This window comes from Galendromus occidentalis, unplaced genomic scaffold (genome assembly GCF_000255335.2).
Source record: "Galendromus occidentalis unplaced genomic scaffold, Mocc_1.1 scf7180000077488, whole genome shotgun sequence".
Taxonomy (NCBI): Eukaryota; Metazoa; Arthropoda; class Arachnida; order Mesostigmata; family Phytoseiidae; genus Galendromus; species Galendromus occidentalis.
Window position 1 is genome coordinate 501,702 of NW_003805476.1, and position 283,985 is coordinate 785,686.

The window sequence follows — 283,985 nt, forward strand, 5'->3', positions numbered from 1 at the left end:
ACTATCATTGCGCATTGTGCGTAACATCAAACTTGGCAGCGGTGGAAGTCGCATTTGGCAAAGTTCATACCTCGATTCGGATCCGAATACACTCATGAGGTGTGATTGAGTTTCGGCGACAACCTGCACTTCTCGATCGACATAATGACACGAACATGAGAAACTACGCTTTCGAACATTTCAGACGCTGTAATCGGAGAATTCGCCGACAAAACTCCAGAATCGATCGAGAACAAAGCGACTCATCCCGATGGGTCCGAGGTCTCAGTGAGAAGTTAGATCTCTCTTGGGTCGAATCTTGAGATGCTCGATCAAGCCAGCCTGGATCACGATGGGCCTTATCCGGAGAGGTTAATTCTCTATGAGGAGTGGAGTCGATCATATTCGTAACTGAGGAACTCAAGACTGGGATCTGAGATAATCTGAGTCGACGGACTGATGGAACTAGAAGCTCTCGATGGCGAGGACCGTGCTCGATCACGAGACTTCTGGGGCTGATCGAGCAGATGACAAGACAACAAGTGTGGCAACAGCTCGGGTGCCGAAACGACAAAAAAGCGATGGCTTCGTCAAGGACGGGAAAGCCATTCCAATCCAAGTGTCACAGTGGTACAGTCTTCTTGAGGGTGAGTGGACAGAAAAAACACAGAACAGTACTCAGTACACTTTTTGTGTTTCGAAGACGCACGAAGGGGGGCTTCGGAAGCGCAACTAGCCTGGCATGTGGCTCAGGTCTCCTTAAGAGGATTTCTGGGTCCACGGTTTCGAAGAAAAAACAGGGACAGCGCCCTACACCGCGGAGGACCTCGAGTGAAATCTCTGAATCACCAGAAACTCACCGAGAGTCATTGTTTAGGGCTTTTTCGTGGACGGACACCCCTCTAGAGCCGTGTGAAATTGCTTCTTCGCTCCACCTATATGAGGGAAATTCTGTGGACGGTCGTGTTCCGGAACATTGATTCTCGGTTGAGTTCTCGGAATGATTTGTGCAACGAAATAACGCACGGACTCAAGTCGCTTCCTAAACGCACTGGGGACACGTATTCTCAGATGACAGAAGCGGTCGGACAGAAAATCAGACGCAGCGCTTCAGAATGCGGTTTCCGAGATTTTATTCCCAGCGGATCGATCGTCCAGATGCGGATTTATTTCTTCCAGTATCCTCCGTAGTAGCCTGTGTTGCCGTAGCCGAGACCGTATCCGGAGCCGTAGCCGTGTCCGTATCCGTGACCGTAGCTGACAGCGACAGGATAAGAGGAGACAGTGTGCCCGTATCCGCCCCAGCCTCCATAGCCGAGAGATCCGCCCCAGTAACCGGCGACGCTGACAGCGAGCGAAGCTACCACGATTGCCAAAGCCTGGAATCAGAAAAAGAGAGGTCAGTCCGGGACTGGAGGTCCTCGGATGTCTCGAGATACAATAAATCAGTGCTCACGATGAGGATCCTCATGATCTTCTTGTTAATCCAACTTTCGTCAGAAGACGTGAGGCTTTCTGGTTACGTTCCTAGTTATATAGGAACAGTAAGATATGCATGTTCTTCCAATTCCGAGATACGTGTCACCCTTCCTCTCCGATCGTACGTGATTCTATTTTACTTTCGGGAATCTCATTCGAGCAGATCCGAATGTTCGCATGGAAATTCTTCGTCTCGATCTGCTTCCTGATCGAAATATTTCTCATTCTTCTGGACTCAGGGGAAACGTCGGGACGTCTCGAGCCATGAGATCCATTCGCGCCGATAATCGTTGTTATTGTCTTCGGGAACTGAGATAAGGCTCCGATCTTGAGATAGTGCAGATTGTGGAACCATAAATCTGTTTGTACCGTATGCTAATTCTATCAGTTCGGATATCCCGCAGATTGAGGAAAAAGGAAAGTCCACGACCCCATGCTCTTCCCTCGTTACCCTTCCGCCAGTGCCGGATCCCCAGGTAGGCTGAGAAGGCTATGACCTTAGGCGGCGAATTTTCTTGAGATATCCTAATACTGAGTCTCCCTACCCCTCCCTGATTAGGGTAGGCGGCCGCTTGAGATTAGCCTTACGGCAGCAAAATCCTAAATTCGGCACAGCTTTTTGCCTGGCCCATAACTGCTCCGACGCCGATCTCTCATTCCACCGTCGGATGAAGTCCCTCCAAAAGTTCCGAGCCCGAATTCAGAGCCCGGAGCGTCATTGTCTAACTCGATGATATTCACTACGGTTTTCCCCACTCTTCTACCGACGGGCGCTGGTATTCCTGGTTGGAGCGTCTGAGACGTGGAATTCCAGGGCTCCCCACCCCCTGATCGGTGGCGTGCCCAAAATTAAGGGAAAAATAATCAGATTTGAGACCCGGAAGGGTCCATCCACATAGTCCATCATCATCATGTCTACAACGTGACATCACTATTCGCCATCATTAGTCAAGCCGCCTCATTATAATCATCCTAGTATTCCGGATATTCGCAGAAACTAGTGAATACCGATTTACACTCCTGTCTCTTCCGCTAAGAAAAATCAAGGAATGCATGTGGATATTTTCGTTCGACTTCGAAGGATGCAGATCGCTCTCCTCCGGCGTTTCCAGCGATACTTGGCGGACAATGCTCCGATGTAAGGATGCCCAACCAACGAAACATTTCGACACACAAGTAAGGACGGCACCTCACTCCGACCTTCGTTCGTAACTCGAATCTGTTTACTTTGGCATGCGCAGGATTTTCCCGGAATTTCCAGCTTTGTGTCTCCGCATCGTGGCTCCTTATCCGAAACGAGACGTGATCAATCTTTTCTGGTGATTTTACGGGGTCAATCCCTGGTGAAGACTTCTTTTGAAGCTCAGAGTCAGTTTTTGATTCTCCCATCGTTTTGCTTGACTTCCGCTGCTTCCGATGAACAGTTCGGCGAGCGGTGGGTGTGGCAGCAGAAAATCTTGGCTAGCTGAGGACTGTCACTCTCGATTGTTGCTTCTGCCAAAATTCCTCCTCTGCCGATGACCAATTTGGGAGTGGTTTCGAGCCAAAACGAAGTATCATCTTCGAAATCATCGGTGCCGGTCGATCATCTACTAACTATGTTATTCTCGCTTGCCTCGGGCATTGCCGCTCCTCTCCCTTCCCCCGCCTCTCGACCAGGGAGTATCCTGGTCACTTGCTGAACTCTGCGCGTATGCTAGCGGAAACGATCGCACTAGCGGGGTGTAGGCATACGTGAGCTAATGGGATCTCGAATAGAATATCAATCAGCTGTTCGATTAAAGTAGACCCTTTCACGAAATCGACTCTATCATAGAGCGGCACGAGTTGCGGGCAGCCATATCTCTCGTTACCGCGGTGGATACGCGCTCTTTCACTCGCGCTGAGTGTGTTGCTAAGCGCCGCGACCCCGAATCTCGCTGTTTTTCCACGTCGAAATCATCGAGCTCGCGTGAAATGATCCTTTCGACTCCCATTTCGTTATTATTTCCGTTTTAGCGCTCACCTAGGTTGACGTCTCTACGTAAATTCCCAAATAATTTCTCTTCGGCACCGAAGAGGCGTCTACGAGAGCTCGCAGTCATCGAACGTCCCCCCTCCCCGCAAGACTCTCCGGTAGGCACTGTAAAATACTATACGAGCTCTAACGCCGCGGTAGTCCGTCGATTCACGGGAGAAAACGGGTTCACTCAACTCCAAGAGTAGGGCGAGCGATGGGATTTAAATGTCTCTCGTATTCAGGCTCCCAACAGGTTTACGAGCTCTGATCCACACGGAATGAATACCAATCACCCGTCGATTTCGCCCTCGTCATCGAGGCCGAATCTCCATCACCACCTGTCCAACGAGCTCATCAACTGAGAGCCGATTGTGCCATTAGACCCCTACAACGTGCTTCGTAATATGCAATCGTGTCTCTGTGGACATCGAAGCGCTCGCGCCCTGTCCCGTTTTCTACCATAGGCCACCGAGAGCAGAATTTCACATCGACTGCGAATTCTCGATCATATTCTGCGTGATTTGTGAATTCGGGAAGCTTCCCAAGGAGCCAGAATAATTTTCAAGATTATGTGTACCGAGTTTGAGTTACGAGCGACTTGAAAGCCGTTCTGATACTCGTGTTGCGAAAGGTAGATCACTCCCGTTGTGGTGGTGTCATTTATCCCCAGACCGACTTTCTCTCCACTGCACCGGAAATACTAAATTTAGATGGAGCCACACTCAGACGGAGTTTTTGAATCCTTTTGACTCCTCGGTCGTCTAGCTCCCCGTCCTCTCTCTCCCCCTGCCGGTTCCCTCAAGCAGGCAAGTTGCACACCCTACAAGCTTCCATCGGCTCTTCCCTTCCGCCCGCTCACTCGCCTTGATATAAGTCTCACTCCGTTTGTCCCGACTCACACAAAAACCACAATCTTATCTCGAGCGCTATTAGAGCTCATTTGAAGTTATTCATAAAATTCATGATAACTTTTTAGGCTAAAAAATGACGAGACGCTCGTGCGCTTGCATACACTTCCGACGAGCGAGCGAGTCCGTCAGTCAATCAACACGCCGGTTCGGGCTCTACCGGAGCCACATCGGTGATTCAACAGGAAGGCACCATTAAGGTGTTCGTGGACTTCAGGAGAATCCGGATTTCGCGACAAAATAAATCTAGGTACATGTACCGACACGAGCGCCGTTCTGTCTGAAAGAGATTTTCTGGTCGTTCGAGTCACTTGGATCGATCGGTGCGCATTGCAGATTCCGTCCTTCATTCGTCAGCCACATTCCTCGCGTGGCCGACTATTTAAAAACATCCACGTGAGTCCCTGTTGTCCGTCGCGATCGGTCCGAGGTAAGTTGGTTAGCTACCCCTTGCCTCTTCCGAAAGGGAAACACTCCATGAGTGAGTGGGGCGAGCGGGTGAACGATAGACAGGCGGAGAGAGAGAGGCTGTATGTGTCCTGCTATCAGTAGCCACCCTGACCCTTATCGCGATGATGAATTACCAGGTCCTGCTCGAACACGCGCACACTTCCGTCTCGCAGCTTCGGTCCATGTCAGTCGGTGAGGCTGAGAACGGTCGGATTGGATCGCATCACATGTTTCTGGCGGGCGTGTGATGTAAGTAGTCAGCAAAGGCAACCTACAAACGATTTTCCGCCCTCTGATCAGAGCTAGCTCTGTTTTTCCACGATGACGCTTCTCACTCCGATCCAGAAAGCTTCGGTGACGCTCTCCTGCTCCGAAGATCGGAGACCTGGTGACGGGCGATTGAAATGCTCGCGGTCGAACCCATGCATCTGAAGCTAACAGTTAACCGTCTGGGCTTTCCGGGTAGCTGTAATGTGGACGCTGGAATTTTTCGCGGAATCAGCCCCCGTGGCAGACCGGGCATCGCCCGTCCTTAATAAGGTTAAGTCATCGCAGCCAAAACAACGGACGCGTCATCATTTTGCATGACTGGCAGAGTTTAATTGCGAGACAAAAGCGGTCGTTGTTTAGCTGCTGCTGCTGCTGGAGAGCCTTTTCCATTATGTCTCATACAAATGCGAAGCGACTTTTATGAGCCAGGCTCTGGTGCGATGCCACTGGTACCTGGTTAACCACAGCCGCGCTGACGGTGAGCGCCTCGGAGCCGCATCTCGCGCTCCGAATTAGATGGTTAAGATGGCCATGTTAATCAGTTGTTAATGATTTAATGGATCAAAGTCGAGAGCAAGAGAACAGGAGGAACAGGAGAATGAGGGCAGGAGCATAGCAATCGGGGTCTCGCAAGGGGCGCACACACGAGCGTTTAATGACACCAGCTCTGCACGTCAGTCTGACCGCTCGGGGGACGTCTCGAGAACGCGAATTTCAAAAGAGAGTGCGTCGAGAATCGCGAACCGGTGCTAGGCGCCAAGGGAAACCTCTCAGGGAACCTGAATGCGACCGCTTGCGTTTCGGATGCCGTTCCTACGGGAGCGAATCCTCGGGAATACAATACGTAGAGATGGAGTTTCAAGTTCCCGTTGAAAACGCAGACGGCGTTCCGCTGCATGCTCCTCGTTCCTCTTGCACCGTCTCGAGGTCAATGAATTACTGTTCTCGTTTCCGTTCCACAGTCTCTGAGTGTACGCCACAGCAGGAGTCAATGAGTTAATGTGTATGCGCGGCGGCGTGTTTTTCACTCTGGTCGGCTCTTATTATTTATCATGTCCTCTTGTTCATCTTCAAGTTATTTTTATTCCGCTCAAGCAACGCCGGTCAGGGAAGCCCGGCGCTTTATAAAATCTTTATAATGAGACGAGGGTCTCGGCTTCGCAAGTGGCCCCGTCGGTTTCCCTGCTTGCCTGCGGACGCGTATCGCTTGCGCCCGAAAAGGGAAACCAGGCGCGTCCAGTACTTCACTGTTTGTTAATAGAGCTTCACAAAAGCGCGATAGAGGAGAAGAGGGGCAGCAGCGGCTGCGGCGGCGACGACGGCGGAGAAGATTCTATTCTTCGGCGGAGCTGCTTTTGTGAAGCCTAGTGAGATGGATTGCTGGATTCATCCATACGCAAGTTTCCTGGATGCTCCTCACGCTTTCGGTGACATCCTGGGTGACTTCACCTCGCTTAGCAAATGAGCTCCTCTGACGAAGGTAGGAAAAAATTCGATAAATAGTTCTCAGCCCGGACGGCGTCGAAATCTCCCGAACGAGGTCTCTCGCTCGTGCTGTTCGTCATTTCCCTCGAATCAAAACTCATCTCGATACCATGGAATTCGGTGAGCGTGCGGAGATCGTTCAGGAAGTGGATTCCCTACCCCCGTTTAGACGATTCCCTGCCTGTGCGGAGTCCAGCTGAAAAAATATGGGGAAGCTGGAGTTGAAATTTGAAAAATCATCCCAGCTTCTTTTGACTGAATAGGAATTACGAAAAGAGGGAGAGGGAGTTACAGAGCGCATACATCAGTGATGACATGACCGCGAAACTAATCCTCTAAGCTACTCCATGGGTGGCTAAGTGAGGAGGAGCTTCAAATGAATTTCAATTTTTTTCCTTACAGTTCTTTTCGGTGCCCGCTGCAAAATGTGCCACATTTTAAAATGAGGTCACTCACACGTGCCGAAGATCAACTCTTGCCCGAGGTGTGAACGAAGAAGACAGCGGGTATCATGATCGGTGGGCTCTGTCGTCGAAACTCATCGCTGAGATCTCTGTCCCTTATCCCGGATAGCTACCACCGGCTGCGCAACTCAGCGTCGAGCTGAGAGAATTCGATCGCGATCACCCATGCGCATACTCGATCTCTCAGGCCAGCCGAGCTCGGCTTCTGGATGAAGGAGAAGCCTCAGAATCACAAGATGCGACCGATGCCACATCGGGACTTCGTGTCTCTGTTTTGTCGCCGGAAGAACGGAGTTGGCTCCACTGTGGAGCTCCGTCAACCTTCGAAGAGGAGCGTAGCCATGTGTCTCGGACGCCGCCTCGTCGCGTGTCGCGGGGGGAAACGTTTCCAACGTCCCCGTTGCCGTTCTTGTTCTTCCGATGTTCCGCAGAATGTTGTTCGAGTTCGTGTATGGACGATTTTTTTTTCATTTCACTGAAAAAATCGATTTCGCAAGCATCGCGTGCTCGAGCAAGTTCGGAGATTTTGCATTCGTCGAACGCCGCCTCCGCTCGGAGAGATGCTCGTCCGCGCTATCGCAGGTCGATATTCTCTCGAAGATAAGCGGACGGGAGCGAGCACTCCTCGGTAAACACAGAAGAAACTGCTCCGGGCAGTCTATAAACAAAATCATCATGAATAAATGTCTTATAGACAGACGATGGGGATGGAGATCGAGAGAGAGGAAAAGGCGACTACGAACTGGTCATCGATTTCTGATATGATGCGAGATAGCCGAGGGACCGGCCGGCATACCGCCACAGCTTCGAGAAGCTCCAAGATTTGTTTTGAAGTTTGCTCTGAGCTCAGATTTTGTTGAATATTCCTCGAGTCTTCCCGAATCTAGCGAACTCATCGATTCCTTCAGAAATACATTCGGTGATATAGGGAACGATGAAGCTCTGCTAAGTTGAACTCGCTATTCTGCGCGGATTCGAATTCTGACGAGAGACGGCTCCCGCGTTCGAGCTTGACCTCGTGGGAGAACAACAGCTACCACAACAATTTCCCGATCGAGACTCTAGGGCAATCGACATTTCGTGGACGATTGAAACTTCGAAATGACCGCAGCCAACAGAGCACCCCTCCATGGCTTCCCTCCACCGCATTCGCCCCTGCACCACGAGTCAGGCATGCTCCGGACTCCCGTGGTCAACAAATGGGACGTGAATCGCTTTCAGGTCCAGTGCGACCAGTCAGACCGGAAGAACAGATTTGCCATCATGCGGTCAACGGTCATTCGGAGGTCGCTGTTGCTGTTACCAAGAGACTGTTTTTCGATATTTTGAAGCCCGAGACCGCGAGAATTTTCCGTCCGATTCGCCGCTTGGACCCGGGCTCAAGCTCCCTTTGACCATTGCGTTGAATATACGGAACACCACTCATCGATAAGGCACCACTCACCTCAGCTCCCTGGGCTAAGGTTAGGAGCCATGGTAGAAAAGAAATGGGGAAAGCTATCCTTCTGTTCCTTTATTATTCCCCTTGACGTCGTGGATCTTGTCTCGTCAAAGAGTCGGCGAATGCTCATGACTTGTGCCGGGAGGTTTTCAGCCTAACTTGCCTCTCTAAAATGACACTCGCACTCCCGGCACTCTCTCGGGCTTTACACGCAGTGTTTTGCTAACTGATAACCCTTTGAAGCCCGAAGGAAAATAGAACACCCCACCCACGAGAATTCTCGGGAGGCGACCAACACCCTAAAAATTGTAAATGACTCTCCTTAGGGAAGCCCTCTGAATTTTTAGACGCTGCATAGCGGAACCTCCTAGTTTCGTTGGTACGCGAATGAGCCTCTGGAATTTTGGGCCAGGAAAAAATTCAGGAACGGGAGCTTTTGGATAAGCAGAGCTGCAACGAAGCCCAAGAGTATATGGGGAGCTTTGATTCTTCGTTCTGTGACAAAGTGCCTGCGCTGTATGTGATTCCCTACGTGTGTGTGTTCTACATGGCTCCCGTTGTCGTTGCATTCGGTGACCACCGACGCTGCTAACCAGTGCCATCTATCATTGGCGTGCATTCGTTGCTGGCCCACTTCGATTTCGGTCGTCGATGGATGCCTCGAATCTGGTCTTGACTGGCGCCCTGACGAACGACCCGCGTTCGTGGACATCCATACTTCACTGAGCAGCTAGAGCAGCACCACCACCACCAGCATCATCAACAACCTTCGAGAAGCCTGGCCGTAAACATGACTTATATATGTCTACGGCTTGTCTGCTTGAGCTGACCAGTCTGTTTTCGTCATTATGGACCGGTGTGGAGTCACGGCCCTCGAAGTCATCGGACCAGAGCGGCGCATCGTGGAAAACTTCGGAACGGGAGAACTCCGCGAGATCTGATCGTTCCGAGGAATCTCCTTCACGCAACATTTGCTGTACGGTGTGGCCTGGAGCTCTCGGGACAAGGAGCTGTTTTCGATAGCGGCCTTTCACGAGTCACGAGCAGAGAAGCCTTTGACTTCTCGCTCGCTTGTGCGTTAAGACTGAATAAAAGTCGAAGATAACGTCATGTAGCGTGTGACTGTTGGTGTCGATCGTGTTCACTCTTCGTGGTGAAGCGCGCGACGGCGGCTTCGACAATCGGTTCGGCTTTTTTTTCACTCGTGCGACTCCATTGTCTAGTTTCTACACAAAGCATCAAATGAAGCGCTCTTTAGGGGTGTCCTGCATCAGGGCGAATATGGAAAAGGAGAGCGCTACGACGAATAGCAGTCCGAAGGGAAGCGACCCAACACCACCACCTTGGAGCCGATCTCAAATGGCAGCGGCACGCGCAACAGAGAACGCTCCCTCGGATGGATCGCAGGCAAACGCTCTGGCGGACTAGCTTGCCTGTCTGCCTACTTACCAAGTGAAGAGTGAGTGAGCGAGCGTACGACCAGCTCCTGGCTGCTCTCTTTCTCGCTCAGTCATTCGCTCACGGGAGCTCTGGCAGCCTGAACTTCTGAATGTGACACTTGGGTGCTGCCCACAACTCCCAGACCAGCACTGTAATAAATGGGATTCACCGTGGCCAATAATAATACACGGAAATCGCTGCCATTGAAACATTGTCATTTGACTAGTTCCATCGAAAGCTGCGAAAAGTGCTTCGAATGAACGAAGCAAACGATTCAAGGTTCGGGGTACATACGGCGCACGCGCGAATCCCTCAGCTTCGTGGTCGTCGCAAGACGTGAGGAAGACTCAGGAGGCAGCTCCACGGCTATTCGGATGATTCGCGCAGGGGACGTGATCAATCGATATGAAGAATATTTTTTCTATCATTCGTATACTTTACGCGGATAACTGAGTCCTTACCCGGAAGAAACCGCATGGATTCTCTCTCATCGAGAGCCCTCGCTCCGGAACCTCTTATCACCTCTGTGAGTGAGCAACTCAATTATTCCGCCCGAATGTCCAACTATCCGACCGACAGCGTCGTTCCGTCCGGCGGGGTGCAATTCGAAAATTTATTTCCTCTCGTTCTGGATCCGCTAGTCGGCAGATTTTCTGTTCCTTGCTCAATGATTCTGTTCCTCTATTACTGGCATGGAGATCGGATCCAGATTGGTCCGCGTCAGCCCAAGGAAATGTCAGACTTTTGATGTGGATCAAGGGCAGGCCAAGGGTCAGGAAAGCGGTGATGTTGCCGTCTCACCATCGCTCCCCACCGTTTCCGCGAATGTGAATAGTGGACTGTGTACTCCAGCCGCGGCTAATCGCCGGGAATAGGATCAGAATCGAATTTCTCAAGATCCAGTGTTCTCCTCATTTGAAGACTCCGTCGACTCTCGATTTCATCAGTCAACACTTCTGGGAACATTATTTCACGGAGAGAGCGGGGATGGCCTCATCCCCGCTCATTTTATTTTAAACTCATCCGTGGGGTCTAAGCGTAATTCCGCTGCACTCTCCCACCAACAGGACAGTGCCTGTCCTCCGAGGCACCCTCGTTCGAACAGTGGGTGTCACCAAGCTTGAGATCATATTTACCTCAATGACTCGGTCGGCCGAGAGGACAACCCGTTGCGATCCTGAGGAAAGGAGGAGGACGAGGGGTCAGAGAGACACATAGAATGATAGCAGGAGCAAGGGGGAGAGAGGGAGTATTTGGTGTCATGGAGGAGATCGAGGATGGCTCGCCGTGGGTGGCTTCAGTGATGACTTTAAACAATTCATCACCAAGTCTCTCCACCAGAAGCAATAGCAGTAGCGCTCGACGCCTCCTGTCCTCAACAGATCGCGAGTCGCACAATTCCCACGAACACCGATTCCAGTTCCCTCTTTTTTCATCCATTTGGGATGCTCTGCTGCATCGTCGTCGACTTCGGTTGTCATCCCGGTCGACCAAGCCGGGCCTAGTGGGTAATGAGTGTGCGCGGCTCCGAGCATGTGCAACATAATCGTTCGCGTCCAAATCGGTCGGGAGCAACACTCGCGGAAAGCCCGGGCGCATTGGAATCCCTCTCGACGCCTACAGGGAAACCTGGGGACACAGAGGTAGCGGGGGATGGGTTCAGAGATTCAACAGTCAAGAGAGCAGGAGCGCGAGCGAGAAGAGCAACAGTGAGCGTCCGGTGAGGTTCAAGTTTTTCCCGCGAGCCACTACCGTCCAACAACAGTGCGGATAATTCGGCCGTCCGGTCGGCTCAAGCTCTTCTTTATTCGAAGTGGAAAGTTAGCGGCCCTCCCGTGTGTGAGAGGAGCGGATTCGAGGGAAGGTTAATTTGCTCTCAGCCGCCGCCGTCTATCCATCCGCACATCTAGAGAGGGGAACGAACGGCTAGCGGACCTACCGGTCGAATAGCTAGGTAGACCGAGCGGCCGGCAGTCAGTCAGTCAGTCAGCCAATGGTGGTAAAAAGTTTTCGTAGATTATCTTCCTTTGCTCTACGACGACGACGACTACTACCTCCGGCGCCCTTAACACCGAGAGCTCGCTCCGGCGCTGCGGCCACCGACGGCGCCGCTCCGTGGTGGGGGTTGCTCGGCAAGAGCTAACTAGCCTGTCTGCCGGGAGGGCAAGATCGGGAGCGGAGGGATCTGGAGGCCCTTGAAACTAAGAACAAGATAGAAGAGAGAATCGCGGGAAGAGAGCGCTTGAGGTATACTCCGGTGCGGCTGCAAATGAGTGTCCCATCTGTGGAGTTGGTTCGATATTTCTCCGGGCTGACTTCGAATCAGCAGCGGACTCGACGGTACGACGCCCTCTGCCCCCTCCGGTCCCGAAAGCTCCTCTCGTGCTTTCTCTCAACGGGAGGAGGAGTATATCGCTCCGAGATCTGACGACAATTATCGGACCATTGGTAAAATACTATAGGTATTGGTTCGCCAACCCCGAGCTATATCACGAGGAACAGCGCGTAGCTGATACGACGGCATTGAGAAACGTGCGGCGGAACTCGAGATTGTCTAGTTTCAGCTCGTTGGAATCACCCCTCGCAGATCCCGAACGCCTGACGGAATCCTTCGATTGGGAATGAAGTATTCTTCTTTCACCCTCTGAGCGGAATTCCCGCATTTCCGAAATTCGCCCCGGCGCGGGCGCGCCTGATCCACCGCCAAGCAACCTGATGGTACGAGCGCGGTCACGTAATCTAGCGTTGAATCTCTACCGAGTTCACTGGCTCTTAAGGGCGAACTGGGGCGACTATCAAAGTCCGGCCATGAAGACGAAGCGGGGCAAGATAGGAGAAGCGACTGAGCTCTGAGAATCCCGGGAAGAGATCGGACCACACCGAGAAGGGACGATCAGGAACGACCATGGGAAGAGGATACAGCACTTAAAAACGAAAATAATCAGCAGTTTTTGTCTGACTTGCGCTGCAACGCAGTGATTCGAGGAGTTTTTGTGTTCTTTGTTTCTGGTGTGTTGCTCTTTGGCCAACAGTTGCGCTGTTCGCTGCAGAAACGCTCTTTTCTCGTTTTCCGAAGCTTCGGAATTCGGCGAGTCGCCGCCGCCGCTGGAAGGGAGGACGGCTCAAAGCTCCGAACAAAATAGAGCTCCCTCATCAGAGAGTCTTTTTCGCTCCGGCAAACCATCTGGGAGGCATTTTTTCCCTGCTCCTTCGCCTCCTTTGCTCCGAAGCCCGGCCGACGTAGAAAGCGGATCCAGATGTTCCTTATTAACCTCATCGATTGGAACGAAGTTGACTCCAAATGATGACGACGGCGATGCCGACACCGAGAGTAGAAGCGGTTAAGAGCTAAGCGGACGGGAGCGAGCGAGCGAGAGTGGAATCCTCAGAACGGGGATTGGGACCGGGGTCGGCGGCAGCGTCGTCGTCTGCAGCGGCAGGAAGGCTTGGCAACTTTTCGCGGGAAAAAGCCGGCGCTGGCTGATGATTTCGTCGTTTCGAGAAGCCTGAAAAAAATACCAAGCAAAAATGGCAAGCCAAGGAAAAGGACGGGGAGTGGAAAAGAAGAAGAGCCATTTAAGAAGTTTGGCGACACCTGGTGACATCTGGAGGGCAAAAAGCGAGAATGCCGCGGCTCCCTGATGCTGTCGATTTATAGCTCAACTGTTCTCGGTATGCCGAAGCCAATCGACGAAGACGACGACGACAACGACGACGGACTGGCGGAGAAGTTCAGCTCGAATCCAGTGCACGTCGGCTGCACGCGTGTTTCGCACGCTCCGAGAACCCACCTACTTGCCAACATCCAGCGTCTACCACCCACCTACGTTCAGCCAGCAAGTGAGTAAACAAGCGACGGGCCAGCAAAAAGCCAGCGAGGGGTTGCCGACGTTGACGGCGAAATCCTATTGGCGTTCAGGAGACGTAGCTGGCTCCTCCTGTCGTCCTTCGCGCATCCTTCATCGACGGGGCCGGGCCCTACGAGGCCACTGCGTTAAACTCGCATTTGGGCGGTGCTTACTCCACCTGAAGCTCTCTTTCACCAGCGCCACCGGGCTCTCAACTGTTGCTCAGGCCACCCAGTGAGCTCCCCGGCTCGCCGGGAGAGCATTTCAGAACTCAGGAGAACGGGGAGGCGCTCCTGAGCCCCTCTCCCTCTACATATCCCTTTCCCAAGGGCTGGACTCCGAGCTATAAAAGTGATTCTACGTAAGTTGCACGTTTGTGCAACGTGCTGAACTCCGAGGTGGAGGATGTGCTCCTGTGCTCCTTGAAATCACTCGTTCCCTCCCTCGACTCCGTGTGTTCTGACTGATCGTTTGACTGACAGACGGTCGCGAACTTCCACGCAGACTCTGACATTGATCAACTGGATCGGAGGACCCGTCCCGGCTGCGGGTTCAGCAGCGATGCCGCGCTGTTACCTTCTGAAAAAGAAGGCCGCGGCCTTGCAACTGAAAGGCCAGAGTCCAGAACTCGCCGATTACATTGTCGAAGAACCACCGTCCCCATCCGAAGCAGAAGTCGCTCCTCAGAGTAAGTGCCTAGATATGAGGAGGAAACTAGGCAGACACCTCAAAGTGACAGCAAGGTCGATCGACGAGGAATCGATCCGTGACAAGTTCCGGCACTGGCCCTACTCGAGAAACAGAAACCCAGAGGTGAAGTTGGGCTCGCGTTTCGTTGCCAAGACCGCCGTCTCTTCCCGCGATGGTTCGTTTCGGGACTCGATAGATACAATGGATCATGCATCCGAGAGCCACTTGAGCTTTCCCGGAAAAGTGATATTCGGGCTCAATTAGTGTGCCATGCAAGTTTGGTAACGATGACGCACGAACGTCGCTCTATTAGCGCCGCAGGTCTGATTGCTTCGGCAACGACTGTGCAACGATTGCAGCGAGTGCCACCAGTTCCCAGCACAGTGAGCAGCAGCAGCAGCAGCAGCAGGGAAAGTAGCATTGATTAATTAGGAATATGTTTCCATTGTGGCCCCGAGCGGTTTCTTCGTAAATCTCGGTCCCGAGTCTCGTGCGCTCCCCCTCTGGTCCCTCTCTAAAATCAACTAACAACATCAAAGACCAGCGGGGAGCTGTTGCAGGTAGATCTTACCAAAAGATAAGAATCCCTGCTCCAGCCTAGTCCGGCAACACGAGCCGTAGCCTAGGGTAGATAAGGCACGCTTCCAAGAAGGACTCTCAGACAGGGCACCATGCGAGTAGTACGCATAGTCCTGGTGCATGGTGCCGTCGCGAAAACTCGAGTCTGTGATGTTCCGATGTCGAGTCGGGCTAATTTTGGCGGAACCCAATGGCAAAATAGACCGGCGTATGGAGCTCTGCTCCTCAAAACACGTGTCTTGCGTCTGTTCTCTCGAGGAGTCCTCCGAAACTTTTCCCGGATAACAAGTGCTGGAATTCCGGGATGATCCGAGGATTTGTTTTAGCCGGGATCAATTTCGATTCCGATTTGGAACACCGCGGGGACTCCCTCGATCCTCATTGTCGACCGCATTTCTTCGCTCTCGCGAGATTGTGTCATTTTGCCGGTCACATCGGATTACCGAGCGGCAAATCGGAGCTTGAGACGAAGCCCAATCGATATGAACATGATGAGGTCACTCGCGCTATTGAGAGTGCCTTCGGCAATCTCTCTCTTCCCCCTGGACCGAGGTATTCGATGCACCTAGAGTATCCGCGTCGAGGATGAGGTTAGCCAGACTATTGCGGTGGTTGCAGCAAGCCTCAAATCCCTCAAATTAGCTGTGAATAGGCGATAAATCTGCTCTTCGACGCAAGCTCGATTGTCCGACTATACTTTCGCTGCTGCTCGTTCGCTTTCCCGGTTGGAAGAGCTCGGCAGTTCCCACACAATCGCACTCCACACATACGGACACATATATAGGGGATTAACTGGCCATTCGACTTAATTGTGATGCAATGTCAGTCCAACAGCGACGAAGCAACTAGCCAGCTAGCTCGAAACAATGTCCCCTTGCAATGTCATCGTCTTCCTCGTCGTCGTCGTCGTCGTCGAAGACTTGGGGACCAGCAACAGAGCAGCGGCGCGGCGCTCACGACCAAATATCCGGTTACAAAGGGTGTCGCCACGCATGCACAAAGATATGGACAGGCCGAACACAAATGGATAGAGTTGTATGTCGAGACTTACATCGACTCGAGATACGGTGTGTGAGTGCGTGTGCGAGTTCATGCACCATGTGTGTGAGGAAACGAGCGTGTGTGGGGCGTGCCATAGGCCAGCCTTTAACAAAAGCCAGGTCTCCATTAGGTTGTTGAATCCTGACTCCTGGCAATAGCCTTGTGTCCCAAGAGCATATAAATCTCAACGACGCTCCGAAATCACTAGTTTTGCTCGCGAAGGATCTGTGCCGCATCTATGTGGAGGCCACTCGATCTTGAGAGCTGCTTTTTGCTTCGGCTATCGGATCTTTGACTCAGATATAGGCACCGATCGGAGGGAGGGGGGAGGGGGCAGGGTTCCCGATTGGGTGACGTCAGGCTGCTTCTGGCCAACTGAATCCAGCAATCCTGCGCATGAGGGAAAAATACTTCCGAGAGAGACCGAGTTCCGAAGTCCAGTCGGAATGAGGTTCAAGGTCAGACTCGGAATTCATCGGGAAAACGACCCGGAGCGCAGGAATAAACGTCGAGTGCTTTCTGGTCTGGAGCTGAGCATCCCCTCGCTATCGCATGCGACGCTGTTGTCGGACGGATTCGAGAGGAACGAGTTCTCCGAAGTTTCGAAAGAATTTAAGGAACAATGAGGAAGTTCGTGAATAATCTACGGGGTTTAGCAACAGCATCGGGACATATCTTATGCAGACCCACGCATCGACAAAGGTGTTTTCGAATCAAAGCTTGGTGGGTGGATAGGCGGGCGGCAGGCAGGCGAGCAGCAGGCCGCACCGAGTGAGCGAGGAACACAAGTGCTTGTTCTTGGAGTGCAAGTCTCCTTCCAGTGGAGATCACGCTCGTTCATTCGTCCTTTCAGTCCGTGTCTAGTCGATGCTCGCTCGTGAAAGCTTTCTCCTGTGAGCGAGAGTGAGTGCGCGCGCGCGCGCTTCGTAAATAAAACTCAAATTTAGTCTGATTCATAGCCGTCGATTTGGTTGATCCGAACGCCTCAGGTGAGATTCTCTCTCTTTTTTCGTTCACTTTAGTTTTCCGTACCTACCGCTTAAGGAAGCTCGACAGTCCTGGGGGCTCCTCCTCCGGAAACTCAAAAACTTCCCCGCTCCTCCGGGAGCTTCTTGTCGAAGAGGCAATACACCACAATAGAGCGGGAAACCTCCTTGGAATCGCCCGTAGCTGTCATCAGCTGCCCTTTTCATACCCTTGTCTGTGTATTAGTTTCGTCGAGCCTGCGAGTTCCCGCAACGGAGGCGGACAGGGAAGCGACTGTTTTGAAGATGACAACACGAACACGTACCCCGACAGCCGACCACTGCGAGTTTCGAGGGGAGGAGACTGTACGGCAGATGGCCTCTCCGATGTTCTCCAAACACGAGGAGAAGCTGAGCTCGCGTACACTTCAAGCCCGCTCACGATCAACAGTAGTAATCCATTTATGATTAGCCTTGGCGCCATCGATATAATGTTGCTCTCGATTCAATTAAACGACGCCTTCCCTACCCACCTTCGAGTGAAGATTTGATCCTTAGCAAAACAGTCTACATCCAGCAAGAATAACAGTAGGCCTCGTGCCTCGCACTTTGTTCAGTCATTCCCCAATCCACCGACCGTCGCAACCGACGACCCATCGGATCACTCATTCATACGTCCATCGCCCCTGGATTCGAGGTGAAAATTCGATGAGAGATTTTGAGCCTCCTGGATTAAATACATTCGAGGGAATCTCGGCATCTCAACGACTCGATCAGGCTCCCCGGCAAATCCCTCTATCGTCCCCGAATCCCACGAGTGCTTTCTCCGCAGTTTTTGATTTTCTGTTCGGGCATCCACGAAATAATGTATCTACATTGAATTCGTTCCTTATACTTGCTGGGAATGTACAGTGTTCTTTGGCTGGAAATGGTTTTTTTCCTTCGAGGGCTTTGCAGGCCTATGCGGCGCAGCGTCTGGCCTTCAGATCCGATCGAGTGAGCGTCTGAACCTGTGGGCTAATGATGGTCGTGTCAGAGCCTCGGGGTGTATGGACGGATGAGTCAGGCGAGCAGCGCGTTCGGATGTCTGTTTGGTGGGAAGGCAAAAGTCTCCTTACGACTTGGACGCCTCCGGCCGTAGCCATTGGGAGACGGCCTCCTCTACGGCATTGCATAAAATGACAATTACAAGACTGGACGATCCCTGATTCCGGCGATGACGTCAACACAGACCGCGGAATCGCGGTCCGTGGTGAGGACGTTCCGACCCAGCGAAATCAAATGGCCCTTACCGAGCTTACAGGTAGCTACGGGACGAACGACATTCCACGTAGGGAGGACGCGCCGGCGTCACCGGTGACGGAATCTATCATTTTCAGTCGAGTTGTAAGCGTTACGGACGAACATTAGCGGAAGCCGACAGAGCGGCAACACCTTCTACCTGTTATGACGCCACTCGAAAACTACTGAGCGATTGAGAGCTGGCGGCATTCGGTAAACGTGAGCAACACGACGCACGTGTCGCATAGCGTGCGACGGGTCGAAGAGTTCTCGCCGCTCCGTTTGTCGCCATCAAACGGGTGTCGAGCGTATGAGCGAGCGAACGAACGGTCGGTCGAACAAACGAACTCGGAAAAAAACTCGAATCGATCATTTCAGCAGAAAGTTCACGAACGTTGACCGGCGAGCGAGCGATGCAAACTCGGCAGGCGACGAGGAAGTTGACGAATTCGTCATTGACCCCTCGGGTAACGGAGACGGCAATGTTCCACAGATGGCATTTTCTATCGGATGCGAAGTTGCGTTGGTGTAGACTTGTTTCCGGATATCGGATTCGGAGCCGGTCCGGATCGAGCTCGATTCCTTGTGGGAAAAGAAGAGAACAAATAATTCTATACGGCGTGTCGTGTGACTTTCGTCGGGTCGATTCCAATGTCATTTCGCTCGAAACACGGGGCGAGCTATCGACGTTCTCGAGCGCTGCCAACTGTCACGGCTAATCAGAGTAATTACGTAGTGTCGGAATTATGTCCTCCGTACGCTTGTACATTTTTAATAAAACAATCATTCATTCTTGGGGTCGACTGGAGAAATCGCGTCCACATGGTTCGCCACCACCAGAAACCATGCGGAACGTCCGCACATTCGAATTACAGCGACTCTCAACAGGATGAGGGGATTTCCATCACGATCACGGTCGTCGTCGCCACCGCTCACTTGCTTGCTTGCTCGCCTGTTCCGTCAGTTGGATGCGCGCTCAGCCGGGGGTTCCATCTGCTTACATCTCAACGCCTACCAAACTACAAAGCCACCAAACTCTGACCCAGCCGTCGACAACTTACCGAGCAAACCAGGGCATAGAAATCGAGTCCGACTGACTCTTCGCATGCTCGCCGACTCACTCTCGCTGTTTCGCTCCCGTGCCCTCGACCCTTTTGCCCTCCCGGCGCCCTCCTGGCCCCCCGCCTCCTACTCGAATCGTCGGGTTTCGCGTCCCTCGACCAGAGTGATCGGCTCAGGCAGCCAAGCATCCCGATTCGATGATATTTGCGCGGATTCGTCCGAAATAAAAAAGCTCGGCTTTAAATACTGAATAATATCAGACGAAATCTGCGGTCAACCGCTTCCCCGGCCTAAATCAAATCGATCCACGGACACCGGGCGGCGCCCGCGGGGTTGCGGCTTCGCCTCCGTTGATATATCAGTGTCAAAGGCTTGATAGAGATCCGATCGTCCCACGACGCCTGAAACATTAGAGTTTCTATTAGTAATATTTGAAGTTTTCGAAAAATATCATCATCCGGTGTTTCGAACCGTGACTCGAGCGCTACCTGAGCAAAATCGCCAATGAGAGATCTTTCCATTCGATGCTATCCTACCAGCATGGCTACGAAGGCCGCTGCCCCTCGCATAAACATAGTCGGCGGATTTTGTGGCCGATCGTGTGGTTGAGGTCATCTAACGAGGCCGCTCTCCATGAATTGTGAGGGACTGGAACAAGTTCCGGGGGTACGAATGATTTATCAAAAAAAAAAGACGAAGCGGCGACTCAGCGATCAGACCACCCCTGCGCAGTGGGGTCGAGAGCTGAGACCGATCGGCCGCAGACAGTCGGGGCTAATAAAGACGGTCTTATTGGGGCGCTCCGGTTGACGTGACGCGCTCGCACGATGCTCTATGCACGGCTGGTTATTCCGCGCAACACCTCCTCGAACAGGAGCGCAGGGAATTCAAACGCTGTGAAGAGCAAATCCCTATATTTGCTCGCATGGTTTCTCCGCGTACGCGCGCGTCCCGTCGAGGAGAACAGGCTCGTAATGGGCGAACCCTTTTTAACGTGATTAAAAGCGCTCAACTGGAACTGCTTGTAGATCATTGCAAAGTAGCAAGGCAACCTGCTCTCTCGATATATAGTGACACACTCGCTGGGATTTTCGATGAAGCGTATCCGGTGAAATTACGACCACCAACTTTCAATTTCGCTAACAGCGGATCGAGCTCGTTGAGTCTTTTTGCTAAACGATCCGATGTAGTACGTCGGCGACGCGTCGTCATTAGTAAATCTGCAATCCTGCCGAGAATCTCCGTATCATTCTCTAATAATAGAATAATTAACTCTACTATGAGAGAAATACTAAAGGGAAATATTTTTCTTCTCTCCATGCAGATGCCAACGACTCGAACGATGAGGAGATCCAAGTCGACGATTCCACGAGTCCCATTGAGTTCACGCGGGCACGATCGCCGTCGTCGCCGCGTTCTACTCACAGCCCCCGCAGCGACTCGCCTGCGCCGTCGAGCAGGACCTCACCTCCGGGCGGACTCTTGCCTCCCGTGTTCACACCGCTACATTATCCCCGTTTCACGATCTTCAATCCAGCGTTCGACATACATCCCAGCGCTCTCCGGAGGGACCCTCCCACCCCGTCTGCGTTCTCATACCCGCCATCTTTCCAGGATAGCTACCATGCGATAGATTTATCTAGAAGTTCCGCGTTGAATAATCTCGCTAGTTTGAACAGTCTGAGCAACAGCCTCAGCAGCGGGTTGTCCGGTCTACGGAACGGACTGGACGCGAAACTGTTCGCCAGCAGCGGGAACGGTGCCCATCTCGACCACCATCTCGGACATCACCGGCATTTCCACTCTGAACACCAGAATGGCTTGTCGCTGAGCGGCAACGCCGGCAGCGACAGCAATCATCACCACCACGGCCACGACCACCACCATCATAGCCAACATCATCATCACCATCACCACCACCACCATCAGACTAACAACAACAACAACAATAATTTGAGCAACAACAACAACAACAACAGCATGAATAACAACAACAATATCGGGGAAGACGGCGACGACGACGACGATATCATGTCCGACGACCAGAAGGATGAGAAAAAGCCCAAACTGCCGGCCATGTACAAGCCTTCGGTTACCGTCAGCTACACGTACGACGCGTTCTTCATCTCGGACGGACGTTCGAGGGGCAAGAGCGAGAAACTCAAGTCGTGTAGCACCGACGCAATTCTAGGAGCTGCGACTCCTCAGCAGAAAGAACAGAGCAAACAGAGGTATACTTGTTCAGAATGTGGAAAGCACTACGCCACGTCGTCGAATCTGTCGCGACACAAACAAACCCATCGGAGTCCCGACTCGCAATTGGCCAAGAAGTGCCCTACATGTGATAAGGTATACGTTTCGATGCCGGCGCTGGCGATGCACGTCCTCACCCATAACCTGCAGCACAAGTGCGAGATCTGCGGTAAGGCGTTCTCGCGGCCATGGCTTCTCCAAGGCCACATGCGATCCCATACGGGAGAGAAGCCATTCGGATGTGCTCATTGCGGAAAAGCGTTCGCCGACCGTTCCAATTTGCGGGCCCACATGCAGACGCACTCCGGCTTCAAACACTTTCAGTGCCCGCGATGCAATAAGACGTTCGCCCTGAAGAGCTACCTCAATAAGCACTATGAGTCTTCCTGCTTTAAGGACTCAAACTCCGGTCCATCGGTGCCCCATTCGCCCGTGTCGTCTCCGTTGTCGGTTTCGAGCCTCATATCGCCACCTACAACGCCGTTACCTCTTATGTTACCGCCTCATCCGCTGATCCCCTTACCGCCACCGCCGAGGACCGTTGAATGATGTCTTCAAATCAATGCCGTCAGAACCAGAACGACGACGACCTCGACGCCGACCATCGATCGATCGTCATCAACAGCTACGAGTGACCGTTGACTCTTCCATGCGTTGTTTATCGAGTCTATGAATTGTTTTCTTATTCGTCCGTCGTCGATGATGGGCAGCCAAGTCTAGCATCTGATAGTCTCCGTTCGATTGTGCGCCGATCCGTCAACCCGATGCGCGCACGGCGGAGACCATAAGTAAGTCGCAAGTGCAACGACAGGGGCATATACGATACTTGTATTCACATAGAGCGGATCATGAGGAGATTAGTTGTCGTTCTGGTCGACGGGGAGGACTATCGGACGCTCTTTTTGACATCGATCGAGCTTATCGAGCCTTGTATATAGAGTAAGTTTATTATATACTTGTACATTCAGGCCTCATTCGGTATGTAGAACTGAGCTTTTGGAGCCTACCCGGGTTTGATGTCGAATACTCGCTCCTTCCGGCGAGAGATCTCTCTTTTTTCCCTCGGATTTTCATCTCTCTCTCCCCCAAACTTGCCGCTCGCTTCCTCGCTCTCCGAGGTCGGCGAGCACATCGAGACTCCCGACACCTGAATCTCCGGGGGATTACTGTTGGAGAAGTCAGCTGGAAAAGTCATTTGTTGGTAGTCCTGCCTACCCACCGACCCTGGCTCAGTGGTTGATCCCAAAAACGAAAATGACGAGGTTTCACACAACGAAAATGATCATCTTTACAATCACCTTCTTGTGATCCCCTACCCCGTGTAAATCATAGGTCACACGGTCGTTGGGAAGATACCATCACGACCAGATGCTCTCGAACTTGAGAATTCAATCGGACGGGATTCGGTACTGCGTGCCTGAACACCGCGACCTTCTGAATCGAGTCCCCCCATCACTCAATCTATGCAAGCGAACGAAGTTTGTCGACTGAAAAAATGGAGCGCGTCGATCCGACGCAGGCATCGTCAAGATCACAACTTGTTCACACAGAGATTTCGAATTCTCAGGCCCAGATCGGATGGAAGCGTGGTCTGATTGGGTGCGATTAGGGTACTTCGCGGTATTTATTCCCTAGAGAGATGCTTTTCGATCGCCAGCGACGCGCTCTTTAGGCGAAATAGTCTGTTTATACATAAAATTCGAAGGCCGGAATTAGAAATCTCCCAAACTAAATACTTTTTCGGATACTCGCGGTACTATCGGTCCTCGAGAGATGGGACGGGACTCCACTCGTTTACCGAGGCCACTTTTTGTAGAAAAAATTGCTGAAAAACTCTTGTTCAATCACCGCCGGCATGTCGACCCAGTGTTTTTTACAAAAAGCGAAACGAACCGATGTTACACCGAGCGAGATGTCGACATCCTTGATGATGGTCGACCTCGTTCCTTGTAGAGGCAACTTCTACTCATTGTCTGCCCATGGAGATTCATTCTCAGAAACTGAAAAAATACCAACTCATAAAAATCCATGCTGGGGTCGGCGGATGTTTTTTACTCGCTCACAACCTTTCCCCTCAACTCAATCTTGGATCCCGTTCTTCATTGACCTTCCGTTTCCTTTTCCCTCTGTCCCAAGATCAAGTTCCGACAAAGCTCTCAGGGTTTGGTAGGCCGGAAGCGGAACCCAAGAGCTAGGATCGCAGTTCCGTGAACGTTGTTCCGAACTTGAAGGCCCCTGATGCAATGATTCCACAAACACCAAGCGATTTATCATGATAGACGGAGCAATAATTCTGATACGGTTGCCGGTTCCCCGGACAACGATGCGAGCTTTCTAGCCCAAGAGAAGCGGGAGGAATGTACGAATTTCGCTGGAGTTATAGTTATTCTCGTCGCGATCGGATAGTCAAAGTACGAGCTGCACACCGATTCGGTGCGAATTCTGAACGGCTAGAGCTAAAACCGTGTATACTGAAGCAATAAGGAGATTATTCCAACGGTGTCGATGAAGACGCCAGAGACGTGAAGAGAAGTGTGTGTGTCTCAGTCCGTGTAAGCGTGTTGTCTGCATCGACCTCGAAAAATAAGGGCGTGCAGTGTAAAAAAACTCTGTTTTCCCCCCTCTGTGAATTATATATGTCTGGCTGCGTGTAAATAAAATCCGATTCAATTTCGAAGGAGTACATCACATGGAAAATCATTCTCGTCCCGCATGTTCCCAATCTCCATCGATAAGGTACCAAAGTCCATAGGGAGAAGAGTAGGGATTTCGCCCGCGGAAACCTCTCGATCTCCACAGAATCCTCGCGACTGTGAGAATCGCTAGTCCAATAGTTCGGAGAATCAGTTCAATCAACCTCAAGGCAGACGGACCTAATTATCTCCTGTTCGCATGACGATCGTAGGCCATCGCAGAGGAGCGAAACCTGGCGATGCTCCCGAAAATTGCAGTGAAAAGTTTCTCATGGCTCGAGGCTCCCATTGTCACTGACTTGGTCGCCTACCTGCGCTACTACTCCCACTCGCGCGTCTCATCTCGTGACAAAATGATTCGGGCCATCAACTCATATCAACGCTTCCCACATCGGGATTTACCTCATTTCCGAGAATTCCCTCAAGCAGTGACGGTGAACAGCAACCCCAACAATCACATATAGCCGCGGTTTCTGAGGAAACTTCGCCGCGAATTAACGTCAACCCGACTCCTCTCCAGTCTCATACAAGTGAGTCATCTCTTCGTCGCTGCCGCTGCCGCCGCCGCCGCTTTCGTCGTCGTTTCCGCGACCACCTCCACCACCTACTACGACCGCAAAGGCACTAGTCCATCCAGCTCCATGCATTCACAGGGACCAACGAGCTTGGTTACCCACAGCTCTGAGTAGACCAGTTGTTGGACCACTTGCGGAAGTTGTAAAATACTATTCGGGGCTTCTCGAGTCATTTCCGCGACTGCCTTCACTATCAATTACGATCACTGGCTTACCGAGTATTATCAGAGAAGATATCCGAAACCACAATATTCGCTTTACAGCAGCGTCGTGGCTCCGTAACGAACGCGGGCGTTCCTTGTCCCGCGCACCTTGGATCTCATGGAATTTATTTTCAGGCGAAGAACCGTTCTGAAAACTGAAATTAGATCGGATGATATTACGGATTTCGCGCATTCGAGAGCCTGACCCCTCGATTGCGGAATTTTCCGGAAAAGTCGGAATCAGAGCGGAATATCGTTTCCAAGGAGCGCGTTCCCTACTCCTGGTGGGAGCCTCGTTCTTAATCCTCAGACGCGCGACTTGTTCGGTAATTCTTATTCGTCATCCGCACCTCACCATAATAAACGCCGAGAATCTAGCTTGTACAAAATGTGACCCCTTTCCGGTTTCGCCCCCCAACCTTACCAGTACGGATGATCTCACGTGGACGGTTCTGAATCGAGAGGGATCGAACTTCGAATCCGAGCTCGTTGAGTGCGTACTCGCGCGTGTGTTCTCACTGTTGCTAGCTTCGTTGACTGTCATTATACAATAATTAGCGTCCCCGCACTAATGAAACATCCCATACGGGTAAGGTGCGGACTCATGAAGGGAGCTGCCGACAATTCAATTAAAACATCATTACATAAATGATCAGACAATCTGAGAATGTACTGTCACTTGATGTACTTGACATCGGATGCGAACGTCACACACCTACCCCCACTAGACGCTGTTGTCAAAGAACCCATCTACCTGAGAGCCGTGGAGATCTTATTCATTTAGCTCTCGAGAGAGTTCGTTCCAACCTGAACGCCACCGGGCGCTGCGATTTGCGTCGCAAGCCACCACTGCCGTAGAGGAACTCGACTAGGATTTCGTTGGGTGGATCAAGCTAAATATCGTTCTCCCCGGAACGGGTCCGGCAATCAAGGAGGGTGGCTCTACCGTTTAACGTGACACAGAAATATTTTCCGTTGTTGGAATCGCTGCTCCGGAGCGAGGAACTCCGATTCAAGCCGGAAAGAGGAAACCGGAAGGCCTCGTCGTCGGGATGCTAAGCGAATGGAAATTCTCGAATTGATCAATTGAACGGAACGAAAGGAACTGACACAGCGCGGATTTCACCAAGACTCGCGAGATCGTCTGAATCTAAGTGAGGCGATCGAAATATCTAAAGAGATATAGGTTTATGTGAGGTGGCAGAGATTCCGAGCTTCAACACTCGCTCGCGGGCCTCGGACACATCGACACATTGAGCACCTACTACAACGGTCGTCGCCTCCGTTGTGACTCTTCCGCATGCGTTCGATCATCAACATCGCGAACCGCGCGCATCCGGAATGTTTTGAAAACGTCGCAGACGTTCCTGCATTGTGTCCAGCGACCGTACACAAAGAATTCCTCAGATGGAAATGACCGACGAAATAGTGACCCGAGCAGTCGGTGCATCTTCTGTTTCGGAGCTCGACGACCCCGTGCTCGAGAATCTCGTTGAGATTATAGACGCTTTCAACGAAACTTGGACGGATTTGATCGAGAGCTACATCGACGCAACTGACGACGACGACGACAGCGAGGGCGCTTCTTCGTCGGCAATCGACGATTTTGCAGACGTATTGACGGGAGCTGTTAGCGCTATCCAACAACTGTACATCAGTCATCCCGACAATGCACAGCTGAGACTCTTGAGCACGATGATGTCGAGAGGCAGACAGTTATCCGAGAGCGGTCGTTTCTCTAGAAGAAATCGTCATCTGCCACGCCGAAATACAAGCGCAGCGGAAATCAGAAGCTCGAGATCGAGTTGTGCGATCGAGGATGACGATGATAACTCGGATTTTGAAACGATTTCCTCGTCCAGAACGTACAGCGTCAACGACGTCGATGAAAGTGAGCAAGGCACCGATCACGAGTCTCGGAGCGATGGGAATTCGAGTTTCGAAATGGAATCCGATCTCTATTACTACAGCTATTTATCGATGAGTGATCTCGCTTCGGACGGTGCGTCTATCCACAGTTGTGGTGAGTGCAGAGACTTCACGATTGTTCTCGACCGTTTCGAAGTCGTAAAGAGTGATCGATGTCATTGATCGGAGAAAATTCCTTCGATGAGGGCCTCCGTCGAGAGGAGGCCGATTATTTCCTTTGGATTCACTGTTCCTCCCCGATTCGAACGAGTTTGGATTATTGCAGATAGCAGTTCCGATGACGATGACTTTTCTGATGAGGAGTTCATGGATGAATCCGAAGATTGGACAATACCGACCCGTCTAGCCAAAACATGTCATGTCCTCCAGGAGAAAGTTGTTCGACAAATGCTCAGGAAGGACTACGAGCCGCAGTGGTACGACGTAGTAGATCTGGTGCTCGAGAGCGACGAGCAGAGTTCCAAGGGTCCAGCAGAGCCGGACTGCCTAGACGACTACAAAATTATTCAGGATCCGGCAAGAGATTTTAGTAAACTTATAAACAAACAGCTTTTACGCAATGAACGAGCCCATATAATCTCGCTCGTTCAAACCGCCCCAGAATCCACTCGGCTCGAGATTACCGCTAACACGTTGTTCCTACCGAGGAATCTCGAGCACTCAGACGAGGACCGACTGGATATGGGTTGAAGCGGTGGGCAACCTCCTTATACTTGAAGGTAAAAATTAAAATTTATTTCGACCCGATGTTCGCGGCCTCGTCCGAACCCCATGCATGGACTCTATCGAATGCGAATGTCACCCGACTCTCTGTATAAAATGTGTAGAAATGAGACAACAGATACGGGAATCGAAAATGCGAGAGAGTGGAAATGGATCTCATCATAATAAACTTTGCAACCACTCCTTACTCGGATGTCTTCGTCCTCTCGTCGACATGACGAAAACAACAACGAGAGCAAGCTGTAAACTGGGCGGATCGGTCGGATCTGCCCCCGCGGGTCTCCCAGCGTACGATCAGCATCGTGATACAATCGAAATTAGTGTTTTGGTATTCTAGGGTCGGAAGCCGAGACCGAGGCAAGTGATTCCACTCGTATGGACAGCCTGTGGTAGTTCGATCATCCTTCTGTCTATCTCGAAGTTCGTCCAGTGGTGCGGGTACAGGGATCGTATGTGGTGTAAATCACTGTGTGAGTAAAAGTCAATTGACGCGAGTCCATCAAACGCAGTCTGAATCCAGGACAAGAGTCGAGGAGTGACTGACTGACCGCCCGCCAGCCCGCCCGCCGGCTCGCTCCTCGGATCGCCGGTCTGCCTGCCAGCCTGACAAGAAGTGGCAACTGCTTCCTGTGACTTGATTAGAGCAGGAAGAACCGGTCATCGTTCCCTTATTGAATGAAACCCAGAGTAATGGCAGCTGAGAAAACCTATGTATGACTGCGGTCAGCGATCCAACTCTTTGAGCCATCATTGCTGATTGAAACCGCTCGCTCGAACGCCTATCGAACTGAGTGTCGTGATCCTTCGATATCATTGGGTCCTGCGCTACGACTTCAAGTTTGGCATCAATCGGATAAATGACCGAAGGAACACGAGGCTCACCTGGAACAAAACCGCAATGGATAAGATGAATTTTCAGCTTTCATTTTCAATTCATCATCGAATTTCGATAACGATCCCCACCCGGAAATCCACTCTGCCCTAGTCCTGCTTCTCATCGACGCAAAGGTCGGGATTCGAGAGCCCGAGACATAGAGGTGGAGGAAGAGAGAGAGAGGGAGAGAAAAACAAGCTTGTGGGGGTTGAGCTATTAGCGCTGGTGCAGGGGATATGCTATTCCTCTTTCTTGCTGTGGACATCATTCTCCCCGTCCGGAAACTCGTCCTCTTCCTGTCGTGAGGGTGGTTGCAGCAAAGGACTCGTGCCGACATGTAGTATGTATATTTCTCTGCAGCCTTCTCCTATCCCAACTAGCTGTAGTGCCGGAGCGTTTACAACGTTTCAACAGGAATTATCCGCGAGAAAAAAACAGGACAGAGGATTTCGTCCGCGGATCTATCAATTATACATTCAGCGACACGACGCACGAAACGGCTCTTCCCCCCTCGGGGGCAGCCGAAGAATGCATGATCGAGGATGTTCTTCTTGTCGCTCCGCCGGGGAATGCTGGCTGTTGCGATGAAGGTCGCGAAAAGTTTCGTCGCAACGCCGCGCCGTCAACGGACGCAGCCGGAGACGATTGCGCTCCTTTGTCGGAGCTTTGATGCGACCTCCGACCGTAATCGAACGATGCTGATTTGGTGTGTTTTGACTAGCTATATGGCAGAGCGCAGAAACACCATATCTGATAGGTTTTGTGAAGCGCCTATCGTGGGTCAGCTGATCTACCGATCGGACCGAACTGCGGCGGTCACTAACCCAGACCAAGTCTGGGAGCGAGGCATTAGAAATATTTGAGAATCAGCCAAGCTTGACAGGACACAAAGCAGAGAACTCCTCTGGGAAGCCAATTACCGAATGGTATTCTTCGCTCAACAGAACTGTGTTGCTTTTCGCGGACCGTTGCCGACCGACCACAAGGTGCTTGCTCGCTTGCTTGTTAGCTGGTGGCCAGCGTCCCGTACGAATCTTGTACGAAAACGCTCTCGCGGGAGAAAAATTTCAGAAGTCCGATCGCGGCACGAGTCTACCACGCGAAATCCGAGACGCCACGCCGGCGAGAAGAGAACGATGCGAGAGAAACAAGAGACGGACTGAAAAAGCGAAAATAAAGCGAGCAGCACGCAAAATCTTGAATGGAAGCGCTCCGCCACTTCAATCTCAAGAGTACAGCGGCCCCACGTTTGCTGTAAGGTATAAAATAGACAAGAAATGCTCGACGCGCTCCGAGTCAACCCCGAATTCGAACTGGGCATCCATCGCAAAACAGCTGGCGGAACTGTTGCTGCATATTCATGGCGGGCCTTTTTTCGCACGCGAACGCGCTCGAGTCGAGATTGTTTCCATTTCGGTTCAAACTCCAATTGGATAGATTCTGATATGGATCTATCTGAGATGTGCGCGGTACACCGGGTCGCAAAGCTAGCCGACCGCTGACTACACTCTCCGGAGGTAGGTGGGCTGGCGGGCGGTCGGTCGGTTGGGCAGGCGGGCGGGCGGCACCGCGACCACCGAGCGAGGCGCAGGGACGAGGAGATCCCTGAAAGGAATAAGGCTCACCACCGCACGTGAGAAGCGAACGTGCAGGGCCTATATCGTTCGGCGGCGGTCAGTGAGGAGTTGGTTCTCGTTGGGGCTCGGGTTCGCCGACTCAGGTAGTCGCCTTGTTGTCGCTCCGAGGAAAACGTTTTACGAGAGAGAGGAAACTTTGTCGTTCGAGGTTCAAGCCAAGACTCGCTAACTTTCATTCGTTGAGACGTCCGAATGAATGAAGGCGCTAAATACGAAAGCCCCGGATATTGTCAGCTGTTGCTGAATGCAAGCAGCGGCGACGACGAAGACGAGGAGGGAGCGAGCGACCGGAGGCGCAAGGTGGGACAGTGGCCCACGCGAGGAGAAAACGTTTGAACTAAGCTCCATAGCTCGGGAGAGAGCTTCTCCGAGGCAATGGGGGCATTTGTCTACATTTGCTAGCCCGGCTATCACAGCAAGCGTCTATGAGATGTTTAAGCAGACGATAAAAAGAAGCGTCTCTCCCTCGTGTCCCCACTCCAGCCCTCTTATCCAGCCCCGCCATCAAGACAGCGAGCAAGGCGGCGAGCATTGCCGCCGAGCAATGTCTGCAACACCGGATTACTTCAATGGGCCACGAAGAGCCCTTTGGGGCCGGCCAGCCGACCGACCGACCGGGCGGCCAGCCGACCGCCAAACGCCCAGCGAACCAGCACAACATTCCCACATCCCGCGAGCGAACCGGAAGTCGAGTCTATATTGCATACGCTCGTCCGCATACAGAGCCTCGAGAACGCTCCTCGCTGGGAGCAGACGGCGCAGCGGCTCCATTTGGTGCGTCGCTGCGAAGCGCCTCGAGTTTTGGTTTTGGAAACGATCATCGGGTTCGTATCTTTCGATTTCGCACCGGTCGGTTCAGGCTCGGGCTCGAGACCACGGTGATCGCTCCGTGGGTTCGTGTCGTTCCTGAGGTTGGTCAGCTGGATCCGGCTTTTTCGGCGCTGTTTCGTCCCGGACGTAGAGGAGCTCATGCCGATCTTGCTCGAGCAGCGCTGCAAAGTGCTCGATTTGTTTAAGATCAGCCACAGAACATGGTGTTTCGAGAAAAACGCGTAAACATTGTCTTTTGAGAAAGCTTCCGCATCGCGTACAGTCGTTGTGAGGGGAAAAACGTCGAGGCGGCCGCTTGCGGCGGAGGATGCCGTTCCATGTGCTCCGTATGACGAAAAGCTCAGAGAGGACGACGCGCCGCGCACTCGGGGAATCCACTCCATTAGCTTTCTGACCACAGACCCACTTGGAATAATTTCACTGTATGAGTGAGATCTGGAAATAGCGATTCCGAGTCCCGATCCTCCCCACAGGACTTTCAGCTCTAAGTATCCGCTTCGCGCGTGAGATTATCTCCGATGCCGAGATACGATTGGGAAACGGAGACTCGCGTAGGGGAAAACTCACAACAGTCAAGAGAAGAGCGCGGAGCCCGATCCAGGACGGAGCCTGGACCCCCATAGGAGTGCGGAATAAGAAGACTGCTTGCGCGTTGCGGGCGCGCCAGTTGTTGGCGGTCGTCTGGTTGCTGCTTCTGCTTCCACCGTTGGCGCTACGGGAGGAGACGTTGTTTTGGATCCGGCCAGGACTAAATGGACTTGCGTAACAAGTCAGGAGAGCGAAGCCGCTGAAGAAGATGCACTCAGTGAGCCAACGGACGATCAAAGCCAACGAAGCGGCTTAAGATTTATTGGACTCACCGAGAGAAAGAGCAAGACTGGCCGACTGGTTTGCCGGTCTGTCGGTCGGTCGGTCGTCCGTAGGTCCGCTTGCAAAAGGAGCTACTGGCCGCCGCTATAGCGCCACATCTACTTCGTGTTCCGTTCAAGGAGAGATGTTGCCAGCCGGGCGGCTGACGAGTGCGATTGGAGGGCAATCGTGACCCCGTCGCACACGGGGGGCAGGGGAAGGCTAAGTGGTCTTTGACTTGTTGTGGTCAGGTAGTGTGGTCCGAGCGAGACGACAACACAAGGGGAAAAATAATCGCTTTCCGCTCTCGTCGTTGTTGTTGCAACTATTGTACTCTCGTCTCTCTCTTTCCCCCTTGTCGAGTATGCCTACGAGGGCTGTCTTGTCGGACCGCAGTTGGCCGAAGTGAAATCGGTGCTGTTGAACGAGTTCCGTTTCGAAGAGCTTCTCTCTCTAAAACGATCGGGGTCTTCACGAAGCCCGGAGGAAACAAGGCCCGGAGGTTGGTGGAGGAGAATCTCGGCTTCCCAACCGACCCGCGGTTCCTTCATGACCCAAAGTGAAATATTTCCCCCGGAAAGTCCACGCGACGGCCTTGCTCGACTTGTTCGCGCGGGGCACGGCGGAACGAAATAAACCCAGGTGACATGCTCTGATGTGATTCCGTTTAGCGTTCCGAGTTGTGGGTATGCAACCGTCTCCTCGACAGTTGTTCGCGCGGCACGTACTTTTACGTGTCGTGAAAACACCACTTGCTGCGACTTGTGGCGGAAACTTTTTCCCGTATCCGAGCAACACAGCTCGGGCGGTCGGTGTTTCTCGCAGCCAGCCCGCGTGCCAGGGAACTAGCCAAGAAGCCCCTCGTCCCGAGTCCACCGCCGCCGCTGCTGCTGCTTCTGTGACTTTAGGCCCCCGGAGCCGTAGACGTCATTGTAGAACTCGTCGTTCACGGCAACAACACCCTTCGAAGATCCATTTCCTTAAGGAGCAAGGGCAATCATGCGAAGTGACTCGACTTCTATTTGAAGCCTAGCAACAACTCTTCCACCGCCGAGTTTTTTTTTGTTTCAGCCTAGCCTCCCGAAGCGCTCTCCGTGCTTTTCCCGCGGCTGCCTCGCCTACTGCGAACAAGAGTCACTCTGGTAATTGAGCAACAACTTTGCCTCTCTTCAATTCTTATCGTGGTGGTTGCTCCCCGCCCGTTCTGCTCGCTGGCCTGACTAGTTGGCTAAGTCGTGCTTGGTTATCTCGCGGGACCGCCAGCGCGCTTCATCCTTCAATATGAATGGAACGAATCATCTCTTCATCCCGCGGCCAACCTGCTCGGCTGTCTCCCCTCGACCTATTAACCTCTTCCCTCGACAGCTCTTCCCTCTTCCAACGCGGTGCGCTCGAAAACGAGGAGTTGAATACCCTGTGAAATCTCGGCTCCCGTGGAGCCGGAACGGTAGCGCTCGGACCCCGACGAGAGGGTATCCGGCGGGTCTGTGGAAGAGCCTATGGAGTCTCATGAGTTTTCCAGAGCCACTATCGGTTGCTGTCCGAGGCTCGGTACGAATTGCTTCTCCAGGGAAGGCAATCGGAGAATTGAAATTTAACAAATGTCTTCGATTCAGGCCGAGCGCTCCTTTCGCGTCTGGATCTCCGGCGTCTTCTGCGTGTAGGCCTCGTTTTTCCTTCCTCCCGTCTTTCGGCAGTCCCTCAGTTGGTCTCTTTCGATCCATTCGTCTGTTTCCCCTATCCAAAAAACAAACGAGTCTGATTGAGCGTTTGAGGAACTCCCGGCTCCTTCGATGCTAAATGCGACTGACATACGATAATACGAACGAACGAAGGAACGAACAAGCGGCTCCGATTCTCTCGTTGTTTCTTTCCTATTGGCGTGCACTCGAATTGAGGGTGGCCCTCCCTAGGACCTACGGAGTCTGCGTGCGACGGAGGATCCGTCAGAATTAGAGCTGAGGCCGCCGTCGGAAACGTAAGTCGATCTCAAGGAAAGTTCCGCTCGAACGCACTGAGTGACCAACATGTGTGATTATGCCTCGGCGGGGCAACAAGGCACCAATTGACCGAGGCACCCTCTTCGATGGGGCATCGCTCCCTTGAATATAGACCACTTTGCATTTCCGAACGCAATTCTCGACTATGAGCCGATGGGGGGCATAGATCACGTGCACAACAACGTCTGCTGCCTTCGAGACCTTCGGATCGACGAGTGTTGTTGCTCAGTTTGTCCTCGAGAATCGAAGCAACGGACTACTTCTACTCGCTCACTCACTCACTCAGTCAGTCTGGCCGACCGGCCCTCCGGCCGGAGTTTCTTGTTGAGTTCTTCCGTTTCACCCGCCATCGGAACGGAGGGCTAGACAAGAATAAGAAGAAGACCGCGGCGGCGGCGGCTCACAAGTGAGGAAGGAACAAGCGAGCGAGCGCAGTACGACTGAAAATCAAGCGACGACTTTCCCTCGGAGCCGCCGTAGCCGCCCGTCGAAGTCTAACATCGGGCGAAGAGCCAACTCATTATGGCCACCAATTTAAGCTCCGAGCCGTCATCGACCGACTCGGGGTCGTAGTTCCCTTCCTTGAAAACGAAACTATCTAAGGGGAGAGTATTTTTTTTCTCGAATAGTGTATTTTTCCGTATTCCCTCGGACTTGCCTACAAATTCCTCATGGCAGCGACTAAGCTGTGCGCCGGGCGAGAGTTACCAGAGAGCACGGAGCGGAACTCCGAACACGGACAAGTGGGCCAAAACCAACTGGGCCAAACACCAAGTGGGCCAAAAACCTACTGGGCCAATGGACCAACTGGGCCAAAACCAACTGGGCCAAAAACCGGATGGCTGAGAGAATCTCAAACTCAGGAAGATAAGATGTTGCTTGAAGAGACTACATCCCACCTGAAATTTCGCGTTTAAGCAGAGCCTCGTACTGTAAGCGATGCTTTACGGGAATCGTATTGAGGGAGACGCTCCTCCTGAGATTTTGGAGTCGTTAATACGCAGGAATCGAGTACAAACAGCTTCAGTTATCTTTGGATTCTATCTATGTAGATTGAAGAGCCGCAGCTGTTTGATTGATTTGAGCGTGAAGTAACTTGATTCTTCCGTGCCTCTTCGCGGTTCCCCGTGCAGCTTGTCGGGTCGGTGACGTGCTTAGGAAGCAAGCCCTCAAGTAAGCCGTGCCTGAGTGGAGTATCGTTGGAGAACAGCAGACACGACATTCTTCCGATCGAGGTCCTAATGTTGCCACAAAATTCTCCTATTTTACCCATGTTGGGGCACTCGGCAATCATCCCTGGGCAAACCGATTTCTGGCCCAGTTGGTTTTGGCCCAGTTGGTTCGTTGGCCCACTTAGTTTTGGCCCATTTGGATTTTGGCCCAGCTGGTTTTGGCCCAATTGTCCTGCACCGGCGGAACTCATGCAGTTCCGGAACTCAACAAAGCTTCACAGGAATGACTTCGATGCCGCTGAGTGAGAGGCATGCTTCGATATTGCTATGCTCAGTAATTATCAGCTCCTTAGAGGGGCGGCAGCTGGCTTTGACATCGTTGGCCACAACCTGCCTGGTTGGCAAGTTGGCCATCCAGCTAGCTACCCTAATGTCGATAAGACTTGCAGTGTGGCTATGATCTTAATTATGAGTGGAGCAGTGCTTCGCATTAGAGATTTTTGCTGTCGGCAATAGAAGCAGTCTTCCTTATCCTTCGGTGGTTAGAGGAGCATCTGCGTCCGATGACTCCATGATGAACACCCTTGCCAAAAAAGCCATCTTCTCGTTCCACTACGACTCCTGGTAGCTGTTCTGCAGATAACCGTACATTCCGCCAACCTACCGAAGTCTCGATTAAACGGATACCCTCTCGCGGTGATGCCATAGAGGTCGGCAACCCGACTTTACGAGAGAACATTATAGGTTTTCGCTTCCAGTGGCTGCGAGCTCGAGGGACCAAGGTCGCTACACATTTGTACTACATCGATGACGTTTGATGACGTCACGCTTATGCGAATAGCTGCGAGAAGCCACGGACATCGTATGAAAAATATTTCTAGCGTCGTGGGACGGGAAACAATGACTTCTAGTCTCGTCAGTACGCGCGTTTAAACCGCCCACCGAGGCTTTCGGAGGGGCTCGCATTCCTCCGAGGGAGCGAATCGCGAAATTCGATACACAGCGACGCCGGTCTGAAATAAGATGACGCGGCACAGCGAATCCGAGAAGTGAAACAAGTGCATGAACACCACCGTGTAATCGTCCAACAAGTCATCTGAAAAGCTGAGGGTGAGCGTATATGTTTTTTTCGGCTGGAGATGATGGAGTCTCTCCGAGTATTGGCCTGTGTCCATTTGTGAAAGGAGATGTGTCGACGTACCATGAAAAGAGTCTCCAGATAAAGAAAACTCATCGCCATGTCGAAGTCGAGGTGTCGTCCATCGAGATGAAGGATAGTCCATTGGCACGAAGCGAAACACACTCTGTTGCACCGATGGTCGACACCTCTTTCAACCGATGCTAATGCCGTGACCGACCGACCCACCGCTCATGGAGCGAGTTCCGAAAAGCGCCGGACTCGTCGAGTAGGCTCCTTCTTGGATTAGACGAGATGGAATCGCCCGGAACAGGCTCATCCAGTCAAGATGATTACGGTCGATGATACTTCCGAATACAGATGAGACAGCTTTGAGAATCCATGCAATATTCCGAGTAAGTAATAATTATTAGAGACATCTTTGCTAGCGACAGCTTCTTTTCGTTTCTGCAAATTCGTGGACTTTGAGGACTAGAACACCGACAGTCAATCCTTCTCAGATGGATTGACTTCCGATCGAATCCGTATAAAGTCGTCGTTCCGAAGGGAGAAATCTCGCTTGCTGAATCACTCTCGGAAGCGATGGAGGACCAGAATTAGAGGGAATTAAAAATTGGTGGATCCTCGTCCGATCATGTCGAGCGGTGCTGTCTGATCGGTCGCGGACAAACGAACACAATTTCGGAACGCTATAGATAGACATGTATGAGCTTGTCTCTCCGTGAGGCGATGAAATGCTAGAGCAGATTTCAGCACTGGAGGCTCGCTCTCAAAGCGTGATTTTGTGAGCCGTGTTCGAGGTGCTCCGAGGTGTGAGCTGTCGAGTCACGGCAGGGTAATTACAGGAAATTAGTCGTGATTGAAGTTGAGCGAGGTTTCTCTACGACGACGGCGCAATGAGCAGCGCCGGATCCTATGAAGACATCACCTGCGCCGGTCGACCGACCAACCAAAGGACCTACGGTTGGCCACAAGGATCGACAGAGCGACGGAAGTTCAAACCACAAGGGGGAGGAGTTCGGAGGAAGTTTTCGAGTGGATTTATTGAATCTGATTGAGATATCATGTGACAGCCAACAAGCGAGCCATTGGACCGACAGACGAGCAGGAGAACGGGCGAGCAAACCAACGGAGCGAGCAACATTCAATGCACAAACAGACTCCCAAAGTGCCCCGTTGGTCGAATTGCCGCATCGATGTACCTAACTCAAATTATTATCGATCTGATGGTGGATGTCGGATTAGAAAAACCATCGCTTCGGAACTTCTTCTGGCGCATGCTGAGCTCCCCCATCACATCAAGTCGGGAAAAGGAACACATCCTCGGTCATTGCGTCGAAAATTGGAGAAGATTGAGGAAGATGCGACATCGAAGCCGAAAGCCTGTCGCTTAAGCCGAATTATTCCGGATCCTCATTTGAGCCCGCTCAAATGTACGGGGGCTTAAGAAGATTTCAGCGTCGTTTTAACAAGTAAGCGGTCGATCTAGGAGGAAAAGCGAAAGTCATACTTAAAAGTTTCCCCGGATTAAAGAGTGAGCGCCACCAAGAGCAAGCATGGTATTCAAATAAACATTGGAACAAAAACACGTACTAAACAACATCCACCCTTTTCGCGAGCGTGGGGTGAGTGCGCGCGCGCTCGCCCTCAGAGTGCGCCCTCATGACTCCAGGGGTAGGTGGTGGGTGTTTTGGCTCCAATGGCAAAATCATTGACTGACCGCTGATGATGACGTCGAGTGGGGGAAGAAGATTCACTGGCGGAAAGCTTGACCGGCCAACCTTTCGATCGGCTACTTTTGCCCCAAATTTTTAATTAACGCATGCCGTGCAGCTTTTCTCTTTCTCGTCGCTCGTGTGTGAGCTCGAGCGGGAAAGAAACAGATAGTGAGACCCCGGGGGCGCAGCGAGCTCGAGAACGTTTTTTCCCTTCGTTTTCGAACGAAGAATTCATCGGAAGTTGCTCCGAAGATGAGAATCGATCTGTTCGTTCGGAAGGGTTAATCCAAGGAACTCATTCTCGGCTTGCGAATTTCCCTCATCTTTTTTATAATGAGCGAACTCTGCACGCAACTCCGACAACAACAAGTGATCAAGCATCGATTGTCTGGGTAATGGATTTCAAGACGAAGAAGAAGAGCGATCCGAGGGAGCCGGTGTCCTGGAACTCGATAGGACGAACTCCCTGATGCTCGGTCCGGGATCCCGAACGAGTTCGCCCCGTCCTGATGAAATCGATTCATCATTCGCGTTTCGTGTTCTCCACTCGTTTTTTTTTAATTCCATCCGATTCTTGCTCCTCTCGAAATTCGAGCGGAGTTGTTGCATGAGAGCTCGACCACATGCATCCGACGGAGCCCTTCGAAAAGGATTCCGGTCGTCCATCAACCCCGTCGTTCTTGAAGCGACCTAATTGATTTCCGTCAGAGCTACAGTTAAGAATTTTCAAATGCTGTCAATCGTTACTCGAGCATCAGCAGTCGGTGAGGGCGCGGACGAACGCTCGCCAGGGGAAACGCGGGAAGCTCCATCGATTCCGCAACGATTTGGTCGGTGCCGAGATCCGCTCAAAGCCAACGCAACAAACAACGGTGAGAATCGTCGAAAGATGTAAATGAAGTTTCTCGCTTTCGATTCGTGCGACTTTTGGCCCCGGGACCGCTCTCATTCAGCGGGGCGAGGGAGAGGGGGCGAAATTTCGCGGAAGGGGGGCGACGGAAGGGATCGGAGGAGGCTGTTCGGAGGGCCGAACGAACGGAGGAAAAAACCAGGGAGGGCTAATATATTTGCAGCATTCCGAGTGAGAAGCGGCAGCCACGCGGCATCGGCGGTTCTTTTCTCTGATTTAGAATTCACCACCATCCATCCAGGTATTCGGAGCAACTCTTCAATCTAAAACAACAAACGCCTTTCGAGAGCATGCGGCGCTCCCTCGACACGACGAATGCGATCAGCTGTTCAACTCCTCTGATTTCTTTCGACTTAGGCCTCGGACGGGGAGGATGCAGCTCGAGCCGAGGTCGAGCTCCGTATTCCGCCCGGAGCCACAGGATGTCCGTCGGAGATAAGCTTCAAGAGACAAGGGCTGAGAGCACCACCCTCTTCGATGAAATGTAGGTTTCTCTTGACGTTTGGGCGCAAGTGTTGCTACGTCTCTCGCGGAGTCGACGGCGAGCCGCACCACGCGACGGTTGACCGACGGACGGACCGACCAGCCAACCGGACGAGCGAGCGAGCGGTCAGCCAGCCACAAAGGCGAGCAGCCGACGACAGGGTCGAAGCTATTTTTCAAAGAGCTTTGAAAAAGCTGCGAGCTCGGTCCAAGAGGCTGGGCACGTCCGTGAAGTGTCAATTCAATGAAATGAAGAACGAGATCGAAGGATCGAACGAATGAACGTACCGATGAAACAGACCATCGAGCTGACTGCGAGTTGCGCCAACTCTGAACGCTGCTCCAGGGGCACCGCGCTCTCCGTCGCTCGCATTTCAGGGTTCGGGAGCAGCCTCTTTATTTCTCTAAATTTTATTTCATTCGGCGATTGCATGAATAAAATGAACGAGGCCCAGTGCTGTGTCCCGGACGACCGGCGCATCCCGCGAGATGAGGATATCTTCCCGAGAGCAGACGCGAATCGCGAATAATGTGGTCAGCTCCGCCAAGGGGACCTGATGCCTCCGTGATAACATTGTGTAGTAGACGCGAAGACAAACAACCGACGAATAGGCATGCGTGTTTTCCGCAGCCAGCAGACAAGAAGATGAAGCATGGATTCTCGTGTGAGGCTTGCCGTGATGAGCATTGACGCAATATTCATTCATTCATCTGTCGCTCGTCCGATCGCTCACTCGCTCGGCCCTCATTCCGCGAGTGTGACCGTTCGTCCCCGGTAAACAAAGTTCCGCAAAGCTATTCCGTCGGTGGGACAACTCCTTGCCCGGGTCTTAGATCCTGGATTACGGATGCTCTCGGGCCCATCTGGCCGTCGGTGTCTTGTCGCCTCACAGTCAGTCGGTCGAGCGACCGACCGACCCACCGGCCGGCCTAGGCATCCATTCGTCCGTGCGTCCGAACGCTGACCAAGGAGCCAACGCTTAAGCATACCGTGACTCGCGTTCTGTGTCGATGAATCTGTCGACGAATGAACACCTTAACCAATTTTTTCGATGTCATTGTCCAACACCAGAGCTGCTTCTCGATATTCCGGATCGTTCGTCCGCTCGCTTAACAACGTTCGGGAGAAATTTTAAAAGAAATTTTCGCTTCGTCTCACCTGCAGTGCCGCTCGCTCAGGATCGAAGGACCGCGCGCGGAGCGTCCGAACAGACGGCCGAGCCGGCGGGTGAGCGGTCGGACGAGCGAGCGAGCGAGCAGGGAAAGAGCGAGCGGACAAGCGAGATACCCATTGCACGGCTGAATGGCAAATAATTACTATCGATTGCTATAGGGCTTCTCGCCGGCTAGCCGGTGCCGACGATCCGTTCAAGTCCTCGCACGACCCCAGCTGACCGGTGAATCGGCAAGAGAAGATCCCGGGCAAGAGGATGCCGACAATCGGAGACGCTCACTACTTCTCCACAGCTGGGAAAGGTCACAAATGCTGACGACTCGGACGATTACTGTCGCATCAGACGATGGTTGACCACACGTTCGCAGCTCGAGAGGAAACTTCTGACGCTCCCGTGGATTTTCCCTCCCTCTGAGTGAGAACAACGTCGAATCTCGGTATTAATTCGCCCCGAACTCAATTGGTGACCCATCACGTCTCGAGACCACGAGCCGTAATCCCCTTCTCTTCAGATGTTGCTCCGAGAATTCGAGACGGGCGGCGGTAGTGCGACGATGACGAGGCGAGTTCGAACACCACGGTCGCCAAGCGGATTCTTCATCGAGCCGAAGAAGATTCTCACTCAGAGTAAAAGCCTCTCCAGGCTCGTCCGAGAGATTCAGGAGCACAGCTTCAAAGAGAGGCTCGCGGCATATTTGCCCTCTCTGTGTCCCTCGCAGGATGACGTGCCTATATTAATTATAATTGAGTTGTTAAAATTAAATAATCTCTGTATCAACAAGAGGGCGTGCGCTCGCATACATAGGTGAGGAGCAGTCATGCATGGAACTGCGTTCGAGAAGCGGCTCCTCGAAGTCAACGGAAGGAATTCCTCGCCAGACGGAGCTTGCCGATCCGACGAGGAGCAAACACGAGCAACAAATCTTCCCTACGAAGTCGACACCTTTGCGTAAACGTGACACAAGTCTCTCCCGGCCCGAGCATCGACGTTCGCGAAACTTTTGACCCCTGCCCGCACAGCCGTCATCCGTCGTCGTATCCGTCCGGCGATACTCTCGGACTCGCCCAGATTCGTCGGAGCTCCGAGAGTCCTCCCGGAGTCAGAGCTCGTCCGCGCGCGCGTCGCTCACCGCTCCCTTGGCCTATCATGAATGCGATGAATGCCGTCGATTGGCACTTTGTTGGTCGCTGGATAAGTAGGCGGCGAGTCGCGGAGGTAGGGAGCTCTGCGGTCGCACGAGAACAAGGCAGGTATGCGAGCGAGTACACCAGATGCCATTCGGAGCATTCAGCGGTTGACCATGGAAAATTTGCATCACAAAGTGAAAAGACCAACGAGTGCAGCAATGAAGCTAGGAGACAAGTGGGGAAATGAGATTGGAGCTCATCTCTTGGAGCTCGACGGGGATTCCCGGCGGTGCCAACTCCGCTTCAATGAGCATCTGTGGCTCCCGCATGAGACGATGTCACCGGTAGCGTTCTAGCACTTCATCAACTACCCGGAGCTCATTTGTCTTGAGCGCGGAAAATTGCCCAAATAATGCAAGACTTTTGCGGATCGGGGAAACCGATATAGGTAAATTAATTATTCATCGACTCTGGGTTCACATCCGTCATCGCCAATTTTTTACGAATACCGGATCACTCACTCGCCCTCGCTGTGCTTAGTCTTTGCGAAAATATTGGTCGGATAATTCTCGTATTTGATTTCGACTGCAGTGATCCTCGAGCTCTCGATCACGATCATTCTGGATGGGAAATCGTGAGGAATCGTCGGGCTCGCTCGAGAGCTCAAGCCCGGGATTCCCGGATTGGGCACCCACATTTGACTTTGGACCAGGAGATTCCTCGGGATGGCTGCAAAGTCTCGGTAGAAGATATCGGAGTCATTCTGAACAGGTGGCAGCCGCGGCGGCGGCTATCGAGGAGGGCCTGGGTGAGAGAGAGTTCTGGTGGTAAAGATGAAGCCAATACGACGCATTAACTCCATGACACGATGTATCCTGTTATCTGGTGCACCATCTGGGAAGGACGCCTACTCCCCAGAGAAGACATTCTCATCTAATAGATCCCCAACATCGCCTGTGGGGGTGTAGCGCCATCATTAAACCGGACCAGATTGAAGTCACGGAGTGTGCTGGCAGATCAAGCTCCGGGCAGGACTTTTGTACCCGACGGAAGGAATTACCCTATATGCTTTTCGCAAAATTTTCACCTGTCCTGTTCGAGAAAACCTCTTTCTTCTGCGGATCGGGGATGTATCGCTCGATAAGCCGCTGTATTTTGCACACGGTCAACGATGAAATGGTCGTGGGATGGTCCGACACGGAATGAGAACCTTGACGAGTGCGCTCGGACTCCGGCGGCCGCCCGGGGGACATCCATGAATCAAGTGACGCTGACAAGACACGAAATCCATTTGTGTTCTTAAGAGCAGCAGCGGATCTCCATAACACCAAGACAGAACTGAATTTATTTTTCCTCCTGCTCCTCCTCCTTTCCGAGAGGGACCTGTTTGAAATTTAGACCAATTCGCTCACTGGTAATGGTTCTATTGCGAGAGCCCGCGCGCTGCAGGTGAAATCCCGCGGGTCTCGTTGCTGTCCCCGAGCTCTCGTAAGGACAACAAAGAGGGGATTGAAAGCGGACGAGTGAGCGAGGAAGGAAGGCTCAAATGAAGTCCGCGGAGATTATTTCACTCTTATCGATTGGAGGACAAATGGACCGGAGTAGAGCTGAACAAATAAAACTCATACATACAATACAGACCTCTTCGTAGTTATGATTTAGATTGCTGCGACATCTTGTGGCTTGGAGCTGACCCAAAACATACTCATCCAGTGTCGGTATGGAGTTTAATCGCGTAAGCTCGAAGCCCATGATTTCCCTCCCTGCTCACATCGGATCTCGTCTGAAAATTCGACGGGATAAGATCAGAGAATGAAAATCCACGGTTTCAGAGCGACGATCTTGCGCCAAACCGAATGCGGTATTTCATTTTTCGCGTGTTGAACTCGCTTGGTCGAGATTTGAAGTTAGCCGCTTCCAGTGGCGCTGCGAGGGAGGAACGGCGAGCGAACTCAAACCAATGAGATGCTCAGAGCAAGCATAGCGCATAGACCGTGAGTACCTGTGTTGAATTCGGGCTCTAGGGACAGCCGCCGCGACTCACTCCTCCATTAGGAAGAGGTCGTTATTTAGAACATAGTCACTCAATGCACAGCTCGACAGAGCCGCGCTGATAAATCCAGAAGAAGTGAGAGGGCGTGTTTGTCACGACGAGGACGAATCACTTCACCTTGCAGAGCTGCTCGGCTGCAGCCAAGCCGGCTCGCCAGCAGGTTTCAAATTGTCGCCCTTTTCGAAAAAGCATTTTGGCTCACTGCTCGCGTCGACTCATTGGAGCTGATTGAGATGTCTCAGCGGAGCTCTCTTGCATATGATCGGGATCCTTGGCGAGCCGTTCCGAGAAGAAGTCCACGGATGTGGTCATGAACGATTTCGATGAGATCCGCCGTCAACGAATTCAGTCAGCCTTCCGTGTGTCAGCCGCGAAATTTCGGTAGGATGCTCCAAGTTACACCCATCGAGCGAAAAGGACGCGCGTTCACAGCCCAACGTATGAGGAATCGGCACAAGAGACGAATTCTTTGACCTGACGTCAGCCTTTGCCTACGAGCAATCTCTTCTTTCATCGATGAGGTTCTTTCCCTCAAATGCAGTGGAAGTGTTCGGAGATAGAATGTCGTAGCAGGAGAGAATCCGAATACGCCCCGGGCAAGGCGGTAGAACTATCGGTTCAGCGCTACAAGGCGTACTATGAATTGCTTTGCAATTACAAAACGGATTACACGCTTAATTTCTCAATAACAACTCTCACTATATGCAGCAGCCTCGCCGCCGACTCCCTCGTCGGGGATAGAGAGACAGTGCGGCGGAGCTCGTCTCCCGGGGACGTTCCACTCCGTGCATGGAGCGTTGGGGACTCTCTGCAAATCCTGCGCCGGAGTGATTGAGGAAGATACCCGGTAGCGGTAGGAGCATTTTCGGGCATCCGCCTGAATTTCCTTGGGAGTGACGGAGACGACCGTGGTTGGTGGAAAATTATTATTCCGGTTTTCTGCGAGGAGAGGCCGACTTCTCGTTCGACATGACGTGGATCTGGCCCCGCGAATCGGCTCGAGACAAACCGAGCGCTGAGGCCTCTCGAGACTGGAGTCAGGAATCCACGATGACGATGGCCTTAAGCCCGACGCCCGGAATCGACGATGAGCGCGGCTGACAACCAGCCGCCGTCTTGCTGCACCATCTCACCGAGGTTCTCTCGGAGCTGTTTGAAATCAGGGGCAAGAGCGAGATTCTTTTTCTCCTCTCAAGTGGTACGCGATCAATTTCCAGTGGGCTCAACAAATGGCTCCGTCGTTTAATTACCCAGATTTGTCACCAAATGGCGGTTCCTGCGGAGAATACGAGAGCAAATTTCGAGAGAAAAAGAACAGCGTCGTCCGTCTTCACGAGGTTGGCTCCCATGGCCTTAAGAATGCGCACCATGGTTTCCCCAATGAAAATTCCTAGTGGAGGCGTCCGCGCGCGGCTATCCGCCCGATTTCTGCGGGCCATTCATGCGGTGAATCTTTCGCGCTCAGTTTCGTTTTTGCGGGTATGCAAAGGGGAAAACGGGAAAGGAAAAAACGGGAAGATCGGGTTCTCATCTGTCCATAGACAAACTTGTGGCAAGTCGATGAGAAATCCCCATCGATGAGAACTACAGACGAGATCAGATACAAGTTCTGTGTGAGAGGGCCGTCGCTCCTGACCGCATGAATGGCAAGAGCTCCACCGGGTAGTCTCTCATATTCGGGGAGATCTTCTTTGGATCGGCGGTGGTGATGGAGGCGGCGAGGACCACCGAATGAAATGCCGAAGGCATTTGCGTCTAGACCGGTCTCTTGTCCTGTGGGTGTGCGGTCGCTTCTTAAAGACGCTCACATCTCCATATGAAGAGATTTCGTGAGCGTCGATTCCATCGACGAGCATTGTATACTGAATACGAGGAGGCAAAATATTTTTGGCAATGTATCATCATGATGGTTGGCCGTGCCAACTGGCTGACTGACTGACCACCCAAGCATCTAACCGACGACGACGACGACGGACCAATCGAGCGGACGGGCAAGCTGGCGGACGAGGGAGCACACAGATGAATCGATGAATTGACAAACAGTTGGACAACGTTGCCACGTACCACTGATGGACTATGCCTCTGTCCGTTCTCTCACCCGCTCTCGTCAGCTCGCCCGTCCCAGCGTCCGCTGGGAGCGAGTGTTCGGGATCCGTTCCCCTAAATTTTTTCCTTATTCGACTCCCGGCGTTCATTGGCTTTTGAATGACGCTTGCGGGTCAGTGTTCTTGCGGTGAGGAGATGGGCGCACGAGCAACATCTCCGTCGATAGTCGGCGGCCCACAGCGGAGGACCTTCTTCCCGAGGTCCTCCGCAGTCTCCAAACAAGAAATCGCCAAGGTTCTTCCAGGGCCGTACAAGGCGAGGCTGTAGGGAAGCCCGATCCAGTAGACTGCAATAATAATTGTTGATAGGCGCCGACAGATTTGGGTCCATATCTCTTCTCGAACAGCTCTTGGAATACGAATGATAATTCACATTTGCAAAGTAACGCCCTCTCCGAAGATTGTATCTGCCTAACAGTCCGTGTTTGCGTCTGCCTGTTTGCCAGTCCACTGGCCCGCTCGGAGCCTAAGAGTCGCGCGCTGGCTGTGTATAAATGGTTAATGGGTTTTTATCGAATTCTGTTTGCGCAGGAGTCGCGTGTGCAAGTCGTGAACCGAGGCCGCACCTTCTTATCTGCGCATAGAGTTCACCGTATAAGCATCGCTGTAGAGCGGCGAAAGGAATGAACGAGATCTGTGAGAGCAGCGCTCACGATGTTGGAGTGTTTAAGCCAAACTCCAAACAGCAGCACGCGCGCAGTAGGACTTCGCTAGCGAGATGTCCGCTTCACTGGGCTGCGAGGGAAGGCGAGCAAATGATTGCACCGAGTTAAGTCATTTAACTTCTAAATAATATATTTGCACAGCTCGTGTAAGGGCGTGCAGTGTCAACAAGCGCCTTATCGGAGGTCGGCCAGAGGTCAGAGCGGGAGCGGATTCGCTCGGTGGATATCCAGAGAGCTACGAGTAGCTAGCTAGCTAGCTCCTATAGCCCCGTCCCCAGTCGCAGGGCCATCCCTCGCTCGGATCGCCCCCTGACCGACTGGTGACTCTGCTTGAGAAATCTCAATCTCAAGTGCAAATATTAAAGATCATCCGTCTCGCTTCAACTGTCTAGTGAAGATAAAGAGATTATTTTCGTCCACGGGGATCATTGACTGACAATGATATCACTACGATGGAAGCACTCATGAACGAGACGGAACTTCTTCTTTTTTCTGCGAAACTATTTCTCGCAAACTATCTCGCCACCGAAGTTCTGGAATCGAAGAGTCGGAGGAGTCAGATTATCGCGAGAGCTCTCCGGAGCGATGCGACCGAGAAACCGCTTGTGTTTCAACAATGCGGGATGAGGAGAACAATGGAAATCGGAAAAACAGAATGAATTTCTTATGCGTCACGTCTCCTCCGCGCCCACCGAATGTTGAATGTGGCCGATAATCGGAAGACATCTATATTGTTCGCACAATTTCCCTCGCTCGTCCAGCGCCTTCCGCTCGTCCCGTCGCGCCCGCTATCGTCTATCCGAGAGCGGCTGCTGCCGGTCCACGGATCATCGACATTTCAGCGCTTCCGGCGTCATTTCCTGCCACCGATAGACCGATTCTTGCTCCTCGTTTTGCTCCGATCAGGCTCCGGATTCGCACTCTACTCTCGGAGGGCACAGTCGGGCGTAAAGCCGACAAGCGATTTAGCAGCGATTAGTTTTAGTGTTGCGAGTGTAATAGCTGCACGGTATAGGCACCCGACTGGCATAGCGGGTGCTCCTGCGCGTAACGAGTCGAAGGACTCCGATTATAATTATCCGAGGGGGCGTACGAAGATCCTACTTATGGCTGCGAGCTGAAGGGAAGCCCGCTTTCGTCGTCAACCGAGCTCTCGGTTCGCTCCAGTTTCCGGAAAATCCGCGATCGCGTCGGCGATCGCTACCAGTGGCAAAGCAGTATCAACAACCGCCTTGTTGGTTGTTGCTTGAGACGGACTCAATGAGTCAGCTTGTTTTCTGCTTGCGTCTGACAGCATTCCCCTCTCTCCATTCCACCTGGATTTCTCCACATCTCTCGGTTGTCCTTTTCGTCGTCGTTATAGTGGTCCTCTACGATGCTCCTTCTGCTGTCCCTGGCTGGCTGGCTCGCCCGCTCAGTCGCCCGCTCGGTCGGTTGGATGTCGGCTAGCTTCTCGAGAAGACTCGCTCGGCGGTACAATCGGCATCAACAATGATATATCGCCCACCTACTCCGCCTTTTCCAGGTTTCGGCTAAATTCATTCATTCATTATGCCCGCCGGCCGCCTTCTATTGTGCTGATTCTCTGCTACCACCGCTGCTGGTGGTCTCCGTCATGATGGTGACGGTAGCGGCGGCCACAGCGACCACCTCATTCTCCATTTCCTCGCGATGTCCCCAGCTGCTGCCTTTTCCAAAGCTCACTGACCAGGCGAGCGAGCGACCATTCCGTTCCCAACAACCGACCTGATGATGTGCTGATTAAATCCTCACCTCCTTTATTGAATCCTATCTGATCCTTCCTTGCCCCATTCGTGGGACTGACCGAGTGTGGCCTTCCACACTCCAGCTCCGATTGTGAGCGACCGCTCCGATGCGACGGAATATCGCCAACATTCAGTCTGATGCGGTGGTCCGCGGAATTTTCCCGGGATCCGCCAGAGTCGGATTCCGAACGCAGGAACCGGGACGTGGTAACCGGGACGGAGAAAGGCAAGGAAATGCAGAGTCCGCGGTCTCCGATCACACGGGTGGGAAGAAGGCAGGAAAGGGATCCGGAAGGAGGAGAATAAAACACGGAGAAGTGAAATTGGAACGGTTGAAGCCGTCAAATTCTCGCTCTGTCCGCTCATGAACTGCATGCGCCTGAGTGAGTGAGCGAATGTGCAAGTGGGTGTGTGAGTCGTGCCGGAGTACTTCGTCCGGCTGGTTCCACTCTGTTTGAAAAATGAAATTTTCACTGCGCTAGGAACAACAGTCAGCTAGCGAGACGTCGACCGGCGGCGGCCCGGTCGGTCGGCGACGCCTAATCATGTTGTATTCGGCTGCTGCGTGTTTTTATATCTTAATCTCGAGAGTCTCTGACTCCTCGAGGGAACTGCCGACCTCGATCCTCCTGCTTCAGACTCCTGCCCTCCTGTTCTCGTTGCCTTGTCCCCTCCCGTACCCCGGACTCGTTTTCTTCCTCCAACCTTTAGGCTCCGTTTTCCTCGTGCATATTATTCCTCCACTTGAATGTATCGCTCGCGCACTGCATGGCAGCGTAGGCGGTAGCGGCGGCTCGTTGGCCTATAGTGTGAGCTTGCTTCGCTACTTTTTCCTCTATTTTTCACGTTCAAGGGGAAAAGCGTGATTTCCCTTGAGGTCGCAGGAGAGAAGTCACTCCATATTCGCACGATGTGTCGGCTATCGAGTTATGACGAGCGACGTGACGAGAGCTTGTTAAATGTGTTGAACTAATGAAATGTCAGCCGCTCCTGTTTTGTCTTGTTGAAGCCCGAGGGTCTTCCGCCGACGTCTGGGAGGAAAAATAAAAGGGAGAAGAAATGTGTATCTCCCGGTCGACTTTCCTCCCACTGCCGCCGACTACCTTCGCTATTGTTGCTAGTTCGACAAGGTCCAGCGCAGGAAGCAGCCGAATAAATATCCACAATACATGAATAATAATAAATAATAGATATCCATGTAGATTTAGGTGAATGGGTATATTCGATGAACGTATACGTAATACGCATTACATCAAGAGAAGACATGAGTGGGTAGGTGTATCAGGTTAACACGTGCATGAATGAGGGGGAACTTTTTTAGGAATACATTCGCCGAGCGAAACCGACGTCTCTAGCCCGCTTCGCGAGATCGGAGACTCAATCATATTCAGTTTTCCGACATGATCATCCTCCGAATTCGCATTCTCGGTTGACACCTTCTGGCACATGGCAGAAGACAGTGGGATCTCGCGATTGGGCTGTTGAGGATACTTGCACTGTTGCCGATGTCAATATCGAACGGGTTACTACAGTCAGTGGACAAGTCTCCCACACACTCGCCAGGTAGGCATCGTACATGCTGATGATGATCACGAGCGGAAGGAGAACCAGTAGAGTAGGTGGAGCCGTCTCTGTAAAAGGATATTGGCTCAAATTATAGCTCACGGCTTGTCTACCGCCCCGGAGTCTATTAGCTTTTAGGAGATTACTCCGTCTGGCTGCGTGTGCCTCCCACGACGGCTTCCGCATGCTCATATTTTTCTGTCTATTCCGAGTCAATTATGTTGTTCTGTTCAATTCGTCCTTCTTCTCTCCGGCTTCCCCCGTCCGTCCCCAGAACGGGAGGAAAGCGACTTACTCACGGACTTCCCTGACCCGACCTCCTCTTTTCCAGGCTCCGCATGTTGTTCCATCCGCACCGGCATTTCTCTTTCCCGCCATTGAAATTTCCAGAGGTCTCCGACGGGACCGCGCCTCGGGAAGGCAAAGCGCGGCTCTGCTCGAAATCGGTTCTCCTTGGGATGTTTCTTGTTGTTGTTGTAACCTAAATTGTAAATGATATTGCTTGTTGTGCGCGGCGCGTTCGTTCAGGCTTGCCTTTGGACGGCCTTCTTTCGGAGCAGGCAGGCAGCCAGTCCGCGGGTTCGCCTGGCCGCGCGGCTGTATGGTTGCCACAAAATAGAGCGAGATTCGCGAACGAGACGGCGGCGGCGGCGGCAGCCAAGCCTCTGGGGACACTTTATTCGAATATCTGCCTACTGCGTCGATTCGATCTGCGTCGACTCGAGTCGAGGTCCAACGAGCATCTCCCGCAGTCTCTTGAGCCAAATGAGATACATCGCTGCCGCAGCAGCTACGACCGTTCCTTCAATCCTTCCTCGTCCGTTCTTTCGTTTGCTTGCTCGCTCGCTCGTCCGCTGCAACCTCGGCGGGACAAAGCCACCGCCGACGGACAGACCGATGGGAGGCCTACAGCGGATCGAGCGTACGAACGGGACCAGGATCCGAACCGCGATGCCCGACAACAACAAGCCCAGCACGTTCGAAGTCTTCGTTCGCCGTTCGAAGTCGTCGTTTCCTCGGCAGAAATTAAATTATCGGCGCGTACGCTCCTCCCCCCGCCGCCCGAGTCGTCCACAATTCCTTGGACAAAGAGTGCGTGGCTCCTCTGAAACAAGTGACTCGTTCATGCATCGACTACATGGATACACTCCTGTCAGACAGTCGCATTGACAGACAGGCGGGCGCCGCCGCCGCCGCAACTCCATCAAAGAAGAAACATATGGGGAATGTTTCCGAGATACATCCTGTGGTTTAGGACTCTAGGATTGTGAATTCCGCCCACGTCTTCCGGAGAAATCTCACGACCAATAATTCAGTTCGACTCCAAGAAATGACTCTGCCGATACTGACTTGTCGATGACTACTCCGCTAACCTGCTTTGATTGAATGCTCTGCGCTGTTTCGAACGATCTCGAAATTCGAACCATCCCTGGTCTAAATGATTATTTAACTCGAACCGTGGACAGATGTTCGCCAGTGATAGTTTTCTCTCAAATGTGGCCGCCTTCGTGATTGTTGAAGTTGTCGGCGATTGCGCGAGTGTTCCTCGTCGGAGTAATCTCGTCTGAGCGACTTCCGCCATGAGAATCGTAATCTGGCCGAGTATTTAATGCAATTTAAAGAATTCCTCCGGCCCCCAACTGTTGGTCCGTTGGTCGTTCGTTCGTTCATTCATTCCCCGCTCTGAAGGCCCAGTCTTCAGGCTTCGAGGGCCGCCGGGTCGGTCGTTCGGTCAGGCGGATGGTGGTCGGTTAGTCCAGGGAGCTTCTCCTCACTCAGTAGCTGTTGAAGAACAACCTCGGCAGACAGTCTCGTCTCGCTCACTTTTCGTCCCCGATCTGGAGCACTCGGTCGAGGTGTTTTTATACATTTCAACTAATCGTTTAACTAAGTTGAGTGGCAAGTTTGTCGACAGAGTCGGAAGATACCAACACGCGGAAGAAGGCAGCTCAAGCACCCGGAGTCGTTGAGATTTATGGGCAAAATTCACTCGAGCTTTGACACACTCGCCGGACGAGTCGTCGACCCCGTGGCCCGCTACACAGATTCTTCATGTGGTCGCGTTCCGCCTGCTTCTACGTTCTCTGCGTCTCCGATGAAACGCGACAAGGCAACGGTTGTGCCCGAGGTTACGCTGAGGACGAAGATCCAAGGTCTGGGTATCAACGATGAGGTGCTCCCGAGGGATCACCCCGAGAATTCTCGTAGAGCCATCCAGCACCATCTTCCTGCGGGGAAGAGGTGACGGGATGGAATGCACGTTCTTTACGCCAAGTCGGGCACATCATCTGGTGGTAGACCACCAGTCGCTGGGAAATATGGAAATATTTTCGCTTCCATAGATTCGGGGACGGTGCTCCGACCTTGAGACATATGTAGTTCGCCAGTCAAAGCTTGCCGTTGTTTTTCCCCGTGCATCTTTTTATCGTTTTTCGAGTCCGTCCATCGGTGGAAGTTCATCCGTCGACGTGTTCGTCACGAGTTCACCTGCCGGGAGCCGGATCCGTCCCTCGATTCGTCTCCCCGGCGAAGCGCACTTTGTCACGAAACTGTTGGAGTTCAACAAATCGACTCGAACTCGTGACAGCGCTGTCGCATGGAAATCTTCGCGATCTGTGAGCGGACTCCACCGAGGAGTATTGACCCATCACTCGGTGACAGCTGCCGAGGCAAGACCTTCGCGAGTCAGTCTACGGGGTGGACCATAAATACCCGAGGCACCTGCGGCGTTGATGGACGGAGGTTTCAAGCCAGCTTCTTGAGAGTGAGTTTAAAGGGTCGCTGACCAAAGGGGTAATTAGAGCGCCTAAGGCTCTTCGATTCTCAAATCACAGCGGGGCCCTCCGGTCAGAGCATCCCGATGAATAGGGGCGACAACTACGACGAGAACGGTGAGGAGGAGCAGGGGAAAATTGATTGAGAAGGAAATTCCGTAAGTGCGGGACAATTTCGGCTGAGAGAGAGGGAGAGAAGTCCAGCCTGTTTGAAAGAATCCTCGAGGCAACGGGTGGCGTGCGAAAAATCGTCAGTAGTTACGATCATCTTCTTTTTGCTCTTGGTCTTGCTCACAAATCCCACTGCGAGTGAGTCCGGATTCTGGGCTGACCCCGTAGCAGTGGGTGCGTTTTGTAAAAAACGCCAAATCCTGATTAGGCGGCCACACCCATCTCTAGCCGCCGCTGTCGTTGCCACCGACGACGACGACGCCTGAAGAAGTCGCACGAACAGGAGGAAGGAAGTGAGCAGGCGACAGGATGGACCTGACTCAAAGGAGAACATAGTTAGCTCTCTGAAAAAAATTGAGATTTTTTCACCGCTACCACCGATCCTGATGAAGTTCGTCTATTCGCAACGAGGGTCGAGCGTCTTGTGTGGTGTTGTTCCGTTCTCCTTTTGTTGTCCTGGAATCCGTTTGTGAGCTTTGACTCCTGGCGACCAACGACGCGCCGAGAATCAAGCCGACCGGCAGCCAGGAAATTCGGCGTCGAGAGAGATGTCGCGGCGGCAGTCCACGCAGGGGCGACCGGATGAAGCCGTCCGTGGGAGACTCCTGCCAATATATCACCCAGTCAGGACAGGAGCTTCAAGAGCAACCTCGGAAGAAAGTTTACAAAGAAACCAGCGTCGAGTGACTCTCTCCACTTGCACAAGCTCGTCCGCTGACCGACTGACTGACTGTTCGAGCCGCCGACCGCCTGTCTGACGAACTCATCCAAAGCACGTTAGAGTGTGAGACCCTCGAAAAAAATCCGCGTACTTTTACTCGCCCAGCATTCACTCACTTCGCGGTGTTTCTCTCGAATGGAGTTGGCCGCAGAGCTTCCGCTAAAAACAGCGCCCGAAAGCCCCTCAACAGCAAATTACATTACACTCGAATGGGACAGCGTCAACAGCGGCAGCAGCACCGCCAGCACCAGAAGAAGAAGTAGTCGACGCTACCCCCGCATCATCTGTCCGTCGTGACGTCGGAATGATGATGATGATGATGACGGAAAAAATGTCGATGTCGAAATAATAATAGCAAAATTATGTCATCATGCTTTTCAACACCGGTCGATTACTATGGATTCTGTCGGACCGATCCATTCCGGAACTTTCACCGGATCTCAATGCTTCCGTGAGGGATGAATAAACATTTTGAATAAAATTCAAATATGGGACACGGGGCGACTCCTATTGTCCGAATGTCCTTCTTGAAAAGTGACTGATGGTTTCTGAAGGATGGGGAGGGAGAAGTGGCGAATCATCTTTTTGATGCGAATCTAATTCTAAGGCAAGACGACGCCGACGACGATAAAGTGGCTCGCTCGGTGGACGCTTCCTCGGAGCCGACCGGGGAATGGTCGAACAGAGGGACACCATGAAAGGTAGAACGTAATGATTCCTTAATGCTCGGTACCTCCTGAGGAATCCCGGCCGGGCGACACGGGCGGGCTGACGACAAATCGTTTTTGAATGTGCTCAGAGCGACTCGACAAACTTGAGTTGTTTGCCGCATATGTCGCAGGGAATAAAATAGGAAAAATCGCGCATCCGAAAACGCAGGACGATTCGGATGAATGGGGGATATTTGTCGTAGATACAGAGACTTCTTCAACTAAACAGGTTTTTTGTGGGTGGCAACTGGAGCATTCGTAGTATAGCTGTAGATAGAGAGGACGGGGAAGAAGGTGCCAGGAACGCGTGAGGGTTATCGGAAAAGCCACAAATATTCCGCCGGTCACGACATGCAGCTAGAGTGCACAACACCCCGCTTATTTTTTTTCGTTCGTGTCGAGCGTTCTCAGCCTCGCAGAGAAAATGGGATGCTCACTTCAATCCGAGAGGAAAGAGTATGAGGTACTCCGGATAGGAGCGTTCTCAAGCAATCGACGCCGACGTCTAACCAGCCGTTGGCGCAGTGACTCGATCCTCTCAAGAGATCGCCGCTGTCTGATGTCTTCGGCGGTCATGACGAGCTCGTCGTTAACATTCCCGAACCCTGTTGCCCTTCGGTGTGAAAGCTAGCGAGCGAGCCAGTGGGCGACGGGCGAACGAGCCATTCCGGAGATTCCATTACGTGGACATTACTGCTCATCAATAAAAAGCAGCGGCAGCAAACTTTAAAGAACAACGAACGCTAAGCGGCAGCATTCATCAGGGGGCGACGAGGAACAAAATCGCGGAGGGAGCTTTTTAGAATTCGCTTGCTTCCCAGACGACAGAATCTGGGACGGCGCTCCTAAGAGGCTGGCTGCTGGTTGTCAACACTCGCCGTCCCTTAATATATCGCGCACTTTAGTCTTTGCAGACGGCTGTGCAGACAGACAGAGTGGACGCACTAACTGACAGACGAACCTAGGGTCGTCGGTCGGTGGGTCCCCCGGTCGTCGTCGCCGCCGCCGCGACCACCGCCGACCGACCGGCCGGCCGGCTCCAAGGCCGATGTCTCCCGGGGGTGGGTGGCCAGGCGGGCGGGCTCTCGCTCGCACATTTGCTCCAAGCTGTCTCTTCCTAACTACGTGCAGCGCAGACGGTCAGGATGCAACAATGGCGGAGCGGCGTCATCAGACCCGCCGATACTGTCACGAGCTTATTAGTGCGTGCCAGTCGATGGGAGCATAGCGTCAGGTCGAATGGACGCTTGCCCTTCAGGAGCGTTGGCCCACCAGCCCTGACTGTCCGACGCTGGACTTTCGTAGAAATCCCCCTCGGATTTCCGTCGCTGGATTTCGTCGTTTTTCATAGCAATTAAGGCGGCGAATATCGGAATCGAAAACATCGGAGTTGTCTTCTCAGCTGCCGACACTCCAAATTGGCTGAGGAGACCCAGAAATTTCTGGTGATAGCCATGAAGCGCAATGTTCGCCTTGAGAGCGGATGTTTCCTTTCTCGGCTAATCGTCCGCCTCTCTTGTGGAGGTGACTTGGTCCACAAGTCGGTTGCGATTGCATAGCCGACCATCGGAAACGAACAGAGTCCTTTTTCTCTCTCTGTCTCCCCGTAGAAGGGTTGATTCAGTGGTGAGCCAAGTGGTAGGCACACATCGGGCGGAACTTGAAAGGCTTTGCCGGAGCTCGTAAAATTGCCCTTGCAAAAGCTGCTGCCAGCCACTTCCGACGAGTTGAATTTGCCTTCCCCCGTCGCCGACGACGCTCTAATTGTGAAGTTTTCGTGTGCGGAGGCTCGAGTTGGCGGGGTTTGTCTGCCCTACGAATCTGTTGAGTGTAACTGTTGTCTCCTTTTCGGTTGTTGCTGTCCTCGGACCGGTATACACATACATATGTAGGTTACGTATGCTCATTCGCTAAGACTGGAGACATTGCCCTCAGGAACGAATCCTCCGGATAGACTGTGATCGCCGAATGATTCATTCATCTCACCGAACCGGCTAGCCTCCGAATGCTGTCAGCTGTCGGGTCATTATGCGGGCTATTATTCAGCAATTGTTCACCGGCTCTTCAGAGCGCTCATGAAGGAAAATATACCGCCCGCCGTGCCGACAAAACTAGAGATATGTAGGTTCGAGTTCGCAATCGGCGAATGTCAAACACATAGAAGGAATCGGTTCGTGCATCCGAGCGCGAAGATATTTGCGGAAGGCGAATACGGCGGCGCGGGGAGGGGATTGGGGGCGGGAGCGAAGTAGGATACGTCGTGGTCGCCGAGGGGGCGGCCCGCAGAGACCAAATTGCAGGATCGCTCAACGATCGTCACGGCGCACCGTGTACATCGTAGTCGTCGTCTGTACTTAACACGTTAAGGATAGCTTTGGATGCAATAAATTCCATCGAACAGTTAGCCGATAACCTGCGAGTTTTCGCTCTACTTCTTACCGCTGCGACCGACCGCTCTGTTACTGCCCCTATGCTATTCCGTCCCTGTGTCTAAAACGAATCTCCCAAAAATCACATTGCAGGGATCACACCAAACTACTCCCAGATTCCCAGGGGTTTTCAAAGAGTGACGCGTCCGCGATCCAAATACTCGGAGCATAACGATTTTTATTGTTTTCGGAATAGGAAATCCCTTCGAGAAGGTCTCGGATTTTTTCTCCATCTGCATCCGTAATTTCGGAATGTATTCAAGAAGGACGGCTCGGACGCCTCTCTGCACAAGTGGAGTCGGCGATTTCATGACACGAGAGCTCTACCGTGGTCGCCTCACTCTACCGGGAGCCCTGGACTCTGAGCTCAGAGCGAGGGTCGTAATCCTACAATTATTTTCGCATAAAGTTTTTGCTCTTTCCCGAACTCATCGGTCGCCGAAGGCGGGTGTCGGGTGATATATCTTAACAAGTACGCATTATCTGCCGGGAATGCCATGATGCGGTACTACCGCGACAGTCGTCGCTGTTGTTGTCGTCGTCGCTGCCGCCACGCCGCGGGTGTCAAGCCCGAGTGGTGGGTCGGACGAAACCTAATACTGTGAGCGTTCGACAGCGGCAAGGATCATTTTCGTCTCTAGAAAGCGTTCCGAGGCGCTGTTGGTATTCCGGCAATTAATCGTATCCTCTCTCTCAAGCCGCCGCGTCAGATTCGATCGCGTCGTTCCACGAGGCACGGTGGCATGCCGTCGACGGTTCTGCTTCAGTCCACGAGATGCATGCGTCATTTCCGTGCTGCACGATCTCAGTTCATCGCTAATCGCTCAGCTTTGAATCGACCGTCGCGTCCGGTCACGCCGGGATCCCATCTCGGCTTTGCAGTTTCGGGCCCGTGACTAGCTCCGATTCGAATGGTAAGCTCTCTGTTGCTGCAGCAACACCGCCTGGTTACCTCAACAACACAATATTCGCCACCTTATACAGGCCCGGCACACAATATTTCCGCTTTTTGGCCCGCTTTTGTTTCGCTACAACGAGCTCACGACCTTCGTCCCCTTATCCACGGTGGTCTGATGATACAGATCAACGAGAACGCTCACTGTGGATTGGAATTTCGCAGTCAAATCGCCACGGAGCAATTCTCTCAAGGTTGAGTGACTCGGCGACACAGATTGTTCCGGACAAGGAAAAGGGGCCGGCCGCCTGATCCGATTCGATAATAGTATGCATCACAATACTCTCCCGTGTAAGTGCGGCGTGAAGACACGCGCCCTCATCAACATCACTCCCTCGACCTCGCGAACTTCACCCTTTGACTTGGTGAATACGTCTACGCATCCCTTCAACCCTTCAAAACTCCCCAAAGCCGAGAACTTCGATGGCTCTCCGTAGATTATAATCGATAATAATAATCGTTATGCGCCAAATGCTGTATTCGAATCATCTTGGCTTCACCGGAGTTGCTCATGGACCGATCATAGAGAGAAAAACTACTGGAGCAAGTCGAGACAGAGGGCAGCGTGTTCTGTCGGTATTCGGAATCGAACCCGAGTCGTTTTCAGCTCGACCGGTCTTCCACCCACTGATTTCGCAGCCAGGAGTCGCGCAGAGAGATCTGCTCTTGCACCAGAAGGACAAGCGAGACCGTTACCCGATCAGTCGCGTCCTCCTCGCGAGGCTTGCTCTAATCTCGGAATTCTTATTATTCCAGTGTGAACAAGCGAATGGGTGTTGAAACGATATGGATATAGAGCATCAAACTAGCAGATCTCTTCAACATTTTTCGAAAAAGCTATGTCATCCGGGGCTGCCCGCGCAAAGCTGTGAAAAACTCCACGTACAGTTTTTCCAACGTTTGAATAAGGGTCAGCCTCTCCCTTTTGCTTCTCGGCTCGATTCTGTGCGCCGAATCTCGTGCACCGATTCTGGCTTCTCGCCGAAAGTTTTGATTTGATGGAAGAAAGATTCTGTGTCGAGCTCGCAATTCGCGGGCACAGTTCGTAGCGTTCGGGAATCGCCATCGAACATTCTCAGCGCGAATTCTTGCCGGAAACTCCTACCCAAGGCTCCGACCATCGCCCACTTGAGTGAGACCAGTGTCCGAACTAGAACTGGCAGCAGTATCCAGTCGGAGCACCGACCATGACTGGGTGAAGAATGAGTTTCCAATAATTCGGTCAAACAGGAAAGAAATTAGTCTCCGAACCGACAACGGCTGAATTCATCCGATCTTCGGGCTAGCCTTAAGAGGGTAGGCCCACTATTGATGCGATTCTCCCCCATGAGAAGTCGCCCATGTCGGCTCGTGGGCCCTGCCTGGGGAATCTTGGACGATTCCGGAATGACGTGGAGCGCCATCGGCCCCAAGGTCGCTCTTCGTGCCTCTTTCCTAGATCAAGAACGTCCCCGGTGAGGAACTCGATATCAACACCTTCGATCCGACTGTGACTGCAAGGGAAAGGGGATTACCCAATCCGACGATCCGAATAGAGGGTGATAATAATCCAGTGACCTACTCAATAGAGCCCGTTCGCTCGGAACGCATCATCTTTTCACAGGCTCCCGAATCCGGAGGTTTCTATCTCTCCGCCCTACAGCTCATCGAATCCGGCTGGGATTCCGGCAAAGTTGACGCGAGCTCGGACTCGAGTCCCGTAAGATAGCATGAGATTCGAAACAGTTCGTTGCTACGACAGTCTCATACTACCATATACATATATCTAGGCTTGCTGAGTTACTCCTTCGTTCTCGAATGAACAGGATCGGTGTGAGCTGAAACGAAGTCGGTCGAGTCCGCACGTGGAGTCGATTTTATTAGGTGGACGCCGATTTCCCGGCTTTGATGTCCACTGAGCCGAGCTGGTATAATCCTCGTGTAATCCATAAGCAGTCACCTCACCGCTCAGAGTGAGAGGTACAGTTTCAATGGCATTCGCAAAACGATCTGCGATCCCCCAAGTTTGGAGCGACCGTGCGGGCTATTAGGAATCCCTTTCTCTCTCTGTCGGGACAAATAATCAAGGAGAAATTAACTGTTCGAGCCACATCGACCGGCGGATATGAAGAGTCCTCCAGCGATTTCTCTGCGGAAGGACAAAGGGGGCAGAGCGGTATTCGGAAGCGTCGTGGTTCACCGAAAAGTAATACAACAAGCTCACATTCAGCTGGGCGCGAGAGAAGGCTTCCGATGTATTGCGATCGGCGGCTAATTCGGCGCTTAGATGCGATGCCATTGCATCGCGCGATAAGTGTGTTTGTCGGAAAGCTATCGATAAGACGGAGGAGCTAAACGCCAGAAGGTGACACGCTCGCACGCCTGACGATGGACTATTGACTGGAATTAGTAGAGTTACTGGCTGTAAATCCGAGTAATCTACTCGTCTTCCCCCTCCGTCCATGATTATGTTGAATTCTCGGCGCTGATAAAGTTCTCACAACACCTCGCGAGGGTGCTTTGGCCCGCCAGACACCTTGAGAGTCAGGCAACGAGTGCGCTAATGCTCGAGAGGTGGCCGGCCATGAAATCTGTGACTCAACACTCCGGTGGCTTGCTCCAAAATGCGCCGCTTAGCCATCTTCACGGTTCTTGCAGAGGGTCTGCGGCGATGTCCTCACCTAGTTCGAGACAATACCCCATGGTTGTCGCAAAGTAGTACGGGAAGGAGCGGCAAGAACGAATTCAATTCTCATTTCCCAAATAGTCCGTCGGAGTGCATGACTACCGAATACTCCTCGACATTCTTTTCCGAAAATCGAAAAATTGTTAATTCCAATCATTCTGCGAAATTTCATCTAGATCCCGATGGGATCGTCTATTCAATCGAACTCATCTTTCTCAGGCATCGCTGAAGAGATCGAACCGTCGGCCTGCGTGATGGCCGCCAGGGGATGCCTCGGATACGAGTGAAGTGTAGTGGGTGAGCAAAGAACCTTCGCGAGGTCACTGATTGCACTCTCAGAGATAGGGGCGCAGAAGCATAGCGATTTGATAGCAAATTGCTCAGATTTCGTGCCAAAAATAGGAGGATCCATGAAGACGGACCATGCTCGGATAATGGTGTCTGTCTGAGGTGCCGAGCTCGTCCCTGAGACGAGTTGATCGGATGAACTCGAGTTGGAGCTCTTCTGTTGCATCTGCATGTTCTCACCCTTCTCATACAATTTCGACTCTGTCGATTGTCTTTGGTTGATGTTTCCCCCCCTACCCCAGACTTTCTCCGGCTCGTGTTACGCGGAGATATCACGAGAGTGTAAATCACGAGGCTTGCCGCAAACGAATCCCTGTGATTCCTTCATGCGCTGGCATCCTTAAAAATTGGTGCTCTCGACTCCGATCTGAAAATGCGCGGCATATGTAAACAGGCTTCTTATAAATATCGCAGTTCTCGCCCGCTCGCTCGGAACACGCTATCTAACAAGCATCGGTCATGCGAACTGTCGATTCTCTCTAAGATGTTTCATGAATGGGGCGTTGCAGACCGGAACATCGCTTCGCTAATAAAGCCTCCCTGCCCACGGTGAAGAATTTCAAGGAATGGGTATATTGTCGTTCTTTCCAGAAAACCCCAGAATCATGGTATTTCAACAGCGCTGTGCCGATTCAGTAAATAAATTCCGCTGTGCGGTCAAGGTCGCTCAATTCGTAGATTCGTCTAGATTTGCGGCTGAACTAGAAACAACCGCAGCAGGTTATGCGCAACCTGCTTGCTGGGACATAGTAAGTTTTTTGGGGGATGACTGGGTCGAGCCCGGGTCGTTAGGGGTAGTGGCTCCATAGATGGGTCGTAGTACCTCGGCTTTGTTGAATGTGAGCAGTGGTCCGTGTCGAAAGCAACCCTTTCATGGACAGTGAGAGGGCGTTCAAATTTAGCGCCAAATTCCAGCTCGATGATACACTGCGCTCCTCTGGGTGGCCTAGCTGATGAAGCGAAGCTAGAGTTTCACTCTACGACCGGTTCTCACTCACATCTTAAAGAGGGGTTTCCTTCTCCGTGAATTCTTTCCTTGACTAAACGCCGTAAGACTTCATTTCTCGAATGACGAACACACGGAACATTTCTTCTCATTTTTTCTACTCGCCTCCCCTTCCCACGACGGAACAGATGAATGCGTATGCGAAACGGAGACAATCGTTTCGTCGGGATCACTTCATGCGGAAGGGAGAGATGTATCCGATGCCAAAGAGGCATATAACTGAAGTTCGCTGCCTGCTCTCTTTCCATATGGAGAATATTGTCATCATCATATGTCGCGAAATTCGGGATTAATCGGTCGAGCTTCTCAACTCGTTTCGAGTTCCCGGAGCGTGGTGAGCAACCATTGTTCGATGTTTACAGGCGAAACAAACACATATGCATACGCGGTCGAGGAGAGGAAGGGGGACGAGCAGCGACCGCCAAATAATATCACTCGTCGCCTCCGGGCCGGAGAGCCACGACCTCGAAAGATCTTGCCGAGTCACAGTTTGTTGAGTTTAAGCGAATCTTCGAGCTTCACCCGTTGAAGCATGCTCACTCGCGGAAGCGCATTGGTGCGCACCAACCGAGCTCGCAACGAAAGTGGAACGAAGAACGCCCACTCTGCAGGTGGACGAAAGATTTGAAGAACCTGGCTGGCTTTTTTCGCCCGCCCGTCCGCCCGCTCACTCGCCCATCTGCCTTGACTTCTCTAGCCTTTCCTCAAAAGCCTGCTGAAAGCGATCATATTCCCGACGAGCCTCGCTCCCTGATTCGTTTCATCGACAGTGAAGTATTTAATTTGAAAATTACGTATTCGTCACGCTCCGGAGCTGATCAACTTTCATTGGTTTCACTTGTTTAGCCCCGAGCGTTCCTCGCAAACAGCGCTGGGTCGACGAAAAAAAGCTCGCTAGCTGCTCTTGGATGGTGCTCTCGATTCCCGTCCGCCGCCAGCCGTCGGTTGTCGACGTCGAGACCCGATCGCTAGCGGGAATCATGCTAGGTTCCTGGAAACGGTGGTGATCGTCATCGAAGCATCGTGTTTCAATTTGTTGTGTAAGCGAGGAGAAACTCGGTGACAACAACGACAGAAACATGAGAATACCAACGAAACGATGTCCACTACAGGTCCCTGTTGGCTGGCGGTCCGATCGAACGAGCCAGCGAGCGAGCGGGAGAATTGACTCACTATTGCGGGAGACGATCGGTTCTCTTTTGCTCGGCGACCACTCGAGCTCCTTGTAATTTAGTGCTCTGGCAACGCCATAGAATTTAAAATTAGCCACCGGAGACATTCCTTTTTCGTCGTGGTCTCTTCGATTCGGAAGCGAACCGACGGAGACGACGAGGACTCGCTCCCATGATTTATCTTTGCCCATCCTGCTGCTCATCCCGATTCCCATCCTCCTGTTCTCCGTCCTCCCTCACGATTCGCTTGAAGAAGCGGCAGGAGAAAAATCGGTGCGGACCAACCGCCTCGGGTCCTGATGCCTCCATTCGGAAGAGGAAGATTGCGAGCGAGAGTGTGGGTATGTGTTCGGCATCCAACCATTTTGCGGGAGCCACTTGACGGATACAGCGCGCTTCATCAGGACAAGCAACTCATTCACGCCGATCGGATAGAACTACCACAGGTTCATCGCCTCAGGTGTCTTCGTGGATGTATCGCCCGCCGACCGCTTCGGATACCAAGGTTTTGTCAAGGAGACCAGCTCTCTGCCTTGCTGGCCTGCTCGACCGGTGTGAGGACCGGCCGAGGGGAGAGTGAGGTGCCTTAGTCCTTCTTTTCCCTTTTTCAGTCTGATGGAAGAATTACGATCGGAAATCGATAGCCAGAGTCGAATCTTCTTTCCCCGTTTGGCTGCCCCCTTGCTCCCGCGCCCAAATCCTCACTCCTCGGGAAGCTGGCTTGAGGGAACTGATTTTCCCTTGCACGGAGCCTTTGAGGTGAATTCAGTTCTTTCCCATCAAGTGACTGTTGCCCTATAATCATCCTGCAGGACGGATCAATAGAGGAGAAGTGACATTGAGCGTGAACCCTGGCCGTTCGGTCGGCGAGCGATATCTTCTCCTCTGTGTGACCGTTTCGTCCGGTCGGGCGTTCCTTCCGTCTCGGGTCTTGTCGTCTTCCAGGGACGACCCGGAGATCGGAAAGAACAGCAACCGTTGGGGGAGCAGCCAACGGTTGAATGAACGAACGAGGAGCGTGGGCGGAGGCAAGGAGGATAACGCTTTAGAGGCTCCAGGAGTCCAATTATTGTCGGCGTAAATCTTCACTGTCCTGAGACACTTGTAAGGATTTTGGGGTTTGGCTCGATTCGATGGCCTGAAGCGATTTGATTATAAATTGCTGAATTGAGAAGAGCAAGCCAAAACGGGATGAGACAGAGTGCACCCTAGAGACTCCGTTATCCTGTGGGACAAGGTACCTTGACTGACTGAGAGATAGAGGACTTGCTTGTTTGCTTCGGCTCTCGCGGAAAAGCGCTTCGGAAAACTCTTGCAGGAAACTCGCAGAGGGGCTCACACGCGACGAGGTTCATCACGGAATCGATGCAAGGGACCACCCGTGTCCTGATGCAACAGAAGCGAAAACCCGGTGTCTCCAGATTTTCGATCTGGATCGTGAACCGAGAAACCGGCACATCGACGTAACTCTCTCCGGCAACATCGTTTCCGAAAAGCAGAAGTAGGAACCAGTTCGATCGAAATCGACTGCGAGTCTGAATTCGATCCGTTCGCCACTCGCTTGTCGACCGTCCCTGCTCTCGACTCATTGTCAGAAACACCTGAGAGAACGAGTCAGCAACAAAGCTCTCATCAGTTCTTCTTTTCCCGTCACAAAGAAATGAAATAATAACACGTTTTTGTTCTTACTCTCTGTTGGATCTTCGAAGCAGCTCGAACACCGTCTTGCATGCGGACGCAGTAACAACAACAGCCCTGGCAGAGACGACGAGAAGCAACTGAATCCAGCGAACTTTATAATTGTACCTTCTTGAGTTTTTGCACGCGCCATCCTTCCTTCTGAATCGTTCCATCGGTCCGTCTCTGCTTCTCGTTTCCATTCCGGGCTCTCGATCGACTACTCTCAGTCAGCAGTTGACTCGTTGCTTCGAGCTTGCCGTTTGCCCGGATCCAGGACGACCAGAACTCCAAGTCTGAGCATACGTTCAAGCCGGTTCGGGATCCTGTGTATTTCTTCAGAGAAAGCTCAAAATTATGTCACAGTTCGATGGAGACCACCGAGATACATGGCTTGAGCGAGGCAACCGCCCCGGGGAGTTTATCCCCACTCGAGAGATCGTGAATGGAATCTGTTTCTCCGGTCACCTTCCTAACAGACCGACATCCACCGGTGGAGCGACGGAAGTGGGTCCACCGACCGTGGACGGAAGTCGGGGCATCGCATTTTTCCTTGTGCGAACCCTCTCTCACGCCCGCGAGATTCTTTTGGGTTTCTCAGGGAATTCTCCTCTTCTACGGAAGCAGAACGAACGGTCAGCCGTCGAACGAGAAGAGAGTCTGATAACTTTTTGACACGTGTAATCCGTGCAGGGTGTATATCGATGAGCTGCCGCCGCCGCCGCCACCGCTATGGCGACGGCTGCTGGGAGGAAAGAGAAAGAGTGCCGCCAGCCCAAGTGCCAAACAGCTAGCTCGTCGCCCAGCCAACCAGCCAGACAAGCATCGGGTAAGGAGCGCAAAGTCGAACTGACGAAGTAAGCCTAACTCTGATTGATTTCCTCGACTTAAATTTCCAACTGGCCGCCGCTGACCGCCGGTCGTTGAAATCCCTGGACGCGCTACTGGCGTGGTTGTTGTCGTTGTTGGCGGTGTCGTCATCGTCGTCTACGAAATCGCTCGCTCTCCCCCCCCTCCCTCGTCCGTCCGCTTGTCGAGCAGTAGTTCGATGGTCAGCGATCTAGTCAACGACTTCGCCGCCGAGGATCGAGCTCAGTTGGACTACTAAAGCCGACTCACTAAGCACGCTCATAATCGCTTCAATCTCGATAGGTGTCCGCTATCACTCTTACTCATTTCGGACTCTCTCCCGGGCTCCGAAGGAATCTTCCCGGATTCGGGAATGGGATTTCCTCGCGGACATTGCATTGCGGCATCCGATCGGAGATTCGGAATCTACACGGCGCTTTTCCATTCCGGACTTCAAGGAATGATTGAGAAAACGCTGACGCACGTAGCGACTCACGTCACCTGAGGGTGGAGCGAACGAGTGAGAGATTGCGCGTGTGGGCGCCAAGTGTGGGAAGCGCTTTCAAAATAATCGTGATGATGGATTCCGGCTTACCCCGGATCAACGTTGGCATGTGGTGGCCGTTTCTACCCACCTCAGGTATCCTTGGCCTCGGCGCCTACCCCTCACCGGTAGTATCGCCGTCATTCATCGTCCGCTGCGGGCGACTGGTGGCGTTATTTGCCACCAATAGAGTGTCGCCGGTGACCGAGCGGACGAAGACAGCGACGACGAGCTGAGGTCACTGCAAACTTGGTGGAGTCTTGAGATTACCTCAAATCCCACTCACGCCCAGCGACGCTGGCCGTTGGTTCTTTTTAGTTTTCTCACTCTCTCGCCCTCTCGACGCTCATCGTTTCGGAGACGGAGCAAGCTGTCCGAGGAGCCGCCCGCGGGTCAGCAAGCTCGAAACAAACTCTTGACAACACCGACCACGAACTGACTCGCAAGCAAAAGATTCAACCGAGCCCAACTTTGTTCAATCTGACAGACCGCTACCACTGAGTGAGTGAGAGAGAGCGTGAGAGAGAGAGCGGCAGGGCGAGACGGATAGACAGCGAGAGAGATCCACTGTTTCCTCCGCGAACGGCCCTCCCCCCATCCTCGCGACAATTCCCCCATCCTACCTCATCCCCATGCAACGTCAGTCGGAGTGTTGCTAGAGAGTTGGAAAGAGAGAACACGAAGTAGCTTTGTCTCCATTCTTGTTGTTTGTAGAGGTGTTGGTGCTTGTCCTGGTGGTGTAGTTTCTCGGTCCGTTCGTCTGATGGTGTTATGTGCCAATCGTTGCAACAAAAGTTTAGATAGCTTTCCTCTTCTGACAACAGGAGAGGCGGCAGCCGCGACGGTTAGCAGATCTGCTCCTTGGCAATAGGTGGTATCAGCTTGTTGCGATGCGGTCACAGGTGCGCGATCCGCGCTCGCTGTTCGCCAGCGTGCCGGATGTATGATGCCCCCGTCCTCTCTCTCTCTCTCTCTCCTTGTCCTCTGAGCCCCTTTCCGGCCGGGGGATGCGAACAGGGGCGACGCTGTCGATGGCCTCCTCTTCTTGCTTTCGGTAGCAGTATTCGTCGCCCGCCGTCAACCCTGTTGACAACGTGGACACCGTATGCACCATGCGTAGACTCAGCCCGACCCTCTCGCAGCGCGCACGAGCACGTGGACGAAGCAGGTGGGCCCTCGCTGTCCCTTCCTTTACGTGGAGGCTCGAATAGACGGACAGAGACTGCGTCGGACAGCTATTCGGTGGAATGGCCGGCAACTACCGGCATAACGGTGAAACAGCTGAAAGCGTACGCAAGGAGATCCCTGAGCTGTTATGGGGACGAGGTATCGCGGTTGGGGACAGGCAGAGAAGCTTTTTTCTTCTGCCCCCAGTTTCCTTATCTCTTGTCGCACCTGTGCCCAATTGTGGTAAACATTTTTTGAAATTCCTTTTTGTTCCTCCCGGTCGTCCTCTGCTTGTTACCACCGCAGCGGAACCACCAGATACAAACGACGACGCTAAGGGAGCCGTTAAGGAATGTGCTCTTGCTGCTTCTGCTGCTACAAACGTTGGCGGGGGCGGCAAAGTGTCGGTCGCGGGGGCAATATCTTTATCCTTAAGGAAGGGGAAGTCAGGAGCATCCGCAAACGATGCTGAAAGCTGTTGCCCGATATAATCATACCGGAGAGGCAGACGATCGAGCGACTGTCGAACAGTTGCGACGACGGCGACGACGACTCCAACAACAACAGCGTCGCCGTCACCGACAACGAAAACAGCGCGTTCTTCGATTCCCCGATGGTTGTTGCACGTTCTCATGCCCCCGTTTTGAAGGCGCGGCGTCTCCCGGACGTCCGTACGGGAGCCATGATATCAAACGAGAGTTCTGCCGAGCAAAACCGCGAGCTCCCGATCGATTCGGATACCCACAGCCGACGTGAACTACCGTGAACTACGGATCCGGAGGAGTCGAAGGTCGCGGGCGGGTTTCCGTCGCTTCTCTTCTTGGGGAATGTTTAAGCAGCTCAGCCAAGTCCCACAACTACGAGAGAATGAATCAAATCGTGACCACGGTGGACGTGTCGGTCGCTGCTACGGAGATCTCTGATGCATAACAGCATACCACCACCACCAGCATCATCATCATGACAATCATCACCACGAAGCCTTCGTATTCTTACTCTGGACAACAAAGGCGGAACCGAGGAGCGGGAGGAGAGAGAAGCGTACCGATACAGAGGAGCTGAACCAAGAAAATGAGGAGATACACTGCTGAAAGAAAATGTAACTCCCGCTTCCACGCGATTTACTCCTTGTATGCATTGAAGGCTCAGATGGCAGGAGTCGACAGACTAACAGGAGACGAATCATCAGTGATTCATGCTCATTATGACACGGAACAAATCTTATCCGAATCCACTCGCTTATTCTACCACCCTCGTGTCTCGTGACAGACGGACGGATAGACACAGACACAGACGTGTGATTCGATTCTAATTGACCACGAATTTTCACCATCCGCGGACGAGCTCCTTCGCTACCTCATTCTTGTTGAGGGCCGGTGGATCTCTAGAAGGGAAACCGGGAGATCTCGAAAGCTATCGACCAATAACTATCTCATCCGTCCTGTATCGAATATTCACGAAAATAATTGTGAAGAGGATGCAAGCCTGGGTGGAGGAGAAAAAAATCCTGGGCGAGATGCAAAATGGATTTCGTACCGGCAGAAGAGGGGATGATAACATATTCATCCTGACCTCAGCTATTGAGCTATCGCGATTAGACAAAACAGGACTAATCTGCGTCTATCTGGACTGCACAGCCGCCTACGACCGTGTAGATAGATCGATACTGTGGGAAAAGCTCCGGACCATTAACATGGAACGGGGGCTGCTAGACGTTATACAGAAACTGTATACACGCAACAGAGCCCACATATCTCACAATGAGAATAACTCTAGATGGATAGAAACGAACCAGGGACTTCGACAAGGATGCCCAATGTCGTGTGTCCTATTCATGCTATACATCTGGGACCTGGAGGCCAGACTACAGAACCGCGGAGTCGGCTTCCAGGTAAGAACAGCGAGATGGTCGTGGAACATGAGGGAAAAAACATACTTCGACATTCCTGGCCTACTCTTTGCTGACGATCTCGTCCTAATGGCGAGAAATCACAACGACATGGCCAAACTCCTGGAGGTAACCACAGAATATGGGAACCGGAATAAACTTACATTCAACCCAGAGAAGAGTGCCGTCGTGATCTATTCACCCCACGACGTGGGTAGGAAGAAAACATTGACCATACAAGGTCAAGTTATCCCAGTTGCTAAAAACTATAAGTACCTTGGGGTAACCCTATCCGACTCCAGAAATTACCTCAATGCACAAGAGGAAGCCTGGATGAAAGGGGCCACTTCCGCCTTACATGCAATGCATGCTACGTCTCTCTGGGGTTTCAACAGATTTGAGATCTCTAGAGTGCAGTGGAAAGCAACCGCCGTCCCGAAACTCACCTACGCCAACTCGGTCTTGGTGAGGAGCGCAAATTTGAGGGACACCCTGGATAGAGCCCAGCGGAAAGCCGGAAAATGGGCACTAGGGATTCCAGGCTCGAAAGTATCGAACGAGTTCGTCGAAGGCGAACTCGGATGGTCATCCTTTGAAGCAAGGGATGCCCAAAGCAAACTAAGATACTTCGAAAGAGTGAGATCAATGCCTGAAAATAGATGGCCGAAAGCGATCTTAAGAATGATGGAGCTCACTCAGAAGGAAACCAAGGCGTACCAGGAGACCGAACGACTTAGAGCAAAATACGAATGCTCAGACATCAGACTCCAATTCGATCAAGAAGGACGTCCGCTCTCGAATATCTTCAACAAAAAGATCAAAGAAAGGATACGAGAGACCCAAGAGGCGATGTGGAGAGACAACATGCTCCTCAAGACGAGCCTCACTACTTACGCCAAGGGAAAGAAAACCCGAGGTGTAACTAGCTTCACTTACGATAATAGTAAGGGGAGCGCCCTCCTGGCTCTGGCCAGAGCCAACATGCTGCCAACCAGAGCCCACAAGATGTACCCCGGAACCGACAAAACCTGTCCCAGGTGAGGCATCTACGAAGAGACGATGGAACACGTCATCTTCGAATGCAACGACATCTATTACACGGGGGAAGAACTCCTGTGCCGTCTCGGACTCCACGAAGGAGCAAACAATGCAACCGAAGTAAGAAGGACAAAAAGAATCCTGGAGGATTGGGACAAACAACGATCTGCTGAATTTCGCGCCTGATATGAAAGGCTGATTGACTGTGTATATACAAACAAACGGATGTACACCTCAATCTGGATCACAATAAACCATAACCATAACCAGGAAAAACAATCGGACCTGTGCGTCCGATTCTCTGGACGATTCCATCTGAAAAAAAAATGGAAGTTTCAGCATCTTGCATCACACTCAGGGTACATTTATTCCGTCTCTGAGAAAGATCGCGGATCGCTTGATTCATCGGTTTGGGAGTGGAGTCACTACGAACAGTCGTCCCGCGGAAGATAGAGATCGCAGCAAACTCTCACAGAAGCATCAATGCGAGCGCGCTGAGCGATACGCGGACGATTGGGCGAGCAGTCAGACAAACATACCCATAAGGTGAAGACTATCTGGGGCCAAAGATCCACATCCTTTAGGCGACGATATCCTTCGTCACCTTCGCTCGACGAGCAAGCTCAAGCCGCCCAAGTAGCTTTGCGATACGCGTTCTTTGGCCACACGTGACCTGCTGCTATTCGCTCGCCATTTGTACTCCTTCATCGTGCAGCATTTCGTTAATGCGATGTCGTCGATGCAATGTATCGAGGAGCAATGTCTGTTTTTGTGCTCGTCCATCGCCTTTCAGATGTCTTCTCGCAGGGACCGATAGCCTCCGTGAGTCTCATGAACAGCGGAGCAGCAACTGTAGCCATTCTGCTCGAAAGTTTCGCCTATCGCTCGAATTTCACTCCCGCATCTTCGTTCAGGACAACTTCGACGAGGAAACTCCGCAACGGAGCGATTTTTTTGCGAAACTTCGCGGAGGAGCACGTTCAGAATTCGACGGCTCCCATTCTCTTATTCACACGGGAAATTCATCATTAGGGAGGAGAAATGAAGGTTTGTCGAAGGCGCATGATACCGCAAGCGAGCTACGTGAGGTAGTTCAAGCCGTGGTCGAGGGCTGTTCTTAGTTTTGGAATCACTTTCTCGCAGCTGTAATTCGCTGCCGCCGCAGCAGCGACGGACAGATCCTGTTCGGATCCGATGTTACTCGATGAGCTCCACGATGAGGATCCAATTACACCATAAAGACGATCGCCCAGCGAAACGTGAAGCCTTCCAAACGGTTTTAGTGGTTCGGAGTATTATCTATCGTCGGGCCGAGCGGGCCGAAGCGATCGTCGTGGAGAAGCCACAGCTTTCCGGGGAATGATGATTTTTGCAGCTGAACGTTGATAATCACGAGCTTTCTGTTCTCACAGAATGGGGATTCCAGCGTTCCTCGGTAGCGAGCCTGGGTTTTCGCATCGTCCGGCATTCTCGATTCCTTTCGCTCAGAGATGGTCATTTGGAGCAGACGGTGTCACGTATGCGAGATCACGTAACGTTTCGCCGATGGATCGATGAGCACGCGGTTCTCGCGAAAGATTTCCCTTCAACCGAATCGCTGAGCGGTGACGGACAGTGCACGAATCGATGTCAAGAGTCGCGATGAACATTAACACTTGAACCGGGTGCGGGAAGGAAAATTGACAATTGTAGGTCAGGGTTCGGGAGTCAGTGGACAGGAATATGCTTGGCAAGCAGGCAGTGGGTAGCCGACCGGGCGAAGCGTTTGAGTGGGTGTAGCGAGGGAGATAATCGAAGCGAACAACTCCTTTGGCGCCTCGGCCCGTTCCACTCCTTCCCTGTCCCGAAATGCACCTCGAATGGCAGCCATTTCCTATCCGGTTCGGCCATGAACCACTTTAAGGCCATATTGTTCAGCGCGTCTTTCGATGGAAAACAGAAATCATCATTGTCTATCGAAAAAAGCTCTGTCGGAGCCGCAAAAGCGAACAGTGAGGGGGACCTGATCATCCATTTGTGATCGATAGGAGTTCGAATCGAACACTTTCCCTCTACCACTTGCTCGGTTTCCCGTTTCGAGAAGCTCTCGGTCTGGGCAGAAGAAGTGATATTATCATTGTAGGTGAATCATCGGATTTGGGAATTTTTGTTCGATACGTCGATGGCCGGATCATCGATGCGGAGCGATGATACCAATCCGATGACACAATGGTGCCCTGAAAATGTGTCATCAGTACAGAAGTGATATCAGTACTCTGTGAGATTGCAGAGTGCGGGAAAGAGTTCAATACGTTCCATGTCCGCAAGGGAGTGGACAAGTGATCGTCCCTGTTCTTGTTCCTCGGAGCTGCACCAGGATAGACGAGATTGAGTTAGCGGCATATTGGATAGTCATTGGCACATCTACCCGTAGTAATCAAGCCTCCCCCTTTCACTTCTGACCTTCCGCAGTGGTAATAGTGCGGCACCCATGCCCGGCATTTGCGAGTGTGAGCTCACGACGCGGCTCGATCTAGTTTGAATAATCGCGCGGGGCGATCTGAGACGATTCCAACACGAGTCTCATGGTATTTGTATGTCATTGTTGCCTATGTGCGAGCGCGGGCTGTAGGCCGAGCGAACAGGCAGCGGGACGCAGTCAGCAACATGGACGCAGTCGACTGGAAGCGAAGAGGGAGCGAATTAAGAACGCGATTGCCGCCGACGAACAAGGGAGAGAATCTGGAGAATGGCCCGCGCGCCGGTTGGCAACGCTACGGAACCTGACAGATCTCTGTGGAGGGAACAGAGAAATGTGTGAGATGGAACGAAGAAGCTTTTCTTCTCGAATTCGCTCAACGAGAGATGCAAGCGAAGCTTCTTAAGTGAACGGAAAGCAAAAAGAAGACGACGACGACGAGAAGAATGGACGAGCGGAGGGGGGGGGGCAAAGTCGAGACGTTCGTGAAAAAGCGACACACCGGCAAAACCGTTCAAAGGAGATTTCATCGCGCAGGCTTTCGAAACAGGAAAGGACTAATGGCTGTAAAAGACACGGCGCGCGGGTACGGGGAGAACGAAACATACGTGGCGAGAAGGGTTGTTGAGCCATGCGTGACAGGTCGGATCGCCTCGCGCTCACCTCTCGTAGGTGGTGGCCAGAACGTGTGATTGATTGATGCAGGTTCCTTCCATGGCATTTCATGTTTTCGCCTCTATTTGGATTTTCCTCAAGGAAAGAGAACACCGCTCCATCCCTCGTTCGCGTGGGAGCTGTCGATCGCACGGAGAGCGAAATCGGGGATATTATCGAGAAATCAGGAGAAATTAAGTATCGTCAAAACTTGAGGAATTTTTAATCTCGTTGGACTTAATTAGTTTGTCATCTGATCCTCAAGAGGAACGGAGCATCGTGAGTTCGGTCGACCGCTCGGTCAGTTTTTGAGCTATGAGTTGGTCTCACGAAGCCTGCGGGTTTTTAACCTCGTTGGCGGCAATGGAGATTCCCTCGAGCCGAAAGTCTTGAAATTATTAAGCGCGGCGCGGAGGCTGCTGCTGCAGCGGACTAGTTCGTTGCGTCTCTCTACCTGCTTGCCTCAGACACCGATAGAGGGGGATAAGCGCGAATGAGAAGAGCTGAAAAGTCTTAAAGGATTAAGCCTAGTTCACCACCTGCTTAAGAGCGCTCAGGAGTCCGCGAGTGAAATAGCTGAGAAAAATGGCGCGGGGCCACGCCTCACTTAAAAAATACGCTGTTGCCCTGCCCTCACGCCTAGGTCCAGCTCATTTTCTCTGCCACAGCGGTCCTCAGTTTCCTGGTGAGGCGTTGAATGTGTTCTGTGGTTTCGATGCCATTCTCTGAAACAATGAGAGATGAAACTTCGAATTCCAGAGAGGGAATATAAACAAAGGGAACATCCGAATTGTTCGGAAGTGTTTCCGTGGACCGGGGGCTCGTCACCTCACCAGGGATATACGAAGGCGCTCGGTCGGTCGATATATAGCCACGGATCCAACAAGAGTCATCTACTCGAAGATATTCCACGAATGAGTTAAGCAGCACCCCGGGCTCTCGCCGAAATCTACTACGACGTTTCTTTTCGTACTTCGCCTCTCCACACCTCGGTCGTCTTGGTCCGAGTCACTCGCGAACGGACCTGTGTCATTATCGGTGTCATAGGACTTTTTGCTTGATTAGATCGCTTTTCCTCCTCTCCCGAAATGGACTCTATTAACATTTCGAGAAGGGCGTAGCCAAGGGTGTTGAACCCGGATTCAAACCACCGGAGCATTCAGTGGTAATCAGCGACATTCTCGGTAATGAAGAATATTCTCACTCGGACTCTGAGTCCTTCCTCTACGACGTCGTACTCGAATCCGGTCCAGAGGAGAAGAGAGGAAGGAGGAACATTTGACAAGGGTTTCGAATTCACGGTCTTTCCGCCAGTCTGAAAATGAGAGTCTGGTCGAACGAGAGCGTGACGCTCTAACAGTAGCTGAAGAAGATTTACCTCCAGCTCAGGGTCTATGGCGAAGTTTTGGAACTATTTAAGAACACAACCAAAGCGAGCAAGACGAGCGAATAGGAGACGAAGCAGGAGGAGGAGGAGGCAAGCAAAGCTAATTATTTGGAGCGGCGGCTGCTGGCCATGGGAAGGAACGAGCAAAGAAAAGGAGGTCTTTGAAGCGAGAAATAGAATCTTAAATCCGCTGTGCGGCAGGTCATCTTCTCTCCGGGGCTTCCGTCTTTCGGCGGTACGGGAGGAAGAAGAAGACGGCGACGACGACAGGGAAACGTCATCGATTTTCGAGGAATTTTGTAATGGGACACCTTTAAACTCTTCTGCAGGTATCCCGACGGAGGTAGCGAGCGCCAATTAAGAGACAGACGCATTCCAGAACGACGGGTGCAAGAGAAAGAGGCGCGGAAGCTTAACAGTCCAACAGCCTATGGGATCCTTGGGGGGGAAGGGGACGGGGAGAAGACGAAGCGAGGGCGCTCTGGTAATGATCAGAAAAATTCCTCTCGACGAGGGGGAGCGGACTAGCGCTTGTTTTTACTTTGGTCGTAGTTTCTCTTCCATTCGACCGAATGCAACAATTAAACTTGCAAGCGGAGGCCAACGGGAGGACGGACATGAGGCCTCCCAACTGAGATATGTATGTACATATGTATCTCCCCTACCATCTATTAAAGCGGCTAATGGCTTCACGGTGCTCCAGTTCCATTCGGTAATGGTTCCATCAGTTGTCCGAATTTCGCCGTGTATCGTTTTCTTCCGTTTTCTTTCCGCGTTCTCTATCAAGCCATAATGAATATCGCTCTCAGCCATGTGGAAATGTCGCTGCTACCTTTCGGGAGCGGAGCGACCTGTGGACAAAGAACGGGAGGGAAGAGTTGGCTCGGAGCCCGGCCGGAGGGATTCGCTCGCGGAGCCAGCGAGTCCCATCGCAGCTCCGTGACCTCTAATCGTTTCCTGGGGCTTTGATTCACCCGGGATATTTTTGGGACTTCTCGATGCCCTTTGCTCGGAAGCAGCACACAAAGCTCGCGTATGTTCATTCGAATCTTGCCGTCTCCGATTCAACAAACCCGCCGGTTGAACTCGCTCAGCGAAACGTTGCATTCCGTGAAGCGCTCTCGGGGCGCATCGATAGATCAGCTGCATAGGATTCTCGCTGCTACCTGTTTGTGCCCGGTATTCATGGTTCCTTCATGGGCTAAGAGCGTTTTTACAGTCACTGACAGAGAGTAATGCAGTTCGTAGTCCATCTGCGCTCTACCCCAGATCTGTTCGTCCTATCGTTCGGCGTAGCTTGGCTATGTTAGCTCGTCGTTGGTAACAGATATCGAAAAGGGAATCCAGAGAATCGAACGAACATCGGGAGAGCCGTAGCGAGCCTGGGAGGGGAATAACGTCAGACATGACTAATCAATGAGTCCAAGCAACACCGTAGACATCCGAACAACAGCTTCTTACTCTTCTCCATCCCCTGCCCTACTCCTCCCGCTGCGCGTCCTCTTCGAGAAGGAAGAGGAACACGGGAGAAGGAACAACTCTTGAGGTAGAACTGAGAGAGAACACCGACAACCAAAGAGAACAAGGTAAAACAGCCATCCCCTGCCCCGGAGCTCCGACGATCTAACTTTTTTTCCCGAGCGGGATTCGGAGTAGTGAAGACGCAATCCGTCTTGTGGACGACTGATCGAATTTTTTCGAAGCAATCGAGAATCTTGCGCCCCCCGTCCCCTCCGAGAACAGCTCACGTGCTCGCAGTAGATCTGGGCAAAGTATGCCCAGGGATCGACTGAAATTCGGACGTTTTGTCTCGAGACGAAGAGAAGCCGCCGAGGACAACCGACAAGCATTGAGGGCGGGGCCGGTGATTCCGCCATTATGAATTTTCCCACTGAAAAGCTTCGTCCACACCCTCGACGAATAATACCGCGAGAAACTCCGTCGACCGGCGCCGCCGTATCAATTCCATGGAGGACCGACGAGACGCGCCCGACGGAAACCTCACCTGTGTGTTGATTCGGTAACGTGATTGGGCCGAAGCCGCGAGTCGGTACTACGTGGCAGCTGATCACAGCGGAACGAAAGCGGGAAAGTAGTGCAGGACGATAAAGGGGGAGCGACGGCGGGTCATTGTAGTATTCGGTTCTGCCTTCTCCTCAGTTCAGGAGTTTCCTTTTCATCGCATCGGAATTGGATTAGCCACGGCAGCAGAGACGGCTGAGGAGGTGGCGGCAGCAGCAGCCGCAGCCACCGTACGAACGGCATCGGAAAAAGAGAAGACGAGGCAGAAGGAAACACGGAATCTACGAGACGGATCAGGGAAGAAGGAATCAAATGGAACAAGTTGCAGGAAACTCGGCCAAACCTGTTACGAGTCAGTGTGTTGCACCCTTTCGTTTCACTTCACCTGATGACAGGGAAACTCTGGTCTCCCCCCCCCCTCCCCTCTTGGTTCACTTGTCTTGCTTCCGAGATCCCTCCTCGACCCTGTTCTCGAGACATTCGAGGGCCTCCTGTCCCTGTGACGTCGTTAGACGATCGAGCGTCCGCGCAACAACGACAACATGGGATGAACACAAGCTCTTGTTCCTTGCATCGGGAGCACGCGGGGGCTGTCCCGTTCGGCTTGTTCATTCTTTGTCTGTCCATCCGACATCGTTTAATCTGATTGTTTGTTTAGAATAATATCAATCTTGACTTAAAGATGTCGTCGCTGCGGTAATCGAGTTTGCGGTTGTAGCGGAGACGGTGGTGGCTGCTGCATGCATGCATCAGTAGACAGTCAGCCCAGCGGGTCGTGCGGGAGCGGCAGACAACTAGACGGGCGAGCGAGCAGATGAACGAAGTCAAAGTTATTATCCCGAGCTTATATCGCTCATGATCGTGTCTCCGGAGTACCTCAGATGCTTGCATCCTCTCGAGATATCCGATGAATCTGTGTGAGTTCGGTAGTCGATGCATTCCTTGCCCTCATCTCCATCCGGAATCTCGCCAGAGACCTATGTTCCTGATTTGCATAGAATTGCGCAAGACGCTCGAGGTTTTGTCGATTAGTTCGTCATCAGCCGCATTTCTCGTCTTATTGCGATTACTGGCATCAGCAGCGACCTGTCAAGACGGTAGAGACCTCATGAGATATGGAAGACATTTCAACCTCCCGGAAGCGTCAATTGCAGGGGTACTTTCCTAAATATTTGCTCGTTTTACAATCCAGCATTTTATATGCGTCCGGCGCAACTGACCAGCAAACAGAGCAGGCGGTCGGCCGACAGGTAGGAGCTACATTACTGTTGTAAACACTCTCTGCTCCACGGTCACACGCCTACCAACAAAGTCCACAAATACCTACACCTACAGGAGGCGTTTACGACCTCCCCGAGTCCGAGATCGAAGTTGAACATCTGTAGAATCATGAAAGCCGATAACTTACTCGGCGTTTGAAGGAAAAGACACAGAAGGGTTTCGTGGGCGAACGAATGCTTCGCTCATCCCCCACTGTTTGATTGCGACGATACTCCTCTCGCGGAAAATCGCGAGAATTCCACACTTTCAGGAGACTCATATCTAATGCGTATAATCATGATGCGCAATTAATTTAATTATTGGTCCAGTAATTACTAGTTTGACGCATCGGTCTCCCGGGATAGGAGGATAGCGGCCTGAAGGGTTTCCCGCTCTGATTTTTGGATTCTCCAAGTTCTTCCGATCCGCAACCTTCTGCGGGAGAGGGTCAATGGACATTCTCCCCCGTCTCTGAGCCAGTCAGAAGCGATTTCGCAATTCCAATCCATAAAGTCATCTCTTAACGAAAACGGCTCGACGATGATGAGCGATGAATGATTTGTTGCCGAGACGGCTCTGCTGTTCATCACCACGAGGGGGAATCCGAAGCGTAAACATGAGCGGCTGCGTCAATTTGGGCCCTCCGAAACTCGGTAGTTAGGGATTGACTTCATAATTGAGCACGACAACAAATGAATGGCCATGGGCATTTGGGGTGATTCGGGGTTGAACGACGACCCACCGGCTGACAGAGCAAAACCACACTGTTGGATTCCTGTGGAGAAGCGTGCAGTGTTCGAGGGCGATACGGGGAGAAGGTTGCACCGCTTCCGCGATTAATAGAGTCCGGCAGAGATCGCGACGACGTCAAGGCTGGTCCGATTATTTATCAATCGAAGGATGGCGTTGCTACGATGTGGTTCCACGGCCGTTGTGCTTGTTGTTGTTTTTTGTTGAAAAATACCTGCGAGGGCTTCCTCATCCCGCCGGGTCATATGGAAATGACCCTCTTGGGCGCGAATTTAGATCCCACGAAAATGATGGCCGGAGATGCCTCCGCTTTCCAACTCGTGGTCCCGCGGCAGGAGCTCCGCGACCAGAACCACTGTGAACCGTACGAGTCGATGGTGATCGAGGACGACGACTGCCACATTTATTGTGAAGTCAATGGGACGATAGGCAAGCTCGAAATTCGGGACCCTGGACGGCGAACTCTCGCCGCGTGTAAAACTGTGAATAACGGTTGCACTACCTGCATGAGACAAATCGGTGAGGGTGATTCAACGAAAATTTTCGGTAGGTGCGGCCCCAGCTGCACGTGTGAACCGCTGAGCAGCTACATGAACTACTTGCAAGATAAGCGGGAGTGCGCGAAAATTCAGAACCACACGAACTTCGACGCGTTGGCGAGGAAGCCGCTCAACAACCCTCTCGAGAGCCCTCGCTTCCAAGTGATTATACCCGCCATCGGTAACCGAGACAAGAAGAACTGTGAAGTTTATGAAAAGGTCATGAGCCGAGAGGAACTCGAGAGAACCGGCCAATGCAGGTGAGACGAATCAAACTCTCCTACCATCTGCTTGCCTGGAAGAAAACTTCCGAAATTTATCGATCGCGACAGGATCGGACCCATCGCTCAGAAATGCCGCGTTTACTTTACAGACAGATGTGCAGAGTCGAAGGCTGGTTCGGAATTATCAGAATCGAGGGGAGTGCCCGAGTAATTGATGCTTTGCCTCCTCGTTTCCCGAAAACCTGCCAAATCCCCATAATTCACGCGAGCTCAATGCTACTGCCAGATTTTTCCGTCGCGTCAACCCTCGGAGTTTGTGATCACGATGGAAACTGTGTCAAAGACGACACCGCCTACTAGTTGTTCAATAAACGAGGGCGAAGTGTGACAACGCGCTGAGCTCGATTTTTCCATAGATTCTCCGATTGATTTATTCCGTGAAACGCCCCGTTCGAACAGAGACACGCTCTAATTGTTTTGGGATTCGTCGCTACTTACACGATCGGTTGGACGCAGCGATTGGATCAGATGGGCGGACAGGGCGGAAGAGAACGCTTTGACGGAGACGGGAACAAACGATTCGATTTTGAGACGGAGTCATCAGAGGCCGTATCAGCGCTTCCGTTCCTTGAAATCCACAAGTAATTGCCGGCCAAAGACCGGCAGCAATAAGACGACTCGCATTAAGTTACGCGATGTTCCGACCTCTAAGACGGGAAAGTCGTTTGCACCCGGAGACTCGTGGCATGAGGAAATAATTGACAATCTATTAGCCCTCATTAACATTGGCCGGACAGATTAGCGCAAGGCGAGGCGAAGCGCGCAGCAGACGCCAGTCAGTGAGCCAGCCAGCCGGCTGGGTCGGTCGGGCTCTCACCACAGGTTGGGTTGTGGCTTCTTGGAAACCGTGCGGAATACAAAACTCGTCGCTCCACGTCGATAGCCCTCCACAGGATCTTGACGTCGGAAGCATCCGCATGAGAGAATCGACGCGGAGGGTGGGGGGCGCTTTGTCTTCGGGGCATATTGCGAGCCGAAAGCGACATTTCCTCATGCTCTATTGAGGGGGGACCTGAATAAGTCTTCAGGAGCAAGGATTCGCGCGAAACCAGAGGAGTCGAGGCACTATATCCGAAGCCGATTCGCCTCGCTGATGAAGTCGCTCACTGCTTCAAACTCAGTGCTCACACAGCTCCGCCATCATACATCCATCTATCTATCCATCCATCCCTGAATCCATTCTTCCAGTCTGCTAATAAGAAAGAAGGAACGATCTGCACGAATATTCCGAGCTCCTGTTGGCGAAAGTTGATCAACTGTAATGTTTCCTGCGTCGACCGGGCTCCAATTAGGAGTTCGTCGGAATCACAGGTTACTCAACAGAAGCTAACGACACCTCCGCCGGAGCCATCGATCAGCCGGCTCCATTATTGTTTCTTTCCCCCATTCAGATCGCTAACTATTAATGATATCCAGAAATTCAGACCACAAGCGAGCTCAGCGAGCGGGCAAGTGTCTATTCTGCCATCCATGCCGTGTTAATTATCCGCCGTGCCCAAATTAACCGGAGCGTGCGAATCCATGCTCTGTACGCAGGCTCCGAGGGACGAAAAGTAAGGATAAGGGAAACCCAGGGTATCTATTCAGCTGATTTAATGGTCTCGTGAACATTCATTCGAGACGGCTGACTCTCTTCCATTCGAGATCTTTGCAGGTATGAAGGATGTGAGGAAAAAGAAGCGTCGAATCCTTCAGCGGTAAGCGAGGAACAACGGACCGATTCACGAGTGGGGCAGATATGGGGTAGGTATGTGATGCGGACGATGAAGGAAATGAGGATAGTCTCCGGATTTCTGTCCCGTCGGGGGATCGGATTTTCGGCGGAAAAATCCGACGATACCCGAGACTGGTCCCATCTCACATCCATCGAGCAAATCTGGCCTCGTAATAAAAACATATGCTCGATGAGCATATCCCCTCCGCGAAACTCTGCTCCCTTTTAGTTTCGACGATTCCCTCTAGGAAAATTCGTCGAGAGTCCGCAAACATTAAGGAAATCCGTCTCAACAAGTCGGCGGTGTTCTTCGCGCACTCTTCCAAGACTATTCCAAATGAATGAGGGGAGATCTCCACTCGAGGGCCGAGGGAAGAGAGTAGGGAAGCGGGGAGAATCTCGTTGTGCGGTATGTATCCGTTCGTGAAAAAAGCGGAATAATTCTGACTGAGTTCTCTCCGTCAGCCGGTAATGAGAGTATGTTCATGTAAATGAGCTCTCCTACAAAACCCCGAGCATAAAAGAGCTGTATGTGATACAAGTGGTGGACGAACGGACGCTTTGATTTAAGCATGGTTATCTCCCGTTCGCACTGGTTGGTTGGCTGGCTGGCTCGCTTGTTCGCTCTGGTGGGAGAAACCTCCTTCGTACAGAGCACTCTTTAGCTGGGAACATTTTGCTCCGCTCATAGTGCATATACATACAGACTGTGCGGAGCTAGGCCGCGGCGATTGAGCTCGGGAAACGAGAGAAACTCTTTCCGCTCTAAATGCTAAGCAGAGACTCGGAGTTTTTCCGTTTGTACCGAATTTCTCGTTCCAAGGTGCTTGACCGCCACAAATGTTCCTGCCGAGGGCTCCGATAGGCGGCTTAGCGAGGGAATGAAGGCCGATCGACCTCCACTGCACGGATTCAATCTGAGCGCTGCTTCGAGCTGAAAAATTTCCTCGGACGCAGATCACGATGAAGAGTCGACATCGGTCCACGATGCATCCGTAAGTAGGTAACTCGATCCGTCCGTGAGTCTTCGGTCACAGAGCTAGGAGCGGATGGAGGATTTCGATTGCAGATCAGCAACAACAAGGCAGCTTCGTCCGCAGCGGATTAATTCGGGCCCACGACCTTCTGAATCAGCTCCACGGAGCGTTTTGCGGTTCCGGCCGCCGTCGGGTTCGGAGTGATCTACCCAGACCCGCTGCCTCAATCGCTCTCGGCCGGAACGTGTCGTCTCTATGTGAGTGAGGAATCGATCCCGGGAAAAGGGCCGACAGGCTCCTCATGAGATTCCCGCGCGCGATCCGAAGCCAAAAACTACGTGGTCCTCGATAGGGGGGACGGGCAGCGTGGTATTCCTTATTTCGTAGCGACGGGAGGCGATGGAAAGGTCGGAATCCGTCCTGTATTGAGATTTCTTTCGTTCTGTTTCCTTCCATCGGCCAGCCCTGCGTTCATTCGTTTGACCTATTTTGCCTTTCTCGCTGTGAGCGGTAATCGTCCCTTTGGCTCAGTCAAAACGGTTCGCAGACGTATCAAGCGGGCTCAGGACAACCAGTTCCATTTGAAGCCAATTTGTCGTTTTGTGATTCCGCTATAAATCCCTATCCTCATCAACAGATCTTGTCATAGCGGTGCCGGGACCGTGGTTCCAGGATCCGTGTGTCGGCCTTCGTTATGAAGATAAAAGCGCCAATTGTTCGTCGTTTAGCGTCTCGTCCTGTTATCGCGCGACGACAAGGGAGAAGGACGAGCGGGAAGAGGAGTCAGCTCCTGACGTGGAGGAGGCCGAGTGTTTCCGTTGAAGCAGAGAAAACTCGTGATCCTTGACGGTGATCCTCAAATGATCGTCTGTGAAAGGAAGCTTTCTTGCTTTCTCTCACGCTTCAGCTAACAAGTCTCCTGAGGACGGTGCGGAACAAAACAGAGCAAAGCGCCATCGGGGGGCACGTGGGTCGACGAACGAAAGAATCAGGGCTTGGGTGGGGCTGTCGGACGGACGGATATGGAATTGTAGACATCAAATAAAAGACACCACAGGGAAAGCCTCCTTTCGCGCTCCTTGAGATTCCTCGGCTCCTTCCACTCGCTGATGACTGGCTGGTCCGGGCGAGGATTTCGTGGAAGTAGAAGCAACCGGCCGAACTCCAGTCAGATTGACTGCAAGCCGGCCGCTCCGCTTGCCCTCCCGTTCGCCCAGCACCATAGGTAGGAGAGAACGCGAGTTACCAGGTTCTATTCTACTGGTGGAAGATGTTGATACTCTACGCTAGACGACGCCCAAGGGAAGCTTAACGAGTTCTGTGCCGCTGCTGCTGCCATCGCCGCTACTGCTTGAAGAGCAGTTCTCCACCGCTTCGAATCAGAATGCAAATAGACTTCGACGAAGGCGTTCGTGCTACAACACGCGTCAATCTTCCGCGGGAAAAATAGGGAAGACCGGGCCGAAAGAAGAAGGAGGGGCCGGCCGGCCGGCCAGGAAAAACGGGGATTGAAACTCTGCTCCAAGTATCCTCGGCGAAACTTCCTTCGCGGTATATTCTCCAGTCCGGACATTCCTCCTCCATTCGATTTTTCCTCGTATCTTTTCCCTCTCTTCCCCTCGTAAGTCTGTCGGATGATCAGTCTCTCCATGTATTCGATGATCAGTCTGTTGAACAGAAGCGAGAGCGTTCATGGCGGTCTGAAATCTGAAATTCTTGGGGAACGATTTACTTGAGATTTGTGCGGTGCCGATCTCCTTGAAACACCCTGGGAGCGCTCTGTCGTTGGTCGCACGGAGAGAAAGTCCGGTCAGAAATGTGGGAGTGGACGGAATTTCAATTTTTTTCCAAGTACGTCAGAGAATAAGGACTCGAGAATCCATTCGACTCGCTACGTTTCGTTCCCCCCCCCCCTCTGAACGGTCGACTCGCCGCTGGTAGTGGTCAAAGACAAGTGCAGTTGCGGCTCCAGTTGCTCCGGGGGTCAGCGGGCCTCGAATTAAATGATCCAAATCTAGTGTGGCTGTAACACGAGTCGGATTCTCTTGAAAGTCATGTCCGTCTCCGTCCCCTTATTCCGAAACGGCCACCAACTCAGCCACCGGAACGAGTTCGTGGTTTGTTGATAGCGTTCGCCCTCGTTCCCGGCCACGTTTGGACAGTCCATACCCCTCGACTACCTCCAGTTCTCTCATCATCTGCTTGCTCTCCCCGACGAATGCAATTCACTTTCCCGCTCGCATTGGATATTATGTCGATCCACAATCGTGTGCTCAGTCTGCACAACTCAAGTCTCTCTCCATTGGATTATCGCATGCCCCGATTTTTCGTCCACTGTCGTCCTGGGACTCTTGGAGATTCTTCGGGATGACTCTCGATGCGCCGAAGTTAATCGTTCCAGGTTCCTTATGCTTACAGGTTTCGGAAAGGGAATTTCCCCAGTTTGTCCGATACTCACAGATTTACTCATTTCCTAGTGAATTCCGCTCGTTGCTGATACGCAGCAAAAAACCAAAGCAGCGGAACCTCCGAGGGCACTCGTTCAAACGTCCGCTGGGGTTCCCATCGGAGTTCCTGTCGAGGTTCCTAAAGCGAGCAATAGTCTGCTCAGACATTCGAAACCACCATCGTGAGTACACCGCCTTGACATCCCTTGTGAGGGTGGTCACCTGAGAGCCGGAGTGAATTGATCAGATCGCCCAGGGCTACCGGGATCAGTGCTCAAATCGTATGGAGGCCACTCGTTTCTTCTCTCCGTTACAGGTAAGCCGACCGTGTTGCCCGCTCGCTCCTGACCGCACCGACGGCAACTGAGTGAATGAGAATTCCGCGGCGCGTGACCACATGTGATGATTTATAACTAACGCTCATTCGATGGCTCCGCTGAATAGAATTGACCAGCGAGAAGTTCGGAGTTATGTCGTGCAGGCCTCGTCGAGGAGGCGGAATGTCGAGCAGGATCTTGTCACGTCCCATACGGCATTCGCCGATCGGGGAACCCACTCGATAGCGTTCATAAGAAACGCTCTTTCAGACTCGAAATCAGACCGCCGGGATTCGAAGAGTACCTCGCGATTCGTGTTGCATTCTCACATCTAGCGGGAGACTTTTTTTTGTCGAGCAACAGCAGCAACGAGAGCAACAACGAGCGCCATAAAAACAATAGGCAGCATTGTGACCCCAGTTGTGGCCTTCGAGCCGAGCTCATTCGACACGGGGTTCGGGCTCCTTCGCTCAACGAACGTCCGTCGTCGTGTCGTCGACGTTTGTCGATCGATAGCCGTTCCGTGATCGGCTTCCATCAAAGCTGGTGCCTAAATGAATCAGAGGTGACCGAGGAGCATAATTTAGTAAAACAAGGCGACAAAACCTCGATGAAGCGGAACAAGTCGCGGCAAATCGAATCCGAGTTTTCCACCTGCTCGCCGAAACCCAAATATGATGAGATCTGTCGGAACGTATCGCTAGGTTGTCAGCAAGTCGATCCCGAAACGATCGCTTGTTCGAGGCTTGGGAATTCAACAGTGGAACCGACAGCAATCAGGATGAGTGTACAGGTAGGCACCGAACGCGTGTCAGTGAGGTGGTACGAGTGTTGGTTTATCCACGAACGAGCTTCGTTCGATTGTGGCTGCTCCGAGAGTATCATCTGAGGTTCAACAAGGCAAAGGTGTGATCTGTTGAGGGATTCGGAACTCCGTGATAGAGTCTCGTGACGATCATCTATGCGTCGCGGCGGCCACCACCGTTGTCGCAGCCGCCACCTGATTGCATGGAATGCTCGACTGTAACGATCGCCAAAGCAACTGACGGAGCATGTGATACATAGAGCAAGTCGGCAGAGACACGCAGAACGAAAAGAGGGGGACGACCGACCGACGAACGAACCGATACGAGTTCCATATGCATATTAAGGGCGGAGCTCCGTCAAGATGTTGGTCACACTCTTTCGTGTTCGCGTTGAGCTATGCACGAACAGCAACGGTGTCAATGACAACGACGGAGAACCCAATATCCAGCGTTCATTCGAGATCGAATACATTTTCGAATCCACGAGAAGCGAGTTCGGCCAGCTTTGCTCCGGCCGATCTAGAAACCCGACGCGCTCCGGCTGAAGTGACCACTGAACGAGCCTCTCCGTCGCCTGGTGGGCTCAGGCTGCGGGAATGCTTTTGCGGGAGTGGGTACTTTGTCGCGGGCGCTCCGGTGCCTTCGTTGGTGTGAGAATGCAAGCTCAGCACGTTTTTCATTTTGTCCAATATGAGGCATTATGGTGTAAAGTTGCCGAGAGTGCCTTTCAAGGATTGGCCCGAGGCGAATCCTCTCGTAGCCGCTGTCCCGAGTCGCGAGTTGCACGAGATGATTCGAGAGGTTACGAAGTTATACCAATCGCGAGTGAATCCATCAGATCGATGGATTGTCGTAGAGTGACACGTTGCGAACCGCTGAGTCAGGTGGTGGGCTTCACCGCAGGTGGTGAAAGTTCGCCTCGTTCCTCTGCTGAATGTGTTGCATGTGTTCGCGCATGCTTCGGTCCCTGGGTCTGAACGAGAGCTCGCGTATCTGGTGCACGTCCGCTCTCAGGCTCCAGCCATACAAAGAACAACAAGTTTTTCTGAAATGAACCGATGTTCCCTCTTGAATGGCAAGCTCTGTCGCGGTGGCTGAAAACGCTCGCCTTCTTACTGGTGTCTGACTGAGTACCCGCGGGCGAATCGAGCCATTTTTGGGAGATGCAGCAGACAAACTCAGTCATCCCCAAACGTGCACATTGTGTATCAATGCAAAACTGGGTCGATATTAATTTCTCTGTTGCAGGCAGGAACTCAGGTTGTTGAAACGACACCATTGTTCTATGTCCTCTCGACGCGGGCCCTCGGAAGGGAGGAAAGAAGCAGGGCTTTTTGGAATGGAGGCCGCCGAGAGCACCAATGCGTCTAATCTTTTCTTGAAGACTCTCGTTCGTTGTGCCGAGGGATGGCTCCCGCGTATAATGCGGGAAAATGCGAGACACCGATCAGCTTTGCCGCGTCAATGAATTATCGTTTCGATTTGGCGACCAGGGATATGTCCTCGATTTCTGGGTTCACGGTTCCGACGGCTTCGCGGTCCCATGGAACCAAGCACCGAGTCGTCTCGTGTCGAGGAGCTGTTTCCGTTACGCGAGGGGAAGGACTCGTTGATCGGACTGAGTCCAGAGTAGACAAGATGCTTCAGGTAATGACGAATCGTGGCCGAAGGCGTTGTTCGATTGGTCTCCGCATTTTTTTCTGTCGTAGGCGCGAGCCGGTGTCTGGCGACCGACGGACTTTGGAATACAATGCCGCAACAGCTGTCTTTAACAGGCGATCACCTCGTGCAACACGGCCATCAGGAGATGCCGTCGAACTCGACTTGGTCGAGAGTCGACCCCGTTCGCGTTCTTGGACGCATCGGATTCGAACGAGGCGGGGAGCGGGGAAACTCCCTTCGCGGAACCTGCCAGGCAGACAAATTATTCCTTCTTAGCCCGTACAAGGTGGCAAGAGACCACATATTCATCGTAGTCTTCATCACGGGCTCTGCACTTTATGGTTAAAAGTCCCGCCGAGCTATTCAGCGGCTCCTCTTATTTTTCAAGAGACCTGATGCAAAATCATACGGAGGAACCTCTGTGAGAGCTCACTCAGTCAAACAAGCACGAGCTCACGGCGGCCGAATATCGTAGTTACGCCGCAACTAATTTATTTTCCCTGGGAATTTCCCGGACTGACTATCTGCCGCGAATTTCCCGGGATGCCCCGAGATTTCCGATCCCGTTTCTATATGCATTGGGATAGTTTCACTGATCGATTCGAAACCCACCGTCGTGCGCGAAAGGGGATGAGTGGAAAAAGTGGGACAGTATAGCGAAGCGGCATGTCGGACGACGCGTGCAGGTTGGCTCGCGCCGAGCCGGTCCAATCGTTAGAAGGCGGATGATGAAATATGTGGCACAACGAGGAGATCTGCTCGCTCGTCCGACCGGCTGCCCCAAGGCAAGGAAAGCGACCCTGTCGTTTGTTCGTCAGCTCGCTTCACTCGTGCGACGAGCAGCAGCTAAAGAGATGAGCAGAAAGTCTCTCTCTATTGCGCTCGTGAGAACCCTTTGTTGGAGGCTCGTCGAGTAGATGGATTGCCGGCGACAGGCAACATTGTTGTTGATCTAGCACAAGAGTAACTCCAGCATCTTTTTCCGCGACCGCCACTCCTTATCTTCCTCCACCGACAACTACATACGCGCTTCCTCTTACTAACTCATCACCTCGGGGTGCCGCCCGGGGTCGAGGCTGGAGTTCACGCCGACAACGTCGTCTGTCAATGCGATACGTTTCAGAAGGACGTTCTCCAGGATCCAGCTGCCGGGAGTTGCGGCACTTGCGTAGCGGATCACAGAATGGCTTACGATTAGTTAGAAAAATGGAAATAGACTCCGCAGTCTGGCCGGCCGAACGCCCTTCCAAATCGAATCATGAAGATGCTTGTTGACAACGAATTTGAAAGTGGGCGCACATACTCCTCGCTTGTTGTGTCCCGTATTTCCGCCGCTACCGGCATCGGCGACATCGTTGTTGAAGCCTTCAGTCTTCAATTTCCGCTTCGTCCCGCGTAAGGGGCCAAGGAGGGGAGGGGAGAGCGCGCGCGCTACCGAGAGGAAGATTGGCTGTGTGCTGTCTTCATTGTACTCCCACTTGCTCTCAGTCAGTCAGTGTCGCTCCCCTTTAACGTTCTCGTTTTCGCCTAGAGGTCTCTGAGATAAAAACTTTGGATCGAGTTGTATTGTTGTCGAGGAAGCTCCAGTGGCGTATGTTGATGGCTTGTTGTTGTCGTTGTTGTTGTTGTGTGACGGGACGAGACGGCATCGGCGGAAGGGGCAGACAGGAGGACTGAAAGACAGGCCGCTCGCTCAACCAGCAGGCAGTGTTTGTTGTTGAGCTGCACCTGATGTCGCTATTGTCCGGCAATGATGGATGGCGGCGGTGGCAACGAAGCGACCGACCGACCGTTCGGTTGGTCCGTCGGCCAAGGAACGGACTCTAACTACGGCTGGTTAAGCCCCCCTCTCGATCCCCTATCCTTGAGCGATCGGGACCGACTCGAAACGTTTGCCGCCGCTGACATCTCCTTTATTAACGACGACTACTCGTATAGCGCGAGCTCCCCAGGCAGTTGACTGACTGACCAACCAACCACGTCCGGGATACTTTACATGCAGCCGGAGTCCCTCATTGGCGACGATCTACTTCGGCCGAACTCCGCTAGCCACCGCTCGTGGTCATATCGATACAGTTTACGTCCCGGTCCGTATCCGTCCCCGCGCGGATATCGGAATCGCTCTAGATCGAATCAGCCCATCGAAATCAGCTTTCGTCGAATGCGACACAAACCGTGGACATTAGAGCGACCACGGGACGACAGAATGTCCTTCGCAACGGGCGGATTTGAAGGGTAGGACTGCTAGAGATAACTAGGCAAGGACCGTCTCGCCTCAAAAGTTCATTTAGACCTAAATCGAGTCAACACGGGGAAGCTCTGCGAGACGGCGAGGATTGGTAACTTAGTCCGCCTGATAGCTGAAGAACATAGCGGGTCTAGATGGAAGTTCGGTGATGGATGAGAGCGATAATGGAAGCAGCTGAATTCATATTCCCTCTGCGAGCTATCAAGGGCGATGTACTAATAACTCCGCTGACCGGTTGCTAGTCGATGGGAGATAAGAGACAGGGGCGCCGAGCTCTCGAGATCGCTCAAAATCGCGCCCGGATCGCGAACGGCAGGCAACATGCCCCCTCCCTATATCCGTCCGCTAGCAACAACACTCCTCTGGGCAGAAACGTTGTTAGTCCCATCCTGTCGTCTGTCCAGATAGTTTCGTTCGAGCAACTGATTGACTGGCCCTTCGGAGTGTGGGAAAACATAGCTCCGAATCCATTTTATACAATTAGCCACCTTCACCGGATGCTGCCGGGAGCCCTGTAATCGGGGCCCAAGTCGATGCGAAGCTCCTGGGAGCGAAGGGGGAAGCGTGTGTTTCATCTAATGGTCTGCATGAGAGGCTCGCCCGTGCGGATATTGAGTTTGCGCGATACGGACGTCAAAGAGCTCGTTCCCGTATTAATTACCTGAGCTCGGAGAATAATGATTCATGCACACTGATAGGCCTCAACGCACTCTCACGTTAAGTCTCGGTCTCGATCCACAGGCGACAGCGGCCCTTCCGGGACTCTGAGCATCATATCGACCATCTCGCTGGAATGCTTGGTTCATGACCGGTGCATCCTGATGGAACCTCAAAAAGAACCTCCCGCCACGAAGAAATCGCATCGGCGACAAGCTGGGTAGATCCTCGGGATTGAACTCTCCAGAAATTCCACAGATTTTCACTCCTGGACTCGGCTAGGATGACCGGTATTCTTGTTGTGTTCATATATCGGACAATTACATATATCGTAATCCTGGGAGGCTAGCTCGGGTATGAAATAGAGAAATTATTCATCGTAAGTATTGCACGATGCGAGGTAGGACACATGTATTGGAGGATTTTGGGACTCGGACAGAAATACGGTGCCGAGCTTGAAGCGGTCGCAAGTCATACGAGGGTGGAAACCGCGGCGGTTCATGGTGATCGTAAGATCCCGGTTTCCAATCGGAGACATCTTTCATTTCACACCGGGAGGGGGGTTCGGACCACTTCTATAATGCGTGGCATGCTTACGATTCATTGCCATGGGGCCTCGGAGCATCCTTGAATTATTGCTTGGTCAGAATTGCGTCCCCCGACAAAAGAGTGACTTGAGAGTTTGGCCTAGGACTGGAATGTTCCAGCGAGAGCTCGATGGGGATTGTGATTGATTGTTCTAGCTGACTGACGACCACTTTTACCTAGCGGAAACGATTCTGGCTCGGATCGAGAATCTCCTGAGAGTCTTCTGTAAATGTTCCGGGAAGATCGCTAAGAGTACAGATTTTCAGCGATACATGCGCATGTGTCTAGCATGTAATTATTTGAGTACTCTCCGGGAAGTCACGTCGCTCTCACGAGTCAATGCAGCACCTGAAGGAACCCGACTTGGAAGGATTGCGACGTTGTTTTGGTTTTACAGTCGAACCCGCTTAAAAGAGACCTCTCGGGGAATTGAAAATGGTTTTTTACATCCGGTTTCTCTAATATCCGAGGCACGGTTTTTCGATGAGAAGACTTGAAACATCTCGTTCTCGTATGACTCGGATGCCTGTATCATGATCCTGTGGAGAGACGATCATTTTCGGAGCAATGATAATATCGAACTGTTGATCTGCGCGTGTTATCTCATTCGCGCAGGTTCCGAAAGGAAGAGGAGTCATGGAGAGCAAACAGAAATTCTGCTTGAGACGGTTCTCTCTTTTATACGACGTCTTCAACACGGAACTCTATGGGGCCGGGGTTTGAAGATTGTCTCTTATATCCGGTTTTCTCTTTTAACCGGTTTTCTTATAAGCGGGTTCGACTGTATTCTCTTACCGAATGGCATTATCGGATGAAGCTACTCGTTTAGCACTTGAGAAGAACCACGAGCGACGAAGCATGCGCAGTTTCGAGACTCCGAGTCGTCTGTGGCCAAGAAAGGATATGGACCACATCTACCCGCGAGGTCCATGAAGCGATTTGAGTATGAAAATTCGCACTTAGAAGCGATCCTGACCGTCTGATACTATTTCGTGTCCCGATTGATGAAATGATGGAACTGGTGTTATGTCTGTGCCCTTTATGAAACCGAAAGCTGACGGCCACGAGGCAAATATTCGGGGTCGTCAATGCTCTTCGGTCGGCCGCATGGGGGCCAGCCCCTATGGTTCTGATTCCGGATTGCTCCGTCCAGATTTTTTTTCAGTTGAGCACGGGGCCCTGCATCGAATGGCTCGACTATCAGATCAGTGTTGACATCATGCATCCTGGGACGGGGGTCACGGAAAGTCAGCGGAGTTCGGTGGCTGAGAGTGATATTAATTATTATCTTTACACGCTCTAGAAATCGAACTCGGACCTGTAAGCATATAATAGTGAGAATGCGCCTCAGAGGCAGGTTTTGGAAACTTTCCTTCATTCGAAGGTGGAAAGAACGCGGGCATCGTAGACGCGTCTCGGAGCTCCGAATACTCCGAATCGAAAATTCCAACCCATATCAGACCGTGGTCCAGTATTTCCAACCGGACATTGCCTGTGAGGGGCCTTCGACTCTCCTCCCGCCATCCCGATGCAGAAGGTAAAGAAAGAAGCTTTCTGCCATCTTGCTTCGCGGTCAAATGACGTGCAATCCGGCCATGATCGACACAGCGGGACGAGCACGGTGCGTGTCTGGGATACCTGTTCTAAACGTCAGACTCTCTGTTTACATCATGGGAAGAGCGAAGGTCTAGAGTACGCAAACACTCTCTAGAGTTCGGGGAAAAAGCGGGTTCCTATGCGAGTTGAAGCGGTAGAACGGAAATTGTGAGCTACTAGACAGCGTCGGATCAGATGGAACCCCGTCTCCGCTGGAATAATGAGTGATGAGGGCTGACGACGGTAAGAGTTCCGAACCTCGACCTCAAGCAATCTTCAGCTGGTGGAGGATATTTTTTCGCGAAAAGAGCTTTATCATCGCCCTCTCGGCATTGTAGCGTCCAACTGCCTATGGTGAGCCTTCGATACAATGGAACATTTGGAAGGGCTGGGCATCCGCTCGAACTGTGCGCTCAAATTGTTTTTAATTGTGGTTTCTTGGAGATTTGGCAAGCTAAACGTCGAGCGTGAATAACGCACGCGCTTCTCCAAGCGGATGGCCCTCTTGATGTTCCTATTGGTCACGTTGGCGGGAGAGCGTGATACTGTAGTCCTCTCCTCGAATTCCTCTTGAACAGGACGGCCGCGGCAAGAAGGTAGCGGTCGTCTCGATCTGCTCATTCACACTCCTGTACTCTGGAGGTGGCTGAAGATAACCTCTCGATACAGGATCGATCGTCGGCTCCGAGGAGGCGTTCCGACCCTCCCTCCGAGGATTGGGTACAGGCCAGAACATGCCCCTTGTCACCTCAGAGAGCCTAGACCGAACCGGTACTAGAAATATGGTTTTCTCTCTTCGCAGAAGCCTCGATCCCGAAGACGACCGTCGTACTTTGAAAATGCACTCGTGTTCACGTGCATACATGCTGTAATGTTCAGATCCGAGGATGTTCACTGGAGCCAAGCCGCTCGAGCAGATTTTCGCGCTATGGACCGTCTTGGCATTGCTCGGGCAGGGCGTCCGTGGTCGCTCGAACACCTGCAATCGCGAACGGCAGGTCCATACCGATCCACGGGGTTTCATCACCGACGGAGAGGGAAACTATCACAATAACAGTCATTGCGAGTGGCTGATCCAAGGTTAGTCCGCCGACCATTGAGCAATAGCCGAATCAAGTTTAGTGATCGCGGTGAACCCTGAAGCGATCTCCGAGCCGTCGGCGCGCTCGCTCACCATCGACTCAGCTCCAGTAGGGAAAAAGAAAATGCCTCATACTGCTGAGAATCAGCGAAGAGTGAAAGGAAGAGAATTACGCTAGAATATTTCAGAAAATTCGATTGGCGATCGAATCTTCAGCTTTCTTCTCTTTTCGCAGCTCCTCCCGGCAAACGGTCGTTCATCAGCTTGAATATCACCCAAATTAACACCGAGTGCGCATTCGATCATCTTTATATCTACGATGGTGACTCGTATACCGCTCCGATGCTGGCTTCGCTCTCAGGACTCAACAGGAATCCAGTTTACTTCATCGCTCGGTCCGGCTCGATGCTCATCCTCTTGTATTCAGACACCAACTACGTCCTGGAAGGCTTTGTCGCCAACTACAGCATCGACGACTGCCCATTGAACTGCAGTGAGCGCGGAAAGTGCCTGGACAACGCTTGTCGATGCGAGTCCGGCTTCACCGGGGAAGCCTGCGAGCTCGAACGCTGCCCGAAAAACTGCAGCTCGTCGTTGGGCCGTGTCCACGGCAAGTGCAACGATCACGGATGCGTTTGTCTCCCGGGATTTTCGGGTAGGAGCTGTAGCTTGCCTTCGGTCAGCGAAAAGCAGCACGTCGGCTGGCATTCATTGGCGGACGACCAGAACAGTCTTTTCAGTCCTCGGGCTGGACACTCGGTCGCCTACGTGACGTTCACGGATCGACTGTACGCGTTCGGAGGGAAGAATTTCAGCACCGTCTTCGGGGATTTTCTCGTTTACGATTTCGCATCGTCGAAATGGACGACGCTCCGGAGCAAATTGATGCCGGCGGCCCGTTGGGGTCACGCCATGCTCCATCAGGCCGACTCCATCGTTCTGTTCGGAGGCGAGCTCGCCGACGGAAGCCTCAGCAACGAACTGTGGATCTACAATTTACAGAAGCAGGAGTGGAATCTCGAGGAACCCGATCCGTCGGGGGTCGAAGCCCCGATGGTCGCTTTCCACTCGCTGACGATGACCGAACCGAAAACGTTCATAGTTTTCGGCGGTCGTATGGAAGGTGGCCAATTCTCAAACAAATTCTACAGGGTCAGTCTGATGACGGGAAAGCCCAGATGGGAACTCATCGAGCTTTCGGCCGGCAACCCAATCCGAGTCGTGGGTCACAGCGCCACCTTCCATGCGGCCTCACGGAGTATTCTAGTCTATGGAGGAATCGTTGCCGATATGGCAAGATTTTCCAAACTTAGCTCAAGCTTGTACGCGTTCAACGTGGAAAAACGCCACTGGACGCAGCTGTATTACCCGTCGAGCGGACGCTCCCAGCCGACGAGTTCGAGATCCCAGCAGCTTCAAAAACCTGAACACCCATACGAGAGAGCTTTCCACAGCGCCACGATCGCGGGGAACTACCTGGTGATTTTCGGAGGGTGAGTCGTATTTGCCGATTTTCGGATCCGAACCTCGAGCGAGCAGAATGGGACATCGTAATTACTTAATTACACTTCATCGTTGATATAATATTCAGTTATGACAACTTGATGAATATTGCTCCGTTCTTCACGGAGCATCAGTCATAATAATTGTCCCCTTAGAATGAGGTGTCAATTATTATCGATATATTTCGTCCTTCCTCGTGTCAGGATGTTGATCTAATTGGTGTTTCCGCTTCCAGATACATGCATCGTCACAGTCTCGAAGAGAAGTGTTTCGACGATCAAGTTTACCTCTACCATCTGAAATGCTACAAATGGGTTTCATACGACATTTTGATGTCAACCGGCGACGGTCTCCCGAAATCGCAACGCGTCCCGCCCGGCGCCGGTGTCTACTCTCACGGCATGGCGCTCCGTCGCGGCGGAACGCTGCTCATCCTCGGTGGTTACAGCGGTTTCATGCGAGGAGACCTTCGAGCCCTCCAGCTACCGGAGACCATCACGCACATCACATCGGAAACCGCTTCCGTCTTGTGCGGCGATTACAATAATTCGGAGGTCGCCTGCCGGGAGAATCCCGCCTGTGGCTGGTGCTCTCTACTATCGATCTGTATGGACAGGAATAAGAAAGCCGACTGCGGAGGTCACTTTTCGGTCGGAAGCTGCCCGACGCTGTGTCTCGCCCTCCGAGACTGTCAGAGTTGTATGGCATGGGGCGAAGGTCAGGAGATCACGAATCATGTCATGGTAGACGCAGGAGGGTTCATGCCTCGCTCATGCGGTTGGTGTGTCTCCAGCTCGCAATGCCATTCCCTAAACGATCCACCTCTTTTGTGCCGGACGCCAGAAAACAAAACCATCGACGGCCAATCTGAGGGCTATTGGGGAAATCACGGATACGTAGTAACTAACCTGCCCGAATGCCGTAGCCACAACTATAAGCCGGGTCTGACGTTCGTTCAGTACAGCAACCCGGTCAATTATTCGCTGCCGGATGATTTGACCATGATCAACAGTTCCGTGGCTCGCATAGTGTTCCCGGCGAGCAAGGGCGACAAATCCGGTGGGGTCGCCCGGATTCTAGGCTACTTGCACCCGACAGGAGTGGCGCTCGACGCTTCATCAGGCACTCCTAAGATATTCATACGCAGCGGATTTAACTCTGAACTCAAAATGAGTTTGGACGATAAAGAAGCGAATCTAGAAATAGTCGCCGTCCACAACAACTCGAACTTCAACATGACGGAAGCCGTTCGACCCTCGGGGAATAAATTGATCCCCATTGTCGGCAAGGGGGCTCGCTATCTACTCAACATGACCATACAATTGTACTGCGATCGCAACCCGGTGCGCGGAAACTGCGAAAACTATTCCGAGATAAAATGGTGTCATCAACTGCGATCTTGTCTGCATTCGACTCCGATTCCGATCAAGTATCTCGAGCCGTACAAGAACGGCTCTGATTGTAGCCGTCGAGCGAGCTGTCTCGCCTGTCTCGTCGATTCCGCCTGCGGATGGTGCCACTCGAAAGGTGTCTGCGTTTCCCGGCTCTCGGACGACGACGGTGAATGTCCAGCCGCCAAGGACGGGGAGCTGCTCGTGCTCGAGCCCGACCAGTGCTCCAATTGTAATTATCACATCTATTGCGACACCTGTCTCACCGATCCGAATTGTGAATGGATGGCCGAAGACGTCACCTGTAAACGCCGCGGCAGGAGTCCTTCAGCCCTCCGGGACCGCTCTCAGTGTCCCACCCCGTGCCATTTGCGTCAAGGTTGCGATAAGTGTCTCAGCGAAGCCGGTCGCTGCGCTTGGTGCCAACAAACCCAACAGTGTTTCTTGTTCTCAACGTACATCAGCTCGTTCATGTACGGCGGCTGCCGTGAGTGGGCCGACGAGGACATCCCGCCGCTGATTAAGCGCGGCAACGTCAAGAGCGGGCCTTTGCAGTGTCCGGACTGCACGCGGCACTCGGACTGCAAGAGTTGTATGAGTCAATTAGGATGCGGCTGGTGCGGTAATGTGGACAACCCGAACATCGGGAACTGCACCGCGGGTGATTTTTCCGGACCGTACAACGGTAACTGTAGCGAGATCATTCTCTCGGATTCGCTCTCGATCACCGTGACGGACGAGGACGTCAACGAGCTATTGGATCAGACCGCCTCGTGGTCCTACGCCAAGTGTCCCAACGTCGACGAGTGCCGTCTGCAGCTGGCGAAATGTCACCACAACGCTACGTGTCAAGACACCGAAGATTCCTACATTTGCGTTTGCAACAAAGGCTACAAGGGGGACGGGAGGAACGAATGCGTGAAAACCTGCGATGAAGAATGCAATCACGGAACGTGTTCCGAAGCACCCGACTACAAGTGTATCTGCGAAATCGGCTGGACCGGTGAGTTCTGCGACAAGGACTGCGGATGCAATTTTCACTCGCGTTGCAGTCAGGGAATCGGCAGATGCGACGACTGTCGCGACAACACGGCCGGCCCGCTTTGCAACCGATGTGTGAAGGGCGCCTTCGGAAACGCAACTCGTCGGGAAGGCTGTTCGCTGTGCAAGTGCAACGGCCACGGCGATCCTGAAAATAATTATTGCCATGCGGAAACAGGAAATTGCTTTTGTATACACAATACGGAATCAGAATCCTGCCAGAGATGCCTGCCCGGTTTCTACGGGGACCCCAGGGACAACGGTACGTGTTACAAGGACTGTACCGACCACAAGCCGTTCCTCACCGAGCTTTCGGGTGCTCTCGGCTCTCGTGAGGGCTCCTCGCTCGTACCTCAACACTGCCTATGGATCGTGCAGGGTCGACAGGACAGCACCATACAGCTGACGCTGGCAACGTCGCTTAACATAAAATGTCCGGAAAATTACGTTTATATATACGAAGGACTCTTCAGTCCGAACTCCCCGGGCCAGCTCCTCGGTTCCTTCTGCGGTACGCAACTCAACGCGCCGTTGACCGTTGCGTCGAAGACCAATCAACTCTCGGTGTACTATCGTCGCTCGAAACTCCACGAAGGTTTCAACGCTACCTACAGACAGATGTGGTGTCCAGGAGGCTGCCCCGGTCGAAACCGTGTATGTCAAGACGGTCTTTGCGTCTGCAAACCAGGATACCATGGGCCTCTGTGCGACGTCAAGCTGTGTCCGAAAGCCTGTTCCGCCCAGACCGCCTCAGGAAGTTGCGAGCGGGTACGTACGAGCTGTTTTCTATGCTTTCAAAGGAGAATCTCGATGTTTGTTCTACGATGACATTTACTAACGCTCTCCAATTTCTTCGATTCGCAGACCTATTCGCTCTGTCGATGCAATGCCAACTTCGGTGGCGACGCATGCGACGTAGATCTCAATTCGCATCAAAGTGTAGTGTGGACTCTGCTCTACGATGTGGAGCGTGTATTTTCCGCTGATACGCTGACATTAGCAGATCTTGTGGTTGATAGCCCTCCAGACATCCAATTCGGTCATTCTCTTTTGGTCAGCGAGCCTGATGGCCATATTTGGCTATTCGGTGGTGTTTCTCAAATGGACCAGGATCCCTACAGCAATCGGCTGTACATATATGACAAAGATTTCTATCAATGGAAGAAAGTGAACGTGTCCCACGACGAGAGTAAAATGCCCAGTCCGCGAAGACATCATTGCGCCACGATGGTCGGGAAAGACATGTACGTGTACGGAGGGATGAACAGTCAATTCTCCGCAGTCGGCGACTTTTGGAAATTCGCGACCGTGCATAGAACTTGGACTACGATCGCGGTAAGGATTAATCGAGCTCTCAGTCGTCTGCTCGGAAGAAAATCAAAAAGATCAATGGAAAAAATTATTGTGAGGACTGAATCGAAAGCAACCCCCCAACGTGTAACATTTGAGATTTCTCAATACTGACTCCGAAATTGTTCTCCAGACCGGTCCCGATGTACCCCCCTTGGTGGGCTGTACCCTGACTAATGTCCACAACACCTTCTTGTTGATGATCGGTGGCTATTCTCCAGAGAATGGTTTCCAAGAAAAAACTCTGATTTATACAATACAAGATACGACCTTCAAAGTGTTCAATACGACCGGATCATCTCCCGAGGGAATATACGGACACACAGCGGAGTACCATCCTCCCACCGACTGCATCTACGTTTTCGGGGGGATCCTCTACGAAGCCGGTAAGATCCCGCTCAAGCGGAGCGTCCTCCGTAGGTACTTGAGATCCTTCTTGTGCTTCGAGGAGACTTTAATTATTTCCGCCCTTGATCGCAGCCGGTGCACTCCCATCCTCGACTTTGTTCGCGCTTCATGTCGGCAGCCGGATGTGGACACGTCTTCCCCCCGATGACCGAGTGAGTCCTAACGCCAACATCGCCCCGAGATTTTTCCATTCATCAGCTCTGGTCGGCGACATGATGTACGTCATGGGGGGCAGAGATTCCGGAGGCGAAACAACGTTGGACACTCACATCTATAACATTAAGTGCAACGCCTGGGTGGACCTCGAGGGTTTCTGTGAGTGAATCTACGATCAATTAATTATCGCTATCGATCGTAATTCAACGTCGAACGCAGCTTGACGTCGATAGGATCTCTGATGAACGACCACGCAGCCGCTCAAATGCAGCTCCCCCCCTTTGCAGATGTCAGAGTCAATGGCACTCCTCCAGCCCATTTCAGTAGTGCGAGTGCGGTGAATCTGAATGGTGAAGTTTACATCTACGGGGGATCCACTTATCAACCGCAAGGATCTTTCTACAAAGTGAGAACCAAAACCCCACCGGGCCCCTCTCTGTTGTCAGGATGAATATCGAACTATATTATTCCGTTTTCACTTACTATGATATCACGTTTCCGGTTCCAGATTTCGGTTCCAAGCGATCTCTGCAATCTCTTCCGCGAACGGCTAGGATGTCTCAATAATCCTGGTTGCTCTTTTTGCCCGGCTGTCAAAACGATCGGCGGCCCGACTGGCAGACCTGAAAAGTTCTGTTTCAAAGTCGGACACGGACCGAAATCGTGAGTATGACTCCCGCTGCGTCATCACGGCTCCCCTTTTTCCGCTACTTTTCCCCATGAATTCGAGTCGGAGATCCTAGTCGAGGCCAACTTATCGGTGAACTGAATTTTCCCTCCCTCTCCAGCTGCGAACCAATCACGCAAGGAGCCAGAAATTGCAGCATCGGCTGGATACAGAATCGCACCTGCGAGCTCTACGAGAGCTGTGTCGATTGTCTAGCCCGTTGGCCGGCTGAGAAAGGTGCTCTCCGACCATCCGTTTGCCAATGGTGTCCCGACTGCCAGAAAGGACGCTGCCTTCCGATAGGCAGCTCCTGTCCCGGCCAAACCACACCCGATTGTAACGATGCACAGGAAGCTCGCATAGTGTACGCACCGGATCGATGTCCGCAACGGAGCTGCGTCGCTTCGGAATGCGAAAAATGCCGAGATCTGGGAAAATGCATGTGGACACGACAAGTTCAACGTTCGGGAGAACTCAAACACTTCGTGAGTCAAACGCCGACCTTCGATTGGACTTGCGTTCGGAAAACAATCAAGGACCAGGTGAATCATCCGGTCGAATCGAATCCGCCACGTTCGTGTCCACGTAGGTGCGGATCGTACACGAACTGTACGACCTGTCTGGAAAGCACGGGAGGCGAAGGAAGCGCCCACCAGTGCTGGTGGGCGTCGTCTCTCGGCCAGTGCATAACGCCAACGTTCGCTCCGATTCGTTGCGAGGGCGGAATGTGCGGACCTCTGTTGCAAGGGGATCCTCACATATGCTCTCCACCCTGTCACTATCATTCTCAATCGAAGCTCTGCCTCTCGGACCCACGATGCGGATGGTGCGCCCTGCTGGGCGCCAACGGTCAGGGACTCTGCATGGAAGGAGGGAAAGACGGTCCGACCGGCGGCAGTTGCCAGAATGGGACCGTTTTCCTGCATGGACACCCGCTACCAGGGGACGTGCCGAAATGGCTCCAAACCCACGGCAGTAACGTGGGCTGGTATTACTTCAAACGACCGATGGAGGACGAATGCCAGAACGGACACCACGACTGTGATCCCGAGAAGGAGAAATGTGTGGATAGAGACGATGGCTACGAGTGCGTGTGCCAAGAAGGCTACACCGCGGGCAAGAACAACACGTGTAGTCCTGTGTGTAGTCAAGGATGCGAGCACGGTGAATGCGTACGTCCCGACCAGTGCAAGTGCGGTTTCGGTTTCGTGGGCAACAACTGCACGATAGCTTGCAAGTGCAACGGTCATTCCAATTGTGAAGATATCGATAAGCTGGACGTCTGCCTGAGCTGCCACAACAACACGCAAGGTCCACAGTGCAGTCAATGCCTCACGGGCTACGTAGGAGATCCGACGGATGGAGGGAAATGCGTGTCGTGCTACAATTTTTGTCACAAGTGAGTTTTCGCCCCCAGGGAAAGGCTTCCGGGGATTTCGTTGGTATTCTCGATCGACCGGATCTCTTCTTCCTCCTTTCGTGTCTCAGTTCCGTAGTAAATAAATAATTCCTCTACACAGGCATTCGACTCAATGCATCGATGAGGAGCTGATGGCCTCCCTGGACGACGTCACAAAAGCAGACTATGAGGAATTGCGGAAAATCGCCCAAAGCAAACCTGGCCCGCTCCAGACGGCTGTGTGCCTCAACTGCACGGACAACACGACCGGGAAAACCTGTGATTTCTGCAAGGACGGATATTTCGTCAAGGAAGGTGACATTGTCAACGGCTGTCGTCCGTGCGAGTGTCACGGTCACGGAGACACTTGCGACAAACTCACCGGCGAAAGCTGCATCTGTCGGAACAACACCGAGACCGACCGGAGTTGCAGCCCGAATTCCCGAACGAAACACGCGTCGTGTTGGAGCCTGCAATGCGCCAAGTGCAAGGACAACTTCCAAGGAATCCCAATCAACGGCCACCAATGCTACAGACACATGCGTCTGGAGCAGGAATATTGCTTTGATCCGGGAAACCAAGGCGAATGCAATTCTGACCAAGCCCTAACACCTCTCGTTCCTGGAAAACCTGTTTTCTTCGTGGTTCAGCCGAGATACATGAACGTGAACATCCGGATAATGATCGACATCGCATACGGTCAGGTGGACGTTCATCTGGGCCCGAAGGAGGACATTTTTGTCGTTTCACAACATAAAAACGGATCTCATCTGATCACTATCGATCCCAAATATGAAGTTGTCGTCGATGACGTCCAGCCTCCGAGGAGTCCCGTGGAGCCGAAAAACCATTCCAAAGAATCATCGTCAAGCGTACCGACAACCATTTCTCGACGTCGCGAAACGTCCTCAGTGAATTCCGTTGCGAATCGCGAGATTTTCGCCAAGTACCCGAGCGCTCAAGCCGATAACACCGGTAACACCAAAACCACGCTCCAACTCATCAAACGGGAGGGGTTAGGATTGATAACATATGTCGAAATCAAAAAACCACATCATCTCATAGTCGTCCGGAAGCTGACAAATCGATTAATTTTAACAATACCTCAGGTGAGAAGCATTCTGCGAGTTTCCCACGAACCATGCATCGATTACGTAAATATGTTAAAACCGAAATTTGAACTCTAGAATCTCTGTCTGGCTGTCTTTGGTGACATCGATTCCGTTTCAGAGCGTCTACGATCTCCGAAGTACCCGTCTGTATCTGATTATCCACGGTGAACACAACGGAAGCAGCGGAAGCATTTTCTTCCGGCAAGACCAGACCCGCATTGACTTATTCGTGTTCTTCTCGGTGTTTTTCTCGTGCTTCTTCTTGTTCTTGTCGATGTGCGTCGTTCTCTGGAAAGTGAAGCAAAGCCTCGACACTCGCCGGCTTCGACGACTTCAAGCCGCGGAAATGCAACACATGGCTAATCGGCCATTCTCGAAGATCTACTCGACCATGTACTCGATAGAAGAAGACTCCGATGATTTTGGCTTCATCGAGCTCTCTCCGCTCACCAGCAAGTCGAAGAGAAAAAGCAAGAGCCAAGTTCATCTCGCAAACACCCCACGAGTGACCCGAGCCTTCGAAAGTCATTCTCCCGGGGGGACCTGTCGACCCGTATCGGTGGAACCGACAGCAGATGGCCAAGCTGCTGTCACAACTATGTTGATCTCGCTACCAGGTGGCTCTAGTGCGCCTGTTCACCTCTGTATAGGCAGTGCCCTAACTTCGATCCGAGGCACGATGAGCAGTCGGTGTTGACTCGCCCAATGTGGTAAAAGCCGACGCCTTTCTGACGCGGATGTCCGAAAGGCGTCTGACGAGAAATTCGCCGAAACAGAGACTATCATTATCGGAGACGGGCGAGCATCCAGACGACTGAACGACTCACAATTAGGATAACATAGACGGAGAAAGCCTTGCCATATTGATACGTTCCATGGATCTCATTCAGTTTCGATGGAGTGATACTGAAGCCTCTGTATCTCAGTGTACGGCATGAGTACGATGCGAGAATAGGAGTTCGGTCCGTTTGGAGCCGTTTCTTTTTCAATTCTGTTGAGTTTGATGGCGATTAATTTGTCGGTATTCAAATTATTTGAGTGATTTTGTGAAGAATGAAGAGAGGTCGCTTCTCCTGATCGGAGTGAACTGATCTCCGAATAGGGGAGAATCTAATCGCCTGTGCGAGCAACTTTCGCACCCCGAGAATGATCCAATCCGATTTTGTGTCGTTGTAAATAGGCTGTAAAAATGTGAGAATAAAGTATTTTGCAAAATCATCCTCGTGACTCATCATTAGGACTCCCGCATTCTGAAAATTTCAAAGTCGAGTATCTTGATCGCAAGAGAGCGACCCCTCCTCCCCTCCCCTATCTTGAGATCAATGGCCCCAAATGAATTTTCCCACTGTCGTAGTGTTTGCGGAAGCCGAAGTAGGAACACTGCACTCGGATCCATCCTCATTCGAATCTCGGAGGAAATAAAGTCCGAAACCTGGCGAAACCAGTCATCATTCGAACGGTCGACTTCATCAGATATGCGGTCTCTTTCGGAAGAATTAGCCCTGTCCCAGTCCTCGCTCTCTACCCTGTCGCATGTGAGCTTCCGCCCACTGTAGAGCGAATCCCCGACACGGACCAAAATCAGATCGCGTTTCCCGTGTTATGGTCGTCTCTTTCCGCTTGCCGCGTTGGAACGTCGACGACAAGCCGTGAGACAGGCTCAGGCCAGAAACCACGTTCTGAACTACCGGATCGCCGATTCGAATATATATCAAGGGACTGTATTTAGTTCTTGTGAGATGGAAGATGATAAGGAGAACCAACCCATGGTGGAAGAGGAGCAAGATGAGCCGAAGATCATCACGCTCGAGGGTAAGCACAACCGAAGAAGTAGCGAGAATTCTTGAACCACACATCCACGAGCATATGGTTGGACAAACGACGGCTCAAATTATTTCCATCATTGCTCCGAGTTCCAATACAATCAAATCCTGATAGCCAATGGTTCCCGATTCCCGCATCTGCTCCCTCCTATGCATCAGATCGTTCGAAATCGCCTGGGAGCCTTCTCTGAGATGGCAGTAGGTGATTCGGAGAAATTGCTGTCCCCTATCAGAGACATTTCTTTCCAGTTCTGCGTGTAGTGAAAGAGGCTCAGCAGAAACACGGTCTCCGACACGATGACTTCCAGCGTTATCGTAGCTATTGTTCGAGGAGAATTAGGAGACTTCGATGTGCCTTGAATTTCCTTCAGGGAACCAAGAACCGCTACAACCCAAAATCGATCACGGATGAGATCCTCGCCAAGACGGGCGACCTCCGGTACCCGTGCATCGTCCTGATGCAGGTAGGCTCGGAAAGATGGAACTCGAAATCAGGGAATTCCGGAGCCCCGCATATTTCCCGGTGAGATAAATGTGTTACTTTTCCAGGCTGAGCGGTGCTGGGGTTACGCCATGCAACTTCGTCACGAGTGCAGCACGGAGCCTCGAAAGAAGTTCCACTTGAGACGGAGACTGCGGAAAGCGGTTCAGTATGCCGAAGAACTCAGTGACCTGTGCACGAAGTCCGAAACTTGCGATGCCCGCAGCAAACTCGAATGTCAGGCTTACGCAGCGTTCATGAAGGGAACCTATCTATTCGAGAAGAGTCAATGGAAAGAAGCCATGGATGCCTATAGTACGGCCCAGTGAGTACCCATTCGCTCGCATCGCTACCGGAGTCTTCGATTCGACACGCACCTCATCTAATTCAATCCATCGTTCGTACCTGAAACCCCATAAGCGAAGCTCAATAAATTCTATGATCCCCTGCAGGACGATCTACGAGAAATTGGGATCGGCTCTGATCGAAGATCAACGCGTGCTGTATCAACAGCGCGTGGAAGACCTTACTCCAAACCTGAGGTATTGCGCATACAATATTGGAGACAAGAGCGCGATGTCGGATCTGAAGAAACTCCGCCGTGAAGGCAAAAGCGGAATGGACAACTTGGATGTAAGTTTATCTTTGATCGCATATCGGCCTGTCCCTCCCATTTTTCATTGTCCGAAGGACCAATTATTTCCCTACATCTGGCGATTGATGATTTCTGCATCCGGTACCGCGGATACCGGTCTTCGCATGATTTGAGTGCGCCCCCGGAACTATTGAAAGCATCGACGACCCGAAAACTCGAAACTCATAGACGATCCCGTGTTTTTTCGCAGACGCTGATCGCTCAAACACGCTCGAAACAAGCCGTGACGCTCAAGGAGATTAAATGGCTCGGGAAAACGATTCCAGTCCGTCAGGAAAAAGTGAAAATCCTGTTGATCTCCTGGGATGAATGCGGTCAAGAGCTCAAACAGTGCAAGAGTATGGATGAGAAGGTTGCCATCTACGAGCGATTCCTCCTCGAACTAAAGGACTGCCTGCAGATCCTGAGAGACGACGTCAAGGCTCAGGAAGCGAACAAATTGGTGGAGACTACGGGTCTGACAACCCTCCAGTATTTGCAATCGTACATAATCTACTTACGACTTCGCGCCACTGTCGACAGGAACGTGGCCATGATAGATATCCTGCGATCGAAGAATAACAAGCCTCAAGACATGGTTCGTCTCTACGAGGTGATCCTACAATGTCTTCAGGAAATGCAACAACTTCCCGGCGTCGAACCGGATTCCCAGGTTTACAGAGATGTTGAGAACGAAATGCTCCTCCAGAAAGCTTTCCGGGCCTATTACATTTCTAGAGCATTGACCGCCTTGGGGAAATATCCGGAAGCTCTCGCAATGGCCGTCCGGGCCCAAGAGTATTCGTCCAAAGCGAAAACCACAACTGAAGAAGTTCAGAAGCTCCAGAGCCAGATCGAAGCCGAGATGTATTTCGTTCACGCGCAAAGTATCCTCGGGGGAGAGGCGACGGCCCACGAGGTCACTGAGGAAATCAAGGACACTACAGGAGGACGACCCCTCTTGGAAAGACTGGACGAGTACTACGAGGATCCGAATCTGACGGACGAGAAGAATCCAACGCAACTCGTGAGCTATCCGCCGGATTTCGAAGCTTGTGCGTGCAAACCGTTGTTCTTCGATTTGGCTCTGAACCACGTGGTTTTCCCCGACCTGGATGAAGAGACGGAGACCCGCAAGGAACAGCAAGGTGCGGGTCTCACGGGCTTGGTCAAAGGATGGCTCGGTGGCTGGAAATGAGTTCGCCCCTGTGCTAACGCATCAATTCCAGAGCAAGAATGATTATACATTTATATTGAATTAAATTAAATATCGTTCTTCGGATTTGGGATCCTCTTTTGGTCGAGATTCCTAGCGGCATCCGATGCATTCCTCAGGCTCACATCGTCAGCGGCTCGGATAGCATCAGAGTTCCAAGATGGGGAAGCTAGACAGAAATTCAATGATAGAGTTGTGTCCTTCGTCTGACTTTGGCGATTATCAGTTTCTTCGACAAGATCGCAAAGCAATCGGACCGTTGGTTTCAATGTTCGGTAGAAGGACGAGATCCGACAGATGGTACCGGTTATTCGGTCCTCGGGTCCTCGGGAATATCGGATCAAGTAGGCGTGATCGCTGAAGTTCCTTACCCACCCCACACCGGAGGCATGCGGAGACCTCATGAGAGAGCCTGGATGCCGAAATGTCGACTGTGCTCCAGAACTAGAATATTTCCCGATAACGGTCCGGTTGCGGGATACGAGAAATGTTCGTTTCCAAGCATTCTCAATGTTAAAACCCTTTCGGGTCTCTCCCCCCTCAGCGAGTCTCCGCAGCGCTTGACCTTCGAATTCTGCGTAAGTCACACGATCGAGGCTCTCCCGGAAAAACTTCATGAGATGGCAGTCTCTGGGTGAATTCGTCAGGTTATCCAAGAACTCGCTATCGTCGCACAAATTACGCTGCGTCCTGATGGAAGACAAGGGTGCGATCGAGTATACGGTCTGGTAAATTGCAGCCCTGAGACCGATAGCGAATAGAAACCACAGCAACACGAAGATTTTGCTCATGAAGACATTCGAGGCCACCGTACAGAGATAATACTGTGACTGCGAATCGCCACTGGGACCGTGAGGTTCATAGGGACATCACACCTGCGCCGGACAAACATCGTCCAGGGCGGGCTCACCGCTAAGCATCATAGGCATCGAGCCGATGGAGCCCCCTTCAAGAAGAGCTCCGTGAACACGATTCGCGCAAGCAATAGGATCAAGTATAGGAGCTGACACGAAACGCAATGCAAAAAGTAATCTCTGTCTCGACGTCGCCTCGAACCGTGAAGGAAGGGATCGACGAGGTGGGCCGTCTCCTTGGCGCATTCCCCAGCAGATTCGAGCTCTTTCACTGGATCGGTCATAAACCATGAGCCAGAGTCTGCTCCCATCGATTGCTTTCCGCACAACGCAAGGGATCTTCATCATGGAAAAAATAAGATATCGTCAGCAGGTGGAAATTTCCTCAAATTCGTGAATGCTCCGGGGTCTCGGCATTAGGTCAGCTGATCTACTCCACACGTCCGTCTGCGGAGCATGCACGAGGGAGCCTTGTTCTAAAAATGTTTCCGAATACATGGCCCTCATCGGAAATCATCCGGTAGGCCTCGAACCAGAATCGACTCCTGTTGCATGCAGAGGAATGCTAACTCACTCACCCTGCTGAGATTGTTCCCTGCGGATTTCGGTCTGAAGTATTTGACAACCGAAGATAGCAACTCATTGGGGCCTAAGATGTCTCCAACGAGCTAGGATGGTCTCGGATCCTGCGACCGCTTTGATCATCCGATGAATCCGAAAACGGACGTGCGAGTAGCGATCTGTGAGGGAAGATGGCGAGGTGCCGCATGAGCACCTCTAACTATTTCACATTTCACGTTTTCATTCGATCATTCTTCCATCGTATCGGCTCGTTAGAATTGGATAGAGTCTTACCGTCTTCCGTCGATTTGAGCCCTTGTATTCGATAGGTCTCCTTAATTCAAGCTTGAATAGATTACGCATCACGAGGATATTTCCCAAGAATATATTGCGCTGTTCCACTTGTCTTGTGAGGCCAGAGAGGGAAGCAACCAGAATCATCCAGAATTCCTCCGCCGTATCTTACGACCCCTGATCAGCGAGAAGTCTCCTTCGTTTGTCCCAGTAAAGAAAGGGTTCCCAGGCTGATGTCCTCAACGGGAGACAAACAGGGATGAACTCCACTTTTCGGATTATCCTCATAAGCCACTGAAACTATGGATGAAATTCTTCTCTAAATAGCACACTTTACAAGAGTTGCGAGCGAGACGGCTGCCCCTACGTATCGGCGATCTCTCCCCTCTTTCCATTTTCCTCCCCGCATCCCGAACAGGATTTCGAGGCGGGGGAGATTCCTGCTAAGGCAACACTGAGTCAGATGATCAAAGGGATTGATCGTACGAAATGAAGGATATCCGAATGCCATGAGGTCTCTTGAAAATTGACAATGAGAGTTTCGAGACGTTGCAGTCCGGCCGACAGGATCGAGGGCTCGTTTGCAGTCATACAGAGCGGGTGGACAGGATCCACAGTAATCCAAAGGATGAATGTCAATGCACAGGATCTGACGACGAGCGAGCTCGCTATTCCGGGCATGGAGGCCTAAGAGTATCAGGCTGGAGGAACTTATTTGTTCTCCGCACAGGGTCGGCAAGATATTCCGATCCATTATGCTTGAGCCCAACGAATATCCATCGGCTCGTGCCAGTCGGGCGCCCTGCGTCCACCTCGCTCACGGTCTTGAAGATCCGCTCCGGAGAGTTCTCCCTTGAATCAGGGGAGCTGTCGTGGTGTGAAGTTGCCTTCCCGGGTATTGGAATCCAAGACTATTGGCACGGCATTCCGAGGCGAGGTGGGTATTCATCTGGAGCAGGAGATAGAAAGCTTTGGAGAACACAGACTTATCCGATTGAAACTGATAAGCTGGATTAAGAGTCAAATGGATGTGAAAACTCGCTTTCACTTACTCGCTTCTCAGTTTCACTAAGCGTGGGCCGATCTTGTCATGTCGACATGAGTTTCTCCAGGAACACAACTTTCCTCGTTTTCGCTTCAATCCTTGCGGCAGTCTGTGCCGAAGGTAAGTTCAGGAGATCAGCTTGACACGTGGTAAGTCTATTCTCGATTAATGCATGCCTTATTGCTGGCAGGAAATTGGGTGTCGGATCCGAGCTGGTGACAACAGGTGTCGGGGCCCGACGTGTCCATATTTTTCTCGTGGAAGGCAGCGCCTTGCGATGAAAGCTTCGCGCAGCCTTACCACTTCGAGGTGTGTGATCGCAAATTGCGATGCAGCTCTTTCAGTTCGGATCGCAACCAAAATGGAGCGATCCGTCTCCAACACCATGGATTTCCCCTGTTGTTCTGGAGCATTTACAGCGTTCGTTTGCGAGTCGAGTGTCCATCCGGGGAGATTCTCGAAGTCGATCCCATTGCGATCGAGACCGGGCCTGGAGGTGCGTTCCGATTTCCTTGTACACCGACCGTTTCTCCTGTCTCCCTCCCGGAGACGAATCCGAGCGCATTCTCACAGCTCTCACGATGACCGGAACTCCATCTCGCGGACAATTTTCGTTTCCGATTTGCATCTAGAATTACTCCCCTTGGATGAGCTGACCATAGCTCCTGGAGGGAACAGTGTTCTCACAGAATGGGATCTAACCGAGCTGAACGAGAAACAAGATGCGGCGAGCCGGGAGGGGACCATCGCAGCACGATTTCCGCTACGGCAAACTATATCCTTATATCGGACTGTGCAGGGAAAGTACCAGTTTTCCGGTTTGACCGCGGGTTCGCGTTACACCGTCAGGGGAAGCATGTTCAAAGAATATCACGAGGGCCAGTACAGGAGTCAACCCTTCCAGACGACCACCGAAACTCCTAAATTAAGGAGAAACCGATAGAACGAACGAGTTCCCGGGATCCGCTCAATTCTGTTGATCTCCTCTGCAGAGGCGTTGGTACCGCTCGTGGATTTGGTCGATATCACAGACCTCGGCATCAGTCTCCGGTGGGATGTAATTCTCCCGCTCGATCCGAGAGACTGTCACTTCTTGGTTGAAGTTTGCCCCGACATACATGGTCTTCCTTGTTTCACATATGATCGGCTACCCCACGATACGCGAACGCTACTGACAGAGTTCAAACCCTTTGTTCTTCATAATATAACAGTCAGCACCGTTTGTCAATACTTCGATGAACAAGCGATCAGAGCGACTTCTGAAGCTCGCACCGTCTTCGCCGCCATCCGTAAGTGGAATGTTCCCTCAGCATGAACAGCCGCAGAGAGCTCCCTCTTCCCATAGAGGTCCGTCGAGAAAGCGGACGAGGAGATCCTGTTGTACATCGCGTTTCCCGGAGTTTCGAACCGAGTTCCGAAACGTTCCACGCTGAGCTCGAAACGGAATTCAATGCGGCTCGATATTTCAGCCCCTCCTCCCTTGATTCTTACGAACCTCCGCTCACCACGACCGCAGATCCGTCACCTCCGAAAAGCGTAGAGGAAGTTGAACTCTCGAACGGGACCGGAATCCGGTGGTCAGTTCCGGAGGAAGAGGGATTCACGATCTTCCAGTATCGCATCATCGCGACATTGATTGAGCAAGACGCCACTGCTTCGCGGGAAGGAAGCGTGGAAATGTTCGTTACGGAGCCGAACCTATTGCTCGAAAATTTGGAACCTGATGCAGAGTACGCAATACGTATTGCGAGCTGCTCTGGAACATCCAAGGAATCCTGCGGTCGGCTCTCGATGAAATTCGTAGTCCAGACCGACGTGGGCTGTGCGTATCTTCGGCTTTCCTTCTCATCAGAGTCAATCGCCTCCGAGACAAATATCCGGTCAGTCGATCATTTCCCCTTTCTCATTGAAGATCCCTCCGCTCCTGAAGTCCAGCTGGTGGAGAAGCTCGAAGAAAGTATCTCCATCCGCTGGCTCGCTCCCGGAAAACCGGCAGGCCCAATTCATGGATACGAATTAATCATCATAAACTCCGAAAACGAGGCCTCGTCTGATAATAATTGGGTCGATCGTCCCTCGACCACTCTGGACTGGAAATTCGAAGACCTGGATGAAGACACTGCGTACGTCGTGAAGGTTCGCGCGTACAACATAAACAAAAATGGGAAGCATCTCACATCGCCCGGATCTACGCTAAAGGTGAAAACAGGTAGGTTGGATTCGAATCCCGAGTCGCAATAATAGAACTCTGAGCAAGGCTTCCCGTGAGCGAAACATCAAGCATGCTTCATCCGAATTCGAGAACTGGAGAGATTTTTCCCATCCTGTCTCGAAGGATCCCGTGGGAAAGGCTACTTCTGGGACGGTCTTCTCGCAGTTTTCGGCTTGACCAGTGCCTGCGCTGTTCTATACGCAATCTACATCAGATACAGAAGACACCGTGGGTAAGAATCTTCCAGTCGGAATTCCGGCTAGCTAGTCTCCGATTCAATACTTTCAGGAACTGGAATCATTATGAATCGCGGACTAACGCTCTCTTCCAAGCTAGAGATGGAATCGAAATCGAGATGGGGGAGGAACCGTACGTCTGCTGAGGCTCATCAGTTCCACCGTGAGGCTGGATGCTATGTACAATGTATAGGGGAGTCCCTGTTATCTCAAGGCTAGGAATCCTGAAAGAAATTGAGCAGGAGTCCATAAAGTCTTTTTATTCCCCGACGCTGGATTCGTTCGTGATTGCTTGGCAGGAGCTCGGGAGGAACGTATACGGGAGAACTTCATTACAACGAACCTCGCGCTACCAACAAAATCTGGTCGATGCAGCGGAAAGTCGATATAACGAAGAATTTTGAACACTATTCCTATGGAGAGCCAGGAATCGAACGGGGAGGAATGTTCGTTATTCTGGCAATTTGCTGTGACGAGATTTTACTGAAGCATACAGTCCCAAAGATCCTCGCATGAGGTGGGTATGAAAATTCCCGGATCGAGAGGCGAACAGCTCCCCGAAATGACTGCAGACAGTTGCTGAATCCTAAGCATTCCAATGATGTTTTCATACGACCGGGAGTGCCGTCGGGAGAGCTCAATTGCCCGGAAAGTCAAATAAACATTTGTCAGAAACTCAAAACGCGAGAGCTATCTCGAACTCTATCGATCTGTGCAGCACTTTCCCGTTAGAGCCGGATCGCATTCATGACCCTTTCCAAATGCTCATACTAAGTATTATAGGAACCACCGCGTTCTCAGCGTCTCCGACGGAAGGTTCAATTAGGATACCGCTCATTCTTTATGCGTCGAATTACTTCGGCTTCCTCTCAATCGCAGACAAAGGCTCCTCTCGATTCATTTCTCTCATGACAGCTGCCCCACTCCTCTGCGCTCGATCGCAGTTCAACTTTATATGTTCGATAAGACGGATCCGGTCGTATTCTACAGGACAGATATGACGGAGAACACCGTATGATCTAATGAAACCCCACCCTCGACTTCCGAATCAGAACCAGCAACACTTTACGCGATACAGCATCCCGCGACAAGGGAGGTGCCCCGTGCAAATATCCATGAGACGTGCGAGGCGCTCCAACCGCTCAGCCACTCGTCGCGGAATCCGTTGACTCAAAAACCTCGTCGAACTCATTCGATCCTCTGGCACGGATAAGTACTACCTTGAGCCTGGAGCGCAAATTCGCAAATTCGCTGATATACGATACTGCTCGGTGCGTCGAGGGCCGATCCACATCCAAGGACTCTCGTCCCTGGTGGTACAACCCTATCCCAATGCGAGCGAGTTTCGAGACAGGCAGTAAAGCCTCCTCACACCCGTCGACTCGATGCCGAACGAGCTTGCATTGCTTCACTGCTTCGAGATCATAGCACGTCATCTTCAAGCCTTCCCGAACCCCTATCGAGAGGAGTGATTACATCGGATCGTTGCATAACTAGGCTTTCCACAAAACTGCTAATTTTTCTGAGAATCGCGTTCCTCGCCTACGTTCCTTGCAGTTCTCCATCGACGCCCCGTGTCAAACTGGAGCCGCAAATTATGGCGAGTCCAGGAACCGCGGTCCTTTGGAAACCCCAAGCATAGCCAATACAACGGAAGCAAACCCACGGGGCACCATGCGACTGCGCCACGAGGACAAGCAGGGAAGACGGATCTTCCCAAGCTCCGTGTTTGAAGGTCCAGAGTTATACATGATCAGCAATCTAGGCGTCTGTCGCTGATGTCCTCTCTGGGCGGAGCCCTAGTTCTCGACCCGAGAGCACCGAGCTCCAGAGCCGGCGAGAGCCGAATGGTTAGAGCTCAGAGCAGGCTCGGAGGTGTATAGAATAGAGCCTCGCGAATCCCAGAATATGCTGTTCCGAGTTTTCAAGGGTGAAGTTCTTGGACGCCTCAGACGGGGAGAGGGAATCACCTTGGGTGAGGCCTGGAAGACCATCTCAGTCAGTGTATAAGAGGACTCTGCGAGTCCCCAGAGTAATCTCGAACTCATGGTCTGTCTTGACGAGCCTGTCTAACAAGCTCATCTAGCTGAGATCCAGCCACCCATTTGGACTTCTTTAGAAGTTCGTCGCGAACCTCCTGAGGATGTTCCCCCGCTATCAGGGACATTTAGGGAGACAGAATCGAATTCGAGTCCGTGATCAAGGTGCGTAAGATCTGCTCGAGTTGAGATCCTCAAGGAGCTTTCCACGGATTCCATCAATCGCAAAAAACTTCTTTCGTGAACGCTCGTGGTAGGGACGATATGCCGGGGCAGCGCCGGCGCCGACTACTGGTTAGAGCGCGCGAGTCTTGTGCTTCGGAAAGCTCAAGGAGCAACGCGATCGACAGTCACGGTGATGAATCGGCGGTGATGAATCGGAGAAGGGTTCACTCCGTGATCCGTGACTGGTCATCCAAACGAGGTGACGATGGCTCGCTTCACACCACGTCTGCCGTGGGATAAGTGCTCACGTAGAGCACTGGCACCCATACGCGAGTGGCATAATCTACGACAGAGGACAGGAGAATTTCTTTCCGCCGAGTTGATTCCCCTCCGCCAGAGGAAACCGAATGTCTGCTGGTTCCCACGCTGGCTCAACCTGAATAACCCCTATCTTCGGTTTTGATTCGAGCTTCCGTATCCAAGGGCGAGAACATAATTCGTTCCATCGATTCCTCGAGTTCACAAGGGCATACACACCAATCAGGGCCCGGAGTTCTACCTGTCTCCGGCCAGAACCGCATTCGGGGAGAATCAGTTCCCTGGAATTCGCCTGAGCTCGCCAAGTCAAGCACTGCAGTGAGCATCGTAAGGGATCATCGCGAGAACTTTTGCCTGCCACCAGAGATCCCCGCCTCTCCTATACCGAAACTACGATTCATATGATATTTGAGCGCGGATGTCTCAAAAGATCGGGAAAGTCACCCAGGAACGCGTCGAAGATCACGGCAGGCGGACCGCCGGCTGGCCCCTAGGGCTCCCGATCGAATTGGATCCCGTCATCCTTGTCCCGATCCGATCAGGACCACATGAATCCCGGCTGTCGTTCCCCACTTCCACGAAGCCTCAGAGACTGAACTCATCGTTTTCAAGAAGGGTCATATTTTACGTCTCATAACAACCTGGGACCCAGCAAACGCAACACCGAGCTCGATCTCCTCTCCCGCGGGCACGTGACTGTTTCGCGTCGAAGGAAGGGGGGCCGCCCCGAAAAACGCGCTCCGACGTTTTCCGACTCCAAGACTGAGGAAGGGAGTTGCGCCTGAGAGAACGGCTCCACCGGGGTCTTCAGAGGTTTCACGAGCTCTATGAAGAGGGAGTGTTTCTCACGACCCAGTAGAAATTGTCAGGTCGCGGAGAAGTTTTTATTCGTCATGAGCGTCATCAGCTTGATACAGCTGCGCTCACTCACCGCTTACATTTTCGGGCTTGCAAAGTGCTTGGAGCTTCTGGCAAAATTTCGGTACCAACTTCTTGGCCGTCCCCTCTATTTTTAATTTCACGGACTCCTTGACGTTTGATGGACATCATTTATTAAGTGCAGCCACATGAGGATCTTGTGAGAAGATAGTTTTGGGGGAGGTATCAGGTTGCAATCTTCAATCCAGGACTTACTCCTTGCTGGTGGGCCATGATCCTCTGGCGAGGTAGGACCTCATCGGAGACTCCTTAGCTTCGCCTCGATTACCGAACTTTCCGGAAAATGGCCCGGATAATGGAATACTACAGCGCTCACTCGTCTCCAGGTCGCCCATCACAGTGGAACCCTCACACGAGATCCCTCTACGGATGAAGAGTCTCAAAGAGGTGAATGATACATAGATCCTTCAAGTTGTTGGAGCCGAAGCCTATGAATGACACGAGGTCGCGGAATTCAAATCCAGGCGAGAGCCCGCCTTGTCAGAGCGACGGACCTATATTCCATCGCATGGACCTCACCGTCGTTGTATAATGCGGAAGGTTGCTGGTCCACATGCTGGTATTCTTCACGGGCTCCGGGACCCCAGCAGAAATTCAATTCGTTCCAGGCGATCGCTGTAGTTTCCCCAGGACATAGCGGTACCCGAGCTCCAGTCCCTCGAAGGTTGCTGTGCGACTCGAGTCGGGCCAAGCCTCTATTGACCAGGGTCCTTCTAGATACGAGCCGATCGAATTCCCTCGGGAGCCTACTCGCGTTAATCGTCAATCAGGGACTATTTTAATAATTTGTGATTGTAAGCACAGCATACATTTTGCCGCTACCGTCGCCGCGCCTGAGAATGGGATTGACGCTGTGCATTCTGTGATGCTTCTGCTTCCGTATATTAGCCTATCTTTGAGGAGCCTCGATCGCTTTCCCGAAACTTCCTCGGCGTCAAAGTCACAGCGGACCGGAAGTTGAGCAAGTTGTGAATGACTCCGAGCTCCTAACTTTTCATCTGGTTCAATCATGAAATATCCGATTGATGGATTAATCCTTTGGGAGCACTTTGTCAGAGAGCTCCGAGGGAATCTCTTGGTCAACAATTTCAAGTCAGGACTGCGACGAGGGAGCAAATTTCGAAGGGGCCAGCGGGCATCCGCTCTGTTCCATCAAATGAGTTCCCCTGGCGTGAAAACACATGCTTCGCAACTCTATTGAAGGGAGCACGAGCGTATCGGTAGCTAGAAGAAGAAATTCATGGGGAGCATAGGCGATCAAGTACGAACAATGTATCAAAGAATTCGCAAATGGTCACAAATTCACGGAACCCTCGCCCAAATAGAACTCTCGCAGGCCTTCTGGAGCCGCGCACAACCGTCAGCCGAGCTGACTGACTGCCGAAGCGCCAACTTGTCTGCCGGCAGTTCACACAACGTGCAATTCTTCCTCGCATTTGTTACTTGAGTGGCCCCACAGACGGACCTGACGATGTTTCGCAAAAAAGCTGTCGCCGATTACCATAGGTGAGTTGATCGCAGAGGCTAAATTTTTCACGGAGTTCCATTAGGACGCGATCAGTCCTCTCTTGCTCTTCGGAACGGGGTACGGGCGTTGCGGACCTACCCCGAATATCTGATTCCCTGAGACCCGCGGGGAACATGTGATGGAAAGAAATTCATATGGAGCTCCGAATATTCCGACGCTTCGGAGTTCGCGCCCAGGACTCTTTGCAGAGGCAAGAAATTGTACGGAGAGGCTCCTCTGCGGGGGCCCTCAAACAAAGGGTCTGTGGCTTGTTCGGAGCCTCCAAGCGGTAGATTGGCTCCGGCTACCTTGACGTTGCCTCTTGCTGAAAGATCCACCTCGAATCTGACCGGAGACCGAGGATGGTTCTCGTTCGCTCCGGGCGAGTAGCAAGTCCAGAGGGAGACGAGTGTATTACAAAAAGAAAAACGACGATAAAAATGCTGCGAGCTTTGCAGCATCCACGGCCGAACAAATTTCAGCTTTAAAGTCCGAACTGGAGAACAATCGCTGTGTGTGTGAGACGATGAAAGAGATATGGGCTGAAAGAGAACCGTGTAGCAGTGGATTCCGGGAAAACAATTGAAAATCGAGATGATCGAATATGCCGACCTATTCGAGAATCGTAATTATCATCCCCCGAACCTTCCCTGTTGTCTCTCATTCGGGAACTATCGACTCCATCAGAGAATAGCGAGACGCTCGGCGAGGAGAATGAACAGGAAAAATGCTCGTTGGAGGAAAATCGTTCCTCGTTGCCACAGAGAAGGCGCTCCGGCCTGAAATAGTTGAGCTCGGCCTCGTAATGATCGGGCCCTCCGATGACAACTCGCTGCCGACAAATATCCAGAAAAGCGAACGAGTGGACGAACGAATAAACTGGCGGGCGGGCGGGCTGGCGGACAGATGGACAAACGAGCCAACAACAGAGGTTTCATCGCTACAGCCTCTCTTCTGACAATTTTTCCGAGCTCCCCTACCCATGCCTGGCTGCCCTGCGAGTTGGGTTATTTTTTTCTGGGTGAGTTGAAGAACAACTTATACATTTGAGACACAATAGAAAAAGGAGCGAGACGGGTGAGCAACCGACGTTTCGAGTCAAGACGCGCCATGGAAGCTTCCTCTGGCTTTGAGTTAGTGAATATGTGAGTGGGTGGCTGGACGAATAGCTAGAATGGATCGTCGGTCGGTCGGTCGGTCGGTTGCTCGGACGGACGGTGGAGCGACTCGCTAGCCACAGAGCTTACCGATCAGATGAAAATTTTGCCTCGACGAACTGTCCCTATGGGTGTTTTATTGATGCAATTCGTCCCTGCAGCTTCGCGGTCTGGAATGCGCTTGGATCCTCTGGGCGACACATTGAGAGAGTCGTTTCCGATTCTGAAACATGGAAGAGCGACCGTGGAACTGGAATAGCCAGAATAAAACAAAGCAGTTCGCGAGATGTGCCCCCACCGGTTTGATCCTGGGCAGAGCGGACGTTCGGGACTGATGGCCGCGTTGCTCAATGTCGAGTTCATCTCGGATTCTGCCAGGCTCTCGGACTAAGGGGAAAATCGGCTGTACTCGCTTGTCGTTGTGGAGCGAATCCGGTGCGCAACTACATAACATACGAGAAACTCGAAGTTTGAGCTTGTTGAACGACTGATGGACCTGACGCCGATAACGGAACCGTGAGACGTGTCTCAGCATCCACATTCCCACCCGCGAACAAGCGACCGACAGATAGACAGACAGACCGACGGACAGACGGCGACCGAATATACTGTGAGGCTGTTCGAAGACAGACCATCGAAAAGACGATCAGATCGAGCCGCAACTCTACCAACTGAATTAACGCGATCGCTTGACGTGCAGGCAACGTAATCGAAACCGGGAAACCGCATGTTTGGTTCGGTATCACACATGTCTTGCCGTCAAGGGACAAGAATCTCTCACCGCGGGTGTGGGATGTCCCTTCAAATTTAGACCTTTCCGGTGAGCTCGGTCGATGCGATTCAAATTGGACGAAGGTTCTCAGTACTGAGAATTTTCGAGGAAATGTCTGGCGGAAGCCGCGCAACGATAGCGGTTCGAGAAGAACTCCTTGAATATCAGCATCAGCATTGTCGTCGTTGATGTCGTCCAAATAAGGGTTCACAGAGCACGCCGTCCGAGCGACCAGTCGCTTCGCTGTGAGTGTTGTTACCGGCGACGTCATTCCGAAAGGAAAATCCACTCTTGTGAGCATCGTCCCCCGATGAGAAGCCTGTAGCTTTCGAACGTGATCGTCGATGGGACGAAACTTACCTGCCATGGCCGCAAATCGCCATATTTGAAGTGGTTCGCTGACGCACCTGAATAAGTTGGGTGTCCACTCATTGACTCGATCGAATGATCGGAACCTTGAAGTTCGACTGGACCCAACACAGCTTGCCAGTCCAGCGATATAAGTGAACCGCGGACTGGCCTTCGTCGATGTGTTGACGGAGCCGGTGGCCGGCTCGCCAGCCACCGCATCTGCGTTTCTCGGACACGCGATCTGTCACGTTCAAATTCGCTGCTGAAATACGCCATGGCGTCCGGTGCCGTCATTCACGAGGGGAAATATTCCCCGAAGCTAACGATCCGAGTTCTTCAAATTCATTCATCGCGGTCCCACTCTTCGAAATTCTCTCACCGTGGCTTTATTTTCGAGCGGATCGGATGGGAGTGACGTCGGCAGACAATTGCGGAAGACTTTGAGTTCCTTAGCGGGTCTGCCGGAGAAGAGAATTTCAGAATCACTGCTCGATGGTTGTCTCGTAGCCGCAGAAAGGAAAATGATCTTTTGTCGCTGTCGGAGAATGCGATCGAACTAAACTTCTCGCCGCTTCGTCATTTTCTGCTTCTACGTCTTCCTCACTTAAGTTTTTCGCCTATGCGAATTGATCGGCTTCTCTGGCCAAGTTCGAAATTCAGCAGTTCCGTCCTCCTCCCTTCCCACGTCCTCCCGGGCTCAACTGGGAAATGTCTCGGAATCGATTCCCTCCGAGAATTCAGATTTCCCGCTGGGTAGCCCCTCAGAACTCGGTCGAAAGAAACGTCCTTCTCAACTGACTCCCCTTAGACCCGGAATCTGAATGAGATAAGCGTCATCGTGCTCCAATGGGTTTTGCGGCGACAGAAGAAATCAGACAAAACTTAATTTCTCGCGTCCGGATCCGCGCTCTCGATTCCGTTTCCGGAATCATATTATCTCGACTACGTCCTCACGGAGACGTGGAAACGGGGAAACTATCGTCTGTTTTCGCCCGTATCCGTCCATAAGAATCTCGGATGGCACATACACAGGAAATCCAGTCATAGCGATTGACTCCAGTTGAAATTGTTCGCGCGTTTGTGTTGTGGCCGTGACACAGCTGAAAATCTAGTTAGTCTCGCTTTCCTCCGGTCTATGATGTGGCTTGACGAATTGATGTGCTTTGCTGCAGCACGATTCAAGGAGCGTTCCTTCTGTTATCTGCGCGAGAAACTGTTCGGAAGAGGAGGCTGAACAACGTTGTGAATAGCTCTTACTGAGAAGATGCGTCGGCACGGGAGGGAGGGCCCCGGTCCCCGAAGAGGGCGTCATCTTCCTTCGTCGCTCGTATGCCGGGCAGAGCCGCGTGGCTCGGCAACTTGAATGACTAACTTGGTGGCCCCGTGTGTCTCGCTGCTAGGCCAGTTGCTTTGCGAGCCAGCGAACGCTCAGCGGCTCGTGAAGTTCTGGACGAAGTCAGTAGCGTTTCTCGACTTCGCTCGAAACGGCCAGATGGTGCCTATGACGGTGGTACTGACGACCAACGACGTCGGCGGAGGCAACAACAGCGGCGGGAGCAGATCCGAAATTCAGAAGCCACGTTTTTTTCGCTTTTCCTCCGAGACAATGCGCGAGGTTCAACGAATTTTCCCTCGACTGAATAGCGAAGCATTTGAAGAAGCAAATGGAGCCCCGTCTGACGAGTTCGACGTCCTCTGACTGAGTCGCAAACTTCAACGTCCTTGAGAATCGAGGAACTCTTGTTCGATCGCGAATTACCGAATGTTGGATCTGCTGAAACACAGACACCCATTATCGACAATATTGAAACGGTACCAACACCTAATTCAAGAGCTGACCCAATACGTCCTTGTGACCGGCAAGTCGGAACCGAGAAGAACATTTGAACGACTTTCCGTGTCGAAACTATATGCGGCTCGCCATGGATCAGAAACGTCTACGTCTGACCGCGATTGAAGTTTCGTTCGCTTTCCTCATGTGATTTCTATTTGACTCTCTGCTGAGCGGAATCATCGATGACCCCGCCGATCGCGTTTCGTTACCGTTCGTCTATATTTGCATTTTTCCATTGCAGACCGTCATCCGACGAAGAAGAGCCCATGTTCACAGACAGACAACACGGAGTTTGCATGGGGAGCGAAGCGGCAGCCGAAGAAAACGAGCAACTTTTCCGCAAAGAAACCTATGAGAGAGACGAAGACACTTTCAGCTCCCGAGCTAGCAGCCGAAATTCGCAGAAACAAACGGGATGGAGAGACGCCTGGAGGAAAGTCGGGGACAAGTGAGTTGGTCAGCTCATCCGCGCTCTCGGGAGGAGAGAATTTTCCTCATTCCAAAAGCAGACTCATTGAAATTTCGGGCCGAAACCCGCGAAGTCCCGGTCGTCATCCGCGAGGGGCAATCGGGATAGGGATTCGGAAAAGTCACTGCTGTATTCAGCCATCTTTGACGGCACGCATGAGATGGAAAACTTCTAACAAAATGAGAAGGGTGTCTGCTACGGTCGGGTGAAAGAAGCAGTTCCAAAATATCAGCGCTGAAGCTTTTTCGGAACTCAGCTCGAGCAATCGCCTTGAACGAGAACTTCTCCGAGAATCGTAAAGATTTCATTCTTCATGTTCCTCTCCATCAGCATTGCCGAATTGTTATGAAAGCAAACTGTTGATGGTGTTGGGCGAGTGCTCGATCGTAAAACCGCACGAAGAGTTCATGAAGCTTTTTCGCGATGTGACGCAAAGTTGTGTTACTGTCTTGTATGACCGTATCGACCTTCAATGATCCGTGAGGCGATTAGGCAGACACGCGGTGACGCAGCGATTCCTCCGAAACCTAATTGAATCGCCTCCACTTACGACACCGTGATGCGCGAACCCCTTCCGCGACTCCCTGCATGATTTCATCGCCAATGATCGTGTTGAGCGTTCGGCTTTCGAGTCATCTTGGGACGAGCTTTTATGGGACGATGTCTGCTTTGGAATCACACTTCGACTGATCCCACAGGCGCTCCGAGCGTTACGCGGAGAATTGTAATTTTTCCCTCATTTTTTCTCCAGGGTATCATCATATGTCAACCATGCCGTAAGCCCAGCGTGGGGATACGGAACGACGACCGCGACCCGTGATGCAGTTAACTCGCGAATGAGCGACGCAGACCAGGAGACCATCAAGGCTCTATAGGGGAAACTGGGGAAAAGAAACCCTTAAGTGAAGTTTTTCTCCACGAGGCGGCAGCGCTGAGCACCGAGCGGCGCTGGCTGCCGTCTGTTCGAAACAAGTCTACATATGAGCAGAGCAAAGTGCTGTCGACGCCGGCGATGCGACGACAACGATGTCGTTTGCGTTCACGATGGAATCGTCAACACGCGTTGACGTGCGTAACTTTTGTTTGACACCTCATATCATGCTGCGGTGAGCACGCGAATGACAGAGCGGATTGCGTGGGAGATTATGGATTCCGTTTTCAAGCAAAATCATCGTTCGAACGATAGCAAATGTCCGTTTATTTCGTTTTACATGGCGCTCTGGAAAGCATTCTTCCAAGTGGAAGTGGGTCACACACACATAAGCAGGTTACAGGCAGGCAGCCAACCAGCTAGGCAAACCGCGGGCCGACGGATGAGCACTCACGCAGTAACCCGACGCCTCTCATCGAAGTCGCGTCAAACTATTTCGGACAGCGCTCGGACGGCATTCCTACAGAAGAAGGGCTAAGGATGAAGGATCGACGCGAGGTGTCATAAGCCAATGCGAATGTACCTCTCTGCTCCATCTAGAACGATTGATGTACTGAGAATAATAATTTCTAATGAATCGTGGGAGCTCTGGCAAATGACCGGCATCGAATCAATCGAGTCTCGAGTACCGAAGCAATGGTAGTGAGTAGTGAGCACTGTATATAGCACAGGTGTTAGAACACCTATGATGGACGTCTCAAGTTTGTTCTCATTTCCGGAGGACATTGTACTGAATGAACAGACAGAATGAAGTCGGACCTACAAATAATAAAAAAGTTTCTGCAGATGTGATTTCTCGAGACATTTCCGCCTATTTAGATTGAGCTTCCCCTCGCCGTTTCCTTGTCGATATCCATCTCTATCCTGAATCTCGCAGAGTTGAATACTTGCGAAGAGATCTCGGCGGGACTTTCCTGCAGGGATTCCCTCGATTCCATAGCGCATCACATTCAGAGTCCTACCAAGCGCAACTCTTCAGATACGAATGGGATATCGAGAAAGAACTTGGAAATCTGTCATGACGCCTTAGAACACAAACGCCCATCGCTATGATCTCGCTCAGGGAATCTCGCGGAAAATCGGAGCCATTTTCGAGGGTCAGATTGAGCGGACGTGGTTAGATACCGATCGGGACGGTGCATCTGCTACCGGGCATAATTTTTCGACTTTCCCCCCGATCGACAGACAACTTTCTGGGAGCTTCTGTTTCCGCAGACTCAATAAGATGAAAATCAAATATCACTTTGCCTCATCGGCTTCTCCTCTTCCTTGATTTCTGCCGAATCGACCCCAGCGATTATGACCGCCGAGCTAATGCTTGGCAGCCAATCACATGACCTCCAGCTCACAAAATCGGAAATTCTGATCCGGCTTTCCAATTGATCTTTTTGACACGGTTCGCTGTCTTGATTCAACCATGGGAACCATCCAGTGGAGCTCTTGGTTCTTTGCGAAAAATAGCGCTCGGAGCAGCTGCCTTGCAAAACATTCCGTGAGCTCCCCCGCCGAATGCTCGTTCCGATCGTACACTCGGCATTGACGTGGTATCCATTGTCTTAGCGAGCGGATGTTGACTCTTCCCCTCTGAAATCGATACGGCGCTGATGAACGCGTTCCGAATTCAGTCCCGCAAACGTGCTCGGAGACCGCACAAAACGTTCCAAGCTGTTTCGGAAGTCCGGGACGAGAGTCAGTGGATCAGCATGACGACTGCCCCCACCGAGAGAACTGAACATGAGAACCCCAAGCCGAGCGGGGTTTCCCCGGTGAAGATTGTGGCCCTTTTATACGTCTTGGTTTGTTGCTTGCAAATCGGCGCCGTTGATTCTCTGGCCCGAGACGTTGTACGCGACTCTGAACAACCGCTCGGCGTGACATCTGCGAGGAATCGAACGCTCCCTCCAGCAACGAATTCGATAGAGAGCAGAGTTTACTTATCACAGAGGACGGGTTCGGCGAGGCTCGTCGTGGAAGATTCGGGGCCGACCCGAGAACCTCAACAACCCGGAAGCTCGGAGCGCCACGCGTCAGCTGTAAACACAGCGAGTGATGTCGGAGCAGCTGATGCGGATTCGACAGCTGAGCGGAATTCCGCAGAAACGCTGATTGTTCGGCGTAATTCAGGGGGAGAACCGATTAGTGTTCCGATCGTCAAGCCCATCGGACCTTCTCCGAGCCGTCAGAAAACACCCGAGTCTCTGGTGCGCCATCAGACCTCATCAAAAATGGAAGCGACTTCGCCCTCGCGGAATGATCCTGTGGACTTACGGTCAGATGAAACCATCAATGAGCTACTCCGGACATCTAGCGCCGCATTTGTCATCGAGACATCGACGCGACCTACAACCGGAGGCTCGTTTGTTACAGAAGCAATCGACTCTTCCCAGTCTTTCACAAATGTCGAGCCCACGCTTAACGACGGTCCGGGGCCTGACCAAGAAGAACCGATCACAATGCCATCACCCGAAGAAAAGACCACGACGTCTTCCGCAATTGACCAAGATTTGTTGAAAACGACCGAAAAAGAAGCCGAGTTCAATGTCATCGATTTTCCAGATGCACCAAAGGTCGTGTTGGCGCAGGGCGAAGTCGTTGGCTTGAGCATTGTCACTGCGAACGGAAAGATCCTTGACGCCTATTTCGGAGTGCCTTATGCCGAGAAACCCGTGAGGTTCGCTCGTGCCAAAGAGATCAGAGCGTGGACAGGTGTCAGAACGGCCTTCGTCGCGAGAGATCCGTGTCCTCGGAGAAACCCGGGAATCGTTATTGAATCGTGTCTGTACCTCAACGTCTTGAAGCCGCGAGGGAGCGAAAGCCTTCCTCTTCTCGTCTGGTTCCTCGGTGACGGCATGAACGGCGAAGAAGATTCTCTTCGAATGAACTTCTCTGCCTTAGCAGCCACCGAAAACATTGTTGTAATAACAGTGTCGTTCAGAGTGGGTGTTTTCGGTTTTCTCAATGCATCGCTGGATGACATTCAAGGAGACATCGGCATACACGATCAAAGGCTTGCGTTGGAATTCATCAATGAGAACGTAGAAGCATTCGGCGGCAGGCGAGACAAAATCACAATAGGGGGATTTGGCTTTTCTGGTTCCATCGCGGGTATGCATCTGCTGGACGAAACGGCTTCGCATCTCTTCCAGAGAATCGTCCTACTCTCGGGAACTCCGTTCATGTTGAACAGAAAAACGTTCAGGAATCCTCTCCATGAATTTCTACGGGTCGTGCGATGCGATGCTCTGGACCCAGTTGAAACTGTGGAGTGCATCAGGATGAAGCATACCTCCGAGCTGCACTCGGGACTGAACTTCGGTCCGAATTCCGGAGGCGGAACGAATCTTCCAGGTTATACTAGCGGGAATGCTAAGATTCGAGGACAACAAATCCTGCTCGGCTCGTACGCGTACAGCGGGTGGAAAGACGACACCGACATCAGGGAGTTTGTTTCGTCGAGAGATCCCGATTCAGACAGATTGGTCATGCTCAAAGAGGCTGTGGAGCTTTGCTTCGACTCGCCTATGGCTTCGGTGGAGAACAGGAACATTTTCCGCGCCTATGCTCCCTCGGCGCCGAATAATCTTCAAGGGAAGAATTTCGGACCCGAGATCCTCAGACTGATCGGGGAGATGAGACAGGATCTGCTGCATCGCTGCGCCAGCTATTTCTGGGCTCGAAATTCGGGTCTTGCGAATGAAATCTTCGTCTTCGAAATAGAGTTTTCGGAGAAGCCTCGGAGCGAGTTAAAATTCCTCCTGGATCCTTCGAATGACATCGACCGAAGTCGGAAGTCGTCCGATCTGAGCCGCGACGTCAGACAGCAATTGGTATCCTTCATCAGGGGAGGGTAAGTGTTTTCTGAGTATGATTCCGCAGGAGAAAAAAATAACGTTGTCCTGCAAACAAAAAACAACCGGTTGCGTGAGCGGACGATGAAAGGAAGAGCGCACAAAAGCTAGACGAAGACGCGTATGATGACGATGGGTCGGACACCGGACGGGCCGTCCAAGAACATTTCATTAAAATTTCCGAAGGTCACCTCGACTCGACTCGCCAAGGGAGGACCTGAGGCCGATCGATCGCAAGCAACTTTTGTTCCGACTCATTTAAATAATTTCCTCGAAAGAATCGACGCCTGTAGGGGAGGGGGGATTTCAACCTGGACAGCCGTGCTCATTTCGATCTCGCGTTGCCTTAGGGATATTTGGGATTATCGAGGATTCCGAGCGAATCCAGAAGGAAAGAAACTCGTTTCGACCTCTAGTCTCGTTCAGGTTTCCCGCGGGAAATCGAGCTACGCAATGCGAATATAAAAAATCATAGTCGTACTCTCGTCGCTCAGCTCGCGGAGAAGCGTCGGGGATTCCCGCAGACCGGAAGCGTTACGTACCTATAAATTCTGTCGGTCCGCAGACCGCTCGAATCAGTGTACCGTTAGAAAACGTTCTCTCGTCCCGCCAGGGTCCGTTTTCTGACCGAATCAGAGTCGATGAGAGCTTTTACATTCGAGGATTTTTCCTTCCCTCTCATGCACACCACTTACACCCTGTTCCACCACGAGCATCTGGCTGTGGGCGGTGGGTATAAAAATATGTCCTTGAACATCTTCTTCAGGAAAGGGTAGACTTTATCGCGAAAGCTGCTTCGGACGTGCAGATGATACACAAGTGTGCGTCGGAACTGGCAACTGCGATCCGAACAGTGATTCTGCCAAAACTATTCTTGATTTCTGAAAGCAAGCTCGGCGTGGACCGTGATGCTAGCGAAGCAGGTGATCTTCGCATGAGGTGATCGTGCAATCTTCGATTACGAGTCCGGAGGCGTTCAGCAGCGCACATGTGAACTCTACGGGAAGAAGACGCAGCGGAAGTGTCTGACTTTTGCGGCTCAAAGCGCGGCCGATCGCCTCTGATGCGCGAAATGGAACCCAAATCGATTTCTATTCTGGTCCTCTTGGTGCTGGCTGCGGCCGCGGCAGCCACGCAGCCGTTGCTGACAACTGTGACGGGGAAACTAATGGGAGTGAAAGAGGCGATTCACGGAAAAACTGTCAACTCGTATCTCGGGGTCCCGTATGCGGAACCTCCCACAGGTCAGAGAAGGTTCATGAAACCGATTCCCCTTCTGCCCACGCCCGGAGTGTTCAACGCGACTCGGATACCGCCGCTGTGCATGCGACCCAGCCGGATGGAGCTCAAAATGAGCGAGGACTGTCTCTACCTGAACCTCTGGATACCGAGCAAGCCCGACGGAAACCCCGAACAGATGAAAGCAGCCCGCGGGATGAACGTCCCAATCGTGGTTTATATACCGAGTTTTGATCAGATCATAATTCCGGACGGGGCCGAATTCGCCGCCAGAAACGACGTCGCCTTCATTTCGCTGAACTATCGCGTAGGTGCGCTGGGTTTCCTATTCTCAGGAAGTCCCGAAGCTCCAGGAAACGCGGGCCTATACGATATTCTAGAAGCCTTGCGGTGGGTGAAATTGAACTCCAGGCTTTTCGGGGGAAACCCCGGAGACATCACGCTCTGGGCCAAAGGAGAAGGTGCCGCCGTGGCCGCTGTTCTAATGACCTCTCCCATGACTAAAGACCTTTTCCAAAAAATCATCTTCGAAAGTGGCAGCGTACACACGAGCCGCAACTCCTTCAAAACGAATTCCGAGGCTGTGACATCTCGACTTCTGGTGAACGCGGGCTGTTTCAACTATTCGAAGACATGGGAGTCTCAAAGGGACGAAGCGATTCGTTGCTTGAAAGTGGTGCATCCCGAAGTCATCATCGGTGAGATTTCTTGTTCTGCTTCGATCCTGTCGTGGTGCAGGAATTTCTCAAAAGAAGGTTTCGGGTCATTCGAGTCAAGCACGATGATTATTTTTGTTTACGAGCCTCGCTCCGGCGGAAGAGCTCGTTTGGCATCGATTCCGGGAGCTAGTACGGTTGAGGGCACGCGAGCTTTCCGTGATTCCGTCAATTGACATACGGACCGATCGGTCAACAGACCCGCAAGCCTAATAGCACTCGTCGAATGAATGACTCATGTTGACTGTTTCAGGATCGCAAAACTTCGAGCCGGATGCTTTCCAGCCGGTGATAGGGGATTCGCTGATTCCCGACGAGCCCTTCCAAGGGGACAGACAGCACTTCACCAACCCGTATCAATTATTCATCTTGATGAAAGACGATGAATCCGATCCCACGCTCACAGATTTGCTCAGGTCGCAGCCCGGCTCGGTCGACACCACTTCCGATTGCAAGCACGTGTTGAGAACTTTCCTGAGGACTTCACTGAACATTCCTCTGAACTTCGTCGACAAGCTGCTGCTGCGATATAAACGAGACATTCAAGACGCGAGAGAGCTGTGCCGACAGGTCTTCACCGACGCCTATTTCATGTGTCCTGTGAAAATATTCGCCGACGTTCTATCCGGAATGCGAGATACGAGCAGCGTGCTTTTCGCCAAGAGATCTTCTTTAGTAGATGAGTTTGAGTTGAGCGGCGACGTAGACGAAAAACTACTGGATATTTTAGGGCGTTTTGTCAAAACCGGGTAAGAAAGCGATCCGAACATTGACAGACTCACCACAACAACACACTACGATATCAAATGCGGCATGTCGGATGTGGGCGTCGACAAGCGATTTGCATCGAAGGAATTCCATGAATCGTTGCGTGATTCCTGTGAGATTCCCTAGAAAGTTCAAAGCAGCCAGATGCTTTAGCTAGAAAGTCATAATTCACTTTGGTGAAATTTCAGCGTTCCGAAGATTCCCGGCAAGGACGTGGATTGGCCAAAATTTTCTTCCGATTCACCACAGGTCATATATCTGCAGCCAGGCAACATAACGGTCGGCCCCTTCGATAGAACGGAACTTTGTCAGCTGTGGGAGCCCTTCATTGTGAACAGGTGAGCGCGGATTCTAGCTGGCGCTCGAGATGTCGCTCTAGTAGGAGGGGACTGATGCTGAATTTATGCTTTCGAGTCCGGCTTGTCGAGCTCGAATCAACAAGAATCATCAGAGCATTTTTACCCCAGTCGAACCCAGAGCGACGAGGATGACGATATCGATATCGTGGCCAACCCAGAGAAAGCCGGCGAGACGAATTCCATGGTCGTCGCTACAACGAGTAAAACTGTGAAAGTCTCACATGCGTACGATTCGAATTTTACGATTCTCGCCTCACTCACTCAGTCTTCCTCTCCCACCCTAGACACTCGTGAATGTTTTTTTTCTGGCCGAGGAAGACACAATTAGAAGCTTCCTAGATGCAATATTTGCGCAACACAAGCCTTTTCAGTTTAGGAGCTGATTGTTGGAACAGCACTTAGACTCTGTTGGTTCTGATCCGTCGCAGCGGGCTCATCAGTTCCATCAGATCTTTGCGGACTTCTGTTAATATTTTCGAATACTTTTCGCTTATGCAGAATTAACGCCGCCAGAACCAACACTCCAGCTTCAATATGCGCTGTGATGCCATGGAACGCTTAGCCGCGTAGCTCCACGCGGGAGCTCGAGGTCGTCAGATTTCCTAGTTTCTTGGCTTTGCATCGATATGCTGTCCTTCAATCCGACAGGAATCAGCTCCTGTGCTACGCCTTCTCATGATAGTTTCTTATCTCATCAGAACCGACATACATTTGATATGAGCTCTCTTAGCGCACACGATGATCAAAATCCGAATTATTCCCGCACGTCCTGATGGATATAATTTCTAACATGCCATTCCAATCCCCCCCTAGGCCAACATCTCGTCAGAAATCAGCTAAACAAGGTCAATTGTCTTCGAACGAGACCCGGAACGGGGGTGGATCCACGGACGTGCACCACCTAGGATTGCTGACCGCTCTCTCGCTCTCACTCACTTGCCGATGGATGTGGACTCGGAAGACTTATCAATAGTTTCGTGGTGCGATAGTTGTAACTCGTTTTGTTGAGTTTTCGGGCGCATTGGAGCTCGCTTCCTCAGAAGGAATAAAATTCCTCAGAATCCCTCGGGAAAATTATCCTGATGAGCAATGGTTCTAAAAATTAAAGGCTCTTGGATGGCTGCGATATGTGGCGCATAAGCTCCCTGACGACAATACATCTGTTCATCGAATATCCGTCAATGCACAGTTTCAGCAGTAAAGCGACCACATAGAGGCCGAAGAGAGAGATCATAGGGTCCTTGACGACGGCGATGAACGTGGCGACGGATAGCGCGTCCGAGACTCCGAGAACTAGGCGTGTTCTTCCAAGAGAGCTTGTCCTCCGTACCCTGTGATTCCAATCGGAGGTTCCATTTCATGGGAATCCGCGGCGCAGACAGGAGGCAGCATTCCCGTCATGGTTTTCGTCGTTCAAGGCTCGGGAACAATACTCGATATGTAATACCGGCGGAATCGATTTCGGCTCTTGAAGTACTTGGAGCGCTCATATTTGATTACCGGGAAGGATGCGCAACAAATGATCAGGGGACCGATTGCCTCCAAAGAGACCTCTGAATTGCGACTCCGCTTTCAGACCTGAAATGATCATCCGGAGCTACGGGGAGCCGCCGCGCCGCGAGCTGAATGTCGTTTGCATGCTAGCGATAGCCACAGCTCCCCGTGCCTGCATCGATGTTTCCCTGAGCTCTTGACTTATGTGAGTTGAGGCCAGTTTGACGTCTCGAGATTTCCAGCAGCTCGCCTTTGCCTGCAGGAGTGAAACCGAGCAAGCGGCGGCTGAGCCGGGCGGGCTGTCTGCTCGGTGGCGGCGTAGGGCGAATATGCATGAGATAGGCAGCTCCCCAGAGAGCTCTAAATTACCCGCCATTCCTAGTCTGACATATGGCCTATGGAGCAGAAGTCCAGGAAGCTTCAGAAAGAGGGCAAATCAAGTCAATTTGATGAAGCCTAAAATTCCTCTCGCACTTTCGCCGCGTTTGTTTTTATGCGGACACGCAGGCAGGCACTCTTTCGCTGTGTGAGGGGGAAACGAGGCAAGAAGCTTGCCTCCTCCATGCCTTCCGTCTTTATCGGTCGGAGAACACTCGGTGGAGCGGATGAGGAGACGAGGAGCATATGACTACGTTTCAGGCCGAAAACACAATTCAAGAAATGCCCCAGAGCTTCGAACTCGTGCTCTCAACCGGCAGTAAGAGTTCCGATTCGAAACCAGCTCCTCCTTATTATGCTAGATTTTCCCAAGAAAAGAGGCTTATCGAATCAGTGAGTTGGAGCTGCTCGATAGAGACAGTCAGAAACCCGAAGAAGTGACCTCCATGTCATGATGGTGTGTCGATTTTATAGGCGGAGCTCAACGTTGTCCGCAAGGAAGAGTCGCTCCGTGAATTCCATTCACTCTTGCAGCATCGCTTCTCACGCGATATGCCGGGCGAATTTTATGCTCTTCTCCTCAGGTGGGATTTGGATACCGACGATCGGATGCCAATCCGGGATCATATCACTTTTAAGAAGGCATGGTGAATAAGTCAGTGAAAGAAACTTAGAAACTCGGATTTCCCTCCAGTCCACGGTCATCCGGGACTGTAAAATGACGAGAACATCGAATTCGGAGGCGTCGGATCATCTTATTCCAGTCAATGACAGCGGGATTCCTAGGGGTTTGCTGGTCAACAGGTGCGTGCTTCACAAAGTTGGTTAGTGCTGACTAAGGAGGCCCGAGAGCAGCTTCGGTCTCTCAGGAGAAGCCTGCCGGTCATAGCTAGCGGTGCTGCTGCTGCTGCCGCCGCCGCTCGTGGTGGTGCATACAAAATAAGAGAGAGAATTCTTTCCTTGCATCAGAAGTAGTAGAGGTACTTCGGAGACGATGGTGCACAGAACGGACCGCTGGCTGGGCTCCCTGACGGATAAACAGACGGTCTGACGGACACATGCGCTCGGGTGGAGGGAAGCTTCTGGCGAGTGGCTTGGCAAACGGTGGGATCGATCACAACTCCTTTTCCGTCTTCATTTGGTCTCTTCGTTCGGAGCCTGTACGTGCGTCGGGTACGGCAAGGGCCGAAAATTCGCTCAGTTACGGATCGCAGTCTGGGGACACTAAAGTGACGGGCGCCGCTGGTAGCACCGGGCGAAGCCCTGCGTCAGGCGATAATGCGCGAGTCTGAGATGAACCGCATCGGAATTCCTCATTCGGTTTCGACTTGAGCTCTATCAGATCTAGTTTCGGATCTCATCTTCCTCATGGAGGTCGGGATTAGAGTTTCCCGATCAGTGGGGCAGTCGAAAGGGCGGCGCGGCGCGTCTCGCACTCCTTACCTGCGCGGAGGGGGGGGGGAATTCCAAGGAGTGAAATTCTCGAACATATATTCTCGGAATGCAACTCATGGAGATTCGAGCAGCGGGGAATCCGCTCTGCAGTTCTGAGAGGAACGAATACCGTAAACATTCTGATAGACGGGCACCCTCTCATATATGGGCAACCTCCGATAGACCGGCAGGCTCTAGGGGCTAGATTAAATAGATGGGCAGTCTCTGATGAGCGGGCTTTTTTGAGGGAGCGAGCCCCGAGGAGTGCAAAACGTCTCGCGCCTTCTTCAGATTGGTTCAAGAAAGCATGTCAGAATAAAAGACCGAACTCCATCCCGTTGTTGGGGGACGGAAGAGACGGACTGTCCGGACTCTCTTTTATCATCGGGCAAGTCTCGGATTGTCGAAGAATGAACGGGCCTATTTTCCACTTGGAATATCCACGGTTGATCACACTTTTCCAGTGACCTCCGATCCGAGCACCTTCTGTGAAGGGCCTGAATGTTTGGAAATCGCCCTCTCCGTTTTGAGTCTGCACTCAAATGGAACTCTCACTTTCCAATGATGATATGCCTCTCATAATTCAATGCCCCCTTATTGAGTTGCGGCCACTTGTTGCCTTGATCGAGTCCCCGCGCGGAGCCGGCTGCATCTCTACTCTACTGAAACGTTGGGACGGCGGGCGTAAGGATTGCAGAACATGCCGCCGAGAGTGATCGATTCCGTAAATTTATGGACGGTCTCAGAAGTTCCGGGCTGTGTCAACTTCCATGACTCCTTGGTAGACGGTCTCAGCGGTGGCGGCGGAAGCGGCGGCAGAGGCTGCCGTACCTCCGTGGCCCCGGTGGCAGCAGAAGCAGCAGCATCAGCAGTCCTCACTCGACGGTCCTCCGCCTCCAAACCTCTGGTGGCCTTCCTGCGCGCATGCGTGCTTGGCCCCGGGGGGCGCTGAGCTCAACCCAAACAGAGAGGGGCTAGTTGAAGCACGAGGTCTGTACCTCCATTCGAAGACCAGCGTCCCTTGGAGCGGGCTGTGGAGCCGGATAGCGAATTCTCCATGAATGGAGTTTTTTTTGTGAGATGATTCTGGAAAACCAGCGAGCGTGAGTTGAGTGGGTATCAGTGGTCGGTACCTTGAGCGAGCGGACCATACGGAAAAAATGAGTACTGCACAGTCGCGGAGGAAACAGGCGAAGCCGAAATCTGTCAAAGGTAATAAACGATCTCAATTTACTCGTTAAACAATGCCCCTCGACGATTTCATACCGAGCGTGAGCGAATAGGTTAAGCCCCTCTCTGATCATGTGCTGACGGGAAAGCGTGGTCATGGCATGTGCCGTGCGTGATGGCATCCGTTTCGAGTGGATGGGAGTGAGCGCCTCTTGTAGCGAGCGCGGATGTACAGATGTCTGGCTACATGGATGGCTACTCCGTTGACTTCTTGAACGATGATCGTTCGACCATTCGAAAGCCTACGAGGCATAAGAAGCGGAGGCGTTCCGCCGCGACTGACACCTTCGGAAAACCAGAGTTGGCCGGTGTCTGGCGTTCGTCTGGCTAGAAATTTGAGCTTTTGATCGTTGAGGTGGAGCCGCTCATTTCAAGGAACAACAGTTTCAGACAGCTTTCGCGGTTTTCTATCTAATGCCGTCTTTTGTGTGATGGTGCTGCTGCTGCTGCCGCCGCTTCTGGTGCTATCGCCGGTGGTTGTAGTAGTTACTAAGCGACTAACCACTAGCTGGTCGAGTATTCAGTCGACGAAAAACACCGACCTTTCAAGCAACTCATAAGCCATGTGCGGCCGGCTTCCAGAAGAACTTCTCTCGCAGCCGCTGGCATCTCTCTCGTTTCCATGAAGGACTCCGGACCTTCTTCGGGATATGGCGGAAATCTCTTTGTTCCGAGTCCGGCACCCTAGTCTCGAGAAACCGACCTCTCGGAATAGAGAGTGTGTTCGCCAATTTTCGGACCATCTCATCGTAGCTCCGGATTTTCTTCGAGAAGGTGAACGAAGAATCATGAGTCTCCATTGGGCTCTTCGAAAAAAACGAAATCAAGATCTCACCGAAAATTGAAAGGTCCTTTCGTAAGTGAGAGTCGACCGAGCCGTCTCCCATAGTTGTCATTCAACGAGATTGATTGAACGGGATCACAACATGGATTATCCTGGATGCTCTTTCTATCGATGCTCGCATCGAGTCGTCGGTCTCTTTCTCTCACTTTCGAGCTCGGTGGAGAGAGAGAGTGAGTGAGGATCCAAACCTCACAGGAAACACCGGCTAGCTATCAGTGGCTACAATTGGCTTTGAGACTAACAATGTTGCTGAAGTCCGGATGCGCTTCCGACCCGAATACATCCTGGTGTCGAGAGCGCATTTTGACACCTTTTTCTGCATTCAACTTCGGCTCATAACTCAATTTCGTGCTTGTTCATTTTGATCCCTGCACAGTGAAACGACTGCATGTCTCGCCGGAGCATCCGAAGAGGATGTGATACGGTGCGCACTGTTTGATAACCGTATCAGATCTTCACTCTCCTTTCGAAGCACATCCCTCACCCATCCCCTCCGACTACTTCGGAATGCTGGAATTGTCATACCAGTATGCAGAGAGTCCCGAGTGTCTCTTGGGATTGAGAGGAGCTTAACAAAAAAAAGAGATCTCGGGAGGGAGAGATTTTTCCTCGATGATGAACTGCCCGCGCCGCCATCCCCAGACTTGTGGGTGGCAGGCAGGCAGTCACTCAGTCAGTCAGTCCGTCCGGCCGAGAGCGAACGAGTGGCGTACTCAGCCACCGTTCCCATCTAGCGATTGTCCTATTTCTGCCAACAAGAGGAAACAAATTATTATTTATTTACAGAGTCGATTTATTGCAAACGGTACCACTTCTCGCTGACGGCTTGTTTTGCCCATAATTCATCCGCGGTCGCTGGTCAATCCACGGGCGGCTTGACCGTTCTCTTTGGAGTTGGAGCGCTGTTCCCGCGCTCTCCGGCTCAGTGATCGTTCTTAAAATATTATCTTTCCGTTGAGCATGTTCCGATTATCCGCGGACGCGCGACGATCTCGCTGCATAACGACGGGAGACGGGGCGTCAAAACTGCGAGAGCGTAGCGTCTCGCGGCAGAGTTCGTGGAACCTATTCGGAAATACGAACATTCAACCAAGTGCGGGACTATCACTCGGACTCGGGGGAGAGAGCCGGCTCTCCCTTTGTAGGTTTGGTCCACTTTACTGACCCAGAATTTCAGCTGTTTTTGTCCTAAGAGTACGAGAGGATATCTGGTGAGCACGAGTGGCAGGGAGCCGAAATTGAGACTGCTGCGAGCAATCACTGAGGACACCGTCGCTGCTGCTGCCACCGCCGCCCTGGCTGAAGAATGAATGACCTTACTCTCGAAGGAAGTCTATGAAGTATGACTTATGGAAACGCGCCGAGATTTGAGAGCTGCGGTTTCCGCTGTCGGTGTGCCCTGTCCGATGATTGGTGAGCTTTGGACAGCGACTCCGAGACAGGAGCGACAATGATGCTGGTGGACTCGACACTTGAAGTTCTGTCTTGCTTGAGGACCACACACAAACAAAGAATCCTCAGAGTCGATCAGGGCTACAATGCACAGCATACGATCGTTTATGGATCAATAGATCATAGAACCATCGAGTGGGAAGAGTATTGCGTCCCTGGGGCGTTTAGCTAGTTGTGAACTTCTGCTGGAACTTCTGACCATCGATCGACTTTCTGGTCGATTGAATGAAATTCGTTGGAAGAAGCCTCCCGATGGGCATGAGACGGACTCACTCGATCGATGTATCGATCCGGCTTCGCATCTTAGGGTGGATCGATGTTCTAAACCGACACTGGTCCATGCGGATCTTACGGCAGCCACCGTTCTGGGAGCGAGAGTCGAAGCTGGGAGAAGAATTCAGACGGTAATCTCTCCGTCGGCTCAATGTGTGACGCTGTTAGTGTGCTTTAGTCGAAGCGAAAAAAATGGAACGGAAAAATCGCAGATCAAAAGTGACCGATGGATTTGGTTGTGGTGCTCTACGTCAGGAGCTCGCCTAGATCTTCACAACACAGTCGACTGGTCGTCGGGCTGTGTTTACGAGAGTAAAAACACCGCCGTTACGCTGGCGTGGGCCTGCGGCTGCGCTGAGCCCTCGCTTTCATCCTCAATTTGGAGCGAAACTTCAATCCTCTCGCTTAGGTGACGTTTGATTTGAGGATTCCGCGCACGGTAGTGATGTTTGTTTGAGTTGAAGAACAGAAAAAGCAACGTCTCACCGCAACACCGTCAGCTACGCCGCGGAGTTGCTTTGAAACGCCCACATGAGTCCATTCGATCTTTGACGCTTGAATGAAGAAATCGTACGCTGGCTCACACACACCCGCACACTCCACTGTAGTTGGCTTGGGATGCCGTCGGCTGCTCATGTCCCCATGGGTATCCATCTTATGGATTCCCAGAGTCGAATCACGGAATATTAGTCAGATTCCGGCGATGACGTATCCCATCCCGTCAGAAGGGATCACAAATCTTCCCCGAAAAACGATCGGCCGAAGCAATATTCGGGATCGCGCGTACTCTTCAGCGCTCCGTAAACGTACAGGCGAGACCTAAGGAAGCTCGTCGGTGATATTGATGTATCGGGAAGGCTTTGCGTGAAATGTTCAGCCGTTTCTCCCATGCATAAAAAGTCTCAATGAACGCACGAAACCGTGGACGTCTTCTATACCGAATGAATTTTCGGCGTCTCTTGATTCTACTCACAAAAAAAATTACAGAACCACTCGCCTCCTTCGAGAAGGTGACAAACACCCCGAGCAGAATTTTTTTGGTCAGAAGCGGCTTGTTCTTTGGCCTGTTCCGCCGTCTTCAGCGGTGCGGGGTCGGCTTCCGCTGGGAGATTTTGTTCAAGATCCAACTTCGAAAATTCGAGGGGAACTTACTCTTCCCGAGAGCAAAATTCATTCTCCGTCGTTTGTGCGCCGTGAAGGGAGGGGGATGGGGTAATTACGTATTATAAGTGAAAATCAATCGTCTAAATGATCTTCACCCTCGTCCATGAATTCTCTTCCGCTTACCGATTTTCTTCCGCGTTCTCAACCGATTGGGAGAGAGAGAGGCTCTCAGTTCGGAGTTCTTCCTGGTGCACTTGTGCCCACCAGTCCTCTTAATTCATCGGAGGTTGACCCCCTCTGGAATTCCACGAGAGAGCAGAGTCTACCGAGGTTTTAAGAAGCGGAACCGAATTCAACGCTCTTCCCGATTGTGTCGCGAGAAAAATTTGTGCCGATCGACACGTGATGCAGAAACATAGGAATCGTTTTCACACGACTTTTGATTCCATTATCTATTTTTTCCAGTCGAGGACGAAGATCGTTCAGCAGAAGATTCACCGGAGAAAATGGTGATCACCGTGTCGGCGGGAGATCTCGTGCTGTCCGAATCAGACATCGACGAAAACAGTAAGTCGAACGAACAGTAGCAGCCCTACTCGTTGTCCACCTCATCTCCGGTGCTACCTCCTCCCTGTTTTTGAGTTGAGCCTTTTTCTTCACTCTTCCACCCGTCGGTCTGTCCTGCGGACGATCCGTTTGCCGGTCCATTCGTTTCCTAACAGACAATGAGTTTGAAACAAAGTTCCTATACGGATAGGAAAGCAAGCGGCGTGTGAGCGAGCGGGCGAGCATTCAGAAACGTCTGCCGTCCGAACGGCGGCAAACATTGAATTTGAAACAAAGACACTGCAAAACAACAACGCTGTCGCCGACAACGGAACAATTGATTGCTTGCTCGGATGAACGGACAGGCGGTGGCGGGTGGTGATGATGACGACGACGCGGCGGTAAGAATCTTAGATTTCGTCTCTCACTCAGTCAGTCAGCCGACTTTTCTGTGGTTGCACAGTACGTGGAAGTTTGACTGTCAGTGACAGAAGCAAGTTACTTTGCCCGATGCATCTCTCCGGTCGCTATAGGAGACAGGGAAGAAAGCCGTTGAGGTCCATTGTGGTGGTGAGACCCTTCTGTCACGGTACCAGTAGGTTTTGTCAAGAAAAAAACTACTTCAAAGAGCGAGAGCAGCAGTCCACCGTGAGGAGAAGAAACTCGCTCCGATTTTTTGCATAGCTCCAATAATTTCGGGCTTACGCTTGCTGTAGGAGCCAAAGCCATCGAAGGGCTGTGTCGCTCTTTGGCTCGATTTCTGATCGGTGATCAGTGATCACACTGCCACCATAAAACTAAATCGCTCATCCTTCCGGATTCTCCCGCGTCTTGAACTGTCTCATAACTCCAACAGCTCTCTCTGTTCTGGAACCTCCCACCACCGCTGGTTTGAATGGCCAGAATTTTCATAAAGGAACAGTTGGGGACATTGATCGCTTAAGCAACTCTAAGGCTGAAATCCCGGTGTCGGATCTGGAGTCCCTGCGAGAGAGAAGAAGCTCCAGGAGATACTCAAGGGACCTCGAGCGATGCGGATTCCTCATGGGAAGGAGAAATTATTGGAAACCCCGAGGGTGGGAGAGAGTGATCGGCGTCCTCGAGAGCTCGAGGAGAGATTCTGGATTGTGAAATTATTGCTTTGCATAAGGATTTGCGGACCGGATTTTACTGAACTACATGAATGTCGCGAAGATACCGTCGAATTCGATCGTCTGCGGCATTTCGCATGTAGAATAGAACGAGGCCTTCGTTCGGGGCAGGAAGAACGCTTTGCGGTGATCCGAGTCTCTGCACTCTTCTCCCTGAGAATCGGAATTCCAGGGTGGAGCTCCGGAACCCGTTGCAGGCTTATTTCTGGCATGGAAATCAGGGCTCTCACGGTCATTATGGTTATTCAAACATTATCAGAAAATCATCTCTCGATCATCGACCGGGCTCCTTCCGACAAGGTGAACTCGCTTCACGGAGCCCAATCTACGAGAGGGCATTTCGCGTTGTGAAGGCTCCATGACGAGATTGAGCTCTGGTTGAACAGAGCAGGTCCCATCGTCAGAACCGTGGTACACGGAGCCTGGGACATTCCCTGACTGAGAACGTTCTTTGCTTTCGGTTCAGCAGCAGACGCGGCGAGTGCATTAGCAGTGGTCAAGAATGCACCTTGCCGATCCGCTGCTCGAATGAGTCTGTCATTCTCTCGATCTCGGATAGGAGCCGGGTGGCAAACGTAGAATTTGTCGACCCAGCCAGCAAGAAAGCCACCGACGACGAGGCAGAGGGAGGGAGCTCGCTCACTGTACCTTCATGCATGGTATAGCGGTCTCACGAGGGTTTGAGAGGAAACAGGGGACCTCGGCAGCGTGAATACGCGGCGGAAGTAAACTTTTTTGACGGCAGCTCTCCTGGTAGTTGATCTACTTTTTCATGATGCATAACTGGTCTCCAGCCGGAGACGACCTCTGGGACTCGCAATTTGCGATAGCCCTGTCCCAAGCGACGGCTACGACGACGGCGACGATAGCAATAACAACAACAACAACTACAACACGAGCCACACGAACAAAAACTCGACTTCTGACTACCGTATCCATAAACGTGGCTGCCACTCTCATTGTTGTTGCTGAGGTAGGAGTGATTCTGCTCCACACACCGCTTCTGGTTGCCGAGGATGACATCGTTGGTTCAGGTGGGAGGGGGTGTCACGGATGGGCCCGGTCGAGGACTCACGCCACGGGTCTTCGACACGAGAACTCAGAGCGTGCAAACTGTGCCGGTTCCCTTGAAGTCAAGGAGCTCCTCCTCCTTTTTCCCCGTCTAGCTGTCGTTGCCCCTGCTGCTGGAGAACTCTGTCGATCTCTCGATTCTGCTCTACCGCTCCCACCATTACTCTGGCGCAGCCAACTTCTATCCGACGAGCAGGCTGGTCTATCTGCTTGCATCTCTAGCCGCACCGTATTCTGTGACTGATGGTGATGATCGCTACTCGATGCATCTTTTCCTCCTGAGATGCTGCCGCTGCTACCGCCGCCACCGCTGCTCCGTCCCAAACGTCCCAGCTGATTCTCAGCGTCTGCGTCTTCCTCCCGATGCTGCTAGACTTTTTGCGAGATCGGCAACACGTGGGATTCGAGCTTAACCGTTCCCTGAGGTGTGCTGACGGAGAGGCTCCGGCAAAAGCATGCATGCGGCAGACTCCGGCTCCCCGTAGGAAGAGAGCTGGATATTCCTGGAAGGGGTCTCGGGACCGCAGTGAATTTCCCGAGCATGATCTTCGCTCTTCCATTGACGCTCTCTGTCCCACAGAGCACTGAAATGCCTGGATGCACGTACGGTATCGACGGCGAAACTAGGATTTCGACTCCGAACTCGAAATCCGGCGGTTCGGACTGCTGAGCTTCCCTTCGAAGCTCGAGCCGGAGGATTTTGAAAGCCTCGGTATTTGCTTTCCGTGGATAAGCATCTCCGCGATGGACCATCTGTGGGAAAGTTTCCCCTGATTCCCCTTCACACATCTCCCGTATTTCTCCTCCCGACAGGGTGGGAGATATCGGCGTCGTATTTATCGGACGTAGTCCGTATTTCCGTTCGCGAGTCGCCAGAGGAAGTCGTAGACAGGAGGGAGGCGCGGGAACGGGAAAGATTGATCAAGCGATGAAAGCTCAGAAACGTAAAGTTATTCTCAGAGAATCGCCCATTGATTGGGCAAAACCGTCCCGGCGATGATGAATGACCGCGCGGCCATGCGCTAAACAAGTTACCAAACAGAACAGATACATGTACGAAGGTGCTCGATCAATCTCGCTTCTTTCTGATGCTCGAAGCTTTAATTGATTTCGTGATTTCGCCTTCACTGAGGGTTGGCATTCAGCATTCACAGCCTTCCTTGCCGCTGTCGCTTCTCTTGTCGTTGTTTCTCTGGAGTTGGGACTTTGAGGAGGCTCTGCACGGAACATTGCCAGATTTTTCCTCGAGACCGGAATTGCGTCTCTTTCCATCAAATCTCATCAATCGATGAAAATCGATCGCACTCGAGGCCTGTCCACTCAAATGATTTGCTCGACTAGAGCTAGGACTTCTGAGTCCGGACGTGCGACTATTCGGCGATCACGCCATGGACGTGCACATCGCTCGTCAATTGTGCGCTCTTTTCCCAATTGCACGAGAGGAAAGAGGATTGGACAAAGATAACAAGGATCACCTTTCCCGGGAAGCGCGTAGATTTTCCGGTGAACTCCGGCGTTTGGGTACCGCGGGGTCGCCATTGGTCATTCGAACGCGGCTTAAAGCAGTCGGTAAACACATAAGACGGAATGTTTGTCGTCAGTAAAATAAACAGCCATCGCTTCCAGTGTGTTTCTGACTATGACCGCGAGTGAGATAATTGGCGATTGGCGAGATCGACCGACGGACCGGAGCACGCTCCATAGAGTGCCGCGTCGCTGGCCGGCGTTCCCGACGACAACGAGAAGTCAAACTTGTCGAGCCGACGTTTCCCGAAGGGTGTCGTGTTCAAGTCAGCCGGCTCTTGAGTTTTTGAAGGATGAGCGTGGAACATCAACATAACGGATTCTCCGCATTCCCCGAATGCGCATTTCTGTCGCCACCGGCACGACCGGAAGAGCACTTGTGCCTCAACGTCGCTCCTTCGGCGCTCCCTGCGACCGAGTCCTCCGGAGCTGCTCGCCACGGCCCAGAGGATGGTTGACGAAGACTTGTTGCTAGGAGGCAGCTCCGTTATCCCATTCCTGTCCCACGAGCGGTAGCGAGACATCAAGGTCGGGGATTCCCGCTCCGGGTAACCTCTCCCCAGTCTGCCGCACGTCTACTTTTGTTCACTCATGCCTCCTGCCGAGTGAGCGAAGAGTTATTCGGCACCCCTTCCGCGGGTTGCGAAATCGCAACAGGACAGACATCGATTCGAGAGGAGCGTGTTTATCGTCGCGAAAGAGAGAAACGAATGAAGTGTAGATAGAATTCGAAGGAAGACGCCGCTTGAAGTCGACTCTGACGGCGGTCGTGACTAACCGCGGAATCGTTGTCAAAATTTGGATTACATTGTTCTCGTACCTTCTAGCTGAACGCAAGCTGACAGACCGACCGAGTGGCAGGCCGGCCGGCCGGCCGGCCGGCTGACTGACTGTCTGACTGGCTAACTCCCTGACAGGAGGATGGATAGATGGATGAACGGACGGACGAGCGAAGGCACGGGCGAAAATCGAATATTTCTCGGTGGCTTGCGCTCATGGAAATTGAATATCATTTGTCAGAAACGTTCGAGTCAAAGCTCAGCTTCAACGAAAATTCCGCTCCAAGGCTTTTCAGCACTCTGTCAGATTCTTCTGCCGGTTCTTTCTCTTCCCATTGCGCTCCTCATCACAGTTCTGGTCTTTGGCGTCGAAGGGGGAAACTCGCTCGAAACCAGCGATCTATTTGTGATTCGCTATGTGAGACAGAGCGGTTAAATCTTCGGAGCGTTGACGGAAGCGTCTCTCTTCTGGGGAAAGGAAACGAATATTTCAGAAGCGTCGCGACCCATCAGTCTATTGTTGAAATTTTTCGAATTCTTCGAGCTTCTGCATCCTACCGCGGAGCTCACAGCGTTCACCCATATCTCTCAGAGAGTCTCCTCGCGGGGAACAAAAGTATAATACATGAGATCCCCCCGATTGAGGAGATTGATCCATTCTCCTTCAAATTCGGATTCACGCTCAATTATTATCGAAACCGTTCACCGGAATGATTTCAATCAATTCTCGTCGTCACGGCGCAGCGTCTTAAATTACTCCCCGTGGAACCGAACGTGGTAATGGGGAGAGAAGAGACCCTGTGTGTATCGAACGGAAAAATCGGGATATCGGCCGCTAAAGCATAAGGGAACAGACATGAAGGTAGCAATGAAGAAGATCTTCAATCTGGCCTAGCGGCGGAATAATACTGAAAACGAGTGCTCTCTTTCAGATTCAAATCTTTCTATGCGGGATCCTCAAGCTCGATTGCGTCCGCTGGACGTCGATCTAGGCGCGATGTCCGTATTGAAAGCGAATTCGGTTAAATGTGATTCGTGTGGACTCCTCTGCCACAACTTGGACGATTTCATCGAGCACCGGAACACGGAATGTCGTAATGGTAAGACACGACTTCTTTTTTAAGCTTCCTCAGGGTCTCCGAACATGCACAGCTGAAGTTCCTGCTCGACTCTCGAGCTCCAATCAGCGTGGAGCTCCGGCACCAGATTGAAGTTGACAGGGGGAAGGGCCTCCAGAGGGAGCTCCTCCGCGTCTTATTCGATGCGGCTGCGAGCCATTGGAGGGATCCAGACGTGATAGCTATCGTCGCTAATCATAAGAGATTATCCCATTTTGCTACATTGTACGCTACGTCTGAATGCCGAGTCATCATCATTTATCGCAATGTCATATATTTTTGATCTAGCCGCAAGGTGTGTTGAAACTTAAGGTCGAGCCCGGGTCAACCATCCTGGGTTAACTCAGAAACCGACATCGCAGAGTTGAGACCTCGAAAGATGATCCCAGGCGCGGTGTCTGATACACGCACGCCAGCAATCGGCATAGAACGACTTTTGTTCGTCGTCTTTCTGTTCTTCGGGGCCTTGTAGATTGAGCAAAGGATGCGAACTAGTGCATGGCAGGCTCGGTCGGTCGGACGCCCGCTCGCTCGGTCTGACGCCGAGGGACCAGAGCTAGGGACACGGGCCCTGGGGAGCTGTCCCCGAACGCGTGTGTTCGGCAGTCGCCCCTTCTTCCCTCCGGCATCTCCTCTGTACCGACCGACCTACTCATTCACTCACACACACACACAAACCAGCCGACCGACCAACCGACCATCCAACCAACCGCCAACCGACAGCAGCACCAACTCACATCGGAGCCGCCACCAGAGGGGCTGGCTAGCTATATAGGCTGCTAGCAGTCAGTCAGTCAGCCCGGCAGGCAGGCGGGCGGCCCACCCTTCAGGGACCTGAACAATTTACTCTCTTGGGAAATGATTTAATGAAACATTTTGCCACTAACTCTGGCTCCAAGCCTCGGGAGAACTCGCGAGGTCTTGGAAATTTGTTAACGTTCATTGGTTAAGCTAAAAATTGACGTGACCGATTGCTCCTTTTTTTCGAGCACCTGAGCGCCCCCGAGTCGCCCGCACTCCGAGATGTTCGACCAGTCCGCGAGCTGCGGGTGAGCCCGCCCGGCTCACAAGCCTCCGTCTCCCGGTCCCTACGGACCTTCTGACAGGTGGAAGGATGCGCTGAGACCTCGACCGAGGCCGTGTGTCCGTTCCGGCCGACGGAGGAACGTTTTTTCCGTTCGTTCACATATTCAGACGTAGACTTCGGGGAAATCACTCTGAACGGACAACCGCCATCCATCCAGCGAGAGGAAGCGGTCGATCTCCCGTGCGGGCCGGGAAAGTCCGACCATCAGCAACACTTTTGAGCATCGAGCTCTCATTTCAAAACGAGGCGATCTCGCCATTGTTGGAACTCGATGGTCCGGTGATGTTTCGACGGATGCCGTCTGCCTGCAGCCCACGTGAAATCCTACCGCATACGAACGTAAGAACACGGCGCGCCGGTGCATACAGCACACATATGCCCTCTAGCTGATACCGAAGCGGCGCGTACGAGTCCCCGGGGATATTCCAGCTTGGCGGGGGTCATGGCTCGGAGTGAGAGAGAGAGACAAGGGAGGGGGGTTACGACGAGAGCGACCGGGAGCGAGCACCACAAGGGATATTCAGCCGTATGATGCATCAAATATGTACGCGTCCCGATTCGAGTCCAAAGTTCTACTTCCGTGCACTGGGCCGCCCGGTTTCTGTCTCTGAAGTCGACTGATTTCGATCGAGGTTTCATCCCCATTTCCCCCCGCTCCCTAGGCCGCTCACTCCCCTCTAGAGCCCTCGATCTTCGTTCATTCCACGTCAGCTGTCCTCCGTGGCCATTAGCCGTTCCGCCATCTTGGACTGGAGCAAGTCGTGGAAAGCGAACTATAAAGGGAGGAACTCCGGAGCCGACCGACGCGCGACGAAGGATACGATGGGGGTTAGGGTGGCACATCGACAGAGGCTCAAAGGGGAGATGAAGGCGCACAAGGGCGGATGGGAGGGCGGACGACGTTCGGGTCCCTAGAGGCCTGTGCGACGTCGGTCTCTCAAGGAAACGACGTCACTCGGAGCGAGGGACTCGGCTTCCTGGCACGCAGGCAAGCAGACAGACAGGCAAAGCCTGCGGGGTTAGCGGAAGAGCAGCCCGGGCAACTCCCTTCCTTCTCCCCTGCTCCAGGGAGTCGGTAGTCCGGGAACGGGAATCTGTAGGAACTGAATAGCGAATCGGAGTTCGGATGAGTCGCATAAGTTCCGTCGCTCGACGTCGAGCTCGGGAACGCGGGCGGGATGTCCAGAGAGCCACGGTGAGGCTATCGTCGAGGTCGAAGCAACAATTCGTAGCAAATCGCATCGGGAACAAACATGGAGATTCGATGAGGGAGGTCCGGATCTCCTCGAGGGAAGCTCTAGGAAAAAGCATGCGCAAGGTCACGCGGGGAGCAGGAAAGAGGGCTCTATTCGTGGTTCACCTTGCGTGTACACCACGCGATCGGCACCGTCCGGATAGCGAGGAGGCAAGAAAGAGAAAAGAAGCGAGAGTGGGCCAGAGCCGGATAGATAGAGAGAGAACCAACCATCTAGAGATACTACTACTGCACTCGTGGGAGCCATTTTTCCAAAACTCTTTTCCCCGCTCGCTTCTTCAGAGCTCTCTTTTTTCGTTTTTTTTCTTTTTCTCTCGCCGCTCTCATCCCTTCTACACGAAGCAACCACGAACCAATAGATGGACATCACCACCATGGTTCATCGGAACATTTTTCGTCCCCTCTACGATCATCCGCCCCTTCGGTTTTCGCGGTTATGACGAACGTTCGACCTCCCCCGCCGCCCTCGTGACCCCTTCCCCCCTCGAGCTTTCTTACGCGCCCTGTTGCCGTACCCGTATTCCCCGACGCCTTCCATCGATTTCTCCGATGGTGAGCCCCAGCCTGAGGTCTCTCATCCATGGGAAGCTCCTTCGGTCAGGGCTTCGAACTTCCTGCTCGGAGAGTACGGTTCCGTTTGTTCCCCGAGGAGAGCTGCGGAGAGCGGAATGGGAATCGCTATCCTTCCAGACGAAGAGGTAGATATTGAGCGGAATTTTCGTCTGATGGGATCGTTCTCATCCCGGGAACTTTGTGCTCTGAAGGTCGATCGGAATAACGGCGAACTCTTTTCTGCAGCGGGCGTGCGGATCCGTTTATTTATCGCGTTGTTTCCTGTTTGTATATTGATCAGTCGGACGTCTATTCAGACTCGTCGGTCGGCAAATCTTTGATCACTTGCAGAGGGAGGATAGGCGACCGAAACAAATGAACGAGACCGATCGCTTCCGAGAGAGTTGAATCGGATCGCTAATCATCCTCCCAGGAAACAAGGCTTATATTTATCTAGCGGAGCCGAAGCAAGTAATCCGTACGAATAATGATTCTACAAAGAGCTTGAAACAATTCCGAAACTCCCCTCTCATCGCGAGCATGCGAACATGACACCCATAAATGGGACGCAGACAAAGCACGTCGGTAACGGATACCGAAGGATGTGGGGAACGGATCGAAGCGAGAAAAACTCCGGGGAATTTTCGGAGAAACCAAAGAAACTAACGGTGGTCGGAGCAACGGATGAAGGGACGAACGGAGGATATGTCGCACCTTTGTTCTTAAACAACATCGTCTCTCCTCTTCACTTTCATCCGATGGCCTCCCCTGATATATTTCGATCAATTCCCAAGAGTCGAGCACATTTGCAGTGAAAGAGTAGCTCGAACATAGAAGCTTCGAGGCTTACCCACTACGCCGCCCGCCGTCGGTCCCTCGAGAGGTCCCCAGGGTAGTGGTGACACCGGCTCGACCGAGTCTCAGTCAGCTTGACTCTCCCACCACCGCCGATGCCGCTGCTGCCATCGATGCCGTCGCACGACGTCCTGTGCGGAACTTGACCCTCGTCCTATAGACCTATCGTCGATATGGATCGGTGGGTGCCCCGTGACCGGCACGTTCGAACCTCCGAAAATTTCCATTGACCCGCAAACGATGTCCGGAAAACAACTCTGGTCTGATCCGCCGACCGTGGATATCGAAAACCAGAAAGAGCGAAGTTCGGCGGAACGACTCCGCTGAATTATAACGTGTCGAACCGTGAACGTCAGCCTTCTGGTGGGACGCCAAATGTCTGCCGGCGTGCCGGGTAAGGAGACGTTCCTCAGAGACCCGTCGAGGACTCGGAGCTCATTAGCGCGGTCTCCGGGAGGACTCCTGCGAGGACCTTCGTGCGTCTAGCGCTACTACTCTTACAGTGTACGGCCCTGAAGGGCCCTGGTATCAAAAGGGATACGACTAAGGCACAAGGCACACTCATAAGGCAGCTCCCAAGGGAGTCAGTCTGTCCGTCCGTCCGTCCATCCGTCCATCCGTCCGTCTGTCCCTCTGTCGGTCGGGCGTTCGTTCGTCCGCCCGCCAGCTCGCTCGACCGGCCCGTCGGTCTGTGCTTCTGTCCTTCTGTCGACTACGCTGGAGAAGGCCCCGGCCAGCCACCCGATCGACTGGCTAGTAGTATGTGAAGCAGGCACCAAACCTCTTCCCAATATAGCCATCCGTGTGCTGTTGGGAGGATTGGAAGACTCGGCGGTTGCAGCAGCAGCAGCAGCAAAAGAGGGGATGGGAACGGAAAAGGAGCGCTCAAGCCTTGCGCTCCTCCGGCCGGGTTTCTGGTCTCCAGAGGATTCTATCCGCTTTTCCGCCGTGGCTCTCGCTGCCGCTGTCGGAGACGACGACAACGATGGGGGCGTCGGCGTCGTCTTCTCTCGAAGACATGATGCCAAGCGCCAGCGACGGCGGCCCTGACTAATTGAGACAACTGGTGTCCCCGCACGGAACTCCTCCATGTTGGATGCGAATATTCATATTCCGAGAAGTGCTCTCAGTACAATTAAGGGATATTCTCTGAGTTCCGATCGATAATCATCCTGGATCATTGGCTGTGAGCACAGAGCTGCAAGCTCGATTTCTGCGTATTTTTTCGTGGTCCGTACCAATTCTGTGAGTTCAATTCATCTTCGATGAATCCGTGGGAATTCCTGATTGCTCGGCGAATGCCTTGCTGTGGGCATACCACTCGTCCCCCTCGTTTGAGGGACTCCGTGGGATTCATGGAATTCGGACTACCGCCCAACTTCGATGAGTCGAGCACGTGGCCCAGACCGGTGTGCAGTGCGTGTTTTTCGCTGTTTACGCGATCGTCTGCCGCATTCAAATGCCGCTACCTCAGGTCACTGGTTGGTTTTCCCGATCACCAGCGTAGGAGGCGGGGCGAGCGAGTCGTCGACGATTTCATAATCGTTCCGATTGTTCGTACTGTCGAGTCTGATTGAAAACATGTTGTTGGAAAGAAATGTCATGGCAAACTCGGAAGCCGCGACGAACACTTCGCGACCGGAACATAACAGTGTTCGGCTGGCTTGGAGCAGAGAGAGCGCCCGAGTTCCGACAAGCCATTCATTCTTCTTTTGAGACCCCACACACTCCAGAATACTGCGGAATTCACCGACGAGACGGTCGATGGTCTCGTTTTCACGTGCAGGTTCCCACAGCTCTGCTTACATAGACTCGAGCGGCAAGTCGCGACTGGAAATGCGGAAGACGACCGATTCCTGCGGAGACCGCGCGGGTCCAGCTCCGGTACCGAAATTCCGAGGAATCCAGTCAATCGAATGGAGATGATTGGCTTCCGGAACGAATCCGAGTCTCGTGACGGCCCCATGATCGCGAAGTTACCAGGGGGAACGAGATTCATCGCGGATTCTTCCAGAGGAAACAGGAAAATTCGAGAAGATGGGCAAGATTTTGTTCGGTGAGTCGACGAAATCGGTGATCAACCGAAACGTTATATGGGTCACTCGTTTTGTTGGTGACCTGTGGTCGAACACAAGCTGGCTCGCTTGGCAGTTAGGACAATTAGTGGAGGGTTTGAACACAAATGGGAGTACGGCGTGCCGGCCGGCCGATCGCTTGCGGGACAGGCCGACGAGTCGCCGGTTGGATCGACAGACGAACAAACGAGCGGGCGGGCGGGCGAACGATTTTGAGTGCGCGGCTTTTTAACACACATATTGTGATGCAGAAGGAGTCAAACGCGATCAATGGCTGACCCTCCGCTGTCGTTCCGAAGCGAGCCAAGGAAGCTCCATTCAAGTGGGCATCGTTCCGTGAGTCCGTCTGTCCGCGGTTTGTGGAACGATAGATTCATCGCTCGCTCGCTCGCAGACACACGAACAGACGGACGGTGGACGCGGCGGCAATAGTCGTCCGAGTAGTTGTCATGCAAATCCAGAACTTAGACTCCCGATCGCGCGCCATAAGTGTGCCTTCGGTTGTTGCTCAGTTGATTAGCGGCGTCATTGTCGTCATCGTGCGTAGACGACGTTGTCGTTGGTCGGTCACTCATGGAAATTGAGCTGCGAAGAGGTGTTTTCTCTTTGTGAGTCCGGCGGCCGACCCACCGACCGGCTCATAGTTACGTTGGTGACTTTTAAATTTTAGCGCTAAACAGTCGAATTGACGCGACTCGCTGCTTGACTGACTGCATTCACCAACGGATGACTGACCGCGTTCGGCACACGCTGACCCTTGTCGAAAGAACTCTTCCGATGATTTGTAGAGCAGCTGGTCGATGCGGAGGGACATTCCTTCCTCAATTCCCCTATATATCATCATCTCCGCCACCGCATTTTTTTGAGGCTCGAGGAGCACGCACGAGACGAATTATTTGCAAGTCATGGACTGGGAATCCAAAAGTCAATGGGTCCGAGGGTTTCCACATCTTCATATTTCGCGGGACCGAAATCTAACGACACTTGCCTCTCCTCGCCCGTCTGGAGAACCTTCACGCATGTTCTGTATTTGAATCCTCTTCAAGCTTACCCGGAGCGATTCGTCCATGTGCTGTTGCAGATGATTGGATCGAAGCGAAAATACAGATTTGAATGACACGAGATCGATCCAGAGGGGAAATGTCGGCTCGGTGATTTCTCGATCAGAATCAGAATTCCTTTTCACTGAATCATTGCTCGTAGAGAAACGACCTTCCCGAAAATTTGATCTCATTACAGTCAGAGCACATTGCATCGAATTCGCAATTCTTAGCGTGGAGGGCGACGATCGAGATCTCCGCTCTGCTACACCGCATAGATCTATCCGAGACTTCAGTGAGATTTTCCCGGAGAGTGACGATGGTCGATCCTGTTTCCTTGTGTCTGATCGTTGATGTTTATGAGACGATGCGACTGTGAGTCGTCGCTCTTGAAAAGATGGGACAGCAGATCGGAAAGCACAAATTCTCACCAGGGGAAAAACAGGGAAGAAAGAAGCAGTCACACCGAACAAACAGGTCGTAAACAAGAAGACGACGAATTCAGCGCCGTCTTCGAGAAATTAACACGGCACCACGAACAATCCAAGCTATCAGTATTTTTTTCAATCCGCCTCTTATTCCCGCTGCTCTCTCCTTTGACCGGAGCAAGATCGGCCTGGTCTCGTAAATTGCCTCCGAGTCCTGGTGTGGGAAAAGAAAAGCTTTGTCTATCTATCCGTCAGCCTGCTCGTCGGCGGCACTGAGTGCTGCTTGATGTCGCCGTGGAAAAACTGAAAGCGAAACACTTGCTCATCCGATTGGACTTTGACTGCTTTCGATCGTTCTTTGTCGATGCTCACGGTGTCGATCCGCTAGCCGATCGCCTTCGATCCTGCGACCGCTCTCTCTCTCCTAGGATGATGATGCTGTTGATGATGAGGAGGTTTTCCGTTCTCAATTCACTCGTAGGCGGCGGCACTACTGCATGCGTACCGTCTGCCTTAGTCACTAGCTGACTTACTGCCGTCGACCGGCTCGCTGACCGAAGAGCGGTCGCCGCGAACTTTGAATATAAATCCGAGCTCAGCACACGATTTTGGGTCTTGATGAAACGAGATACTGTTGTTGTTAGAGGAACGCACCGCCTCCCGCTTTTTCCGACATCTCGAAAAACGATGACAATGAGAGCGATGACAGCAGCCTGGAAAGCCATAGCAGCTTTCTCGCGATTTCGGAGCGTATCCATGCTTTGTTCGAAGATGACGACGTTTACGATTATCCATTCGTTGCCGTCGACCGAGGCTCGCTCCAGCTGTGGAATGAACTTTCCAAACGCAGTTTCCTCGTGATGATGATATTGACAGAGCGTGACGCCAACCGCCTGGTGCGTCGATTATCGTTGCGTATCAAGGGCTATTCGTATTTTCAAGCCCTATTTCACCTACTGGACTTCGGCGTGCCGCTCCGACTGGGAGTTCGGGAATGCACAGCCCAGTCGTCTTATTATGCAGCATTTTTCGGTGTCGCCTGCGATGGGCAGACATCCTCTCGACTCAATCGTGAACCTTCCTCCATACCAGATGTCACCACAGTGTCAAATAAATATTGGAACTTGCTGTACGCGAAGCCCAACGTTAACGTATGGCGGGAGACCACGATTCTCGGACTAGGAATTTTCCGGGAATCTTGGGGAAATGGTCGGGGAAAATCCAGCTCCGGGAAGTTCATCCCATGATTCGGCACGGGTTGACCTCCTCGCTATTGATGGGTGTACGCGTGCTCCGTCCGATCACTGCCGTCCGGGAGGGTGCTCTGTCGTGGCTAGCGGGTCGCTCCGCTGTCCCACAGAAGGCTCGAGGAAGAAGGTAACACGATACGAGGCAGGGAGGCCATCGAGCAGCAGAACCAGCACGGAAAAGAGTCCGGATCGTGTTATTGCGGACCCCACAGAGCGTACGACTGGGTCGTCCGATGAGCCACGCAGCGAGTGAACGATCGTTTTTTTCCTTGCCCCATCCATTGTACGAGTGTCTATTCACACCTAGGAACGAGCTCCTAGACGGGATGCCAAACTATGATAGACTTACGAGTTGCGTGTAGATGGCGGGTTCTGCTGATGCGCCTCGTTCACAACTCATCTCTCAGCTCATCCGGTTCGTTTGGCTGCTCTTCGTTCCATGAACAATACTTCAGAGCTTCCTACCTGTATTTTCACTTCATGCCGTATTCGTGCCGGCCAAGCTCGCTCACATCCGTGCTTCGCTCTCAAATATCTATTACTTCGTTGACTGTGATCTCTCTTCTGCTCTTTCTCATTACCTTGATGATGCTACGATCGTATTTGACATTTCGAAGACCGACTCGATTTTTGAAATCGATTGAACGAAATGTATCAGATATTCGGTCTCGTTATTTCGGACGAGGTTCCGCGTCTGTATGGCCGAACGAAAACGTTAGAATTGACTGGCTTGAGTTTGCCTGCCTGCCTGCTCGCCTGCCTGCCGGCTAGTTGAAAGGGTGCTACGAACGCACGTCGCTCCCCTGTGCCCAAAGGCTCCTTCCAATTTCGGAAAGCCCTAGGGTTTTGGAGAAGAGTCCACCACCAGCACCGGTGTGGCAGCGGCGGCCACCGTCGACAGGAGAGGCTGGGGGGAATGAACACTTGGAAGAGCAACCGGAAAAGCCAGTCACCTTGAGAGATGCTGGCCGATACGGGACGCATCTCCTGCAAGACCTAGCGATGCAAAGAGCGAGCCTCCCTCCATAAAACAAGTCATAAAATTAGTTTTCATCTAAATTGGGTTTCATCTTCAATTGACGTCGTACTCGCTGTGGCACGACGACGCCAACCGTCTTGGTGAGCTGATTTGGGTGGCTGGATGGGTGGCTGGTTGGTCGAGGCGGTTGGTGAGCTCTATGACCGTCCCATATTGCTCACCAAGGAGACCCTTCATTGGACCGAAGGGACCCAAGGGTCTCCGCTAGGCCGTAAACTCTCAAATAAGTCTCCTCACTCGATTGGCCTCTTCATTGAATACATAGAAGAAACGAGCCACGAGAGCAACAGAACGCTCGTCGCACGTAGGTGTGACGAGACTCACAGCAAGGAAACGTATCAAACTTTGGCGTCGCGGGAGATGTCTGAGCTTCTCGCGGACTCTCCAAAACCTTCCTCTCCGCCATTGGGCTCATCATTAGCAAGCTCGATGCCGAATTCCAACCGCCTATACCTCGAATAATAATTCTATGCAACGCACTTGCTCAAATATGTATTTGTACTATATAGGTACATTCCTGATTATCATTATTTCCGCTTGAATATCTCTTGAATTTCCCCGATCGTGCAGGTCACGGATTTATTCCGAATATGTCGATATGCTCCGAAGCCAGCGCGAGGAGAGCTTCGAGACCCGGAGTCGAACGAACACGACAGGGAACGAGCGAGAACATTGAGCGTCAACTGGGGAAACTAAAGGGAGCTCCTATCGGGGAACCCCGATGGGAGAAGCTATGCCGGTGAATTCGAGGTCAACGGATAGTCAACGTCGTCGTCGACGCCGTCGTCCGTCGACCGTTCTGGTTGGGCGCGGAGAGCGACGATAGTTCTCTTTATCCAGTAGGGCAGTCGTGAAGCTCCCCGAGGTGTCGTATCCAACTCCCTCTGGAGAGCCGTCTATCTCGACGTTGACCGTAGAGAGTGGGCTGTCCGTTCGGCCGACCGGACGACCAGCCAGCCGTCAGGACGGCGAGCTGGCTTGCTAGCTCCTCGATTAGCCATTCCACCTTTCTCGCTAGTTTTGGCAGCGTTGCGGCGATCTCTTCACTTCGACTCGGTGGTGGTGTGTACATAGTTCACAGATGCGAGCGAGCGAGCGGATGGCTAACAAAGCGAATCCGTTGCTCGGTCGGAATCTCCGGGTCCGCAGTGCGAGACTCGAGTCCAGCTCGACTCTGAGGTGGGAACGAACGAGCCGGAGCTCAACTGTTCCCGGTGGGGGCGCCATTTGGAAAGCCCCCTTCGAGCGGGCCGCCACCAAGTCTTCAAGGTAACCCTTGGAGGCCACCATAGTGCCCTCCTGCCTCCCTCTGAGGCCCTCGTGCTCGCGCTCGCTCGCTCGACCGGTTGGACCGCTAGTGTGCTACGAACAGCACCAGCCTCTGGGAAGTCTCAATTCGGCGATCCGTGTTGGTCTCGCGGGGGCAGTATGCATTGTAGTGTATTGCCGGATTCATTCCTTATTCAGGGTCTCCTTCCCATGAGACTCATATCCTTGGCAGCAGCAGCAGCGTCGGCGGCCAAGGAGCTTCTCCGCCTCCATGACCGTCGAGGATAGAGAAGGGCTCAGAGGAGAAAAAACGGGAAGGACCGCGCAAGGGGATTTTCAAGTGCCGTGTTGAAGGACGGCATGTCGAAACGTCGAAGCGAGATTCGATCGAAAATTTCTTCGCTGTGATTCGGCAAGGCGGGAGAGAGGAAATCTTTGAGAAGACGAAACCGTCTCGCTCTTTGTTTCCGCATCCGAGTTTCGGACACCGATCGATAAGCATTTTGTCCTTCAGCAAGCAGATGCTTCATCGACGTTGTTGATTCGGGAAGCTTGTCTCAAGCCTACCCCCTGCTCTAGGCCGACACGTTTCCATTCAAGCGTTGAGCGCTTACGATTTTTTTTGTGCCAAATTTCATCTATCCATGCCGCCGCCGACGTCGGTCGTCGTCGTCGACTAACTTCGGAAACGTTGACCAACAACGGCGCGCATCGGTAGGAATTCAAGCAAAAGTCTTTTGATCGTTCCGGGCCACGATTGACGGGACCGCTCAACTACGATGTCGATGGTGTTTCTGCGTTACCTGCTGCTACCGATTTCTGCTCGTGTTGGCGTTGTTTGTCGACCGGTGACAAAACCGAGTTCCGCGGGCCGACATCGCAGCGACAGCAAAGGGAGCCGCGAGAAAATACGCGAGACATCTTTGATGGATCATCTGGGAGCACCGGGGGCGAATTCACACACCGACTCATGCCTCATTTGACGGAGGGTTTGAAGGGTGGATCATCATTCTCCTCCTCCTCCTCCTCCTCCTCCTCCCCATCGAGCTGGATCGCTACTTTTTTTCTCTAAATTATGACTTCGCTGTGGGTCTTCTCCGAATCACCCAGGACCACCTCTGCCGCTGTAGCCGCTGCTGCTACCGGTCAAAGAGGTCTTCATCTTCGGTTGTTCGCTCGCTCGTTGATAATGGAGACGTCAAGCCCGTGAAGAGCCGGGCGGCGCTCGTTTCCTACGGCTGCACGAACGGAAATGGATTCTGAAAGGTTCTCTGATTTTTTGAAAGCGAACCCCAGTGGCAGTCCATTTGAAAAAAAAACGGGTCCGACCGATAGTCCGGTATTCGACAGGATTTGTAGTGAAAACAGCTTTCCGATCTTTCCCGAGCTGTGATTCTCCGGAAACGGGCCGCATTTCATCTGCAGTACCGTCTGAATCGTGAATCTCAGTAAAGTTTGCGCAAAGATGTCGTCCTGCTCGGAATCTCGCGATCGGAAATCCCGATTCCCTCGAGAGGCTTCTGACTGCGGGACCTGGGGAACGTTGCCCGCTTGTACACGCCCATGCATGGGTGTCTCATATCTCACGGTACTCCAAGGCAGAGCGAGGAGGAGGATCGGAAGCAGTGCCGAAATAAAGTTCGCTGGGGACTATCCTTGCTCATCCAGACTTCGAGGTGACGGAGCTCGGATCAGTCTGAACTGAGCGGACAGCCCAAATAATTTTGATCTCGAGTTACATTTCAATTAAGCACGGGCGACGAAACCTTTCCCGGCTCACGGTACCCACGGATCACTCTGACTCCCCGCTGAGTGCCAGTCCGTGAATTTACCGAGCTTTTGGTGAAATCCGATCGACCGAATGGAACGTATTTGTTCCAGGACAGCGCATCCTCCATTGAGGACTCTCTTCGTCTTTCTTTCTTTTTTGAGGCCTCAGCGAATTTCAACCACCCTTGAATCAGCACCGACTGGGCAAGCATCCAACCAACCAACCATCTAGCCAGTCAGATAGGCAAGCAGGCGGACGGGTAGGCAGGCCGGCCGGCCGGCCGACCAGCTCAGTTCATGAAGTGCTTCATAATGAAGACCACCCCGTCGGAGCTCTGGGCTGCCCGCATTTCTTCAAATACAAAAGACACCAAGGTGGTCGCGAACCTCCGGGCCTTCAAGGGAGGCTCCCATTACAAGAGAACGAAGAAGAAGAGTGAGTGAGCAAGATGCTGTGTGCCATTGATCTTGGGCATCAGCATGTTGAGCCATAATTGTGGCATCAAATACTTCCCGCTGTCTGCCGAAGGGTGTCCACATACGCTCTGAGAACATCAACGAAAATCGCTTCGAGCATGCTCGAAGATCGCCGTCGACGTCGATCTTCATTTGGCCGAGTCTTCATCCCCTCCCCGACCATGGAGAAGGGAAGAATATCCTCGTCCATCTTTCGATTTCCTCCCGACACCGCCGAACACAGAAGTCACCCGTTGGAGATGCATTCTGTCGCTCGGGGGATTAGCGGCGGATGCAGCAGCAGCATCGAGTGGGTGTCGGGATAGATTTTGGTCCGCGAGAGCTTGCTGTTGATCTCGTTGATCTCCTCTTTTTTCACCGTTCGTCTTGCTCGGTAATCCCCTCTTTATGAGTGCCCTATTTGGCATTGGGCATCTATCATTTGCCTTTTGTCGGGCCCTGCACAGAAACGACGGACCCACCCGAGATTCGTCCCTCTGGGCGCATGCTATTTTGTTGGTATTTTTCGATCTCGTATTTTAGCGGCGCCACCGCCCGGCTCGAAATCATCTGTCCGACCTAGCAGCTGCTCGCTCGCATAACGTCGTATCGACATCCTCGTTTTTTCTCGCCGCAAGCCCATTAGAAACTTCTTAGTTGAACCCGTCGCTTATATATCGTGAACCAGCTTGTGATTTCGAAAATTTGAGCGAGTTACTCTGCCGGCTATGGCAGAGGAGCGTATGAGAATCTCGATGAATACGTCGACCGGAAGTCATACATGAATACGGAATATCCCTCAGGGGTTCTCGACTCGCGAAGCACGCGGCAGTGCCGAAAAAGGAACTCCTCCGAGGATTAGAGCTGTTCTGCGGATTTCTGGAGTCTCTAATAACCGATGTCAGCACGCTAGGGATCATCAGAGTGGGATCACCGATCTATGAGAATTCGAACCTAACTTCAAACGGAGTTTTTTACCATCCCGCGCTCTTCGGGGACATTTTCCCCCATGTGCTCCCTTTCACTCTTTCGCTTGAGACTTCACTGGGTTCACGTTCCGCTAGTTCTTGTCTTCTAGCTATCTCCAAGAGATCGGATGGATGTGGACGGAGAGTCTTTCGAGTGAAGCTCGGTCGGCACGCAGAATCCACCTGAGCCTAACTTCAGATATACTACGTGAGGATGGTGGGGAATAGAGTCCCGGGAATCGCGTTTCTCTGGTCTCCGTGCATCCGAGCCGAAGACAAGGCTTTGCACAGAGGGGGAACACGGATGAGGGGTCGGATCCTGGGAGCATATAGACATTTCGATGGGCTCCGGGATTCGAGTTCGCAAAAGCCCGCGCCAGGAAGATCACTCCGCGGAGTAAAGTTCGTCATGGGGCGGAGTTTAAGATTCGGAGTTTGTGATCTGGAGATCAAGGATTGAGGAGCACGTTTTGCTCGATTTCCCAAACCCGACTTGGAGGGCGACGAAAGGTTGCATTGATCATGGTTCTTCCGATATTCAGACCCGATTCTTCTACATAGGACGCGGGATTGGAGCATCGAGCATAGAGCGATGAAAGGTGCATGCTCATAAATTCAATATATGACTATTCGTTTGCGTTCATTGCACCTCCGCCGACAGCGACGACGACAGCCACTACTGCAACTAGGTAGTACTTCTTGCAATTCTGCCGCGCATTGAAAGCACAGAAGGGGAGGGTAGTTGTATCCAAACAGAGTTGACCTGCTGACTGACCGGAGAGGAGCGCCTCAGTACATTGCTGCTTGATCGAGCCGAGCGGGAATCAGAAATTGGCAAATTTAAATGGCTCCTGGGGTTCTGCCATTCAGCAATATTGTCCAATATCTTGAATCGAATAAATGGTTTATTTGCGGGGGTGGTTAACCTGGCTCACGAGCGAGCGAGCAGCGGGGCGGACTAGCTCGGTGGGTGAGTGAATGAGTGACTGGCAATCGATGTGTTCACGCGGTGAGCGGCATATGGCCACCGTTCGGGGGAATTGAACATTTCTCTCGCGAGACGGACCACAAACTTGAGCTTGCCAAACAATTCCCAGTTGTTGTTGTTCTTCTTCTCCTCCTCCTCGTGGCTCGATTCGATTCGGCTTGGATTTAGCTGAAAGTTGCTCAACAATAGTCAATGACTCGATTCCGAATATTTCACCGTTGTCTCGTAGAACTTGCTTCCGGGGGGTTTGTAGAATTTGCGTTCCCCCCCTGACGCTTCTCGCAACGGGGCTTCAGGAGTCCGCGCTCTTCGCCTCCGTACCGTATGAATTCGAAATCGCATCGAGGAGAGATCGAGGTCGCGGTAGCCCCTCTCAACTCTCACGTTGCTTCCGAAGCTCCTCTCCCGCGTGCAAGAGGAAGACGTGCATGGAAGATCGATCTTGACCCTCGAAAGACGATCACATCTATCGAAATTGAGATTCCCCAGGTGGGAAACCGACACGCGTCTTTCAGTTTCTGGAGACTCGAATTCCGTCGCTCCCTTCCTTGTATAGCGATGGGCCCGGCGGATCCCGACTGAAGACGAGAATGCAGAAGACTACGGCTCCATTCTCCAGAGCAGCCCCGGCAGCGATTTTCGCGCTAGTCGAACAGGCCACACGGCAGCGTCTAGAGTCGGTTCCACACGACGTGATTGTCAGCTTCTGTGGGTTGAGCCCTAGAAGAGGTAGATGACGGACATTTCTTTTCTTTGCGCTCCCTGCGGTCATCAGCGACGTCGTGGGAGGTACCGGGGAAGTCGTCTTGACTCGCTGACTGGCTGGCTGGCCGGCCGGCCAGCCGGAGTCGTCATCGCCGCTGCTCAGGTCTGTTGGGCCGTCATCGGTCGTGAAAAATATCATTAAATCCTCACCCGTGCGGAATAGTCGGCAGACACTTCCAGCTTCCACTGACTGACTATCTGACGACTACCGATGGACAATATGACTTGACCACTTAATCTTCAGACGTGCTCCTTCAGCTTCACTCCTCCTTCTCCTCCTTCAAATGCTGCCGCCATCACCGCTGCTGCAGCTCCTCCTCCTTCTCCTCCACCTCCTCCTATTTTTCTGCGGCGGACGCGGCGGCGGTCGCTTCATCTTTGTGGACTTCGTTCCGTTTCTTCGTTGTTGTTGACTTCGCCGGTTGAGGTCCGCCCGTCATCTGGGACGCGGGTAGCATAGCCAGCCGAAACTGACCACTATTTCAGATCACAATAGGGAGTTGGACAACACGCCGGACTTGCTAGACTTGGTGGTGGTGGCGATGGTGGTTGTGGTGCTGCTGCTGTTGGCGGTGATGGTCTACGACCACGACAGGCAGAAGCGACCAGGAGAAGAAAAAGATAGTTGGCATTTTGATGATAGCTGCCGTTGAACAACTATTTATGCTGCCGCGCATTCACCGCGGTCGTCTTGGCGACCGCGAACTTCGAAGTATTCCCCCTTCTCCCTCTTCTCGCCGCTTGCAAGAAAAAAAAACCATCGTCGACGTAAAGGTGATCTATTCGGAGCCTCAAGCTCTGGAACTTTCTGCGGAACAACTCCCGCAAATCCGATAGCATACGAATACTGAATGGGCAGGCTCGGTCGAATCCCTCACCGATGAAGGATGAGAAGCTCGATTGGAGAGGCGGCCACTTCAGAACCAGCCATCGGAGCCTCTCGGTACGCAGGACGTGTCTAACTGCAGACGGAAGTGTGAAGCCCCGCTGTCTTTCTTGATTTCAAAACTGGGATATCGATTTCCGGCGAGTCGGACGCTCTATTTGAATGATCGTGATAGCTGCCGGTATAGTTCTCACCTCGATTCTCAAGCACGATGTCTCCGTCTTGACTGCTCAGACTTCGCTACATAATCAGGAGCCGACTTCCTGAGCGGCACGGACCCATCCGACATGATCCAGTCGCTTCGACGTCGTTATTCGCTCGGTCTTTCTGTCTGTTCGTCCGACGACATTAACATATCAGATTGAGACGGCCGACGTCGATGACAACAACGGTGTAGCCGACAGCAGCTAGTCAGTCAGTCAGCCAGCCAGCCAGCAAGCCAGCATCCAACGTGCAGCCATTCAGTGAGTCAACCAAGCAGGCAAACAGGCAGGTGGGACCACCTCTGACAGACGTAACTCGACGTCGTCGTCGTCGTCATCAATGGGAAGGAGGGATAGGACCTGACGCGGTGGTCTGATCCGAACAACCATCCGGCCGCCGTCCCTGTTGCCGCCGCCGCCGACGGGCGTTCAGCGGGGTGTGGCGTACAGATAGATCTCATATCGACACTTTGTTCTACTTATAAAAGATGCTGTATGCAAACATTAAGCGTCCGGCGAATCACAAATCACAACTCTAGCGCATCTTCAGCCACTTCATCCATCAACCTAAACGTCCATGCTAGACGTTCCATCGCATTATTCTTCCGCATTATTCCAGGCGGAATGAGAGAGGTCATAAGTTCCCCCTCCTTGCGGATGTTCCTGAAGGAGGGATCGACGAGGGATATCTCATCTACCTGGATTAGTCTTATGTCCCTTGCCTAACTCAGTTCCGCATTGCTCGTTTTGCGATGCTGATGATTCCAGCACAATCTGACGGAATTCTTACCCCTGATGGTCAATTACGCTCCTCCCGCATGCGATTCCCGCAGAGCCGCCCAGAGCCGAGGACCTTCTCTCGACGAAGCCTGAGCGTAAGGATTCGGTCTCGGTTCCGGCATCCCTGCGAAGAACGTCTCATAAGCACACGTACAGGAACTGGTCCTTGTGGATTGGCAGTCGAATGGCTCATTTATTCATCCTGCTACAAGAGCTCCGACCGCCACGACTATTTCTGCTTGTGTTCACGCCGACCCGAGTGCTACCATTATAGTTTTTTTTCAACTTTTTTTATACGTCTCCCGGTCAAGTTCGCATGAAAGGCGAGTCTGCACCATTCGGTGTTCCCCGTCCGTTTCGTTGATGTGGTTTCAGCTCTGGCTGCCGCCAGCGTAGCCACTCTCTTGTCGATTTGATGAGTCTATAGTTAAACTGTCGGAACGAGAAAAAATGAGCTAGAGTTGGGAACGTCGGAGAAATGTCCTTGTTGCTCACTTAACTCGCTTCCGATGAAGAATCCCCGCCTGTCAGGGGGCTAGAGGTTATGACGGTAGCGACATTGTGCATTCAGAGACACGGACTCTGAAGCTGTTCTAGGCATTCGATTGTTAAATCGTCGACGCTTTGGAGATCCGGTGGCTTGTTTCGTCGAACGAAATCCGACCTGTACGAGAGACACTGCACTTATCTCTCGGTCGCTCTCGTGCTTGCTTTTTCACGCTGCGACCGTTTTGATCAAATTCGTAGCTTTCGGGCTCAGTTCGCCGGCCGGTCGGTCGCTCGGTCGATCGCGTATCCAGGCGAACGACGGAACGGGTGAGCGAGCGAGCATTAGGGAAGGCGTTGCGTTGTCGCAATATTGTTGGTGCTTTTTGAATTGAGGAGACGATACGTCCGGAGAGAAATATTTTGAAGAGACAACTGTTGACAGTTCATAAAGAGCGAATACCCGGTTGCCGGCTCGCTTCGGTTGCATAGTCGATTGCTCGCTTGGTGTGTGTTTGTCGTATCGCTGCTGCTGCCGACGACGACGTGACGCTGTCCTTATGCGCAGCCAGCCTACCGGCGAGCGACCAAAGACCAAATGGAAGACGTACGTACCGACGACGAACGGATGGACGGACGGACGGACGGAGGGATGGATGGACGAGGGGACGTGCAGACCGATTGGAAAACGGACCTACGCACAGACAGTTGAACGGTTTCGCCAACCGTGACTTGAGACTTCGTGACCGCCACCTTAGTCGGAGACAGTTTTGAAATGACGCTGAAATATAGACCAGATATACTCGCTTCGGTCTCGCTGCTTGACTTGCCAGAAGCGGACGCGCAAGCGAGCGGCCAAATGGATCCTCACGGATGGATCCAAACTGCCACGATTCCTACTGGAATAAAATCTGTTCTAAAATTGACATCTAAATCCTCTGGTTGGCGAACTATCGCCACTTATCATAATGCGCGCGAATAAATAAGTGCCTGCGGGCGGGCGGGCGCGACTGCGCTTGCGGTGAATTCGTCGAGCGAGCCACCAACCACCCGACCGACCGACCGACCGACCGACCGATAGACAGATAGACAGACCGAGCCGGCGGGTGAGCGGGCGGCCAGGCGGGCGGGCGCTCGCTTGGTGGGTAGACGTTCTAGAGCAGGGTTCAGTGGCGCGAGAAGCACTCCGCGCGTGACCCTTAAGGGGTTCAAGATTGAATTCTCGCATGCTAGCTGTCGATCTCATGTCTTGATCGGTCTCATTCGATGTCGCTCCTCGCTGACTCGCTTTCTCGTTCTCTGAATTCATTCGTCAGCCAACGCTGCCCGATGAGCTCTCCTCAATTATCGAGGAGAGACCCCCGAGACCACACCCCACAACAAATAGAAATCGCAAGTCCGAGCTCTGAATTTTCATATCAGTGCGCGAAAAGTTCTCTGGCTGATGCTCGCTACCGAAACGGTAATCAGGGTGATAGCAGAGCCACAAACCTATGTTTTTGCAAAATGAACATAGGTACGTTATCGCTTGATAAGATTAGACTATGTAGCCGCCTGTCTTCTCTCGGTGAACGTCGCAAGAACGGGCCGAAGAGAAGCCCGAATGGAGCCCGAGTGGATCCGCTCATAGTCCTCTGCGGTGCCTGACCGGAGCTCGGTATTGAATCGACCCGGTGGTCCCAGTTTGCATAAGAATGTCTCCGAAGGGCATAGGAATCTGTCAATCACCGGCTGATTTAGTCAATCGGCAGAGCGATTTGTCCGATCGGAAGGACAGTTTTCAGTCAACGAGCCTTCGAGTGAGGAGCAGTGTCTGACGAAAGACTTGATTTCGAGAAGCATCAGTCAACAGCCAGTCATGAATCACAGTCTGACCGAAAACTGTGGTGAAAGGCCAGAGATTCTGGGAATTGAGTCATAGTTGTGCAAATCTCAAAAACGGGGACCGACTCCACCCGGAGTTCCCCACCGACGGGGGATGCAAAGCATCGGCAGTCGACGGATGCTTGCTTGTCGGTCGGATGCATGAAGGCATCTACCCCACGTGGCACGAGGCACACGCGCGCAGACAGATGACCTCCGCGTTACGAGGAGATGAGAAAGCGAGAGGTCATCCTACTTCTCTAAACTGATAGGGGTCGCAATGCACGGAAGGGGTTGGGGGATGGGTCGATGCTGCTGCTGTCGTCGTCATCAAAGTGGGGTTTCAAAATTGTAAACCCGCCTCCTTCCCGGGCTGGCTGGCTCTGGCCGCTCGCAGTTCAAGGGTTGATATTCTAATTGGTCAGACGACAGCGAGCAATGGCGTTTACAACCCCACGGGTAAATAGGCTACTCCGTTTCTCTCGTGGATAACATGCAATTGTCTCGCTCGAGAAAGGAGAAAGCACTGAACACGCAAACAGCTGGACTTTCTCGTTCATTCGCTTGCTCCCCTTTCCCTTTCGGGCACTCGTGCTGGCTCACTCTACGAAGGTTAACGACTTGTGAATAGTTTGCTCATAATTCCAGTGGCTTTCAACTTTCTATGGGGGAGGAAGCAATCGGACTGCCGATAGCGTCGGGAGATCCGTTCGGAGGTTCCGGAGGAAGATCTCTGGGCCGTTCCACGGCCTTGGACGTTGGGTGCAGGAAATTTCAGGAGCCTAAAGATCTAACCTGGGTCCAGAGAATAATTGGGGCTCGATTATCGCTGATACCTGAGTCTGTATTTCTGCTGATATGTTTTCACTCAGTTCGGCCAGTCTCCAAGCGCTGTGACGACCCATGCGGCAAGGCAAGCCCGAAGAGCTAATTTGACGTCGAGCACTCAGAATCCTTCATCGACTCTTCGCTTCATCGGCATTTCTGACGATCATTTAGATTAGTTGTGCGTTCGGCCGACATTCGCTGTAATCTTAAGGCCGCCGTCGAGCAGGGCGGCGCAGAAAGGATTCTTCACAAGTCTCACTTGGCTTCCGATGCTCTCCTCTCTGTTCCAAGCTCACGGCGAGCTTCTCGAATGTCGCGGCATCGCCGTTCCAGTTGAATAGTAGCGAAAGCGATTCAGAGGGAAATTCCACGAGAGGTCCACCCTCCGATGCCGTTGGCCAGCTACGCGTCAATGAAAACTGACGAGCGATTACAACGGATACCAATGAGCGATAACCCAATTACTGCCTCAATGGATCGATAAACATGTTTGGGGGAGGGGGCAGGCTTGTTTGCTAGATACGCCGAAGATAAACCAATCCCATCCGTGTGAGTAGCCGGCTCTCAGAGTGAATGAACAGAACCAGAGCAGGCACTGCAGAAGCGAGTGCCTGGATACCTCTTCGACGTCTCGGATACCTGACCGAGCGGGCGGCTGATGCGTCAGAAGTGCTCTGCATCGCCGCCCGAAATACTTGAGCGATAGGGGAGGTACCACATGAAGTGGTAGGTATCTCGGTGGCAGTAGCCGTTGGACAAACGGATGGACAGGCGGACTTACGGACGAACGCCGGACCGAGCGACCGACAGACCACACCACGTTGACACCGGCTAACTCGGGTGGTCCCACAGCGTTGCTCCACAAATAGCGTCTCCGTCGACGTCTTCTTCTCCTCTGCGGACGACGACGACGACGACGACATTGCCTACAGTTGAGTCCATCGGCATTTCGGCGTGCACGGCATCGACTGCTGATACCGCTCTTGCTTTTGTAGTCGTTGGTCTTGGTGGCGGCGGTGATGGTGGCGGTGTCCCGACAAATAGCCGTGACATCCTTGGCTGTCAGAAAGCCGAAAAGAAAAGAAATGGTCAACTTCCATGCGAAGCTCGCTGACCGGTTCCGCGATCCGCGGCCGGCGCTCCGTCGACTCCGTTCCGGAATTCCTCGAATTAAATTCTGATTCTCGCCGTATCCCGTCATTTCATTCCTGCTGTCCGTCTGTGAGTAGGTTCTCTCGACTCTCGAGAGTCGGAACGAGGAGACTCCCGATCAGAGACGATGCAGAATCACCACGATGGTGGAGGCGATATCTGGAGCACCGGATCCGGGAAGTTCATCGCAAGGGTGTAGTTCGCGGGGAGACTTCGAATATGCGGACGTTCGAAAGCGCAGACGTGTACCGGTCGCTCAGCCGATGGCGGCGATGAGTGGTCACACCCGGCAATGACCATAACCGAAGTTACAGAAGCGATGGCGCGGCCGTAGTGGGGACAGCGGCTCTTCCAAAGGAACAATCGAACGTCGCTGCCGTTCACGAAGCCGAGGTTTGAAGACTTCCTCCGTGTAGCTCGCGCTTCGAATGTTCGGACTTTCAGTTTGAAAAATCTAGAATTATATTCGAAAGGCGCGTGGTGGTCTTGCGCGTTGCGTCGACCGTGCCGCCGTCCGTCCCGCGAAGAGCTTAGTGGCGGATACGGCGGTGTCGGCGACAGCAGAAGGGAGAAGAAGCCAAGTCACACAGACCGAGAGAGCCGCTGAAGGAGCCCGCACTTTGAATGCAACCATTGCTGCACGAGTAGTTGACGGAGAAGATGTCTGACCACAAAGGGGTCAATTCGTGACTCGGGCCACCCCGCTGACTACTAGGAGGTCTTCAATTGAATTGTTGAGGAGGACAGACGATTCCACTGCTTGCTTCTACCGAGCCACGCTCAGAAGTCCTAGAAATCATGGGAGCACCAGCGTATCCTCCCCCAAGAACGCGAAGCGTCGCCGCGGGAAGAGTTTGGAGCTCGGACCTGATGCTGCGTGGAGTTTTATCGCCGCGTTCCGAGTCCCGAGGCTGTCGCTCCATTCGAGAACATTATCGATTGGAAATTAAATAGTCTGGGTACATTGACGTACCAGATGAGAAGTACCTACATATATCTGATCGATGCGTGCATTCATGAATCCTTCGGAAAACTCAATCTCTCACCGCGAAGGAGGATCTGTACGCTATCGAAACAGGACCGATAAGAAGCCACGGTTCGAGTCACTGCGCACCGGTGAATCCGCGAGCGGGAAACCATGATGAGATGACCCATTGAGTTTTGGGATGTCCTGACTTTTCTCAGTCCTATCACCGTCGGTAGCGCTCCCTTGGGAAGATCGGAGAGAAAAGATTAGGTGCAAAAAACTCGACGGTCAAGCGAGCACTAAAATTTTCTGATGCGCGTTCATGACCAAGTTTGCGCTCGTCCACCTGCCTCCCTACGCATCTGAGAATTCCGATTTTTCCGCAAAATAATTCTCAGGGACCTTCGATGGACGTGCTTCTGTTGTCTTCTTCAAGATCTCACTAACATCAAGAAGACTACGCCAACCTCGCGAAAAGCGGAACTGGTCGTGGTGACAGACGCGCGAAGTGACGAACAAACGAACAAATCTTTGATCCATTTTGACAATCGGCCCTCAGACGGAGTCGCTCGGTTGGTTGGTTAGTTCGTCCGTTTGTGAGTTTGTATGCGGCTACCTGTGCAACAAACAAACGACCCTGGGGTATGATGACCGAACTGAGCAACAATCGGCCATCGTGCACGACCAATTCCCATGGCTAAGGTGATTATATCGTGTTCCTGTCGTGCCACAATTGGTGGCAATGTTCACCGTGCTAATCCGACATCTTGGAGCTGTCAGAATCGTCTGATCGATAGGGCGGCGGCGGCAGCAGCGGCGGCCGCTCTGGTTGCGAACTCAACGGCTTCGGAGCAATAATTTGCATCAAATGAACACCGAGGAGCGGCGAGTCGACCGGCCGGTCAGGCAGAGAAGGATCCAGATTGACATCTACCCTTGGTGAGAAACTCTGGTCGATTCGCTAATCCTCTTCGGTAACCCCAAGATGTCGGAATGTCTTCCATCTGATCGCAGATTTTTTTTTGTGTAGAGTGTTTACCTCTCTAATGCATCCTCAGTTTCGGAATCGCAACTCATTGATCGAAAAGAGACGGGTGTCTTCGACGACACAGCCGAGTTCTCCAGTCTGCTCGGTCTGTCACGCAACGCCTTGCCGTGCCATTTGAAATGTCTCCCGGAAGGTTGCTCACCGGTCCGCTTGCAGTGGTCGCTCGCTTTCAAGGGGTATCGAGGAAGGATTTCCAGTTCCAGGATGACCTTAAACGGTAGGCCAAGTTCGATCGAACTTGAATGCCTGACTGCGACGTCAATGGCTAGCATGACCTCCGGAGACGGGTCACAGGGAGATGAGGGGGAGCCTTCGGCATTCGTTCAGGGGGAATTGTTTTTTTTCCGAGGACCCGGGGGGAATGTCATGGGAGTTCCCAGGGAATTCTGTGGTCAAGTCGAGGTCAAATGAGGAGAGCACAACAACAGCCCGGCTATCCGTGACATGAGGAATCCTGCTCGGAATCGACAGTTTGAATCTGCTCGTCCACACCTTCCGTCAGATGTTCGTATCAGAAGGACCGACGAAAACTAATTATGGAGCTGAAACTGTTCTGACCTACGGAACGATTCTCACTGATCCCGGCCCATGCTCGCTCGATGGAGAATCTGTCACGTTTTGTCACGAAAAACGCGCCCAACTTTCCATCATATTGAATATCTTCCAGCCAAAGCAGAGTTTTTCTTACAAGAATGACTCCTCGTTTTTCTCCGCTGCTGCTGCTGCTCTCGACTTCCTCGTGATGTCAGCTAGAAGCTATTGTGATTACCCTCGGCTAGAGTGGATGTCTATGTCACTTTGTTCCTGATATAAGTCCACGAACTGTTGAAAACAGAGATATCCTTTGTACCGTAAAGACAACTGAACCAGCCGGGCGGGCGGTTGAGCGAGCGAGTTCGCCTGATTGTCTATCCGCTCACTTGGCACCCCATTCGCAGGGTAAACAGTGCCTAACTCGTGTCGTTGAGGAGAATGTCTGAAAACTGAAGAAGTCATTTGAATCATTTTTTCCATGCACACGGGGACCCGATTGCCACAGGGAGCGCGATAGAGATAGCCCCCGGCACCTGGAGAGATCCACAATCGTTCCCCTCGTAATTCGGTCTGCGGTCCATCTCATCACGGGCGCAGAAGTCGTATCCGTCGACGGTGTCCCGATCATGGTGTCGAGACGATCTCGGCGGACGAATAGATCAACCCGAAGGTACGAGAAGGCGACAGGGCTCTTCTTGGGTGGCACGGGCTAGCATCTCATCATCGCATGAAAGGAGCAGTAAGGCTGGAGAGTGCGAATTTCACATCTCTATCTGTCCTCAATGACCCGTGACACCAGCCTACATAAACTGTGGCTTCTTCGGTGTTAATCGACCTTGGTGTCGGTGCTCCGGAGGTCTGGAAGGAGAAGTTGTTGAGAAACTTCATGAGCATTGCTCGGGATCGCCTGTTTTGCTTTGCTCCTCCATATAAATTTCTCCTCTCGGTGTCGTGTTTTTCTTGACATGCTTGCTCATTTTTTCTCGCGAAACTTTCGACTCAGCTGTCGAGAAAGCAACCACGACACTGGCGGTCAAACAAATGGTGCGAACGAATCCACGTCCGGAATATGAAGCATTCCGACATTTCCCCTCTTCTATTCAAGACACAGTGGGGAATAAGACTCAGAAATCTCGCTTCTCTCGTCCATGATCCCCGAGAGATCAGACAGAGCTCTGAAGAAGATCTCTGGAGGGGAACCGAGAACAGGAGCGGGTTCGGGAGATCTCAGCCTCCTCGAGAGAGGAATTCATTTCGAAGTCCCCGGTCAAAGAGGAGCCGCACGCGAATCTAATGCCAGAGCAGAACGGCTTCCGAATATTCGTGTTGTTGATCCTAGCTGATTGGAGCGCGAATCACGAGCGAACATCCTGGATATGTCGCCAGATCGAGAATCAGGTGCTCTGGTTGTGATTTCTCTGATAGCGCGCGCCTCTGACCGGGGAACAAAGTCCGGGGTTTGCGCTCTGCTGCGCGAATCGTACCCATCTGGGACGAATTCCTTCACTTTCACCGAAAACTTCAGCAACGAGATGATTTTCCTCAATGCGAGCCGTATCAGGAATGAGAATCGATGGAAAAGCGGAAATCGATCCTTGAATTGATGCTCATGCCTCGTACAGATGCCTCGTTCGAATGGTCTCGCTGTTGGACGTACTCCACTGGAGGAAGAGCGTCTTCACCGCTAGCAGTGATCGAGGAACCTTCGGCCTCTCGGAGACAGGCACCACAATGACGACGAACTTTCGTATGGAAGAAAGAAACTCCACGCGCCACATCTTCCCTTGTTGCTTGGGGTGAGATCATCTGAACTGGAACCGACTGAACGAGCTCGCTGACCAGCTGACGTCGAACGGAAGTGCTCGAGGGGTTGCACAAGGGGGCGTTGTAGGACCAGTCGTCTTCGTAGACTTCGTTGTATTTGGTGCATGGGCTGCTCCCGTTGTTGTCGCATAGACCAGTGGTGCAACACGGGACTCCACCCTTCGAAGCGCCGGAAGAAACCGCTTGAGTTCGGCACCGGTAGTCGTCGGGGGCTCCACCGTCTTGGATCGGGTCGTTTGGGTCTGTTCTGGCCACTCGAGGATTTTGCAAGATGAAATAGATCAGAAAAAGCATTTCTGGCAGACGGATTTCTTTGACTTTCTGTCGACGGGCTGAAGGCGAGTCGATACAAAGCTCCAGTCGAGCAATGTGTCATCCTATTGACCACAAACGTCGTCGCGATGTTGACGCTCCGGTCGTCGAATTGAACAGTCGTAAACTTGCTCCTTAGAAGTTTATTGCATCGATCCGTCGCCGGGGAACCTCTTCGGACGAATGGACAAACGAACGTAAACACGCGCGCGCGCGCACGCAGACACGCGACAGCAGTCTCAGCGAGAACCATGGACGTAGTTGTCATTGTCATCATCACTAGGAACGTCCGCGAGAGAATCATGTCAATCTCCCCGCAATAGCTGGCGGAGCTTCCCTGACAGGATTTTTTAGACTCCTCGCGTGCAAAACTGAAAATTGCTGCCAGAGATTCCTAGTGGAGACTTTTGCGAGGGATCTCTGACAGACGACCTCCGAGACGCTTCACCGCACCGAATTGTGAAAAAATTGGGAATTCGTTGTCATCGGAAGGCTCATGATCCTCATTAGACTTCGTACCCGTTCGCAGAGGATACGAGATTCCGGCATCTTGTTGGGCTTGATGAATCCATCAGCTGGCCAAACTGAAGCGCGTCAGGCCGGCACCGCATCTCCCTCACGGGAAGAAATCGAGACGAGACACGAGAGAAGCGCATGGTGCGATGAGAATCTCGTTGCGAGCTGGAAGTCGAAGCTATGATTCCATCGCTGCGGAGCGGGCGCCTACGATGATGAATGCGACCTCTCCAGATTTTACCCCACCTCCCTCCTGGGTTGTTGTTCACAACAAGGATTGAGACTCGGGGCCCTCGTCGTCTCGGGAACAACAACAACAATTTCTCGTCAATTGAACTTGAAGCCATTCGCTTCCCCCGGACCGTCGTCAATTCTCTCGCTCGCCGACTCACAAGAATGGTCGAACGAGCGAGCGCATGCATCGATGACCCACCTCACTAAATAGAGGCGTATACATTTCACTTTGATTTCACACTGCTCACTCAGCATCGAAACGACGGCTACCGAGCAACGAACGAGTCGTAGCGCTACGACTCGAACACGCGAATGTTTTTCACCATTTTCGAAGGGGGTAAGGCGGTAGTAAGTGCAACTGGGCGACAGACTGATCGAGCGACCGACCGACCGACCAGCCGACCGCACGGGGAAAGCGCCAAACGTTTTCTCGTTTGGACACCACCGGGACGGCGTGGGAGGCGAGTTATCACCCAGATTGTCATAGCACGCTCTGGCCGCGATCATTAAATTGGACGCTATTTATGTGTTCCCCTTTTGAAGATGTTTGAGCGAGCCAGTTGTAAATTCGCCTACAACCGATAAACGTCGACTGGAAACAGCACTGCATCAACGGCGACGTAGCCAGAGACGGCGTCGACCTGATGCCAGCATAGATTTCAAAATCTTCGTAAAGAAGGATCGAGGATCTTCCGAAGTCTTCGAACTGTCTTTGCACTGTTGCACGAAGTCGAAGCTCCGCGGAGCAGCGAAGCGCTCATTTGCGTCGTTTCGAGCCACTCGAGACCCATCCGAGGCTCATTTCGGGCTCTTCATACCTTCGATGAGTAGGTACTCGCGATCTCGAGATCGGGAAATGATCCGCCTGTCGAGCGCAAGCCGTGCGCGACGACAGCCGACGTATGCGAGAGTGTCTTTTGGGAGCATCGGTCAAGAGTGAGCCGTTTGCCAGCTTTGAACGAAGACTCCAAAGTGTCTTCGATGTGCTCCAGGTGATGGCTCTCTTCGTGGTTGCATTGTGTTCTCTGTTGCCAGGTCTCTCATTGAGCGCGCAGCCGAGCACGCAGCCAAGCAAGCAGCCGACCATAATCTCTGCATGCCGCACAACATGTGTGTGACGACGAGGGTTGACATGCCTTCCGAAAAACGACTTCGTCTTTCTTCGATACGACCAGAAGGCTTCTTCTTCGTCGTCGTCGACACTTCTCCACCTCTTCGCGTGCATCCCGTCCATTCGAAGTACGGCGGGCCGGCCTGCAGGCACGGCTCGAGCTCCCTTCCCACCGGCAATCTCTTGTTTAAACACTATTTATCACAGTCGAACTTATACAACTGCGGCCGAAACCCCAGATTAAAAGATCAACTGCCAATCCACCCTTTGCGCGTAGACTGTCAGCCGATTTCGATAAGGGCTCGGAGCAGATCTCGAGAGCTCCGCCAAGGTGTTGGCCGGACCGTTCCGGTACGAGATCCGAGGAGATCTTCGAGTTCTCGCGGAAACCGGATCTCGTCAGCGGCGATCTCGGGACAGAATGGAATGGACGTCACGCGTCGGGCACCGCAGCTCCAGGATGCCCGTAAATTAGGTGACAGCGTCCCCGGCAGTCGGATGTGCTCGGATCTTGTAGGTCCATCAAGGCGTTCTCGAGAGCCTCATTTCATATCGATCCGGGTACCGCACGGATCCACCGACACCATCGACAACATTCGCTGCAACAACAACAACGAAGACGACGTCGATGACATAAACAACGGGAACAACTTCGAAGCGCGGACCCATGCCTGGCGGACGCGTTGACCTTCACCATCGATCGCTGCGATTCGTTTAAGTGTTTTCTCAGAGTCTCCTTCTGTGTTTCACTTGGTAAGCTGTCGTTAGTCACGGCCACGATCGCCATCGCTGTCTGCTGAACGATGGGAGTGAGATTGTCCAAACGTCCGTCCGTTTGTCCGACCATTCGCTCAGCCGGTCTGTCATCCGAAAACCAGCGAATCAAGTTGAGATCTCTAATCGGCCTGTTTTCAGCAGACTTTAGTGTCGTTAAGAGAACATAAACTTCATTTGGAAGTGCTCTTCCTGAGGGAGCTGGCGATCTTCAGCAAGCTGCCTCCCCGTTTACCTGTCGGCCTGTTCAGTCGAGTGATAGAAACACCAAGAAAAAGAGAGAGATTGGCCATCCGACAGCTAAGGCGATGATCGGTATCTCGTTCGATTCCGCGAGGCAATAAAATTTTACGTCTTCTGACTTTTCTGCTGCGTGCGACGCCGGACCCACAGAGATGTGCGCGACGAGAATCGAAAACGGACGTAGAAAACCATGCGACCATCAGACTCTTCATCGACAGCAGTGCTGTCACGGACCGCCGAAGGAATAGAGTTCAAACCTTCGGTCGGGCTGTCTCTTCAGAGACGATATCGTGAGGCGATCATTGTGCACAGAGAGCGATGGGCACCATTCCGTTGTGATCTCAAAACCGGTCGACATGGTGAAATCACCGTATAATTCTGGCTGGACTCTTCGGATAATTTCTATCGGAAGCTCGTCATTTGAGCTCCCAGGCCGAAGAAGGGAAAAAGATACGCGAAAATCCTCCGCAGCCATCCATTGACTTCTGATCAGTGTTCGTTGCGACCGACGGCATTCAGAACAACGTCGGGCGACCGTGCCGAGCAGCGCAAAGATCGATCATCGAAAGTAATCGCCATTTCAAAACACGTTAACAGTCTGTGATTGAACATTTTCTGTCAGCATTCGTTCAATCGACAGAGAATTCCGACGATGCGTGCGAGCACGACTGCGTGCGTACTCGCTCACGTGTTCCGAAATCGTTCGGTCATTATGCATTGTACGAGTCCATCGTCGCGGTAAACCGGCAGCTGACATTTCCTCGAGTTCACCAAACTTATGCGTCGGTTTCGGAGTCGGAAAAATAAATTGATAAGGAGGACGGAGCCCATCCGAAGCGGATCGAATTCATCGGCGGCGGATGTCAACAACTTGAAGAGGCGATCTCGATCTCGCTATCGAGCGAAGATCACGCCGATCGTCTCCGGATCGGATCTGGGCGATCTCAAGAATGCTTCTCCTCGCGTATCGGGGTTCTGCAACGAGAAAAGACTTTTGATAGCTACACGACGTGAACATTTGACGACGCCAACGTCCGACACTGGTGGTCAGTGCAGACAAATTGAGCCAGCATTATTTCTTCTTCTTTTTTGATTCCTTCTTCGACCAATATGCCTTCGCGAATCACGGTCTATCGTTGCCCTGGCGCGTCTGCCGTACGCATATCGGAATTAGAGCGGACGTTTTTTGCGGACAAAAAGAAGTTCAATAGTGATCATCTCGTTCGATCCGAACTTGAAGTCGTGACGATCTGTGACTGACGGTGGAAATCTTGACGCGGACGGCATCGTCGGTGGTAGCAGCGGCCACGGTCGAAGATGATGGCGGCAGCAGCCGACGCCGCCGCCGCCGCTAGCACCATCTCCCTAGACTGTCCCTCGTCGTGCGCGTAACGGGGGACTTGATCCAGGCCGGCCGGTCGGTCGGTCGATCGTTCGCTCGACAGGCTGCCTGCTTGCCTGACTGGTCGCTCGCTGATGGTGGCGGCGGCGGCGTCAACGGGCGCAAGCGCCGTAACGTTGCGAGTGGACCGGCGGGACGGCCGTCGGTCCACGACAACCAATGACGTCGCGTCGTTCCAGTAGGCGGCGTCGCCGTGCGCCCTCTCCAAACGCACCCGAAGCACCGCCGCACAAGCTAGACGCCAGATCGACAAGGGACCGAAGCTCCCACGGCGGTTCGTCTGTTCTCCCGCTGCCCGTGGCCGACAAGAGAGCCGTCGGACTACAACGGCATCGACACTGAGTGAGCGAGCGAACGAACGACCGTCCTATTGTCTGTTCTCTCGATCCTCCCGTGAGCATCGGCAGTAGCTGATGCGGCCACTTGTGGCAATCGCAAGTTTCTCTCACGCATCGTCTTCGTTGGATAGTGGGATCTCAATTGACTAAGGGACATGTGCGAACCTCTGATGCTACCTCCAGCTTTCGCTAGAAGTGCTTTGATGCTACAGGACGTGTTAGCACGTGAGTACACGGGGATGGTCCGTCGACTAGAAAATTATGTGGCGACACTTTTCCACGTCGCGTCGTGAAAAACGACTTGCCTAGCTCAAGACTTTCGGGACCGGGACCCTTATCGAAAAGGTTACGTCTGCATCTTCGAGCTCGGCGCCGCTTTATCGGAGGCAGCGGATGCATAAACCACCTGTCCGACGAGAGCTCAGCTGCGCGAGTCGGTCAGCTGAGGATTTTACTCCTTAAAAAAGTGATTTACGAGACGGACGGTGGGTCTGCGAGCGAGCACCCTCGATTGATGAATCACGGTTTCCCGTGAAAGAGATTTCGCTCATAATGAGAACGAGCCCCGTCGCAAGATTATCGACGTCTTCGTAGGGAGAGCCCCTTGTCGAAGCTTCATGGAACTTGTTTTGAAACAGCCACGGAACATCGGAAATTCTCTGTCGGGTCCTTAAAAGTGAAATGATTCCGGCGATTGGGTATCACCAACGTGCGTCGTATCGCTGGCGTATCGTGTCGAAACTGAGCGTGTTCCACTGATTGAAATCACCGCCGTCGTCGCTTGTTTTGTGTTCTCGAGTTTTTTCTTCTTGTCGTAACAGGCCGGAGCATAATGTCGAGGAACATAATTCGTTCCTACATCTCAGCTAGCGGCTGTAGCCACGTCGCTTCTCATTAGAGATTTTGCGAGGTGCGTTCACTCACGCGAAGAGATGGATTGATTCCGAATGTGGGCCCGTTTGGGAAGTGCTCGATTCTTACTCAGCCTTCATACAGAATTACCGCTTTCCAAGCCGCCGTCCCTCGTCTCGCTGGAATTCGCCTCTAGCTGGTATTGCGGACTTCAATAATAATTATTGTCTTCGCACTCGTTTTCACTGCGTCATTCCGATTATAATATTCCCGCTCGCTCAAGATTCGTCACCTCGCGTGCGTGTATGCGTGAGACCGAATGTGCGTGTATGAAGAACCGCAAACCGCGATGAAACACGATGAAAAGCGAAACCGAAACGTTGGCCCACTCACTCAGAAGACAACGTCAAACACGAAGTGGTGGCACGACTGGCTCAGTAAATTGTTGTCTAAGTGAGTGAGTAAATGGATGAATGGTGAGATTTGTCTTCAGCGAGACGAAGACGTCGATGTGACCACGAGAACATCTGCGTCACGAAAATACTCTTCAGGATTAGCTATGAAGATGTTAATGCGCTCCATCGGCGTGGCGGTATTTCCCAGTCTGCCGTCGACGACGACGCGACGGTCACTTCACTCAAGAGAATCGGTGCGACCGCAGACACTGCTCTCGAGTCCCTGGCAGACACCGTTGATGAGGGGGTTCCATCTCCGAGCAGCCAGAGTGAGATAGGGAAAAAGAACGATCGACGATCAAGAAATACTGAATAGATGACGGGAGCCGAAAGCCACAGACTTGAATAAGATATTTCGTCTCGCGTGATATCCCGATCGAGTGCAGCGCTCACCGGCGAATTGAGAATGCCTCCGATACTTGACAACGTTCGAGCTATCTGAGCATTTATTTCTCTTTTCGTTCATGTGTGACATCCGTTTACGAGCACCGATCTTACGTTTCTAAAAAGCGCAGATCACTGATGATAAAGCTGTCTAACCGCTTGCGGTACGTCCAGTGAGTCGGCTTGCGATAGGAGCCTTGAATCCTTAACCCGCATTCGTTTCACGCCGTACCGCGAGAAGGAGCCGGCTCCTCAAGAGACGATAGAAGCTCCGGCAAGGCTTCAGTTATCCCATTGTCTCGTCAAAGACAACAACGTCTCCAACTGTGGACAACGGAAGAAAGCTCACGGGATGAGGAGGTCTTCAATTAGAGACGAGCTCTCATGATCTTCAGCGTCCCATTCGAATCGCGAGCGACATCGACGGCATCATCATTAGGTGTCGGACTTCAGTGACGCTGATTTTATCTTTCAAATCGCCACCTTACAACAGCCAAGCGCCGAGAGAGTTCTCCGGAATCAAGCGTCAGATCAAAATTAAGCATTTGGCAACTTTAATAGCGGCTGCGTGTTGTTGCAGTCGTCGCTGCCGCCGCCGCTGCTACGGCGGTCGTGATCTATGAGTGAATGTGGTTCAAGATCAGGCCGGCGAGTTTTGCCTTTTTGGCCGGCGAGTTCTGCCAATCGATCGAGATCGTATCGGAAGCTTGACTGCGTCCGCTCCGATATGTTGGACGCGGCTACGGTCTCGTGCGTTTTTTCTTTACTCCGTCAGGCGAGAGAGAATCCGTTTAATTATACGATCATAGTATAATGACCGACGGTGCCAGATCGGTGTCACTTGAAGGTGTCACTCAACCGGAACAGCAGCAAATCCGACAATCACTGGCCCATTAGCCGCTTCATCGGTTCAATCATCGACGGTATCTCTCATTTTTTTTCTGGTCGGTGCCTGACTCGGTTTCTAGAAAACGGTTCGGTGGAAACTAACGTAAAACACAGAGTGACCGCTCCATCGCTCTCTGCTTCGAAGCGGTCCTTCTCGGTGAGCTTCGATGCTTGGTTGGGCCATTCAGGGGCAATCAAAACCTGAATTGATTGCATTTCTCATCTAATAACCTTCGATGGTTCCGTCTACGCTGGTAATGCTGGATTTGCTTACCTTATCCGGTGGAATGCCGGCTTGGGTACCGGGAAAGAAAAAGTTTTGACAACTACAGAGCGGTAGACACGAAGAAAAAAATGTGTGGAGAAAAGTGATGCAAAACGGTGTGGAATTTGGGTTGAGCTTTCCCCTGACAAAGTTTATAGTCCATCCGAAAAAGACCGGTGCGTTTAGCCGTGCCGTCAGCCGGATTGTCTATCTGTATCTGTGCTTGTCGCGCGAATGTCTTACGGCTTCTTCTGCTCATTTTGTGCGTAGGTAATTACGGGGTGCACCAGGGAATGCAAGCTACAGCCGTCCGCAGTTCCAGCGTCCCAACGGCGTATGACTAGGAAGAAAGCTGCGGAAAAACTTAGTTTCATCAAAAGGGTCATCGGAGCCAACATCTCATTCATCTGTTCGTTTCTTCGTCCATTCTGTCGGTCAGACGCCGTCGTCGTCAGTGAGCCGTTAGACTGGTCTGGCTCGAGCCGTCCACGCGCACCGTTCGCCGACCCACTGAGTGAGTGACTGGGTCTCATTCACTCACTCAGTAGTCAGATCATTTGACTTTGCAGGCGAAAAAGCTAGCCGGCATCTTCCTCGCGGTGGCTCCGGGGCGAGGCAGTATCGCCGCCGTCGTCGTCGTCGCTTAGTTTGCGGTGACCGTCGCGGCGAACGTCGGGCCTAATTCCGTTGGCCATCAGCAACAGAAGCAGCAGCACTTGTTGATGCTCTTGTCTTCGTGGTTGTGGGGTCCAGTTCGGTCATGTCATCTTTCATTCTAATCTGGCGCACCTTTTAACACTCGCTCACGCCAACGGTTCCGTTCCTCTTGCGATTGCAGCAAGCCGAATCGTGGCCGTAAAGTCGCTTCCGGTGTAGGAACTTCAAGTTCGGGACGATTCTGCGAGCCGAGCACCCGTGAAATATTCGTTTCTCACGATAAACCTCCGCGCTCAAATCGAAATTCCCCGAGGACTGTTTCTCCGGTGTGCTCGGGATACCAACCAGGGCCTCGGGTAGAGCTCATTAGGCCGCTAAAGACGAGTATTCACTTGGGTGTACTCCGCGACCAAATTTCAAGCGAAAGCCACAGCTGAGATAATCGTCGAGTACAACAACTCAATCCTCGCATTACCTGCTTTCGAAAGCATGGCGGATCTTTCCCTGAAAGTCCTCAGCTCCATCATCGCGAGGATTCACTCCCTCGACGATAGACATTCGGAAACTGTTCGTCGAACTCTCAGGGAGGTCCGGGTCTACAAAGCAGTTTGTCGCTGGTCGACCGTCTACGTCGGTGTAAATCAGTTCTAAGCCGAGGGAGGATCAAAACAAAGTGACGTACGATCAGCCACCACCGAAAGAAGGAGAAGAAGCTCCACGACCAACATCGTATCGTTGTATTCATTGTCGCTTCGATCCCCTCACCGAGCGACAGCCCAATAAATCAGATCTCTCCACGACCGATTCGTACGCGAGCAATTAAATAACGAAGTCATCTTTCGAAGCTCCGGAGTCTTGGAGGAACGTTGTCCTCGTTGTCTTCGAAGGAGTCCGTGAGCTGAAATACGCCAACCGATGCCGCGGCGGACTCGGAATCATTCATCAAAGTGCTGCCTAAATCCGCCATAGGTCCTTGGATGCGACGAACAGAGGAGTCGGTCGGCTTTGGTTCGCGTGGTTAGTCGGGTGGACTAATACCGGTCTCCCTGAACGGCTTGCTCATAAGTCCCAAAAGGGTGGTGTCTGAAAGCTTAACATGCTCAACAGAGAACGGCTTAATTCGTTAAAACCTCGCTCCAATATCATTAGCATTAAAAGCCAGCCTGCCCGAAAGTCAGTCAGCTCGCTTTCTCCGTTCGTTCCTGCCACCTCTCTGGAGGCGAGAATTTCACCGAAGAGTGAATGAGACGAACGGAGCGCCGATGGAAGCTCATCTGAGATTTGATTTTCGAATCTTCATCGTGGGCCGCTGTCGATCAGACTCCCCTATATCTCGGTATCGGGGCTTGTATCTCGCAAACGATAGCGCAAACCGCTCGCGGATAAACTCGGTAGCCGACGTACGGATGAGTTGATCGTCGAACCGGTAAAGTGGTCATTTTCCTGATACTAGCAAGTTTGTCAAGCATCTGCGCAACGACGCCTCTACGGATTGGAATAGGAACGCGCAATAATCCTCACCGTCGTCTGGTACGCGAGAAAATCGCTTTCTGCGGGATACACGAGCATACGGGATCTGACTGAGTGAGAGATTCAAGTCACATCGGGAGCGCTCCCCATGGACAATGGGCGAGAGACTGAAACGACCGACGGGCGTGCAATGCTGTAACTCGAGCAGTGACTTTGATGAAATGTTTCTCGGAATTTATCTCGTCTCAGCTGACTGCTTCGCGTCGGTGATCGTTTCCAAAGGCAGACCAGTTCGCTACTGTATACTTGTCGACTGCTCGACGGTTCTTCTCGCCAAGCTTTTCTGTGTCGAAGAAGCCAAATTGCTCGTTGTCGCGATGAGCTATTAGACTAAGATTAAGTAGATCATCGTTAAACGTTATTGTTAGAAGTTAATCAACAGAGGCCTATCTGCTTCCTCGGTTTTCTCACTTTGCTGTCCGTATCGTCGCCGATCGTCGTCGCTGCTCGTGTTTTCCCCTCAGAGCTCACGCTGTCCGGGGATCTCGATCTTTCAATTCACTCTCCTCTCGTATTTTCGCCGACGCTGCTTACACTCGGAAAGAGGGCGGTCTACCACTCAATCAGACAGCGATCATTAACAGGCTTTAACTATTCCTGCGATTATCTGATCACCACCGTGGTGGCGGCCACGCTCTATGTTGGAAAAAAGCGTTTCGAGAAGTACAGCACGCGCTGACAGAAACTCCTGACACGCTTCAGATCGTCATGAGGAGACATACATTTTTCTAGCCGCAGTCGTTCCCTGATCAGAGCTGTACGAATCTTCGTGACGAGAAAGTAATTCTCCTAACCTCGGTAACGTGAGCGCGCGTGCGGAGAGACTTGGTTTCAACGTAGTTAGCGACTGGTTTATTGAGACGTTCGTACGGGACCTCGGTTTCCCGAGACCTGTTGAGCGATTTATTCGGAGACAATTCACTCGTTGCTCTCTCTTCGGTGACACCACTGCCTCCCGGCCGCTGCGGTCTCGGCCGAGAGCTCGTGTTCCCGCCGCTGGTCTCTACGGTGATGATTTAGGAGGCGTCGCGTCGCCCAGTCCCGAACAAGGGCCACTCGTTCAGGCTTTTTTTGAAAATGCGAGAACGCGAGTCGTTTGTTTGAAATCTCGTTTATCAGTTTCTTCTCGTTCATTTGACTATTGTTGGCCAACGAGCAGAGAAGTGAATGAGTTGACCCGCTGATATTGGTCGCTACTGCCCACATCGAACCCTTCGACATCGCGGCAAAACGAAAAGAAATCCCGCCGCGTGCGGTCGCGGCGCTCGATCGCGTCAAACAGCATTTGCGGGTGGTGTCGCATACACGGCCGGTTTTCTATTCTATAAATCAAAAAAAACTGGCGATAATTCTACATTGATATGTTTGTCTTCTTTGGCTCCGATTGCGATCCGGTCCTCCCGCATTGCAAATGCCGGGGACAGTCAAGGGGACACACGGTTCGGTCAATGGCGTGGGCAGGCCAGCTGATCTTCTTCGACTGATTCTCTTCATACGATTCTCGACGCCCGATCAAGTCGGTCGGTCGGCGGTGCGCCAGCGATCGAATCAATAACGTCTAGACGTAGATTGGAAATCGTACTTTGCTTGATCCTTGTGTCCAAGTCTTTAACCTCACAGTCGCGATCTTCGTCTTGCCCATCACGGTTCCATCGCTCGTTTCGTGCGTCTCCACGTTCACTCCCTCGTTCGGGAACGCAGAAGTGCATCGACTCCGACACACGGCAGTCCCCTCGCGCGTCCTGCCTCTGGAAAACTCCCGCAAGGGACGATCCTGAGAAGCAGTCTCGATTTTCAGATTATTCTTCAGGACCCGGTCTCGAGTCCCCGGGAAACGTCCCCGAAAATATCGAGCTGCGGTGCGGTTCCTCCTCCCAGTAGACATTGTTCGAGAAGGAACGCGCGACTTCTCAGAAAATCCAATTTTTCGGTTCACGAACCGCCGGGTCGCGGCTAAATGCAAAAAATCGATGCCGACATCCCAAGTCTCCAGTTGGAATTCGGAGGAGCGCTCCGCCGAGCAGGCGATGTTTAGTGTTCAATTATAAGTTTCCAACGATGACAATACATACACGCCGATCCACCCACGGACTTGACTGCGTGTCGCTTTAGTGTCACTGCCATTGCGTCTTCAACCTGTGAGCGCGTCATTCGCGGCGGTCCCTCTGTCGGTCGGTCGGTCGTTCGCCCGCTTGATTGGACGAATGGACAGATCGACGAAGGAAAGCACGAAACACGAAGAATGCAAGACAGTGTCGGCCATGTAGAAAAAATGTGCTGCAAGTCCATCCGTCGATCCAGGAGCGCAGAGACACGTACCGGAGAAAGAGAAAGATTGCCAGCTAAGTGATGATCCACGGAGATGAGCGATGTTGATTACCAACGAATTAGAAAGACATTAAAATCGAATAAGTTTCCATTTGCCGGTTCGACGACTGCGTGGGCTGGTCGGCCGGCTCGGATTCCGGTCGCTAACCCTACATGGTCCAGGTGAGGAAGGTCTTCGGACCGATCTGGATAAGAAGTCGAAGAACAAGAAGACAGTCATCGGATTAAGTGAAACAACGTGGCGAGCGATGACGAATGCGATCGGAAAAGCGGAGCGACCAACTCGAGCGGAGCTATAGCGTTCGAAGCGCAACGTTGCCAAAGCAGCTGCCGCCTTTGCAAGATATGGGGACCGTGAAGGTGCTTCAGGTTCAGCGGTGGCGGCGGCGACGGCTCAAGCTGCTCTGATTCCACGCAACGTCGAAGTGTTCAGTGGAAACTGCCGTCGCCGCCGCGCCGGCAATCCGGGGGTGGACAGCTGATTGACGTCTGCTCTACGGGTGAATCAGAAAAAAGTCGTCGACGGTGGCAACAACAACAACGACGACGACGGCTGCGTACGGAACGGAGAAGATCCGAACAATAGACCTGAACATGCGGGACGGAAAGCTGCCCGTCAGTCAGTCAACCAGTCAGCTCATATTTGTCTATGGTCCGGAGACGTCAAAGGCAAACGACCAGAGCGAGGCGAACAAGGGAGCTTGATCCATCGAGCGAAAATGCCAACATGCAAAACCCTTGCCAATTCCGTCGCATCCGTAGAGGGAATGAGGAGCGTCTGGAGATCAATTACTATCATTGGACGTTGCGTCGTCCGCATCGGAAAATCCCCCCTATTCCCCTCCCGGGGGGTCAAGGGGTTCGAGTAATCGACTCTCGGCTTCCTTGCGGAACTTTGTCGCGAGTCTCCTTTCTAGTTTTCGGGGTTTGACTTTTACGATCGTTCCTCGACGTCCCTCCTCATTCCTCGACGAGGTGAAGGAGCCCCGCCACTCACTCGAAGTCCCCTTGTCACTTTGCCGATCTCTGCTCATACTTCGCTCGACAATGCTGTCGTACTTGTTTTGGCTGTCGATGTTATTTTCGTCGTGCTCGTTGTCGACTCATTGCTCTCACGGCATCGCGGCGTTCGCTCACTCACTCACTCAGTCAGATATGTCGAATCCATCCGTCACTGGCGAATGCTTCGGATCTCCACGGCTGCCGCGGCTTCTGCCCACCCGATTTTGTTAATTTTGACAGATCTGATCCGGAGCGGTGTATCGAGCCGAATTCCACCGAATCTTTCCAACTGCAGCCGCTAACGTTCCAAGTCGTTCCTTTGACCGACTCTGGCCGATCCAATCGACTGGATTCGCTAGCTCATCGGTCGCGGTCCAAGCCCTCGGAGCGCCGATTCGAGCGCTCTCACTTGCTTCGCTTCAGCGTACAGCGAAACTCGTCTAAGACGTATGTAATTACCTCGTATTCCACGTATCTTGTTGTCCAGATTCATGTCAGTCGCCCACTCTGACGAAAGCCGGCGGCGACTTTGACGAGTTTGACATCGAGCGATTTTAACACTGTTCTGGAAGAGAACTCGGACGTCTGAAACGTAGAAAGTGGAGGGGCTTCAGAATTCGGACGATCTTCTCCCCTTCCCGGAGGGAACACTCTGCGGAAGAATTCCGAGTCGCCGTCGACTCGATCGAAAAGTTGATCCGTCTTTCGCTTGAGGGTTTGTTTATTCGGTCATCTTCTAATTTAGTAACTCTGGAAACAGCTACAAGAGCGATTGCTTCCAATCTGTCACGGGAAAGTGTTTAGCGGAACAAGCACGCGAGCCCAAATGTAGACCCAAAGCGTTGGCAACACTTGACTGCGGGCTACTGTTGCTGCTCGTCGGCACGCCGTTCACGAAACGGACTTCGTGACGCTCAAAGCATCTCGTCGAGAGGGAGCACCGGCGGGAATTCCTGCCCGTGGTTAGCGCCTCTAATCGCGTGAAACTCGTCGTCTCTCCTCGAGTGCGAGGAATATCTTTTCCTCTGCGTTCGGATCAGACTCAACGGCCTCCTCTCCCATAGGAGCAGAACTCCGTATAGATTTTTGATACGTCTCTATAAGTCCGTTCATTTCTTATTCCAGGTGAGTTGATTCTCCTTCACCAGACTATTTCGGAAAACAGGTTCGAGACGATATTTGCTGCAGACACCAACTCGGGCCGTCGGTCGGTCTATCGGTCGGTCGAACGGTCGTTCGTTGGGTCGGGCTATTAGTCGCTTGTGGTTTGAAGAATCGATAATCCCAAGAACAGAGTAGAGCGGGGAGTAGCAGCAAGACAGATGAATGTCTTCGGCATTTTCCTAATGACATATCGATGACTTCTGTGGTTCATTCGTAGTAGACTACTGGTTAGTTTGGGAACGTGCAGCCCACTGGTAATGGTTCTGCAATGCATCATCGTTTCTCAATTCAAATCGTTGCAAACGTTCATCTAGAGTCGATTTGTTGATTTTGCTCCCCCGTTCTTTTTTCCCGTAAAGCTGTTTACCGTGGCGGGCGATAATGATCCTATACCCTACTCGAGCGTACATGGGAGCACAATTTTTTTTTTTTCGCGTCTTTTTCTCCGACTCGAATGCTCATCCAGAACCGAAGAGCGTGCGTCGTCAGAATACGCATCGACCCGGACACCGAAAGCGGGACGATTTCTGACTCACGAGCGACTTTTGGACTTCATTGCAACAAATGTGGATTGACAACGAGGGAGAAAAAAGGGTTGAGAAGACAGGACCGGTGCCAAACCCGCATGCATACGAATCTAATTTGTTGTCGAAGGGTTTTCCGTTGAACTCTCTTCTAGTTCGGGCGGGTCCCCCGAGCAACAACAAGCGAGCCGGCGACCATCAGCGAAACGATTATGTCGACCAGAGCGAAGCCTTTGAAAACGAGCTGGAAGAGATCCCTCGTTGCATTGTTTACGTCTCGCAATCCGTCGCAGGCACCGGCGGCGATGACAGAATCGATGCCAGAGGCAACGGTGACAACAACAACAACAACAGCTCTCATTTATCCGTTTATCCATCCAGAATTATAATGACCCCCACATATAACGATGGGAGGGTCCGCTCGAATTCGTTCAGCGCTTCCAGGACGATCGAGAGGGATGGGTTGCCTACCACTTCGGAATGTAAGAAGAAGACGAAGAACTAGAAACGGCAGTCTAACGATAAGTACACAAACGATGTCTGCTGGGCTTTTCTCTTCAACAAGCCAGAGTTGCTCAATTTGCGCATGTTTAGTCCCGAATGGAGCAGCGCCGACATCGATTCTAGTCCGTGCATTATTCTCTCGCGAGGAGCAGCATCGACGTCGTCGTCGTCGACAACAGCAGCAACAACAACGACGATGACCACGATAATCCTCGTCGTTATGTACAATGCCCACCTTAGCTCACTTTTCTCCCAGCGAGCCCGGGTCTTTAGCCAGGGCTCGGCTCGTTCGACAGACAGGGAGAGAGCGGTCGGGCGAACATGCCGAAAAGTACCGTCACCTTCCTTGAGGTCGTCCGACCGTGCCTAAGTCGGTAACAGAGAGACGAAAGAGATATTTGAAATACAACTCTACTCCGTCTAGTCTCTATTTTAGCGACAATCTGCCTCTAGTTTGTTGTTGGCGCACACTCTTCCATTTGTGAGCATGCAACAAACCATCCATTTGTCCACCCATCCATCCATCGGAGTCTGCCACTTACAGCCATATGGTGAGCGCCATCACGGAACGGTGTTGAAGCTCTGAACGCTTTTCTGCATGCAGACACGAGTCCGGTTGCACAGCGCGACGCTCTCTGCAGAGGTGCCAACTTTCGGATTCCCGGAAGCGCCCGGGCCGGAACTCGGAGCATCGATGATCGTTTCGATGAGACTGTGCACACTCGCTCGCTGATCATGACGATCGAGGGAGGCGTTCGCTTCTTCTACAAATGATTACCGAGCAACGCTACATGACGCCGCCTGTTTCCCCGAACGACTCTTAGAGAAGAGCTCGACGATAACGCGCTCGGTGTAGGTGGACGGACATGCCAGAAATTCCTGGCCGCACCGAGGTCTGTGCGTAATTCGCTGCTTAACTGCGCTTAGGGTACTGTCGAGCTCACCCCTTGCTCGACCGGACGCTCAGACGCTAGAGCCATCAGTGAATCGATGGAGCGATCTCGAGATCGATCTCATCGCTTCGCTATCTGGTGCCATGCGGAAACAATCGCTCGGATTCAGGGTGCAAGAAATGAATGAATGAATGCAAGTAACGAGCGCCCGAAGAATGACCGCTGCGTCCGAACAGAACAATACAAGCCAGAGAGGTGGAGAGGCAGACCGAGGCTAAGCCCAGCGATTCCTTGGAGATACGCGAAATGCGACCGGGGCTCGGCGATGAATGATCGTAAACGTCGCAGGCGAACCGTACGACCGACCGGTAGATCCCTCGAAAAAGGGTCCAGATCGCTTCTCCGACGCTTATTATCTTTGTCGCGTCCTCGCACTCGTCCCGGGTGTTTTTCAAGATTTTTTTTATTCTCCTAAAAATATTGTCCGCGGCAAACCCCTCCGGTCACTTTCTTATTTCTGCTCGACGCTCCCATGATCCGCTACGACGACGGAGCCGGACGGAGGGCGAGTGGGTTTCCCGTTTTCACTGACACATTATCGTCGACGTAATCAACAAATCGAGTGGGAGGACAATTAGACTGTTGGAAAGAGCGATTGGCGGCCGGCTAACGCCAGCTGAACGGACGATAGGGCGATAGAGTGAGGATTGCATCTAGCGGTAGCTCGAAACGGTGAAAGTCTTCGTGAGAAGAAAGTGATCCCCGCCCGCCTGTTCGTTCGACTAACTCGCTATCTCTGCTTGGGTGGCTACCGTTGGGAGACGAGAACGACGTCGCTTATCTACGATTTGGATTCGGATAGCGCCACCATCACAAAGGCTGCCAGCCGCACCCGTTGTCGCGAAGACCGCAGCTTCTGGACGTGGAGTCTCGCGGAGTTTTCTCCAGATCTCCCGTTAAGTTCGAATTGTTTCTCTCGGAGCGTCGTTCCGCTACAGAGAAAGGACCGTCGAGAGCTCTGAAATCCAGTATTCCGTATTCGTGGGTGGTATTGTTTTTATTTCTTCCTCTCGCGTCGGGAGCCCTCGACTTGCGTCAGTCTGTAAACGACCGACGACAGCCCTGAAAGAGACCGTGGTGTCACAATGGCGGCTTCACGTGGCGGTCACCTCTGGAAACGTGCCACGATTCGAGACGACCTACGAATATATGTAGATCGAAAGCGCGGCGGAAAACCCTTGACCGCGACAACGTCGCCGTCCGGCGATCGCGCGCTTCGCCGAGGAACAAAGCGCTGCCACTCATGAGCGATGATCTCTGAATATGATTCGAGAGCGATCGCTGATTTTATCTTCGTCAAAAAAAACTTGGGTGCGGTTCCGCTAGGGTTGAGATCGGGGGCACCACCACCGGGGGACGGTCTGCTCGGGATCGGGAAAGCAGCGGTCACCCTCGATAAGTTTCGTGCCCTTCTGCATTTGATGTTTTCGGCTGATCCGGTAGAGCCGGCGTCTGGGGGGAGTGATAGTTTTCGAATGTCACCCTAGCGAAATGACGTTACTATCGATAGCTGAATCTTATCGCTGGCTGACGGTGGTGGCGGCGGCGGCGGCGTCGAGCTTGTCTTCGGTGGTCGCCGTCTCTGTAGTTCAGACACGACCCACCCAGCCAGTCGGCGATCGTCCAGCCATCTCAAGACGATCGCCGAAGACTCTCGGTGTCGTCGACGACGGCTTCGTCGTCGTCGCCGTCGTCTGCTATCGTGTGATGAAGTCGGTCCTCAGTGGCAGCGGTTTCTTGCTCAACCGTCTTCGAGTGGCCGCTCCGGAGGAGTTCCGACCGCTTCTTTGTTACAGTTAGCAATGATCTGGGCGATCGAGTGCATGCGTTCTCTTTGAAAAGCTGGGGAGTCGCCCGACCGAACGTTCCGGAGCCCACCCACCGATCTTAGCTGTCTATTAGGCTTGGTTAGCGGGTCTTCCAGTCGGGTAGCAGTCGGCCTGGTAGGCAGGTCAAGTCGGCTCGCCTTGGATCGAGTTTTTTAGTCAGTCGACGGCTCATCATTCCAAGCATAGTTCAATGTCAATCAAATGATGAGAAGCGGCGAGGAAAACGACGATGACGCGACGCACGGCCGACCGACCCAACGACTGACTGACTGCGAGCCCGCTGAACTAGACATGGACCTTACGAATCATATCTCCTTGACAGAAGAGGCGGCAGTGGCTCACTGAGTCTTAGTCGACAGAGAACTACCTATCATATAATTGATCTGAACGAAAAAAAAAAGGTAGAACTCCGAAAGGCTCCGGCGATGAGCCATCGTGAACAAAAAACAAGAGACACTCTTGGCGATTCTCGCGAGGGAGAAGATTGTTTTTCACGAGTTTCACAACAAAATCGACGACAGCGTCGCTTGGGTTTCGAGTTTCTGAAAAGGGATCCGTTCACCTTGAGTCAGCGCAGGGATCCTCGAATCGGATTCCCTGGGACGAGTCGGATATTTCTCTGCGATGCGCAGGCGTCTCAGCTCGCAGCGTGGCGAGGAATCGGGATCACTGAGAGCCGAGAAGCATCGACCGAAGTGCCGGGATCGGTGGTCAGCGTCGGATGAGGTGTCAGATCGTCGGGTCCGAATAACCTTATCGAGCATAAGAACCGAGAACCCAGAAGACGAAGATGTGCGAAGCGAACGGAGGAAGAGCTTCTGGGTCGCTAAGTTGAGCTAACGGTTCGCACCGATGTCGCTCGGTCTCAGGATCGTGGCAGAGTGAGAATCGTGGCGGGAAAAGCATTCGCGGCTGAGTAGGGGGAATTTTGAGCGTTGAATTTAGTTGCTAAGATCGTCAGTGGACGCCACGATTGGGAACGGCGTTATTTCTTCGGGTAAATTCTGTGGAAGAATACGTCGAAGGAAACATACATCAGCATCCGCTCTTCCGAACCGCTTGGGAACGGTTTGGCAGACGCAGGAACGGACAAATGGCCGACTCGATGGAACATAAGGTAGTGATCTGTTCCCGGAGTAATGGGTGTCGTATTTCAGCTCCACCCTCGGTCTGAATCGTGTACCTCGAACCGGCAGAAGGTTAGCTGAGTGAGTGGCTGACTGACCAGAAGTGTTCGATACAAATAGGCGATAATGTTCGTGGAATAGTCCCATTTCCCGACACCTGAGAGCAACATGTTTGAGCGGACACAAGCTAGTATTCACATGTACACACTCTGCGGAAGAGAAGAAAAAAGAGGAAAAGAGAGACAGTGAGAGAACGACTCGTGTTTTGGGAGCCCCGTGTATAATACATCCGCTCTAATAGGCTCTCGTTGATTTGGTTCGGGTTCATCATTTCCAACTAAAGTGTATTTATTCGACAAGTCGAAAGAGGGAAATACAAGGCGCACAAGCTCGAATTTGTTTATCAATGAACTTGAGCATAACAAGCTCAAGAGCTCTGGGCTCTCGATCCGGGCGTTGAGAGAGTGACGCGAAGACTGGCGCATCAACAAACACTGAAAATAAATAAATCTGACCGTTCCCGCTGTTTTGACGCGACGAATTTCATGGAGCCTCGACAGTTCGATTTTTTTCCTCAAACGTTCATCCTACCTGTAGCTCCGTCGATTTCTTCCCTTTCACCTCCCGTCCCCTCGCTGAAACTGAGCTCTTGGAGGTGGTGGTGACATCGCCGAAGGTGACAACGTAACGTTCTGTGTGTTGGAGAATCGAAGATAAAGCGAATTGGTGAAGGATGGGACTCCCCGAAACATAGCAAACAACAATGCGCTCGCGACGTGGTCCGAGATCAAAGTGCCGGTGTGGGAAACATTCGACGACCAGGATCGGAGCAGAAAAACCAGAACAGAATCTTGTACAAGCGTCAGAGTTCTAAGATTACGACGGTGGCTTCTTGTTTTTTATTACGAGGAATTACATCTGGATCAATCCACGTTCGGGCTGTTGTCACTTTGTTTCTTTTCTCCCGATTCCGTGCAGATGTTCTCGGCAGAGAGTTCTCTGCAGCGATAACATGCATTCCTCTCACTAATCACCTCCCCGTTTTTTTTATGACTTTCTCTGCGAGATGAGCTGTGCGTGCGTTTTCCACTTGTATAATGATATAAAGAGATACCTCTCGCAATCTCACATCTAAGGAGACAAAAGATCGCGGAGAAAGTTCGAGAGCTCTTCAAAACTTCGAATACGAGCTAATCTTACCACTCCCTGGCAGCGTAGAGCAAGAATCCGAAAGAAATCTTCGAATCACTACATGGTATCAGCTGCCTATTGATCCACCAGGGTTTCGCCCGCTGACAATGCCGATGGTGATCCGGAAGAAAAATTACAAGATGATAACGTCATTTTGAGCCTAACGTGTAAGGCGTGTTCTCGGTGGCCTCAGGGCGGTCCCGCCAACGCAGACCACCCTGAGACCGCGCACGCCGGCTGTATCGCATCGAGTCGTTGGCTACGAGGTAGCCCTCTGCCTCGCGGACAAGTCGCCCGCTTCGATCGTCACCGTCAACTTTTGCGGCTTTCCGTGGTCTGCCGAGAGGCGAAGGATGAAGACTTTCTGCATGCGGCGGCCTATTCCCCATTGCTGATACGGATTCCCAAAATGAAATCTGGATCTCCGAAAATCCGCAATCCTCCCGCCGAGGTTGAATTCCCCGTCTGCCGCCTTGACGTACGATAATAATCGAGATGGTCAGTGACCACCGAAAACCGTCGGGGCTCTGCGCAAATATTCCCATGAAGCTCACCTCAGTCGGAGTCGATTGAAGACCGCCCTCGAGGGAGTGCAGCGTGACTTCAAGAGCGCCCGAGGCTCCGCAAAGATTTATTTCCCGTCGAGGTTCTCGTCTTCAAAAAAAGGGACTGCTTGACGGACTCGTCGAAAGGCTGGCAGAAGGGCAGAAATGTTCGCGGGCGTCCTCACCACAATCAGGTCGTCGACGGCGGCGGCGGCCGGAGCGGCCACCAGATCCAGTGGTCTATTAGAGATCACCCAGGGCGAAGAGTGGTTCATTATAGCTGGCCAGCGCTCTGTGATGCCTGCCCGCTTGTTGTTCGAATGCGATCTGGTTGGTCGCTAAGTTCGTCGGATGGATAGTTGTGGGCAGGCAGGCGAGCGAGCACGCAGCCCGGTCGGCAGGCGCAGCACCTCAAACCACCTTAGACCACCCAAGCATGATCTTCAGGGGTCTTCACTACGAAGCCTGTGGTAGGTGGGGCCTTAGTGGAGAGGACTCCCTAAGTGGAAAGGACGCCGACCTGCTCGCAACCAACACGCCTACCTGAAGCTGTGGAGATCTAGTCGAGTTTCTAAGTCGGCCGTGACGGGTCGTGAGAAGCTGCTCGCGCTGATCGTATGTGCATTGCGCAGAGTCTCTCATCGATTTCACCGAACTCACTCATCGGTGTACCCCGATTGAGCGCTGGTGTACTCATGTGTTTGTGGTTTGGAGCAGATCTGGCGACGAAGTCGCTGCTTCCGTTCGTGCACCGAATCTTCTGATATGACTGACCTTCTTCCGTCGTCGACAACATCGAAGCTGCTGCCGACGAAGTAGAATCGAAACGAGCAGAGAACACTGTTGACAGATCCCGTTGGTGGACATGCATAGCTGAGGGTCTGGTTCTTTTCCGAGACAATGATTGTGCAGATGATGGCACTTGCTCAAGCCAAGATACCTCCCTTCGACTTCGGTGAGTTCAAGTGTTCTTCTTCATTTCGAGATTCGATGCTATCATTCGGAAGCGGTCTTGAGGATCTTCGAGCCTCTGAAGAGGTCCGAGTCCGGCGCACGTGCGATCAGATCGCGAACTCCGTGGACATGGTCTCGGCTCTTTTCCCTGTAAGGACTAGAGACTTGGCACCTGTTCTCCGTGGATAATAATCGGAAAAGCGCTCGAGTCGTCGAAGAGCGATTGGACGCGCATTTGCGAGTATTCGCCTTCAAGTTTCGTCCGGCGAGATCACCTCCGACATTTAGAATAAATAAGGATCTTCGCGAGAGACGAGTTCCGGGCGCTGTGGTCAGCTCCCGAGTACGGGGGTCACGGCTCCGAAGATGTGTTCGGCTAGTCTTCAGCTCATTTTGAAGTCTTGCAGTCATTTTCGGAGCAGGAAGTCTCGCGTATGTTCATGCATCGGATATGTTAGTTTCTTATCGGGGAAAATCTGTTTGGCTCTCGACTGAAGTCGGAACGAAGAGAGAAAAGGAAAGAAGCAAAGCCTCTGCAGAAGAACGATGCACGTATTCTTCTCCAGAAGACTTTTCTGACTGATTCAGTGCGCTAGCTGTTCGTCTCGCTAGCCGACGACCAGCACGTAGAGTATTAAATATCCCAATCAATCGAAACACGCGACGGTCGTTACGGCGACGTTTGACGTAGGCCGAAATGTTCTTCGAACACTGCGAGTCCCGTCCGATTCGTTTTGGCAAACAAGAAGAGACAGACGTCGGTGTACGTCGTACTTGCCGCTCCGTCTCTCGCTGCTGGTAGCAGTGGTGGTAACCCGCGATTCATGCCTCGATGATTCGAACGTCGACGAAGAATCGGACTCCAATCCATCGATGAACGATCGATCTCACCGCCATCGATTGATTCGGCCAGTTGACCGAACAACGAAGACGACGAGCAGCAGAAGAACAGAAGCGGCCGACTTTTCAATTACTTACGATGCGCTTCTCCATAGATACGAAGCGATCCATTCCGAATGTCGCTTTTTCATTTTACGCTGCGGACAAACTGCCTCTGTATGTTTGTGGTGGACGAAAACATGCGGTTCAAACTCGGCCACAGTCTTCTTCAGCTCGCTTCCGAAGACATCGGCTAACAGCTCGTAAACTCGTGATTGGCTTAAGCGTAGCAAACGAGTAAATCGCTTCACCTTCCAACTTCTACGAGCCGAAGCGAAAAGAGTTGCGAAGATCGGTGTCCTCGCCAACTGGCTTAACGAGTTGAGGTGACAAACTCTCCTACACAAAGAAATACACAGTCGTATCGGAGAGACAAGAATGTTGTTGACTGACGCTTTATGGCCAGCCTCAAAGGGTTCCGCCGACTTCAGATGATGACCTCGTCGTTTATACCATGATCTTGATGATGATGTCGTTGTTGTTGTTGTTGTTGACGCTCCTACCTCTGCTGATGACGGTACACGCAAGAGGTTTACAACCGTTCTTGTGTCTCCGATTGCTGTTGTTTCGAATCCAATGGCCTAGACTCGATCATCTCCTGCATGTTGGTACTTGGCCGGCCGGCCGGCCTGCCCGCGCGGCTGTCTGACCCCCGTCCTCCCGTCTATCCGTCCGTCTTTTCGTCCGTTCGTCAGTCTGTTTGTCTTGAGCTCCTCTCCCATTGTATGTAAGAGCACCCGATGTCCGAAACGAATCTCCTTTCTATTCTTCGTGACCTGCCTCTGGGTGTTCGACGTCTCAATCGACTCCACGGTCTGCGGTAGGCCAACGACGTGGGGCCTCCAACATCGCCTGCTTGGTAGCGAGCAAGCTAGCTCGCCCGCTCGCTCGTTCCTTCGTTCGCTCTTTTTCGTTCGCTCCCCGGCGGGCGGCACTCAGAAGAAATAATTTCGTTTTTTCGGGCGGAGCGGAGGGACAGATGACGTCTTCATTTCTGTGGTCGTCGTCTTCGTCGCCGTCTACCGACTGCCTGGCTGGCTGCCGGCCGGCCCGCTCGCTCGCTCGTATAAGGTCGCGTGAGGAACGGCAGCGACACCCGACAGAAGGACGAGAGTCGTTCGCTTCCTCGAAAGGTTTTGCAATCGACATTATTAGACGAGAAACCGTCGGACGTAGTCTCACGCGTTCTCCGCGCAAAAATCAAAACTCTCGTCGAACGGTCGGAGCTCGCGATTTCGTGGTCGTCCGCATCCCCGCCAAGCCAACTCACGGCTCGATCGGTCGCGTCCCGATTCCCGGTCGAGCAGCCCCAGAGAGCTAATCCGGAGCATACCTACGATACCTATACCGGAATTTTAACGGAACCCGCCGAAGGGCGCTGGTTTGTCGCGAAGGTGCTCGGGTTTTCTGCGTGGCCTTCATTGCACAAACGGAGACATCTGGACGGGGCATAATTCGAGATCTCGCTCGTTCGAATGCATCAATCAAGCCATTGGCAGGTCGATTGATGATCTCCGGGGCGACCTTATCCATGGAGCAAACGTCAAGCCACGAAGACCACCTATGAGATCGTCGCCGAAGCACGCCGAAGAATCGGACGTAGGTCCGCGCAGCTAGAAAGCCGTCGCTGATGTCTTTATTAGGGCATCTATTAAGAGCGTCGTCGGAGCGCCCCTCGTTCGTTCGCTCGCAGCTAGTCGAAACTGTTTGGCTAAGGGGTGTTTCAGTCGATTGAAAAACGAACATGCCTGCTCTCGGTTTATTCACTCTCCCGCGAGTCGGTTCCCATTTTCACCAGCGGATGATGACACAGGTAGATGGCTGGTCGGGATCAATGCCGGCTCGACAGGTCGGCCTTTCGGTAGGCGGGTAGTGGCCGATGAAACGAGACCGGAAGGCAGCAGGTGGTGGTAGTAGTGGTTGCGATCAACGGCAGCGGGGGATCAGTGTCGTCGTGAATGGAGCCAGAGATTGAGTTAATTTTTTAATAGAAACCCTTTGGCCACACCGTTTCGTGCAGCGTCTCATCTTTGCGGAGCGGCCTCGTAGTTTCGGAGCGGGCGAGCTGGCGAGCGAGCTTCCTCCGTCAAGTTTCACTCGCTCGGTAGGCCAGATCTCCACCCTGAAATATTTTCCCTAAATCCTCTCTTGAACACCGCTCGAACAGGTGTTTCCACTTCCACGACGACTCGAGAGAAAAGGACGACACAATAAGCCTCGATGATTTATCGTTTCAAGTAAAGTCATTTATGGCACCATGAATATGTTCTCTGGAAGGGGTGAGCTCCTGATCCTGGCTACTTTTGTTCCTGACGTCGTCCCGCATGAAACTTCGGTGGCCGCGTGTACTGCCGCTGGTGGATCGACACGTTTTCGAACACGTAACCGCTCTCGTTGGATTTGGTCTCGATCGGGATTTGATGCGTGCGTGCGTTCGTTGCGTCGTCGCGATACTTCGAGTCACACCCTATGTGGACGAATTTGAACGATTTCTCAACAAAAATGACGGGCAGGACACGTCTTCCTGCGCTGAAAGAGAAGCCCGCTCATAGGATTCATTGTCACTGCGGCATCGGAATTCGTTGCCGCCGACACCCCGTCCGATTTCGGAGGCGTAATCGCCTGCCTTTGAAGGCCTGGGTGGTTTTTCATGTAACCAGAAAGAAGCAAAACGCTCGTACACCGGCTTCCTGTGATTCGTCATTGAATCGATTGAAATCCCGGCCGTGAATCGAAACGTCTGAATCCGAATTCGGACGAAATTGTTTGACGCCATATAACCGCCGCTCCGATGGTGACCACTCGGTGGAAGTCAGCGGAAAGAAGATCCTCGGGTTCGATTGCTGGTTGCTCACTTTCCGGAGTGGGTTCCGATTGTCGTCACGAGAGAACCGGCGAGCGGTTTTTGTAGGCCAACGATATCGCCTCACGGACTAGGATGCGAATCGCTTTGGAATCGACCAGAATCGTCGCTCCTCGAATCTGTCTTCGGCTAAGATTCTCCTCCTGGGTTTCTTTGCGACATTTTCGGAAGCCTAAACGACAGTGGCGTGGGCTGCTTCGGTTCACGGGCAGCTTCTGGAGAATACTCTCGTATTTGGCTGATTCTGTCTGATCGACGTCGTCGCTGTCGTTTTCTGCTGCTACGACCGCTGCTCCTGCCAGACAAACAGCCGGAAAAAGTTTTCGTTTTTTTCCAACTACCGTAACAATGAGAATGCGCTAGACGCCCTGATGAAAATGATGCTGGTCCATTTTGCCAACAATAATTCCCGCAGTCTGGCGGCTGTCTCGTCGTTTTCAACGATCTCAAAGACGTGGGTCGCAACTTCCCGCATGCATATCCGCTAGTTTCTGGAATTTAATCGGCGCTCCACCCGTCGTTAGGGCTACGGTCCGATCGGTTTACCGTCGATTAGGCTCTTCAAGCCTCGGCGGCGGGAGTCACCGACGGATCTTGATATTTGTTTGTCAGAAAGAAATTTTCACGCCATCGAAGACGCTTCCACAAGATCGCGGGACACACACACGCGAAATTGTACGTTTCCATGCGAGAGCATGGGGATACACAAGCCGATGGCCAAGTGCGATATTTTGAAATGCACGAGTATTTTTTCGGTTGATACCTGTTGTCGTTGTTGTGCTTTGCTTTCATAAAACGTTGGCTTGGCGTCAACGTTGGCAGAAGAAAGCAGAAGAACGTCGAGCCTGTATTCTGGTCGTGGTGTGTGTGTGTGAGTGCGCGCAGCTTCGGATCTAATGAAGATGTCTTCCTCTCTTGTTGGCTTCATCGTCTTCGATAGGGTCGATGTCTGCTCCGAAGGTGGTCCTCGCTGGCCGTCTCTGAATTCCTTCTAGACCACCCAACGGCCAAGGTGTGCTTGCTGCTGCCGTCGCTGGCAGCGAGCACCAATCTGCCTTCTTCTTGCTCGCCTGCCTCTCTGCCGGAGGAGCCGGCCAGACAGACAACGAAGACGAAACACTCGAAGAAGAACGCTGTAAGCGCTTGACCGTCGTCGTTGTTGTCCTTAACGCACGACCCTGGTCGAATATCAGGGCACTTCTAATTAGTCGTCCAGCAAATCATCAACGATACATCCATTCCGCCGGTCGGCCAGCCGGCCGACCTCCCACCCACCCACAACGTGTTCGTGGGGACCACGAGTTTTTCAAGAAAGCGAGCCCAGGCCATCCCTTACGGCAGCGTCACCTCCGCTCTTGTGTACACATCCGCAACTCGGTCGGTGGGCGAATCCCCCGAAAGAGTCGCGATGAACCGGAGCCTAATGAACTGAGGCTGAGATTTCACGCATGCGTACTCGGTATCATGCCCTCGTTTCTCACGAAACCTCGTCGGTCACTGTCGTCGAGCTCCGGCACCGGAGGAGAGCATACGAGTGCAAAAGGAAACGAGAAAACTCACGAGTGATCCCGCAGTGTTCGACTGGGACAGTCTGACCTTCGATTTCGGCAGCTAGGATTCGCTAAATGACATTTAGCTCGGAGTGGTGGCACCCAATAATGCTCGTCGGGCTGGGGAGCAAGCATTCTTTCACAAACGAAACCAACGACTTCATTATTTCCCCACGAGCGCCGTACAATGTGTGTTCGAGAGTGAGGCCCAGCAGTGAAAATTAATGGTTCAGCGCGAATACATGAAGATCTCAACTGGGTGATCAGATACCATCTCCCTCCGGTACCGTAGCCGGACAGAATCGCTTCCCGTCCGTGAATTCGTTCAAGAACAATTCGATCACCCGTTCCGAGGCGATATGGTTCCCGTCGGCAGTTTCTTCGCCCCAAGAGCGAAGAGGACTTTCGCACTAGGACGAAAACGTGGTGGTAGTCCGAAGAGAAGTGTATCGGTCAAGCGAAGGGGCGTCTGGCTTCTGCCCGCACCCCAGTAATAACTCAATCTAGCTATTGGGGCACCCAAACCACGGGGTGCTCCGTCAGTTCCCAACACGCTCGGTACCGAGCTTGTCAGGCTGCCAGGCAACAGATTAATGCCAATCGCTTGGGGCTCTGTCGCCTCCTCCTCCTAGTCGTCGTCGTCGTCGACGCCGTTCTCCTTCACGACGGTATCCTCTGACGACGACGACCGACCCGCCGACCTACCTGAAGATTTCTCATGACAGAAGAGCTGGCTCCGCTACGGAGACGAAGGCACTCGAGAGAAGAGAACGAAATCCTCAACCGAAAGCGAGTCAATGCCGCGCTGGAGGCATATTTCACCGAACCGGCGCGGCGCTACACCGAGAGAGAGAGCTGGAGTCCGGGCGCGCTGTCACCTCGGGCGGCCGCTAATTGAGAGGAAAGCAAGCTGTCGGGAGCGACTTGATAGAGTTGATGAAGTGCTCACAAACTGAGTTTTCTGCAAATTCTCGTCAGCTGAGCAATCCCTAGCGAGACACCCAACTGTGAACAAGAATACGGATCGAAATCGACGGCATCCACTCGACTCGGTCGCGCACACACAGCGCTTCTCCGCTGGCGCTTCGGCGCCCACAAACCGAGATTCGTTGAATTTTCGGCGTTTTCCTGTGAAAACCGCCCGGAATGAAGTCGCTTTCTCGAGTTCGCGGCAGCCTCTCGCGTTCGACACACGGGGAGGGAGGCGTTTCCGCTCGACGCTTAGGTGTCCAGGCCGACGAAGGTGATTACGCCCCCACGGACATCATAATTTCTCGCGGGTGTTCTTGTTTCTCCTCTTCGTTGGTTGCGTCTTCTGTAGTCGTTATTCTTGTCGCGAGAGTTTTCCCGATTCCCGGTCCATAAGGCACCTACATATGTTTCCTAGAATGCGGCCCAGTTCGGTTATTACTCGGAGCGACCGAGTGAGTGTGTGCTTTCGCTTTCTTCGTCTCCTTGAAGCGACTAATGATTGCGTTGAGAGAAGCAGCGCGACTCAACGGAAGGGTTGCGGGAAAAATAATTATTCATGAATTTAATGGTTCCAACGATCGATTGATGTGTGTTCCCGTCGAAGGACACGCTGTTCGGAGCGGTGTTCGAGCCCGGCGGCGAGAATCCGCACTAGAAGCACTAGATGTCAATCGGGGAGCACATGTGCTTGATCTGTTCGCGGAGTTGCTTTGTCTGGGTGTGTCCGCATGACTCGCAGGTAGTCAGCCGTCGTCAGAGATGGGTGCTCTACGGATCAACATTTTTTCAGAAAAAAATCCCGACCGTCAAGTCCGCCGCGTTGAAGAGAGATCAATCGTGGCTACTCGTTGCGGAGAGCGAGCCGATACTGCCGAGAAAAGCTGAGAAGTTTTCTCTTCTGACGCGCGTTCCGCTCGATGTTGAAGTTGAAGTCAACTGAAGTGTTGTTGTTGGCGCCCACGGTGACTTCTTCGAATGGCGAAGACGGTGGCGGCGGCGGCGACTCGCTCTACTTTCTCTCTACATACACACATACATATAAGGCTCGGAGCGAAGCCGTAGAGAAAAAATGCTCGCTGCGTAAACATCTCTACTGCGATCCATAGCCGTCAAGTGGATCGAGGTCGGCAACAAAGCCGTCTCGAGACGAAGAAGATCAAGCGGCCTTCTGCGAAGCTCAAGCTCTCCTCAGAATCGGCCTGCATGACGGAGGTGAACGACGAAGAGGAGACGCAAATCTAATTATGACATCAACTTTCGCTCGCTAGATCGTAAAGTCGGGTGGGGGTTCTGCTTCAGCTGCTTCGGACCGTGGAATCTTAAGCTGGGCCCCCGACAAGAGGATGTATTACACATTTCGGCCTGGCTTGACATTGACTTCTCGAAAGTGGGCTTATGGCCGACCCCTTGACGGGAGGACGGACTGGCGGACGAACAGACTGACGGACTGCCAGGGAGGCAGGCGAGCAGAGAGACGGACTCAACTGGTTACTGGCTGGAGCGCCCTTTGGTTCGAGAGCGTTTCGCTGTAGCTATCGGTTTCTCGTTTCCTCAACCCTCTCTCCCTCTCCCCGGTTCTGTTTTGTCTCTTAACTAAAAAGGCAAAGCTAACCAGATGTGAAAAGGACGCTCGCGCACATTTCACGTGGCATGTCGCTCTCTGTCCGACCGAGTGAGTGAGATCCGGGCGAACTATTCCGAACGCGAGAGAATGAGCTACCGACGGCGTAAACCATTCGTGAATGAGAAATCATTCTTTTAACGGAGAAAACCCACTCGCCGAAGAGGTCGGTCACCAACGGATAGTCATCCGTTAACACCGACCGAGCAACAAACCGAGCAGGCGACAGATACCGATAGCGCGAAGGAAGAAACATCGCTTCGAAACGTCACAGTGGTCGCTGAGCCGGAAGAAGAAGACGACGACGACGAGCTCTGCGAGAGAAACGAAGCTCAGAGCATTCTTGCATAAGCGCCCTCGTAGATCATTTCCTTCTTGCAGACCAGTCGACCTAGCCCAGCGGCTTCCTTCTGTCCTGGTCGGTCGGTCGCTTGTCGGAGGCGAATTTTCGTACGTTCTATCGAGGCACGAAGATTTTAATTTTGTTCGACCATGCGACAAGAAACAAACGTGGATTCGAAGTCTGGTGACCGGGAGTTCTGGGGCAGACCCGGAAATCGAAAGAAGGAGAAGAAGATCTTCGGCTCCGTCCTCCTCCGGGGCTCGATTGTTCCTATACTGCATCCTCCTACGGAGGACCAGAAAACCGCATTCACTGTTTCGCTCAGAATGGGACGGAGACTCGCAGATCAGCGTATCGATCCCGGCGATTTGAAGGAGCTGAGCGAGGCTTGTTTGATTGATCGATGCATCTTAACACTCTCACATTCGCATCAACGAGAACATGTACGGCCGCGGAGGAACGCTCGCCACAACAGGATGCGGTTCACACCTCCACAAATGTTCTCTTCACTTCAGTCTGCTGAATTAAGATGTAACACCGCGATCACTATTCGACGACCGAACTTGACACCTTAATTCGAAGCGCGTCCCAAGCTACAATCAACTCCGAGTCAAACTCTTTATGTTTCACTCAATGATTGACTGGCCGACCGCCCGATCAAGCGAACAACCGATCGACCGACCGACCGACCGAAGACTGGATGACAGACGTTAGTGGCCGACAAATAGCTCGACAGACTGGGAACGTTCTGCCGAGCTCACAGAACGAAGCCAGTAATTTAGACTGAGGTGCGTCGCGACTCGTCTCGATGTACCGTCTTACTGCTCACTGGGTGGCAGACCGAGACCTGGTCAAGCGAATGGCACCGATCGAATCGAAGCAATAAATAGCATTCAATAAAAGTAAAACTAAGCTCGACCTACGTGATAAATTCAGCAGCGATTAAATCAGAAAGCCAGCTCGCTCAGTTAGTTGGTGGCGTCTCCGTCTGCCGTTCCCGGCGTAAAGGGACAACCAGCGGAGAATCGCAGCGGGCTTACGCGCTCTCAATGAAGAGCTGCAGAATAAGTTTTGAGAGCAGGATGCTCCCAACTCAATTAGTCGAACGACCGCGTGGGTTCAATCATCTCAATCATTCCTAGATCGATCTGCGGCCGTCGTACGGGATAGTTTCCCTGTCGTTGTCGTCATTGTCGACAGGCGGCAAGCTCTAGTCACCCGTCGAAGTAATTTTGTGGTGAAAACACCGGACTAGTCCGTAAACACATAGCGTTCCGGTTGCTCCGGTGATCGATCGAGCCCATCTGGTGCAGAATTTGAGATGGAGCCATCCACGAATCTATCTTCACAAGACTTGCCCATCAATCAGCGTATTCAGTCTTCGACGAATTCTGCCATTCTTCCTTGATTAACCCACCGGGAGTGGGCATAAGAATCTCCATATTAATATTGAATCCGTTTCTAACCTAATAAACAGGAGTCTAACGGAAGTACACAAACTCGGTGTTTATTCGCGTAATTTTTCTCGTCACGAAATTCGAGGAATAACGCTTAGAAATTAATCGTTCTCTTTCGAATCTTTGTAGGCCTTAACGGAGGATCAGGAACCCCCTCATCTTGGCGTTCTTCGGATGGCGGATGCACCACGCCTGAAGAATCTTCGTCTCTCTCGCCTCTGGCATCGTCCTGCGAAACTCCTGACGGTCAGGATCTTCCCGATTTTGGCTACACGATCGGCGTTACCGAGAACACACCGTACCCGTGTCAGTTCTGCGAGAAAGCCTTCCCTCGTTCCAGTTACCTGAAACGGCATGAGCAGGTCAGTTGATCTTCTGCGGTGGTTTTCGTGGAGGAGATTCGGAGGGGATTAGCCGAGCAAGCTCCGAAGTCAAGATCGCTTTCATCGCGCTCGTTACGAGTTGAACTCAACCGTATGATGGATCGGAGTTTTCGTTTTAACGAAAACCATGGCTGGGTGCCAGCTCCATCACTGGGCGTCTGAAATTTTCTGGACGAACGCTTCAGACATTTCGGGGCGCGTGCTCCCAAGACTTAGCTAAACAGCGACAGTGAGAAAAACAGTGTGTAAAACCAAATAAGACAAAGGGTCCTAGTACGTTGAAGACGGCCCATGAAGACGACCAGGTCAAAGGTGCTGAAACGCGCGAGCTTTTTGATGACAAGCGCGCGCGCGCGTCCGACACGTTCCGACACTCGGACACAGAAACGCCAGTGGCGATTGCTGCATCAAAAACGTCGTCGTGGTGGTTGTTTTCGCTGTTATTGTCGTCGACCGACGTTAACAGCCAGTCAGCAAGCCAGTCAGTCAGTCAGTCGAGCTCGCAGTCAGTGAGTTTGGCTGATTGTTCCGAAACTCACTATGAAAATAATCGCAGCTCTGAAACGGTGTCTGCGCGCACTGTCTTCGGCAATTCTAGGCGGGCGAGCGCGTGAGCGAACAACTCACGGTGACGGACCCGTCTGATTCACTCATTACATGGACCTGGGTGCCCAGAGATCACAGTGGGGTTCCGGACAAGCTGCTCAATGAACCATCTGGTATTCCAAACTTATCCACGGGTCCATCGGGGACATCGGTCTGACTACCGAGCCTTTATCTGTCTATCAATCGATGTTTACGATGCCTTCTCCGGATCCAGTCTTCTCCGTAAACTTCGATCCGTTGTTGTCCGTTCGATTTTTTTGGGTCTGCTTTTTCCGGTCGACACTTCGTTAGGGTTTCGTCGAACACTTGACGGACGTTGACGAAATTCATCCGCCGTCGTTCGTCCAGGAAGGAAGCGGTCGGCTCCGTGTCAACGTGAACCACTTCTCATTCCATGATCTCATGAAGCGCACAATTATCACGGGACATGACCAAAGAGGAAAAAATCTTGAGGAGCACACCTCAAAGGAATGACGAGGACGAGTGATAGAGCAAGCGGATGAACGGCAAAGAAAAAAAGATTCCGTCGAGAATGGAGAATTCAAAGGGGATTACGGACGCGCAAGCGGCGCCATATACGCATCGCTGACCCAGATTTTTGGTTAATTTTGCTGAATATCCAGAGCTTTTGTCCCTAGACACCGCACCCGTCATCTGGGTTCAGGGTTCACAGAGTTTCGGGGCGTCTTGCTCCGTTCCAACTTGATTCGGTTTATTGCGGGCCGGCTGGCCGACGCGACGCTTTCCCGGTAGACCAGCCGGCCTTCTGCAATCACGATCACCGCGGCCGCGGAAGATCGCGTCTCGAAACGACGTACTCGACTTTACTAAATCATGCAAGCTCGAGAAATTCGATATTCGAAGTGACAATTTTCTCTCCTTTCCATTCGCAGGTCCACAGCGACAAGATGCCGTTCCGATGCGATTATTGCCAGCGACTTTTCAAGCACAAGCGAAGCCGAGATCGTCACGTCAAGTTGCATACCGGTGACAAGAAGTATCGCTGCACTCAATGCGAATCCGCTTTTTCAAGGAGCGACCACTTGAAAATTCACATGAAGACTCACGACAACGCAAAACCGTATCAATGCTCAATGTGCAATCGTGGATACAACACTGCGGCTGCTCTCACAAGTCATATGCAGAACCACAGGAAAAACACCGCTGAGGCCCAGGTAGGTTTGATTGAGTTGACTCCGTTGGACACCTTCCATGCATTTATCGATCACGCGAGTCGCGTCGGCCGCCACCGACTCTGCTGGATCGAAGATTCGCAGCACGATTCCAAACACCCGCTAACTTTTGCATCTCAATTTCCTCCTTTTTTTTAGGCCAGAGACGATCGACAGCGAATGTCGAATCGTCCGACGACCAACCACAGATCGGACAGCGCCAACGATTCTGATACTCCTCTGGCGAACGGTTTCCGTACGGACCGGCTGTCGAGGAGCCCTTCGTCCGACCGGCCCGCGCCCCTCTTGAGCTCACCGCTCGACCCGTTCACATCTTCCCCGACGCCGGTGTGCTCCCTATGCAGCCGCTCTGATTTTGGAACGATGGAGAATCTGCAGTTGCACATGCGAGCAGCCCACTCCAACTTCCCGGCCATGGCGTCCCTGATGAACAAAAACATCAACTTCAATCTGGCATACCTCGCGGCGCAGCGACTGTCCCCGACGGATGCCGGCACCGAAACTTACAACTGTCAATATTGCCGCATCCAGCTGCCATCGCCACACGCCCTGCAGACTCACACCCTGCAGGCGCACACGATAAATCCCGGAACGCTGCCACACAGCCTGGAATTCATATCGAAGCTCTTCGAGGCCCGGGTCCTGCAGATGGCGAACTCCGAGTCCGTTGTTGCGGCCGCGGCCGCCGCCGCGAACCACAGCTGTCCCCATTGCCGGATCGAGATGCCGAGTCAAGCCGCTCTCGTCGAACACGTGCGATTTGCTCACACGGACGTTAACGGGGGAGGTCCTTTCATCTGCCCGCAGTGCGGTCAAGCGAGCCCGGACTTCGAGGCGTTCCGGCTCCATCACGCATCGCATCTCCCTCCCAACAAGGTGTCCCGTGTTTGCCCCGAATGCAACGCCGAGTTCGGATCTTCCCAGCAGCTGGAGACACATGTCGCTTCCCACTATCTCAAACAGGCTACCGAGTTCAACTGCTCGTCGTGCAGCAAAGCCTTCTCCGAGCCCGAGGACCTGCAGAAACACCACATGGAACACCACGCTCAACACCTGTACAGGTGTTCGGTCTGCAAGAAGGTGTGTGAATCGAAAGCCGAAGCCCAAGCGCACTTCTCGTCGAAACACTCCGAGAAAACTCGAGTTTATCAGTGCGGTAGCTGTAACACGAATTACGGCTCGGAGGGAGAATTCTCCGTTCATGTGCAAGTCACGCATTTAGCGAAAGCATCTCCGTACAGATGCTTGCTGTGTAAACAGACATTCCCTAGTGAGCCGCTACTCCAAAGACACGTCGAGACTCACAATCGTCAGTTCGCGTGCTCGATGTGCGACCAGGCTTTCCATGTGGAATACCTCCTGCAGAAGCACATGGAGGCCGCCCATTCGACGCTTTCGGCGCAGAATCTCACCCTGTCCAAGCGGACGGCGAAATGCGATGTTTGTGATCTAGCGTTCTCGACGGAGGCCGCCCTGCTCGTCCACCGAAAAATTCACAGCGCTAATGGCGTGAGCCTCCTCTGCGCGTACTGCAACGAAAGCTGCAAGTCACGCTCGGATTTGGACAATCACATGAAGTTGCACCAACACGGCTCTTCGAACGGAAAACACAAGTGCAACATCTGCGACGAGATTTTCTCCAATGTTTCGGCCCTGGCTGAGCACAAGCTCACCCACTGCAAAGTCACCGTCGGAACTACCTGCGCCATCTGTCGTGACATTCTTCGGACCGAGAAGGAGTTCGCGGAGCACGTTGCCACTCACGGCGGCTCCGGAACTGGACTACCTCTGCCGTGCGTGATTTGCAAGCAGACTCTCATGTCAGAGGTCGAACTCCAGATTCACGCGAAGTTCCACATCGGCTCCTCGTCTGCGACTTCGGCTGAAGCGACCAAGGTAAGCGAGAGTCGAGTTTCTTGCCTCCCAATATAAGAACTACTGCGAGAGGGACCGTTGCGAGTTGCGTGACGGAGTTACTCAAAATTCTCGATCTTATGACGCGTCTAAATTCCCATCTTCTTCTTCCGCAGATCTGCGAAATCTGTCACACTCAGAACGACCATCTGGCTCGCGCACCTAACGGTAAAATCAGCTGCGAGGAGTGCTTCGCGCAAGGAGTTAAACAGTCCAAGATCGAAAAGTGCTCCGACTGCGGAGTGAAATTCGAAGGTCGGATCGAGTTTGAGCGTCATTCCTGTCGGAAAGCCGAGCCCTCTCACAAGAAGATCAAATTGGAGAAGATTTCGTGTTCCGACTGCCATAAGACGTTCGATTCTGCGGCCGATCTCGAAAGTCACTCGAAGATCCACCGTGAAATCCCGTCGGCTTTCGAGTGCAAGCTGTGTCGAGGTGGCTTCGAAACCGCAACCGAGCTCCAGATCCACCTGATCGAACACAGCTTCGAAGGATGCCCCGGATTCACGTGCTACCTCTGCAGTGCGATCTTCACGACCGCGCGGTCGTTGAGCAGTCACATCACGGAGCACGGCAGTAAGCCGTTCGATTGCACTAAATGCGACATGACGTTCTACTTTAGAGCTGAGCTGGAAAACCACGAGCTCACAGAACACCTGAACCGAACTCCCACACCGAGCCAAGAAGAGAGATCTGCTCTCGAACCCGAGGTGGAAATGACCGAGGACGGTGACGATGAGGAACTTGTTGTTGCCTGAGCGTAGACAGAGACAGAAGAATCGAAATCAAAAAAAAAGTTCAATCGGGTGGAAAAAATTCTTTTTCTCACCGTCGATCGTGATGCTGATGCTGATATCTGTGAATAGCGGTGTTTGTATAGCTTAGAGTTGATGATTGCGAGAGCGGTATCGACTAAAATATCATCATTTCATATATTATAATTATTATTGAAGGGGAGAACGCGTTCTGGAAATAGGTGGACGTTCTCCGAGAAACCTACCTTTGAATTATAGACAACCAATCAGGCGCTGTCGCATACTATTATGTGATTTGTTCCGAAGTATCCCAAGGACGGTGGATGAAGTAATTATGAAAGTCTCAGATCTGGTAATATAGGAAAATAGGCGACCGTCGATTTCGAAAATCAAGAGGAGAGAGTATCATTGCTGCTGGCGCCAGTGAAACAGAAATAACAACTGATTTAGGATCAATTACTGCTAATGATGATTATCATCTATTGAAGAGAACAACACCAGTATGAAAAATGGGAATGAAATTCTATTACGCTATTTTGTTATGTATGCTGTCAGATACCGGTGGTTTGAATAAAATCATATTTAACAGAATCTCATTCATGTCCTGTTTATGGGGACGAATGCATAGGAAGTCACGATATTCGCTTGTTCGATGGATCGCCGAGGGGCCAGAGCGATGAACAAGTAACATGCAGATACCCGATGACACTCTCAAATTGTTTGCCTTGGCGATGAATCTTGCGGGGAGTCTTCAGTTCGAGTCCGGTCACCGGCCGAGCCGCACGGCAACGTACCCTTATTTCCATTAGATAGTCTTACTAGAATTTGATCGACCGCCTTACTGGAGTCCGTTGTTCTGAAGTGTAATCATCAATTTCGGTTGCGGTCATCAGAATCGTCAAGAATCTCACAGAGACACCGCGGTTTCCCTTCTTCCCAGAAACTGCCACAAACTTCACTTACACTAGCCGGCTGATCAGGGCTACGCAGGGCCCGCATTATCGGCCCTTGAGGTCGGAAAGGAACTGCGCAGAAAGAATTTTCCCCCCTCAATTCTGAACGATCGGAGGGGGATCCACCTGGAGACGTACACTGTGACCGGTCGAGACGAATAAGTGAAAAGAGAACCGGAAAAACCCACAGAAAGACGCAGAGTCAGTGGAATGCGGAACGAGGCGACAGAGCTCCCTTCGCGTAGATGGATCCTACAGCGTGGGCAGCGTGAAGCTTTTTTTCCGAGCATAGGGGAAAAACGCCTGAGCATGTTTACAAACTTTCTGCTTCATTAGGCTTCAATGAAAGTGAAGGGAAAAACCTGCTCGTATCAAGCGGACGATTCGACATCGACTGAAGAACGGCTGGGACAAGAACGGGTCAGAGACTGGAAGATCGAATTGAATGCGAAGAAGAAAAACTGGAGAAAAAAGAGGTTGAGAACGATCCGAGAGGAGAAAGGTGCGCCGCAGAGTCACAGAAGTGTCACAAGTACCTGAGCATCATCGGTTTCGGAAATATCTGCTCTCTGAGCGGAAGGAGGAACGATTTACTGTTCTGAACATTCCAGACCCGCGATTCTCGAGTCGCACGGCTTCACACACTAGCTTCTTTCTGCGCTCGTCTCAGTGGACTGCTTCAAGGGAGGTCGAGACAGAAGCGGAATGGGCGGCGACATTTTGAACTCGTTATTGCCGGTAACGTGAGACCGTTATTGCAGTTAGACTTAGGAGCTACGTCTGGAGATAATCTCATTCGCCAACGAAAAAACGACCCCACCGCAAACACACGTGAGAATGAAGCAAAAGTCGAGGCACAGTACGATGCCTTGTTTCAAGTACATCGTTGGAGTTGAAGAAAGTACGGGAGATATGTCTGAGAGAGCAGGAGGGAAACCGAATGGCCTGCTGTGTTGGCCCATAGATGGGCGGTGAGGGGGTAAACCACGAGAATCTGGAGGGGCTTCAGAGAAAGCAGCGGGGTCAAGGGGTGAAGTCAGCATTGCATAAGGCAGTCGGCGTTGGTCCGCGCGCCTCAAAAGAAAAGAAAATCCCGAAAGGGCCATAGGTTAACCCTAGCAGTTGCCATAGACCAACTCTAATAGACATAAAGGAGGAGCATAAGAAATGAACTGGTGCATAATATAGCCATGGAACATCCTTGCAGAGACTTTGCGGTCTGAAATAAAAGCTGATTTAAAAAACACCTCCGAACCGGGCTGCCATAAAACACGACATCGGCCATCCGACGTGGAAGCACAAACTGCACTATTCTGCCGAGCAGAAACAACTCTGAGGCACCTCCAACCACCGAGCTCACGGAACATTCACCGAAGAAAGCGTCCGCAAAACTTCTCTACTTCCTGAACCAGTGCCTACTATCCTACTTCAGCACGTTGTGGGAAACAAGCATCTTCAGAACGAATGCCCTCAAAACTCGCGGGAACTGGACCTGGAGGAGGAAGAGTGATCGAGGTCGCCCCCGCATGCCGAAATTCTCCGATGCTGGGACGCCATAATCGAGTATGGACTCCTGCACCATCACCATTTAACGTGGTGGAACATCATGACGGCCGCGGTGAACCACAGCGTCTTAGTTGTTTTGAGCGATAGATTCCGTCGTCAGCATTTGGAGAACCCCGGAGTCGGCTCGGATCATATAAGAACTGGCGAGTGAAAGCGACACGATCGCTCGAAAAATGGCGGTATTCCTCCGTTGAAGCATGTTGCAGCGTGAAGACCCATTCGGATCTCGCACCGGGGAGCTGTGGAACCTCTGAGAATGTCGAATTCGGACGGACAATTCCAGCAGCATCGAAGAACTCTATTCCCCATTCTAATTAAGACCCCCGGGAGGCCGGAGGGGAGCAGGAGCGAATGAGTAGAGGTGTGGGGAACCGGGAGCCGGACGAGGCGCACGTAAAGACTCTTCTCTTGAAACGAGAGGAAACCGGCCGATCTGTGCTCGTGCGTTATTCTCTCCATCACGTCAGCAGGATCTCAGATCATATCATCCCATAGAGAATCTTGAATCGTTCAACTTTTCTAGAAAACGTACCTTGACTGCATGTTTTCGCTGTGAAAATGCGGGTTAGAGGGAGGATTGCTGAGAAGTTAGATTATTGAAGTACAAACGACACCAGGCTCTGTAGGGGGTAGATAGCAGGATCAACCTGTCGAGCAGGAGACCGTCAGTCGCCTAATCGCCCCCGCCAACTTCCAGGAACTGGTTCGGCTTCTCGCTCTCCTCGAGGTCTGCCTATGTGGCCCGAGAATGAGCAACAATCATCGGCTGGAATGCGTATCTACGAGCATGCCGTGCAATAGAAGACCGGGGGCGGACTATGGCGAGGTTTCGCAATGGGCTCCTTCGGCTCGCATACTCCGGCATGAAATCCTTATCATTTTTCAGTCGGTAGAGAGAACAGAGAACGCGATATCGATCGTCGTTTTGGGTCCGTTCCCGAGTTATATTAACGCCAGTTGACTCTCCAGGATACAGGCTCCCCTTAGTCGAGTGAGCAGCGGGTGAATCCCGATCCTGGGTGAACTTTGATCGCTTCGAATTCAACGCCGAAGGGCTCATGAGAGTTGAGGAAGTCTCGCATGTGAAGTCTCACCATGCGGGATATTTTCCAGGCGAATATTCTCCACTGGCCGACTCCTCCCTCATACACCCTGAGCGTTCCGAGGGCGCTCAGTGGGTCTCTCGAGCCCACTGATGAGCGGATCAGCGTCCCTTATGGGTTCCTTCTGACCTCAATCCCGCGCTCGAACATCCCGCGAATCACGGTGGCTCATCCGCGGGAGAATCGCAACGACTGTTCCGGGGGGTACCACTACGATATGGATGCTCAGGCTACACTCTCTCTCATCTCTATTTCCCAAGACTGCATCCGAATAGGTGTATGATCCATCCGTGCTAGGTCTCTCTAAGATATTCAAGTGTCGCTACAGGCGAAGATGATAATCCGACACGATAATTTTGGCGCCAGAAGGCTGCGTCACGGAGTTTCCCGGGGGAAAGATATCCGCAAAACGATCCCCGATGCGGGAGAACTCGCTCCGAACGTCGATTGCCCTAAGGACGCTGATAGAGCGTTGCAAACTCGAGTCTGGCTCGTCAAGGAAAGCTCCGACCCTCGAACTGCTGCAAGATAGCGGTCTCGGAGAGGAGTTGATTCCTCCTTCGCTGGACTTCGCTTTTCGACAGTACTTACTTCGATCCAGAATTACAGAAACAGATTGATTCTCCAAAGTGAAGTGAGAGACGGGCTTTTGGCATTCCTCTTGTCACTATCCGGCTCTGCGGCTGAGTCATGTCACGATTTTTGGACTCGACGATGTTCCGGACATACTGATCCAGAGGAGATTCATAAAGGGGCTTCGCGATCATTTCTTATGTGGGAAGCGAGCTCTATGCGGGCAATGAGGAAGCTGCTCACAATTATTTTCTGATACGTGTAGGGCGTACGTTGCCCGATGCGTCAGTCCTATTCGGGAGTTCCTCTGAGAGACCTCGCGCATTTTCGGAATCCGAAGATGTCACGGGCTTCACTACGCGCCCAGGGAAGTTCGGACTCGAGAGATTTTTCAAAATATCCCGCCCGTTCCTGACGGAGGCAAGATGAACCTCAGTCAGCAGAGATCACTTCATCAGCCGGCAAAACATTCGACAGTGACTCGCCGCTTTCCGAATACTGATCGACATCGGTTGTCAGAAGTGTTAGAATATTCGGACCCCACAAATCCGCGCGAAATGGCTGACGGTCGCATCGTCAAGATGGAGGTCGACTACGAGAAAGACGTAGACGACAAGATCATCGCGACCAACGCTTTGGTGAAACAAGGCAAATTGGACGAAGCATTGGATCAGCTTATGGCCCTTGAGAAACAGACCCGTACCGGAGCGGATACTCATTCAACTGGTAGAATCCTCGTTCAGGTTGTCAAACTGTGTTACGAAACTAAGAACTACACGAAACTGAACGAGATGGTCGTTGCCCTGTCGAAGAGACGGTCCCAGATGAAACAGGCAATCCAAAAAATGGTCCAGGAGTGCTGTGTGTACGTCGATCAACTTGAAGGATCAGAGAAGCTGAACCTCATCGATACCCTTCGGAATGTGACCGCCGGCAAAATCTACGTTGAGGTAGAACGCGCTCGATTGACTTACAAACTGTCTCAGATCAAAGAAGCAGCAGGGGACATCGAAGGCGCGGCGAACATCATGTACGAAATGCAGGTGGAAACTTTCGGATCGATGGACAAACGAGAGAAGGTCGAACTCATCCTCGAGCAGATGAGACTCGGTTTTGCGCGCAACGATTTCATCAGAGCCGCCATCATCTCGAAGAAGATTTCCGTTAAATTCTTCGATGATCCAGAGCAGCAGGATTTGAAGCTCAAATACTACGAGCGCATGATAACTCTTTGCGAGCATGATTCGAAATATTTGGATATCTCACGTCATTTCCTGGCAGTTTACAACACACCGAAAATCCAGGAGGATATTCCCAAGAGGGATATGGCCCTCCAGGCAGCCCTTCTCTTCTGCATTCTCGCGCCATACGACAACGAGCAGCATGATCTCCTACACCGGCTCGACCAGGATAAAATCCTGAAAGAGTCAACTAAATACAATCAATTGCTGCAGCTGTTCATCACTTCGGAACTCATCGTATGGGCTGGCATCGCGCAAGAATATGAGCAAGAGCTGCGGGCTTCGACTGTTTTCAAATCGGAGAAACGCTTCGAAGACCTGAAGAAGCGAGTCGTCGAGCACAACATGCGCGTCATGGCAAAATATTACACCAGAATCCGCCTAGAGCGCATGGCTCATCTCCTGGACTTGTCACTTGCCGAGACTGAACAAACCTTGTCGAATCTCGTCACCAACAAAGTCATCTATGCTAAGATTGACCGACTTTCTGGGATTGTGCATTTCGTTCACCAGCAGAAAGATCCCGAAGAAGTTCTAAATGATTGGTCCCACAACCTCAACTCGCTGATGAGCCTGTTGTCTAGAACCACTCATCTCATAAATAAGGAAGAAATGGTTCATCGACACCTGCAGCCAGTGGTCACGATGCATGAATGATCATTCGACATCTGTGGATCAAACCATTCAAATTTCAATGCCTCCTTGGCAATCGGAGTGCGTGAATTACGACGATGGTGATAGGTAACAATAAATGGAAATATATGCTTTCAAATATGACGAACTCTCTCTACTCCTTGAACCCAAGCTTCACACCGACGAATCAGCGGAGCTGAGGTTCGACCCTTTCGCGAGGCAGCATCCGAACCATCGTGAAACATTACATAGGAATACCGGGTAAATCGCCTCATCGGGAGACAGACGGCGAAATCCTTGTCGCAGGGTACAGTGGTCTTCTTCCGCGTACACACGGAGCGTTTCCTCACAGCTCACGCGGTCCTTCTTCCACTCGAGCGATGATATTCCTCGCGATGAAATCCACTTCCTCGCTTCGGAGGCACGATCTCTGTCGCGCATGCATCGCTGGGGATGGGAATCGCCTATCCAAAGGAGCACCATTGATCGGCTTGGGATGGTGAGCCCTGAGATTGGCCCCTAATTAAAGATTGGCACCTGAGCGACCATAATTCGGTGTCTCGTAGCAACGAGAGCCTCTGCGCGATTTCGAAGCATCGGAGCGGCAAGTTATATATCGGATGCGGGGTGAGCTGCAATCCTCCTCGAGCATGATCACCTAAGCCGGGCTTAGTCATCTAGCCAGATTCCAGTCACTCTTCTAGTACGTCATCTCCGCCAAAATTGAAGAATCCAAGATCTCCGTCGTAAGAAGAAGGAAGCATCACATATCACACGGGGCGAGGTGACTCCCGGGATCCATCGGAGGTGTGCAACGCAAGCTATTCTGGCACCTTCCGAGAGTGATCTTTGCTCTTATCTGGGAGCGGTAGACAGCGGAAAACGGCGAAGTCGAAAGTACAACCCACAGAATATTTGCGGGAGGAGCTTCTCGGTGCATAGAATGGGACAATCGTGGAGAACCGCGGCGAACAAGTTTCCATCGATATCCACGGTACAAGCATCCAAACCTCAATGAGCTAGAGAAAAATAGGTTGTGCCTGGCTGCGCCAGACATAACCTTCACCAAGGGACTCCTCATAGGCTCTCGCGACTCGCATCAACTTGATATCGCTTTCTTCGAGCGTATCCCCTTGCCTTATCTAAGCCTTTTCTATCTGGCTGTCGTTGGTTGAATTATTGAAACCGGCGTCCTCTACCATTCTGACCATCTGTCGAAATTCATCCCGTTCACCCATGCTCGTCCGAATGAAGAGGATGCGAGTTCCTATCTGTGGGATATAAGCTTGCCAAGAGGTTTTCGGCTCGGCGGGAACTTTTGAGTGGGAGTGAATCGACGGGCACGTGGATCGCTTCGTGAGCACAAGCGGTCCCCTCCGTGCGCGCGATTGCTTCCCCGAATTAGAACCACGGTTCGAGTCGGAACGACAATTTTCTCTGGGGTTATTCCCCGCTGTTCAGAGAACGAACCATCATCATTGGCGAAATCTCCCTGCTGAAGAAAAACTGGCAGCCCTTGTCGCGAATTCTGATGTTACGACACAGATCGACTCTGGGAGCGTGTGCTGGAATTTTTCATATTCGAGTTCGGCGAGCGACCGGGGTATGGATGGCCACAGAGGGAGCCTCCAGAAGGCCGTTCCGCTCCTGACGAATCTCTTCGTTCTCTGACTCATTCCTGTCTTGATTCTACGCATCCCGGCTCTTCTCCCGCGGATACATGCTAGACGAGAGATGCTATTACATGTTGGATGTTCTCAAATAGCTTATTCTAATGGAATTGACGGGACGATTCTCAATAACACAATGTTTATTCATGCTTAAATTGACGGAGAACTATCGCAATCTCGAAAGTGAAGAAGAAGCCTGCGAGGAGCAGATGGAATTCTTGGTCCCGGCCTGGACCATCCGCAAGGGTAGAGTTCGGAGACGGTTTGGATCCTTGGTCCTCTGGACGACACGGAATACAGGGCAGACAGTCGCTTCGAGGCTCGCTGCGGACATACTCCAGGTGTGAACCCCGCCTCTCGTATCGAAAATATGCTCGGTGTAATCCATCCTTCTTCCTCGCATGAAAATCCCTGTCCTGAGATCGAAGGCGTATCGGGCCTGATAGAAGAACTCCCACGAGCAGTGGGTTGGCTGCGGGGGAGATTCCGCCTCGATTTCCTGTCCTTGATTCACTGCAGCCGGCCTTGGAGCGAGCTCACGTCCAGGAACGAATTCCGAAGCATCAGGAGAGAGGCTCACTGTCGATAGTTGGCCTCCCGGGACAAACTCCTCTGCGAGCGGCGAAAGCTTGGAAGACATATTCCTGGCTGAAGGACTGGGGTTGTCGAAGACTTCAGATCGGAAGATAGAGGTGTTTTGTGATCCGTGATCTCCGCACGCCTTCTTATATACCCACCCTTCTTCAGGTGGTCCGCCCTCTGCGAGAGTTTCGGCCGGAAGAATTCGGCACCATCAGCGAGAGAGATCAGACTTCAGTGCTAGAAGAACTCACTCTACCTGCTCTCGTTAATCGGTTTATGGCCCCCAGGCTCTCGCTTTTTCTTAATGAAGGATTCCGGAATTCACCCAGGGTTCTTCGCGAGAGAATCTCAGCCCCCACATACCCATCCGTCCGAAGAATGTGGGGTCGGAATTCGAAATTCTACAGGCTCTGTTTGTGGAGTCGACCCGAAATCCGATACGAAGCCCGAATGTACAATGTTCGATGCGCGAAATTATTTTTCAGTAGAATAGAAACCTGCGATATTCGTCATTGCTCCATACTTGCTCGCTGCATGGATACTTCATTAAGATTTCCCCCGGTAGACAAACCTAGCTGGATATTTCGGAATACTTCGGATCGGACTCCGTAATGGAAGCTCGACGATGAGGGAACTTGGGAATCGAAATCTCTGAAGTTCGTTCCCATCTAATGGGGGACAATTGATCCTCCCAAATCTCTCCTCCAAGCCATCACGGATAGTGTTCACTTGGTAGGGAATTCGAATCGGAGGCCCTCACCGGTGGTCGAGTGCTGAGAGCTCCAAAATGCGGGTAAGTGCGTTATGTTTTGTGGTCCCGCCTGAATGTTCCCCCTTCGTGCTTGTCACCATGACATTCTCCCATCAATACCATGTCTGCCCGCGGGCTGAATACGCCTCGGAACTCTCCCTGAGCCTTGCGAGGCTCATTCTCTCACATGCTCCCCCGTTCCCACGCGCCGCGAGATTTTTCTTGGCGTGCTTTCGGCATTTCCTGGGTACTCCCACCGAGTGATGCTTTACAACCGCTGCTGGCTGAGTTCGCGGGTCCGGGTCGTATTTCCCGGGCAACTTCGGTCGCTTGGCCCGTCCCCGATAGCCATATCAGAATGATTGAGCTGCAGTCGGATGCTAGGACTAATAGATCCCGAAAACTATCGAGTCGAAAGGGGCCGGGACGCACCTGTCCAAGAGTCGAGACCGCGATGTCGTGGTGGATCCATTTTCCATGAAATTTCTCGGCCCCCGATCCGAGCTTCCACATTCCGGATCCATGCCCCTGTTCAGAATGTCTGTCTTGTACCGGATGGTTTCAGATTCGAATGCTCCATCATCCAATCCATGCTCGGAGACGATCATGATCGAGCTTCGGGGAGGCGAGGTTTGACGCTCCTGGCTACCGGTTTACGTACGCTGCGTGTATATGTATATGACATGTTCACCGAGCCGCGTATCCAGGGGGTAGCCGGAGAACCTTCGTTTCGCATAGTTGTGTTCCCGCGCGAGAAGCCAGGCTTGGCCGTCGGGTGCGGTAGCCGGATCGGGCTTGAGCCGCGCGCGAAGCAGAGGTACTCGAACACGTCCCTGCGTATCCTCTGAGGTAACTGTTCCGGTTCCGATCCCAGGCGACAACAAAAGCACTGTCACCAATCTCAGGGCACTGTGATATGCGAGAGGGGCTCATTAGCGGATATCTTTGCGGACTTCATTGGCTTTCTCCTCCGTATACAGGTAGCGTCTCCCGATCACTCGCGTAGGTTTATCGTAGGCTTTTCCAGGGTGGTCACATGTTGCGCGCTGAGAGGTCCTCAGGAAGACCGCGCTCTCTGGGGGAGGTCTGCTCTCGATCGTCTGCCATCGCAGACGATGGAGGCCGCGGTTGGACCAGTATCAATCATGGGCGAAGCGCTGCATGGCGCCCGCCGTTCCCGACCGCCAATCATGACGAATGGCACGTTTTCGGGTCGAAAACCGAGTATGCCTCCCTCCGGAGACGAATGTGACGAGTGGTCCCTACACGGTTCTCGAGTAATTCCAGTCGAAAGACCGTAGACACGGCCGGAGGATCTCCGGCGGGAATCTCCGGAAGCAGTTGAAAGCGATCAGCATAGCTCGAAATGAGACGATGAGCTCACAGAGCCTAGCGACACCCGGAAAACGTTCGAAAGGACTTATCAACCCGGAATCCGATGACCGGCTTCTTCCAACTAATTCACTCAGTCTGTGCGATATACGATACTTCGCACGAAATCCGGAGGTTCTGGGATACGGCCGGCCGGTCGATACCCATGCATCGGCTCACAATTCCGTCCTCAGAATACTCGCCACGTTTATTTCCCTCTGTGGGAAATAGTCTTGACCCGAAGGAATTTTGACGTCGTCGTCCGAGTCTCGATATGATGATGACCGAATTCCAATCGCTCGCCGAATTTACGAATCGGTACATTCATCGGATCTTCACCACGCCTCTCGAACTGGATCTCCTCGAGCGCCTTATTCCACGGAATCAGCCGCTAACGCTTCGGGGAGCCAGCGATGGCAACACGAAGATAATCAGGACCTGAATTGACGAAGAGCCTCCCCGTTCTCGGTGTAGGAAGTATCGATGATTCCTTGAGACAAGCCCGTCCCGCGGAGCTGCGCGCCCGAGCTCGATCGGCCAAGGGCCGGAGAGAATATTCCGGCATTAATCTGGGTAATAATTCCTGTGAATTCCTAGAAATCGGAATAGAAATTTCTACGTGGATCCCATAGAGACCTCAAGGTACGTGGCCGCCAGATTCGGGATAGCAACCTTCCCCAGAGAAAACGTCTTCCCTGAAGCCGAAACGAGGTCAGTGCGAATCTGCATGTGTCCTGCAGACCGCTGACCGTCGGTTAACTCTACTTCACGGCTCGAAAAGCATCTGTCATTAGAATCGCGACCCCTCTCTGTAGGATCCATCTCTTCGAAGAGCAGCCCTTACCGACGTTTCAGCCGGCCGTCGCATGCGGCGAAGATCTCGCCGGAATGATCCGCGGCCGCTCTCCGAGAGTGTCTGGCCAATACTGCTGCCAGTTGTCGCGCGAGACCGCCAAGCGACTTCTCCAACATCAGTGGCACCACAAGCAGGACCATTGGCTATAGTTCCTCCAGCCTCTCGTCGAAGCAGAGTGTGTCATCGCGGGAGAGTATTCTCACCCTTCTCGAAGAGAGCCACTGCAAGCAAGCAACTGAGTACTCTTCGGACCCGGGGCTGGGCTCATTTAGTGAACTCACTGGAATGGAGAATTTTATAATTCGAAACTCGTGACAATCCCGCTGAGGAGCTCCGTCACTGTCTTCAGAGGGACTGGTTGCCCCAATCGGTGTCCGAGGTGGCGCGGTCGTGAGTGAGGTTTCGCCATGGCATACCTTCGGTGGCTCAGGCCAGTCATCATAGTGGCGCTGGTCGCCATTCAAGGTGGGTTGGGTCGATTGCATCGTAGATTCTAATGACAGAGACCAGCTCTCCGGGGGTATCGATTTCCGAAGATTCGCTCTCAGGGATTCTCCTCCGGCATTATCCTCACGCTTATCAGAGAACTTCCGACAGAGATCTGAGTCCCGGCACGACTACTGAGCTAGTGCTCTCGGCGTGCCGAACAACAGCAGCAGCGGCTCTCGAGGGTGGTCGCGGTCGTGTTTACTTTGGACAGGGTCTGGCTACCGGATGATCATGTCGGCGACAGGACCTTGACAAACACTTGTCAATGACTGGCGAAACTCCTGAAATATGTACTCAGTAAACCAACAACTCGAACCGAGGAGCACGACGCTTGATACGCCTGAAGTCACACGAGCGGACATTCGGAAAGTGGGAATGGACCCACCGAGGTTCTTCGGTGTCGCTCTTGAACTCTACGTGCCGATGCTCTTGGTCGCTTCGAGGGAAACGCTCATTGCAAGCGTGTCGCAAACAATCTCGCCGTGTAGCATATCCGTCGTTGACGTAATTCATCTCGTTGACAACACTTATGCGGAAGGTCAGGCTGCTGGATGAATAAACGGCACGTCGGTACCTGTGGAAGTCGAGCTTACATCTTTCGTCCGCCATTGCGGATCCAATGTCACAGCGAACACGCGCGGTGTTCTGAAGACTTCGGGACTTCTCCAACCTCTGTCCCTATCGCCGAATGAGTAACTCCTCTTCAGGGGAGTGTGTCTCTCCGAGCGGAGATGTCTGCAATCTTTTCCTTTCCGACAAATGAATATTCATATCATCCTGCTCTCGTAGAAGTTATGGGTCCTTGGTTATCGATATCGAGAGCTTCTCAAGTTGAGTTCCTCTGAGCGAATGAAAATCGGAGAGGCTCAGTCGAACGGGGAGTCTCCCTCGTAAGCTCTGCGTTCACTGCAGTGTAGCGGGCGGGTTTGTAAGGCTTTTCTCCCGGAATCCAGATGTTATCGAAAACGATTCCTCGAGGGATGCTCATGAAAAACCGTCGAAAAAAAACGTGTCGAGAAGCCTAACAAGATTCTCCATGAACCCACATATTTTTTTTGGGTAGATCAAGATGTTCTCGACGCTGAAAGAAAAGTTCGATACAGGATCGCAATGTGGGATTCCGGAAATCCCATCACAACCCCAAGCGCTCCTCGACTCGGAGAAGAGAACTGATTACTCTGAATTTGATATTTTTCGCAGGTGTGGCTTCCGACGACGTTGTTCAGATCATCGGACTCGATGGAGACTCAACTCGGTTACCGTGCCTGGTGGACACAACGAAGTGCGGCGAGGTTTTTCTCATTACGTGGAGCAAATACGTGAATGATATGTGGAAACGAGTGTTCATATACAACGGTAACAAGCAGAATGCGCAGCTGGACCTCGCTGACGGCGCGGTAACGAGAGCCGACTTCTACATCAAGAACACGACAGCGATCCTACAAATCGCCCCGCTCAAATTGACAGACGAAGCTCGATACAAGTGTGACGTCACCTACAAGAAAGGAGGTTGTCCATCGCTTTCATACACGAACCTTATTGTGCGAGGTTTGTAGATTTTCCCATAAACATACTGGACGCCGCTCATCCCGATACCGCGCGAACTAAAGACCTGCTATGGGACTGGGTTACGGTATCCCCTGGATCGTGCTTCTCCCCGTACCCGGTCTCCCACAGCCTCGTTTCACACTTCATGAATGAAACCTTGATAACTTTCTCGATATCAACTCGGATCGTTCTGGATGCATTTTCCACGCCGCTGTCTTCCCGGATGCTACCACTATTCTTCTATCTGCTCTCTCCCTGCTCACCCGCTCCGATTCTCTCTGATGGGCTGCAGACGCATGCGGTGACATTCTCCAGCTAACGTGTTGATGGAGCATTCATTTGTTTTCCACAACACAAAGAGGAAGAACCAGAAGAAAATGGTGTACTCACTTAGTGAGACCGACTGATTCTTTCGCAAAAAAGCCGGCGGCCAAGCGAACCGGCTGTCCGGTGCGCTGAGCGGCGGTGAGAGATTCATGGAGAGTATATGCGCGAGAAGATATGGATAGACTGGAGAATGATGAAAGAGTCGGAGGAAAAAAACGCCGACAAGGGGGAACTAAATGCCCGTGTTAACAACTGCGCTCAAATGTCTCTGTTCTGTCTTTCAGCAAAGCCGAAAGATCCGGTCATCGAACTCAGTGGTGTGGAGTACCCCGACGGGGCTGTGATAGGACCACTGCTCGAAGAGGAGACGTTCAACGTAACGTGCACGACGCGTGGCGCCAAGCCGCCGGCCCAGGTGGTCCTTTACCAAAACGACCAGGAGCTCAAAGCTCAACTGGTCAGCTCGACGGTCGATGGATACATCACAAGTACTGTCACGTACTCGAACGTTTTCAACAGAGACGATATCCGGTCTCGTTTCAAGTGCGAAGTTCGCCACGTAACTTTCCCGGAACCCAAAAGCATTGAAGTGCAAATCATGCTCCATTGTGAGTTCTGTTCGACTGGCCGCGATACCTCCGTCGCTCACTTCGTTCGGAGAACGCTCCCTCCCATGCTTATTCTATCTCTTACCCGGTCGGGCGAGCGATGGGCGCGACCACCAGACAGTTCGGTTAATCATTGAATTTGGTCGGATTACCGAATGAGCTCGAACAGTCGCTCTTTCATGCTCCGACCAACAACGTTTCAAGGCATTTAGTTGAGATCCGTAGTAATCATCAATGATGATCGGAATCGCTCTCGACCGTTGTGCTTATGGTTAGCGTCTGTTGGCCGACGTCCGCTCCGTTTGATAGCTCATGTCAGACCGACGTTTCCTTTACTCTTACACTTCCTCCGAGACTCGTAGTTCAGTACTCCCCCGCCGAACTCTCCTGAGCATTGATCCTCGCTCGGAAACGTATCACCATCCCGTCAGAGTCTCATTCCACAAATCTAACGCCGAGACCAGGCCTCACGTGCCCCGAAAGGTGAACTCGGCGGAGCAGTTCGTGAACATTTTCTTCTTTCCAGTGAAACCGCGGGATATCAGCCTCAAACCCCCGCAGATGAATATACCCGAGGGCGGTCGGATGATATCCACCTGCGTGGTTCAAGGAGCGAACCCGGCCGCAAATGCGATATGGTACCGTGAGGGAATCGAATTGGCTTCCCAACCTCATTCGTCACACAGCAGAACCGAAGACGACACCTTCGACACGACGAGTGTCCTCGATATTCCTGTGAACCGATACGATCACAACGTCGTGTTCGCCTGCCACGGTACTAATGAAGTCATGAAACAAAAAGGAGCCGTTCCTCTCATGGATAACTACACCATGAGCGTATTGTGTAAGTAGCGGTTCAGACGTAAACCCTACGGTACTAGATCCGGAGCGTCGCGTCGTGGAGGGAATCGTCTCAGAGACGAGGGAAGAGTTGGGATAGAAAGTCTCTTCAGTCTGTCTGTGGTTTACGGAGTGGTCCGATTACGAGCCGAGCAGCCGATATCATTAATTCTAATCGGTGAGTGAGCAGAACGGGTCGACGAGCGATCTGCTACTCCTACCTCCGCCACGACTGGTATCACATCGTCCGCGTGGAATGACAGATGATTGCTGGCAACGTCGCTGTCTGCTCGGAACACGCTAAAACATTTACTCTGACTGCTGGGATCTGAAGCGGCTGACAGTGGTGGCCATGTCGGATGTGAACGCTCGGTCGGTGTAGCTCGAATCCCTTCGTTGCTCATCACTCATCAGATTTCGGAGGCTCGTTCGGTCCGGAGCCCCCGGAAAACGATTCTCCGCATATCTCAATTATTCCCAACTTTGTGAGCTGCCGTCGACTCTCCCTGATATGTATAGGGTCACGCGGGCCACGTCTCTTCCTCGAGAAGTCCCGGTCAAAGCTCGGCAATTCTAGAGGGAATATCGTTTCTGAGAGTTTTCCCCCGGAGATTGGAGCTGGGAACCGACGCGCCATAGACCCTTCTGTGGGCCCCAGCGTTCAAACGCTCCCGATGACATTGCGAATTTTTTCCAGTCACTCCTTTCGTCTGGATCGAGCGCGCCAACAATTATCCCGTGAAACAGGGCTCTTCTGTAGACGTTATCTGCAATTTCACGGCGAATCCAACCAACATATTCGACTACACTTTCGCAAAAGATAACGTCACGATCCATGCCGCCGATGAGAAACTCTACGCCCTCATCCAGGATGCCGATAACAGCCCGATCCTCCGAATTCTGAACGTGACGAAGGACGACCATGGAAATTATACGTGCTCCCTCAAGAACGAGATGGGCTGGGGCAATTCCTCGAATGCAGTGTCCCTCGATGTCCTCTGTGAGTAGTAGAAATGATTAGCCTCTTCATCGTAATCATACCAGCGATCAGGGACTCGGATGTATACGTCGTCTCCTCGGATGTTCCGTCAACTTTTCCGCATGAGTCTCTCAGTCAGTCATTAGGCAGGGCTCCGAGGAGCCTGCCAGTACGAGAGCGAAATTCGAACTAGTGACGAGATGTGAAAACGGGCGACTCGAGGAGGGCTCCCTCGGGTGAAGATCGTGTCCGTGACCAAGATCTTCACCCGACTTCCCCGCATTCAGCTTCTGTTTGTCACCTGACTATCGGATCCAGTTTTGAGCTCTGTGTCTCCTTTGTTCCTCGCGAGCACGCTGCCTGGCTCCCTTACTTAATGGTGTCACGTCCTTAATGGTGTCCCGGAGGTTCTCGGATGAGCTTCCGCTGCCATTCAAGCATCTCTGGCTAGAAGGAACAGATAGAGAGTTTTCTCTCAGCGGAGCCAGCGAACTCCCTCGGGCAGACGAGTGCGAAGAGGCAAAAAGTTCGAAGCGATCGGAGCACCAGAACTCCGACAGTCAGCAGTAGTTTTTCTTCGAATGCAGATCCGCCGACTGCCAAGCTCGAGATGAACCCGACGACTGTCAAGGACGTCGACACAATGCCGAAGGATCTCGAAGTGATGCTGCGATGCGACGTCGAGGACGGCAACCCAACCTGGACCCACCGAACACGCTGGTACCACAACGGTATCCTCTTCAACGAAACTTCCGAATACGAACTCCATTTGGCAGGCTACCGAGCGCAGGCCGGAAACTTCACCTGCAGTCTACAGAACGATGCGGATTTCGGAAATCAGTCTTCTCCGATCTATCTCGACGTTGAATGTGAGTTCCGGCTGCTGATCGTCGATGCCGCAGTCGGGTTTTGGGAATTTGTGATTCTTTTTTCCGCCTTCGAAATTTCCGTTGAGTGCCTTTGAGTCCACAAACTGGATCAGCGATCCGATGAGGTCCGAGAGCCTGAAAGCAACTTAATTCACCGACGGCACCAGGGTCAAGCGGGTAGATAATCGAGTTCGCAGGACGTCCAATGGCGATGCTCCCGTGCTGCTTGTAGAATAACCGTCCCGCATGAAATCCACGATGAGTGCGCATTTTGTACGCTCGAAAACTTCCAGATCCACCGGGCTCCGCTCGAATCCAGATCGCGGAAATGTATGCGGTCAAAAACAAGTCTGTCACGCTACTCTGCCTCCTGGACGACGTGGGCCATCCGGACGTGCACGCCTATACGTGGTACGTTAACGATACGTTCCTCGATGATACCATTGCGAACAACTACACCATCTACAACATCTCTATGGAAACTCAGGTTAGTCTTTTTCCGCTCGATGTGGCGTCTGCGTTCTGATAAACGACGACGAAAACCGTAGCATAACTGTCACTGACCCGGAAACGGCGACCCCGCGCAGCCGGGCTCCGAGCATCACGCGGCGTGACGATTTTTTCGTTCTCGACATCCGCTCAGGATGACCGACTCGAATAATTGCTCGTGGCGAGCGTGACAATTGCGACTCCATTCCTCGTCCTTTATTTCCAGCGCCAGTACGGATGCGAGGGCAAAAACACCGTTGGCAGCGGACTCAGAGGTTATCTCGACCTGATACAGTTCGCCCCTCCGGCAATGGTCGAACCTCTTCCACCGGTGTTCGGGGCGCTTTTCAATGACAGCAACATCGAACTACGCTGTCGAGTCGAGTGCAGCCCCGAATGCTCCGTCGAATGGTATCGCACCCATCCGGATAAAGGCAGCTATAGCCTCGTATTCGATCCGCTCTACAGCATCGAGGTTGGTTCCTCCGCCCGAATAATTAGTTCTGTCTATTCTCGATCTCCGGGGGAAGCTGAGAGATCCCAAGTTGATTCCCAAGCGAGAATGAATCTCTCTCCATCCATTGACGGAAAAGCGTGGGCCGGATACGCGCTCTCGTGACAGCAGAGGTTCGTCTCGAATAAATGCTAATTCTTCCATTCTCTGCAACTCCGATGTATTGCACGGAAGAGAATAATTAAGACCGACGATCACTGCTACTGTGCGCTCTGTCAACATTTCGTAGCCAAGTCAGCAGACTTGCGGGTCGGCAGACAAGGATCGGCACTCGCGTCCCGATCCACTTAGGTACGTTCAAGATCTCGTCCCCGCAGAGATAATGAGGAGAACTGTTCATTACAACTTAAACTGAACTAATTAGATCAGCGCGACGGACTTCGTCATCGTCCGTCGACTTCTGCGGAAGCTGCAAGGGGGGAGGAATTGGGAGTGGAGCTCCTTCCCCTATTCGTTGTTCGAATTGCGCACGAACAAGGTCACCCTGGAATGCCCGTTCCGTTGATTTGTGGAAAGTGAAAGTGTTCACTTGCCGGGCCGCCGCTAATATCTAGCGCTAATAGACTCCGCTGCCCGAAGAGCGCCGCGGCGGCAGCTGCCTTCGTGGTTACTCCCATTGTGACTACAACTGTCTGTACATCTACAGCGAAACTATTCGTATTGTCTCGGCTTCCGCCACGGCGAAGCGAAACAATGAAATCCCTTTCCACAGCGCCAGCAGCAGCCATCGCGACGCCAACAAAGACGAGATCGTCGTGTTCTCGGCTACTGGGCGCATGAATACGACCACGCCAGACCTTTACGTTTGACTCTTCTTGGTTGAGAATTTCGAGAGACTCACCGAATTCTCAGGACGACTCAGTTCGCTCGGCTCCCGCCGCCGCCTCGAAGCTCGACGGCGACGTGGAGGTCTCAATTGTCTTTGAGCAGTTCCGAAACATGTTCTTGCGAGACCTGCTCCTCCGCTTCCCGTGTCCCGGCTCCGAGACGCGTGTCGGATTCAATGAAACGGAAACCTAGTTAGCAGTTCGGGGACAATGAATTTATTCCCCGCACGAACTTCCGATCATCACCTCGAAATTGCAATTCCAGACCGTGCTGGACCCGGCGAACATCACCGAGAACTACTTCTCGGGTGTAGTTTCCACTCTACGCTTCAACCTCGATCAATTTCCCAATGGTATCCTGGATCTCACGAAGGACGGGACTCAGAACAAGGACTTTGTGGTTCAGTACAGCTGCGTGAGCAGCAGCAACTTCGTGGGGCCATCCGTCAACTCGACGACAAGATTCCAGGTCGAATGTAAATATCGAACGCGATCGTTCATCTTCGGTTCTCTTTCGTTCTACTGTCTGACTCGCTCGGGCGCCTCTCCTACCGACGGGATATTCATGTGGGAACGTACTACTTCGGCAAAGGATATGTTAGGCGCGATTCAATATCAAGTCTTTCATTCACATCCACAGACGCTCCGGATAATGTTCGCGTCAACCCCGAGCGGCAGAACGTCCGAGTCGGGGACCGTCACGAGCTGGTTCAGTGTCGAGGCAAAGGCGTGCCGCCCCCGCACTATCAATGGTTCTTTAAAGGACGTCTGATCTCGAATTCCTCGCAACTGCCCCCGGAGTACGACCTCAAGAAAGATCATCACGGGAATTATACCTGCGTCGCTTCGAATACTCATGGCCAAGCTTCGAAAATAGCTTACATAAATATCGTCTGTGAGTACTTTACGTAAAAGCGTGACATGACGTCGGCTGTCTCCCTCGCTATTCCTGTATCCGAGAGGCAGGGACCTCACATACAGCCAAGTTCGGAAGTCATTCGAGTGGACGAAAGATTTTCAGCCGCTCCTGATCTCGTTAAATTCCAAATGCGGGAGTGGCGCGCGTTCGAGTGTATTGCATAAAATCCGTGCGGTCCGGAGCGAGAGTCCGTTTCCCGTCTGAGGCTTACGGCTCATCGGATCCATGTTTCATGCTGTTCTCGGCTCGCAGGATTCTCATAATTTCCCGCTGATTCGATTATTTCCTGAAGCATGACACTCCCGTCTCACGAGCGCTCAGAGTGACTGGAACTCACCGATTCCCAGGATCGGAGATCGACATTCTGTATGAGGCTCTCGAGCCTCGATCGATCGAACTCTCTTCTCGGTCATGCAGAGGATAAGACCGGCCGATGGGAGGGTCCTCGCTCCTGATATGAGCAACAATCCGCCCTCTTCCAGAGCACAAAAATGAAACGCAAAAACGTCTTGTCTCCCATCCGTTTCTCCCTGGAGCCCGTTCGGCTCAGATTAGCTCAGAAGGCTAATCCGGAAGACAAGCTGACGCCTGGTCGAAAAAAGTGCGCGGCCTTCTTCTTTATTGACTGCCGAGAGAGCCCGGTCGAGCTATCAGAGGAATCCAGGGAGGAGTTCGGCCACCACCTGATGGCTTTCGAGGCTCTTAGTCCTGTCTGCTAGTCGAATATGAGCGCACGTATATCGAGAGCCCCCACAGTTCAGAAGATTGCGACTCGAGTCGTTCAGAACGGAAAATCCCCTCACTGGGGAAACGCATAATACTTGTACCACTTTGGTGAAAATCGATCGAGACAATTGTGAAGAGATGGAGCGTCACCGAGGAACTCTCTGAATAGTCTCGGGTTTCCCTCGAAATATATGTGTTTTCTGTGCAGGGAAACACGAGAACGCCACCCCTCGGAGCTCCACGCTGCTACACAGACGAAGACCGCGAGCAGGATTAAAAACTAAAGAACATAACAACGCCCGACTCGGCTCTATGCTATTCTGAGTGAACCTACCCACGAGCAGTGGGCATCGACGAACGGAGATCTGAATTTATAGCATATCTCTCAGCATCGCAAAGCACATAGCTGTCGACACTTGTAACTGTTTGAGGGGGTCGTCCATTTGATTTTTCTCTATCGTCACGACCTTCTGTCTGCGAATTGCTTTCAAGTAGTGAGCTCTGAGCCTCGATCCGCGATACTCGGGTTTTATTATTATTATCGGACAGGGTCATCGCTATCTTGGACAGTCGTTTTTTCCGTTTATCTGACCGGCGAGCCCTGATGACAATTCCAGATAAGCCGTCTTGTAGCATCAGTGCGGAAAGCTCCACCGGAGACGATGACGAACCGGATCGCTTGGTCTGCCGCGTAGACTCGAATCCCACGAAGTTCTCCGTCAAATGGGACCGCAACAATAAACCGCTGAGCGACAAAAACGTCCTAATCGAGGGCATGTCCTCTGTGCTCGTTCGGGACTCTGACACGGAACAGTTCCACTTGGGTGAATACCGCTGTTCACCGAATAACTCTATCGGTTTCACCGAGTGCGTGTTTGTGGTCGAAGGGGCCGCTGCCCTGCCAGCAGGACTCGTCTGGGTAATCCTGGCAATTATAATTATCATCCTCCTGCTGACAATCATCGTGCTGCTAATCTGCCTATTCAGGAGGAAACTGAAGCGTGAGTGTTTGCTATCCCATATTCCCGTTGGTTACGACGCGGACTTGCAACCAGCGGAACCACGAACTCCTGAAGGTAATAGTTATTATGGTTTCAATTTTCCAGAATCGGACCCTTACGATCTCAGTGACGTTTTCCGTAGAACTACTCCCGCCACGTATCAAGCCGTTGCCAAGGGACCAGTGCCGCCCGTCCCGCCGCCCATCAATCAGAGTGTCGTATCGCCTGCCTACGAGAACGTCAATTTCAAGAAGAATCAAGTCGAGCCCGTGCGTCTTCCCCTCGAGTTTTCGAATGATCACGTCGTAGTCGGCCTGGGCAATTTTTTCGGTGTGATCGTTGGGAACTTTTCTCAACTCCCCCTCCTTCCGGACATCGGATCGATTAACTAACGAAGGATGCTTTCCGAATCCTTTCAGACGATTGAGGGTGGAGAGGATCTCATCTATGCAGACATGTACGAAGATAGCAAAGGTGGAAAAATTCCTGATCCTCGAGAAACACCTACTCTGCCTCCGAAGAACATTTCAGGACAGCCGACTCCGCCGCTACCCCCTAAAGCTCCAGCGAGGAAAGGTCACAAATCCTGGGAAAACGAATGAAGTATATCCGTCCACATGTGTAGTATGCGGGGAACGCTTTTCTGCGGGGGAATATGAAATATTCGCTCCCAACCATTCAGAGGAAACGGAATTCTTCCAAGAAAGGGGGGAGGGAAGCATCGCTTCGGAGTACCCCGAACGAGTGAGGATGAGCCCTGAATTCCGGGAACGCTTCCCCAAAGGATTCAATTGGACACCTGGCACGGTGCGACAGCCGGAGTAGGTCGGTCCGCGAATCGTTCTCGAGTCCATCATGTCACCAATCTATTAATATCATTGAAGCATGAGAAGAAGTGTACATAATAAGATCATTTTAGTGACTTAAGAGAAACAAAGAATGGATGTCGATGACCTGTTTTTGTATTAGGAAGGTGGGGATGAGGAAGGCGACCACGAGGAATCAACAACTCGGGGGAATAAAATGGTTTCTTTTCACTCTCGGTTGAAGGAAGGCTGCCATTTCTCCGTCTTCGCGTCTCTGCATCCGGAGGAACAGTGTCCCGGAACACTTTGCCGAAAGTCAGCGCTCAGAGAGCTCTCCCTAAGTCCCCCTCTCTCCACTTCACAAACATCATCTGAGCGGGTAGCGGTGTCTGCCTCTCATAGAGCTGTTTTTGTCGGCGAGGCCGCTTCCCTGGAGAATTTTTGCTCACGAAGGACACGAAACGCATTCCCCTCTCCCAGCTCATGGCTGGTTGTCTAACAAGATTTGTAATCTAATTTGAGATAGACTCTTCCTTTCAGCTGGTTTTCGATTATTGTTATTATGTGCCGCGGTTATTTCCTTTCGCTCTTACAATCAGTCAGTCATCCGGCCGCCCGAAACTGAGCGAGTCGGAGACTGCAGACGTCAGACTCTCGCTTCGCAACACTAGCGATGTGCTCGCCGGGCTTTTTTCCCTTCGCACAAGTCTCCTACACACAACAAAGCAACATACAAGGGAGGTCGTGTTGCGCAGTAACCGGATCGTTTAGATGCTGATAGATCGACGATTTCTTGCACTAGCCGAATCGAATCCGTTTCTCTGTGCAGAAAAAAATCTTTTCGCCGAATGATGTTTCCGGGAGAGAGCTCTCAATGGGTTTCGGAGTTTCCCCATCAGGGCCCGTACGGGTAGACCACAGCCACTGCCGATCCGATACAGCTTGCACTCGGTACTTTTCACGAACCTTTTCTCTCCGAAATATGGCTCCCTTCAAATTCTGCGAGTCAGGACGCTCTCCGTTTAGGTCTGATGCGTCTGCTGTCATCGACGTAAGAGCCCTCTACGTCGCTTCTATGGGATCTGTCGCACCGAAACTCACACCGCAGGCTCTCACTCTTTGTGAGAGGTGACTTGGAGTAGCTGGATGTTGAACTCGAGCGGTCTAATCCACGCATATCCGAATCCGACGATAGTGGACTGTCATCTAATCTAAACGCCTTTCCTAATACGATGGCAGCAGTGCCGCGCTCGAGTGCGAATTAGCTGTTTGGTCAACGACGAGATGGAGCCAGCCGAATTCTTGAGAAATTCCGCGGCTTTCCGAAAGAATCCGCAACCGAGCTCGTTTGTGTACAGAGTGTGAATTTTTTGGATTTTGGGACTAGAGGACTTAGTGTTGCTTTCACGGGTAAAGGAATAATCACGGCCAGTGCTGAAGTCACCTGCTAAAGCCTTGAGCTCCTCCGAACGCCTGGACTAGCCACAGTATATAGAATTCAATCACAATGCACCAGAAGTCACCGGAATCACCGAACGTGGCCCAGAACCCACGTTCGAACGTATCATCGATGGCGATGTTTGTTGATGTTTGGAAGAAACAGCTGCGGAGCCGAAGAAAACGCAAAGGTTCGTTCGAATTCACATCATTTCTCGAGCGTGAGTGCCCTGGTATCCGAAACGCTGGAGCACCAGAGCGCCGATGTCCTGAATTCCCACTCGGTGAATTTGTCGGATATTACTCCTGATGATTTTTTGACGGAGTCGGAGTTCGACGGCAACCGCCCGTTGTGTCGGTGGCAATGAGTTCGGACGGGGTCAAACCCTCGGGAAGATTCAACATGAGTCATCTCCTCGATAGGAACACACGAGAAAGTGCTTCATTCTATTCCGTGTTAACGGATGGCGTATTGGACCTCGGCCCTGACCATTCCGATTAGCGTACAAAGCGATTCCGGATCCTGCTCGTGAAGTGAGAGCCCGGAGTCTTCCGACCGGTGCGGACTTTGCTCGCTATCGACTCCTGCTGCCCCAAGACCGCATCGGGGATTGAATCGGAAACTGGAATCCGAATTAGATCGCTTTTCAATAATATCGAAAGAAAATATGTATAGGGACTTGCAGTTTAATCGGAGGGATGCTGAGCAGCCGATGCCTCGACAGGTTCCTCGTCAACGTCCAGAGTTTCACTGGAGCCGTTTGTTCGCTCAAATCGGAGCAGCGCGACACAGGTCTGCGAAATGGACGGAAGAGCGCCGAATTCGACGGGTTCCACCTTAGCGACGATGCCGCTCACGAAAGCTCGGAGTAGCAGCGATATCTCAATGCTCGCGTCGAATACACTATATGGGTTCAGCGATAGCCTCGCGTCGGAATCAAGTATCTACGCATCACTGGACAGGACTCATCAGCCGAGAGCTCGCAACGACTTGCGACACCAAAGTTCCCCACCCGCTCACTTCATGGACGATTTCGTGGACTTTGTAAGTATCCCCTTGATCAGAGCTTGTCTTGTCAGCGACCGAATCAGGACGGCCGCTAATGCTTATCGTTGATGCCCATCGAAAATCGGTGAGCGATAGAGCGTCCGATGCTTGACCTGGTGGCGTGCAAGAGTCCACTTCCATCCTAATCGCATGCAATTGGAGATAACGCTCGCAGCAGCAATCTCACTGCATACGTGGGCGGCCGGTGGCGATAATGACAGCAACAAGAACAATTATGGAGACAGAGAAGGCGATTATTAGGAACATATGAGTGAGTTATCACGCTTCATTTACGCCCGAATGCTCAGGTAGCGCATACCATCGTCCCCTTGATGAACGAGATCGCCAAATATAACGATGCTTTCATCGACGCTCGACACATCATCAACGAGGGCCGGACCCAGAAGGAGGAGTTCGTATTCTACTCACTGCTAAATTCGAACATACTCCCGACTTTTCACCGAATCGCGAAACTCATCAACCAATACAGGTACATACATGGACGTTGTGGGCATATCTCGGGTGACCTTCAGTCATGCTGTGAGGCCTCGGAATACTCATTCAATGTTATACCATTTCCGATTCGGTCCCGTGGTCGTGTTCCGCTCGTCCAACATTCGTGTCTCACTCGAGACTCGTCTCTGTAGACTCTTACACGGCGAGGATCTCTCGGCATTGATCGATTAATTTCTTCCTGCCTCCTCTCAGTCAGGCAATCGCTTGCGATGTCCGAGAACGCTACACCACCTGCGGAGCTATCCAGAAACAGATGGATTTCGCCAAGGGTCTCATCGGCAACACGATGAGAGCTGACGATTTCTTCGAGAAAAAAGACAAAGATTATTGGCTCGGATTCCTAGGCTCTAAGCTGGACAACCTCCAGTTACCTTTGAGAGTTCGGCGCTGTCTGCTGGACTTCGAGGCAGTTCACAAAGGATCCGCGGAGCGGTTCGAACGCATCTCCAAAAGCGGGAACAGGCAATAGAGTTTCAGCGAATCGCGCCGCCATGAACTTCATCGAGCGGAGCTTCGGGGAGAAAATGAGTTCGGCGTTTGCCGAACACTTGGGCCGTTCGGAACGATCGCCAATGGTAGATGGACATGGTAGTCAGAGCCAGGATTCCGTGTTCGGCAGAATTTGCTCCGAAAACGATGTATATTCGCCTGCAAATAATATCGTACTCGCGAAGCATCATTTAATGAGAATGAGTGCTTCGATAAAAATATACATGTATATAAACTTGGTCGCTGGCTGTGAGTAATGCTGATTTCTCTCCATCTTTACCCACGTTCATTTCGTTGAGCGAAACTGTGTATTCGATCAGTTCATGAGCCACCTCCCGTCTCTCTACTGCTCGATGGGTGATAACCTGGGGGAGGAATCCAGTTTAAGATCCCATCGACGGGATGCCTTGCAGCTACCTTGTTAAAGAAGAAGAGCTCCGTTTTTGCTCGTCACCCTGCTTCGTTAGTTCCGAGTACGGCCGACGGACTCACTGAGGCACAAGTTGCTAAGAAGCCTTCGGCTTGTACACTTAAAGTAGACACCTCGGGACGGTTAGCGCTCGCCAAATTAGCACTCTCCGAGCGGAAGTTCTCAGAGAACCCCTCGCAGCCCCAGCCCTCGCTCCCTCCCCCTCAATGATTCTCTCGCTGTTGCAAACGAAGCATCGTATCGATTGCCAACACTTTTACCTGGGTCTCGGTCGAAGCTTCTCGGTCTCCGAGTTGTCAAGTGTCACAGGCGGACGCTCCATCAACACCATGGGAAGCAGTTGCTCAGTCGGAGAACTTCCCGCTTTGGAAGAAAATGATATCAAAGTAACGATTGGGAGTAAGGTTGACACTTTCGTTCGCCGTCGAATGGTAATCTTCGTCTTCGGTGAGTATTTTTGGTATGCTAGAGAGCGCTTGACACCCAAACCGCGGAGCACAGACGGTAAGATGCGAGAGTAGGGGCGGATGCAGAGTCACTATTTCCGAGGGTGCTTCGCTTGAGAAAGTCGCTATCAATTAAATCTGTCAACTACGGAAATCGACTGACGCCGTAGGCTATGGCCTGCATGGCTCGGAGTTGGGCTGATCGAGAGGAAAAGTTCGCCATCATTGATCAAGTAAAAACTCGCCGGGAGATTTCCGGCCGAGAAGCTGACGAGATCATTGATTGGGGGAATTGGTCCTCGAGACGTCTCCAATGTTATAGGATGAAAACTCTTGAAACGTCCCAATGCTCAGAACTATTTTCTCGCCCCAATCCGTCAGAAACAAATTTGATCGGCGGAGGAACTCTCTCGAGGGAAAAGTGACGGATCTGTCTCGCGGAGCAAGTGGATGAGGGAATACTTTTCGAGATCTTCTAGCACCGACGTAGCCCCAGAACCTTCTTCAAGTTTGTCCGGGGAATATCTCACCCCTGGCCACAAACTGCGGTGGTAGGATTCTTGAATATCTCAAGCTTCACCCATCAACATAACTTTCCTGTCGGCTGGCTCCGAGACCTTCCTACGGATTTTCCTTTCTCCACCTGGGGAGCGAGCCGTCACCACTTGCAGAGTGAGACCGCTCCGAAGAGGATTCTCATCCGCGAGAAACTCTCAGATCTTCGAAAGAAGATCCGACCTTTCCCGATTTAGAGCTGTTTCGGAGTCTCGTCCGAGCTCGGCTCATGAGGCAAATCGGATGCGGAGAAATTATTATGACAATAGGCTTCACGATCCGGGGCATGTTCTAGCAGATTGCAGGATCCATCATCTCGTTTCAATATGGCGAATCTGCTTCATATACTGTTCGACGATGTTGAGGTATCAGCCAGATCTGATATTCTCCCTTAGCTCGCTTCCGTTGACAGGCGGGCCGGGATCCTGCATGGGTCGGATCGTCGGTGACCTGGCACAAGGCTTCGGCCTGCAAGTGATTGACGTGGAGAGCATCTTTCTGAGCCAACGGAACCATTCCTCGGAGCCCTCGCTGGAGAATATCATGGAACTTGTCAAAAAGGCCATGCGAAACGCCAGCTCCGAAGCCGGATTCCTCATTGATCTCGTGCCGAACCTCAAGGGTACCGAAAAGTTGAGTTGAAAGCCTCGCGCCATGTTCCCAATAAATCGAGAAGCAGCTCACTCGGAGCGCGACATTCCCACGGAATTTGGTCGTGCGATCTACGATCCACGAGGTAGTACTGCATACATTGTATGGACTGAGACGGGCTCGAGAGGAACATCCTCTACCGGGTGATTTGCGTGGACGTTGTCATTCGTACGAGGGAGCTCATTTCCTTGATTGACCCCGTACAGCTCGGAATTGAGTGTCGATTGAACGAAAATTGTAATCTCAAAGTCCGGAGGAATAATGTCAGAATTTCCCAGGGCCTTGGAGAATTCGATGGTCCGCGATACCCTCGAGGAATTCGAGAGGGACTGGCCGATCGCTTTCGCGCTTACCCTTTACGGACGGTTCATCCATTCAACTAAAGCGGAACAAATCCTAATGGATATGCAGGTTGAAGGTGCCAACGATGAAAGGGACGCTGACCGTATTCGGGTATGGAACTTGCGTCTGAGTAATGATCGGACTCGTTCATACTTTGTCGTTCATGCTCTCCTCGGTGGCGCAGCCGCCGCCGCTGTCATCATCATCGTGACAGTCATAATGATATCATGACAATAATGATGGCGTAAACAACGACTGAGACGATAGAGACCGTGCCTCCAAGGTCACAGGAAATTCATCTTGCTTTTCGCAGAAACGTTGTCTTGCCTTCGCTTCTTCGGTCCAGCCGGTAATATCATACTTTCGGGACCGGACGGTCCGAATTCATCACGATGGAGTCAACTATCAAAGGCTTTGGGAAACGGTTGCCGATCTATTTTGGAATCTCGGATTCAAAACTCGAGGACCCGTCTCTACGACAGTCTACTTTCTTCTCGGTAGGTACAGACCGCATCGGTCGCTCGGGCCTTGAAAGGTCCTATGTATGATCCCTGACGAGGGAGTCGCTCGCGCCCAGCCGCAGGGAGGTCGCTCGGCCATCCGACCGACCAGTCAGTCGACCGCGAATGGGCCGACTCGGAATTGGCATGGAAACTGATTAGGAGCAGAAGAAAATTGAGTTCCGTCGAATATTCCCCAGTAGAAATCCACGCACGAATCTAAAACGCACCGCGCTCCGCTAGGTGTGGGAGCTTTGCCTCTCGAGAGCGGAGCCCACAGGATTTGATCAAGATGGCAGAGATGGGAATCCGGGCAAAAACATTAATTGGCGAAACCGGCAATTTTTTCCCTCATATTTATCCGCCCTCCACAGATAGGGAGGAAGCTATTCGTCTGCCGCAGTACGAAAAGGAGACCAATCTCCCCAGAGTGCCCTTCATCCTGCCTCCATATCTCCGAGCGGTGAGTTCTGTATCCCGAATACTTCGGGGGATCGCGAGCGTCTGCTGAACAGGAAACTCCGGGAGAGAGATCGTTGGAACGTCAAGCGTTGATACAGTCGCTCACGCCGAGCTGATCGCCAAGCACGTTCCCCTGTACCGATTTCCGCTCATTTCGATTAGCCCCATGAAATTTTAGATCTCCCGAGGAATTTTCGAGGTCGAGGATCTCTCTTTCTCGTTCGAACTGAGCTGTCCTGAGGAAGATATTCGTTCCGTCAATATTCCCGATAGTAGAATGGACTGTCCGCTCCCCAGTCACGGAATTTCCCCCTCGTCGGAGTTTTCTCGCGCCTCTGTGCCTCGCCAGCTCGTTTCCTGTCCACGATGTGTCTGATAGGCTGAGATGGGCCCCATATCACTGTTTACGAAGTTCGGCTCCCGTTTGAACTTTCAGCGTCAGCATCATGAGACATCGGATTGCATGCTCTTAGCTAATTAAATTCAAGGGCTGTGATACTCGAAAATTCACCCGGGCTTTTTCATCGCTCAGTGACTTGATCGCAGTCATGGGTGCCTAAATCAATATCACTCACAGACTTCGAGCTCAGAAAGCATCCTTTTTCGATGCATGAATCTGAGCTTTAGTCGCGTATCGCTGACATTTTTCTCCAGAGAGACGTCTTCGATGGAGTCAATGCTCAGATAGCGAGACAAAATTCACCTCATGGAGAAACGTTCATCGCTCATCTGTACCCTTTCATAAAGAGAATTGAATGGGAGACCGAGCGTCCAGAGCCGACCACAGCTCAGAAACGACCCGCTCGACCTTCAGTCCGCTATAAGCAGCCGCTTTTCCTCCTCCCTGTGAGTGCTCCTCTAATCGATCTATCCACTTGAACACTTTTAGTCTATCGCCGAATGTATGTATGTATTAAGTATGTATGTATGTATTAAGTATGTATGTATGTATTTTTGCCGTCTTACTGCCGTTGTCCTTTCAGCCTCCCGACGACGGCCATGGCTCTTCCGCCGAGCGGAGACGGCGCTTTCTTGCGACCACGCACGGCGATCTGTGTGTCTTCTCGGCGGAGAGCGACCTCAATAACTGTCGAATGGTGGCAGCACACTACGTTCAGGCAAGGGAAGCGGCTAGCCACCGGTGTCCCTTCGATTGAAGCGTGCAGCCGCTCAGGGAATCATTGATGATTGTCGCCCGCTCCCGCAATTGATATCGTGGACGCTCCTCTCGAATTCTGAAATCCTTCCCTGACGGGGAGTGGATTTCTCCTCAGCGAATAAATCATTCCCACCCTTGAAGGCCTGTTTGCGTTATCAATCCTGTTTTGGCACAGCCGGAATGACGTGTTGCGTCAGGGGTAGGTACTCGTAGCGGGAGCTTACTCTGCAGCTTTCTTCCCGTCACGCGACCTTTTGAAGGGGGAAGAAAAGAATGAGCCAGAAAGAGAATTCTCGCGGCCGAAACCATGAGCTTAGAGACCGGTTCAAGCAGTTCGGCATCCATCTGAGCTCATTCTAATAAAGTGTCTTCAGGATTCCCGAGCGAAGATCTTCATGCGGTCAGGACAATCGGCTACAGCCTAGCGGAATGAGGATTGCCACGAGCATGGAAAGACCTCGTCTTCGCTGCTCACGGCTGGTGCAGGAAATGTCTCTCACTGTCGGTCGGTGATTCGGGGAGGAACGGATCCAGCGGTGAGGATAGGAGCTTCTCCCCATAAATGCATAATACAGAATAGGGTGCTCGTCTGCGTGCAAGTGTTCGCGCTTAGGCTCGGTGGAACCGGCCGCTACCACGGGGGGACTTCGTTGGAGAGAACGCCTGTCCGGCGACGAAGGCGGTCACCGACGCGAGAGACATTCATTCCGGCACTTAATTGAACGAACAGATTTGCCGACCGTACGACACCCTGAGAGTGAATCCGGCGAGAGGTCCAGAGAGCCGGCGCAGAGGAACTATGCCTACCTTAAATGGCTGAGAGACTCTCTCAGTCAGATCCTCTACGCTGCTTCGCCTGTTTTCATTCATTAGCTCTGCGTTGACAAGTCTTTCGGAAGAGGGTTTTTCAGTGAGAGCAGGAGTCACACGGCGGAGTCTGATGAGACTAGTGGCTAGTAGGTCTGTGTACTTGCGGAGCCTCATCAAACCCCAGACCCATATGAAAAGGATAAGCATGATGAACGATTTTTCCCACTCCCAATCGATGCTCGGCAGTGTGGATTCGCATCGTGTCGATGTCCGCTATATGATATCGCCCTCCGCGCCCGGTCCCTATGAGAATCGAGAATCAAACTGACCCCAGAGCTGCCGTATGAATTTACCTGCGAGTAGCCGTAAGGAGCGCGATGCTTCTGATTTCGGTCGAGAGGACTTCGCTCCGCAACGCTCTGGCTGTGAAATGGTGTTTCCCTCCGCTGGGAGTGAAGTCGGTCGATCTGGAAGAGCCATGATCTCTTCTTAGGTGAAGAACGAGTCGAAAGTGAATACACGCAGGCCATATTGGAACACATCTATTGATCTAGACAGAACAAAGTGCAATTCAGCATTCGACCCGCTTCTCGTCCCGAAGAAAAGTTGGAAGTGGTCGCGGAGCCTCGCCCCCTCTAGTGGGATGGAAGTATCTGAGCACCCGTAGACAATTGCTGAGATGCGCGAAGGATGCAGTAGAACGATAGGAATCCCTGGCGTCCATGGCTACGAACCGAGCTTCGGGAGGGGATTGGACTTCGCTCATCCCGGCGATGGGTAACCGGTCGAGAAACGAGAGAAAATTTTTATCCATCACAGTCAGGAGAAAATCAGAACGTGAAAAACGTGGAAACTTTCGATGATCGATAGACGATGACGGCTCATGAGATTTGAGATCGCAGGAGAATATGCATTTATTTCGATGAGGACGCTCCCCGCGGTGCTTTCGAGCTAAAAAGTATCGGTGCGGGTAGTGTCTCCAGCGTTGTATATTCATGAAAACGGGGGCAACCTCAGGACAGAGATCCTCTGTGTCCGTCGATTCCACCGATCTACGTCTGCGTATCCTTCCAGGACGGAAATTATGTGATAGGGGAGGGGGTGAGGGAGAGGAGCCAAAGCAAACCTGACACGAGCTGGCTCGGATGGTACTCGAGGAGATGCTTGACAGAGAGCAGCCCGAACTCGGGGACGGCTCTGTGATGATCTATATGGCGGGAACGGTTCGGCGGAGTCCTAAAGATTCAGAGAAATTTGAAAATCGACAGCCCCGAAAGAATCCTGCAACGATTTCCTCGCTGAGAGTCCCCGTGCGCATCAGGACCTGGCTTGAGCTGCGCAAGAAAGATAACAGAGCGTCGAGCGCCATCCGCCTCTAGCTTCCTCTCGGAAATACATCAACCCACGGAGTCTTCGACCAATGAGGCTTCCACTTTTTCTCAGCTCCAGGAACTTCTCTTTCAAGCTCGGCGGACTGGCAGACTTCAGAGTCGAGCTCAAGGCTCAAGTAGGTCCATTGCATCGACTCGATGGAGCACAGCCGGGCGTTGGTTCTCGTCGAGGCGGACGGGGTGTTCGTTTCCGTCCCTCGTCGCGGAACGTTCAGAAAACGCGTACCCATCCGTACTGGAAACGGACGGAATCAGGATCAGGTGATAGAGCACTGGAGTCAATCACATTCAGCTTGGGCCGCCAAGAATACAAATTAGGCTCGTCGTGCTATTGCTTGAATGGATGATGTATCTCCAGCTGACAAGCTCCCTTAGAGGATGGGCGCCGGCTGACCGTTGGCCTTGGGTGGCTTATTCTCTGCTTTTGACTTCTGTTCATACCCGTGTTCCGCAGGTCAAAGCCGCTCAATCAGACCGTTTAAGAAGGGAGCCGCCACGAGCCAGGCTCGGCCAGGTCAGGTATATGCATATGTATAGTTGCATGAGCCTTCCGGGCGCGGCCCAGACGGCGGCCGAAAGAAGCTCCGTTCTTCTCGAGACAGCCATCGAGTTGCTGTGATGTGATCCGAAGCCTCCGTTCGTGCTTCGGGAGTAGCTGCCGCCACTTGTGCTTCAGGACTAGTTCCCGTCCTTCGTGTTTCAGGGGCTCGCTCAGGATGGAGCTCGTAGGACTATGTAATATTCCCTGATCACAGCCAATGTTTCACGCCCCGGGCTGATCGATGAGGTCAGACGTCCAGAATGGATCCAACAGGCAAATATACGCGGATGGATCGAAGCCGGGAGCCTTGATGGACACAGAGCCTTGAACCGATGCACCGTCAAGCTTTTCCAATGAATGAGGTTGGAGCGAGGAGCGACCCGCCGCGAATCGGAACGTGAGACCGCGAAGGACGAGTCCAACACGCTGACCAGAGGATTTCCCGACGCTTGAATGACTTCGCGCTACCCTCCATACCGGCCGATCAGTTCTTGAGGGAGCCCGTCGAGGTAGAGCGCTTCGAATCGGAATTGAGCAAACATGGAACCTGGAAGCGTAAGCCGGCTCGAGGTCTCCTACAGTTTTCACCCTCTTCCTCAGCGGAGGTTCCCACCTGCTGGAGGGAACTTCCTGCCTATAACACTTGGCAGTGAAGAATGTCCCAATCCACATCCGATGAGGAAACCGGCAAATGAATGCATACCACCGGAGCGAAATCGTGGGAAATCTTTCGCAGCTCGCGCTCCCTTTCGGGTTTCCCTCACATCCAGGAATAACGTAATTCCGTCAGAGGTATTGCTCTTGTGAGTACGAGTTGTAGACACTGGCGTCTCAGCTCGAAGCAACAATCTACAATCGGGGCTTCTTCGAAACTCGATCTTGGGTAAGTAGCTCAGACTCTGAGAAGCTCTCCGGCGCTCGCGGTCGCTACAAAGTTGCCCGGGACCTCCGGATAACGCGGGGTCGATGTCCGACATCTAAGGGAACGTGCTATCAGATCGCAGCCCGGACTGAGCAGCGGAAAACATTTCCGATCGAGTCAATGCGCGAATCTCGCGACGAAATCCGATTCATCGAGGAACATTCATCGCTCGTCTACCCCCTGACCAACAGTAAATCGGAAATCGGAAGGGAGCTCGGATGTCTGTAGCCGGCCTTGGCTCAGAACTCATGATTACCTCCTCACTCAATCATCGGCCCGCCCGGAAGGGCTGCTCTCCCTATTATTGCCCGCGCTACCCCAGCACGTCCTGTTCACTTTTTCTCCTACTTTTCCTCAGACTTGACATTGAGCAATGTGTAGCAACTTTCCGTTCAGAACTCTCCCGTCTCGCTGTCCTAGACTGTCACTCTGCTAGCCATCCGATTGGCGCAGCGATGAAGATCCGAAGGCTTGGTCCCTGGGCGGAGGACATCCAGATCCGAAAGGCTTTAAACTGCCGAAGGTGGCTTTAACGCCGGCCGCGCTTCCCTTTCGGGAGACGGTCTCCGTTACTGCACACAAGTCAATTGGAGAGAGAATCCCGTCATCCGCGGCGACTGAGTATTCGCCGTGCACAATCAATACTCGGGTTTGGCTCTGAGAAACATCCTACCTAATTGTTGTCCTTCCTGCTCACCGAGGACAGAGCCTACTCGCCAACCTGGGGAGAAGGGCAGATCCGCGCAACTACTCGTGGCGAGTTCCTTCCTCCTGGAGTCTCTTCGGATAAGTGTTTTTACTCTACGAGGAATCAATGCCCATCTGCTCGGTGTTCAATTCTGTGAGAGTCCCGCGAAGCCTCTCGGTGACGCTGCTCCCGAATCCTGGGAAACCTCCCGTTGTTCGTGACCAAATCGGAGTCGCATCCCATCATTGTTCCTAGCCTGACCTTGGGAGAACTCAAAGACTCGGAGGGGAGAAACTTTCGGAACAAAAGTCATCAACGAGATGGAATTACGTTCGGAGCCGTCTTATTTTTGCACAAGATTTCTCTTCTCTCCTCGCTCCGGACCTTTCCGGGACTCCGCCTCGGCAAGTGAATCTTGCCTACTCTTGGTGACCGATGAGTCGGGATGTTGAGAGGGTACTTACCGAAGCTTCTCGCCCCGACGTCGGAACGCACCCAAGATGGCGCCGCTGCGCTGCGCCCTGAACCTCATTATGTTTTCGAAGCGCTTCACAATGACAAAACGAGGAGTTTGGACGTTTCGAGCGACATGTCACACCACCACGATTTATTCAGCACTATTATCCTTCATATTTCATTTAAATCATCATAGTCATATTCAATACCTGCGATGCTCCAATCTTATCAACCTTGTTTGTGGTTGTTATGAGTGTAACTTCTTTAAATAGCTCATCTTACCTCTGAAATTCATTATTTATTGTTGCTTATGCATAGCATTTCAAAAACAGCTCTGTATGTATAAGTAGGTAATCAATGATGATTTTTCCCAATATTTTTCCTTGTCTTTCCCCTCAAGGCAAACGCCCGCGAGCTACAGCATGAATGATCAATTACTATAGAGGATAGGGGGAAGTCTTTGGGTATCCTCGAACATCATACCCCGTCTGGGCGACTATTTGATCAACAGAGTTCTGGAGAATCACATATGTAAATAGATAAAAGTCGAAACTGAGATTTCCTTCCTTCACGATATTTCTCTCTCAAACACACTGCTCGCATACAACAATCACTCGTTCAACCGGTCTATCATGATTTTCAGCTCCACTTTCGACAAAATCGTCCCATTCACCATGGTCGTTACCTCCACCGTTTCTAAGACTATCGTCATGATGATCATCACCATTGGCAGAACTTTCGAAGTCGCTGATGAGGGGGAGCAGTCGCGCTTTCTGAACTTGGAACAGCTCATCCCTCCCCGCTGGAATCGGTCATGAATCGCCCGGAGTTTTCTTGTGAAACGCCCACGCTGAAGCTCCAAAGTTCAAGTAGTACTTGCCAGACTTCGGCAATTCTGAGACGAGATCAAGTGATACGATGTATCGGAATCTGGATGAAAAGAACGAATAACTCTATTCAGAGTGCACTAAAGACTAAGATCCTCGATAAGATCAGCGGTTATCGTCAGGAATCAACGAGGATGAAGAGGACGAGTTCGCATCAGTCTTCACAAGACGAAGCCTAATGGGCAGTATTTCTTGGCCGATCACCACCAATGAAAGAATACGACTCTCTTTAAAGGTGAAGCATTTCGAACAGACCCTGTGTGGACACGTTGAACTTCGTAGCCAGTACGGGTTAGTGTGCCTTTTGTCACGTCGTTGACCCACATGAATCATTCTTGTGTTGTTCCACGACGCACCGACCCGGTTCGGGCCGATCGGAGGTACGGACCCCTGACGGAGCACCTTGGAGAACGGATTTCTGAATATTTGCTAGAGGGAGGTCCATCTAATGAGCGGTCGGCCGGCATGTGAGCTGACATTCACAGATCGAGGAAATTCAATCCTTTCGACTGACTTCGTCCGCTCGACTCCCGAGTCGCGCCACACCCCATGTGAAGAATCATAAAAAAATCGCTTCTGCTTATTTCTATTGTATCCCTAGTGTAGCTGTTCATGAGCCGGATCGGATACGGGTCGTTGAGCCTTTCCTCCTTGAAACCTTCACGGTGAATCTTCCGTTTTTTCGCTACCCGCGCTAATTGTGAGCAGTCTCGAACACCTCGCTTTGAATCTTGACGACTACGGTCTTTCAGAAGAGCCTCAAAATGGAAGTTTCTCAGGATTCAACTCGTAATTCCATTCCAGTGTCGTTCAGTCACATTCCTCCTCTCGTCTGATAGCTTCTCGCAAACTCTCCTCTGAACTGGGAGTCGAGTTGAAGTTGCGACCTCCTCCATCGATCCGAAATCAGGGAGTATCATATACCTCGTCCCGAGCGGGGACGGATCTCGCATATCCGGGACTTTCGATGACAACAGTGTTGACTCAGTCCGCAAAGCGATCAGGGGTATCGTGGGAAGAAAGAACTCAAATCCCTCACCGAAGGATGAGCGAGAGCATGCCACGAGCTCGAGGATATTAGCCTCGGCTACTTTCGCTTAAATGCTGACAACATTTCGCGCTGTGTCCTTGAGAGAGGTAGAGGCGTGATTGGAAGTATTTATCTCTCCATACAAGCACGATGTCGGAGAAGGTGCAAACGTGCATGCAAGCATTCACGCACGAGCTCGCGCAGACGAGGCTGTCGAGGGTGAAGGACACTCGTCGTGGGAAACTCTGGGACGACGAAGCGGTCACCGGCGCGAGAGACACATTCACTCGGAACCTCAATCGAACGGAGAGATTTGCCGACTGCGCGACACCGTTTGAGCGAGTCTATAGAAAGTTCCAAAACGACGGCACAGAGAAGGTATGCTTCGACCGGAAAGCAGAGAAACGCTCTCGAAGGTGGATCTCACACATCCTCACTCACTCAAAGATTCCCCACCTTGCTCTCGTGCTAGTCCTCGCCGTATTCCATTCATCCGCCATGCGTCGAAAAGTCCCCAGAAAGAAGATTTGTCGAACCGAGCCGAGGTAGACGAGGAGGGAACTTCTCCCGAATAAACGTCGGTGACTACGCTCAATGTCTCCTCAGACTTCCGAGCCGAGAAATTTCCGACTTCATCTCCCAGACCGATGCTTCCATGGATGGGTCCGAATTGGAATGAGTATATTCACTGATTTCGCCCACGGCCCATTCGAGATCCGTTTATCTAACTTTGCATTGTGTTTCCCTTCCTGATATGGTCGTTCCCTCCTCGCTTATCCTTCCTCCGGGTCCCCAACCCCTCCAGACGAGCAGCATTCAGGAATCAACGTGTGGGAAAACCCGAGCAAACTTGTCCGAAGCCGTTTCGCTCCAATCCAGTAATTTCGGAGGTCCCGAGAAATTCCTGCAAATCACTCAATAGAGTATCCGGATTCGTTCTCGTAGATCGCACGAGAGCTCGCCTCATTTCAGGCTCCGATTCCTCTATCTCCTCATCATCCACATATCCCCGTAACGCTCAACAACAAAAATATTCTGAGGCCCTCTCAGGTTAGGCTCCTCAGAAGCGGAAAATCCAGCCTTTGATATCTACCGACGACATAAGCGTCGGAACAGAGTAAAAACGCGAGAGACGACCTGCTGCATTCCGATTGACGATATGAGGGCTCACCATGATTCATGACCGCAATAATTGCAAACATCCCTAGTAGGTAGGTAATACTATCAAGGTTACGATCGAATTGTCGATGCTGACTCAATGGTGGAGACAAGACCAATGGTGCTTGATGGTGATCAGGGTCTCAAATCTTTTCACTTCACGCGCATGTGGGGTGGATCAGTCGTTGAAGCAGGATTAGATAAGAGGGAGGTCCAGGAGCGGATGGTTGGGGAAGTCGGGAGAGAATTCGAGGGAAAGACGGAGAAAGATTCGGAGGAGGTCGTTCGAGACTCGGATCCTCGGTGTCTCGCCTCCCAAGTGAGATTTGCGCGGCACGGTGATCTCAATCAGAGGCTGCAGTCGATGCTTCGGCTATTGAGGAGTTTCCTGCCGGAGGAGGTTGCGGTGAAGTCTGGCCGGACGATGACTGAGATCCCATGGCTAATTTTCGCATTTGTCGTATCACAGCCGTTGCGTTGTAGGCTTGCTGTGAACGGAGAAGAGAAACACAACGTCAAGCCGGTGTTTGCTGGATCTTTAGCAAGAGAAAGTTCGCTCTCAGAAACTTCGGTCGCGGTCATCGATGCGTGTCCAAGCGCAAGACGCAACCGACAGCGACTATCTGTCAGATGGGTCTTGGGAGTTCTTTTTCGACTGAATGAACTCTGCAACGCACTCGCCCGGGAGGACTTTGTCACACTAATTGATAATAAATTAAAGCGAAACAGCTGGTTGTCTCAAGCTGCGAGACCGCTGCTTGAGGGAGCTCCGTTCGAACTTCGGTTGCCGATTGACTCGATCGATCAACTCGCCGATGGAATATCGGAGAATACGGGAATCGATGCATAAGCTGACATTGAAGGGTCTCGCTGGCCAAGTTGCTCCATTGACCTTTTCACCAATGGCCTTCGCACCTCCCGAGACGACGCTGGACCTTTTTCTTCTCTCGATATGGCGCGATGTCACCCCGCAAAGAATTCGGGACGGGGGAGGGGTCAGTCTGCTCTTTACTCACCCTCCATTTTGTTTTCGCGAAGTTTTTCTTCAGTTGCTCACTGACAGAACCGTGAATATTCTTCGAGGAGGCCGTGTTCCCAGATATCCAGGGATGACCGAGCGCTTGTCGACAGGTAAACCGACCCTCGACGTCCACACAGATCAGGTGTCGGATGAAGTCTTTAGCTGAATCACTGATGTCGTCCCAATAGGGGGAATCGAATTCGAACTCGCCTGCAAAACATTGGGGAATGTCGTCAATTTCACAGAGCTTAGGCGACAGAACCGAAACATATCGGACTCGGATGATCTTCGTGGCGATAGTTAGTAGATCGTGGCTCGTGAATCGAATCGCCATTAATCTGGATTCTCAGGAATATTGCTTTCCGAAGCTTCTTCAGGGCGTGAGGGTCGAGGGAACTCGAGAGCAGCGTCCCAAAACATGAGCTCGAACTTTTCGCACTTCCTCGACGGTAGGAGAGGATATCTCCTATCCTTAGAATATCGACTGAATCATCTCGTCTTCTTACGCGCGGATTTATTCATTATTCTATCGCTCAGGTGTCATGAATCGCTCAGGAGGCGAATTTCCAGAAATCGACCGCGGTAACGAAATCATTGTGCAGTCTGAAAATTGATATGGAAACACGATATCGAGAAGTCACCCGATGCGGGTGGCACGGCAGGCTCGTAACTTTCCTCAAGTAACTAGTCGCCTAATTTCTTCGACTAATAATGGGGCAAGGTAAAGAATGCGGAACTAAAACTAGGGAGTGAAGAAGTCATTTTTCTTATTCCGGCTCCGCGAAGACATTCCGATCAAGCAGCGATTTCCCCCAAACCGAAATCGACAGCCGGTCGGTGGGACGGAGCGATTCGGATGGAGGGGGAACGAGGAAGAAATCAACGACTGCAGGAAGAATTCAATGAGAACCGGCCAGCGTCAGTTGCGTTCCGAATGGAATCGGTCAACCGGTCGTTTCTCAGCTCCCCGACTAGCGGAGCATTCGAATGGAGCGGAGTTCGTTCCCAAGACTGAACATCAGCGAGTTGTTGAACGTCAAGGAAATCGGAGAGTCGCCTGGATCAGTTCCGGCACCGATCTCCGACTGGTAACTGGTGGCTAGCGGTCGTGAGTGGCGGAATCGGAGTTTCAAAGCGGCAATGGAAGCCTCCCCCACCACAGCGTACCAAACCGAAAACGAAGAGTCTCGGTCCCGGCGGCGGACTCCAAGTGGGAGCGAGCGGCCCTGAGTACGTCGGCGTCGTGGGTGAGCCTTGGAATCATGTAGATTGAACATACAACTGGTGCACATGATCCTAATGCTAATCCATGCTGATTGATCGGATCTACGCGGGCGTAAGGCGGACAGATAAAGAGTCCCTCTTCACCTAACGACCTTTTTTCCTCACAGCATGGTCGGCATTCTTGCTTCGAGAGTTGCCTGAGCTTTGCGGGGAAAAAGGGAGCGAACTCATCGAGTCGTCTGGACGAGCCGTGCTGGCCTTCTTCGATTTTCCTGGCCGATGGCTCAAGCGGGCGCCCGGTCGGTCGGTCGCTCGGTTGGAGGACCCACTGGCAGGTCGGAAGGCCAGCAGGCTTGACCGAACCGATCTCGTACAGTCTCCTGTCTTCTAATTGGACTCTTCATCTCAGTACAGCGGACGTGAGCGGAATTCTAGCTTGTTGTACTCCATCTTACCTTTGAGGATTTGGGCGAACAGGTTAGCGTCAGACTCGTCGTAAAACGGGGGATATCCACAAAGGAGGATATAGGCGATAACGCCCATAGACCAGACGTCGACCGCTTTCCCATAAGGTTTCTGCGCCAAGACTTCCGGGGCTGAAACAATCGGATACGATTTTATCCCCGGGTTGGATCCAGGTTGCCGACCCCTACGCCGAGCGGAATGAGGTCTCCAGTACATTCGTACACAAATTCGGTATCTACGCAGATCAATTTTTTCGCTTGAAAGGAATTGGAGGAACGCTCAAAAACGGCTGTGTCGCGGAGCGACTACGCCGGGCCACGCGAGAAGGTCGCGTGAGAGAACTCGTAACGATGCGAACGGAAAACGGAGAGTCGGTGTTCACCCCTGGTGTATGACGAACGATGAAAACTACTCACCGACGTAGCCCGGAGTCCCACATGCCGTCGCCATCACTCCGGAATCTTCCATTTTCGAGAGACCAAAATCACTGATCATGATTTTGGATTCCTCCTCTGTCGAATAGTACAACAAGTTTTCGGGCTTTAGGTCCCTGTGGACCACACCCTGTGAGTGCATGTAATCCACCGCTTCCAAAATCTGTCTGATGAGATGAGATGCGTCCTGTTCTGTGTAGCTGCCTTTCTCTACAATTCGGTCGAATAGTTCACCCCCCGTCACGCTGCAAATGGAGAGAAAATACTCAGTAAGTGGAGAAAGTCTGCTAAGCGAATTCTCTTTCGAAAGGAGTCGCTGCTCTCGCAGCTTTGAATAGAGCGAAACGAGAGAATCATCTGGCGAGTCGTCGGAACGAAAGCGCTGGAAACGGCAGGAGTCGGCCCAGATGGCAATCGTTCACTCATTCCTCGAGCGGTGGGAGAACATTTTATTAGCTAAGTTGACGTTTCGTCTGCTTTCCCGTCCGTTTCTCCGTCCATGAACACCGGGGCAAAGCTCCTCTGCAGTGTTTACTCTTCTCGACCTTGAGCGCATGATTATTGACGTGGAATCTTGTGACCTTCTTCTCTGATCTCACTGTTCTAGGCGAATAATAATGATATGTTCACAAGAGCCGGATCGATGGGGAATAACATCGATAGTGGCAAGCATGAGAGGACCTCAATCTCCGGAATGAACAAGGTACCGAAGCTATAGCGAAATTCCTTCGATTCTCAGCCAATGGCACGGCGAGCGATTGAGGCATTTCATTCATTTATCGGGAATCGCAGCAAAAGCTCTCGCGGGCCTCCGAAGCTTCTTGGGCGTTGGGCATCCGTCGCATGAATCGACCTCGTTTATGGAATCGCGACAGCAACTCACCGCACCGTTTTTGAGCGGGGCGTGTTTCGCGGCCAGGGAATAAAATCGCGACATTCTCTGTGTTATGTGGATTCCCTGGGGAGTTTTCCATGGATCAAACTGTGCATGAAAAGGGTCGTGCTCGACCGCAGATCAAGCTATTTTGAGATGCTCCAAATTATTCCTCTGAGCCTATTGGGCCACAGGAGACAGCCTTGGGTCACGTCCAAGCAAGGCCGCCCGCTCGTTGTCGCACGAGCCCCTAACAACCCCTCCGTGCCTCTTTCGATGACACGCTCTTATCTGACCCTCTCTGGTTTCCTCTTGGTCACTCCCGACCGCGTTCTCCGGAACGAAAGTCCGCCGTACCCTCCCTGATGTGTTTGTCCAGCACTCTGGCTTCCGCACTGGCCGCTTGGAGCATTCGGAAGTCTCTGCGTGCGATAGCGCTGAGCGCTCACTCGCTGGGCCACTCGAGAGGACGGCCCCCCCCGGCGCCTGATAGAACCCCGACAATTCAGGCTTTTTCGGATGGCTCGTTTTTTTTATGGTGGCTTTTCCAGTGTTCAATGTCGGTGAATCTCCTCCATCGAGTCTGGCCGATCGGTCTGCGTTCAGCCGCTCTAAGTCACTACCTAATTGCCGGGATTATCGAATTTTCCGATGCTGACGGGGGACCAGAGTGCATTTGCGAAAAATGGGCGGTTGCGGAACGGAAAATGATCGTTTAATAGCGAACCTTCCGTTTGTCGCCGCGAGCGGAAACACTTTCACTCGGCGTTTCTCCTCATCCAGCTGTTAACGAATTCGGTTCCGTTCGTCTCTAATCAGGTCGCTGATGTTCCCTCGTCCCATTTTCCGATGATTTCTCCCAATATTGACAGTCCAGCGGAGCGATAAAACAGGATTGTTGCAAGCTCTCGAAGCGCTTTCTTCAAGCTCGAAGTTTTCGACAATGATTTTGAGGGTCGCTGTTCACCCCATCGACGAATCGAGTTCACGCGACGCATTCCCGCGGTGGATGATTTAAGTCATCGTTCCCGCCCGTGCGACGGGAGGCCAGGGGAGATCTCTGGCAAGGAAATAACTTACAGCTCCATGACGAGGTAGACTTTATTCCGATCCTCGAACGTCTCGAGTAACTGAACGATGTTGGGATGCTTGAGTTTCCGGAGTACCTTGACTTCATTTTCCAAGGAATCTTCCTTGCCTTTGAGCGCCTTTTTGTCGATGCATTTCACAGCGTACATCTCGCCGGGTCGCTCACGACTTTCGGCCAAAACCACTTGCGAGAACGCACCCCTGAAAGAAAAGAAGATATGTCAAACTTCCGATGAATGTCGTACCATTCGTATGTACTTCTCCACACCCTGTGTGTCATCTCGGCGGGGGAGCAGACCTCTCGAAGATCGTCTGTCGTTCGCTCCCTAGAGCAGCCGAGAACAGGGCGGCAAATTCCTCCCAATTTCAAGGACGACAGCGTCGAAAATGACGGAATCGCGGTGACAGGAACGCCGCGGGCGGAAACGAAGGAGTCGATGGAAGGGGGAACTCGTCTTTCCATTGGGCGGCGGAAAATGTTCCTCGCTGTGACGAGCCACGAGATTGCCGACAAATTTTATGCCGTTCAGCGCGAGGTCCTGTGAGTAGGAGGAAGAGGGCCTTGCGATGGCGGCTCCATTTCACATGTGAGCGCCCAACAGAAATACGGGGAATAGCAATCCTTCTGCCGGAGTTCCAGCGTCGGATTCGGGAGAATTTCGAGGGAGTCGATCGAATGTGAGCGTCGGCGCTGTTCACCAAAACTTCAGCCGCTTGACACCCGGCGCCCGCCCGTGGGAGCTTCGCATCACTCACGCTCCGTCAGCTGCAGCTGATTCAATCTCTGTGCGAGAAAGTTCGGAATTCCACAATTTTACACCTCGGGGCCTGATACCCAACGCTCGAGACGTCAGCGGATTTCGATCGGGAGCTGGATCCGTAAAAGAAGTTTATTGAAAACCTGCCTGACGGATGCCATCGCTTCTGATGAGATCGTGTTTCACTAGGGAGTGTATTCCGGCTGTCGCCTTTGTGTCGCAGGGTGAATTCGACCGTCCCATGGACGCCATCAGATTCGCGAGGGCATCGCGTTGGACACCCAAGGCTATCAGAACATGTCACGCGAATGGACGAAAATCCGTACATTTGCATGAGGGGCCTTGTCTCTCTGGCTTCCTCGGTCGCCCGACTTTTGGGTCGCCTGATTGCGCGAAGGCTTACCGCCATCTCGTCTGCTCCCAGTGACAGGCGTAGCGAGAGACATATTGGTGCAGCAGAATCATCTCCACACTTCTAGTCCTCGTCCTCTTCGCCCGGGGGAACTTTGTGGGCGTCTTTCTCCAGAAGTGGAGTGTACCCATCGCCGCCGAGGCCAGAAATGTTGATCTTCCGAAGCATATTCGTTTTCTGGCGGAAGACGGGGGCGAGAGACGATTCCGTCGATAGGCGCGAATCGTGAGAGTGCGGGGATTCTCGCAGTGTCAGTGTCCCTTTTCAAGAGCCTTCCTCAGCGAGAGCGTTCCTGCGTCGACTCCCCAATGACCCTATTACTCATCTGGTGGCACTGACGTTACCAAGTACGAAGAGCTGAAGGAATCACAAGCGGCTCCGGAGGAGAGTTCGCACCACGAACCACCGGAGCAAGGAACAGACACTCTGTGTAATAGTGCATCTCCCGATATGAGCCGGCCAACTCTGTCGGTCGCTTTCGGCGGCGGGGTACTCGTCGGCTTCATAGGAATACACTCACAGCGCTTTACGGCTCCCGAGAAGCAATCATCGAACTGCTCCGAACGGAAGAGACCCTCCTCGTTCCCCCAGGATCTCCCCACGTATTCGGCCCCAAAGTCCCCGATCAGCTCCCATCGGCGTACTCCCCTCCCTTTTTTGATTGAGGATGAGTCGATCTTCTTCTATGAAATGAGTTTGACGCCGCGTTCCGTCAGAAGGAGTGTTCCTCGCATTCGTACGTGGTCGGACCCATGCATCTGTCAAGAAGAAGTCTTCAGTCTGTGACAGACCTTCCAGCCAAAAGTTAGTAGCGGTGGGCGGACCGACCAGCTGGCCGAACCGATAGACCGACGCGACGACCGCGACAGAAGCCAGCACCGCTCCTGCGAGCAGTCGCCAATTATTTGCAGGAGCCATGATAACGTAGGGTCGTAGCCTCCATGGATTAGACCCTGGTAAACAGCTCTTTTGAAACGTCTTCCCAGTCCTGTGGATTCCACGGTGGGTAGGGTGAGGGAAACACTGAAACGAATACCGCAGAGGTGCGAGCTCAGTGCGGCGCCAGCGCTGCTCAGGCGCTGCGCTAAAGGAGGAATACGTAAGATCGGTCTCAGCTGCAGTTTGCGCAAGATTCGCATCCGAACATCACACGGGATCCAGACATCTGGCTATTCTGAGCTCGATGACCGGGTGCCTTGATTCCATGAAACCTGGCCTTAGGGTCTCCACCGTACGGAGGCGTGAACTCGGTCCAGAACTCTTTCCTTGTCGGCCTAGGCTTGTTCCTTCTCCTTACACAGTGGTCTGAGACTCCTTTTGGAACCACTCGGATGTGGATCCAGAGCTTTGTCTCAGCTTCAGTTCGCGAAGCCCGTTCGGAAAGAAAGTGTAAGCTTCCGAAAAGGAGCAGGAGGTCGAAGGACCGACGGAGCAGGCGGGAAGAAGAGCAGGAATCAATCATACTCCCAGTCTTCAGTTTATAGAGTAGGACTCACTGCTGGCGGTAGGCAGTGAGCATCCGAAGGCTTGTGGCGAAGCTCTACGCTCCGACCAGATCGAGAATCAATATCGGCTCTGATATATACAGACGCGCGTACTCACAAACTCGCGCTGTGCGATGGGAGCCGTGAGAGACCTGAGCATACGGAATGCCAGGAACGCGTGGATGAGAGCGCAGGAGCAAATTACTCCCAACGGTGATCTGCAGCCGACCGTTCCCGAAGTAATCACCGTGGCAGGAAGTTCAGCGCTCACGCTCCCTCTCAGCCGATTAGCTATAGAGAACTCTCGTTTGAGAACACCATATTTTTTTGCACGAGGTCAGAACATCATCTTGTCGAACACGCACATGGTGTCCATGCGATTCCGAGGAAGGAGTTCCCACTGGAAGCTCGGAGAAACCATGATGACAGATGATCCTCGATGTCGTAGTGAGAAATAGAAAAAAAAATAGAAAAAACTCTATAGAATTTTTTCCCTCCCGTATTTCTCCAGCTATCACAGTACTACAGCCTCGATTAATTGATTACGAGACTGGCGGCCGGCTGGGATCCGTCGAGCTTTCTCGGCGTACAGCTCCGTGGTCGAGAAAAGACATAAATTGCACTTCCTTATCAAAACCTCGGCCTATCGCTGTAGGATCGGAATGGGAAAGTTGTTCTTCTCTCGATCAGGTATCGGTCGCGATCTAAGCGGACTCTGATCGGATTTGCTCCATATCTCTTGCCGATTCTCCATGCGTTCGGCGAGACCCATCAAGAAGCATCCGTCGAGGAAGTTTGAGTGAAATTCCTGGAGCTGTCGGGATTAGGTTTCCTCAAACTTTTTGGAGACTCCAAAAAGCCACGCGGGGGTCTCCGCCAGGCTGCCACGCGCAGTCCACTCCGGAAGTAGAAGAGGGAAAAGCTGCAGTAGAAGCGCATTCTCGGGGATTAGAGACGAATCCAGACGAGGGCTTTCGACACTAGGAGCACCTTTCAGCCTCGGTGGTTCTATTTATGTTCGAGATCACCAAGTGAATCTCCGCGGTAGACTCCAACAGCTCAGTGTATTGAATCGGTGCTGATCCTGGCTGTGCGAAGATTGTGCGTCAATCCGGTTACGCCTTTCATTCGCTTGCGGGATCCTCCCATAATCACAACAATAGCTCGTCGATGCAGATATGAGACCGGCGAGGACACGGTTTGTCGCGGCGGTAACCATAGCGCAGCTCTGACCGCTTGCCCGATGGTCGTCGGTACCCGCGCGGAAACTCTCTTCTCCGAAACGAGCCGTGTATACGCTCTCGTAAATAGCGCGTAAATTCTCCCTCGTAGAAGTCATTTGGAACCATTCGCGCCCTTCGTGAGAGCTCTATGCTTCCATGGCACGCCAGCGCGATTCAGTCCGGCCAAGCCGTGCGATGGAGAGAGGAACAGCGATAGTGAGCGACAGAAAGAGGTAAAATAAAAGCTTTCCATCGCGCTGCCTTGTCTCCGCCGTATTCGGCACCCGCAGTCGCAACAGTGGACTCCGCCCGACATGTACCTACCTAACTGGCTCGCGACCAGCTACTCTGCGCACTGCCGGTCAACCACTGGACGGCTGAGTTCTCCGAGACACGCTCCACAGCCGGCTCGCATCGCTGGCTCTGACCGCGACCGAATAATTCTCGTTCCCCACCGGTTGAACTTCGGATTCAAATCGATCTCTCTGGAGCGGAGAGAATGCTCGAGCATCGTCGCTACTGGTCAGTGCAGCGATGAAGGTTCCGGGCGCCCGATGCAGATGGAACGATCGAGCGAGGAGTGAGACAGGAAAAGTCAAGAAATCCGAAAGGATGTGTGGACGCATCGGTCGAGCGCATCTTCTGACCTCGAACCCGAAGAATCGATTCGATGAATGAGGCGAGCGAGCTCCAATCGAAAGTCGATCGAAATCTTTGCGTAAACTTCCGCCGACACTGGACTGCCGGGGCGTACCGTGTACATCGAGTTCGAGGCTCCTACGAGTCGAATTAATTTATATCGAGTACAAATCCATGCGAGGAGTCGAATGTGAACTATCCGTGGGATTCCTAATGCCACGCCGCTCGATAGAAAGGAAGCGCTCGACACCTTCTTTTTTTCCCCCGGAAGACCCGACGAGACGACGACGGGGAAAAAAGGAAATCGTCTCATACGCCCTAGGTTCAACAAATATCGAACCCTACCCCCGGGAACTTCCCAGTCAATTTCCGGCGAGCTCCTCCATGTGATTATTAAATTTCTCTCTGCTCTTGTATCCGTCTTACCCGTGAGTCCTGTGGTCGTATCATTTTATTGCTTTCTGCAGCTTACGTCTTTCCCACGCCCCTCCTCCCCGGAATACCCGTCCGTATCTCTTCCTGTTCCATGTCTTCCAACTCAATCGGATCGTGGACGCAGAGGAACAACATCCTGGAAATCTCGCCTCGGGCTCAACTTAGTGCGAGCTGTTTCCACGCAGCCAAGCTCGCTGCCTTGTAAGCTTGAAGCGGACTGCTTGTTCCTCGCTAGGACCCTCGTTATTATCATCGACGTTGTCGGCGACAGCGACGACTGGTCTCCCCGTGTGAGTGAGTCACTGGGTGCGGCCCTCGAGACGCGTTTGTGAGGACGTTTGCGAGCAATCTGCTCGACTGCCCGCTCCGTGGAGAAAAGACGGCGGCCATTCGGATAGGCTGAGAGGCGCGCAGTCACTCAGGCGGGCAAGCGAGCGAGCTAGCCAGCTAGCTAGCTGGCAGTTCTGAGATTGCAGCTTTGCTCGTAAAATTCAATCATAAGCTCGCTGGACGGACAAGATTCTTCTTTCTGACAAGATCTCCTTCTCTGTCATCGTCCTCATCATCGTTGGAGTCTTCTCTTTCCGCCAATAGAATTAACGTAGTTCCGTCATATGAGCGTGGCTACCGGTGGACGTCTGGTCCGTCGAGTCGAACGAGGCTCATCCGTATGACATCCACGGCAGCTGGTGTCCGCCCAGTACGATTTCTCTCTCTGCACTCCACTTCCTCGATCGTTAATGCATCTTGGATTTTTCCCGCGATATCTCCTGACATGTTCATTCGGAATCGAATCACGAGATCCGGCCCGGCTAATCCACCCAGATGGCCTCCTGTCATCACAGAGCGTGAACAGTGGTGACCGCGTACGCGGATTCCGCCTGACTGGGCGAGCTGCCTCTGATCCCCGCAAACTCTCGTAGCAGCCCGAGAAAGCTCCTAATCTCTCACGGATTTGGGGAGTAATACGGACACATATCATCAATTTCTTGGACCGCGCGAGCGACCTCCGTGTGTAAGAAATCGAAGCGAATCTGCAGTGCCCGTTCATACGATAGTTAAGAGAAGGGATGTGACATGTGACTCGATTTGGACTGCGGTGCCAAAAATCCAAAGTGTTCACCCTCGGATCCATAATTCATCAGGACGAATGTCGGGATGGTTTTCAATCGAGATCCGTGTGGAGCTTCAGATAGTGCTCTAGATCTTTTGAAATCAATTCTCCCCATTTGGAGCCCTTCCCCGAGCAGGACGTGCACGAACGTATCCGTGATTGCGACATGCAGGAAAGGGCCTCGCAGAAGCCGTCACCGGGCGACGACTGATGACTCTGGAAATGGAGATGCCCAGATACCTCGCTGACTGAGCGAGACGAAGTCCTCTGCGTCGGAAGCTTGTGTCTCAAGGGGATTGCTCAAGCTAGCAATCGACGGGGAGATAGATTTCCATCCACGGCTGAGGGGTTCAATCGATGCGCAATTTGTCACAGGGAAATACTCATAGGGCTTTATATCGGGAGACAAAGCCCGGAGTCGTATGCTGAGCGTCCCGGATCGGACACCCTTCCACCTAAAGACACACATTCAAGACACTCTCAGAGCTCCGATGTGAAGGCGCGAGAAAGTCGGGCTCGAAAACGAAAAGTCCTATTTGAGCTTTTCTGTGGAGCTCGGGATGACGATTTTCTTCCGCCAATAAGAGCTCCTCACTGGCCATCTGGACCGGGGTGGAAATTGACACCGCTTGCAGGAAGCGATCTTCATGATCATTCCTCGGGGTCGAAAACCGAATGAAAGAGCTGCCTCTCGGTTTCTTGGAAGCTTTTCGGATGATGTTCTCGTTTTTCCCTGAGCCGTTCCTCTCCCTACCCTCTTCCCAGAGTTCCCTTCGCAGCTGATGCGACAATACGAGCGCAAGAGCCTTTTGACGTTTTTCAGAGACCCTTCCAGAGACTTGCGTCAACATTCCTCTGTAATTCGTCGACTGCAACGAGCAACTGCTACGCAACTGCAACTGACGGGCCGTTAATAATCGACGAAGGGAGCCGACTGCACGTCTTCCCGCCTCTCCCGGAACTCCAGTTCTCTGGAATCAACCCACCACGGAACTGTAGCGAGTCGAGGTTTTCCGTCGGCACTCAATATGGAGCACGAGTTCGATGCGAGCCCTGGGAAGGAGTCGAACTCGCGTCAGAGGTTACGGAAAGCGGTCACTATTGATCTAGTGCGCGTTCTTCCAGGCGGGGAGCTCGCCTCGGTCCGTGGATCTCCTTCCTCTCCTACAACCGCCGGGAAAGGTTCCCGAATAGGAACGTCAACGTTGGGGCTAGGAAACGAGTTCGGGCTCTCGGAAGGGCATCGGGAGATTGCAGGAATCTGATCTCTCCCGCGAACGGTCTCGTGACGGCCGCCATCTGGCCCTCGGGAGGAAGATGTATTGTTCCCGGTTCACTTCATCCGTGGCTAGTCCCTCCTACCCGCTATTAGTTGTGAATAGAGTTTGAGGTCTAACCTCTCGGAGAGCCTCTCGAAGCTGTCGCAGAATCCAGAGCGCTTGGAAGGAGGAACTGGGAGCTGTCGTATCCCCCTTGCGCCTCCGTCGTACGAGTGGTTCCTGGCTGCGCGAATTCCTCCCTCCTCTAGACATTTCACGACATCCTTTCAGAACATATTCTAGCCGATAACCCATATCCAGTAACCTAGATGGGACTCGACGAGCTCGCACACGCTCGCAGGCACGCGCGCGCCATCCCATGCTGTTCTGGGACCACACAGACGTCTCTGTCATTGCTCCAGTCGTGTTCGGTGTTTTTTCCCTTTCTGACCGCAGGGGGAACTCGCCTCGCGAGTCGCTCGCCGCGGCCCGACAATCCTCAATGAGATTCCGATACGTTTCCGGGTATCTCCAGTTCGGAGTTGAATCTTCGAAATTGCTAAGTTCTACGACAAGGAGGCTCAATCGATTCGTAAGCGAGCTCCAAGTCCCTGGCAGCTATTCATTCGATTGAACTCCCGTAGAGACTTGACGCGACCAACGGGAATGTTAACCCATAGATGTGGGCGCCTCGATGAACGAGTGGTTGTGAGACAAGGATCAAGTGTGGCCTATTGTCGACTGCGGGAATCTTCACGAAGCAGGAAAATCGACGCAAGCCGATGATGAATGCCATGTGGTTGTCGACTGTAATAATTATGTTCTCGAGGCGCCAGATCTCCGTCGCTTCCGGCCACGGGAGACATTTTCCCGTTCACCGCCGACGGAACAAAACTCGATTGAAGCGGATCGGGAAGCATCATCGTGTCGGTCCACAATCTCTTTCTGATGAAGATCCCGCCAACAATTCGGGAGCTGTGTGACATCATCAAGCCGGAGAAATACGAAATCGAGGCGATTCAGCTCCGTCCGTCCAGATAGCTCCGCTCGAGTTGATCGGAATACGAACGAAAATCCGAAACCGGAGCAAGACGTCGACGTAGCTTCCTCGCTCGGTCATCCGAAGAGGCTTAGGCGTTGGGTTACGGTCGAACGCAACGAGAACGGCTGTGAATGTGCGTCTGAGCTTACTCCCGTGGAATCGCCGGAGCTCATTCCTGGCGTCGTCGTGCTTAGGCTTATTCACTAGAGGCTCCCTTTCTCTGTGCAAACATCGACTGGCCAAGGAAGAAGAGACAGGAATAGCCATTCATTGCGACAAAAGTGTGTAGTCGTCGGTCGTCGTCATCATACAAGGTGCCACCAGACGACGCGACTGATCCTCGAGATCACATCAATAGCCCGAAGTAAACAAGTCGATGGATATTCTTCGGGAGCGAAATGACTGCAGCGGAAGCACTCCGTGTTTGCTTTTTGCCTCCGGTTCCTTCCTCCGTTTGCCTTGAACGCGCGCAGAGGCATTCCGAGCCTTCCGGGAACCGCTGGCTGTACCGGCACCGATCGGATGTGCATGCGCATGCTCCCTCGGAAAGGGAGCAGATGTTGCCGGAGCCCCGAATCGTTCCGATTACCCGAAAATTCTGCGCTTTATTTGACGTTCCCCCGATGCTTGGAGCGTCTCTCAGAATTATGACACATGGCCGCCGATAACGATGCCAGATACACATCGAGTGTCGCCGAGAAAAAAAATATCGAGCAGGGCCGAGGGAAAACCGATGGAGGGGACTTCTCTCCGAGCCTTATCTGGAACCTTCAAGGTGCCGAGTTTCTGTAGAGAGAAGCAGTGGGAGTTCCATTCTCGCAGGAGATTCAGAGCGGTGAGAAACCTAGTCCACAGCAAATGACGCCGCGTTCACGTTTCCAGAGTAGCGGAGCGAACGGACATGCCGACGGTGTCAGTTTGGTTAAAAGAAATTCATTTTCTTGGCGGTAGTGGTCGAAAACGCCTAAATGACTCCCGATACACACGTGATCCATCCCAAGAGCCCATTAAGCAGTTGAGGCGATCGAGTAGCACCTCGAAGGCGAACTTATTAAAAGCTACTACGAATCAAGGTCACGGTCGTCAGCCCAGCCCGACGTTCTCGTTGCCATTCGGATGCTGTCGAATCCGAACGGGCTGCTGATCTCTTGAAGGCTGCCCCTACAATTTGTGTGATGACGACGGCGAGGATGAGCATGGAGCCTGATAGAATGTTCAGGGTCAGAGAAATTCATTGCGGTTTCGAGCGAAAGTTCAACACCAAGGTAATCTGTCCCTCTGCTCCGTCGGTCGGTCGACCATTTCGGTGGGCCGATGACATGTCCTGCGTAAGAACGTATTGCGGAACTCAGGGCCGAAATCCGGCACTCTGGGAGATAGGCGGCGTCGAGGGTGACAATTGAACTCCGGAGCCCGTGGGGGCCCTTGTCCACGATAGGCACTTGCAGAGTGCTGATTCAGCTCGCGTGCAAACCCCGACACTTGTAGCTGACCGAAGCCCTGAGATTGGGGCAAGCGACAACCTCGCCCGCCGAAGCCAAGACGGAGGAATGTTCCGCTCCAAAGTGGACCCTTCCCGCCGATTCGATTATTTTCTGCGAGAAGACAAGGAGCATCCTCGAGAGCTTTGACGCCGCGCCGTCGGTCTCCCGGACAACGCCTGAGCGGACCCAGGTCGGACAACAAATGGGCAACAACTTCCACATCATTTACGGCAGCACCGGCAATCACCATAAGAATGCCGTCCCCGGACTTATATACGCCCATGTTCCACGGCATTGATCTGTTGAGCGGTATGCCGTGGCCGGTTTCGAAACGAAGATCCGACCGAACCAGGATCAGCATCCCTTGTGTCAGGAAGTCTCGGAACGCCACATATCTGGAATTTCCCGGAATCGGAGTCGATGTTCGGAAAATGGGAAGGAGCTCCCTATCGCTCCGAGTCGCTATCGATGTTGAAACTCACGTTCCGAGTAGATCCTTAAACTCATATTTGTCCTCGATGTTTTCCTTGGAGAAGTGCTCGGACGACGTCGGAGTACTGCACGTTTTGTTTTCCTTGTTCTCTTCGTTGTGACCATCGGCGCTAGAGTTCGAAGTCACTGACTTCTTACTACCGCGCGTTGAGTCTTTCTTGCCGAAAAGCGGCATCTGCGCTTCTGTCAGTTTTTCTCCTTCGTGGAAGAGAACACGGTCACTCCATCTCTCACAAGAGCGTAGATCAGCTGTTGAACGGTGTCAGTTTCAACAACGAACAGCTGGAAACGTCATGGGTCGCCACACACAACTCCAGTCGCACTTCCACAATCACTTGAGCAGCTGCTGTTGCAGATGCTGCGACAGCCGAAGCGACAAGACGACGACCACCACCACCAACACCGTCAGCGTAAAAACAACAAGAACAACAACAACAACAACAGCTACGGATGAATGGGTTAATGGAAGAGAACACAACGATCCCGGAGAGGAACTACTGTGCCACCGACTGGCACGGTTGGCGCGCGGACTCACGGCACGGTTCGTTGCTGAATCGGTGCGTGAGTGAGTCAGACAGAAGAGCAGCGAACCAGCGAGATACTAACTTCGCCTGGGCTATGCGCGATCTGGAACGCGCTCCCTGCGTGTGGCCTACTCTCTGCGTGCCTGCTGGCTCACTCGCTCCCTTGCTCGCTTGCTTCCTTGCCTGCTTGGTGCCTGTCTGTCTGCCTGCTTTGCTGCTCGCTGACGATGCGTACTGACGGTGGCGCCGCCGGTGGAAACTCAAAACGTTAGGGCAACGGCGACAACGAGGGCGCGAGGGCGACTTCGAGCCAACTGTTGCTCCTTAGACCCTTCCCTATGGTCGTCTATCCATTCGCACGTCTGTCTGTGGGTCGTGGCTGAAACCGCGTTCGTCGTTCATCCATTCCTTTGTCAGCGATTCCGCCCTCAATTTCAACATTGTTTCGCCTGATCCCGTGTTCGTTAATCCGCGAGCGTTCGAGCTCCGTGAGGGTGTTACGCGATGGGACACGATCGTAAGAGGAGCTGTGCCGACCTTGGAAGCTCCGGTTGAACCTATTACACGCAGAAATACATTTACCTACTCTCGAATCGGAGATAGATCGGACTCGGAGCTACAGACTCCTCCCTTGTTTTTCTTCTTCGCTCCAAGAAGAGGGGTTTCCCAGTCCTGGCCCCTCCGAATTCAGAAGAGCCTCCCCCTCCCCCATGAGCGTAAGGAAATCCTGTCGAAAACTTGTTTCATGATTCGCAGTCGGTCCTGCGGATGTTTCCTTTGTCTTCCCCTGGGAGGGAATCCGGATGATTGGGGAACGACGCGTCGTCGTATTTTTGCTCCTGCTCTCCGCGAGGTATGGAACATCGTTATTGTGAGCCCCGAGGGGGGGAGCGTGATCCGACAACGAGCTTCGTTACGGGGAGAATACACTTGCCGGAGAGAATACAACACTCGTTGTAGGGAGCTTGCGATCTCCTGATGGAGAATATGGGATGACTTATTCCCCTTGACATTCACCTGTTCCTCGAGCGGAGGGAACGGAACTCGGTCTCCAGCGATATCGACAAGTGCCTTCGGCTTCCTTAAGCTCGACTTCTGGCAGAACGTAACAACGAGGAATAGATGAGACCATGAATCGGAGGAGAAATGATTATAATTATTATTGGAATAAATTCTCAATGACCACGATGATTCTCGAAAACTAGGAGAGCTGTCCGTAGGAATCGTCACCATTGGTATTTTTCGGAATGGTCGTCGAGCGGAGAAGACGAGAGATTTGGAACAGACGCCGCGCCGCGAGAACACGCTTGACTTCTTCCAGCCCTCCGAGGACCAGAACATGATAGCCGACAAAATTTTCAGGGAGCTGATTGTGAGGGACTATCGTCAAGATGACTTCGGACATAGAGTACATCCGCTGGTTTCATTCAAGTCCCTGTACGAGCTTTCCCTCTGGGACAAGATCGATCCGCCAATGGGTCGGAGGCCTCCCCAGTCGGGCCTGAGCGGAGCCAAATGAACGGATAATTAAAACCCATCATGCGACAATTTCTCGAGCGCTTGAATTTCCGAGAAGCGATCCACGGAAACTCCCTAACCGCGCAATCCATTCATATTCCCTTGACAGCAGACCCCAAGTCCATTCCAAGGCGTGGAGGAATAATACTCCTGCCGTGCAGAGACGTCATCCCAGAACACGTTTTCCGCCAACTCAGCCGCGAGTGACAGGTCGCATCCCTCCGGTAATCACTAATCAGCTCTCCATGTTCGGATCTCTTACTTGCGAGTCTTGAGGGATTCATCTTCCCCACTGATAAAGATGCAATGCGAGAGTTTACCAAGCTGACCACATCTATGGAATCCATTGCCACCGCTGCACACCCTCTCGCGCACATTGGCATTCGAGTCGCAAAAACCCCACATTCCTCATTCAGAGGAGGCTCTCGCGTCTTGCTGCCGCATCCATTCTATCCAAGGTTCGGGAGGAGGGAAAAAAAGATAACAATTGACGTTGAGCTGCGAGCCACGCAAGAGGAACTTTCCTTCCCCCTCCGCCCACCGAGCAGAGTAGAGAAGAAAAGAATTGCGTGCTATGGTGTGGACTCGGTCTGGAGGCTGCCTGAAACTCCCACCGTAGACTACAGCCCATGAATATGTACATGAATAACCGGGCGAGCTTCCCTCGGCCATGAGCTCGCGCAAAATCGACTGATCCGACGGTATCGCAGAAGCTGTCAGTGCCGCAGCCCCCTGTGCGGCTTTTCGCCCGAGGTCTTATATCGAGGGCGATCCGTGTACAACTCGAGACTCGATAAGGATATTGTATCGATTCCAAAGGTCTGTGGCTCGCGGGCACATAAGTTGATCATAAGAGTCGTTCGGGTCGGGAAAAGTGTGAGCCCGATATGACCTACCACTTACCTCGAGCTCTTCGATTGAGAAATTCTCCGTGGATCCTCTTTGTAGAGACGCCGTCTCGCGAACTCGCTGTCTACGGGGCGACACGTCGCAGAGTTCCTCATGCTCTTATGTATGATTGTCGAGGGTATGACAGCAATGGGTAGACCATGACGAAACCAAGACTTTATTACGTGATGCGCCCTGCCTGACACGTCATCTTCTCTGAGGAACTGAATGCTCCTTATATCAGTCCGAATTGCATAAGCGAGCTTACGGCTTATTTGCTGAAAACCTCCACAAAGAATGCAACGAGTGCCACGAATAGACCTCCGCTCCAAATCAGGGTTGCCAGAGCGATGTCCCAAAAACGCAGTTTCTCCACCCCGTCGAATATCGTGGCCTGATTCGAGAGCGTCCGAACTTTCCAGCGCAGAAGGTACCGTCGCTTCATCTGATCGAAAACAGCCATGTCCAGCATCTGGTGAACGATTCTATTGAGTCTCGGCGTCAGAGGATGTCCCGGCGAAATGAGGAAACCGGACACCCGCTCGACAACAGCCTGCGAGGAAACATCAACCAAGTGAGTGTAATTGACGGTGTAGATGTCTGCCGAAGACAGAATACTGATCACGTCTGTGTTTTTGGCGGTGAGAGCCACGCACTCTTCTCGACCAGTATCGAACAATCTTCTCTTCAGCTTGGCCTCGGCCAGGAGTCTGAGCACTTCGAGATTAGCGTCAATTGTTATCAGCGATGAAAGAAAATCCTTGTCGAACACACAAACTCGAACTTGGCTCTCTTTGAGAAGTTTGTTCAGGTGAGCAAGGGTGCTGAAGTCGCTGTGGGCGAGGATGTTGAAGCTAGATAGCATTTTCCCCCGGAACACCTGACAGAACAAAATCGATCCGACGAACATCGCGATGTAGATAAAGTTGTTTTGGCGTTTCCGTACCATGACGCTTATCTGTAACATGCATCCGATAACGAACATCAGCGAGAAGCCCAAGTTCCGAGTTCTGACGTTCACGATGCAAGTGTACACTATCACCACGACGAGCAGTCCTGCCCAGCAGTAATGGTCGAAAATGTTGATGATGCCGAAACTGCCCATTCGGTGCGGCAGGACCCTCTTGATAACGAAATGATTCTGAGCGAAGGAGCTCACACTCGTATAGCCGACCTGCGCGAGACGTTCTGCGCTGAATACGTGCCGCGTGAGAACCAGGTCCCCCTGTCGGGCGCGCAGCCTGAAGAATACCTCCTCCGATTCCTCCTTGGCGGGTTGGTTCAAGTTGACGTTCAAGGTGACCGGTGGATGGCCGGTCAGGGCGAAAACTATGTCCCGGAACTCGTCGAAGTCCCAGCAGATCGCTCGACAGACCACGACCAGTCTCTCGATCGAGTCCATTTGTCTCAACTGAGACAGCGAAGCATTCGTGCTCGTCGACAGAGAAACGAGAGCTCTTTCGTCACACTTGCGATATCCGCTCGGTATATCTAAAAATCCTCGATGGTACGCCATCGTCACACAGCTGAGCAGGAGGCTGTCGCTGCGACTCAGGAAATTCATGAATTCCTCGTCTAAAAACACCCAGCGACTGAGCTGAATCCATTCGGCCTCCCGAGCCAGCAGACCCACTTCCTCGACGCTCAGCGTTCGATGCACGATTACCATGGTCCAACGTTTGAATATGAATTCGTTACGAATGAGGTTGACGACTCCAGAGACGTTGGAAAAAATCCGTACTGTCTGCTCCCCGCAGAGCGCTTCCCTCGTCGGTGGCTGGATGTGGACCACATCGAACGAAACGTTCCAAAGCAAAGTGAACACTTCGAGTAGAGTTCGCATTTTTTTTCCTCTCCGTCGACTGCGCACACCGCTGCCGCACCGAGCTGAGGATCGAAAGCCCCAGCTGGAAGCTAAAGGACGGGTTCTGGGGAGATCCGTCCGGACCTCGACGGCGGAATATTATTGGGCTGATCAGTGCGTGTGTGAGCGCACTTTATCTCGGTGAAGTCGTCTCAAGAGAACTCGGGTCCCGTGTCGAGCGTCACGCAACAGCCTCTCGTTCTCGGTTTCATCTCCGGTAACTCCTGTTGCACAAATGAGCACGAAAGCCCGCGAGTCGCGAGAAATGTTTTTTCACTTGAAATGTTTTCCTTTCCCTGGGAGTTCCTTCCGGGTGAAGAGCTCAAATACTAGTGGGAGGAAAACAATCGTCCGGAACGGAATTCCTCCGAAGCCGAGCGGAGTTTGAAATCTGCAACATGTATGTTCAAACATCTGCTTTCGTCCGTTGAGAAATTATTGGATACTGATGACAGAATCAACTGCGGCGCTGCGGTTCAAGCATCCGAGAGCGACAAAAAACCGTATCCGACCCCACGAGATTCCGAACTCAAATCTTGACTCCAGTACAATTCAGATAAAAGCTCCCCCGTCGGGGATTCGCTCGGTAGAATAATCTGGCAACAGAGCCCGGAAACACTTCCCGAGAGGAGATGGAACTTCCTGGCCCCGAAAAGCGGCGACTCCATTTGGGTAATGAATGTCAGCAAAAAGATCGCGAAGTTTCCCGAAAGGCGGATGTTTTTGGATGAGCAATGCAGTCGGCACGCTCGTCTCGAAAACCAGATCGGGACTCGATCAGTCGAATCTGGAGATTTGCTTCTACATACGCTGGCCCATCGCCACCTCGGTCCCGGCGAACAGACACCCGGCGTCCAAGAGCGAGTACCGGCCTCGAACTCGATCAAGCAGATGATTGGAACAGAATTAGGAGAGGAATTATAAACCATGCAGGAGAAATGGATGCGCTCACTTCGACTCGCTGATTGATGTTTCTCGGAGAAGGTTACTCCCGAACCGAGTGCACGCTTCGGAAACAAAGTGCCGCAGGAGATCCAACGGACTGTGGTCCTGTGGTCAGACGGATCCACCGGAATAATACTCGAAAATTTATGTGTCTCGCTCGAAGTTGTTCTTGCATCTCCATGGTGAGGTTTCTATGGAGCATCGAAGCAATATGGGAGAAGCATGCCATGGATCAGCGGGACATTGGCTCGCAGCTGCTCATCCGATACAACGAAATTCTGTTTTCGGCACACTGACGGCTGATGTGCTCGGTGCATGGACCTGAGCTCATAGCAACGTATCATTTTCTGTTCCCTTCTAGCCCTTCGGCCTATGGGCCATGCATCCCCGATCGGGAGTATCGTGCACTCGAGGAAAAAATGACTACTCACTCAGTCCTGGAGAACGGGAACTCCGAACAACTAGCCAACCATTCCATGTTTTTCTCCCTCCAAGTAGACGACTCAAGTTAGCGTTGGAACAATATATACCAGAGAGATGTCCCCGGCGCATGCGTCCCGGGGTCTTCTTAACATCAGCTCGATGCACTTCCAAGAGGATGCAATCGGATACATCCTTCGAAAATGTGGACGAGAATGGATGACACGTGAATGAGAATCATGTGGATCTAGAGATTCATCAGAGTTGCGGCATCTCAGGTCGGCGAGGCATCAGGATGAAATGGAGCCGAGCCCAGTGATAGGTTTGCGAGAGAACAATAAATAGACCTGAGCTCCCTGCTGCGAAAACGCTTATATTCTGAAAGTGTCAGAAAAAATAACTAGCGTCAAGACAGTGGTGTCCGGTCGCGATATAACCGTGGTTTCCCCTTCGGAGGCGAATCCCATCGAGAGCGAGTATTCAGACCACAAAATTTCGTGAAATTCCCCTACAGACTGGAAAATTTGAAACAGTATGATGTGATCGATGTTCGAAGTTCCTATCGACTCCCTCAGTCCTCGATTGATGCGAATGAAAGGACCGAACATCGTCAGTCCGGGGAAGGGAGAGATCTGGCAAATCTCCCAGGACATTCTCGGTCCCTGCGGAACGTCTCTAGCCCTCGCCGCGACAACAGAATTTCCGGAAACTGTGCCTAGAGTGACTGACGGAAGCAAAGCAAATCGACATCGCTTTCTCGATCCGGATATGAATCCTTGGAGATCACGATAGGATTCTATCTCGATTTCCCATCCTCAGCATCTCTGTCTAGGCGAGGCAGTTGGAATCTAAGATGGATCCAAGGCGAAAGTCAAACCCACACTTCATCCCATGAAGCAGGAGCATTGTACACATAGTGGAGAGCGTCATAGAGGTTTCATATCGCCGATTCTGTCGCGAATCCCGAATGGGATTAGGAGAGCTGCTTCGCGCCACCGAAATACCTGCACAGCCCAGCACCTCAGTTCCAGATTCGGGAGCGCACTCTGATGCTGACGCCGCACGGAAGTCTCGGAGGGACGGCCTGATAATTGATCGGAGTTCCAAATCGTCGTGGGCCGATCGTGCAGGAACCCAAAAGAGCTCCCGAGTGAGCATCAGCGATCATAGCGTGGCTGCAAAAAGAATCGGTCATTAGCATCCTTCCTTGGAGGACGAAGTCGTTTCATTCTTCTCCTCGAGCTCTCGGCTCGCCTCTCAGAGTGGCGGAGCACCAATGTTCGGACCTCACCACCCGAGGGTAGTCTGCGAGCGGGTGTGAATCGGATGGTCGTGGGCTTAGGGCTTCGAGCCGTAGTCGACAGTCGATGCTAATTGGTTCTAACTATCGCTTTCATATCGTTCAATACTTTCGCGGAGCGGAGTATTTCGCAAGCATCTGCTTGTATTCCAGGGGTAGCTCCGAGGTCCATCTGTGATACATATATCGGAAATGACGGAATGGTCGAATAGTCAGCAAGGGCTGAAGGGCGGAATTCCAGGATGCCGGGTTGAAATCTAGCCAAGCCTTTCCCTGCAGAATTCCCCACTGCGAGAGCAGCCTTCAGCACAATCTCGCTTCAGCTACACATGAAATTATTCCTGCACCAGCGATGCTGTAGCGCTGATCAAAAGCGGACTCTATTCAGGGTTCGAGAAAAAAAGTAATGGATGAGCCCCGGAAAGGTCACCGGAGAGTGACACAGGAGCCGGAAGGTCGGAAAGAGTGACATTTCTCTACAGGTTCGGCCCGCAGAGTAGCTGAACAGGATGTTTGCTTTTCAGGCGGTCCCTTCTTTAGTTAGGCAAGCTCCGGTGGTAATGATACAACAGTGACCTATCGTGGAGCCTCGGTGCAATTTGTTCCTGTACCCTTCTCGTGGAGCCGTATGCCGCTGCCCGGTGTAGACTTTCCTGCTTCTGTTGATGGACGGGGGATGTGTAAGCGTTGTGCAATGTTCGAGGAGCAAGCCATATACGAAATCTCACGGTAGGAAATCTTGAGCTGTGCCTATCAACCTGATCTCCCGTACTCCGAACGGAAACTCATACCGACGCAAGCTGAGGATGCGGCTCAGCTAAGATGTGCCTTTTTGGGATGTGAATCCAGGAGGATTTGGGAACAGGCAGGACCCATCCATTCCCCTATGATGAGGGCTTGGTCAGAGTGAAAAAGTGGGCCACATGAACGAGACGGACTAGCTGATCTCCTCTTTGGATATTTCAATGAAGAGTACTTTGATCTTCGATAAGAATTCGTTTCCCATGTGGAACGAACAAGCGTCCAGCGCGACTTACCAAGTCATCAGGCTTCAGGGGACCACGGAAAAAATACACCCTGCGGAGCAACTGAAACTGACAAAATAAGCGAGAGAGAGACTTTGATAGATTCGGAGAAAGTCTCCGAGTGGACGCGCTGGAAGGCAACAACGGGAAAGCCTCAGGACGGGAGTCGTTCTTTCCCAAGTCCTCTCCGCCAGAACATCCCACTGATCCAATTCCGTTGTACCCGGGACTTTCCCGGATCAATCTCCCGCGAAATCCGCGGCGAACCGCGATCTCTACTGTTGTACCGCCACAATGTTCCGCGGCAGTCCGCGGATAAATCGTGACCGATCCGGGGCAGCATCTGAGGCTCCCTGAGAATCCCTATCTATTCAGAATCTCCGAATATCGCGAAGCCTGAGGTGCGAATTCGAGAATGCAGTCCTTCTGTAGGGTACACACTCCGCTCAGTCTACTGGGTCGAAATTCATTGCGTGAATTGTTCCTTTGGATAAACGACTTTTCAAAATCGCGTATCCGAGCCCCTAGTCCTCAAGCGGGTCCTGGGCGAATCTCGTCAAGTATATCACGATGTCTTGGCAAGAACCTCGCCGACTTCATGCTCATGCTGATCCGCTCAACTTACGTGAGTAACACCTCTCGGTGACTTCGGACGCCCGGAGGGCTAGACGTAATCGAATGACTTGCCGTCTCGCTCATACTCGGTTTTCGTCGTCTTTGGATATTCGATCGATGAGTTCATGAATGTCGGACGCCTCAGTATGGAGATTTCTCGGTCGTCAGATATCTGTTGGAGACGCCACCATGAATAGTCCCCCGCAAGCTGCGCCGTGTCACTCGCTGCAGAAGTATCCCTGTCAAGTCTGGGAATCATAGGCCTCTGAATGAGCATGGATGGATCACTACCCCGAGAGTTCGGACCAGAAAAATGCGTGTCGAAGATATTTGTGCGAGCTTGACACTGAAAGCCTCAGGTCGACGCAGAGGCTTCCAAAATCCTAGCGGCTCTTGGAGCGAGCTCAAGGCTCAAGTACCGCACCTTCGCATACCCGCCCATCAAGCATCGGGAAGTGAGAAATTCCGAAATCGGCGTTCTTCTAATCTGAGCCAGGCTCTGCTTCTATGACCTAAGTCGACCAAAGTAACACGGAGCGGGGATCGGGTTGGGAGAATCCACTCTCGTCCTCGACGGAGCCTGTCCCACTTCGAGCTCAAGATGCGCATTCATCGCTCTTCGGAGAATTCAAGTTTTCGCGGCGCCGTTTCTGACGCCGTTCTGGTGATGACGGCTCTCACTTGGCAGAGCGGCTGTGTATGGCGGAAGCGCGGAGTTTCCCCGCGAGCCGTTGCCGCTGCTGCGTCAACGAGCGAGCACTTTGGGAGCGCGCAGAATATTGAAGGTCGTTTCGTGAGACGCAGGTCGACGGACTCGCAATGTCATCTGCGCTTCGCCAGAACGGGCTGGAAAGATCCCGATTTTAACTTAGTACGTTTTCTGTGCAGATGTCGACTTGGCACAAACGTGTTCGACGCCTCATCGTTCGCGCGCCTTGGAGTCGGAGGGAATTACAGAAGGTTCTGACAGTGATACCAACATGGGGGCAGACTTCTCTAAAGTGCATCCACTGAGAATATGACACTGAGGCGGTCGGACACGCAAGGTCACATCACAACCCTTTGTAATGACTATATAATGCTAATAATGGCCACGAGACGTGGATCAGACCGCGATTGCCGAAAGGCCATCTATTCGCTGCTTGACTTCATTTCGCGGTCAAGAACTTCGTCGATGCAAGACTCAGCTGGCGCGGGCTTTTTCTAAAGAGTTTTTCTCCAGTTTTGAAAGCACTGCGACTGACAGCCGAAGCAGCGCCGATGTCTGCAGACGGACAAACGGAAGTCGACTTCCGAAGGTCGTAGTCTGCTGTCTTGACTTTTTTTGGGAGAAATCGCGATCTGACTCACTGAGTCGCGAACCCGCGAATCTCGGAACTCGGAACCGATTTCGAAGCTTCGTGTCTTCATGTCTTCACTTGCCTATGACTCGCTGGCAACAGACATGACTGAACAGTCTGTTCCGGATGACTTCCGTCGGGTTTCGACCCGCGCAGTGTCATGTAGTGAGCTCATGAATGTTCGATTGGCCAGAACGTCAAGCTCTTCAATGATTCCGGAGCAGATTGGAGCTCACAGACTCCGCGTTCAACTCCGTGCTCGATATCCCTCCCACGTCGGGTGGAGAACTCGGACGGGCGTGGGCGAAAAAGTTTACGGATTATCACCGACCGATTGCCATGTCCCCGGACTTGTGGATTGACCTACCGATATTCAATGCACGAGGTTCCTCGGCTTGCTACCAAAGCTCGAGTGTTGTTTCTCTTCCGGAAACTCCTCTCTCTTCAAGGCATCGGAGCGAAAAGCCGGAGCTGGATCAAGTCCTACCGTCAGTGTTCAACAAGGAGTTGTAGCCCCTTAGACACCACCCTACCAGGAGCCTTACGGAGCTCCGTCGTGGCCCTTAGAGGGAGCCTCGTCGGAATCCCCGACGCTGACCGAGCCCTACCCGGTACCCTGGAGCCTCAGGAATCTCTCCCGCTGACGCGCCGCCACGACCTCCAGTCAGGAGAATCATCACTCACCCGGACTGTTATGTTGGATTCGATAAGGCGAGCCTCTTCGTTAGCTGGCGAATTCGCGGTCTTGATCAATGCGGGCAGATTCGCGCAGGGAGCGCGCTATGTCGCAAAGTCCTTGATTAGAACACACTTCACGTCGCAGAAATAACGTGTATCGTTGTCGGTGTAATCATCATCAACCTTTCCACCGACAGTTTTATTTTACTTGATTTATCAGAGGCTGTCACGGAACTGTTTCCTTTGTCGTCGTGACCATCGCCAGCGAAAAGCAAAGCTCACACGTGTTAGTCCGCCAGCGGTCGGATCGCTACGGCATTTTCAGTTCGCTATCCGCAGTCTTCCTGATGGCGGTGGCGTCGGCGGCCCCTTCAAGGTCGTTATCCGGATCGACACGCCAGACTTAACGTGAGAAATAAAACTTTGTCAAGGGCTACAAAACGTTTATCTTTTGACGGGACGACGCTCGCATTACTTACGATACGACCTCACGCCGCGATGAAGCGTTTGAGATGCTGCCTTGTTCGAACGACTCTGTTCTCCTCATGTCCGCACGTATTCGGGCTATAGGACTACACCGGATACGCGAGTCACGCTCCTGTCCAACTATTTCTGAGCTCGATCATGGAACATGGGTCAAATTAAGAAGACCGGTACTCCTGCGCAATATCTATGTGAGATATCAAGTAGGTCTCGACCGATGATCGATCAATCCATAGAGTACCTTGCTTCCGGAGTAATCTGACTGTGAATCGAAATCCCGGTCATTCCCAGCGGGGAACAACTGTAGGCCCACTTTCGTTGACGTTTCTGTCCAGAGCTTGTTTCCTAATTGCGTTCCTGAGATCGATCCCCTCGGGCTCGAGCCGATCCTGAGTCTCCCTTTGAATATGTCTCCTGTTCGCACCCGATGGAAGAACGACACTCGGTCTCATTGATCCTGGATCAGCCGGGGATTATTCAACGCGTTGATCCTTCCGGCTACTTAGACCATAGAAATCTTTGGGAACGTACGTATACGTTCCCCGAAGGAGATTTGGTGGCTACCGTTACGAGGATTCGTAAAATCGATTGATGAGAGATATCTGCACTCACGTATGATTAGATGATAGCTCTCTTGAATTCCCAATAATTAACTGTAATGATCATATTGATGATCATTGTCAATCTATGATTATGAAGGAAGTCTGCGCAAGATTATATCTAGACTAGTCATGATCCTCCGCGGCAATGCGTGAGGGAAGGGCCTGAGCCCTTCCACTTCGGGCTCGGTATGAAAACGATTGTCTGTGGAATCTCAGGAACTTGATCTTGGTACGATTGGCATCGATTCGAGTCATCGAAAAAAACGACCTCACTTCCGAGTCGAAGTGGTGTCTCCAATCCTGTGCTACCCGTCGTTCGAGCCACCTCTCTTTCCTTCAGTGGATACTTCAATTCCCCAACAACGAGAATAAATCAGCACAGATTCTTAACGATCGGAGCCTCCCGCGGAATGACGACCGAAGCTTCGAAGCCAAGTACCCAACTTCAGCGATCTCAACTCTCAGCTGAAACAGGATTCGCCATAACCCTTCAGCTAAGGCGATGAAGCTGAAGCCATTTTCAGATTCTCCGCATTTTCTTAAGCATAAAGCTCCGATGAGCATTGTACGGACCCGATTGAAACCGTATACGGCTCCGAAATTCGAGTTTGACTTAGGGCGATCCGGGAAACTCTGAGCGTTCATGGTGTCGCTGTTCCGAAACGAGGTAAACACTCATGACATTCGACCACTTGTCCGTCGAAACGGTCATATGGCGCAATACAAATTGGCTCGCGTGCTTTGTTGGGAAGCGTGCCGAGCAATCGTTTAGCAGAGCAGCGTGACCGAATCACACTTTGAACTGCTTTTATGAGTTCCTTGAAATATCCTGCTCCTATCCTCTTCCCGATTTCCGTTCGGAGAAGTCACAAGGTAGCAATGTCGCTGCGGAAATGGATGGAGACCATCTCGGGAAGCAGGGTCCGAGACCGGGTGCGAGCTCGTAAAGATACGAGTTCCACAGACCCAGTGAGCGACGGCTACGGCGACCGGCATTGGATTAGCGGGGCATGACCACGAACGCGCTATGGAACTTTCGCCATCGATTGAGGCTTTCGTGATTTCTCACCGAGAGGGGATCGCTCCTATGAGAGAACCGGGCATGGAAGACCTTCTCCCGATGGACCTGTCATCAGTCGTGAGTTGGTCTGTGAATTTCTCGCGGCGATCGCGGAAATTGCAGTTTCTGCCGAATCGGGGGTCGTCCGCGACTTCCGTCGGTTTGTCGCGACCCAATCGGTTTTCGTCATTCGAGGGAAGGGAGTGGAACGTCCCATTCTGTTCTACGGGCGCTCTAGAATCATAGGGAAAAACGGTCTCAAAAGAGTGGCGCAATCGTGCAAGCCCAGATACTGCATCGGGTCAAAGCGCCTGAGACTGTCGTGCGTATTTGAGGGATGGCGAGACCCAGCTTCGAAGCGCTTGCAACGAGCAAAGAACTTGCGCAGCTCGCTCGTTCCACGCATTCTATCCTGGAGGCTCCACGTGGAAGTTCTTCTTGAAAGAGAGACTCCTGGACTCGCACAAATCTTTTTAAGATCTCTCCTATCGGCGGGGTTTCTATGCACAATCACGGATACTAGACGGGATCGCCGCTTCGGTCCGCGGACCCTTACCTATAGGGCGAATTCCGGCCCGAATAGGCTGAAAGATGCTGCTACACCTTCAACTTCGCCAGAATCAAGATGATATGTCATGTGAACGAATTCTTTGTATTCATGTTACATTTTCCTGTCCACCTACCACAGACCGTCTCTGTCAATCCTCCTTCGTGAACGTGAACAGAAGTCGGGCTCCGGGCGCTACTAACTCGGGCGACTCTTCATCCGTAGACCAACCTCCAGATAGACAATCAGGCACGCTTCCTTTCTGTCACCCGGCCGGCCGGTAGAACGAACGAACGAACGATACGATCGGCTGAGCTCTATCACAAATCCAGACCGATGCTCCATATGTGTCTCGGGGGGTCGTCCCAATTGTGCGTAAATTGGACTTTGTTAGTTTTCGATAGCAACTGGGAGCCGGCCGCCCGGTCGGTTGCTCGGCAGAAAATCCACAGGGACGGGTGCATGAACTATTGCTTTACAACGGGTTATTATCGAAGCATAGCTAGTCTCGAGCCAGAGAGCACATCGCTCGCTTGCCACCGCATCATCGGCCCGCCGTCTATCCTCCGCACTCGATCTCGGCTGAGTGAGCGTTATTCTGCTTGGCCGATCCGTCAGCTCGGTCCGCACCCCCTACGACCGAGGGGCTTCCATTCAGATCCGATCCTCGGGCAGCCACTCGGAGATGCAGCTGATACATTTGTAAGTCGTTAGGCGAAGTGTTATGGGACTTCGATTGGATGGAGTTGCCGACCATCCGGGCGGGCGGGCGTGCGTCCGAACGGACGACGAGCCGGCGACGTCGGAACGACCGACGAACGGAAGAAAAAGTGCGCCGCTCGACTCGGCAATATGTACGTAGCTCCACTTCGTCGAACGACAGCTGTATCATTGCTTGTCGGAACGACCGACGCCTGCAACTCACTCCACCGTAGTCACCATCATCGACGATGACATTCATTGGAAAAATCATAACTCATTCTCGCTGGATTCGTTATTATTTGGATTACCTTGTCTCCATTACGATTTCAATCTAGCGAAGGTTTCGGAACACGGGTCACACCGTCTCTCATGCGAGCGGGTGGCCGCTAGGCTTTCCTCTCTATTTTTGCCCCGAATTACCTTCCAGTCACCTCCGGACGGAAAACATCGAACGAAAGCGGCGATGTAGGAGGAGGCGGCTGCCGGCGCTGCAGTTTCGGATTCGCGGCCGATCTGCCGAAGTACTTCTGTTGTGTTCGTTCTGGCGGTTCTCCCGTGTAGAACATTCGTTTTTGTTCCTAAATTTTTTTCTGACCCGAACGACGTTTGGTCGCCCAGTAAGTCAGTCAGTCAGTCGGCCGACTGGGCAAGCGACTATCTGTGTTTTCCATCTTTCATCTGGTTCTGTTGGAACAGAAGTGGCACGCTTATTCCCATGGCTCGGCACTGATAGAGCGTTGCTTCAGGAAACTTCAATGCAAGGCCAACACCTTGAACGCTCTTGCTGCAGTGTTTCGGTTTACGTTGTCGTCGCCGTTCACAAAGCCGAACAAGAAAAATTCCGCCGAACACTGATGTATAATTATACTCCGTCACTGACTGACAGTCGGTATGGCGGCGGCGGCGGCGGCGGCGAATCGATCGATGTCCGGCAGAGTCAAACATTTGTCCAGAATCCACTGGATAAATAAAATAGCCGAACGCTCCCCTCATACATAAATGCGCGGGTATGAATGGATCGCTCAGGTCCATGTGTATGGACGAGCTGCCTGTTCGAACGGTGCTATGGATCGCCAATCAATCGGAATGAATTTCGTGTACGCGATCACGACAGTATCCCCATGTCAAGACCTTTCCCAGCTGCGAAATCAGAATTCGTAGGTCCTCCTCCCGCCACGAAAACTTTGACCGGCATAGCTCCTTGAGGTAGATCGACAACTACACTGATGGCAGCTCGCCGAGAGAGGTCTCGGAACCGATGAAAACCTCAGCACGATACTTTTCGATGGACGCACAGTCGGCTTCCTTGTTTTCTGTAGATCGTATTGCTGTCAGTGTACAACAAATCGTTGACGCGTTCCCGCTCCACTGTCCCCCTACTGGACGGCTCGCCTATTTCGTTCCATTCTTCCATCGTAGAAATCACAACCGGCTCTCGAAGCCAACTGTCAGGGACTCTCGTTGGAAAAGCGCCAATACAGAAAGCGTGCTTTCTCCTCCGCGTCGCTCTTTCGGCGGCCGGTCGGTCGCCTGCCTGCCTGCCGGTCGCTCGTTCGACATTATCATCGAGATGCTTACTGCTGTCGAATACCGGTCTTGGCTGTCAAGCTGTTTCCTCCTCGCTCGTAAGACTGCAAGCTGTATTTGAGTATTTGTCTGAGTGCCAAAGAGTGGGAATTCTTCTTCGAGGCTTTTCGCTTCCGCAGCTAGATCGGAATCGCTCGGAACTCCGAGCAGTTCCGATGAGTCCGAGAATGACGTCGATTCCGAGGAGCTGAACCATCATCGTTCCTAGAGCGTTAGGAGACCTGAGCTCGCCGGAAAACCATCCGTGTCGGAGAAGTCACCGATTCTCGGTGAGCGCGAGAGCAATACGAATCGTTTGACATCGCCGCTACACTGCTCTCTCCTTTCCGGGAATCGCTGTCAGGGAGAGGTTCTGACTCTCGAGCCCCGAGTCGTCGCGCTTCTGAATGAGTGAATCGTTCCCGGCTCAACCGGAGAAAACCGTTTCTCCGCTCCTCTCCTCTAGCCGGTACGCTCGTCGCTAATCTCGCAGAGAAGAACGATTTCCTCGTAGAAAAGAACGGATCCCGCAAATCCATCAGTCGTCACTGATTCGGGATTTCCGAAGGAGATTCTGCACTGAGGACGTTCGAAGAGAAGCCGCAATCTCTCCCGGGACCGCCGGATTCGGAATCTATGATTGACTAGGTGACAAGACTGCGGTTGAGAGTTTTATCTTTTGAATTCTCGAGACGCTCTCGGGGCATTACAGGCAGCGATTTACCGCAATTTATGTTTATTCCACTTGCTTTCGTTGTTGATGCCCTGGGAGTGAAGTGGGGAATTAAATTGTGGAAATCGTCGTCTTTATCTTCTGTTTCGTTCGGCAATCTCCACCGTTTCTCAGAACGGGCGTCGATGCTACCGACGCGACGGCAATGCTCGAGTTGACTTCTGGGATGCTACTATGTAACATTCAACGTGCCATGCAGAATCGCTTTCGCTTGATGCGTGAGTCAAGTACCGCGCGGGAGAGAAATCTATAAAATAAACAGCGATGAGAGATAACGAACATGTGGCATGAGGGTACCCGGGGCAGTTTGATGTAGGATATTCCGAAGCTCCATAGGTAAAAACGGAGACCTTCATTCCAGTCTACGCTGCGATCCCAAGGCATTGTCGAGGGTCTCTTGAAAAAATTCTCACAGGTTAGCGAAACTTTGGACTCGACAAGCGATGGCTGCGGCTCATTGCGACAGGAGTCTTCCCCGCGATTCATATCATACGAGACGGAATTTCTCCAAGTGACCTGGAATTTCGCATCGTGATTGAAGTTGGCATTATCTGGTCGAGTTTAAGCCGGACTTCCGGACGCGATCTCTGCGTGGGGATGTCTCTTCAGCACCCTTGTAAACAAGCGACGTAATTGATATCATTATCTCGAATCACGATTCACGATCCCATGTCGTGAACGCCTGTGGCCGTGAGCTATATGGGCCCCTGTTTCTAGGTGAGAAGGATTTCGTCGATGAGTGTTTTGATCAACGCATGTACAGTGAGACTGGAATATAGATCCACAGCTGAGAATCGGATCTCTCTCCTCTCGGTGATTAGGCAGGCGTGCTCGACAGAATTCGAGAGCGTCTTCCAACGCGTCCCGTTTCTGGAAACAGTTGTCGACTCCTTGAATTATGCGGGAGAATCGAAGTGTGTTCTCATCGTCGGATACGCGGATCGAAACCCACGAGGCGTAATAAGGCGAAGGAGCTTTCAGGTCGGAACTCGAGATCGGCGTCCCCCACCTAGGACTCCAGCCGTCATATGCGGAGCTCATATGGGGTCTTACATCCGTGTGGGGTGTCACTGACAGAAACAACATCCTCAGAAGCGGCCGCACCCCGGCACCCCCGTCTCATCAAGGCTACCGGATGTTCTGAAGTGACTCCGGAGCGGCTGTCTCGAGATAGAAGAGCAAAGACGAGCGAGAGATTCGGGATGTCTGAGGACACCGAGGCGGATAGACGAGTGACAGAGCAATGATCATCGACAGATCAAAGTATCGGATCCGGAATGGACGGATACTCAGATCAGCTCGCTTCTGGTCTATAGGCCTGTCAGACTGCTAATCAGTCACTGCTTCCAGTGAGTAAGTCAACCTACCGACCAAGCGACGAACTATCCGGCAAAGTTGCCTGTTTCGATATCGGCGGAATATTTGCTCGCTGATAATATTTTGCTGACTGAGAGGCCAGAATTCTCGTCTAGTGCAGCTCCTATTTCCCGGCGAACAGCAGAAGACGCTACTCGATCCGTGTGTGAGCCGCCAACCCGACGACGACGACGTCGAACGACGCTCTGACACTGTCCTCCGACGTCGTCGTCGTAACCCGATATGCTTCCCATGCTGGAACACGAACGTTTCGCCACATTCAGTTCGATGCTCATCCTAGTTTTCCACCGCCGTGTGTTCTTCTCTCATCTCCTGCGTGCGCTGTCTGATCGAAACCCGACATCCTCAGCTGGAACTCGCTTCGCTGACATCAGATACCTGGCTCGATTGCACCCTAAGGTGCACGCTTCGATCCTCTCTTTTCGATCATTATTATCATTATCATTTTTGTTATTGTTACCAATGCTCTCATGAGATAAGTCATCGATCGAAAAAAGGAGAATCGACTCTCTGGCCTGGACCGACACGGAGCCGATGACTATCCGCCAGTGGTCTAGATCGCTACGGTACGAAAATAACATCTCGTAAGCCCAGTTTTGAACGCACGCTTGAATAATAATAATTATTAATCAATCTCAATAATCATTGGCATAGCTCAATCCGATGTCAGGGTCTAACAGGTCGAATGAGTGGAAATCCTCTTTGCATGAATCCGATTTCGAAGAGTCATCGATGAGAAGTAATGCAGAGAAGCCTCGGCTCCGGCGCGTCTCGAGGCGCTCCGTCGGTCGGGAGATACTTCTCGGTATGCAACGGACATCGAGCGCTCGAGCAGGCTGTCAGTGGGACCGAGCCACGCCGCGCCGGTCGCAGCTCCGGCGTGAATGCGGCCGGCTCAGTCAGACTTGAAACCACAATTTCGTTCGCTTGGTGGGTCCGCGAGCTTGAAGCTTCGACAGCCACCGTGTTGTTTTTTTCCGAGCTTCAAACAGCGCCAGTCGTTTAGAAGACCTCCGTGACTATCGGAGATCTTCCAAATCAGGCAGACAATCGTCTAATTGAGACGGCTTCCCCACTTCTGGCAAGTGTGTCGGACTCGAGGGCAACTTGAGAGAGTGCGGTAAGACCGGAGGTGGCCAGACAACAGGTCAGCCACCGCGGTCTGGCTGACAGAGCCCAGAGTCAAGCCCAGGCAAGCTCTATAAAGAAATGTCAAATATGTTCAAAACACGATGCCGTCCTCTTTCCATTCTTTGGCTTCGAGAGCGCTGTGCTGTGACAGAACAGCTCTCGGCAAGATGTTCCGTCTCTCGACTCACTCAGTCAGTTCGCTGTAATCAGTGTGTAGAAATCTCCTTGTTTGACCCACCCGGACCTTCTCAGGCAGCCGAGCAGGCGGCGGGCAGGCAAGCAAGCAAGCAGACAGGGTTACTGAATGCTTCGGCTGCTCTTGAATCGGACCCGATTCGGGCTGTCAGTGTCAAAGCGCTGTCGTCGGCACCGCGTCCACGTGCCCATTTCCAGGCCACGCAAAGGCAGGACGGACGGACGGCCGACCGACCAACCAATCGATCGGCGACCAATCGTAGGGAAGAGCCGGAGAGTCACAAGAGCGCGCGATAACGTGCTTGACGTTGTTGTCATCGAGGTAGTTTCCGTCGTCGTCGTCGTCGTCGTCGCTGTTGTTATCGTCGACAGCAACGACGGCCCGGACGATGCGTGAGAGCCAGTAGACTCAAGAGATAGCTCTCGCGTTCGAGTTGATGCCGTTACCGTGGACGTCTGTCCGTCGGTCGGTCCGTCCGTCCTTCTTTTCCCAGTGACAGACCGAGGGAAGCTTGCTCCAACGTCATTCTGTCGTCCAATGACAGCGAAGGAGGAAGGAAGATCTTCGACGTTTTCGGCTCTGCCTGCCAGCCTAGCGGCCTGCCAACTCTTAAAGAACCGTATCATGAGTGAATGTCTTCTCTCGCCCCGGAGGAACGACATAGGTCCCACTGCCTATGGCTTGGTGGGTTGCTCGGCTGGCTGGCTAGCTGGCGCAGCCTGGTAGTGAGTGAACCTGTTTTTGGCAAAGGGCACATTCTCCAGATGACGTTCGCTTGACTCGACCATCAGCATGGCCCCAGCTAGAGCGGCAGCGGACCTTAGGCCCGGGCCCACCTCACGGTCCACGAGCCGCTTGACGGACTATCTGCCTGGCCAGATTGTGGTCCTGCCAAGCAGCCGGCCGGTCGGCTTTGACGACGCTGTCAAGCCGGGAGTAAGCGCATTGTGATTGCCGCTGATCTAGCACAGCTCTCGAATGAGTCTCTCTGTGTTCTCGACTAATTCCATCGCTACTGGCGTTGTTATTGTTTCCGATGCTGCTGTCATTGACCGTTACACCTGCTAAAGGATTGGGCTTCCCGGAACAAGCGGCGATTTCCTCGAACGAGTGGATTTCCGAAATCTCCCGGAGGGGCTCGGCTCCAGACCAGGGAGGAAATTCGGATTGGCCGAATCGAAAACCAACCAAGAAGTTCAATGGAAACGTACGGGACGGCGAAGCTCCGTATTCTTCATGCAGCGATTTTCCTTCGACAATTCCGAACAGCGAATTCCAGGACTTCTTGGGATTGCGACCGACAAGGAAATTCCTCAGCAGCTGACTAGTTGACAATCAGTCAATCTCGTTGAGTTTGTCGGTGGGTCAACCTTGCTTTGTGGAAGATAATGGCCACCACCTGGATGCGGTAATTCTTAGCCGGGCGCATATCTTCTCCGACGTTCTTGTTATATGATTGCTATGGAAACGTTTCTTGGACCGTTCTTTCACTGTCTATTTCGATCATCTTGAGAGGAGGATGCGATCGGTACTATCACCACTTTATTCACGACTGTCCAAACGGCGTCGAGCCGACCGGCAGACTTCGACTGACGGTGACAAATGAGCGGAAAGACCGCCGAATCAACAGCAAACCACAGGCTTTCTGCTGACAGAAAGACCCATCCGAAGACTCGGACGGTAAGACGAACGGTGATCGTCTCTCGGAGACCGCGAACACCGCTCGCAGAGCCCAGAGTCGGAAACCTCGGATAGTTTGGCCAAGATCTTCACATGCTTCCTGGAATCCTCTAAAAACTCCACGGGCCGTAATTTACGGCTCGTGAACTGCTGCCTTCAAACTGGCAAGCTCTTCATTATATTATATGCTCGGTACTCGGTTGAGGCGACGCCGGCCGGCAGCTCGTCAGTGTCCGTGGTCGACACCGTTCGCCGTCGTCGTCTCGCCAAATCTCGAAGCCTGCACCTGCGTGTTCTTGAGCGTCTCCAAAGCTCAATGTGCATGTTGTGCCGATATCGAGAGCGTAACGGCAACAATGTCCGAACTTTGATCTTCTCGCTGTCCTGATCGGCAGCGATTGAGAGGAAAATATTTCGTCTGATAATACGCCGTTCAGACCGAACGAGTAGCCGTTTTCATTGTTGTTGTCATCGTCGCCGTGGTCGTTGTTGCAGAAGTTCCGCCATAGTCACTGACGGCCCTGTGAGATCGTGACAGCTGTTTCGAGAAGAGCCCCAGCCACCACGTGGTCTTCGCTCAACGACGACAGCGGCTTGGGAGATAGTTGGGTTACCAGACTCGCCGCATGCTTTCCTGTCTGCCTTGAAGCGAAAATCACTCGGAGATCAGACGCGAAGCATCGTGTTCGAGCAGAAAACTTCCAATGTTTCAGAACATGCCCCAACGACAGGCTCTTCAGTGTCTCAATCAGAGGGGAATGCACAACGGGTGTCGATTTGAAGCCCCCACCCGGAATGATTTTCTCAAACCCCGTTTTTCTCTCGATTCTTGTGCCTTCACACTCTTCACCCCCGCCCCCCCCCTCCCCTCCGAGATCAGCGTATTCGTTGTCATTAGCGTGGGTTGCAAATTGCAACCCATCCCAGTCCAGAAATATGAAGCTTCGCTTGATTCTCTGCGCCGGACCCCTCTGCTCGAAGCGTCGACTCGAGATAGAGACTACAGAACCAATCACACGCACTTCTTCTTCTACTCAATAAGTCGAATCGGATCTGCGGTCGCGGCCGCTGCTCCCCCACTTTCTGGTCTCGAGATTCTAATGAAACAGACATGTCTTCACGGGTTCCTTGATGAGGGTCGGCGGGCGTGAGGATTTAGCCGAAACTCGTGCTCTGCCGGAGCGCCCTATGCGGAACAGGATGCTGAAATTCAAGAACTCGGGTGACCGGCTCATTACAGTTCGATGGGGATTCTTCTTCGAAGATTTGCATCGTTTGAGGCATGCTTCAGAACAATGCGGAACCGACCACTGGCCAGCTCAGTCAGGATTGCTTGATGTGGGTTCTGTCATCTCGAGAAGACAGCTCGGATTAGAGATTCCAGAAAATCGTGCGGCTTCATCTCCGATCGGGGGGGTAGCTTCACCGCTTCTGTCAAAACCAGATGCGTGAGTTCGATCAAGGACGGCTGTCTGTCCGGGCAATGACTCTGCTCGAAAGTGGTCTCCACGAAGACGACTCTAGATCCAGTTCGAACAGGAGTCTCGAGACTAGACCTAGCAAGGGCTATTGCGACCTCGTAGGTGCTCGAGTAGTTATGTTGGGCAGAGCAGGAATCCTGCAACTGTCAAATAGTCTCCCGACCGTCCGGACTCGCGATTCTTTCTTTGACGCCAACAAACACATGAACGGCGGCATGCCGGCCGAGCGACCGTCAGCCATGTGGATGGACCTACGGACGGACGAACGAGCGAACGGCGGGACTGACACAGACCGACGTGGTCCTATTCCTGTTGCTGCAGACTGTTCTCTCATGCTTTAGTTCGTTCTCTGGTTGGTTGCTTTACGGCGGGCACTGATGTCGCCGCCGCTGGTGCGGCTGCCAGTGCTGCTGCCGCCTCCAGAAGCGGCAGCGGCAGCCGCAGCAGCATTGGTGGTGGTGATGGTGGTGTTCATCCTCCTCTCTCATGCTCTCGCCAAGATGACAGCCTTGGTAGAACCACGTGCTGCATGGGCAGTCATTCAGTCAGTCAGTCATTCGCAGCTGCTGTGGACGTTTGAGGAAGCGGTTCCCGCGAGTTGCCAGTTTGCGTTTTGACGATCAATCAGTCAGTTCATCGTCGGTCATCCACTCCGAACGATCGATCCGTTTGGAGATCGTCCGACCGACAGAAAATCTAAAGTGTGAGTGAACTCGCGATCTGAAGCTCTCCCAGTCGAGCAGTGCTGGGTGTTGCTCTCCACAACGACGAACGATGTGAACTCAAATAGTTTCAGTGATTGTTCATTCAGTGCTGTGTGCTGTCGTCGACCCTCGTTGTTTTTGTTCCGTGTCGTTCTCGCCCGTTGGATTAATAAGTCACAATCCGCGCCATCGGTCACCAGCGTACGTCATCCTCCAACAGCATCTTCAACTCGAAAGACGACCACCGAGTGCTTCTTCAGTCGTCGAACGCCTGGGTGTCGATCTTGAGTTCCGCGCTACGAGGTCCCTCGTTGGCCGTTGAACACTGACACCGCCAAAAACAGCTCCCGTGTCGCTGCTGCTGCTGCCATCAAG

The 283,985-nt window shown here is 52.4% G+C and overlaps 14 protein-coding genes and 1 long non-coding RNA gene across 15 annotated transcripts; 13 read left to right on the plus strand and 2 right to left on the minus strand.

The window, feature by feature from the left end:
• Positions 1-1,088: 1,088 nt before the first annotated feature.
• LOC100899931 (glycine-rich protein 3) lies at positions 1,089-1,481 on the minus strand. Its single transcript, XR_001951213.1, has 2 exons — positions 1,436-1,481; positions 1,089-1,358 (listed from the first exon to the last, which is right to left on the minus strand). It is a non-coding gene; the product is annotated as a glycine-rich protein 3 (long non-coding RNA).
• A 12,843-nt stretch (positions 1,482-14,324) lies between these two features.
• On the plus strand, positions 14,325-22,183 carry LOC100900072 (putative uncharacterized protein DDB_G0277255). The gene is made up of 2 exons (XM_029112275.1): positions 14,325-14,451; positions 20,706-22,183. The coding sequence occupies exons 1-2, from the start codon at positions 14,325-14,327 to the stop codon at positions 22,181-22,183; spliced, it is 1,605 nt and encodes a 534-aa protein (XP_028968108.1).
• A 4,285-nt stretch (positions 22,184-26,468) lies between these two features.
• On the plus strand, positions 26,469-27,938 carry LOC100898652 (clumping factor A). The gene is made up of 2 exons (XM_003746049.2): positions 26,469-27,128; positions 27,300-27,938. The coding sequence occupies exons 1-2, from the start codon at positions 26,513-26,515 to the stop codon at positions 27,722-27,724; spliced, it is 1,041 nt and encodes a 346-aa protein (XP_003746097.1). The 5' UTR covers positions 26,469-26,512; the 3' UTR covers positions 27,725-27,938.
• A 40,889-nt stretch (positions 27,939-68,827) lies between these two features.
• LOC108864581 (uncharacterized) lies at positions 68,828-69,940 on the plus strand. The gene has a single exon (XM_018640556.1). The coding sequence runs from the start codon at positions 68,828-68,830 to the stop codon at positions 69,938-69,940; it is 1,113 nt and encodes a 370-aa protein (XP_018496072.1).
• Positions 69,941-78,632: 8,692 nt separating this feature from the next.
• On the plus strand, positions 78,633-79,591 carry LOC114828381 (uncharacterized). Its single transcript, XM_029112276.1, has 2 exons — positions 78,633-79,267; positions 79,381-79,591. Exons 1-2 carry the CDS (start codon positions 78,633-78,635, stop codon positions 79,589-79,591), a joined length of 846 nt encoding a protein of 281 aa, XP_028968109.1.
• Positions 79,592-93,190: 13,599 nt separating this feature from the next.
• Positions 93,191-103,620, plus strand: Megf8 (multiple EGF like domains 8). The gene is given in 11 exon segments (XM_029112277.1): positions 93,191-93,383; positions 93,620-94,877; positions 95,123-98,087; positions 98,184-98,654; positions 98,803-99,055; positions 99,150-99,392; positions 99,521-99,639; positions 99,742-99,902; positions 100,037-101,299; positions 101,421-102,408; positions 102,530-103,620. Coding segments are annotated over 11 exon segments (8,493 nt in total). The 3' UTR covers positions 103,109-103,620.
• A 405-nt stretch (positions 103,621-104,025) lies between these two features.
• Positions 104,026-106,618, plus strand: Srp68 (signal recognition particle 68). The gene is made up of 5 exons (XM_003746050.2): positions 104,026-104,223; positions 104,484-104,698; positions 104,784-105,040; positions 105,168-105,348; positions 105,561-106,618. The coding sequence occupies exons 1-5, from the start codon at positions 104,151-104,153 to the stop codon at positions 106,545-106,547; spliced, it is 1,713 nt and encodes a 570-aa protein (XP_003746098.1). The 5' UTR covers positions 104,026-104,150; the 3' UTR covers positions 106,548-106,618.
• A 2,754-nt stretch (positions 106,619-109,372) lies between these two features.
• LOC108864582 (uncharacterized) lies at positions 109,373-111,913 on the plus strand. Its single transcript, XM_018640558.1, has 5 exons — positions 109,373-109,439; positions 110,312-110,608; positions 111,232-111,528; positions 111,655-111,763; positions 111,820-111,913. Exons 1-5 carry the CDS (start codon positions 109,373-109,375, stop codon positions 111,911-111,913), a joined length of 864 nt encoding a protein of 287 aa, XP_018496074.1.
• A 4,693-nt stretch (positions 111,914-116,606) lies between these two features.
• LOC100900358 (uncharacterized) lies at positions 116,607-122,193 on the plus strand. Its single transcript, XM_003746144.1, has 3 exons — positions 116,607-116,734; positions 121,091-121,297; positions 122,070-122,193. Exons 1-3 carry the CDS (start codon positions 116,700-116,702, stop codon positions 122,191-122,193), a joined length of 366 nt encoding a protein of 121 aa, XP_003746192.1. The 5' UTR covers positions 116,607-116,699.
• A 2,509-nt stretch (positions 122,194-124,702) lies between these two features.
• LOC100900501 (acetylcholinesterase-like) lies at positions 124,703-126,100 on the plus strand. The gene has a single exon (XM_003746145.1). It carries the CDS (start codon positions 124,703-124,705, stop codon positions 126,098-126,100), a length of 1,398 nt encoding a protein of 465 aa, XP_003746193.1.
• A 1,069-nt stretch (positions 126,101-127,169) lies between these two features.
• On the plus strand, positions 127,170-130,152 carry LOC100900644 (acetylcholinesterase-1-like). The gene is made up of 5 exons (XM_003746146.3): positions 127,170-128,034; positions 128,306-128,801; positions 129,009-129,158; positions 129,288-129,404; positions 129,993-130,152. Exons 1-5 carry the CDS (start codon positions 127,170-127,172, stop codon positions 130,150-130,152), a joined length of 1,788 nt encoding a protein of 595 aa, XP_003746194.3.
• Positions 130,153-143,483: 13,331 nt separating this feature from the next.
• LOC100900788 (zinc finger protein Lobe) lies at positions 143,484-206,626 on the plus strand. Its single transcript, XM_029112251.1, has 6 exons — positions 143,484-143,559; positions 201,902-202,138; positions 203,626-203,936; positions 204,093-205,408; positions 205,454-205,850; positions 205,985-206,626. Coding segments are annotated over exons 2-6 (2,667 nt in total). The 5' UTR covers positions 143,484-143,559; positions 201,902-202,137.
• A 4,666-nt stretch (positions 206,627-211,292) lies between these two features.
• Positions 211,293-212,830, plus strand: Rpn5 (regulatory particle non-ATPase 5). Its single transcript, XM_003746051.2, has one exon. The coding sequence runs from the start codon at positions 211,376-211,378 to the stop codon at positions 212,714-212,716; it is 1,341 nt and encodes a 446-aa protein (XP_003746099.1). The 5' UTR covers positions 211,293-211,375; the 3' UTR covers positions 212,717-212,830.
• A 6,650-nt stretch (positions 212,831-219,480) lies between these two features.
• Positions 219,481-228,660, plus strand: LOC100900936 (titin-like). The gene is made up of 13 exons (XM_003746148.1): positions 219,481-219,523; positions 219,612-219,959; positions 220,571-220,894; positions 221,421-221,738; positions 222,432-222,734; positions 223,301-223,582; positions 223,876-224,069; positions 224,298-224,546; positions 225,678-225,888; positions 226,053-226,307; positions 227,675-228,058; positions 228,164-228,327; positions 228,478-228,660. The coding sequence occupies exons 1-13, from the start codon at positions 219,481-219,483 to the stop codon at positions 228,658-228,660; spliced, it is 3,258 nt and encodes a 1,085-aa protein (XP_003746196.1).
• Positions 228,661-245,126: 16,466 nt separating this feature from the next.
• CaMKI (Calcium/calmodulin-dependent protein kinase I) lies at positions 245,127-260,406 on the minus strand. The gene is made up of 6 exons (XM_018640560.2): positions 260,222-260,406; positions 249,881-250,090; positions 247,909-248,171; positions 247,483-247,623; positions 245,799-246,013; positions 245,127-245,270 (listed from the first exon to the last, which is right to left on the minus strand). The coding sequence occupies exons 1-6, from the start codon at positions 260,404-260,406 to the stop codon at positions 245,127-245,129; spliced, it is 1,158 nt and encodes a 385-aa protein (XP_018496076.2).
• Positions 260,407-283,985: the final 23,579 nt, after the last annotated feature.

What these genes read in the sequence shown, in the direction of transcription:
- LOC100900072 (XM_029112275.1), top strand. Translation starts at nt 14,325, where the DNA reads ATGCCGCGCTGTTACCTTCTGAAAAAGAAGGCCGCGGCCTTGCAACTG. An exon ending in AGCAGAAGTCGCTCCTCAGA is followed by an intron (nt 14,452 to 20,705) that starts GTAAGTGCCTAG and finishes CTCTCCATGCAG; the next exon opens with ATGCCAACGACTCGAACGAT.
- LOC100898652 (XM_003746049.2), top strand. Translation starts at nt 26,513, where the DNA reads ATGGAAATGACCGACGAAATAGTGACCCGAGCAGTCGGTGCATCTTCT. An exon ending in TGCGTCTATCCACAGTTGTG is followed by an intron (nt 27,129 to 27,299) that starts GTGAGTGCAGAG and finishes GGATTATTGCAG; the next exon opens with ATAGCAGTTCCGATGACGAT.
- LOC108864581 (XM_018640556.1), top strand. Translation starts at nt 68,828, where the DNA reads ATGTCGTGTGTCCTATTCATGCTATACATCTGGGACCTGGAGGCCAGA.
- LOC114828381 (XM_029112276.1), top strand. Translation starts at nt 78,633, where the DNA reads ATGTGGTTCCACGGCCGTTGTGCTTGTTGTTGTTTTTTGTTGAAAAAT. An exon ending in GAGAGAACCGGCCAATGCAG is followed by an intron (nt 79,268 to 79,380) that starts GTGAGACGAATC and finishes TTTACTTTACAG; the next exon opens with ACAGATGTGCAGAGTCGAAG.
- Srp68 (XM_003746050.2), top strand. Translation starts at nt 104,151, where the DNA reads ATGGAAGATGATAAGGAGAACCAACCCATGGTGGAAGAGGAGCAAGAT. An exon ending in CGTGCATCGTCCTGATGCAG is followed by an intron (nt 104,699 to 104,783) that starts GTAGGCTCGGAA and finishes TTACTTTTCCAG; the next exon opens with GCTGAGCGGTGCTGGGGTTA. An exon ending in GATGCCTATAGTACGGCCCA is followed by an intron (nt 105,041 to 105,167) that starts GTGAGTACCCAT and finishes GATCCCCTGCAG; the next exon opens with GACGATCTACGAGAAATTGG.
- LOC108864582 (XM_018640558.1), top strand. Translation starts at nt 109,373, where the DNA reads ATGAGTTTCTCCAGGAACACAACTTTCCTCGTTTTCGCTTCAATCCTT. An exon ending in TACGCTAAAGGTGAAAACAG is followed by an intron (nt 111,529 to 111,654) that starts GTAGGTTGGATT and finishes CCTGTCTCGAAG; the next exon opens with GATCCCGTGGGAAAGGCTAC. An exon ending in AGATACAGAAGACACCGTGG is followed by an intron (nt 111,764 to 111,819) that starts GTAAGAATCTTC and finishes CAATACTTTCAG; the next exon opens with GAACTGGAATCATTATGAAT.
- LOC100900358 (XM_003746144.1), top strand. Translation starts at nt 116,700, where the DNA reads ATGTTTCGCAAAAAAGCTGTCGCCGATTACCATAG. An exon ending in GCTGTCGCCGATTACCATAG is followed by an intron (nt 116,735 to 121,090) that starts GTGAGTTGATCG and finishes TTTCCATTGCAG; the next exon opens with ACCGTCATCCGACGAAGAAG. An exon ending in TGGAGGAAAGTCGGGGACAA is followed by an intron (nt 121,298 to 122,069) that starts GTGAGTTGGTCA and finishes TTTTTTCTCCAG; the next exon opens with GGTATCATCATATGTCAACC.
- LOC100900501 (XM_003746145.1), top strand. Translation starts at nt 124,703, where the DNA reads ATGCCATCACCCGAAGAAAAGACCACGACGTCTTCCGCAATTGACCAA.
- LOC100900644 (XM_003746146.3), top strand. Translation starts at nt 127,170, where the DNA reads ATGGAACCCAAATCGATTTCTATTCTGGTCCTCTTGGTGCTGGCTGCG. An exon ending in GGGCGTTTTGTCAAAACCGG is followed by an intron (nt 128,802 to 129,008) that starts GTAAGAAAGCGA and finishes GTGAAATTTCAG; the next exon opens with CGTTCCGAAGATTCCCGGCA. An exon ending in GAGCCCTTCATTGTGAACAG is followed by an intron (nt 129,159 to 129,287) that starts GTGAGCGCGGAT and finishes TTTTTACCCCAG; the next exon opens with TCGAACCCAGAGCGACGAGG.
- LOC100900788 (XM_029112251.1), top strand. An exon ending in AAAACACCGCTGAGGCCCAG is followed by an intron (nt 203,937 to 204,092) that starts GTAGGTTTGATT and finishes CCTTTTTTTTAG; the next exon opens with GCCAGAGACGATCGACAGCG. An exon ending in TGCGATGTTTGTGATCTAGC is followed by an intron (nt 205,409 to 205,453) that starts GTTCTCGACGGA and finishes AAAAATTCACAG; the next exon opens with CGCTAATGGCGTGAGCCTCC.
- Rpn5 (XM_003746051.2), top strand. Translation starts at nt 211,376, where the DNA reads ATGGCTGACGGTCGCATCGTCAAGATGGAGGTCGACTACGAGAAAGAC.
- LOC100900936 (XM_003746148.1), top strand. Translation starts at nt 219,481, where the DNA reads ATGTTCTCGACGCTGAAAGAAAAGTTCGATACAGGATCGCAAT. An exon ending in ACATCTCTATGGAAACTCAG is followed by an intron (nt 224,070 to 224,297) that starts GTTAGTCTTTTT and finishes CTTTATTTCCAG; the next exon opens with CGCCAGTACGGATGCGAGGG. An exon ending in ATTCAGGAGGAAACTGAAGC is followed by an intron (nt 228,059 to 228,163) that starts GTGAGTGTTTGC and finishes TCAATTTTCCAG; the next exon opens with AATCGGACCCTTACGATCTC.
- CaMKI (XM_018640560.2), bottom strand. Translation starts at nt 260,406, where the DNA reads ATGCCGCTTTTCGGCAAGAAAGACTCAACGCGCGGTAGTAAGAAGTCA. An exon ending in TTTAAGGATCTACTCGGAAC is followed by an intron (nt 250,091 to 260,221) that starts GTGAGTTTCAAC and finishes CTTTTCTTTCAG; the next exon opens with GGGTGCGTTCTCGCAAGTGG. An exon ending in TCGCGAAAACAAAATGGAGG is followed by an intron (nt 245,271 to 245,798) that starts GTGAGTAAAGAG and finishes CTCCGTTCACAG; the next exon opens with CAAGCCTACAACGCAACGGC.